At 42.7% G+C, this 279,409-nt stretch overlaps 1 protein-coding gene across 1 annotated transcript; it reads right to left on the bottom strand.

Annotated features, from left to right (window-relative positions):
• Positions 1–40,950: 40,950 nt before the first annotated feature.
• FREM2 (FRAS1 related extracellular matrix 2) lies at positions 40,951–257,311 on the bottom strand. The gene is made up of 24 exons (XM_048848460.2): positions 252,029–257,311; positions 244,287–244,376; positions 152,532–152,678; positions 145,201–145,431; positions 140,735–140,860; positions 136,846–137,097; positions 109,035–109,184; positions 106,941–107,150; positions 106,085–106,282; positions 102,024–102,188; positions 101,744–101,926; positions 90,396–90,526; positions 86,275–86,433; positions 83,112–83,415; positions 80,661–80,792; positions 73,964–74,295; positions 65,563–65,755; positions 60,030–60,134; positions 58,700–58,827; positions 58,474–58,608; positions 52,197–52,323; positions 48,936–49,123; positions 47,837–47,983; positions 40,951–45,696 (listed from the first exon to the last, which is right to left on the bottom strand). The coding sequence occupies exons 1-24, from the start codon at positions 257,178–257,180 to the stop codon at positions 45,184–45,186; spliced, it is 9,498 nt and encodes a 3,165-aa protein (XP_048704417.2). The 5' UTR covers positions 257,181–257,311; the 3' UTR covers positions 40,951–45,183.
• Positions 257,312–279,409: the final 22,098 nt, after the last annotated feature.

Below are 279,409 nucleotides of genomic sequence, written 5' to 3'. Positions count from 1 at the left end.
AAAATCCCCACCTCTGCCTTAAGGGGGAGGGGGAAGGGATCTGAACAGGGCTCTGCCACCTCACTGGGGTGCGTTCTACCCACTGAGCTACAGAACATGCTGATGTAGGGCTCCCTTTGTCTCTCCTGAGGAAGCCGTTCCACTATAAATAAACAAGGAGTCATCAGCCCAGGGGGACTGGATCCTCTGACTCCCACCGCCCAGATGAGTGCCCTGACCCTAGGCTACAGTGTCAGTCTCATGCTTGCTTTCTCCCTTTCTCACCCAAATGACTCTTCAAGCTGTCGCACTGGGGACAACCACCCCCTTCCTTGCAAATAAATAAAATGCCTTAGGCGACTAACTCCAAAGTGGGCTCCTGGCTCTGGATTGCTAGCAGAGATAGGGGTCTCCCTAGGGCCTGGATTTAGACTCCTATCTCCGTGAGAGCATCGGGGTTTAACCCACATCACCAAGCATGCTGGCTTTTGTGAATGGTATTCGAAGGAGCCTCTCTCTCCCCATTCATTGTATAGGGAGCCCAGCTGTGTAATGCACGCTTTGTGAATTCCTGTGACTTTCCAGTAGGGTGACCAGATGTCCCGATTTTACAGGGACAGTCCTGATATTTGGGACTTTTTCTTATATAGGCACTTATTCCCACCCCCTCCCCCCATCCCGATTTTTCACATTTGCTATCTGGTCACCCTACTTTCCAGGCACCTAACAGTTAAGTGTTGTGACACTCAGCATCATCATACCTAGGTACCTTTGTGACGCTAACCCTAAGTCCATTAACTAGAAGGAGTAACACAAGTTTCTGCCTTAGCTCGGCCTCAGAAAGGGACGGAGACACCTGTGGCCATGGCATTGAACCAATCACTGTAATTCCAGGACCCCATCCTACAAAGTGGAGAGCACGTCTCCTGAGAGGCCGAGCACCCCCATCTCCTAATGAGAGCCATGGAAGTTGGGCGCAATCAGTACCATGCAGGGTTGAACACACAGATACCATTTAAATCCATAGAAGTAATTAACACCTAGCTGTTTGTGCTGTTATCAGTTCTTTATTAAAGGCAATACAGAAGCATTAGCTAAAACCACCATCAGGTCTAATCTTAGGAGCCCTTTCCTGGAAAACTGACTCATAAACATGGTTTTATTGACAAAAGAAAAGGGAAAATTGCCCATCTGATTCACTGACAACTAAAAACAAGAAGTGAGCCCATGAGAACTGCCCACATTTTCTAGTGATAAACTGCCCTTTGGCATATAACATTTAAGTCTGATCCTTTAATTATTAACATCATATCAGGCAGTTGTCTAAGAATATGTAGGCTGTATTTATATTCAAAGCGAGACCATGATACTTGCTATCAGAACTACCACTACTGTCCCATGTCCATTTCTGCAAAATTTGTTCTGTTGGGAGGGTCTGAGAATCTCTACCCCCCGCTTCTCCCTTCTAGTGGCCCATTCCAAATTCACCCAGCTCCTCCATCCCACACTACCCATGACATTTGCTCTACAGTGGTCAACAACGTCACACTCTCATTAAACTACAATTCATTAAGCTAAATCATTTAAAATGAAAAGTCTTCTTGCTACACTAACTGATGGTGCCACAAGAGCAGCAGGTCCCTCAGTCCAAGGCAAGCAGGAAAGGACATCTTGCTAAAGTTGGGAGCTGGCACAACCCTCCTACACTTCCATCCATTTAGAGAACTCGGGGCACAGCACGATAGAAGTACAACTTGCAGCTGTGACATACGTCCTACTGGCTTTGCCAGAGGCTCCCTTTGGATTAACTGGAAGAGCTCCTTTTTGAAGGGGAGCTGGGTTGTCCCATTACGAGCCTTCGCTGATGTAGTGCCAGGTGCAAACATTCTGGGACATTTTCAAAAGTAATTACATTGAGTGCCCAAACTTATACACCCTAAGTTTGGGTGCTCAGAAATCTGGTATGGGAATAGATCCTGGGTTTACATGGACAACTCAGCTTATTAGGTATCTATTCATGGCTCTGAAAGGGTTGGGAGAGAAATCCATATTTGTTTAAACAGTCTTTCAGAAGAAAAAAAAATAAGAGTCTTATGCATGTGGAACAGCACCTTAATCCTCACACAACCCCAAATTCAGTGGGTAAGTAACAGAAATCTGGGTCACCTATTTTTAGAAAGCTGAAGAAAACGATTCCATTCCTCGCAATGCAGCTAACTGAGATTAATGAATAAATATAGCAGAAATGTTCCAACTGCTGCCAGACTTTCTAGCAGAATCCAAAAGCACAGGCCAGGAGCCCAAGGCTACCACAACTTTTAATTGTCTCTATACACAAGTAGATGGGGCACTTGCATACAGAACACTGTGAAAACTTTGCTATTTATGACAGGTTTCAGAGGAACAGCAGTGTTAGTCTGTATTCGCAAAAAGAAAAGGAGGACTTGTGGCACCTTAGAGACTAACCAATTTATTTGAGCATGAGCTTTCGTGAGCTACAGCTCACTTCATCAGATGCATACCGTGGAAACTGCAGCAGACATTATATACACACAGAGAATATGAAACAATACCTCCTCCCACCCCACTGTCCTGCTGGTAATAGCTTATCTAAAGTGATCAACAGGTGGGCCATTTCCAGCACAAATCCAGGTTTTCTCACCCTCCACCCCCCCACACAAATTCACTCTCCTGCTGGTGCTAGCCCATCCAAAGTGACAACACTTGTGGCACCTTAGAGACTAACCAATTTATTTGAGCATGAGCTTTCATGAGCTACAGCTCACTTCATCGGATGTATACCGTGGAAACTGCAGCAGACTTTATATACACACAGAGAATATGAAACAATACCTCCTCCCACCCCACTGACTTGTGGCACCTTAGAGACTAACCAATTTATTTGAGCATGAGCTTTCATGAGCTACAGCTCACTTCATCGGATGCATACCGTGGAAACTGCAGCAGACTTTATATACACACAGAGAATATGAAACAATACCTCCTCCCACCCCACTGACTTGTGGCACCTTAGAGACTAACCAATTTATTTGAGCATGAGCTTTCGTGAGCTACAGCTCACTTCATCAGATGTATACCGTGGAAACTGCAGCAGACTTGTCACTTTGGATGGGCTAGCACCAGCAGGAGAGTGAATTTGTGTGGGGGGGTGGAGGGTGAGAAAACCTGGATTTGTGCTGGAAATGGCCCACCTGTTGATCACTTTAGATAAGCTATTACCAGCAGGACAGTGGGGTGGGAGGAGGTATTGTTTCATATTCTCTGTGTGTATATAAAGTCTGCTGCAGTTTCCACGGTATACATCTGATGAAGTGAGCTGTAGCTCACGAAAGCTCATGCTCAAATAAATTGGTTAGTCTCTAAGGTGCCACAAGTACTCCTTTTCTTTTTGCTATTTATGGTTATAGTTATATCATATATAGAAAGCCAGTGCCAGGGTAAACACAGGCCGGCAGTAGGGTAAGGCTCTTCCTTATACCCCCTCCATATAGGAATCTAGGTTCACCCTTCTTCTGTTCTCTCACAGCTGGGTAGACTGTAGACGGTGTAGAAAATAGTGTGAAGAAATGGCATTTGCAGAGAGGCAGCACAGCTGGTGTATATGCTGCTTCTCATCGAGACCAGCTTCTGAACAAAAACGCTGTTGAAATTTCCTTACAAAAACTCTTCATCACTTAGACTGCCAAGCAAACTCAACTTCTCTTCAGCTCCCCATCTCCCCTGTCCCCAAAAACACATGCCTCCCACTTCCCTTCCATGAAGTGAGGCCTCTACCCACCCAGCCATGTTTCCTGCTGTTCACCTCCTTCTGGCTCTTTCCCCAGTCTGAGCTCTGGACAGGGTCTGCCCTCTGCCAACCTGCTGGCTCCTGAGTCAAGGAATTAGCCCACAGTGAGAGCTCAGGGTGGGGGTGTGGAGGAGTGTATCTGTATAGAGAGATAGGCATTATTATGGCACAATATGAAATACCACCAAAATCCATTTTCATTTCATTTTTATAATTTAATTTAAAAAATTTCATTCCTACATTTCAAGACACAATGGAACAGATTTTCCCTTAATTTGTAAAACAATCAAAGAGGTGAGCCAAATGTCCTAAAGTAAAGAGTGAAAACATTAAAGGCCCCGATTCTTCAGTAGGACCATCTAGCATGGACCTCTGTGTGTCCCAGTGATTTTAAAGGGGTTTGTGTTACAAATGGCATTTTAAACCATCTGCGTTCTTCCTTTTTGCACTAGAAAAGTTTTTAATTGAGAAACTAACATACAAAGCACAGAACCTTTCCAAGAATAAATAAATAAAAATTTATGAGATTGGCACAACAGAAATGGACAGATAAGATGTTGTTATGCCATCAAGTGAAGCAGAAGTCCCTATGGAATTTCTGTTGAAAAGGCTAAAGATGGTCACAATGATGGAGCACTGTCCTCCTGTGATGAACTTGCTTTAACTTTCAAGGCCTTTCGTTTTCAGAAACATGCTTCATTTTGGATTTGTAATATATTTACTTACTAATTATCAGTTAGATTGTGTCCCAATCACTAGTCCGGGAAAGGGGGTGGAGGATGGGCTGCATGCAGTTACACTACTGCAGGAAAAGCTGCAGGAAAGAATTGAGGCTAAGAGAGCTGAAATTCCTTCCCCACTTCTCCCTGCTCTGAGGTGTAAAGGAGGTTACTGCAACCCTGTTTAGGGTACAGCTTCTCTCTGCTAGCCAGTGTGTCAGGGAACAGAGCCATAGTTCCATGCACTTGGTTGTGGGGAGGGGTAAAGGCCCCCTACATGCCCTTTAGTAATGGCAAGACTGCTAAAGCTGGATAGTTTGACTTGCTCATGCTTTTCTTCTATAAAATGCTCTTATGAGTTCTTTGTACTGGATTAGTTCTTATTACATACATACAGTGTTATACATACCTGCAGATCAGTTTCTCTAGCAATAAGGTAGCTGCTAAGTACGAGACAGGATGCATTTTGGCAAATCAACTTTCTTAAAAAAAGAAAAAAACAGGGGACAGTACCTGGACTGAGATCTGCAAACCCTTTTTTCTAAGCAGCATATTGGATTGTTCCATTGAATTTATGCCAATGAGGAATCACTTTATACTTGTTGAAACTGGGCATTGCTGGTAGATAACTGCAGAAGAAAAATAATTCTCAACATCAAACGTAAGTTTTAGTTAGACTAAAAGGCTCATGAAATAGGTAATGGGACACAGAGGCAACACTTTTAAACCTGGCTGCTTAAAGTTAGGCTCCTAAATCCACATTTGGGCATTTAAATAGAAGTGGCCTGGCTCACTGATGTCAGTAGGTTTAAGAGCCCAGTTATAGGCACCCAGGTTTGAAAGTTTGGGGCCAGAGCCTTTCACCTGAAAGTCACCAAGTCAAATTCTGTCCACCTCAGTCATGACTGAAAGTTACTAATAGCTCATGGCTGCTTAGGGCCCTACATGATGAGGAAGCATGGACTGGCAAGCTGGGATTTAGTCAACCCAGGTTCAATTCCCTCCTCCACCACAAACTTCCTGTGTGACTTTAGTCTCCCCCTGGCTCAGTTCTCCATCTGTAAAATGAGGTTGCCCTTCCCTGCCTCACAGGTGGAATTGGGAGGGGAAAAATCCATTAAAGATAGTGTTGCGCTCAGGTACTACAGTGATGGATGCCCTATACATAGCTAAGACAGATAGCCCTGGTCACCATTCATTTATCTCCACGTGACAAAGAATATAATTGGGTCTAGTTGGCACCTTTGTGGGCAGTAGAGTTGTCACCTTCTCCAGTTTGCATAAGGGCAGGGCTGAAATTACAGGGACCGTCCAGCGGTGGGGTAAATCAAGACTATTAAGAGTACTGATTTTGACTGGCAGCGCTTTGAAGGGTTTCTGAACCCTGCTCTGTAGATGTAGGGGTCAGGCAGGCATGGGGCCTGAGACGGTCACTGAGTGGTGATAGAAGAAGGTGTTGGCCAGGTGGTCCTGCCAACATCTATGTTTATCTGGAGCTGCAGCAGCCTCTATTGTCCTGTAAGCAAGAGAAGGTCCAGAACTGGGCTCTTCCTACCCCAATTCTGAAATGACAGTGGCACTTCCTCCACAGAAAGAAGTCCCAGGAACAGAGTGCAGGGAGGCTGACATTAAGAGACTAGGCAGGGAAGGGGACAAGATGGAGGATTCTTCATTTAGCAGAGCTCTCAAGCTGATGCCTTCACCAGCACAAATTCCACACATTATTTTACAAAACTGAAGTCGGTGGTTGCACTGACTGAGGTCCTGCACTTTACAACTATTTTTGATTTAAAGGGATAAGGTCAGAGGTGAAAGTAAGCTGGTATGCCCAGGTATGGCGTATCAGCAAGAGCCGGTGCACCGTACTGGGGCAACCCGGCTTCCCCAGGGGCAATTTAAAGGACCTGGGGCTCCCAGCAGTGGCTGAAGCCCCAGGCCCTTTAAATTGCCTCTAGAGCCCTGCTGCTGGAGCCCTGGGGTAGTGGCGGCGGGGCTCCGGCAGCTATTTAAAGGGCCCGGGGCTCACCTGCTTCTGTTAATACCTGTATATTGTTAATATCTCGCATCTTAAATTAAGAGAGGCATGTTGAATCCTTAACAAAGACATCCTTTCTCCAAAATAGAAACTAACTACTGAATTTAAATAGGTTTCAGAGTAGCAGCCGTGTTAGTCTGTATTCGCAAAAAGAAAAGGAGGACTTGTGGCACCTTAGAGACTAACAAATTTATTTGAGCATAAGCTTTCGTGAGCTACAGCTCACTTCATCGGATGTGAGCTGTAACCAACGAAAGCTTATGCTCAAATAAATTTGTTAGTCTCTGAGGTGCCACAAGTCCTCCTCTTCTTTTTGTGAATTTAAATAGGGGTTTATGCACATGCACACCCCAGAAGAGTTTTATTCAATTAGAATAGAAATTCCTTCTCCTCTCAGTTGCTTAACTTTCCACCTCTGGATCTGTTTGATATTATCCTTTCATTAGCTCTCGAGTCACCATAGACTCTCCCAATCTAGATAGCACAGGAATTGCTAACGTAACACACAAAGTTGCTTTGGAAGTCCCCTTTAAAAAAACAAACAAACTGACATTCCATGGAACCTCCACCTGTCGCTGCACATCTCTGTAACAAGGTAGCAGAAGGATTTCAACTAAAATATTTAAACTGTTGTATATCTTCCAAAGTCAATGTTCTTTCATATTTACTGATCTGCTAAGGTTTTGCTGACCATAATATTGACTTGTTTGTTGAGCCAAAGTCCAATACAGCATACAGACACAAAACAGTCTGGGATTCAGATGCAAGTAACAAGTAAATAGTGTACCTCCACTGAATGAGACAGACACCTTTTCTTGAACGTCTGCTATCTCTTCTTCCAATAATTTCATTTTCACTTCATGGTCTCTCATTGTGTTTTGTATGATAGCAATGGCTTTCTGTTCTTCAGCTTGGAGATCTTTCAAAAGCACTTTTTTTCTCGTTCAGCAAGAACTGAATAAGCTCACCAAATTGGGCTTCAATTTCCTCCTTTTGTGATTACCTCAAGCTCTTCATATATTTCTTCTACAGGAAACACCTCATGTGTTTCCCACAGAAGAAACCCCCATTGTTTGAAGGAGACCTGTCTTATGTGCTGCTTAATCCCATCAATTTCAAATTTATTTGCTTTTCAATTGACTGTTCAAAAGAGACAATATGGCTCTGGTCCTTTGGCCTGTTCTGAACACCTTTTCAAAATGAGAGTTAGAGACAGGTGAAATCCCCTCTGCATCGACAGAACAAGAACCCCCAAGCTTAGTAGCCATATATTGTACCTATCTAATAAAGGACACCTAACCCAGAGTTCTAGAAGGTTTCTGATTTGAGGTGTGAGTGAAGAAAAACCTAAAAATTGTAGTAAGTTATTTCCTTTCTGGTGGTCTCAGATGGAGAGCAAGACAATGGCCCACTGGGCAGTATTGGCACAGGATACTGTGAGGTCCAGATGCTGAAGGATGTCAGGCAGAGCTTTTGGACCACAAAAGGAGAGGTCAGGTAGACTCTCTTTCAGGAGATAGATAGTGTAGACTTGGCTTCAGACTATAAACCTATGTCAGTATAACTATATCGCTCAGGAGTGTGAAAAATCCACACCCAAGTGTTGTAGTTAAACTGACCCTAACTCCCTGTGTAGACAGCACTATGTCGACAGGAGAGCTTCTCCCATTAATATAGCTACTGCTTCTTGGGGAGGTGGATTAAGGTGTCTTCAGTTAAGCGCTGCAGCTGCGCTGATGCAGCATTTTAAGTGTAGCAATGCCCTGTGTGTGTAAACTGGAGGTCTTAAATACATATGGTCCTGAAAGGGACACACTGAAGAATTCTTGTCCCAGGTCACTATGAACCAATGACTATCTGAATCTTGTATTGCTTTGTGATAGCTGGAGATGCTGATAGAGATCATACAGATAATGGCATAAATCACTCCTTTCATAAGCCTGCTGACAAATTCAGCACTGAATTTGTCACTGGCTATCATTCTCATATTGAAAAGGTACTGAGGGCAGGCCAAAGGAGTAGTTCTACAAGGTCCATTTGAATAGAGTTCACTGAAAAGGAAAGAAATCTGAAATTGGCTAGATTCGTATGAATGACATGGAGACCAGGGTCTCATTGTGCAAGGCACTGTATATACATACGTAGTAATAGACAGTCCCTACCCCAAAAAGCTTACAGTCTGAACAGATGTGACAGCCAAAGGGTGGGGAGAAAGAAAATATTACTATTCTTATTTTACAGAGAAGAGATTCTCACTGGTTTTCCTCTGGAAGAACTGGCCTTTTTCTCCACATTATTTCTTTTGCACGCTACCCTTCCTAAGCTGAGGAGAATATACATACTTTTAAAAAGGGAAAAGCAAGTCCAACCCATTTACCTGTGAGCTCTGGATTCCTGGCATACCACACAGACAGACACCTGGTCAGTTTCAGAATACAACTTCAGTTCTTCATTATGCTTTCCACACTTTTGATGACCCACATTATTCTGCTGAGGAAGGGAGGCCTTGAACTTTGTGATCTCTTCCCCTAGGTTTGTCACCAAGAAATTCTTAGTGAAACTGGGATCTGGGAAAACATGTCAAAAACAATCAGTGATGTGAGGGTTAAAATGTGGGCATTCATTCTTTCAGGTGTGATATTTACAATACTGTGCACAGTAAGGTTGAGCTTTAATACTTATGTTCATCAGCTCCCTGCAATAAAAACAGAGATTTATTCTGTGATTTTTCAAGATCCTACAAAATGGCAGAGATTAGTGACATTTTAAAAAACCAACATGGATTAGCTCAAGTGGGCAGACTAATGAGCCAGGGACTAAACTGGGATTTTGAAAAGGCCCTTAAGGAGTTGGATGCCAAATTCCCACTGAAGATCAGTAGCAGTTGAGTGCATAATTCTTTTCGGCCCCCTTGAAAGCCCCATCTTAAATTTTTATTCTATGCTGAATCAGAGTGAATGTTCCCACCAAAGCTTGTCCAGAAAAGCAAAAGATTCCTACTGGCTAGAGGAAGATATGTGAGGCAGGGCATCCATGTAGCTACTGATTGGGGGAAGTGCACCATCCTTGGAACCCCACATTCATTTCCACATACCTGGGCTTTTAGTAACTACCTTGGCTAGCTGCTGTCTCATCCATATGCTCCTCCAGCCTTGCTGAGGGTTAGCTTGTGTGCAGGGGAGGAAGGAAAACTTTTCTTCCCCTCCAACCATGTCTAGCTGCTAGGTGGGGCAGTGCCACTCTTATCTTCTGCCCAACTCCCCCCCCCCCCCCCCCCGCAACCCACTATTTTGTTGTCTGCTTCTCTTCTTCTGACTATCTGTGAGTGTGTGAATACACAATGGCAGCTGTTAGGACAATTTGCATGAAGTTAAAACTGAAATGTTCAGCAAAATCCTCCCGTGCCCTCACCCAACAAAGCTCTTACAGAAAGGAGAAAATTGCAGATGCAAACAAGGGATTTTTTGCTAGGGGTTAAACAAGGATTTTTGCTGCATTCTGTACTGTTCAAATTTGTTATAAATAAGCAGTTAGTAGATTATAATCACACAATCATTCATAGTTTGGAATATCTGCACTGATCAATCAGAAGCTGTCCCCATTTTGGTCCCTCTGTCTTCATTTCCAGGGTGGGAAACCAAAAGAGAAAGAGGAAATGGAGAAGGGAGGTAATGGGAGAAGTAAATCATTTTTTTTCTTGTAAATTATAACCTAACTGTTTAGTTGTAACATATTTGAACATGAAGAGTTTGCAACACAGCTGCACCATCTCACCAGGATACAACCACAACCAGCAGGTAACCACTGCAGTAATGTGAAACTGAATTTATCTTGTAGTAATTCAGTTGGATGGTTATTTGCCAGACCTATACTTTCTACAGAAGTCTAGCTGCAGCTGTAAGATTTTAAAGCAGCTATTTGGGTTTGAGAAACACGTTTCCTAGTATTTTTGCGAATAACGACTAACACGGCTGCCACTCTGAAACATTTCCTAGTATCATCAAAGATCATGTTAAGTAGCCAGAGCAGTACCCAGCACAGATTTGGCAATCACAGCACAAACCAATTCACTTCTGCACTGTCAACCCAATCTTGAAAAAAACTGCCTCCAACCAAACAATACAAATCATCCAAAGAGAACTGTGTCTGCTCCCCATTCATCCCAACGGAATAAGAGCACCTGGGGGCAGTTAAGACTCCAGAATGGAATCTTGGCTTACTTGATTTTCCAAGGTCCCATATTCACGACACAATTAGCTATTTGCAGACATGGTTCTGTGCAAACCACATTGATTTATTGACTGTGGGGACACAAACAAACAGGCAAGAACCTTGCAGATACAAAGACCATTTTTCATTTAGTCCTCAGCGTGAAGGGGTGTATAAGACACACATACAGCCCCTGCATGTGTGTAACTTCACCCAGGTAAGTAGTGCCAGTTTCCCAGGTGTTTGTGTTAAAGATCAGACCCCTTTCAGCCACCTCCAGGCTGTAAGAGTAAATTAATGCCACACCCTTAGGTCTTGGGAGCAGGAGGAGAGCTTCAGAGAGATGAGATGCTCGTTATTGGAGGTGGGGAGAAGCTTCTGGTTGGGGGAGTTTGCAGATCCCAAGTGTGGCAATCTGTACCTCAGAGCAGTACCGTGGAATCCCCATATTCACTGATGTCATATCATTATGATATATTTCATACAAAGCAGACCAAGTAAGATATCATATGAGAAGTCATGACCTGCTGAAACCCATTGGTCTGTCAAACTATGCACATCATTAGTGTGTATGAAGTTATGAGATTTTGCTGTATGGTTGTTACTGAAATATGTCGTAAGTCTGAGAGTCTCTAATGCTAGTTTTCCAGTGACAATGACAAATGAGGTGACTAACAGCACCTGGAGGGGGTTGCTGCTTGTCACTCGCAAAGCATTGTGAGAGACAGCCCAGGCTGGAGAGTTAAGGGGGCACAGTGGTACCCTAGGGATCCCATCACACCAACCTTTGGGGGTGTTTGGTTAAAGCCCATTTCAGTCTCTCTCTGCTCTCCCTCAAAGGAAGGCCTAAGTGGGTAGGCTGGGCTCATTGAAGGAGCCCCAGGAGATAATTAAGGAGCAGGTGACCTCGCAGGGCAGGAGCACCCTGCAGACAGAAGGCTCACCTGGTGGCTGGGGGACAGGGAAAGCTGGTCCACTCCTTCCATGTCTCCGCCCGGTATGCAGAGGCGGCAGAAGTTGTGGCCATAGGGCAGGATGACAGGGTCAGCGAAGGACTCCAGACAGACGGGGGCACTGCAGCTCGCTGTGCAGGGATGTGCTGGAAGAGGCAGCGGCCATGGCACAGGGCTCAGGTTCTGCTGCGCTTTTGGAGCTGCTCTCTTCCCCACACGTGTGGGGATGGATGAGGGGCTGGGAAGCCTCAGCTAGGAGAAAAGAGGTGGGGACTCCCAGCCCTGGTCAACCCTCATTAGAGCAGTGCTCTCCCAACCCCGACAACCTAGGACTCTGACCTTGGCATGGGCAGGGTGGGCTCCTGCCATGGGGCTGGGGCCAGGCCATTGTTAGCTCCCTGCAGATCACCTCCCAAGGGTCACTTGTGCAGTGGAGCCGCCTCCATCCCTCCCCCCAGCCCAGGCCATGCTGCTGCCTGGTAGCAAGGGGAGTAGGCTGGAACTATCAAGCCATCAATCGGAGCCTCTAGCTGTCGGGTCAGGCGAGAAAGAACCACGATTGCTTAAGTGGAAGTTACAGTTTCACTGATTGCTTTGTGTTTGCGGTTGAATGGGGCCTGACCAGGCTTTAAATGATCCCCTCTGAGCTTTGGTTGTTACAGCCGTGAAATGAGGGTGAAACCCACCCCTGTAAAACGTGGAGCCTCTGTAAAGGGCTAGGGAGAGAGCTGTACATCCGTTAATGCAGCACTTCATGCTATTGTTACCTTTTAAAGTATCAGCCTTTTGGTGTTTAACTAAACATGTTGCATGTAAAAGAATAATTCAGAAAAAGCCACGCAGAAGAAATATTTTTTGTGGCATCAGCTGGACCATGAACCTTGCTCCACCGTAATCAGAGCTGTGCTGATTTTACCTCAGAGGAGGCGGTGGCCCACAAAAATACAATAAAATCACATTAGAAAAGGGTCAGCCATTTAAACAGCAAGTTAAATAAGCTGCAGTTAGGCCTGGTGTACAATAGCCTTCACTCCCCACCTCCCAAAGCAAGGGTTCTCACAAAGGCATTTTCAGTGGCCTAATAATTTTTCCTAAAATAATTAACTTTATGAAAAACAAATAAATATGCACATATACATGGCCAAATCATTGTAATTTATTTATGTAGGGTTTTTTGTTTTGCAGACTCAATAATAAAAACAAAAGTTCAGTTGTCCCTATTGTTTAGTGGACCTGCACAAAACAGGAACACAGATAAGATGCTTTGTACATTCTTGTCTTTTTTGTTGTTGTTTCTTTTGCTTTTGTGGTTGCTTTTTTAGAGACGTGCTAGTCTACAAAGTCTGCTGCTGTGAAAAGTGATATTTGTATGTTTCTTAATATCACTTTTCACGGCAGACTTATGCAAGCCTGGGGACAAATTAAGCCCTGGATGGGGAGGTGGGTAGGGATGTGGTGGGGGCCGGATGGCGACGGGGGGGATGGATGGAGGATTGGGGGAGGCAGTGAGGGCCGGGGGGCAATGGGGGGAGGTGAATGAGTGGCCAGGGGAGGCTGCCAGCGGAGGCTGGGGCGAAGAGAGGGGTGAGCCCAGAGACAGAGCCCACTGCCATGTGGCCAGGGATCAGGACTAGAGCCCAAAGTTCCACCCACTGCTGCCACATGGCTGAAGTCTAAGGCCTGAGGAGGCAGCAGGGGCCGGGGCAATGCGGTGGTGAGCTTGGGGCCAGGAACTGGGACCGGAGCCCAAAGCCCCATGGCTGGAGCCTGCCCCTCACCACCCCAGGGCTGAAGCCCAAAGCCCGAGCCCACCATCCCCGAGAAAGTGGGAACTTCACCAACTGTCTGCTCCCGCAATGTTTGTGTCGGGGGTGGGGGAGAGGATCGGGGCCCAAGCCCTGCTGGTGGCCCTGGGGAAGGGGCTGCTGCTTTGCCCTCCCCACCCAATCACTGCCCATGAGGCTGTAAGAAAAGCCCCTCGTGGCCACATTTGAGAAACACTGCCCTAAAGTTTCCCACCATTGGTACACCGATACAGCTCCAGTGATGTTAGCAATGGTGGGCAGGGTGCTGGTGTTTGCTTGCCTTTTTACCAGTGTGCTCTCTAGGCTTGCTCTGAGGAGAGACTTAGTCAACCTAGTGGTAAAAACACTGCTGGCTTCGTCTCTACACAAGTGCTGGGTGGTGAGAAAAGAAAGCCGGCTAGGAGGCACGTGTCCCTTCCCCCTGTGTAGCAGTCAACAGTCCCTCTGCACGAACAACATGCAGTTTGGGATATATGGTGAGGAGGGAAGAGAGTCTGGTCAACCAGCAGACGGGTGCTTTCAGCAGCCTGTTCCCATGCAGATTCAACTGTACCAAAAGCCACATTCATTCATGACAAAACAGCAATAATTCCACCTCCACAACCCAACTCAAGACATACGGGGAGCCCATGGTAATTCCTGCCTGTTTGAGAGAGGGTGCCAACTTTGGCCTGACATAGCAACTCTACAACCCCTCCCCCCATGCTGAACCTCTTTTACTTTTCTTCTGTCCTTTGTCTGTCTTTGGTTGTGGGGGGCGAGGGGGAAATGATCCAAATCACTGCAGTTTTGTAAGTGAGAGAAAATATTCTGGCTACAACCTATTTGACAGTATTAATGATAATAAGGTAATGACAGCGGCACAATATGGTTAATATCAACGGCACAACTTAGGAAGGGTGCAAGAGACAAAGCTGATTTGGGAAGTTACATTTTCCCAGTAAAAAGAAAAGGAGGACTTGTGGCACCTTAGAGACTGACCAATTTATTTGAGCATAAGCTTTTGTGAGCTACAGCTCACTTCATCGGCTGCAGTACTATGTCGTTAATAAAACTAGAAGGCGTTCATCACGTGTCATTTAGAAACAGAAGCCTGCAGTCATGGAAAAGAATCCTAGAACACAGCACTAGCCGAAGGCTGCAAAGTAATATCTAAAATAATCCCATAAGCACAATGTGCTAGAATATAAATAAAGAAGAAGAATCTGCGATCCATCTATACATACTGTGTGGATGGCAGTTTTCTGTGCCTTCAGTTATAGTTTTCATGTCTTTAAAAAAAAAGTCAGCAAAAACTAGTAATGTAGAATGTAAATTCCTGGATGCAGGGATCATATCCTGTTTGTCTGTACTGAGGTTGCTACATAAGCGCTAAAGCAGTAGTAGTAAATATGAATGGTTTACAGTCTCCCAGCAACTGTACATGTGTGCAGTAATGGTGCCCTCCAGTGGACAGCTGCGTTAAACACAGTCTGAAGAAATTTAGAGTGGCAGCCGTGTTAGTCTGAGTATTCGCAAAAAGAAAAGAGGACTTGTGGCACCTTAGAGACTAACCAATTTATTAGAGCATAAGCTTCAATGAGCTACAGCTCACTTCATCGGATGCATGCAGTGGACAATGCAGTGAGGAGATTTATATACACAGAGAACATGAAACAATGGGTGTTACCATACACACTGTAACCAGAGTGATCAGATAAGGTGAGCTATTACCAGCAGGGTGCGGAGGGGGGTGGGTGGGTGGGAAGACCTTTTGCAGTGATAATCAAGGTGGGCCATTTCTAGCAGTTGACAAGAACGTCTGAGGAACAGCGGGGGGCTGGGGGGGGAATAAACATGGGGAAATAGTTTTACTTTGTGTAATGACACATCCACTCCCAGTCTCTATTCAAGCCTAAGTTAATTGTATCCAGTTTGCAAATTAATTCCAATTCAACAGTCTCTCGTTGGAGTCTGTTTTTGAAGTTTTTTTGTTGATTGACAGAGACAGAAGAGTACCCAGAAGTCACCTACTACAGGACAGGCCCAACAAAGAAAATAACAGAACACCACTAGCCATCACCTTCAGCCCCCAACTAAAACCTCTCCAGCGCATCATCAAAGATCTACAACCTATCCTGAAGGACGACGCATCACTCTCACAGATCTTGGGAGACAGGCCAGTCCTTGCTTACAGACAGCCCCCCAACCTGAAGCACATACTCACCAGCAACCACACACCACACAACAGAACCACTAACCCAGGAACCTATCCTTGCAACAAAGCCCGTTGCCAACTGTGCCCACATATCTATTCAGGGGACACCAACACAGGGCCTAATCACATCAGCCACACTATCATAGGCTCGTTCACCTGCACATCCACCAATGTGATATATGCCATCATGTGCCAGCAATGCCCCTCTGACATGTACATTGGCCAAACTGGACAGTCTCTACGTAAAAGACTAAATGGACACAAATCAGACGTCAAGAATTATAACATTCAAAAACCAGTCGGAGAACACTTCAGTCTCTCTGGTCACTCGATTAGAGACCTAAAAGTGACAATTCTTCAACAAAAAAACTTCAAAAACAGATTCCAACGAGAGACTGCTGAATTGGAATTAATTTGCAAACTGGATACAATTAACTTAGGCTTGAATAGAGACTGGGAGTGGATGGGTCATTACACAAAATAAAACTATTTCCCCATGTTTATTTCCCTCCCCCCCCACACACCCCACTGTTCCTCAGACATTCTTGTCAACTGCTGGAAATGGCCCACCTTGATTATCACTACAAAAGGTTTTCTCCTCCCCCCCCCACTCTCCTGCTGGTAGTAGCTCATCTTAAGTGATCACTCTCGTTACAGTGTGTACGGTAACACCCATTGTTTCATGTTCTCTGTGTATATAAATCTCCCCACTGTATTTTCCACTGCATGCGTCTGATGAAGTGAGCTGTAGCTCACGAAAGTTTATGCTCAAATAAATTTGTTAGTCTCTAAGGTGCCGCAAGTCCTCCTTTTCTTTTTGAAGAAATTTAGGAGGCCAAATTCTGTTTTCATGTGCACTCGTGGGATTCCCACTGCAGTTAGTGCGAGTCATAGACTTACATCCAAAGGCAGACTTCAGCTTCATATGAAGAGTTATTGCTTTTGGATGCTAGGATGTCTTTCGCTGACTTGGTGATCTGAGCTTAGTTCAGGTTTGGCCTTATCTACATGGGGGAAACTGCCCACATAGCCATTCTGGAATGACGATTCCAGTATAATTTAGCTAGTGTGAAGTAGCTCCCCCTGGAACATTCTATTCCAGACCAAGAGTGACTTTGTTCTATTCTTTGGGACAATACTGCGCAATGTGGAACTGCCCTGCTGTATAGTATATTCTACCCGGCCACGTCAGCCCTATCACGTTAACAACGGGAAACAAATATGACCAAATGTTTTGCGCTGATCATTACAATTTATTGCCAAGCATGTGGTCCACTTCATCCACATCCTTTCTGAAGCAATTACTGCTGTCAGGAACTGCCCCTTTTCTATGGCTTACAGACTTTCTGATTTATTGCAACTCAGTCGTCTCTTCCTCCTCTATATGATTTAAGAATATAACACTCTGGCAGTCATCTGAGAAGCCCCTTGTGGCCAGGGTGCCTCTGCAGAGCCCCACCTCTGTTTTCCCTTTCTTCAGGGCTCCTGACACGCCACACAATCTCTCTTCCAATCACAGCCCTTCTTGGGGTCTGGTTGTTTACTAACACAAAGTTCGAAAAAACAAACACAAAAGAAATCTTCCACCCAGCCTTCAACTGGGCACAGTCCCTCCTCCCAGCGGTGCTGCCCCTTCCTGCTCTCAGAAGAGCTGGAGAAGATGGAAGGCCTAGCCTGACTTCTCCCAAACAAATCTTTAGCTTGGCCTTCTTACCCAACCCCACTTCTGCTCCATGGGGACCATTGCAGCTTCACTCTGTGGCTCCCCTGGCTAGCTCCACTCTGCCCTCACTGCAGCCTCTTCTGAGCCTCTATAGCCCAGCTTCAGCCCTGCCCCCTTAATTGGCTCACCAGGGAGGATCTGCTTTGGCACAGGGGAGCTGTCCCTATTTTAATCACCTCTTGAGGTCACTTCCAGCCCTACGTTTTTATGAGTAAAAATTCCAGAAAAAGGCACTATTCATTTTTGTTAGTGACATCACGGCTTTGTCATCCAGGACGCAGTCCGATCAGGTCTCCTCCACTATTCGGTGATGGATTTTTGTCAGGGGATGGACGTGCTTAATACAAAGGCCGTGCCTGAGAAAGAAACATGGCTTTGGACCTTATTGATTTAATTGATCTGCCCAGTGGGCCAGATTGTGGATCTCAAACCTGTTCATGAAGAGAATCCTTTGTGCGTGGATGTGTTGAGTGGAAGGGACGGATGAGCCAACTCCATACCGTGTCCCCACACATCCTAGATCCCCTCAGGTGGCTCTCTTTGTTTGCTAAGCAAATGTTTATTGATTATAATGTGTAATAATGTAGCTAATGTTAGACCATAAGCTTCTGGGACAGGGATTCCCATTTTGTTCTGTGTTTGTACAGTGCCTAGCACAGTGAGGTGTCTATGACTGAGGCTCCTAGGCCCTATGGTAATACAAATAAATAATTTTTAAGGAAATAGAAGGGGGCATGAGCAATTTAAAAGCACAAGTTACACGTAAAGAAAAAGATCAAGTCCTGGGACTGTAGAGGTGCTTACATCTTACAACACGATTACAGACATGAAAGTTGTGATATTACAACAGAAAAACTTCAAATCCAGACTCCAGCGAGAGACTGTTGAATTGGAATTCATTTGCAAATTGGATACAATTAACTTAGGCTTGAATAAAGACTGGGAGTGGCTAAGTCATTATGCAAGGTAACCTATTTCCCCTTGTTTTTTCCTACCCCCTCCCCCCCAGACGTTCTTGTTAAACCCTGGATTTGTGCTGGAAATATCATACACATTGTAAGGAAAGTGATCACTTTACATAAGCTATTACCAGCAGGAGAGTGGGGTTGGGGGAGAGAAAACCTTTTGTAGTGGTAAACACCCATTTTTTCATGGTTTGTGTGTATAAAAAGATCTTCTGTACTTTCCACAGTATGCATCTGATGAAGTGAGCTGTAACTCACGAAAGCTTATGCTCAAATAAATTGGTTAGTCTCTAAGGTGCCACAAGTACTCCTTTTCTTTTTGCGAATACAGACTAACATGGCTGTTACTCTGAAACCTTACATCTTACCGACACTCTGGGTGTTTACAGCAGTGTGGCCTGAGTGTGGATGTAGGACGTGCATTGCTGGGAGTGCAGCAGCTTCTCTACCATAGTTATAGCAGCAGAAGAGAGATTTCCACATTACAGCTCCCCTGCAAAGGGGAGGCTAAAGTCTGTGGGGGCTAAGAAAGAAAGAACAGACCATGAGCTCAAGTCCTGTAAAGGTATTAAAGGACATAGAATGAACTTGATCTTCCCTCACTTCCAATAATAGTGGTGTGAGGTTGCCCTACTATCTGGTTTTCTTGGTAACCCTTTAGTGTGTGTTGAAGGGGCTGGGATCCCAACAGAGAGTGTGGATATAGAAGAACCTGTGAATCCATGTAAGTTGATCATCAGAGGGTGGGTGGCTGTGAGCTGTGCAACAAGAAGTTATTTTTCAGAGCTTTGATTCGGGTGTAATATTTTTAAAGAACAGTGGGTGGTATTAATCACCTGAAGTGGATGTGTTAAAGGTTTAGCATACACACTGAGCAAAGGCATTAAGACAAGATAAAGGGACCCTGCCAGATTGTAAAACTCATTAAAAAGTGTCCATCGCTCTGCTATTAACAACGCTTTATTAAAACTGAAAGAATTTTAGAAACCTAACTTACGACTCCCCACGTGTGCTGTTTTTTTCAGACAGGGAATAGAGACTAGTCAGTTTCTACTCAATTCCACTTTCAAGGCTGCAAGGTTTGGATTGCAAACTGTAAAAGGGAATGGGTATTTGGTTTAAAACCCCTCCACAAAACCTGTTTCTCACTGGAACTGAAAAAAATGTTATGTGAACAGTTTAACAAGATCTACATTTGAGACCAGTTGGCCCTTACAGTGTTTCTAAGCTATATATGTGAAAGAGACAGCCTGTACTTAAAGGCCACGGAGTCAAAATGGGCCACACACATGGGAAATAAAATTTAGAAGCCAGCCAGGTCAGTGCGGGGTGCACTGTTTTTAGTACTGACTCGGGGCAAATCCTCTAATTGGCTGCTTTCCCAACTTGCTCACCTCCTGGAATAGAGCAGCCAATTGGGCCTGCTGCAAGAAGCAGACAGAAATGTTCCCCTCCTCTTTGGAGGGGACACTATTCTCACAGGAGGTGAGAAGGAAGCGAAAAAGCTCAGCAGTTCAGAGAGACTCTTCTTTCTCCTTCCCAAAACACACAGCCTGGGAAGCTGGCAGGGGAATCCCACTAAAGCCATCCAAGCCTGGGAGAGAGGGATGAAGGACCACAGTAGAAGCAGAGGTGAAGCTAGGGGGCAGGGGGCAGAACTGATGCAGCGAGTGGGAGGAAAGGATTGATTTGGGGTTGGGGGCAGAATTAAATGCTGGGCAGGGGGACAGGCAGAAGTAGGGGTGATGATGGTCCCCCCTTCCTCCCCACACACTTCTTTCAGACCCTTTGCCCCAGAGCCAGCTCAGGGCAAACTGAGAAATGGAGGAAATGAATCCACTTTTGCTAGAAAAGAAAATCAAGAGATTAATTTGGAGACCATGAGTGCCTTCTTTTTTTCCCTTCAGCCCAGGAAAAAGTTCTTTTGCAGGAATCATTTGGTTAACTACCTATCCAATCTCCAGCCATCCTCTGAGCCCTTTTGGTGGTGGTCATGGTGGCGTTTCTTTTCTCTCTTGTTTTTGGAAAGCAAACATTTACCTATTCATGCATATTTCTTTTAAATCAACATTTCCTCAATTGTTTGGGCGATCCTTTCAAGAGAGATGCCCTTCTTACCAGCATTATTGGTCATTCACTAGGAATCCCAAACATGCTCTGTTCACATTCTGAAGGCAAACTTCACAACCGTAAAGGCTAGGAATTTAATTATTTCAAAAGAAAAGCTTAGACTGTGGAGCACAAGGTGGAGTATCTTACTGTCTGGCTGAGCTGCTGTGAGTGGACCCAGGTTGACCCTGGCTCCATCCTCAGGAGCCAAAGCTGTGGGTGGGCCCAGGGGAATTCAAATATATGTTCATGATGGTACTTGTTCAGTGAGTTTGAGCCTCTCCTCCTGCTTTCAGAAATCTTGGAGTCGGTCCTACAGCAGATGTCACTTTTTTGTTTACAAGCCAAATTCACTTGCTTCCCAGGCTCCTGTTTAGGGTTTAACTTCATACTTTAGCTGAATGAGGCTTTATTGAAATGTCTGGGGACTTGAAAAAAGATTGGACTCAGGCAGTCAATCAGCTTTCATAGCACTCAAAAGCAAACACATTGTCTGACGTGGGTTCCAGTTCTAATCTGCTACCTTTGCCCTCACTGCGAGGAATTTCCATGCTGCGGTATTAATTAGCAACACCCAAAAAATCTCGCAGCAACTTCAAAATGCAAGCCAAACTGGCAAAATAGAACTTCACAAAAAAGAGCCTTTTGTCACAGCTGTTATTTTCCAACTGCACTGCTGCCGTCACAAAGGATGGGGATTTCAAAATAGCCAGGGAAACACTGCTATTACTTCCTCTTGAGATAAGGCTGGTGGATTAAGCATTAAAGTGTGGGATTTGGGGGTGCTTTTTTTTCAGAGTATTGTTAATGATTTACAACCTAGCCCTGTGCATGGGGACCAGCCTGGAGAGTTTCAAATTATTTTTATGTTACTTCATCTGATATATGGTAACAGATGATGAGTGCCAAAATCTGGCAGGAGGTGGTGACGACCAGATGCATGGTCAGCCTCTTCCAGGAGGTACTAATGCTGAACTCCCATCCTTAAGAAAGTCCTGGGGCAATTTCAGTGTCTTTTCTACCTCAAGAGCATCTCGGTCAAATCAACCTTAATGATTCCCCAAACTGATTGATGCATTTCTCGTCCTTGACTGTGCAGTAAAGCTGGGCTCTTTCTGGCCGAATGCTGCTTTTCCAGCTACTACCACGCACATGGAGGAAAGCAGTCCCTACCCCCAAAAGGGTTAATATCTAAGACAAGAAACATATGTAGTATTGCCAACCCATACAATCACAAACAATGAGTCTGATTTTGTAAGTTTTTAAGTGAGGTGAAACTTTGGGTACGCGAGACAAATCAGACTCCTGAAAGGGGTACAGTAGTTCGGAAAGGTTGAGAGCCACTGCTGTATGACACTTGCCTGTACCCATTTTGCTTTTCAAATGCAGCAGATCATTTGGTTTGTGTTCTTCTGTATCTAATGTTGTATAACACTGTCAATAGACATTGTCCTGCATATTTCAGATGTCTCGTGGTAACTGTTTTTATATTACTGTCAGTTGTAAAGCAGAATCTATCAATTACTTCGAATGTGCCCAGAGGGGAATATTTTATACAATATCTAATCTTCTTGATACATTGTGTCAGAATATTGTTCACTCATTTAACCTTTTCAGACTATTTTTATTATAGCAACCTTGAGCAAACACTGTCCAAATGGTTGCAATGATTCCATTATCAGCTATAACAATATTTACCTGTGGTCATAAGTTTGTGTAAACAATTAACCAAAAAGAGGGAAAATTAAAAAACAAACACCATTATTAAATTACTCATGTAGAAATGTAATCCTGAATTTCTGGCTCAGCAGTAGCATGGCCAGACAATACAGATGTGTGTGAAAAACTAGTGAGACTGGGGAACTCTGAGTTCAGTCCCCAGTTCTCCCCTACATAGGGTGATCAGATGTCCCAATTTTATAGGGACAGTCCAGGGGTGAAAGTAACTTAAAGGACTTACCGGTATGCAGGGCGGCCGGGGTCTTGGGCAAGGTGGGAATGGGGGTCAACTCTGGTCCTCCAGAATTGGCAGGGCCTTGGGCAGAAGGGGCGGGGCTGGGGCCAGAGTACCAGCAGCCACTTTCTTACCAGTATGCCGTACCAGCCTGTACCGGCTTACTTTCACCTCTGGGACAGTCCTGATGTTCAGGGCTTTGTCTTATATAGGCACCTATTACCCCAGCCCGATTTTTCACACTTGCTAGCTGGTCACCCTACCCACAGACTTCCTGTGCGACCTTGGCAAGTCACTTGACTCAGTTTCCCACTTGCAAGCTGAGGTAATAATATTTTATTTTCTCCCACCCTTTGTCCATTTTTGTCTATTTAGATTGTAAGTCTTTGAGGCATGTGACAGGGTCAGGCCAGATGGCTATAGGAGAGTAATAGAAGGCCGATATATTAGCCCCAGGCTAAGTAGGTCCCTTTTCCCTGGGTAAGGTAACAGGGAAGGTTCCAGAACAATCAGGAACCTTCTGGAGACAATTAAGACCGGCTGATTAGAACACCTGCAGGGTCCCACTGGCAAGACAGTGCAGCTAATCAGCCAAATGCTTATGTGCGTGAAGGTCACAGTGGAGGTCATTGTTTTCTTCCATGCTAATACCCACAGATGTTCCTGTCCCTCCAGTCCCTCCTCAAGATCCACTTCTTCTCTGATGGCAACATCAATGGATGACCCAGGATCGTGTAGGGTAAGAACAACTGGATAGAGATGGTTTTATTTACTTGTTTTTAAAATGTATATAATGTAGGTTAATTAAAAATGTATCCGTTTTTACACACACACTCTCTCTCCTCCACCCTTTGCAGTACTGCCAGTTTTATCATGAGTCTCATAATATTTGATGTTTCTTGAATCCCCAACTCCTGGAGTCTTGGGAATATGTGAGAATCTCAGCTTTATTTTTTTTAATAAAAGAAAGTTTCTTGCCCTCATAGTTGCAAAGAGAAGTTTGAAAATGGGACCTGAGTGTAAACAAAAGATTCAAAAATCAGACCTAAAAATACAAAAGTGTCTCAGCACATTATTACTGAAAATTGCTTACTTTCTACTTTTACCATATAATTATAAAATAAATCAATTGGAATATAAATATTGTACTTACATGTACATCCCTGGCTGGGATTATTTAGTTGGGGTTGGTCCTGCTTTGAACAGGGGGTTGGACTAGATGACCTCCTGAGGTCTCTTCCAACCCTGAGATTCTATGATTTTATGTCAGTGTATAGTCTATAGAGCAGTATAAACAAATCATTGCCTCTATGAAATTTTAGTTTGTACTGACTTCACTAGTGCTGTTTATGTAGCTTGTTGTAAAACTACGCATATATCTAGATGAGTTGATGTACCCCCTGGAAGTCCTCTGTGTATCCCTGGTTGAGAACCACTGTCATAAAAGTAGAACAGGAAGTAAGTTGAGATACTATGTAACTACTGTTTATAAGTAGGTGCCTCATAAAATACAGTGAGCATCTGGGACAGATTATCAGCTAAAAAGACAGGCATTTTAACAGTCATGATAGTTATCTGAGTCAAGTGAGAAGAAAGAAAAGGAGTACTTGTGGCATCTTAGAGACTAACAAATTTATTTGAGCATAAGCCTTCGTGAGCTACAGCTCACTTCATCGGATGCATGCAGTGGAAAATACAGCGGGGAGATTTATATACATAGAGAACATGAAACAATGGGTGTTACCATACACACTGTAACGAGAGTGATCAGGTAAGGTGAGCTATTACCAGCAGGAGAGTGGGGGCCGGGGGGGAGGGAGACCTTTTGTAGTGATAATCAAGTGGCCATTTCTAGCAGTTGACAAGAACGTCTGAGGAACAGCAGGGGAGGGTAGGGGGTGGGGGGAATAAACATGGGGAAATAGTTTTACTTTGTGAAATGACCCATCCACTCCCAGTCTTTATTCAAGCCTAAGAGCACTACAGAAGTTGGTATTTCAAAAGGTGAAAGATCATTCTGATTCTCCCCTGAATATCTGGAGCTCCAGAAGTCTGTTTTCTAGAACAGCTAAGAGTCCCAAGTTTATTTCAGATGTTGTGTGGCACTGTCATTATGTTACATCAATCTGTGAGGACACATCACACCAAGATATAATGTCATTAAATGAAGATGAAAATGTTGTGGCATGTTGCAGCAGCATGCATCACAATTATGTTGTCCCACAGGACAAAGACACATAGCACACAGATGGGTGAAAATACTAGTTTAGATTCGCCCACATTCTGTGGCCCCATTGCACTGCTGTGATGATGCAAAGGGGCAGCGTCTAGCCTAGAGGGCACAGTTCAGCATTCTGTATTTAAAATCTAGGTTTGCTGCCCAAAGAATCTAACCACATCACCATTAGCTGCTGAGAGACTTAATGTTTGTGTTCCTCTGCACCAGCACCTACATGTAGTCAAGATCATTTCAGTGCCAGCAGGAACAAAAAGAATAGGGGAAAAGTCAAATGTAAAAGGATGTTTGATAGCCCAGGACATTTCCCTCTCCCACAACCTTTTATTACAAACAGTGGAGAGTAAAAAATAGTATACTAACCAGCTAAATAAAAGTATTTGGCAGTATCCTTTTATATCTACCTGCACCTTCTTCTCCCTAGGCCCTTCACCGTTAGCCTGACCAGATCAAATACATATAGATCAGTGGTTCCCAAACTTGTTCTGCTGCTTGTGCAGGGAAAGCCCCTGCCGGGCCAGGCCAGTTTGTTTACCTGCTGCGTCCACAGGGTCGGCCGATCGCGGCTCCCACTGGCCGCGGTTCGCTGCTCCAGGCCAATGGGAGCTACTGGAAGCGGTGGCCAGTACATCCCTCAGCCCGCTCTGCTTCCAGCAGCTCCCATTGGCCTGGAGCAGTGAACCGTGGCCACTGGGAGCCGCAATTGGCCGAACCTGTGGACGCGGCAGGTAAACAAACCAGCCCAGCCTGGCAGGGGCTTTCCCTGCACAAGTGGCGGAACAAGTTTGGGAGCCACTGCACAGTGGAAAGTCTGTTGACTGATCACAGCTTGCCAAGCTTTCCTTGACAGATGTGAAGTGGGGATAACTCAGCTGTTAGAGACCAAGGGTGGTGACAGCTGACAAGTTTCCTCCCCTCTCACTCCAGAATATTGTGAAGTTTGGTTTTGGTACTTAATATTGTCATGCCAAGCTGTCAATTTCTTGCTTTTATACATATTGCTGTTAGAAAGAAAATACGACCCCCCCAAAGACAGGTGGAATGGACACCAGAGCTGTGGCACAGATATACGAGAAGGTTACTCAGCTTGTGTAGTAACTGAGGTTCTTTGACATGGTTGTCCCTGTGGGTGCTCCACTTTAGGTGTCTTGGCATCCTGCGCTTCCAGTCAGAGACTTTTGGTAGCAGTGCCCCGATTGGCCACACACGAGCGGCAGCCATCTCGCACTGCTCTGAGCTGTTACCCAGAGTGCACAGCCAACCATCACCCAGTTCCTTCTCTACCCCAGAAGATCGAGCTGAAACTCCGAAGTAGAGGGGAGGAGGATTGGTAGTGGAGCACCCACAAGGACAACCATCTCAAAGAACCTCACTTACTGCACAAGGTGAGTTATCTTCTCTTCTTCTTCGAGGAGTGTCCCTGTGGGTGCTCCACTTTAGGTGACTGAAGAGCAGTGCCCCTCGGTGGAAAGGAGGGGCTTATGTATGGTGGAGAGCACCGACTGATCGTCCAAAGTGAGCGTCTACAGCTGACTGCTGTTCCAGGGCATAATGTTTGGTGAAAGTATGGGGCGATGCCCAGGTAGCTGCTTTACAAATATCCGTGATGGGTTCATCTTTGAGAAAGGCTATGGATGTGGACATAGCTCTAGTGGAGTGTGTGCAAAGTCCAGAAGGAGCTTGCAGACTGTAATTTTGGTAACATAATTGGATACAATTAGAGACCCATTTAGAAAGTCTCCGTTGGGAATGGTTTGGCCTCTTGATCATTCCGTTGTGGATATGAATAGCCTGGATGATTTTCTGAATGTTTTTGTTCTCTCTATATAGAACGCCAGCACTCTGCGGACGTCTAGTGTGTGAAGGGATGTCTCCCTGTTGTCTGTGTGTGGCTTGGGAAAGAATACAGGTAAGTAAATGGGTTCATTGAGATGGAAGAGGGAGGCAACCTTGGGTATGAATTTAGGGTGTTGGTGTAGGATGACTTTGTGCTTGAGGAATGTGGTATAAGGTGGGTGTGCCATTAGGGCACCCAACTCTCCCATCCTTCATGCTGATGTGATAGCTACTAGAAAGGCGACCTTCATGGATAAGTATAGGAATGAGCAGGTCACTCGCGGTTCAAAGGGTTTGCCCATGAGGGCACAGAGAACAAGGCTGAGGTCCCACATAGGGGTTGGGTCCCTTAATGTGGGGTGTTCTCTATACCCTTGAGAAAGCGCTTAGTCAGTGGATGGGTGAAAACAGTGACTCTGTCCACCTTGCCGTGAAAGGTGGTGATGGCTGATAAGTGTACTCTGAGTGAACTAGTCCAGAGGCCTGATTTTTTGAGTGTCAATATGTAATCAAGGATAGTAGGTAACAGGGCTGATTGTGGAGTGATCTGCTTGTCTTGGCACCAGATGGAGAATCTTTTCCACTTGTGTGCATATGTTTTGTGTGTGAAGAGATGTCGGCTATTTAGTAGAATGTCTTGAACTTCCTTGGAACAGCACGTTTCAAGTTCTGTCAGCTATGTATTAATCAGGCCTTGAGACAAAGTGTTGAAATGTTGCGGTGATGGAGGCATCCTGTGTCCAGTGGCAGATCAATGATTTTGCCGCCGCTAGGCCCTGAAATAATTGCCGCACCCCCTCCCCCACAGCTCACCTCTGCTCCACCTCCTTCCCTGAGCGCGCCGCCGGGTCCTGCTTCTCCCTGCCAGTGCTTGTGCACTAAACAGATTCGCAAAGGAGCGGGGAAGAGGGGGGAATGTGACGTGCTCAGGAGAGGAGGCGGGGCCAGGGCCGGGATTTGGGGAAGGGGACCAATAGGGGCAGGGAGGGGGCGGGGAAGGGGTGGAGTTGGGGCAGGGCTGGGGGCAGAGGGCACGAACCGGCGCCGGGGGAAGCAGCCTCTGGTTGCTATTATAAATTTGCCACCCCTGCAATTTTGCCACCCTAGGCCTAGGCTTTGTCGGCCTAGGCGTTAATACGCCGCTGCCTGTGTCAGCAGATGAGGCTGGAGGAGAAGGGTTCATGGTGATCTGAGGCAGACTGCTTCTATGCAGAGCAGGTAAGATTGGGCCCCTCCTTGGTGATTCATAAAAAACATAGTCACCAAGTTGTCCATTAGAATCTGGACAGTTTTGTTGTGGATCAGTGGGAGAAAGAGATGGCGTTTCGAACTCCCCAGAACTCCGGTAGATTTATGTGGAGATTTGACTCCTCTAGGGACCAGCAGCCCTGGATGGTGTTGTAGTACAAGTGTGCCCCCCATCGTACAACAGAGGCGTCTGCGGTGATAGTGACTGATGGGGTTTCCCATTGGAAGGGAATGCTTGAGCAGACATTTGTTTGTTTTGTCCACCATGTGAGCGAGTCTTTCGCTCTGCTGGGCATTGTAAGCCGTCTGTTGATCAATTGTCTATGAAGAATATAGACAGAGCATAGCCAGGTTTGTAGGCATCTCATATGCAGCCTGGCATGTTTCACGACAAAAGTAGTAGCCAACATGTGCCCTAGAAGTTGTAGGCACATTCTGGCAGATGTTTGTGGGCTGTGTCTTACTGTTGTAACCAGGTTTGTTAAGGCAGGAAACCACTGTTGGGGTAAAAGCGGCAAAGAGTCCTGTGGCACCTTATAGACAGACATATTGGAGCATAAGCTTTCGTGGGTGAATACCCACTTCATCAGATGCATCCGACGAAGTGGGTATTCACCCACGAAAGCTTATGCTCCAATACGTCTGTTAGTCTATAAGGTGCCACAGGACTCTTTGCCGCTTTTACAGATCCAGACTAACACAGTACCCTTCTGATCGTTGGGGTAGCTGTGCTGATACTGTGGCAAAATAAAGGTGTGCCCCTATAACGTCCAGTTGTTGGGTTGAGGTCAGGGTGGATTTCTGGAGATTGATTTGTAACCCTAGGTTTGTAAATAGGGTTAGAGTGGTGTCAGTGGTGTGAACCTCCTCCTCGTATGTTGGTGCTTTCAGCAGGCAGTCGTCTAGGTAGGGGAATATGATCACACCCTGCCTGCGAAGATGTGGTGCTGCAACAGCTAGTACTTTGGAAAATACCCTTGGAGCCGTGGAGATGCCGAAGGGAAGTACCTTGTATTGGTAGTGTAGGTTGCCCAGAGAGAATCGTAGGAACCTCCTGTGTGCCGGGTGGGTAGAGATATGAAAGTAAGCATCCTGTAAATCGAGGGCCAAAAGCCAATCTCCTTTCTCCAATGTTGGAATTATGGTTGCTAGGGTTACCATCTTGAAGCACTGGGTTCTCATGAACTTGCTCAGTTTGTGCAAGTCCAGAATGGGCGTCCATCTGCCTGTTTTCTTCGGAGTGAGGAAGTAATTTGAGTAAAACCCCCGCCCCCTGTGCTAAAGCGATACTGGTTCCACAGCACCTAGTTGCAGGAGATGGTTTATTTCCTGCTGTAACAGGTACTCGTGAGATGGGTCCCTGAAGAGGAACAGGGAAGGGGGGTGGGTAGGTGGGATAGAAACAAAGGGGATGGAATAGCCCTTCTGGGTAATTTCCAGAACCCACTTGTCTGAGGTGATGGTTCTTCAGACTGGGTAAAAGGGTGTAAGGCAGTCCACAAATGGGATGGAAATTGGAGGTGACTCTGGAATTGGAGAATGTGGGGTTCTCGTGTCCTTGACCAACACTTAAAAACATTTGCCTAGAAGTGGATGGCTGAGACGTAGACGACTGCTCCTGTATTTGATGGCGTCTCATCTGGCTCTGCTTGCGGCGTTGGTCATAATATCCTTTAGGCAGGGTGTATAATAATTGGTTGGTTATAGAATCTGCCCTGTTTCTTTTTGTTTGTAGGGACATAGATTCCGAGTGTCTTTAATGTCATACAGGAGTCCTTCAGGGCGTGTAAGGAGACATCCATGCTCTCTGCAAACAATTTTAGCCCCTCAAAAGGTAACTACAGTCATCTGAACTTTCCTGGGGAAGCCGGAGAGATGGAGCCATGAAGCTCTCGGCATGACAATGGATGTGGCGATGGAGCGGGCCGCTGTGTCAGCAGAATCCAGAGAAGCCTGCAGGGCCATTCCAGCGATGAGGAAACCTTCAGCTATATTGGCCTTATATTGTTCTTTTTTTGTCAGCTGGAATGTGCTCAATAAAAGATGACATCTGAGAAAAAGTGTTGTGTGTGTAATTGGCCAGTAACACAGAATAGTTTGCTATGTGAAACTGCAGGGTCGCTGATGAATAGGCTTTCCTGCCAAAGAGGTCTAGGTTTCCAGCCTTTATCATAGGGGGTGGTTTTGGTCTGAAGTTGCTTCCCCATTTGATTAACTACTTCTACCACCAATGAGTTTGGGGGAAGATGGGTAAACAAAAACTCAGCTCACTTCACCAGCACATAGTACTTCTTGTCAGATCTCTTTCAAGAAGGTGGAACTGTGGCGGGCATTTGCCATACAGTTTTTGCTGGGTCCATAATGGCAGCATTAATGGGTAGTGCTATCTTGGCTGACGGAGAAGCCTGTAGTATATCTGTCAACTTATGTTGAGCCTCTGGTAGCTCAGCCAGTGAGATGTCTAGTGAATCATCTACTCTTTTAAACAAACCCTGAAAGAATTTGAAGTAATCTCCCGATGTTGGGGGAGGTGGCATTATTGTTTTATCCAGAGACAAAGACAAGATGTGGGTAGGTGGGAGGGTGTCACCCTCTGGTCTGTCGACAGATTCTTCGGCTTCCTCCTCCAGCAGTTCTGGGGAAGCTGGAGCTGATGTCAGAGGTGATTGCTGCGTCCTGGACCTGGGTGGATTGGAGGGCTGGAGGTTCTGGGCTCTGTATAATGCCCAGGTGTCCCAGTATGCCCACTGCGGTGGGAGGGGACACCCATTTTGGGGGTTGCCAACCTACGCCCTGCGGCTGTGAGGGTCCAGGTTTGGGAGAGGAGTGGCGAGGGGTGCCCACTGCTGTCTCCACTTCCTCCTATTCCAGTGGATGTAATGAAAAAGCTTGGCACTGATCTGGCTGGGGTACCATTGGAGCAGAAACACAGAGTTCCCAGAAGTAATGAGGAGGTCTGCCTGGCTGACAAACTTTGGCGGTACTGGGAGGCTCGGTACCAGCGGCAGAGGCAAGCTCAGGCTGGGAACCAGAGGGAGTGTTGTTGGTGCCGTAGACTTGCCATATCGTATTGGTGCAGCAGATGGCGCCATAGCACTGTTCTGTGCCTGAGGTTTGTTCGGTTCCCTGGGTGCCAAGCTAGGAGGCTTAGGCCTGGTCTACACTTGCGGGTGGGGGATCGACCTAAGATACGCAACTTCAGCTACGAGAATAGCGTAGCTGAAGTCGACGTATTTTAGGTCAACTTACCTCATGTCCTCACGGTGCGGGGTTGAGTGCCGCTGCTCCCCTGTCGACTCCGCTTCCACCTCTTGCTGGGGTGGAGTACAGGAGTCGACGGCAGAGCGATCGGGGATTGATTTATCGAGTCTACACTAGACGTGATAAATCGATTCCCAATCGATCAATCACTACCCACCGATCCAGCAGGTAGTATAGACGTACCCTTAATTTTGCTCCTATGAGAGCTAGATCGCACCGGGTCTTTTGCTCCTCAGGACGTCTCAGTACCGGATGGTCCTGGAATCTCGTGGTCCGGCGCTCTCGATGCCATTGGTACTGGGGCAGTTTTTGTGGTCAGAGATCGCTTTTTAGGAGGCGAATCATGGTGCAGCGAAGAGTGAGACCGCTTTTTTGTGGCTTTTTTAGGACCAGGGTCCTTAGCAGTCATTTTTGAAGAGGACCCCATAGGTGAGGCAGCTGCAGGTGAGGACTGGTGAGGAGGTGTCCTGGACTCGAGGTTGGAGGCAGGTCGGAAGGAGCTCTCCATCATTAAGAGTTTTAGTTGGAGGTCACTAGCCTTCCTTGTCTTTGCTGAATTTCTTGCTGGTGGGACACTTTTGGGTAATGTGTGTCTCCCCCCAGGCAATGGACACAATGCGCGTGGCTGTCTGTCGCTGGTATTTAAAGTCTCCAGGTGAGACAGCGCTTGAAACCTGGAGAGCCAGGCATGTCCAAGAGGTGAAGCTGAATAGAGAATGGGAATAATCCCGGTCTAATGTCTCTTCAGCGACTGCCTGCCTGAGGCGGGAATAAAAAGAGGGGGAAAGTTTTTTTTTTAAATGGTAAACAGAACAAAAATGAAAGGAGAAATCAGTAAGGAGGGAATAACTATGAAAGAGGCAGAAATTAGAGAAATATGAGAGCTGTTAAGGGCACTACTGTTGTTCCGACCGAAACCAAAGGTGGTGGAGAATGAACTGGGTGACAGTTGGCTGCATGCATGGGGTAACCGTGTGGAGTGGTGCAAGATGGCTGCCATGCATGTGCGGCCAACCGGGGCACTGCTACCAAAAGTCTCTGACCAAGACACCTAAAGTGGAGCACCCACAGGGACACTTCTCGAAGAAGAAACATTGGGTCTGATTGTCTACACTGATGAAACTCAGTGGAGTTTCCTCTGGTTTACATTGGTGTATGTCAGAGAAGGGGACTGCAAACAGGAATTTGAGAGGGGGAGAAGGAGATCCCCCTGCTGAATGAACAAGGTGCAAGTACTAACTTTGGGATGAGTGAGTTTGTTTGGCTGTTAGTGTTTTTCTTTCAGGTTACTTCAGTTATTTTCAGTTATTTCAGTTGCTGGGTCAGTTGGGATTGTGTGTCTGGGGATTGTTTGAGCCTTTGTTCCCTGGATCATCCTTGGTCATCTTTGTTCAGCCTCACTCAGCCTTGTGATCACCCTCCCCCTGTATGATTAATGAGGGGGTAGGGCTGACCTAGGAGAGAAAGCCTTAAAAGCCAGAGGCTAAGTGACCAAGGGGAGCTAGCAAACAGGGGACCGCAAAGAGGGGAGTTTGGGAGGGAGATGTAGTATAATCGCTATGGTTAGGAAGGGCCGCACCACCAGAGCCAACACCGCTCCTGTCTCCCCACCTGCACCTTTGACTTCCTCAGGAAACTGATGGGAAGGATATCCTGGGAGGCTAATATGAGGGGGAAAGGAGTCCAGGAGAGCTGGCTGTATTTCAAAGAAGCCTTATTGAAGGCACAGGAACGAACCGTCCTGATGTGCAGAAAGAATAGCAAATATGGCAGGCGATCAGCTTAACAGAGAAATCTTCGGTGACCTTAAACACAAAAAGGAAGCTTACAAGAAGTGGAAACTTGGACAGATGACCAAGGAGGAGTATAAAAATATTGCTCGAACATGCAGGGGTGTAATCAGGAAGGCCAAGGCACAATTGGAGTTGCAGCTAGCAAGGAATGTGAAGGGTAACAAGAAGGGTTTCTACAGGTATGTTAGCAACAAGAAGGTCAGGGAAAGCGTGGGGCCCTTATTGAATGGGGGAGGCAACCTAGTGACAGATGATGTAGAAAAAGCTGAAGTACTCATTTCTTTTATTGCCTTGGTCTTCACAGACAAGGTCAGCTCCCAGACTGCTGCACTGGGCAACACAGTATGAGGAGTAGGTGAGCAGCCCTCAGTGGTGAAAGAACAGGTTAAGGACTATTTAGAAAACCGAGGGTGCTGAGGGAGCTGGCTGATGTGATTGCACAGCCATTGGCCATTATTTCTGAAAACTCGTGGTGATTGGGGGAGGTCCCAGATGATTGGAAAAAAGGCAAATACAGTGCCCATCTTTAAAAAAGGGAAGAAGGAGAATCGGGGAACTACAGACCAGTTAGCCCCACCTCAGTCCCTGGAAAAATCATGGAGCAACTGGAGGAGAGGAAGGTGATCAGAAAGAGTCAACATGGATTCACCAAGAGTGACTCTTGACTGACCTGATTGCCTTCTATGATGAGATACCTGGTTCTGTGGATATGGGGAAAGTGGTGGATGTGATATACCTTGACTTTAGCAAAGCTTTTGGTACGGTCTCCCGCAGTATTCTTGCCAGCAAGTTAAAGAAGTATGGATTGGATGAATTGACTACAAGGTTGATAGAAATCTGGATAGATCGTCAGGCTCAGTGTGTAGTGAACAACGGCTTAACGTCTAGTTGGCAGTGGAGTGCCCCAGGGGTTGGTCCTGGGGCTGGTTTTGTTCAACTTCTTCATTGATAATCTGGATGATGGGATGGCTTGCACCCTTAGCAAGTTCATGGATGACACTAAGCTGGGGAGGAGAGGTAGATATGCTGGAGGGTAGGGATAGGGTCCAGAGTAACCTAGACAAATTGGAGGATTGAGCCAAAAGAAATCTGATGATGTTCAACAAGGACAAGTGCAGAGTCGTGCACTTAGGGACGGAAGAATCCCATGCATCGCTACAGGCTGGGGACCGACTGGCTAAGCAGCAGTTCTGCAGAAAAGGACCTGGGGATTACAGTGGATGAGAAGTTGGCTATGAGTCAACAGTGTTGCCAAGAAGGCTAATAGCATATTGGGCTGCATTAGTAGAAGCATTACCAGCAGATTGAGGGAAGTGATTATTCCCCTCTATTTGGCACTGGTGAGACCACATCTGTAGTATTGCATCCAGTTTTGAACTCCCCACTACAGAAAGGATGTGGACATATTGGAGAGAGTCCAGTGAAGGGCAACGAAAGTGACTGGGGGCTGGGGCACATGACTTATGACGAGAGGCTGAGGGAACTGGGCTTATTTATTCTGCAGAAGAGAAGAGTGAGGGAGGATTTGATAGCAGCTTTCAACTACCTGAAGGGGGGTTCCAAAGAGGATGGGGCTCGGCTGTTCTCAGTGGTGGCAAATGACAGAACAAGGAGCAATGGTCTCAAGTTGCAGTGGGGGAAGCTGGATATTAGGAAAAACTTTTTCACTAGAAGGGTGGTGAATTACTGGAATGGGTTACCTAGGGAGGTGGTGGAATCTCCATCCTTAGAGGCTTTTAAGGCCCAGCTTAGCTTGACAGATCCCTGGCTTGGATGATTTAGTTGGGGTTGGCCCTGCTTTGAGCAGGGGGTTGGACTAGAGGACCTCCTGAGGTCTCTTCCAACCCTAATCTTCTATGTATCCAGACAGACAACCTAACCAAGGATTCTTCTACCCAGATCATGGTGTGGACTTGCGGAGACTGTGGTATTTCCCACTCATAGAAGGCGAGTCTGGGGGAACTATCCAGTGTGAAAGGTACCTGCTGGTGGAATCTCTCAGGAAGCAGGTGGGAGAGCTACAGGAGGAGGTGGCTAGGCTGAGGAGCATCCGTGCCCATGAGGAATTCCTTTAGAATATTCATACGGAGACATCCGAGGCTGAAGAAGCTATCCGGCTACAGAGGACTGCTGTCACACCACCGGGGGAGGAGGATATGGCTCTGTCACAGGGAGGACACTGGCTGCTGGTTAATTCTGGCAGCAGGCAGTGCTCACCCCTACTCCCAACCCACCCACCAGAGTGATGGAAAACTGATGTGCTGCCCCAACAACAAGCGATAAGGAATCACCCCCAAAGGTGGAGGAGGAGACGCCACATACCTCCAAGGCTGGGAGGATCGCAGCCACCACTCCCAAGAGGAAATGGAGAGTAGTGGTGGTTGGTGACTCTCTTCTGAGGGGGACAGAGGAACCCATCTGTTGCCCTGACATGGCATCCCAGGAGGTATGCTGCCTGCCACGGGCCCATATCTGAAACATTATGGAGGGATTGTCGAGGATCATCTGGCCCTCTGACTACTATCACATGCCACTCATCCACGTGGGCACTAATGATACTGAGAGGTACGACCCTCAGCAGATCAGAAGTGACTACAGGTGCTCTGGGAGTAAGGGAGAAGGAGTTGGGAGCGCAGGTGGTGTTCTCTTCGATCCTCCCGGTCAAGGATAGCAGCCTAGGCAGAGGCAGGTGCAACCTGAAGGTGAATGCCTGGCTGTAAAGATGGTGTCACCAGGGGGGCGTCAGCTTCCTTGACCATGGGATGCCGTTCCAAGAAGAAGGACTGTTAAGCAGAGATGGGGTCCTCCTATTGAGGAAGGGGAAGAGCATATTTGGATACAGACTGGCTAACCTTGTGAGGAGGGCTTTAAACTAGGTTTGAAGTGGGCACGTGACCAAAGCCCACAGGTAGAACATGGAGACCTGGGAGAAGGGTCAGAATTGGGGGGAGCATGGGCTGTTACAGCAGGGATAAAGGAGAGAGAAGACAGAACGGGGTGGGGGGAAGTGGAGATGTGGAAATCAAATCAGTATCAGATGTCTGTATACTAATGCAAGAAGTATAGGGAATAAGCAGGAAGAACTCAAAATGCTAGTAAATAAACACAACTATGACATAGTTGGCATCACAGACACTTGGTGGTATAATATGCATGACTGGAAAATTTGTATAGAAGGGTACAGCTTGCTCAGGAAGGACAGGCAGGGAAAAAAGGGAGGAGGTGTTGCTTTATATATTAAAATGTGTACACTTGGACTGAGATTGAGATGGAAATAGGAGACAGACTTGTCAAAAGTCTCTGGGTAATGATAAAAGGGGTAAAAAACAAGGGTGATGTCATGGTAGGGGTCTACTACAGACCACCTAACCAGGAAGATAAGGTGGAAGAGGCTTTTTTTAAACTAACAAAATAATCCAAAACATAGGACTTGGTGGTGACTTCAACTACTCAGACATCTTGCGGGAAAATAACACAGCAGGGCACAGATTATCCAACAAGTTCTTGGAATGTATTGGAGACAATTTTTTATTTTAGAAGGTAGAGAAAGCAACTACAGGACAGACTGTTCTAGATTTGATTTTGAAAACTAGGGAGAAACTGGTTGAGACTTTGAAAGTGGAAGGCAGCTTGAGTGAAAGTGATCATGAAATGATAGTTCATGATTCTAAGGAATGGTAGGAGGAAGAACAGCAAAATAAAGACAATGGATTTCAAGAAGGCAGACTTTAGCAAACTCAGGGAGTTGGTAGGTAAGATCCCATGGGAAGAAAGTCCAAAGAGAAAAACAATTGAAGACAGTTTGCAGTTTTTCAAAGAGACATTATTAAGGGCACCAGAGCAAACTACCTCACTGCATAGGAAAGATAGGTAGTATGGCAAGAGACCACCCTGGCTTAATCAGGAGAGCTTCAGAGATCTTAAAAAAAAAAAAAAAGAGTCCTACAAAAAGCGGAAACTAGGTCAAATTACAAAGGCTGAATATAAACAAATAACACAAGTATGTAGGGACAAAATCAGAAAGGCCAAGGCACAAAACGAGATCCAACTAGCTAGAGACAAAGGGTAACATGAAAACATTCTACAAATACAGTAGAAGCAAGAGGAAAATCAAGGACAGAGTAGGCCCATTACTCAAAGGGGGAAAAATAACAGCAGAAAATGTGAAAATGACAGAGGTGCTTAATGACTTCTTTGCTTCAGTTTTCACCAACCAATGTGGTGATTGGACATCTAACCATAGTGAATGTCAGTGAAAATGAGGAAGGACCAGAGACTAAAATAGGAAAAAAACAAGTTAAAAATTACATAGACAAGTTAGATGTTTTCAAATCACCAGGGGGTGATGAAATGCATCCTAGAATACTCAAGGAGCTGACTGAGATGATATCTGCGCCATTAGTGATTATCTTTAAGAAGTCATGGAAGATGGGAGAGATTCCAGAAGACTGGAAAAGGGCAAGTCTAGTGTCAATCTATAAAAAGGTGAATAAGGACAACCTGGGGAATTACAGACCAGTCAGTTTAACTTCTGTACCCGGTAAGATAATGGGGCAAATAATTAAGCAATTTGCAAACATCTAGAAGATAAGATGATAAGTAACAGTCAGCTTGGATTTGTCAAGAATACTTCGTGTCAAACCAACCTGATAGCTTTCTTTGACAGGGTAACAAGCCTTGTGTATAGGAGGGAAATGGTAGACGTGGTATATCTTGACTTTAGTAAGGTTTTTGATACTGTCTCGTATGACCTTCTCATAAACAAACTAGAGAAATGCAACCTAGATGGAGCTACTATAAGGTGGGTGCAAAACTGGTTGGATAACCATTCCCAGAGACTAGTCTTCAGTGGTTCACAGTCATGCTGGAAGGGCATAACGAGTTGGGTCCCACAGGGATCAGTTCAGTTCTATTCAATATCTTCATCAGTGATTTAGATAATAGTATAGAGAGTACATTTATAAAGTTTGTGGACAATACCAAGCTGGGAGGGGTTGCAAGTGCTTTGGAGGATAGGATTAAAATTCAAAATGATCTGGACAAACTGGAGAAATGCTCTGACTAAATAGGATGAAATTCAATAAGGACAAATGCAAAGTACTCTACTTAGGAAGGAACAATCAGTCGCACACATACAAAATGAGAAATCGCTGCCTGGGAAGGAGTACTGCAGAAATGGATCTGGGGTTCGTAATAGATCACAAGCTAAATATGAGTCAACAGTGTAACAATAGTGCAAAAAAAAGCGACCATCATTCTGGGATGTATTAGCAGGAGTGTTGTAAGCAAGACACGAGAAGTAATTCTTCAGCTGTATTCCGCACTGATTAGGCTTCAACTTCAGTATCGTGTCCAGTTCTGGGCGCTACATTTCAGGAAAGATGTGGACAAACTGGAGAAAGTCCAGAGAAGAGCAACAAAAATGATTAAAGGTCTAGAAAACATGACCTATGAGGGAAGATTGAAAAAATTGGGTTTGTTTAGTCTGGAAAAGAGAAGACTGAGAGGGGACATGATAACAATTTTCAAATACATAAAAGGTTCCCTACAAGGAGGAGGGAGAAAAATTGTTCTTCTTAACCTCTGAGGATAGGACAAGAAGCAATGGGCTTAAACTGCAGCAAGGGTGGTTTAGGAAAAACTTCCTGTCAGGGTGGTTAAGTACTCGAATAAATTGCCTAGGGAGGTTGTGAAATCTCCATCATTGGAGATTTTTAAGAGCAGGTTAGACAAACACCTGTCAGGGATGGTCTAGATAATACTTAGTCTTGCCAGGAGTGCAGGGGACTGGATTAGATGACCTCTTGGGGTTCCTTCCAGTCCTATGATTCTATGTATTAAGATCCAGTACCTTTAAAGTGCAAGTGACAATCATCAAACAGCTAGAAAAAAAAACCTGATGCATTCACTCATGTAATGGACCAAAAAGTGTGGTTCAAAAATCTCTTAACTCATCCATTCACTACCAATGTGAATCAAAGAACAGATACTTATCTAGGAGTGGTGATTCAAGATGATTACCTGGATGGATCAACTCTCTGGGTAATTAGCAAGAGATCCAAACCCCAAAGGAAGAGTATCAATTAAAAAGTGATTGCAGACCTGCTTTCCCAGTTTAAGTATCTGATGTAGAGGTTAAATCCAGAGAGTTTTTCTGCCTAAAGGTATAGATAGAAAAGGAAGGTGAGGTAATATCTTTTATCGGGCCAACTTCTGTTGGTAAAAGAGACAAGCTTTTGAGCTCACACAGAGCTCTTCTTGAGGTCTGGGAAAGGTATTCAGAGTGTCACAGCTAAATACAAGATAGAACAGATTGTTTAGCATACAGAGTTAACACGTGTTGCAAAAGACCAAGGTTTAGCGAGCAGCTAACACCTCTGCAGTCATAGAACAAAGAAGGATTAGGGGGTTACACATGTTGTAATAAGCCATAAATCCAGTGTCTTTATTGAGTCCATGATTTTCAGTGTCTAGAAAAGTTATGAATTTAAGCTCCCAGGCTCATCTTTTGAGTATGTTGTGCAGGTTTCCTTGGAGGACAAGGACTGAGACATCAGATATGGAGTGATGGTTTTGTGAAAACTGCCCACTGCTGCCTGTGTCTTCGTAAAATACAGGAATCCCTGATAGCACAAAGCTGGGTAACAAATCAAACCTACGAAGGGCCTGAATCTGGCAATGTTTGTATATTTATCCACAATGTGACCCTTTCCAAACTGAGATTTCTCTTAATCTGCCACGGGAAAAGAGGGGAATTAAACCCAAGCATATTTCAGAGGTCATTGTGTAGGTGGGGTGTCATAAATATAAAGGGAAGGGTAAACCCCTTTAAAATCTCTCCTGGCCAGAGGAAAAACCCTTTCACCTGTAAAGGGTTAAGAAGCCAGGATAACCTCGCTGACACCTGACCAAAATGACCAATGAGGAGACAAGATACTTTCAAAGCTGGAGGGGGGGAGAAACAAAGGCTCTGTCTGTCTGTGTGATGCTTTTGCTGGGAACAGAACAGGAATGGAGTCTTAGAACTTAGTAAGTAATCTAGCTAGATATGCGTTAGATTCTGTTTTGTTTAAATGGCTGAGAAAATAGCTGTGCTGAATGGAATGGATATTCTTGTTTTTGGGTCTTTTTGTAACTTAAGGTTTTGCCTGGAGGGATTCTCTATGTTTTGAATCTGATTACCCTGTAAGGTGATTCTTTTACTTTTTCTTCTATTAAAATTCTTCTTTTAAGAACCTGATTGTTTCTTCATTGTTCTTAAGATCCAAGGGTTTGGGTCTGTGTTCACCTATCCAAATTGGTGAGGATTTTTATCAAGCCTTCCCCAGGAAAGGGGGGTGTACGGTTTGGGGAGGATTTTGGGGGGAAAGACGTTTCCAAGCAGGCTCTTTCCCAGTTATATATCTGTTAGACGCTTGGTGGTGGCAGCAATAAAGTCCAAGGGAAAAAGGAAAATAGTTTGTACCTTGGGGAAGTTTTAACCTAAGCTGGTAAAAATAAGCTTAGGAGGTTTTCATGCAGGTCCCCACATCTGTACCCTAGAGTTCAGAGTGGGGAAGGAACCTTGACATGGGGTATCTCTGTTTTCCATCTCCTCACTCTGAACTGATAACTTCTGCCATCTTGCAGTGCTGTACCTCCTTCAAGGATCACTGCTCTAAAAGTCATATTTTTAGTGGATTGAAGGTTGCTGCACTGACCAACACAAATGATCTGACATTGTGATGTCATTTTTCAGACTACCCCTTTGCGGTCACTATTTTAGTGATTGCGGTAAAAATATATTGGTCCCTAGTGTGTGTGGTACTTCTGTCTATCCCTCTGTCTAGGCACTTCTGATCTTCTGAATCTGTAACAGTAGATATGAAACATCCATTCTTTATTGGCCATTCCACTTGTGGCCCAGGAATGAAACCATAGTTCTTAAATTAAAAAGCAAACAAACCTTGCACTAATCATTTTATATTGGGAAACAATCACAAGAAGAATGAAAAAAAAAAAGAGGTTTATTCCAGACTATGGTAAATTTGTGCTTGACTGTCTGAATTATAAATTACAGTGTTTACCCCAGTAGTGTATTACTGGCCATTCTCAATAATCTGATACATATAAATACTTGATTAATAACCAAAAGGGGAAGTAGCTTTATTTTTTTCCTGATATAAATGCCAAATACAACAGCCATAAACAAACAAGTTGTTTCAAATAAATATGGGTGCAAATCATTTTGACAGTGTAACAAAATCTATATGCATCCAAACAACAAATTACAATACAGTAATTACTATATAAAAGTCCTAACAATGCTGGTTATTGCTGGTAGTATAAGCTCTCCCTGGGAAAGTAGGCTCAGTACAAAAATCTGCAAATAGGTTAAATATATACAGTTAATTCATTGAGTGCATAGATAAATATAAATGTATCTGTGCACAGTAACTGGGATTGAGGCACTTATTCAAATCACTATACACAAAGCCCCTTTTTAAGCAGAAGGGCAAATGTCAATAGGCCTCAAATGATCGTGGTGAAAACTGAGATTCTGAAGCCATAATACAAAGGCATTCTGTTACAGATGTATTTATAACCCGCTGAATTCTAAGAAATCCAATTTGTTAATTATGGCACAAAACTGGCAGACCTTACTGAAACCAATGGGTGTTTTGTAAGAGAGGATTTCAGGATCTCACCTCATGCATCTCATTGATACTTATCTATCTTTTCAGTGTTTCATTTCCCCCCCACCTTTTTTTTATCAGCAGCTTTGATTCTATATTGTTTTATATAGTGGGTTTTTTTTTAAAAAACCCAGAACACTAGCGACTTTAATCCCCAACAAAGCAAAGATTTTAAATAAACTGAATTTGGATAACTGCTCAGTTACCGGTCCAGTACCCTAAGGGTGCTATGCTGCTTTCTATTGTACACTTACACAGTCCTCCGAGTAATTAGTAATTGCGTTGGGCTTGTTTAAAGTAATTACTACACTGCCTAACAGCCTCAGTATTTGGCTTGTAAAATAAATGGGTCCCGGATTGACTTCATAAGAGGAATAACAAGAAGATCTTGTATCAATGTTACCAAATGGCATTCCTATTTGTTAACATTCAAAAGCAGAAACATAGCTCTAGTGATAAATCCCTAATTTCTGTTTTTATTATAACTTTTTTTTAAATTACTTCTCTGCTTGTAGAAAACAGGCCTATTATAAATACTGATGTATGCTATTATTTACATATGTTCCATTTTACTATAGAGTCATGTATTGCTTCTTCTCTGTACATGTAGAACCTAGGGGACAAATTCTGCATTTGGCTGTGCATTACTCCCATTGATCTCAGTGGGCTTGGTATGCAGACACAAAGGCATATTTGGCCCTAGATTGTTGTTGCTACTTATCTACTTCTGAATTTGAGGTAAAAGCAAAAAATATCTGCCAGTTAAATCTTTGATACATCTGGCATGAGTTATAACATGGGTCTCAAAAACACAAACATCATTAGCGACATACAGCACATCAATGGTGAACTTAGTGGGAGAAAGTTATAATACATGGGGTGGCTTCTGTAAATAACTCTTTCAGGCCAAAAATGTTTGGTAACATTTGAAGGCCAGTACGCTTTCTGGCTGATTTAAACAGGAGAAAGGTAGAGTGTGGCTCTCAGGGTAAGTCTACACTGCAAGTAGATGCTCATGGCTGGCCCATGCCAGCTGACTTGGGCTTAAACTGCCTTTTAGCCTGAGTCCTGCGAGCCTGAGAAAGCTGGGCACGGGCCAGCTGCGAGTCTCTAACTGCACTGTAGACATACCCTGAGAGTGCTGAAAATGTTTTTAGATCATACAGCCCATTAGGATAAACCCATAAGGAATCAGTGGGTTAGATTCTGATCTCAGTCACTGGTGCAAATCTAGAGTAACTCCTCTGAAGTCACTGGACTCACATCAGTGTAACTCCAGAGTAAAAGAGACCAGAATGAGTCCCTCCGTGATTCGATAGTAGAGAAAGAGGATGTTCTAGAAATGGCATAAAGAGCCTGATTCTGATCTGACACTGGTTTAACTCCACTGACTGCAATGGAATTACTCCTGCTTTATGAGAGTGTGAGAGAGGGGTCAGACTCGCTCAGAGCAAGGACAACTGCCCAAGACTGTGGAGATGACAGAGCTTCTCAGCAAATTTGCGGATGATACTAAACTGGGAGGAGTGGTAGATACGCTGGAGGGGAGGGATAGGATACAGAAGGACCTAGACAAATTGGAGGATTGGGCCAAAAGAAATCTGATGAGGTTCAATAAGGATAAGTGCAGCGTCCTGCACTTAGGATGGAAGAATTCAATGCACCGCTACAGACTGGGGACCGAATGGCTAGGCAGCAGTTCTGCGGAAAAGGACCTAGGGGTGACAGTGGACGAGAAGCTGGATATGAGTCAGCAGTGTGCCCTTGTTGCCAAGAAGGCCAATGGCATTTTGGGATGTATAAGTAGGGGCATAGCGAGCAGATCGAGGGACGTGATCGTTCCCCTCTATTCAGCATTGGTGAGGCCTCATCTGGAGTACTGTGTCCAGTTTTGGGCCCCACACTACAAGAAGGATGTGGATAAATTGGAGAGAGTCCAGCGAAGGGCAACAAAAATGATTAGGGGTCTAGAACACATGACTTATGAGGAGAGGCTGAGGGAGCTGGGATTGTTTAGCCTGCAGAAGAGAAGAATGAGGGGGGATTTGATAGCTGCTTTCAACTACCTGAAAGGGGGTTCCAAAGAGGATGGCTCTAGACTGTTCTCAATGGTAGCAGATGACAGACCGAGGAGTAATGGTCTCAAGTTGCAGTGGGGGAGGTTTAGATTGGATATTAGGAAAAACTTTTTCACTAAGAGGGTGGTGAAACACTGGAATGCGTTACCTAGGGAGGTGGTAGAATCTCCTTCCTTAGAGGTTTTTAAGGTCAGACTTGACAAAGCCCTGGCTGGGATGATTTAACTGGGAATTGGTCCTGCTTCGAGCAGGGGGTTTGACTAGATGACCTTCAGGGGTCCCTTCCAACCCTGATATTCTATGATTCTATGATTCTGTGGGCCAGCAGCTGCAGAGACACCTTTTGGGTGGATCAGGCCCTAACTGGATAAACACTGTAATGAAGCACCACTGATCCAGTCTTCTGCAGATCATGCTGCTGTCATATTACCTTAACCAAAAAGACAGAGAAAGCCAAAATTATTCTTTCAAAAGTAAAGTTACTCATAAAACAGCATGTTTCTCAAGAGGCACAATGATTATGCATCAACTTAATAAATATGACTTGCTCCCATAAAATGTTTGTATTTTCTTCCCATTGTTGCCACTTGTAATGTGGTAACTGCCTAGTAAGCACTGAATTCTACATCACAATTCATAGCCTCAGTTCGGACAGAACCTTGTCTTCTGCATTTTGAATCTAACACTATCCTTCCTCTAGACTCTGCAATGTTACCAACTCATGCATTTCCCACCATTGGATGTGCACTGACAAATACAATACTGTACAAATACTTTTATAATCCATTATAAGCATAAGAGGACACAACTGTCCAGCGTTTGTAAAAATCAAGCTTCCTTTTGGACATTATCATATTCTTTGGCTTTATATAAACGTAAATAAGGAAAAAAACAGAACAAGAAAAAAAAGTCAGAACAAATAGCTGATTGTGAGTTCCCAGTCTCTGCCAGTGAAGAATGTGTAATGTACCCTGGCATATGTGCCTGCTTATAACTCTGTTGTGACTAATCTAATGGTCTTTGGAAGAAATGTCAGTTAAACGCAAGCGATACAATTCATCAGTGGTGTAACTTAACTGAAGCCGAAGGACTTCTAACTGGGATGAATCAGGCCAGGGGATTTTCACACTCTACAGACTAACAACAACAAGGAAGTTCTTTCTGAGAAACATTCAGAGAGTGTCAGCATTGCACCTCCCAAGTAGACAAGAGTATAGTAATAAGAGACTTCCTTTTGTATTGCCGAGAGGGGCCCACAAGCACCTTTGGATAATTTCTTCTCTTTTTAATTGACAGAAAACACAAAAACAAAACAAAAAATCACTCCCTTGCGATGCAGTTTCTTTCACTGCAGCTTATTGTTAGCGCATGATGTACGGACATCCGGGTTGCCTACTGTGCAAAACAGGAGGTTTGGGTTGGATTCTTCCTTTATGTTTGAGAATGGTAGCAAGAGCTCAAATCAGTATTTTCAAGTACAGTTAGAGCCATATGATCCTTTTCATTTCCAAGCATAATGGTGACCGTCTGCTAACAAGGAGCAGTTCAAGTTTATCTTTAAGGCACTCTGGAGTCAGGTTCAAATCCCATGGTCTTGGAATCAAACCTCAGAGCTGTCAGTAGTGTAATTATGTGGTGGCATCATTGGCTCACTGCTCTCTGAACCCTTTGTGACTTCTTTCTTCTCTGAGCTCTGTTTATGCTTGAAAAACAAAATAATAATTGCAATTAAACCAATGGCAAGTAAAACGGCAGCAGCTCCACCAGTGATCGTGATTATGTTGACCTCTGGGTTTCTGTTATTCAGCTCCCTGGGGAGAATTCCATTGACTGTAACTTCTCTTTGTGGGATCTGTTTCTTGTTGGTGCGGTCCAAAGCTATGTGCTGAATGTTAGTTCCTCTGCTGTTTTCTATGCCAATTTCTTTAGCAAGCTCTGGAGCTTCTTTGACCCCTCTCTTCTGTCGTATCTGCATTGAAGTTCCTGGATTCCCACCACTGACCAAAGAGTGATATTGGTACTCCACACTTCTTTTGCCAATACCTCGATTGGCACTTTCTTTTGATCTCACAGTGTAGATTGTATGTACGTACCACTCTCTACCCAAAGACACCTAGAAAACACAACATTTTGTTCAACATTACCCACCTCGATGATGTGGTTAAACACCAATACAAACTGAGAAGTAAATTGCAAGCTGTTTCATCATCTGATCCTGAAATGCCCGGACTGCACTCCTGAAGCCATGCTCAGAAAGAATATGCCACATGTCAATCTGCCCAGCACCCCAGCAGGAATTGGCAATCATGCCATCCACTACACACAGGGTGTGGAGCCTGAGTCCCTCCATAGCCAGCCTCCATTGCTGCCTGGTGCAGATGGAGGAGCATAGGCCATCTCCTCCCTGGCCTTTATTGGTGGCGTTGTGTCATTGGCCTCACAGAGTCCTTGTGCAAGGACTACAGCTTTGGCTGTACTCCAAAAGAGAAAGAATCATTGCACATTCTGCCCACTATGCATGCCCAACCAGAGGTGAGACACAGTCTGGCCTTGTATTTGCACCAGCTCATCAAAAAGAGGGCATGCAATGAATAGGCCATTTCATGTTCGCAGCATTGTTATAGCCATGTTGGTCCCAGGATATTAGAGAGACAAAGTGGGTGAACTTTTATTGAACCAACTTCTGTTGGTGAAAGAGACAAGTCTTTTCAGACCTGAAGAAGAGCTCGTGTAGTTTGAAAACTCGTCTCTTTCACCAACAGAAGTCGGTCTAATAAAAGACACTACCTCACCCACCTTGTCTCTCTAGGGCATTTCATGGCTAGTCCATATCTAGTTTTAATAAACTATGTTTACCGCCATGTCGGCATTACCTTCCTATAATTTACTTTTATCCCCCCATTGCCTTCTGTATACCTACCTACCATTGTCTCTTGCCACTCTCATTCTGTTGTCAGTCTAAGAGGGCAGAACAAATGACTAGATTACTACTGGAAACAGAACCCTTAAATAGCAAATGGGATTTTATGATCTCTGTGCGCCAAACTGTGAAACCCTTACTTACATGGATGAGCCGTTACTCATTCAAACAATCCCACTGGTTTTAATGGGACTCCACATGCGCTTAAAATGTTCAATAGTCAGAGTAAGGACTCCCTATTGTTTCTTCTACTTGGTTATTTTGACCTTCACATCTGTTTTTGCAAATGTTACAGGGGAAAAGTAAAATTTGTATGGGCTGCATAAATCAAGAGGCTGAGCACGAATGAAAGATATGGCACTGAGGAAGTAGTTGGTCCCTTACCTGCTCACTTCTAGATGTTCTAGACGTTTTGTGCTTTGGACGGTGTAGAACGGTTGTACAGAAAGTGATACTGTTTTGGTAACTTTCGTTAGCTGGACTCTGCTGAAATGTACTTTCAACCTTAACTCAGGAAGCATTTGTTTGATTTTGCCAGGTTTTATTTTTTTTTTTACTGACCATGAAAACATTTATGTTGGGTTGGTGTATAAAGTCCAGAGGAGAAGAGCCCTTCTCTGAAAAGTCTTATGAGGTGCATTTAAGGCCTTAACCAACTCCTGTTGAAGTCAGTGGGAATCTTTCCATTGACTTCAATAGGAGCTGCATCAAGCCCTTAAAGTTTACCGGGATAAGAATTCCCCTGCCCTGTGTGCCCCTTCCAAGTTCCCCCACTTCATCTCTCTCTGAGACGTCAATTCCAAGAGCAGTTAGCACAACTCCATGCCAATCCTAGTTCACTGTTCTCCTTATCATCACTCATCCTGAACTTTTCCTCTCTAGATTTCCCCCACCCCTACCTTTCTACCTCCCAATCCAGGACTGGAGTCAAAAGCAGGTCACTTTATCATCATTTACAAATAATTTTAAACTTTGCCGTGTACGTATGTACAACAGCTTGGTACATTAATGACCTGGGATGTAGCCTCAAGAAACTGGAAAGGGCAAAAAACAAGGGGAAATCCCACAAAAATAAGACAGAGAGCTGCAGGGGATTAGTTCAATCTCCATGAATATTCTGGGTCCTGCTTTCACTTATACTGGTTTACACCTATGCAAATTCACTGACTTCAAATGGAGTGACTCCAGATTCACACCAGTGTTGGTGTCCTTATTCCAGTGTACACATCCTCAAGTTCATTATTCTTATAATCAAGTATTTCCCTATATGATGCCTGACTCTATTTGAGATTCTTAGAACAGTATTCTTGAGGTTGACCCATAGACTGCTCACCTGAAACAGTGGTGTTGAGTCTACTTTAAATCCATCCGAGCCAGGTTGCTTGACTAAAGGAATTGCCTCAGGATCGTCTATGGCTAGTCTTGCATTAAAAAGCACATTTCCAAAGCTTGTGGCTTGTGTCTCTGGCTGAGCTTTGTCCTAAATGGTGAAAGGGAAAAATAATTCTGTTTGTACATTGTACATTCACACATTCACTTCCGCAAAGAAAGAGGTTTTTATATTTACATGTAAATGCAACTTTCCCAGGAACATAATCACCACATACTATTTTACGTTATCTGGTGCATTCCTAAGGGGAAAAAGTGCTCTTCAGCAACATTGTGATTACATCTGACTAGCACTTCTTGTGTGGGTTTTCCTGTTTTGAACCATATAATATATGTAGGCTTGGCAGATTTCCATGCTTTTTAAAATAATTTTGATGGAAAATATAGATGTTTATTTTTAAGCATTTTTTAAATTATTTATTTAAATTTTCACAGGTGTGGGAAATTATGGGGCAGGTCAGACAATATTGGCATCAGACAATCATTTAATGACAGTAGATGTTGAGATTCAAAAAGTTAAAGCTTTAAACCCAAATTGTCAACATCACATGTCAAAATACATTAAGTAAATATCCTTAAATCAAACTCTAATAAGTTCTCAAACAGCATTTTGTTTACTTTGCCCATCTATAAACTTTAATTATTATCAATGGAAGTATGTTTGTGGTTTGTGTGTGTACAGTGAAATCACTGTTCACCAACTTTTACTGATAAAAATCTAATCCTTCCAAGCTTAAACATATGAGACTATACAAGCAACATGTCATACTATTATCTTGACAAGTCACACTGTAAGATATGCCACAAGTGATGAGAGTCCCTGGCAGGACTATCCTGGTTGTAACCAGCCTATGAAGGTCCTGGATAACAATATTATGCCCTAACCAAGCTGCACTAGACTAGAACTGAAGTCAAAAACTTGATGGAAGCTGCTAGGTATGTTCTTAAGAGACCCTTGCCTGCAGCAGGCTCAAAACAACAAATGGTGTTGAAAATCTGGAAAAAAAATTACACATGTTTTTGATTAAACGCAGAACACTTACCACAATCTTAAATCTATATAAGAGGGATGGAGAATCAGCTAGACAGCCATATTCTGCATTTGGTGGACTATACTTGGGTACATATCCATCCGCTCCGGTGCACAGGAAAACCTTCTCAATGCTACAGTAAAAGGAATCACCCAGGTTCTGTACTGGATCCACCATCACACGACCATATATAATATCACCTGAAAACAATCATTGTTTCAAATACAATATATCGTTCTGTAAAGCAAGTATCCAAGAACGTCAGATGAGCTGATGGTGGCCAGACACATGTTCAACAAGCATGCTCCTTTTAACAAATTGGCCTCAATTCTGAGTTGTGCTCCAGTCCCTTTACGCTGCTCTAGCAACATAAATGACCTGGAACCCAGCTGGATTTTTCCACCAGGAATCTTGCTGGCAGTAGGGAATGGGTTGCACTCCATGGCTGGTGTAGTCCTACAATACCTTCCTGCTTAGGGGTTTGCCTGAGGGGCAGGAAGAGGCATGGCTAGAATGCACTGCGCTCCATCTATTCTGGGCCGGCAGAGTAGCCCATAAGTGGCCATTCAAGGCTGCTATAACTTAAAGCAGTCACTAGGGTGGCTCAAAAATTGAGTTGGGTGCTGCTGGACCCATAATTCACAAGGAGTAAAGGTATACAGAGCCACTTTTGTCCTCCCCCCATCCCATCTTGGACTGCAGCCTTTTGTCTTCTAAAAATGTGTTTGGAATAGCAAGATACCTTCTTCTATGTCAGCAGGACCTTGGCCATAGGGCGTAAGAACTTGCTAATACTTAGTCAGATGGGCAGTACTTGGCACAGTGAAAATGACATCTACTCTATGGGAAATCATTCTCTATTTCCAGAGTGGCTTTTTTTCCCCAACTCTGGCCTCTTAACACTTGATTAAATCTGTTCACACCTAACTTTGCCAAAACTGAAGAGAGACATATGGAGTTTTTAAGACTTTCTGCTGCCTGCCAAAATTTAAGGCAGGTTTTGCTTGCTAAACCCATAAAAGACTTGTGGGTTGTCAAAAAATATGCAACAAAAGAGCACGGCCAGTAGCAGACCATGGTAGTCCATGGCCAAGAGTAAAACAAACATCAGAGTGAATAGGACAATGTGAATTTGTCTTGAGAGAGATATATGGCTTGTTATTTATTATGTGTATTACAGAAGCACCTAAAGGTTTTGACAGAGACTTACGTCCCATTATGCCAGGTACTGTACAACCACATAGTAAGAGACAGTCCTTATCCTGAACAGCTTACATTCTAAATAGCCAAGACAGACACAGGCTGGGTGATTTGCCAAGGGTACACAGCAGATCAGTGGCAGAGACATGGATAGACCCCTGGTCTCCAAAGTCCCAGTCCAGAGCTCTATTCGCTGGATCTGGCTTCCCCTCCTTGGGGTGTGAGCTTAGACCTTGAAAGCAGGAATTCCTGGGATCTAATCTCAGTTTTGACTTTGATTTCCATTGAGAGGACAAATCAATTAATCTGCCTTGTTTTCCCCATCTGTACAAAGAGGATCTACGTGCCAGATATTGGCATCCCATGCACTATCTTCAGGGGACCATATTGTATTAACTCTGTGTGTCACTCTGGGCCAGGGATTGTATGTAGTGCCATGGGGAAGGGTTACCTCAGCTCCTCCAGGAATCAGAAACAATGGGTGGTCATTAAGGTGAATCCCTTAGGTTGTAAACACCTCTAGAGAGGTACCACTCCCTGGAGAAGCTTGCATATACTGCTTCAAACTGGGTTTTCCAGAGACCAACAGACATAGAAAGGGCTTCTGGCATAAAAAGGCTGAATTTAGACGGACTTGGGGCTTTCTCTTTCTGATCCAGCAATTGGACAGGACCTTCTGTCCAAGGGGGGGTCTCAACCCATGAGGAAGAGTTAGCCGCCTATGGCTCCACAAGACTGACTGGTGACTCCTGGTATATTTAGTGGGTGTTTAAATATGCTTATGGTTTTTATATGGTTTCTCTGTAATACTTTTGTCTTAAGAATAAACATGTTTGCTTAGACAGAACTGTGTGGTAACCTGTAACTGCTGGCAATACATTGTTTGTAGCCAAACCACAGGAGCTGGCCATTACGCAGACTGGCTTGCTGGGGATATTCCAGTGTAAGGCAGGGAACTGAGCAGCCTTAAAACTTCCCTGTCAGAAGGAAGAAGACAAGGGTTTGTGCCCAGAGATAGGTGATGACTGGAGACAAGATACTTGTCTGGGCACTCCTAGAGCGGACCACAGAGGTGGGAGGGATACAGGGGCAGTTACCCTTAGCTTTTAGGGATGTTGTTAGAGAATCAGCAATGTTTGTAAAGTATTTAGAATATGAAACTGCTATTTTTATTATTGCTGTTCTGAGAAGTGAGCAATGAGCTGAACAGGTCTAACCAGTCGGAGAACACTTCAATCTCTCTGGTCACGCAATCACAGACATGAAGGTCGCTATCTTACAACAAAAAAACTTCAAATCCAGACTCCAGCGAGAAACTGCTGAATTGGAATTCATTTGCAAATTGGATACTATTAATTTAGGCTTAAATAGAGACTGGGAGTGGCTAAGTCATTATGCAAGGTAGCCTGTTTCCTCTTGTTTTTTCCTACCCCCCCCCCAGATGTTCTGGTTTAACTTGGATTTAAACTTGGAGAGTGGTCAGTTTAGATGAGCTATTACCAGCAGGAGAGTGAGTTTGTGTGTGTATGGGGGTGGGGTGGATGTGAGAAAACCTGGATCTATGCAGGAAATAGCCCGACTTGATTATGTAAAGAGTTGTCACTTTGGATGGGCTAGCACCAGCAGGAGAGTGAATTTGTGTGGGGGGGTGGAGGGTGAGAAAACCTGGATTTGTGCTGGAAATGGCCCACCTGTTGATCACTTTAGATAAGCTATTACCAGCAGGACAGTGGGGTGGGAGGAGGTATTGTTTCATATTCTGTGTGTGTATGTAAAGTCTGCTGCAGTTTCCACGGTATACATCTGATGAAGTGAGCTGTAGCTCACGAAAGCTCATGCTCAAATAAATTGGTTAGTCTCTAAGGTGCCACAAGTACTCCTTTTCTTTTTGCGAATACAGACTAACACGGCTGTTCCTCGGAGACCAGAATATGATCAATTCCAATTTAGGCTTGGCAAAAGCAGAAAGACCACGTAGTGGCAGTTTTGTTCTGATTGAAAGAAAATGCTGATAGAGCGGAACATAGTAAAGGGATGTCACATAAATTAGCCATCATCTATGTACCATTTTACCTTCTGTGAAAGCAACATCACTCTCCTGCCCAAATCCCATCGAGCCATCAGATAACCAGAGAGTCTTCTTCGAGAGGAGGAACATCTGGGTATTCAGGCTGAACTCAGCAGCCACTGGGTCGCTGACCTAAAATACAGCATAAAGCTCTTCAACATGCGGTCATTAATCTGGTCTGTGTATTCACCTATATGAATATATTTACCATGAAAAGTCAGTTATTTACACTATTCATTTCTTAATTAATATTAAAATTAGTGTCTACTATGTTTGCCTTTATATACTTGATACAAATCAATTTTAATTATGCATATTACAGTAATACCCAGGGTCAGTTCAATCAGTATTGTGTACTCTACAAACACAAAACTGAAGACATTCCCAGAGCTTACAATCTAAATATGGTCAAGACGTGACAGGTGGCATAGAATACAATGGAAGGGGGTGGCAGAAGACCAGAGCAACAGTAATAGGAGAACAAGGACACCTACAGTTTGGAGGTTGCACAGGTTTCGTTTTTAAAAAGATAAATAAACAAGAGCTATTAAAGTCACTAACAAAAGAGAGAATTCTATTTTTTTTCCAAAAGGTAAATGAACAACCTTCTCACTTGCTCTTGTGTGAGGCTGATGGGGTGAGTCGTAAAAATACCATTAGAAACTATCACTAGAACTTATGCAGCTGACCTACTCATTCCTCTTGAAATCACTTTTCCACAGAACAGACTCCAAAATATCAAAGCAGCAGGGTTTGGCAACTGAAAATGTACAACTGAGGCTCTTCTTATAGACCAACTGCTACTCTCCATGGAGATGAAACCTAACAACACTGTTTATAGAAGAAGTTCCTATCCGATTTGTTTGGAATTTTTCAGTTTTAATGCATGGATTCAGGCTACAGGATCTAAAGTCCTAGAGGTTCAAAATTCAAATGCCTCATTCACACAGCTGGGTTCCAGCTTGTTTTCACAAGCATGTGAAAGAAAATCAAAAGTGGCTGAATCAAACTTTTCTTTTAGAGAGAGTAAATGTCTAATGAATAAGAAACTGGAAGTGTATTTTCAGCTAGTAGCACTGGAATTTAGCCAGGCAATTTATAGTAGCGTTCAAGGGAACTGTATAACTGAATCTTATATAAGATATAGTTATGCAGTTCCCATTAACACTATATATAGCTGTGTATAGCTGTGAATATACCCCTGACACTTCCTCTTTTAAGTCTATCCATTTTTTTGCAATTTCACATGAATATCTCACTGTCACACACTGATAACATTACATCCATTACAATCTACATACCACACAGACTATGCTGACAGCTTGTGCCACACGCTCTCAAAGAAACTGCGGAATCACCTGATCAACATCCTCTACAACAAACAGAGAAAGATTAAGAATGAGCTCTCAAAACTGGATACTCTCATAAAAAACCAACCTTCCACACAAACTTCCTCGTGGCTGGCTTTTACTAAAACTAGACAAGCCATTTACAACGCACACTTTGCTTCTCTACAAAAGAAAAAGGACACTAAACTTTCTAAACTACTACATGCTACAAGGGGCCACAGCAATGGTTCCCTCAACCCACCTAGCAATATTGTTAACCTATCCAACTATACTCTCAGCCCAGCAGAAGCAGCTGTTCTATCTCGGGGCCTCTCCTTCTGCCCCTCCACCCCCACGAACATGATACAGTTCTGTGGTGACCTAGAATCCTATTTTCGACGTCTCCGACTCAAGGAATATTTCCAAAATACCTCTGAACAACATACTAATCCACAGAGGTCTCCCTACCAACACTACAGAAAGAGGGATTCTAGATGGACTCCTCCTGAAGGTCGAAACAGCAGACTGGACTTCTACATAGAGTGCTTCCGCCGACGTGCACGGGCTGAAATTGTGGAAAAGCAGCATCACTTGCCCCATAACCTCAGCCATGCGGAACGCAATGCCATCCACAGCCTCAGAAACAACTCTGACATCATAATCAAAAAGGCTGACAAAGGAGGTGCTGTCGTCATCATGAATAGGTCGGAATATGAACAAGAGGCTGCTCGGCAGCTCTCCAACACGAGTTTCTACAAGCCATTACCCTATGATCCCACTGAGAGTTACCAAAAGCAACTACAGCATTTGCTCAAGAAACTTCCTGAAAAAGCACAAGATCAAATCTGCACAGACACACCCCTGGAACCCCGACCTGGGATATTCTATCTACTACCCAAGATCCATAAACCTGGAAATCCTGGGCGCCCCATCATCTCAGGCATTGGCACCCTGACAGCAGGATTGTCTGGCTATGTAGACTCCCTCCTCAGGCCCTACGCTACCAGCACTCCCAGTTACCTTCGAGACACCACTGACTTCCTGAGGAAACTTCAATCCATCGGTGATTTTCCTGATAACACCATCCTGGCTACTATGGATGTAGAAGCCCTCTACACCAACATTCCACACAAAGATGGACTACAAGCCGTCAAGAACACTATCCCCGATAATGTCACGGCTAACTTGGTGGCTGAACTTTGTGACTTTGTCCTTACCCATAACCATTTCACATTTGGGGACAATGTATACCTTCAGATCAGCGGCACTGCTATGGGTACCCGCATGGCCCCACAGTATGCCAACATTTTTATGGCTGATTTAGAACAACGCTTCCTCAGCTCTCGTCCCCTAAAGCCCCTACTCTACTTGCGCTATATTGATGACATCTTCATCATCTGGACCCATGGAAAAGAAGCCCTTGAGGAATTCCACCATGATTTCAACAATTTCCATCCCACCACCAACCTCAGCCTGGTCCAGTCCACACAAGAGATCCACTTCCTGGACACTACAGTGCTAATAAACAATGGTCACATAAACACCACCCTATACCGGAAACCTACTGACCGCTATTCCTACCTGCATGCCTCCAGCTTTCACCCTGACCACACCACACGATCCATCGTCTACAGCCAAGCTCTGCGATACAACCGCATTTGCTCCAACCCCTCAGACAGAGACAAACACCTACAAGATCTCTGACAAGCTTTCTTACAACTACAATACCCACCTGCAGAAGTAAAGAAACAGATTGATAGAGCCAGAAGAGTTCCCAGAAGTTACCTACTACAGGACAGGCCTAACAAAGAAAATAACAGAACGCCACTAGCGGTCACTTTCAGCCCCCAACTAAAACCCCTCCAACGCATTATTAAGGATCTACAACCTATCCTAAAGGATGACCCAACACTCTCACAAGTCTTGGGAGACAGGCCAGTCCTTGCCTACAGACAGCCCCGCAACCTGAAGCAAATACTCACCAACAACCACATACCACACAACAGAACCACTAACCCAGGAACTTATCCTTGCAACAAAGCCCGTTGCCAATTGTGCCCACATATCTATTCAGGGGACACCATTACAGGGCCTAATAACATCAGCCACACTATCAGAGGCTCGTTCACCTGCACATCCACCAATGTGATATATGCCATATCATGTGCCAGCAATGCCCCTCTGCCATGTACATTGGTCAAACTGGACAGTCTCTACGTAAAAGAATAAATGGACACAAATCAGATGTCAAGAATTATAACATTCATAAACCAGTCGGAGAACACTTCAATCTCTCTGGTCACGCAATCACAGACATGAAGGTCGCTATCTTACAACAAAAAAACTTCAAATCCAGACTCCAGCGAGAAACTGCTGAATTGGAATTCATTTGCAAATTGGATACTATTAATTTAGGCTTAAATAGAGACTGGGAGTGGCTAAGTCATTATGCAAGGTAGCCTGTTTCCTCTTGTTTTTTCCTACCCCCCCCCCCCCAGATGTTCTGGTTTAACTTGGATTTAAACTTGGAGAGTGGTCAGTTTGGATGAGCTATTACCAGCAGGAGAGTGAGTTTGTGTGTGTATGGGGGTGGGGGGGATGTGAGAAAACCTGGATTTGTGCAGGAAATAGCCCGACTTGATTATGTAAATAGTTGTCACTTTGGATGGGCTAGCACCAGCAGGAGAGTGAATTTGTGTGGCGGGGTGGAGGGTGAGAAAACCTGGATTTGTGCTGGAAATGGCCCACCTGATGATCACTTTAGATAAGCTATTACCAGCAGGACAGTGGGGTGGGAGGAGGTATTGTTTCATATTCTCTGTGTATATATAAAGTCTGCTGCAGTTTCCACGGTATGCATCCGATGAAGTGAGCTGTAGCTCACGAAAGCTCATGCTCAAATAACTTGGTTAGTCTCTAAGGTGCCACAAGTACTCCTTTTCTTTTTACTGATTAACTCGTGGCTGTTACAGCCGTACTTTAAGCACACAATTATTTTCATGACGGAAACACGTTTTTAATCTTTGACATTCACACCAATATTTAACTATCATCACTGCAGATGGCCTGATTTGTGTATGGATGAAGAACATTGTGGGAATTCACTAAAGGGCACATCAGTGGGTCCAGAGGACCTCCTGTAGGAAAGCCACTGTGATCTCTGCTGCACAAAGAAGGGGAAGGATTTGGGGAGGTTGTGAATGGGTTGTACACCCCAGTGCAGCATGGATCCCAATTCCTCTCTGAAGGAAGTGTGCAGAAGACATTTAAAGGTGAGAGAGGGAAGAGTAGGGAACGGAAAAAAAGGAAGAAATCTCCTGCCTTGTGCAAACAATCCTTTCCCTACTTGGGTAGTAGGGTGCTGTTTACAAGGGTACTAGGATTCTTTCTTCCTGGTCCCCAAGATACTGAGGCTGGGCTTTGGGTAGCAGAGTTGCCACTAGCCATGAAGTTACACTGTGTCTTGTAGAAATACCATGAGGACAGTGCTTTCCCAGGGAGAGAAAAAAAGAAGGACACAAAAAGCTTCAAGAAGGAAATGTAAAAACAAAGTATTAGAATGGGAGACACCCAGAATATAAGCATCCTTCCTACTTGATACTTGCTTTTAAAAAGAGCCCCTCATTCATTCATGGTGCAAAAAATTCCTAAGAGGGACAACATAAAAATATGCATCATATTATTCTATTTTAAAAAACTGAAAAAACAAACAGGCAAGGTTGTATAGTCCAGTAGATAGGGCACTAGACAGGGAGTCAGGAGAGACAAGTTCTATTACCATTTTCACCTCTGATTCACTTGGACCTTCAGACAAGTGACTTAGGGCTTGCCTACATGGTGCCACAGACTGGTCTACATGTGTGAACTGTAAAGCACTCTCATATGTTATGCTCTAACTGCCCCATAGAGACCCTGCTGGTGCAAACTCAAAAGTAGAGTCCTATTTCAAACAGGACTTCGTTAACACACGCTAGATAGAGGGTCTACATGGGGCAGTTAGAGCACGATATGTGAGAGCGCTCTACAGTTTACACTCCCGTAGACCAGACTGTGTTGCCATGTAGACAAACCCTAAAGCCCACACTGTGATACCTGTACTCATTGACTTAAGTGGGACTATTCTTGGAACAAGGTGTTATTACAATCTGGCCCTTCACCGTCACCTTTTGTTTCTTCATCTGTAAAATGGGGATAATAATGCTCACCCACCTTTGCAGAGCCACTTAAAAATTTTAGGTATCAGTGCTAAATATTATCTGTCTATGTATCTGTGTTCCTATACTGGTGCCTATCATGACGATGATACAGTTTTGGGATCTCAGTCCAGTCTCCAGTGGATAGTTATACACCACAAAAGCCACGACCAAAACTGGCAACAACTAACACTCTATTAGCTGTCACAGCAGAGTGGCCAAAGATCACCTGAGTCTTGAGGCTAAGGGCTGGTCTTCACTACCGGGGAGATTGACGCTGCTGCAATCGATGAGCAGGTGTCAATTTATCGGGTCTAATGAAGACCCACTAAATCGATGGCAGAGCGCTCTCTGGTTGACTCCGGTACTCCAGCTCTCTGAGAAGAGTAAGGGAAGTCGATGGAGAGTGTCTCCAGTTGACACAGTGCAGTGAAGACACTGGGATATGTTGACCTAAGCTACGTTGACTCCAGCTACGTTATTCATGTAGCTGGAGTAGCATAACTTAGGTTGGCTTACCCCGGTAGTGAAGACAAGCCCTGTGACACTCTCACTCCTTCAGTAGTCCCTCCAGGTCAAGGCTGAGTCACCCTGGTGGGGGTAGCGCAAGTAATTTGCACTGTCATTGCCCATTCTGTACCTGTTCTGTGGCGAAGGAAAGGACTCCAGCCTCCAGGACTGTCAATCCAGCATCCTTCATGACTACCAAAGACATTTTTAGAACTGAAATAAAAACCATGCAAAAAAATTCTTGATGGTACCTGTTGGAATCGGATATCGAGGTCAAATGTGATTGGCTCTCTAGGACTACAGATCACTGGTACACTGTACTCCTGGTGAGGCACCGTGGTACAAGCTATCAGCTTCACGGTGTATGTCCCAGAATAGTCTCGGACCTGGTAAAAGCAAAGGAGAGACATGGCACTTGACTAACATATTTCAGAACCGGGACAGAGCAAACCAAGGAAGGGAAAGCTGTGGTTTTACCGCAAAATCTGAAACAAAGCTCCATTGCTGTATTGGTTGGTTGTATGTTGGTTCACTCCGCACAAGGCTGAGGCTAAATGTCAGGCCTGGGTGATCAGCTGACATAACCATGGAGCTCAGAGTGGAGGCTAGAAAGATGTCAACAGACAAGCTTGTCAGTTTAAATGTCTAGCTGCAGATTCTCAGAACCTGAAAAGCATTCCCAGCGATTCAGAAGCCACAATATGATGGCTGATGCCAATACATTTACAGTGCATTGGTTTTATTAACTGAAATTAACAAAACCAATTATAGTCAACACAGCTGAGCCTGGTGGACTCTTGTTCAAACATCTGTTAAACAATCTCTTATGGGGCTATGCAACCAAAGCTGTATAAAGATTAAATTTAACAGAAAGGCAAACCGGGGAGAGTGGAATGGTAAAGATCTATAATCCCTCCTATTTTTAACCTGGGATGCCAACCCAGGGAACGTAAAACAATTTCTAGTGCATTGTAACTTTTTCAGCTCTGCCTTGCAGGTAAAATGCAAAACGTATTTTAAAAGTAAAGAAAGAGTGGAATTGCTATGAAGGAGCTGTTTTGGTTGACGAAACTTGGTTAAACTAAAATAATATGATTAATGATGCTTTTTTTCTTCAACGCACTATTGTAAATGATCTTGTTTGGAGAGTTTAATTTATGCAGATATTCCTGTTCACCTCCAGCATTCATGTCCAGAAGTACACTTAGGCCCCAGCCCTACAATCTATCTGGGCAGCTGGAACCACACTCCTGCATTTGGTCTAACTGAAGTGAATGGGGCACAAGGATCAACCTGCATGGATCAGATTGCAGGATCAAGGCCTTGGATATCATTACATGCCAGTGAGCATTTTATTAACAGCAAGATATGGTTCACACACTCTTTTCTACTCTTGGAAAGGTAGATATGATGGTCAGATCCTCATCTGGTATAAGTCAACATAGCTGTGCTCAAATAAATGGAGCTACTCCAGTTTACACCAGCCATGGATGTGGCATGATGTATTTGAAATTCGTTACACATTATGAATTTATGAGCGTAAAGCAATGGTCTTCAACCTGTGGTCCATGGACCCCTAGGGGTCCACAGTCAATGCCTAAGTTTTCCAAAGGGGTCAGCACCTCCATTCAAAATTTTTTAGGCGTCTGCAAATGAAAAAAAGGTTGAAAACCACTGCCATAGAATAAAGCCCCTGCTGCTGAGCACAGCACATTAAGAAGATCCAGATTTTAGTAGTAGGAATAAGATAATAAACAGTATAAAACTCACAACTATGAGATATTATCAGATCTCAGAATTGACTTACCAGGATGAGACATCACAAATAAACCATGAAATCGGGCTTCAGTCTTGAAGTTGACAACCAAACGCCCTTCTTCACTGATGCGCATACTGGTTGGGTAGAGAGAACCTGCCAGCAGATGCCAAGTAGCATTGATTATTCAGGATGCAAATGGATCATAAATGAGTCATGGTCTGATGAAACACTGGCACCCTTTTATTTCACATTGCCAAGTCAGTCAACAATTTGGCAGGGAGTCTGCTGACATCCTCTGGATTTACCCATGGTGACTGTCAAGTAAGAATTTATGTGAAGGGCCCATACTTCGTGTGGTACTACAGTCTTCCAAAGTATAAAACATGCCTCCCTGGAACAGCAAGGATTTTGGCTTGGTACCCACAGTCAAACATTCATCTAGACAGAGGGAAGACCATAGCACCAGTTCACTCTTTCTGGTGCAGGAAGGTGCAAAATGCACCTCTTTACACTTATGCAGACCACTGAGTTCAAGCAGGGATTTAGTCAACTGACCTCCCTTTGGGGTTTCCACTGAGGGAAGGTAACTTTAATCTGTGCCAGCTCTTCAAGAGGATTCCTACCAGTAGAAGCTGCTGAGGGGATTGTGACAGAATATACCCCTGTGTTCACACCCTACATCCTATTGTAATAATGTTTGTACAAGGTATGCCTTGTGAGGTATCATTTAAAAACTCTTAACTTGCTGATCTATAAAATCATGAAAAAATGCACCTAGTAACTTTATATGCAAAGCTATGAACATAAGCTAAAATCATGACTGAAATATGTTTCCCAGATAAGTCTGGGTAGTCACCTACCCTCAGAGACAAAGGGCAAGCTGATGCCTCAATCAGATGTCAACAAGACTGATGGAACATTACCAGCTAAGTTGCCATTCTTTGGCAAGGAAGGGGGCAGGGACAAATATCTACATCTTAGCAAAGAAACAGCATGGACGCATTTTTCAAGAGGGTGACTGAAATTATAAAAGGAGGGACAACCACCCCAGGGCACCTCCTCTCTCCCCATCTGTCTCTGGCATTGCACCTAAGACGACAAAGGGCATGGCTACACTTGCAGATGTAGAGCGCTTTGAGTTAAACCCGCCTTCGGAGAGCGCAGAAGGGAAAGTGCTGCAGTCTGTCCACACTGACAGCTGCAAACGCACTGGCGTGGCCACATTTGTAGCATATGCAGCAGCATTGGGAGCGGTGCATTATGGGCAGCTATCCCACAGACCACCTCTTCCCATTCTGGCGCTGTGGCTTGTGGGAAGGGGTGGGAGGTGCAGGGCATTCTGGGTCCTGTCCCAACGTCTCATGATGCATCGGTTCGCATCCCAGCAATCCCTCTGCTTCCGTCCACATTTGGTGCCATCTTTCAACGTTTTTTGTACTGCACGCGCTTTCTTCCCTTTCAGTCTGCGGGAATGGAGCCTGAACCTCTGAGGCGTATGCTGACGAGTCTCGACAGCACGTCACGTTTGGCAGTCGAGTTATTCCTTGTGATCCAAAGTGACAGTGAGGGCTCCGACAATGATATCGACTCGAATAATGCATATGACACGAGTTTGCTTGTGGCATTTACAGACAAGCTCACCACCATGGAACACTGCTTTTGGGCTCGGGAAACAAGCACTGAGTGGTGGGATCACATCATCATGCAAATCTGGGATGACGAGCAGTGGCTGCAGAACTTTCGGATGAGAAAAGCCACTTTCATGGGACTGTGTGAGGAGCTCGCCCCCACCCCGCGGCGCAAGGACAGGAGATTGAGAACTGCCCTGATGGTGGAGAAGCAGGTGGCTATTGAAATCTGGAAGCTGGCAACTCCAGACAACTATCTATCAGTCGCTAACCAGTTTGGAGTGGGGAAGTTGACCGTTGGAATTGTGTTGATGCAAGTTTGCAGGGCCATTAATCACATCCTGCTCAGAAGAACCGTGACTCTGGGTAACGTGCACGAAATTGTGGATGGCTTTGCATAAATGGGTTTCCCTAACTGCGGAGGGGCGATAGATGGCGCACATATTCCAATTCTGGCACCAGCCTACCTAGCCTCTGAGTATGTTAATCAGAAGGGGTATTTCTCTATGGTTCTCCAGGCACTTGTGGATCACCATGGGCATTTCATTGACATTAACGCAGGCTGGCCTGGAAAGGGGCATGACACATGCATCTTTCAGAACAGTGGCCTGTTCAGGAAGCTGCAAGCCGGGACTTTTTTCCAAGACCAGAAGAGCACTGTAGGGGAAGTCGAAATGCCCTTTGTGATCCTTAGAGTCTCCGCTTACCCTTTAATGCCTGTCTCATGAAACCCAACACAGGGAGCCTCAACAGCAGCAAGGAGTGGTTCAACAACAGGCTGAGCCAGTGCAGCATGACTGTGGAGTGTGCTTTTGGCTGTTTAAAGGGCCGCTGGTGCTCTCTGTATGGGAAGCTGGACCTGGCGGATGACAGCATCCGCGTGGTTATATCCGTGTGCTGTACCCTCCATAACATTTGTGAAGGGAAGGTTGAACGATTCACTCAGGCATGGAACTCGGAGGTTCAACACCTGGAGGCTGAATTTGAACAGCCAGAGAGCAGGGATATTAGAGGGGCCCAGAGTGGGGCTGCAAGGATTAGGGATGCCTTGAGGGAGCAATTTGAGGCTGAAAGCCACCAGTAATGTCTGGTGTCCTGCATAGGAGTGAAGTGCAGTGGTTCCAATGTTAGTAGGAATCTGTGTTTGCTACACTGACTTGCAGTGCCTGTTTCTTTCCTGGGCTAAGGTATCTTTTACTTTATGCAATAATAAAGAATGTTTTCAAAGCCAAAAAATCCACTTATTGAGAAGAAAATGCATTTATTGAAAAGAAACACAACTGCTTGGGAAACAGAAAGGGCAAGGGGGTTGGGTGGGGAATGGTACAATCACAGATTTGTGTATGTCCTGTTATCATACTCAGCATTCCTGTCTGAAGTGCTGTGCAATGAGTGCTGCACTTCAGGATGGTTATGCTGCATGGTGATGGGGGTTGAGTGCAGTGGGTAAGGGTCATAGTTTTCAGGGCTGGGTGGTGAAGCTACAGGTGTTGGAGGCAGCTGGAGGTGGTAAGAATCTGGATGTTGGGGAAAGTGGGTTGGAGGTGACATGGGGGCACAAGGGAAAGAGTTTTGGGACAAGGGCTGAAGTACTGCTCCGCCTGCCTGGCTTCGAGTGCCTGGATAGAGTCCGCTTGTCACTCCATTATGCTTATCAGCCGATCCATGCTTTGTTGCCAGAGCTCCGCGATTTTGTGCCGGTGCTCCTCATTCTGCTGGCAGATCCTCCTTTTACTGTCCTGCCACTCCTGCACTTTTTGATTTTCATTACTTGAATGCTGCATTACTTCATGCAACATGTCTTCCTTGCTTCTACGAGAGCCAACAGTGGCAGGGGGCCCCTATACTGAACACTGTCCCCACATTTTCCACAGGAGTTCGTCCTGGAAGATATCTCGCTGCTGAGGGTGACCTGGGAAGCAAGGGAGGGTCTTCTACTACAATGCGGCTTCCGCCCTGGCCCATATGCAGCTTGCCTGTGTGCAGCAATGGTCCCCCCACCCCTCACGGCGCAATGGCACGGACAAGTTAGCCTTATTGGGACAAGGACCACAGTGGCTCTCCTAAGAAACCTACGCAAGCGCATTGCCCAAGTTCTGGAGGAGACCTTTGAAGAGATCACTGAGGCCGATTACCGTGATGTGAGAGAGCACATCAACGCCCTATTCCGCATCTAGGCATGCATGCAGCCCTAACCAGCCTTGTCCCAAGAGCCCGCACCGAATAACTTCCTTCCCAAAATAAAAGCTGCTTACTGGGAACCTCCTCTGGTGTTTGTCCTTCCCCAAGCATCGGCTGCCGTGACTGGCTACCTTCCTCCTGGCTTGAGAACAGCTCCTGGCTGCATGCATCTAGGGATTCCGGGGTGTCTTCCTCCGCCTCAGCACCCTCGCTCCCGCTTTGTTCCTCCTGCGTTGTTGAACTGGGCTCTGAAGTGTTCATGGTGGTATTTGGAGTGAAGGTGATGTTACCCCCAAGTATCGCTTCCAGCTCTTTGCAGAAAAGGCAGGTAGCAGGGGCAGCACCGGAGCAGCTGTTTGCCTCGCGGGCTTTGTGGTAGACATTCTGCAGCTCCCTCACTTTAACCCTGCACTGCAGTGCGTCCACGGTCATGGCCCCTTTCCATCATGTCCCTTGATATCTGCCCCCAGGTATTGTAATTCCTACGGCTGGAGTGCAGCTGGGACTGGACAGCTTCCTCCCACTAAACACTGATGAGGTCCAGCACCTTGCCATTGTTCCATACTGGGGATCACCTGGCGCGGGGAGGCATGGTCATCTGCAAAGATTCGCTGAGAGCACTCCATGCCTGGCTGAGCAAACAGGAAGGGGGTTTTCAAAATTCCCAGAGAATTTAAAGGGCGGGTCTGATGGTTGGTCACCTTAAGGCAGAGCAGTAAAGTTCAAAGTGATGACCAGAGTGGCTAGAACAGGCATTGTAAGACACTTTTGGAGGCCCATCAGAGCGCACTAACAGACCAGGGTGTCCACACTGGCGTCGTGGTGCTCCTGCGGGGGGGGCACAAAACGTTATTTCACTCGCTGAGGTGGAGTACCAGGAGCAGACCAGCCGCGGAGCCAGAGCGCTCTACGTGCCCTGCCAGTGTGGACGGGTAGTGAGCTAGTGCACCTGCGGCTCCTTTAATGCACTGTAACTTGCAAGTGTAGCCAAGCCCAAAGGGAAACAGCTGTTGGCCTCTGGAATTTTAAGCTCTGCAACCTGAGCCCCAAGAACCTGAGTCAGCTGACCCAGGCTCTGAGACTCAGTGCCACGGGTTTTTTATCACAGTGTAGACAGACCCTCTGAGAACCTTTCTCAGACCTGAAGAAGTGCTCTGTGAAAACTTGAAAGTGTTTGTCTTTTAACAAAAGAAGTTGGTCCAATAAAAAATATTACCTTACCCACCTTGTCTCTCCATTATACTGTAACATATCTACCATCATGGTACATAGCGAGTTTATTTTATATGACTTACGCTTCCTTTGAGAGATTAATGCATGTGTCTTCGCTGAGGTTAAAACTGCTTCCAACTGTGCAATATTTCATAGCCAGAAGAATAATGAATTCATGTTACTTAAAAGTTTTATAATCCACGACAGCTTATGTGACAATGGAATAGAAAAACACAACAAATCCTAAATTTCAGTCAACATGTAAGAAAGAGGGAATTTTATGATTTTTCATAGGTGGTTGATAAATGTCTTGATATTTTTCATTCAATGCAGTAACACATCTGAAGTCAAGTTTACAGAATTTCAAAATCAGAGAGTCTCTCTAGAATATTGAACAAAATGGCTGACCAATGGCAGTTTATTTGCAATTAATTATTTCACATATATACTACAAAGCAATATTTTTATATTACAGTTGCTTCAAAAATTATTCTTCTGCATGCAACCTAAAGCTTCAGCAACAGAGCAAGAGTAAAAATCAACAACGTCTGAAAACATACCTTGGAGCTCTGCTTCAGGTGGGCTGCCAATTCCATCCTTCCACAAGATGGCAGTGTCATACACAAAAGTCAGCCGAAGTTCAGACTGTAGGTCAAAATGCTGCCAGCCACCTATACCCACAGGTGAATGGAAAACATAGGAGACATACAAGGGGACTCGCAAGGTCACATAGGACTGCACTAGGTTGAGGACCTATAAAGACCAAAATCAGTTAGTTAGGTACGTGGTAATGAAATATAGTCCAGTACAAACAACATTAATGCATAAGCAAAAAATGCAGAAGAAATAGATTACGGTCAACATTTTGAATGAGATGAGTACTCTCTCTTCCGAATTATACATGATGAATAAAGCACTGAATTTCAATGGCTTGCACATGGACACAAATCCTCTTAAGTGCCCTGCTTGTATTTGAAACAGGATATGAATTCTGACAATAAGGAACTAATTTTTGACCCGTCATTCTTGTTCAATCTTTGTAAATAGCCAATTAACAATGGCTAGATAGAGAACCAGTTGGGGATAGCTGATTAACAAAACAAATCTTCGTTTGTACATTTTATCCTTCTCCCTCAACCTTCACCTAGTGCTCATCTTCTGAGATGTCAAATCCCGCAATAACCTCTGCATGGGAGGACCCTGCATTTGCGTGGAGCTCGTTGCAAGATTGAAACCTCAGATTACATTCTCTTAATGGCTGGAACTGTGGCTTCTTCTATGGGTAGATAGTGGGTGTCATACTGCGTGCATTCCATAAATAAATACTAATAGTGCATTGAAATATCAAGTTAGAATACTTTCAACTGAAAAGAATTAGAAAGTTAAATCTGATTTTAAAAAAGAGTAATTTTGGTTTATATCATATAAATACTAATACTCTATCTAAATATTTTCAACCAGAAAAGGTATGTTTAATGAAGTAAAGAAGAACAAGGTTAGAACATCAAGATCTATTATATACAATAGGATTATCTGACTTCTATGCCCTTTTTATTTTCTGAACAGATTTTTTTATATCTATTTCATTTAATATTCATTTTTTGTGAAATAATACTGCAGTTACAGCCCTATTATTACAGATAGGGCCATCGAGAGCCTGTAACTGAGGAACTTTTACAACACCATGGGTTGCATTGGAGGGGAAAGGGTAAGAGGATAATGGAGAAGACGGAAAGATTTCAGTTTCAGTGGGAGGGGGCACTTAACTGCCATTTGTGGCTTTGAATATCTCCCCCAGATTAATACCTTACAGGGTTTTAAAAGCGTTTTGCAAAACCTCTAGTGCGGTTTTAAAATTTTACAAGTTGTGTGAAATCCAAACCCTTTGTGATTCAGATCCATTTATTGGGTCTCTCTTACTCCTGGTTTATGTTTTCCTGTCCCTGACAAAAAGCATAGTAATTCATGAAACCACAAGTATAGCAATATTACTTTTTTGCAGCACTTCACATTCTGAAGTAAATAAGTACTTGGTTACTGAAAATGTTGGCAGTTGTTAATGTGCTTCTACATGCAAAATCATTTAGCCTGTGCAATGTGCTGTCAAAAAAACCTCCTTCCTTTCATTTCATCTGCTTGTGGAGTCATCTTCTAACACACATTAACATTTAAACTCTATATCATCTGAAAATTTATGAAAAGGAGAGTCTTTTCTTACTTTCTCCTGTTTTAAAAGATATTCTAGGTCCTTTCAAACATTTGTATTTAAAATCAGAGATAGAGTCAGCAAAAGATCACTTGGCTCATCCAGCTGCATGATTTATGAAAGCTCAATTAATACTTAGCCAGTTTCTGTAATCTGGTCTGTAGAAAAACTTGTCTCGCAGTTCAAGGTATAATTGGAAAATATTTTATAAGGTGTCTGTTATTACTAGTACTTACCAATTGATCTTGAAATGTGTATTTATGATTCCTAAAGTGCTATGTAATAAAGTGGCCTCACAGCTAATATTAGGTGCTACTGTTATGGTCAGTTAAGATTAATGCTCCTTTGTTGGTTTTAATTAATATGGCCAGGAACTTTTTTTTCTGGATCAGGGCAATAGCTTTCCTGTCTAGGTGTACTAAATGCCAAGAAGTTCTTAGACAAAAAACGTTGCTCCTTCAGTCAACTATGTATCACACGAATAGGGCCAAGTTCACCCTGAGGGAACTCCACTCACTTCAATGGAATGACTTCGGGCACAGATTTGGCATGTTGTTCCAAAGCAATACAACAGGATATTAACTTATGTTAAGACAAATGCAGGCTGTGATGCAGCTCCCGACGAGATCTGATTTGCCTCTGATTCAGGGGCAATCTTGCACTCCTGGCACATAGTCAAGATTCAAACCCATTTGCTTCCATAACTAAACACATCTCTACCAGCTCAAAAGACCTTTTCTTGATCTTTACATAGGAATATTTGTTTTCCATCTGCATGTTCGTATAGCAAAAAACCAACCAACCAACCAACCAAAGGTCTTAAATTCAGTTTGTGTGTGATGAGGGGAGTGGGGAAAACAACACTAGCTAAAAGAGCTAACATGGTAAAAGGTTTGACATATATTCAATCATCTGTTGTAAAGAAAACAAGCATAGTGCAATGTTTTGCTTTTCTGTTACACCTTTACCGGAGCTGTATGCACCAGACATTGTCAGATATTTACGCATAGTTTACATGAACTAATTAACGTAATCTGTAAGCAACAATTTAGACTTGCATTTCCCCCCTCCATTCTATAGGGCACATGTCTCTCTATTGGGTCCCCGCTGAGTGAAAGTCTACCGAAAGACGGTTCCAGTGTCAGAAAGCACTGACAACCCTCGCTCTCTAGGAGGGCCTGAAGCCTGCTGGTGCAGCACAGAAAGAATAAAAGACCTGGCTGGGATCAGTGCATTAGGAGATGGGCTAATTCCTGTATGGAACTTAAAAGCTACCCTCCCCTGAGAGAACCCATAAAGGAAAGCAGGGGGTATTGTTAGGGTTGCCAATCTTCTAATCACATAAAACTGAACACCCTTGCTCCACCCCCTTCCCTGAGACTCCAATCCTTCTCTGAGGCCCTGCGCCCTGCACACTCCATCCCCCCTCCCTATGTTGCTCACTCTCTACCACCCTCACTTACTTTCACTGGGCTGGGGCAGGGGGTTGGGTGTGGGAGTGGCTGAGGACTCTGGCTGGGGGGTCTCGTGATGAGCAGTTTGGGGTGCAGGAGAGGGCTTGGGGCCAAGGGGTTCAGAGTGTGGGAGGGGCCTCTGGGCTGGGGCAGGAGGTTGGGGTACAGAAGGACGGGGTGAGGGCTCTGGGGTGGGGCCAGAGATGAGGGGTTTGGGGTGCAGGAAAGGGCTCCGGGCTTGAGGGGCCGAGGGGTTTGGAGTGCGGGATGGAGTACGGGGTGCGAGCTCCAACCGGGTGGTGCTGACCTGAGGTGGCTCCCGGAAGCGGCCGGCATGTCCGGCTCCTAGGCGGAGGGGCTAGGGGGCTCTGTGCACTGCCTGTGCCTGCAGGCACTGCCCCCGCAGCTCCCATTGGCAGTGGTCCCGGTGCTTGGGGGGGGGCAGTGCGTGGAGCCTCCCTGGTCCCGTTTGTGCCTAGGAGCTGGACATGCCGGCTGCCAGGGAGACTGCCTTAGTCCCGCTGCGCTGCTGACTGGACTTTCAGCGGCCTGGTCAGCAGTGCTGACTGGAGCCGCTAGGGTCCCTTTTTGACTGAGCATTCCGGTCAGAAACCGGATGCCTGGCAACCCTAGGTAATATTGCTGGGCATGTGTCAGAGAGAAAGAGAAGGAGAAAATATGCCTCTGCCAGAATAGCTGCCCTCTCGTGGGTTCAGCGATAGGGCTGACAATTGTACTCCTGATGGCCACCAAGATTAATCGAGTCCATTATCTATACTCCGATTCTACCACAAATGTTATTAAATAAGTTGCATCACTACACTATTTCTTAATAAACAAGCAGAACCCTGCCAGTGAAAATAATCATTTTAGCCCAGTAGACAGAAAAATAAAATAAAAAACGTGTAGTTCATCTCTTCGATCAAACGAAATAAAACTAAAATAAAATGGGCAAGCTTATTAAAAAGCTGCTGTGGAGACTGGAGAAGGTATTTTTTCCCTGCATTCCAAGTTGAGTTACCAGTGAACAGAACCAAAATGCTTCTGGTTCCAGTCTGGATAGAAAAAAACAAAGAAATCAACTAACCATTTCCATATAGTTTGAGAAACCCTATTTTTCCAGTCCTACTTGGGATATGCCATTCAACTGAATATGGAAAACATTCCTTCCATTGTCATAGCTCCATTTTTTAGCACTGCCCACAGAGACTAATCAAAGTAAGCAGCTGTTCCTATTTTAACTTGATGTTATGAAAGCAGGAGGCTAACTGAGAGCTATAAAAGTAGAGTATCAGTTTAAGTGCTATGGAGATACAGAACAGGTGCATTACATATCTATGTATTCCATACTCAGTTGAACTCAGCAGTCACATTATCAGAGTTTTAGTCATTAGCAATACAATAATTAAAATAATATCTAGAATAATTTCTCAGAACGTTGTACGACTTTTAACCTTATGAAGCTGAAGTGGATATTCATAGTTCACTGTCACACTCAGAGCCAAAAGAGAGGGGGGCTGTGGGATCTAGGAAATTGTGTCTAATGCCCTGTAACCACGTCATGCCTGGAGAACATGAGAAGATAGAACAGAGAAGCTGCTCCAAGCGGTACAAGAAATGCACTCTACCAATACCTGATAAAGCTGCAGATCAATAAATCACTCTAACAGCTGTTTATAGAAGTCATTCCTGTGAGCGAAGCAAATCTTTCATGCCTGTCAGCTCTGTGGGGAGTAGACTTACAAGCATCTCTTTTGCAATCGGAAATGTCAGAATGAGCCTGACGTCTGTTTCTGAACATTGATGGTTCCCATGCCAGGATTACAAGAGGTAAAAAACAACCCCTGCCCCCACACACCATTTCTACAGGGTCTCTTTCCATTGGAGAACACTTTATTAGATACTCCAAATATGTTTCAGTGCCAAATCTGTCACAGCACAGATGAAATAGAAACGCACATCAGAAAGGACATTCTCTGTTTCAGGTCCATTTTAGGCACATTTTGCTCATAATTTCACTATTGCAACGCCACTGATTTTAACAAAACAGCCCTAGTGTTTGTGAGGGCAGAACCTGGCCCAGGAAAATGATCTGTTCAGTGGTTCTCAAAGCCGGTTGGCTGCTTGTTCAGGGAAAGCCCGTGGCGGGCCGCGATGGTTTGTTTATCTGAAGCATCCACAGGTTCGGCTGATTGCGGCTTTCACTGGCCGCGGTTTACCACTCCAGGCCAATGGGGGCTGTGGGAAGGGCCAGCATATTCTTTGGCCCGTGCTGCTTCCCACAGCCCCCATTGGCCTGGAGCGGCGAACCACGGCCACTGGGAGCCGTGATTGGCCGAACCTGCGGACACGGCAGGTAAATAAACCGGCCCGGCCCACTAGGGGCTTTCCCTGAACAAGCGGCGGACTGGCTTTGAGAACCACTGCGTTACATGATCCTTGGGATACTATCAGGGACAGCATGAGAGAGTGTGTCCTCATCACTAGGTGTTTATAGCATGAAAAATAGTTAGAGGCAAGCAGTATTCCTTGAATCCTTTGTAATATATTTCTCAGTGACGCAGGATTTTCATGCTAACTATAATTTTGTCCTCCAAGTTGTCCTGAACCTATTTTTCATTGCATTTGTAGGATATATCTCTTCAATTTATCCATGCAGGCTTAACAATGTTATCAACCCCTTATTTACACAATATCAGTTTGTTAAAGTGAAGAGTCAGCCCCAGGAAGGCAGATGGCCAGGTGAGTTAAAGGTAAAATGCAAAGCAGGTTTGTTTAAAAGAATTTGAATGGGGAGGAGAATGGAACGCAGCCTTGACATGTCAGGCCTCTTGAAATGTTTAACTTTTTACTTTGTTGCACAGCTGGTGCCCATACATCCACAAAGTATTCACTTTATAAAATAGTTTTTCTTTTCATCCCTTACTGAATTCACTTATTTACAAAAACAGCTGGGGAGGTGGTGGAAGACTTCTGTTATGGGACCTGACATGTTTAAGGAAAAATCACAAGTTGATTATGCTAGCTGAGCTTGAAAAACTGCCATGAAAATATATATTTCTTTTTATTTGCAATTTATACTGTCCAGCGAATTCATCAGGAAAACTAACTCACAGCTCTGAGGTCCCATTTTGCTGAAGCTAGATCTAGTGAAGATGGAAAAACACCGGTTCTTTAGAGTAAAAATTCGTGAACTTCCGTATACAACTCACGGTAATAAAGTGATAGCTTTTAAATGAATTTTTACATGGACCATCTAAACATCTCAGCCTACACCATCTGCACTAGAAATATGAGCTGAACAGACTGGAAGGGAAATCTTTTTCAAACCCTGGCTAGAAGCAGCCTCTCTGTTGCAGAGTGAAATACAACTGCTCGGCTGTATTCCATTACAGTAGCTTCAAGCTACCAATCTGTACATTCAACATTTTAATGTACTTTCTTCATCTTGTTGTTTCTGGCAGAGACTTACTTTACTTGATATTGTTAATAAAATTTGTTTGAATGATAATTTTCTTGAGCCACCATGTCAAGCCTGGTAATGGACTGAAACAAGAGAAAGTAACTTCCACAAATAAGCACATGACCAGAACCACAAATTGTCTGGCTCTAGAATGTAATTACAACAGGAGGAAATAAGATCAAATGATACTCTATCAAATAAATCCAGGCTGACTTTTTCCCCCTATATAAATTAAATATGAAAAGGGACACCAACTTTTCTTAGCCCCCCCATTTTTAAACTTCCTTTCAAAAATAATACTTTGTACTTCTATAGCACCTTTCATCTGAGGATCGCAAAGCTCTTCAGAGTCATTAATTCATTAAGCTTCACAACATCGCTGTGCAGTATTTAAGGAACGTATAGGGGTCATAACCCAGCCTATATCTATGGCTTGGATCTTTCAAGTATGTCAGATCTATTGTTTTAAGAGCTTTATATACTGTAAGTGTATATACTTTATATATCTTGAATTTCAGACTTTGGCTTACTGGATTGTGGAGTGTTGGCACAATGAAAACTGTTGCTAACTATAAGGGCTGACCTCAGCTTTAGCCAGAACACAGTTCTAATTTAGACTAACTGGTGTAGTGCCAGGAGATCAGAGTGCACATTTTCAGATGTAGGTTCCTAAAGTTAGGTAGCTATTTAAGTGTCATTTAGACACTTAAATAAAAGTGGTTTGATTTACAAGAAGGGATGAGCACATGCAATTCCCACAACCATTAGTTGTGGACTTGTGGGTGCTCAGCCCCTCTGAAAATCTCTATGAAGTACTCTGTGTCTCTCTGCTTCAAGAATGCCTGGCAAGAAACTTCCTAGCCCCTCTTCCCTGTCATCATGGTACAGATTGAAGGAGGCTGTGCTTGTATCCTCACACAGGGTTTGCTCCCTCGCAGACAGAGACCCCAAAAGAAATGCTCTGTGTAGGCAGTAGCCACCCATCTGCACAGTGTCTGTGGCTGCTGCACCTCCTGCCCCAGACTGCTTGGAGTGTTGCAATGAAACCAAACAAGTCACCGGTCCACTGACATCATTTCCCCCAGCATGCACCCAGTCTTCTCCCAGTCCCTGCCATGGGTGGAGCTACCACAAAGCAAAGTCCCATGGCATGAAGAGAGTTGCAGACCCCTTCCAGGAAGTCTATCCACTACACCCTCCTCAGCACTACTTTTTCGGCCACATGGGCCAGGTGGGGTGAAGAACCAAGACTTGGCCTTAAAGACACAAACACAAAGAAATCTTCACACTGACTGGCAATTCACCTGCCAACCTGCTCACCTTGCACAAAGAGAAAACATGACCCATCAGGAGCAGTGGGTAATATAATACACCTCTACCCCAATATAACGCTGTCCTCGGGAGCCAAAAAATCTTACCGTGTTATAGGTAAAACCACGTTATATCAAACTTGCTTTGATCCACCGGAGCATGCAGCTCCGCCCCCCTGGAGCGCTGCTTTACTGCGTTATATCTGAATTCGTGTTATACCGGGTTGCATTATATCGGGGTAGAGGTGTACTGCTAAAAGCCAACGGGAGTTCTGCCATTAGCTTCAGTGGGGCCAGGATTTCACACATTATGTTTGCTGGTATTTAGTGGCTATTGATAGTGTTATGAAATAATCAGGTTCAGTACAGGTCTATGGATGGTTAATGAAAGAAAAGGCTTTCATTCTTAACTAAATGCAATTCTTAAGCCATTTAGTCTTAGAGCACATGTAAATCACAGGGAAAATTACTGAACTGGATTCGTTTATTTTGAGACCACTATACAGATAAGAAGTTAACATTTGGTACCTGTCCATCTGTCCCAATGGTGCCTCCACAATCAGTGAGGAGCTCAGACATGTCATAATAGCTGACAAACTCCCATAAACAGGCCTCCAGGTTCAGATTTCGGTAGAAGCGTAAAGTACCGGTGCCCCTGATTGACGCACTGTGTTGGTAGGGAATGGTCTCTCCAATCACATCTGGATTTTTGGTAGCATCAGTCAAGAAGCCATGGTGAGTCTTCACTTCTGTGTAATCCAACAGGTTGGAGCATTTATGATTTCCCACCCTAGTTCCATCATGGCTGAGGGTTAGCTCGAAGTTGGACAGCTCCCTCGTGGAGATAACAGGTAACATGCCTAGAAAACATACGGGTAACTGGTGGCACCGTAACTACATTTTAACATTCAGTTCTGCCAAAATTTGCCAGTCACCAAACACATTATATTAGGTATATTAGACTGTGCTTTGAACATACAGGAGAACCTCACTAATCAATGCACTTTAAAATGTAAACAAAAATGATGTCCGTGCATCTGCGTAGCAGAATGTTGGAAAATAATGACATCTTTGTAATATGAGACGTTGGGTAAAATCAGGTGCCGAAGTCACTTTTTAGAATGGGAGTTTGGGTCCTAAAACAGCTAGGTGCTTTTCAAATTTTATGGGAGGTCTCATTATAAGATGTTGTTCCGGATAAATTATGTTATAATGCATTCATTGCACATTATTAAGATTCATCATAAAATAATGAAAACTGAGCTACAGCTGTTAAGATAAAAGCATAAAGTGCATTTTGTGATACCGTTTTCTTGCTTTTTAAATTGTCTGTTTACTTTTTGGCTAATTAACTGATTTCCTAATCATCCCAGAAAATCAGTTTCTACTGTATCCCTCACCATTCATTAAAATGCTTTAAAAACAGTCATTAAAGTCTCCTAAAACCTCTCTGAAATTGGTAAACATGATTATACCCAGCTTGCAAATGGATAAACTGAGATCTAATTAGGGTAAGTAACTTGTCCAAAGTTGACAGCAAGACTGGGAAAAGAATTCTAGCTGTCTGCTCTAAACACTTTACACTCAAGCTAAATTTAAAAACTAGTTCACCAGTGGCTATTGCCAGAATGTTTAGATGCCCATTCTACTAGAGTGACACTTCCATGTAACATAAACAACTTCTCAGCTCGTATCAACCTCTGTTTTCTGAAAGGCATTCAATAAGCAGTGCATAGGCATCCAGGAGATTTCATTTCCCCCAACACCTGCATAACACTTAATATTTGACAGGATAAATTCATCCCTAGTGTAACTTAATCAGCTTCAAAGGAGTTATATTAAGCATAGATTAGGCCCAATTTGTGTAAACTGCAAATAATTTAGAAGCATTTAATTTTCACATCGAAGAACTTGAGGAAAAGAGAACATCTTGTCAGAAACTGTGACGGAGGTGGTCAGGCCTAGTGGTTGGAGCCACGGCAGTCGGGTTTAGTGCTCAGAGCTAGGTGGGTCACAGCTGGAATCAGCAGTCCACCAGGGGTTGGAGTGAGAGCAAAGTTGCAGCAGGTGTAGGAAAAGGGCTTGAGCAGGTTAAGGCTTGCGGAGTCTACTTCAGCGATGACTCATCACCTTACATTACCCTCCCACCCCCGCTCTGGGTGCTTAGACTCTGCTTGTCGGGGTGTGATTGATGGAATTCACAAAGGAGGTCAGGTGCATGTATGTTAATGGCTGGTTCCCATGAACGGTTCACTGGGCCACACCCTTCCAAATCTATGAGATACATCAGTCATCCTCAGAGGAGCTTGGAGTCCAGGATCTGCCTCACCACATGTTCTTCCTGCCCCTGAACCATGATGGGGAGTGGAGGTGGTTGTGTGCATCCAGGAAAGGAGTTGTCCACATATGTCTTTAACAAGGAAGCATGGAATACTGGATGTATCTTCATGTACACAGCAGCTGGAGCCTGAAGGGCATGGGGTTAATTTGTTGAATCATCTAGAATGGACCTAGGTAATGGTAGTCTAGTTTCCTTGAGGGTCGGGAGGTGCCCAAGTGTTGAGTTGAGAGACATCCTCTGTCTCTGACTGACATGGGAGGATGGTCCTGTCGATGAAGGTCCTCCTTGGCTGAGTTTAAGTATGATTTTAATTCCTCCTTAATGTGGTGGAGGTGTTGAACCAAATCAAAAGCCTTGGAGACATGGAAGGCCCGCAGTACAGACTGATGAAATTGGGGGTGGAAGCCATTGGTGGCACAGAAGGGTCTTTGGAAGGTTTATCTGTGACTGGAGTTACTGTAAGCAAATTCGGCAAAAGGCAAGAACTGGAATCAGTCATCTTGCTGGTAGTTGATGAAGCAACAAAATTATTGTTCTAGAATTTGGTTTACCTTCTCTGTTTGTCCATGCATCTGGGGGTGGTAGGCTGAGGAAATGTGTAGGGTGACTTCCAGGAGTTGGAACAATTCTCTCCAAAAGTGGGAGAAAAATTGTGGCCTATGACCAGGAATAATGTCTGTTGGTGACCCATGGAGCTTGAAGAGGTAGTCAAAAATTAAGTGAGCTGTCATTTCTGCAGTGGGGAACTTTTGACAAGGCACAAAGTGCACCATTTCATAGAATCATAGAATCATAGAATATCAGGGTTGGAAGGGACATCAGGAGGTCATCTAGTCCAACCCCCTACTCAAAAGCAGGAACCATCCCCAATTAAATCATCCCAGCCAGGGCTTTGTCAAGCCTGACCTTAAAAACTTCTAAGGAAGGAGATTCCACCACCTCCCTAGGCAACGCATTCCAGTGTTTCACCACCCTCCTAGTGAAAAAGTTTTTCCTAATATCCAACCTAAACCTCCCCCACTGCAACTTGAGACCATTTGGGTAAGAAGGTCGACAATCACCAGTATAGCTATGCAGCCCTGAGAAGTGGGGACATCAGTGATGATGTCCATTGAGATAAGATGCTCATGGTTGGGTGGGGTTGGAAGCAGGATCAGGGCACCTAGCGGTTTGGTATTGGGGGGGAGGGTCTTCGTCCAGCTTCACAACTCACTGGAAGCACGACTTGACGGAGGAGAATAGTTTGGGCTACCACTGTTCAGCTTTGCTGTCTACCCATATGTGAAGTGGCCTGCCAGAGTGGAATCATGGTATAGCTGGAGCACTGGGAGACAAGGTGGTCCTTCAGGGACATAAATGTGATCCTTGTACCAGAGTATCTTGTTTGTAACAGAGAAGTTTGGGTCAGAATTGGCTGACATCCATGTCACCACAAGCACATCACTGGGCATAAGGATTTTACAAGGGTCAAAAGATTGATGTTGGCCAGTATGTTTACAAAATAGCAAGGCTTCAATAAAGGGGAGATTTGTGAGGGTTATCACCCTTATCTAGGTACTCCCCCTGATGGGATAATGCATTGGCTCTCTTATTTCAGGTTCCGGTCTAGCAGACCAGGGTGAAGTTGAATCTAAAAAAGAAGAGGAATCTAATGTATCTGATGCTGGTTCAGGGCTGTGGCAGTTCAGAGATTTCCAGATTTTTACGATTTGTGAAAACCTGGACTGGAAAGCCTGCACCTTCTATGGTGGTGACACTCCTGAAATGCAACCTTGATGACCAGTATTTCCTTATCATAGATTTCTTAATTTTGTTCCTTGAGTATCAATTTCATAGAAGAGAAGGCACAAGGGTGGAGGTCATTTGGGGGCCCATGTTGCTGAGATCTCATTTCCCTGATCTTGTAATTGGAGGCATCTGTTTTGATGAAAAAAGGTTTAGATGGGAACACCATTTGAGAGAATCCATGGATGAATCATCTATAGAAAGTGGTGAACCTTAGGAAGTACTGGATTTGATGGATGATTTTGGGTGTTGCCCAGGTCAAAACTGCAGATATTTTTTTGGGATCCATACTTATTCTGTTGGGAGAGATTGTATAACCCAATAAATCTACTGAGGTGTGATCAAATTTACATTTGTCAGGCTTCCCATACAGACTTGGTTTGAAGATGTTCAAGTACTAACCAGACACACTGGTCATGCAAGGTTTGGTTCTCTGAAAAAATAGGAACATCATCTAGGTAGAGAATGATAAACTGGTCTAGAATATTCCAGAAGATATCATTAACCAAGTGCTGGAATGTGGCAGTAGCATTACAGAGACCAAAAGGCATGACAAGTTACTCAAAATGTCCATGCTGAGTACGAAAAGCTGTTTTCCATTCATTGCCCTCTTAGATGCGGACCAGGTTATAGGTGCAGTGCAGGTCAAGTTTAGTAAAAATTTTAGCTGAGCTGACCCTATCCACTGATCAATGGCAAAGGATATTTTATTTTTGATGGTGATACTGTTCAGTGCTTGATAGTCTATGCAGAGGTACAGGGTGCCTTCCTTTTTTTTGACAAACAAGACTGCAGCTCCGACAGGAGATGTAAAGGGACTGATAAAATTTTTGATAGATTTTCACCGAAGTACTACCATTGGGCCCTGAGTTCATAGGGTAAATTCACCCAAAGGGGATTTTGGCCCCCCGGATAGCGATCTAAGGGGCAGTAGCAGGGCCTATGTGGGTGCAGAGCTGCAGTATTTCTTTTTTTGAATACATCCTCAAAGTCCATGTATTTTGTGGGAATGGGTAAGTTATCCTTACTTGGAGCCTGCTGTGTGCAAAAAATGGAGGCTTTCCCCAGATTATGTCTAATGTCATTGAAACTAAGTTGGACTAGGCACTGATGCTGACAATAATCAGACTCAAACTGAACGTTGTGTGCTCTCCAGGAAATGCCTAGACTGTGAAGGGAGAGTCAGGGGATACCAGGCATGATTGGGAAGTGGACTGAGTCAATCAGGTTAAACTGCATGGTTTCCTGCTGGTTTGAATTACAGTTCAGAGGGGTTCAGTCTGACAGACCACTGGGCCCAAGGAGAGCAAGCTGCCATCAATTGCCTCCACCAAGTTGGGGGCGAGTTTCTTTTGAACTGGTAAGTGATTTGTTTTAGCTACCCAGTATCCATGAAATTGCCAGAGCCTCTGGAGTGCATCAGCGTAAGCTGAATGCAGCTCGCTTCAGGTGTATAGAGGGCCCAAAGTCAGAGTGTCACCTGAAGGCGGGATTGGCCATTGTCCACGATGGTTAGGATACATATAGGTAGCAGAGGGGGTCTGGCCAGGGTACCCGATCCTGTTGTTTCATCTGACTGTCTCTTCTAATGTGGCTGAATTTGCTCATTTTCTCAGACTAGCCAGACAGAACAGGACTTGAGGGGACACATGGTGGCAAAGTGGCCTCGTTCCTCACGGTACAGGCAGAGGCCATTCAGACAACGATATTCCTTATTTTGATCTGAAAGGCACCTTCATGTCATGTCTACCTGCATGGGTTTGGGTCTGATGACTGCCTGGGGGTGTGTGGCACAGGAATAGGTCTGGGCTAGGCAGTGGCCAAGCATGTACCTTTCTTCTTTTCTGGCATTACTTGAACAGTTGGTTGTCAATTTGGATACACAACTCAGTGTTGGAAAGCAATGCCAAGTGGGGATCTACCTGGGCCAGTTCATCTTTAATCTCATCATTCAGGCCTAGACAGAAAAGGTAAATCTGCACTGCTTTGTTCCAGGCCAGTTACCAGGGTGGTGTAGGCTGCAACAGAACGGGGATCTTGTTTGAGTGACAGCAGGGCAACTTCAGTGTAGTGGGTACGATCAAACATAAGTGAAAAGACACAAATGAATTAATCAAAGTCCTGCTCCAGGAGTGGCGATGCCTAATCCAGTGCTTCCTGTCAATAAGCTGCTGATGACATCTATCATGGTTTGTTTTTTCATGTACATTGCTAGGTGTAACAACAATGATGGCAACCCCCCCCCCAAACTTTTGATGGCTCCCATCAAATCTCTCTGGAAGCACGATCTTTGGACCTAGATCTTGGGCTGTCATGGCTGATGGTGTTAGGGGGGCCTGGGACTGCTGGGACATGCAAGCGCAGGAAGGCATTTTCCAATTGTAGCTGGGCCACTTAGTTCTCGAGATCTCGAACTAGTTCTGTCATTTCAGTGGCAGAGGAGCCTAGAGATTTCATTTCGATTGTAGAGAGCACCTGCCAGCATAGAAGATCCATCTTGTTCATTGAGCCCAAGAGAGGTCAGTCTGCTCTGTCAGAAACCACGATGAGCATGGTCGAGCCTAGTGGTCCGAGCTGTGGTAGTTAAGCCCACTGGTCAGAGACACAGAGTCAAGACCCAGAATAAGGAGTCCAGTGTGGGGTTGGAATAAGGCCGAAGTGAGAGCAAGGCTGGAGCAGCACTAGGAACAGGGCTAGAGCAAGAGCAAGCTAAGGTTTGTGGAGTCTGTTGCCATCATCAGGCAGGGAAAGGTTCCAAGTCCTGGAGTGCCATTGAGCAGAATGAGCTGCTGTTCCTCCTGTAAGGCTTATATACCTGCCCTTACAGGTTTCTGGATTGTGGATTGCCTAGAGCCTAGTACAGGAGTGACTCTTCAGTCCATGTAGTTTAATCAGGCTGTAATTCAGGGATGACTCATCTCCTTACACATATATCACTGTGACATACTGTACTATCGCAGGTTCAAATTACACATTCATGGCATTTCTCCACTGTTACAAACACTACGAGATTACACTGTGCTTTTGGCTACTAAGACACTTGCTAAAATAAAATGAAGATGATGTGCACTCTGACCTATAGATGAAATTTTTACATACCATCAATATGAGGCATTGTGATGGTCAGTTTGATGAGATTAGCATAGTCTGGATCTTCCGGTCCAGTGTAGCGCAGCTTGGCAGAGAATGGCTCTGCCCCAACCACACCTGGCACCCGGGGCTGGCAAAGACCTAATGGAAAAGGGAAAAGCAACTTCACTTTGTGTCCAGAAGAAACAACATTTTATTCTGCTTTGCACTAATCTTAAGTTTCTTTTTCACTGTACATACTTTAAAAACTAGACAATTTTTTTGGAATGAAAAGCAGACTGTTAGGAGAATCCAGCATTAACCATAACTTTGAACAGGAATTGTTACCACAGAGGATTTAAGTGGAAATCAGAACTATTTGCCCAAAGTGGATCAAATTTTCAAAACTAGGTGCCTAAATTGAGCATACACATACTCTAAGCATATATCTGTATGCATAACAGGCTTGCAAAGCAAGACACTGTATATGAAAACACACAGGTACCTATTGCACAGAAATGACTGTCTGTTTGCACATGGGACTGTGCTAAATGTGGGGCTATTTGAGTGCTCATTTTTTGAAAGTGTGGTCCATGCATGCATTGGCAGGTTAAAAAAGAAAGTTCAAAATCCTCTTCAGAATGTAGTTTGGTCGCATGGTTAATTTCACTTATTTTGAAACAAGATTTTACTTTTATTTTTAAATGTTTTCCTCATGTTGTACCTGGATTACATCTCTAGAGCAGAGCAAATTGGAAAACAATAGAGGTAAGTTGTTTAGACTCAAATGATTTCTGCAACCATAATGTTGAGGAGGACTTAAGTTTAAACAAGCTTACTTAAGATTATATTTATGCATATTGAACTGTTTGTAAATTAAGAAAACTATAACTCAAATGTCTACTTGTAAACCTGCAGTTAGTTTTCCTCATCATTCCATCCATGAAGGATTTACATTTGATAATTCAAAATATTGACTTAAGGGATGTCTACACTGCACATTAAACCCATCCAGTCTCTGACTCAGGTTTCAGTGCAGGTCCCCCTTCCTTCCATATACCAATAAGTCTGACTCGGGTCAGCAAGCACGCAAGATCCAGGTCCTAGGACCTTGCTAGAGGGGGTGGGTCAGAGCCCAAGTCCACCTGTGACTTGGGTCCAGGCCCTGTCATTTTGCAGTGTGGATGCAGCTCAAGCTGCAGACTTGAGTCAGAAGATTGGTGTAGTACAGTATGGATGCATGACCCCAACTGTGAGACCTGGGTCCAGCAATTGTAAGCCCAGGTTTACAGCGCAGTGTGGACACTCAAACACGGACTTGGAAACACCAAGTCCGCAAGCCAGGGTACCACAGACCCAGGCTTAGTTTGCAGACATACCCTAAGGGTTCAGGGCCATCAGTTGTGAAAAGTTCACCCTGAGAGACGTTTCCAGCAATCAAGGGGTCTATCCATAAATTACATAACACAGTAGAGGACAGGTGGGTACTTAATTCTGTGTTTGTTTCAGTGTTACAAAGTGTTAGAAGAGGGTTGATGGGTCTTGAAAAATCACCAAAAAATGCATTACATAATTTATGGCCAGCCCCCATGTGTCTACATTCAAAACTCAGCCCCAGAACCTGGAATTGGCCAGCACAGCCCCCAGAAAAGTAGGCAGAGCCAGTTGGGGAGTGAGTGTCGCAAGACACTCAGGCAGAATCCCTTCTGGGATGCAGGGTCTTTGCTAGCACAGGGAGGGTGAACTGAGGTCACAAAGCAAAATAAAAAGTGACTAAGTAGAAATTCTATTGATTCAAGCCTCCAGATCCCTTACTCAGTAAAAACTAGAATAGTTTGCTGTGAATAGTTAGCTGGAAAGAACAAACCACTTGGAATTAAAAATGACAAATTCAGGCACAGAATGAACAATATATTCTCTATTATAAATGGCATATTACACAAAATAAAAAAAAATTACTGTAGCAGCAAAGAGAGCAGGAGTGACACAAAGAACTGTCATAATCTCAAATAGGATTTATACAGTGCAACGCTTTGGAATTCTGTTTTGATTGTTTAACAACTATCACATTAAACATAAAAAAAACCCTTTGATTTCTGGTATGACCCTATATTTTTATTTGACTTTTAAAATAGGAAAGCCTGATTTGTCATGTGGAAGATTATTTAAAGGTGTTCAGCAAAGGCAGAAATGTGTTTGTGCTTTTTATAACTCCTTTATGATGTGCAGAGAAGGCCTAAAAGTTTTTTCCGCCTCCCTCCCCATTTCCCCCTGCAGCCTTTCCAATAAAAAGTTTATTTCTTGCTTGTTTTTTACATTAGAAGTTCAGGTTTTATTGATTTTTGAAGGCTCCATGAATGACTAGAGAACAGGCAAGATTATGACATTAAAGATGTCAAGTAAGTGAAAGCTGATTAAGTAAGAGAGAAAGTCATTTTTTGTGTGGTATGCAAGTTTTGCTATAGTTAATGGATACATTACCCTCATCTGTGCTTATTGTTACAATGGGACTCATGAGCTCTAGGCCTTCATTCCCATCTGAATTTACAGCACGAGCTGCACACTGAACCCGAGAACCAGCTTGAAAGTAGATGGAGTCCAGTGTGATCATCTTGGAGGAAGTGAAGAATGTATCAAAGTCAACCTCTCTCATTGGACTGGTCACACCGTCAGGGCCAGTAGGGGCACTAACCAGCCATCGGTATCGAGTCAGCGTGTTATTGATATTCTCGCTGGCACATATTGAACCTGTCTTGTCATAGTCTGTATACTTAGGATTGCAAGCCTGTGGAAAGAATCAGACAAGTTATAATGATCTTATTTATTTCACGATAAAGAAAGCAATTCCAGTAGTGAGAAAATGATCGGGAAATTCAGATAAGGTTTAGCTTTAGCCACTGTTACTCCGGGGGAATTCTGTGCCACTGTGCACGCACAGAATTCATGTCCCCCATAGATTTCTTTGCTTCCCCGCAGAAAAATGACTTTCTGACTGGGGAGCAAAGGAAAGCCACAACAAGGGTCATGTGACTCTCCCCAGCAATATGTTTTGGGTAGCTGGCAGAGAGGTAAATCACTGTGGGGCGGGGGCAGGACCGGGGAAGACACTTCTGGTGGCTCCTCCCCTGTGCTGGGCTCAGCTGCTAGTCTTGGCTGGGCTCGGGAGGACGGGACTTCCTCTTCTTCTGCACAGCATCCGGTGCTGGGTCAGATCCACCCCCAGATTTCTCCCCAGACTGCAGAAAGCTCTGCAAACTCTCCCCCTACTTCCTGCACCCATTGCTCCTCAGCTGCAGGGGAAGGGATCCCTGTACAGGGAGCTTCTCCCCCATCCGCCCAACCCCCATGCATCCAGACCCCCTCATACCCAGACCCTCTTGTCAAGCCTCACCCCGCCCTGTCCCAAGAACCCCCCCGATGAGCCCCATTCCCCCTGCACCTGGACCACACCAACAAGCCACCCGCACCCAGATCCCCACCTCACCGAGCCTCATCCAGCTGCACCTGGATCCATACCCCACTGAGCCGCACTCCTGAGCATTTGGAATTCCCTGAAGAGTCCCATTATCATTGCACCCAGAACCCCTCAACAAGCCCCTGTGCATCCAGATCCCCTCCACACCCAGATCCCCCACTGAGCCACCCACACCCAGATTGCCCCACACAGAACCCTCTCAACCCACACCTGGATCCCCCCACACTAAGCCCCTCCACACTTGGATACTGCCAGTCTGAGCCTGCCTGCCCACCCCAGTGCACCTAGTATGGAGGGGCAGGGACCTGGGGTGTTTCTGGGGCAGGCCAGGTCCTTGAGCTTGTCAGGGTTGGGAGCAGCCTCACCGCTGAGTCCATGTACCGGGAGAGAGGAGGAGCTGCACAATTATCTCCCACTTTTGCGCAGCCGCTGGCCTGTGCTCCCCAATGCCATGCTGGAGCCTCCACATTTATGTGACAAATACAATTTGCAGATTTTTGCAGAATTTTAAAATATTGTGCGCAGAATTTTTAATTTTTTGGCACAGAATGCCCTCAGGAGTACACTGTGGAACAAAAGCACCAAAAAAACCTTATACCGAAAGTGCAAGTTATGGATGGAGAGCTAACCTGTGGCTTTAATCACTCAACAGTCAGGAAACACAACAAAGAAGAATTTTAGTGCAGGGCAAATTTGAAAAAAATATATTTTAAGAATACCCTTTTAGCAACTTATTCTGTTATATCCTTATAAAGTTATAATTGTGCTTATAGGATTCCAGTTTTGATCTGAAATACTGCATATAGGTCAAATTCAGACCTGGGTTATGCAGTCAGTGCATTCAGTAGAGTTGCACCCCATATGCTAAGTCTGATTTGGCCCTTTGATCCAAGTCTCCCAATGTTCAAATGGCATTGTGCACAGATGTGTAACAAAGTTACATAAAAGCTTTTACTGTGATTTAGGAAAACCTTGTCTCGTGCAATCCATAACCTGTGAAGGTGCACATTGAAAAACTCTAAAGGAGATGGATAGAATCCCGACGCAATGTATATAATTTTTTATCTCCACATTCAGTTTACAAAAATTCAGGCTCAGTGCACCAAGGATTACAGAGGACCCTGACCTAATTCACTGCACAGACTGGACAGTGCAATAAATTGACTTTAATGGTGTAGGATCAGAGACTGAATGAGACAAGGGCCATGAGGAAAAAATAGTGTGTAGTCACATAATTAAAGACACAGGACAAGGCCCTTGAGTCTGGCCAAGCTATGGTTGGCACAGGAAACAGGGGTAGGTGGGTGAAGGCTTTCTGTCCCTGTTCTTCCCCCTAAAAGTTGATTTGACCTCCACCCAAGTTAGAGCAGCTTCTATCCTACAGCTTATACTTGCTTGTAATTCACAACAGCAGGGATTGCCGAAGTGTAGTACTTTCTCTGTCCACATTCCTTCCTGTCCCCCTAACACTCCCTCTATTGGAGAGGTGTCTGAGGGATGATGTAGATTTGGCTACACTGGCTCTATGACATGTTCTATTAAAGGGGAATCCCCAGCTGCCCTGTTAAGGCAGATTTTGTGGTAGAAAAGGGCTGGATCATGGGCTGAGAATCCAGCCTTGAATTTTAATGTATGCACACAAGACTCAAGTTTGTATGTGAAACATTAATTTTGGCAATTTGCTGACTTTTGAGTGCTTCCCTTTGGAAGTATAACTTTTTTTAAAATTTATCTTTTTGCTATAAGTATGGTAGTAAACTCTTGCTTGTATACAGCTAATGGTGGACGAAACTCTTTTAAAGTCAGATCCAAAAGAGTATTTAAATGTAATTTCTATTTTTAATATCTAAATTCCTGTATTTCACATTTGTTTTCTTTTTCAAAGATGATACATTTTCATATTATTTACCCAAGCATCTTGTATAAAGAAAATATAGTATCACACACAGTATTGGCAGTGAACAACTTTTCATGATGCAACATACATACCTTAATAAAAATGATTTCTGGAGACATTTCTTATCTATCATTAGTGGCAAAAGTATTTGAAAAAGGTGTTCTATTTTATAATAGCCCTTCACCACTTCCCTCAGGCAGTATACATTGCCATTGTTTCTTTCAAATCACACACCTACTAGCTTTGTTCCCACTTCTCATCTTGATACTCACCGTGATACAGACAACAGGGTAGCCAGCAACTGGACCAGGTCTGTCTTTTGCTCTAGAAGTATCATCATATACCAAAAGAGAAGCAACCTGAGGGACTGAAGGAAAGGTGACATCCGCCATGCTGTTCATTTCTTCAATGTACACAATGGCCTTGGCTGTCTGGCAATTAATATACAGAAACACAATTTTTTAGTGCAAATGTACAAAACCAAGACAACTCAATCTGAAGGCTGATCAGGAAATATTTCCTAGCAGCAGCAGCAGCATTTGTTAGCCTGCAGAATAGTATCCCAAGAGAAATGACAGAAGCACCATGGAAGCACTGGAAAATATAGCACACGATGAGAAACAGAATGGCAACAAAATATTTCAGAGTAGCAGCTGTGTTACTCTGTATTCGCAAAAAGAAAAGGAGGACTTGTGGCACCTTAGAGACTAACAAATTTATTTGAGCATAAGCTTTCGTGAGCTACAGCTCACTTCATTGGATGCATTCAGTGCAAAATACAGTGGGGAGATTTATATACATAGAGAACATGAAACAATGGGTGTTACCATACACACCGTAACGAGAGTGATCACTTAAGGTGAGCTATTACCAGCAGGAGAGCCGATGTGGGGGGGGGGGGGGGAACCTTTTGTAGTGATAATCAAGGTGGGCCATTTCCAGCAGTTGACAAGAACGTCTGAGGAACAGTGGGGGGGGGGGGGGGGGAGAAATAAACATGGGGAAATAGTTTTACTTTGTGTAATGACCCATCCACTCCCAGTCTCTATTCAAGCCTAAGTTAATTGTATTTGAAGTAATTTGCAAACTGGATACAGTTAACTTAGGCTTGAATAGAGACTGGGAGTGGATGGGTCATTACACAAAGTAAAGCTATTTCCCCATGTTTATTCCTCTTCCCCCTCCCCCCCACTGTTCCTCAGACGTTCTTGTCAACTGCTGGAAATGGCCCACCTTGATTATCACTACAAAAGGTTCCACCTTAAGTGATCACTCTCGTTACGGTGTGTATGGTAACACCCATTGTTTCATGTTCTCTATGTATATAAATCTCCCCACTGTATTTTGCACTGAATGCATCCAATGAAGTGAGCTGTAGCTCACGAAAGCTTATGCTCAAATAAATTTGTTAGTCTCTAAGGTGCCACAAGTCCTCCTTTTCTTTTAACAAAATATTTGTGTTTCTCAGAAGGATGAAGGCACGAGGCCTTCCATTTCCTGCCTCATTGTGTCCTTGAGCCACACAGCCATTATGGCATAACTTATCTTTATTGAATGCTGCAGCTTCACATGTCTGGTGGATCTGTGGTGTCTGTGGCTATATATCTTTTCTGCCTGATGATAGGGAGCCAGGCGACAGGTCTTATTTACAATTTATGCAGTGTGACACAGAGGCCCATTAGGGATTCTCTAATCTGTGTCAGAAGCTCTTGTCAGGCCAGACGTACTTCATAACCTAACACACTGTCGTCATGATATATATCCATATAGTGGGATGTAACATATCATTTCAAAACTAATAACTGACTTATTAATATTCCTGTGCTGTGTACATGCAGGGTGTGTACTAAGGAATAGGGATGAATGCTAGAATTATGTTCTTAAAATGTGTTTGGCAAGCAACACACAAGCATAGTCTGCCCTAGACAAAGGAATGTGGATTTGCTGGTCATCAGGCAAAGACAACGAAGGCACATTTACATAAATGGTAAACAATGCCATCAATGTAGCAAGTGGAGGAGCTAGCCTCTGGCAAAGAGCTGAACCTCAAATGATAAGTAATTGAATCAGCTGATTGTTTACAATATTACTGTATTATAAAAGTGTATCAAGCAAGGTCTTTTATGAACGTTAACACCACATTGGTGATTAATATAACCTGAAATGTATGTATTAACACTATATGAGGAATTATGAATACTCACTGATATTACGCTTAAAGTCTATGACCTAACAAAGGGAGAAACAGCTTTTCTCCCAGACAGAAGGGAAGGCAGCTATCTACTTCTACAGAAGGGAAGGCAGCTATCCAGTGAAATTAAGCAAGAAGTGACCAAAAATAATGGAAGCCCACATTTATGGGAGGTCCACAAAAAGTGAAGAATGGTTCACGATTGTCATCCTGTTGCCGGCACCCAGTGCCCAGAGGCAAAACAACAGCAGGGGTTTGTTGCCCGGTGTGCGTCACCCAATCAACACAATGGGGTGGAGAAGCAGAAAAGTTTATTTGGAATTCCAAAGAAAGGCACAGGGAGAGAAATCTCAAATCCTGCACACCAGAGCAGGTCATTACACACACTTTTATATTCCTTAATGCTACCGCACTACATATCAGCCAATCAAAGCTTTGCACAAATACTCTGCCTTCCTTATATGGGTTACAACAAAGTTTATTTCCTGCAACCTCTAACAAGCATTCCTAGCAATTTAAACAACCAGCACATCCTGTCTGGCCTTGTAGCTGTCTCTCCTGTTACCTTTAACTTGGCGTCAGCAAACCTTACACTATGAGGCATTATCTACAACTGCAACATTGTTTTAAGAGCAAAAGAGCTTACTCAAACCAGCCAGGCCTGAGTTCTATTAAGGGGGGTTGACAAGAAGCCCTTAGGCCTTCAGCAGGGAGATTTCCTCGACCCTTATGGCCTTCCATCCCCTCAACTTAACTAGTGGCCATGCCCTGGGGTCTCCAACAATCCTGAGTCTGGGGACAAAACAGTGAGTTTGGGAAGATCCAAGGCGACAGAATAAGCTATCTTGGCATCAGTCACTGGATGGACACAAGGGGCCAGAGCTCTTGTAAGATGAGAAAGATGGGTCTTTACAACCTAGGGGGTTGAAGTCTTTGGGAACTGAATATAGGTGAGAAACCTACTTCAGCAAAAAAATATTTTGCCTGGGAAGAAAAAGGAAGCAAGCTGTCTTGACTTTGTGGAAGATGACCAAGGGGGTGGTCAGTCATCTTGCTGGAGGGAGTTGTGGTAAGAATCGTAACAAAACTAGTTTTGGTTCAAGGTAGGTCTTGGTCATTAGAAAGCATTTTTTCACTTTTATTTGTTTGTAATTATTTCCATCTTTATCCCTTATACCTGAACTCACTTAAAATCTCTCTCTTTTTGATTAAATAAACTTGTTTTACTTTCATTCAAAATCAGTGCTGTGTTTGACTTGAAGGGATTATTAACTCCAGTTAAAGCAACAAGCTGTTGTGCTTTGTCTCTTTAAAGGAGCAACAGACCTTATTACTCCTCTGAACATTCCACGAGAGGGCTGGACATTTCAGGGCAGACAGTTTTGGGAAAATTCAGGGCTGGGAGTTTGTTGGGGTCACTTGGCTAGTAACAATCAAGACTCATAGAGACCAGAGTGTGACTTTATTGTAACAAACATGCTGTTGGCATCTGAGTTGCTGAAACAGGGTGGTTCTACACACAGATACTAAGTGCATGCTTGTACACTGACTGAGAGCATCGAGACAGGGAGCTATAGCAGCACAGCATTTTAAGGCAATCAGGGCTACAGGACAGGCAGTGACACAACCTCTCACTGGTCTGGGTTGAATCCCACAATGTGACAACTGATTAAGAGTCTAAATAGTATTACGGATGTTGCACTTCTAAGTCATGGAGAATATGGAGAATCAAAGAAGGAAAGTATTAGTGTTAAATGCAGACAGAATGTATTAATAGATAAGACTGCTACTATTGGAGTTCAAGCAACAAGTGTAGCAATAACAGAACTATTATAGCAGAAGTTACATTTAATACATGTGTAGGCAGTCTGCTGTTATTACAGGACCCATGGTACTTCCACAGCTTCCAGCACAGGTGTCAGAAAGATCCTGTCAGTCAGTGTTTCCAAGGTGATGATAGTTACTGAGAACTATCCTGATAAAGAGAATTAATTTGCAAGGAGATATTATAGATATTTATTTCATATATGTTCCTAAGAACATATATGTTCTCTGTGGCCCTTTGGGCTCTTCAGCCATGGAGGTGAATTATTTTGGATGGAAATTATAGGCTCTTCATTATAACCCAGCTGAAGAACAAGGCTACTAGGATAATAGCTATAAGAGGTCTGCCAGATTGTGCTGTTGAATACTTTGTGTTACCTGTATCTCTGCCACCATGTTCTCATCAGGCTTCAGGTGAACAGTGAAGGCCTCTCTCATCTCTCTAACACCGTCAAAAAGAACCTCAATCTCCACAATGTGCTGTGTTTCACCCTCCTTAAATTCAATTTCTAAAAAACACAATAAGACATTTTAAAAATAAATCTGCTGTTCACAATAGTTAGGCTGCTGATCTATTCTATTCTGGCATGACAGAGAGAGCTACAAAAGTTAACACTTGTCTTGCAAATTACATATGTGCATGTGACTTGAATAAACTAGTTTACATTATCCAAACACAATCAATACATAATTAATTAATTAATTAAATGTGTACTAACTGGGCCATCTCATTTCCTGTGAAAGGGCCAAGAAAATACTGAGCTTGTGGAGTTTCCCTGGGATAATCCAGTCAGGGATGCAAGGTTTGCCCCTCCCACTTAATGGGCTGGACTCTTTAAATCCACAGATGTTGTGAAATCCATGGGGAAATCCTCTGGACCATAGAAAACTTGCAAAGGGCTGGGGATTTTGGGCAGAGGTCCAGTGTTCTGTCCCTGTGTCTTCTGTGGAGCATGTTTCCCTCAGAAGTCAGACCACACTCTGTTGGCTTACAGCACAGAGGCGGAAGCAAGCGCAGGGTAAGGCTTATAGAGTCAGTGTCAGCTGACACTACAAGTTCCTATGGATCTGAGGAGGGATGAGTGAAACTCTTAAGTGAAGGAAACACATCCCACTCAGCAACTGGAATGGGACATTTCTTATTTGATGGTTTTCTTTATGTTAACAGCTTCTTTCCTCATTCATCACTGGGTAATGGTTAACTGCTTCCCACCTGTGGAAATCTGAGGAGGTCCAGTGTTCTTGCTGGAGGCTCCAGGACCAAATCCTGCCCTTCCTCTTAGGCCACCAGAAGAGTTCTTCCAAAGTGACAGAACTATTCCAACACCTGCTTATTAGCATCCGGTCATTTCCCAGACTACCAAGATGGGTGGAATGAGGAGAGAAACTGCTAGCAGAAAGGAAATTTTCAGCTAAGAAATTTCTCATTGTGCTGCACAGCTTCTTTCCTCACTCTTTTCATGGGAAGTGGCAAGCAGTGAATCACGGAAAGAAAGAAGCAAAGGATAAATAGAGTTTTTAAATTGTTATTAGAGTAGGATAATAGGTGCAAATAGAAGTCTCACCTCATAATATAGAGTAAGAATTTGTATATTAAAGAATTATTTGGAACCAACCCAGCAACATGTTCCTGCCAATAGACATCTCTGCAGAGGAATGGAAACCTACTTTGTAAATCTTCCTCAGATGAGGCTCATATCCTTTCCTGCATGATGATCCTAGGGAGCTTGCAGAGGAAGCCTTGACTCCATCTCAACAAATAAATTCTCAGTTGCTTAACATGGCAACTGGTGCAGTATTTTAACATCTTGCCTGCAGCAACGCTGAGAACCTAAGGCCTTGGTATTTTGGATAGAACGAGATGAACAGGGTACAAGTGATGGCATGTGTACTCCCTATGCTTGAAATATCCCTTTACAAATCCATTTATGCCACCACCTTCCACAGGAGTACTAAGGGCTGAAACAAAATGATGGGAGAACTAATTTCCAGGAATTGTGGAAAGAAGAACTTACTTAAAACAGAAAGGTTTCTGGAGCTATAAGAATAAGTTATTCCTCATTGCAACAGCTACTCCGGGGGGAATTCTGCACCACTGCATGTTCCCTCACAGATTTCTTTGCTTCCCTGCAGAAAGTGACGGGGCAGCAAAGGGAAGCTACATGAGGTTGGGGTGGGAGCCTGGAGATGTGCATGGATGTAGTTTGGGGGGACACTGCCCCCCAACAGAAGTGAGGCATGGCAGGGGCACACACGCAGAGCTGCCCGACTGAAAGAGGGTGCCACTTGGCTCCGCTGACTTTGCAGCTGGACGCCGCCTCCTGGATTCCAGTGCCTGTCGTGCTCCCCTTCTATGTGAAGGGAGCCATCCTGTTTTCTGTACAACAGTGAGTCCCCGTGGTGGGGCAGGGCAATGGGGATAGGATGGGGCTGAGAAAAAAGAGGCAGTGGTGAAGGAAGGGGATGGGATTGGGGAGGGGATGGGCAGGGGACAGTGGGGAAGAGGGATGGGATGGGGAAGAAAAGAGGAAAGAGGATTTGAAGGGGGAGGTGAACAGGAGCCCAGCATGCGACATCCCCTTGGCAGCAGCAGCAGCTAGGGCTCCCCCATTAAATAGGCCCATAGACCCCCCCATCCTTCGGAGCCCAACTTTCCTGCACCTATACCATCCCATGAGCCCTCCGGATACCCACCCCATTGAGCGCAAACCAGCTGCAACTGGCCCCTACCTCCCCTGTACCTGAATCCCACTACTGAGCCACCCACACCTCGATGCCCCTGCTGAGCCTCAACCACCTTCACCTGGACCCCTCTGCAGAGTCCCATTGTCCTGCACCCAGAACCCCACCATGAGCCTCTGTGCATCCACATCCCCCACTGAGCTGCCTGCACAAGACTGACCCACACAGAACCTCTAGCCCCACACATGGATCCCCCCCACACTAAGCCCCTCTACACTTGGATCCAGCTGGGCTGAGTCTGCCTGCCCACACCTGGTGTGCCTAGCACAGAGAGGCAGGGCCCCAGTGTGTTTCTGGGGCAGATCTTGCCCTTGCACTGAGTCAGGGTTTGGTGCAGCCTCGCTGCCATGTCTCTGTTCTGTAGGGATGGGGGGCTACACGATGATCTCCCACCTCCATGCAGCTAGTGGCCTGTGCGCCCCACTGCTATGCTGGAGCCTCCACATTTATTTATTGACAAATAAAATTTTCAGAATTTTGCAGAATTTTTAAACAGTGCACAAAATTTTTAGTTTTTTGGAGCAGAATTTTTAGTATTTTTGGCACAGAATTCCCTCAAGAGTAAACAGCAGTGTGGTTCTTGTATGGATAGAGGAACTAATTCCAAACCCGGTCTTTTTGAGGCAGTGGTAACTAGAAAGGCCAGCCACAGGTTTAATCTGTCACTCTAATTAATCTTGACACCTGATGATCATCAGATGAGGAGAGAGAGAGATCTCTGCCTAAAGACTACCACTAGGGCTGTTACGCACTTTTCTGTGGTGTTTGGTTATAGGATTCCAATCAGCCATCCTAGAGTAGAAACTCTAGAGTAGCTAAGATCACCAGAACTGTGGTGGTTGCTATTATTTATATTCTTTATATTATTTATTGGGAGGCCAAGGCCCCATTGCGTAGGGCACTGTACAAACAAGAGGCAGTTTGTTTGTACAAAGTGTTTGCTGTTTCCCCTTGCACCAGAAATATAAATTTGACCAGATCAGTAACTGAAATTTCTGGGTTGAGTTCTGCCTGCATATCAAAGAAGTACTGATGAGGCCAACTGAAAAACTCTGTTAAACCACACTTCTCTTCCATTAACCGGCTGTTAATGTAGGTCATCAGGTCTGTATGAAGGAGTCCCTGCTTTAAGTGGTCTGGTGTTCTCTGCAGGTGCAATGGAGGTTCGTTGGTTGTCTATTAAGTCTGAAGTGCCTTCTGGGCCACTGGAGGAGTAGGAGAAGGATTTCAGCTCTCTCTTCCCCTTCCCAGGACATTATTTCCACTGCTGAGGAGAAGCTGTGACCTCTGTTTATTCCCTAGTTTTGGAAGGATATAGACACTCCTGCTTCAGCAATAAGCCAGCCTCTGATGGGAGGTAGGAGGAGACTTCTCCTGTGAGCACCATGACTGCTCTCTACATGGTTTCTTCTACCTTCTTCTGAAGTAACTTGTACTGGTACTGTCATAAACATGACAATGGACTCGATGGACCCACTGGTCCGAACCCATGTGGCCATGTCTCTGTTTTTGTTCAGATATGCACAGTTAGATCTGTAGAAGTGAATAGTACAAGTTGCTGCCTTACAAAGGGGGCACTTGATTTTGCTTTTTTCAGTCCCAAACTCTCTGAAGTTTGCAAGACTTTCCCCTGAGACGGTTGTGAGGGGGGTTCCCCTCTCTGTGGGAATCCTCACACTCCTGGTTGAGCTTCTCATGGTGGAATCATGGCTTCTGGCAGGGGTTGAGGCCTCACATGCCTGCCTGACTCAAAGCCGACCCCCTGGTAGTGAGAAGGCCAATAGCTTGTGGTAGCCAGGCATAGATCACTCTCTCCAGCCTGTGCCCTGGCAATGTGAGGGTTGATGGCTTGTGGCATCAGGGCATAGCTCGCTCTCTCAAGCCCATATCACATCATAGTAAGGTTTGACGGCTTGGGGAGGCAGCAGGGCACAGTTTGTTCTCTGAAGCTCCCAGAAAGCTGCCTCTTGGACTTGGCTCAATGCTTGCAGGGCTTCTCTGCTTCTGCAGTGGGAAGCAGACACAGCCCACTTGAGAAGTGCTGTACTGGAGAAGACAGAAGAGTAAAACCTCAGTAGTCCATTGATTCCTCACCTCAGGAGAGGGGAAGAGGTGCTTGAAGCTTAAATGAAGTCAGTACTGCATGAAAACAAATAAGAATTAAAGTTATAAAACAAATGGTCTGAAGAAACTGAACTGACATCTTGTTCCACTCCTGGAGGCAGAAAAATTCAGTGGACTGAGCTAAAAGACAAAGCCTAGTCTCAGAGCCCCCAACAACAACACTGGATTGCCGCTGAATTCCACAGGTGGGAGGCATTATCCACTAGTGATGAGCGAGGAAAGGAGCTGTGCCACCACAAAAATGACTATGGAATGGTTTTCCAGAAGCAACTGGAATGCCCACAGCCCTCTGCACCTTCACAATGAAATTTAACAACCGCTTGAAACTTGCCATCATGAGCCTAATTCATTCCTAGTGTAAACCCACTGATTTCCCTATAACAGAGTTACATCAGGGATTAATTTGTTTCATTATGGCTATGGCACCATCAGAATGGCTATATGATCCCCAAGCAGAGTTTTGTCTGAGGTGAAAAATGGCTGCAGGAAACCATCCTAGGCCTTCAAAGCAGAATGCTAAAGAAAATTAATCTGTTTATCTGTATGAACATTAATAAACAAAGTTGATTAAAAAATTGAAGTATTTTGACGTTAAGAGTAAACACAAAGGATTCATATTTCCCTTTTATTAGCCTGGAGATTTATTTCAGGTAAGTTTCCAGGATGTCTGCGGCCCTCTGGGCGCTATAGCCCTGGAAGTGAACAGAAATCCTGAGGAGGTGCACATTCTCTGAGGATGCCACCCAGGGCTTGTCTGGCTGCCACACCTGTTGCTTCCCTTTGTACAGAGACTATGCCCTGGTCTACACTAGGACTTTAGGTCGAATTTAGCAGCGTTAAATCGAAGTAAACCTGCACCCGTCCACACGATGAAGCCCTTTATTTCGACTTAAAGGGCTCTTAAAATCGATTTCCTTATTCCACCCCTGACAAGTGGATTAGCGCTTAAATCGGCCTTGCTGGGTCGAATTTGGGGTACTGTGGACACAATTCGACAGTATTGGCCTCCGGGGGCTATCCCAGAGTGCTCCATTGTGACTGCTCTGGACAGCACTCTCAACTCAGATGCACTGGCCAGGTAGACAGGAAAAGAACTGCGAGCTTTTGAATCTCATTTCCTGTTTGGCCAGCGTGGCAAGCTGCAGGTGACCATGCAGAGCTCATCAGCAGAGGTGACCATGATGGAGTCCCAGAATCGCAAAAGAGCTCCAGCAAGGACTGAACGGGAGGTACGGGATCTGATCACTGTATGGGGAGAGGAAACTGTGCTATCAGAACTCCGTTCCAGTTTTCGAAATGCCAAAACCTTTATCAAAATCTCCCAGGACATGAAGGACAGAGGCCATAACAGGGACCTGAAGCAGTGCCGCGTGAAACTTAAGGAGCTGAGGCAAGCCTACCAGAAAACCAGAGAGGCGAATAGCCACTCCGGGTCAGAGCCCCAAACATGCGGCTTCTATGATGAGCTGCATGCCATTTTAGGGGGTTCAGCCACCACTACCCCAGCCGTGTTGTTTGACTCCTTCAATGGAGATGGAGGCAACGCGGAAGCAGGTTTTGGGGACGAAGAAGATGATGATGAGGTTGTAGATAGCTCACAGCAAGCAAGCGGAGAAACCGCTTTTCCTGACAGCCAGGAACTGTTTCTCACCCTGGACCTGGAGCCAGTACCCCCGAACCCACCCAAGGCTGCCTCCTGGACCCGGCAGGCGGAGAAGGGACCTCCGGTGAGTGTACCTTTTAAAATACTATACATGGTTTAAAAGCAAGCATATGAAAGGATTACTTTGCCCTGGCACTCGCGGCTCTCCTGGATGTACTCCCAAAGCCTTTGCAAAAGGTTTCTGGGGAGGGCAGCCTTATTGCGTCCTTCATGGTAGGACGCTTTACCACTCCACGCCAGTAACACGTACTCGGGAATCATTGTACGACAAAGCATTGCAGTGTATGTTTGCTGGCGTTCAAACAACATCCGTTCTTTATCTTTCTGTGTTATCCTCAGGAGAGTGAGATATCATTCATTGTCACCTGGTTGAAATAGGGTGCTTTTCTTCAGGGGACACTCACAGGAGCCCGTTCCTGCTGGGCTGTTTGCCTGTGGCTGAACAGAAATGTTCCCTGCTGTTAGCCACGGGGAGGGGGATGGGTTGAAGGGGTAGCCATGTGGTGGGGGGAGGCAAAATGCGACCTTGTAATGAAAGCACATGTGCTATGTATGTAATGTTAACAGCAAGGTTTACCCTAAAAGAGTGTAGCCACTGTTTTATAAAATGTGTCTTTTTAAATACCGCTGTCCCTTTTTTTTTCTCCACCAGCTGCATGTGTTTCAATGATTACAGGATCTTCTCCTTCCCAGAGGCTAGTGAAGATTAGAAAGAAAAAAAAACGCACTCGTGATGAAATGTTCTCTGAGCTCATGCTGTCCTCCCACACTGACAGAGCACAGACGAATGCATGGAGGCAAATAATGTTAAGAGTGCAGGAAAGCACAAAATGACCGGGAGGAGAGATGGCGGGCTGAAGAGAGTAAGTGGCGGGCTGAAGAGAGTAAGTGGTGGGCTGAAGAGAGGGCTGAAGCTCAAATGTGGCGGCAGCGTGATGAGAGGAGGCAGGATTCAATGCTGAGGCTGCTGGAGGATCAAACCAGTATGCTCCAGTGTATGGCTGAGCTGCAGCAAAGGCAGCTGGAGCACAGACTGCCACTACAGCCCCTGTGTAACCAACTGCCCTCCTCCCCAAGTTCCATAGCCTCCACACCCAGATGCCCAAGAACGCGGTGGGGGGGCCACCGGCCAACCAGCCACTCCGCCACAGAGGATTGCCCAAAAAAAAGAAGGCTGGCATTCAAAAAATTTTAAAGTTGTAAACTTTTAAAGTGCTGTGTGGCATTTTCCTTCCCTCCTCCACCACCCCTCCTGGGCTACCTTGGTAGTCATCCCCCTATTTGTTTGATGAATGAATAAAGAATGCATGAATGTGAAGCAACAATGACTTTATTGCCTCTGCAAGCAATGATCGAAGGGAGAGGGGAGGGTGGTTAGCTTACAGGGAAGTAGAGTGAACCAAGGGGCGGGGGGTTTCATCAAGGAGAAACAAAGAGAACTTTCACACCATAGCCTGGCCAGTCATGAAACTGGTTTACAAAGCTTCTCTGATGCGTACCGCGCCCTCCTGTACTCTTCTAACCGCCCTGGTGTCTGGCTGCGCGTAACCAGCAGCCAGGCGATTTGCCTCAACCTCCCACCCCACCATAAATGTCTCCCCCTTACTCTCAGAGATATTGTGGAGCACACAACAAGCAGTAATAACAGTGGGAATATTGATTTCACTGAGGTCTAAGCGAGTCAGTAAACTGCGCCAGCGTGCCTTTAAACGTCCAAATGCACATTCTACCACCATTCTGCACTTGCTCAGCCTGTAGTTGAACAGCTCCTGACTACTGTCCAGGCTGCTTGTGAACGGCTTCATGAGCTATGGCATTAAGGGGTCGGCTGGGTCCCCAAGGATACATATAGGCATTTCAACGTCCCCAACAGTTATTTTCTGGTCTGGGAATAAAGTCCCTTCCTGCAGCTTTTGAAACAGACCAGAGTTCCTGAAGATGCGAGCGTCATATACCTTTCCCGGCCATCCCACGTTGATATTGGTGAAACGTCCCTTGTGATCCACCAGAGCTTGCAGCACTATTGAAAAGTACCCCTTCCGGTTTATGTACTCGCCGGCTTGGTGCTCCGGTGCCAAGATAGGGATATGGGTTCCGTCTATGGCCCCACCACAGTTAGGGAATCCCATTGCAGCAAAGCCATCCACTATGACCTGCACATTTCCCAGGGTCACTACCCTTGATATCAGCAGATCTTTGATTGCGTGGGCTACTTGCATCACAGCAGCCCCCACAGTAGATTTGCCCACTCCAAATTGATTCCCAACTGACCGGTAGCTGTCTGGCGTTGCAAGCTTCCACAGGGCTATCGCCACTCGCTTCTCAACTGTGAGGGTTGCTCTCATCTTGGTATTCATGCGCTTCAGGGCAGGGGAAAGCAAGTCACAAAGTTCCATGAAAGTGCCCTTACGCATGCGAAAGTTTCGCAGCCACTGGGAATCGTCCCAGACCTGCAACACTATGCGGTCCCACCAGTCTGTGCTTGTCTCCTGAGCCCAGAATTGGCATTCCACAGCATGAACCTGCCCCATTAGCACCATGATGCATGCATTGGCAGGGCCCATGCTTTCAGAGAAATCTGTGTCCATGTCCTGATCACTCGCGTGACCGCGCTGACGTCGCCTCCTCGCCCGGTATCGCTCTGCCAGGTTCTGGCGCTGCATATACTGCTGGATAACGTGTGTGGTGTTTAATGTGCTCCTAATTGCCAAAGTGAGCTGAGCGGCCTCCATGCTTGCCTTGGTATGGCGTTCGCACAGAAAAAAGGCGCAGAATGATTGTCTGCCGTTGCTCTGACGGAGGGAGGGGCAACTGACGACACGGCTTACAGGGTTGGCTTCAGGGAGCTAAAATCAACAAAGGGGGTGGCTTTACATCAAGGAGTATTTCAGGCAGGACTTCACGGAGGGTTCCAATAAGAAATGGTGCACCTAAGTTATTGTTCTTATTGGAACAAGGAGGTTAGTCTGGCCTCTGATTGATACATGGCTAGATTTACCTCGCTGCACCTTCTCTGTGAGTGACTACAGTGTGACCTAGAGGAATGAGTCCCCTAGACAGGGGAGGGGGGGAAGCAAATGAGTACAAAACAAATCTGGTCTATTTCTTGTTTTGATCCACTCCATCTATCTTTTACATCTTTGGCTGGCAGCAGATGGTTCAGAAGGACTGCATGCCATCCACATCTCATGGCTGCTCAGCAGAAGATGGTACAATACGACTGCTAGCCATCCTCATCTCTTGCCTGCCCGGCAGAAGATGGTACAGTACGACTGCTAGCAATCCGTATCGCCTGCCTGCTCACCATAAGACGGTTCAATAGGACTGACTGCAAGACTAAAGAGAATGACCTGGTCAAGTCACTCCAAATTTAGTCCCTGCGCCCATGTCTGCCCAGGTGCTCCTGGCCGACGTGGCCAGGAGCACCTCTGACATGACGAGGATGGCTACCAGTCGTACTGCACCATCTGCTGCCAGAAGGCAATGGGTTGCTGCTACTGTGTAGCAATGCCGTACCGCGTCTGCCAGCACCCAGCAGACATACGGTGATGGTTACCTGAGCGGGCTCCATGCTTGCCGTGGTATGACGTCTGCACAGGTAACTCAGGAAAAAAGACGCGAAACGATTGTCTGCCCTTGCTTTCACGGAGGGAGGGAGGGAACGGGGGCCTGACGATATGTACCACCCGCGACAATGTTTTAGCCCCATCAGGCATTGCGATCTCAACCCAGAATTCCAATGGGCAGCGGAGACTGCGGGAACTGTGGGATAGCTACCCTCAGTGCAACGCTCCGGAAGTCGACTCTAGCCTCGGTACTGTGGAAGCACTCCACCGAGTTAATGCACTTAATGAACTTAGAACATTTTCTGTGGGGACACACACACACTCGAATATATAAAACCGATTTCTAAAAAACCGACTTCTATAAATTTGACCTAATTCCATAGTGTAGACATACCCTATGACTCTGCCCCCTAAATGGAGCATGGGGGAATCACTTTATGGAGGGACTGCCTAATAATTGTCTCAGTGAGGTGTCCAAATACTTCCCCGGCTGACTGATGTCCAGAGAGTCTCTCCAGGCCACACAGGCTGTAGAATACTGTTCTCATTTTACAGCTCTGAAATGGAGCTGTCAGCCAGAGAGCAGAGAATGGGAACAAGATCATGTATATCAGAAGGGAGGGTATTGCTAAGAGTATCCCAGAAACATGCTCATTTCCCAGAAGATTGCTGGCCTATACTCCATCCCCAGCCCTTCTGTCTACTAGAGGTTCATGGAAGTTACTATAACCCTAACACTGCACTAATCTCACCATGACCTATAAGGATGTAGAAGAGAACCAGGTTTAGGGCTGTTTGGGATTGTTCTCTGCTCCCCACTTCTTTCCAAGCATGGAGTGAGTTGCCTCCACCATCCTTTACACATCAGATCTGACAGTCTTCAGGGTGAGTCAGCTAAGTGAACAGCCAGGTTATGTGACCCTCTGAATCTTAGTTGACACTTATGGCCACATAAACTGGATTAGATAGGCTACAGATAGATTATGTGCTTCCCAGCTGCTGTCTGTTTCTAGTAATTTTCTTCTTTACTCCAGTGCATATTTCCAGTTATTTCCCAAGGCATTGGTATTGTATACAAATTATCCATATCCTGATTTCAGGTCCTTTTACCTCATTTTGCCCTTTGTCTTTCCTATTGAAATATGCAAATCACATCTATGAGATGCAGCATTAGGTTACTAACTCAGTGTATTTTCTAGTTTATTTATCAGTTATTGCTTCTGGGTTCACTTTGTCGGTATAATTCTCATACAAAATTCCAATATAAAAGTTTTGCTTCCTTTGAGTTTTTATTCTGTGAGTAGGTCATAGGGGAAAGCATTTCGCATTGCTGAATACTTACTTCAGAATCAGTAATGCTTTCTTTTAAAAACATTCATATGCTGGATTACTCTCCGAATTACTGAGAATACACTGCAACTCCAAATTGTTGGAAGATAAAGAATATGAAATTCCATTCCTGTGCCTTATTAATCCAAAAGGCAAAAAGCACTAATGAAGGCAGCTAAAAAGTATTAAAAGCTTAAAAGTTCACAATGCCTTTTCCCCCTTTAAATACTGTACAATTGTGGCTGAAATAATCAATAGGATGTGATATTGATCTGACTGACAGACGGAGAGTCTTTTCATACCTTCTGACATGGGGTGGTAGTCTTCTCCAGAGGTGGCAGAGCCATCCTTTGTGTGAACCCTCACAATGGAAACCTTTGACGTGTCTCCCAGACGAAGCACTGGAATTTTTACAACCACCAGCTGTCCTGTATCTTTTGGTTCACTGACACTAAATTTGGTCTCACCAAACTTAATAATGGCCTCTGTAATAACAGAAAAAAGTGTTTAATAGTGTTCACAAAAGAGCTTTTCAATACCAAAGTCAAAATGATATTTGTAGGGTCAAAAATAACTCCTCACTGTCTGCATGATCTCTGATCCTTATCAGGGTTTCATTTTGTTCGCCAATAGAAGCACCATAGGAGGAATCACTTCTTGGAGTGCCAAGAACCAGACGAAGCTCCTCCTCTTCTTCATGGAGAGAGTCGTCCACAAGTATGAGGGTGCAAGGTTTCTCAGTCTCACCTGGAATCATCATGCAGAAAGTAACATCATGCAGAACTTAAAATTGTTTCTAGATGTATTACAGGCATTTCTCTCAAGCTTTAGGACCCACAAGTCAATTCTATCGGTCACAGCACCTATACTGGCCCTATCTAAGTAAATAACGAATGAAAGTAATAGCAATAGCAGCAGCAAAAACATTTTTATTTACTATAATAGTAAGACTGGGTATTTACATAGTTGTACAGCTAATACCTCACAATGCCTGTGAGACGTAGAAGAGTATTATCCTCATTTTCAGAGGTGGAAAATGAGGAACAGGAAGGTTCAAGACCAAATTTTAAAGAACAGTCTCTAATTTTGGGTACTTTAATTTACGGCAGCCCAATTGATTTTCCTATCACTCTCAGTTCCCACTGATGCCCATGGGAGAAGTGGATTCTTATCACCTTGGAAGATCGGTAGCAACATGTCTCTAGTTGAACAATCAGAAAACAATGTGCGTAAAATTAGTCTATTCAAGCCCATTTAGAGCAGTGGCTCTCAACCTTTCCAGACTACTGTACCCCTTTCAGGAGTCTGATAGTTTGATAGTAACCCAAGTTTTCCACCTCACTTAAACCTACTTGCTTACAAAAACAGACATAAAAATACAAAAGTGTAACAGCACACTATTACTGAAAAATTGCGTACTTTCTCACTTTTACCATATAATTATAAAATAAATCAATTAGAATATAAATATTGTACTTACATTTCAGTGTATAGTATATGGATCAGTATAAACAAGTCATTGTCTGTATGAAATTTTAGTTTGTACTGACTTCACTGGTACTTTTTCTGTAGACTGTTGTAAAACTAGGTATCCCTGCCCATCTTGGCTAATAGCCATTGATGGACCTATCCTCCATGAATTTATCTAGTTCTTTTTTGAACCCTGTTATAGTCTTGGACTTCACAACATCCTCTGGGAAGGAGTTCCACAGGCTGACTGTGTGTCCCTAGCCTCTGTTTGCCAGAAGCTGGGAATGAGCGACAGAGAATGGACCACTTAATGATTACCTGTTCTGTTCATTCCCTCTGGGGCACCTGGCATTGGCCACTGTTGGAAGACAGGATACTGGGCTAGATAGACCTTTGGTCTGACCCAGTATGGCCGTTCTTATGTTATCTTCCTTTAGTTGTCTCTTTTCCAAGCTGAAAAGTCCCAGTCTTATTAACCTCTCCTCATATGGAAGCTGTTTCATACCCCTAATCATTTTTGTTGACTTTTTCAGAACCTTTTGCAATTACAATATATCTTTTCTGAGATGGGACAATCACATCTGCACTCAATATTCAAGATGTGGGCGTACCGTGGATTTATACAGAGGCAATATGATATTTTCTGTTTTACAAGCTATTCTTTCTTAATGATTCCTAACATTTTGTTAGCTTTTTTGACTGCTGCTGCACAATGAGTGGATGTCTTCAGAGAACTATCCACAATGATTCCAATATCTCTTTCTTGAGTCGTAACAGCTAATTTAGACCCCATCATTTTATATGTATAGTTGGGATTATGTTTTCCAATGTGCATTACTTTGCATTTATCAATATTGAATTTCATCTGCCATTTTGTTGCCCAGTCACCCAGTTTTGTGAGATCCCTTCGTAACTCATCACAGTCTGCTTTGGACTTAACTATCTTGAGGAGTTTCGTATCATCTGCAAATTTTGCCACCTCATTGTTTACCCCTTTTTCCAGATCATTTATGAATATGTTGAATAGGACTGGTCCCAGTACAGACCCTTGGAGGACATCACTATTTACCTCTTTCCATTCTGAAAACTGACCATTTATTCCTACCCTTTGTTTCCTACCTTTTAACAAAAAGAAAAGGAGTACTTGTGGCACTTTAGAGACTAACCAATTTATTTGAGCATAAGCTTTTGTGAGCTACAGCTCACTTCATTGGATGCATACTGTGGAAAATACAGAAGATATTTGTTTTTATACACACAAATCATGAAAAAATGGGTGCTTATCACTACAAAAGGTTTTCTATTCCCCCACCCCACTCTCCTGCTGGTAATAGCTTATGTAAAGTGATCACTCTCCTTATAATGTGTATGATAATCAAGGTGGGCCATTTCCAGCACAAATCCAGGTTTTCTCCCCCCCACACACATCCCCCCCACCCCCCCCCCCAAACAAACCCACTCTCCTGTTGGTAATAGCTTATGTAAAGTGATCACTCTCCTTACAATGTGTATGATAATCAAGGTGAGCCATTTCCAGCACAAATCTAGGGTTTAACAAGAATGTCTGAGGAAGGGGGAGGGGGGTTAGGAAAACAAGGGGAAATAGGTTACCTTGCATAATGACTTAGCCACTCCCAGTCTCTATTCAAGCCTAAGTTAATTGTATCCAATTTACAAATGAATTCCAATTCAGCAGTCTCTCGCTGGAGTCTGGATTTGAAGTTTTTCTGTTGTAATATCGCAACTTTCATGTCTGTAATCACATGACCAGAGAGATTGAAGTGTTCTCCGACTGGTTTATGAATGTTATAGTTCTTGACATCTGATTTGTGTCCATTTATTCTTTTACGTAGAGACTGCCGAGTTTGACCTATGTACATGGCAGAGGGGCATTGCTGGCACATGATGGCATATATCACAAATTGTATGATAATCAAGGTGGGCCATTTGTGCTGGAAATGGCCCACCTTGATTATCATACACATTGTAAGGAGAGTGATCACTTTAGATAAGCTATTACCAACAGGAGAGTGGGTTTGTTTGTGGGGGGTGGGATGTGTGTGGGGTGGAGAAAACCTGGATTTGTGCTGGAAATGGCCCACCTTGATTATCATACACATTGTAAGGAGAGTGATCACTTTACATAAGCTATTACCAGCAGGAGAGTGGGGTGGGGGGAGAGAAAACCTTTTGTAGTGATAAAGACCCATTTTTTTCATGATTTGTGTGTATAAAAACAAACATCTTCTGTCTTTTCCACAGTATGCATCCGATGAAGTGAGCCATAGCTCACAAAAGCTTATGCTCAAATAAATTGGTTAGTCTCTAAGGTGCCACAAGTACTCCTTTTCTTTTTGCGAATACAGACTAACACGGCTGTTACTCTGAAACCTATCTTTTAACAGTTACTCATCCATTAGAGGACCTTCCCTCTTATTCCATAAGAGGGAAGGTCCTCTGCATCATAAGATTTACATATAGTGGAAAAAACTTGTTCAGGGCTTGGAAAAAAAACAGAAGTTAAAAATGTCGAGCATATAAAAATGAGGACACAAGAAACTGTTCTCCAGTCAAGCAAAAGGAGGTTTGGATTGATAACCACCAAGAGGGACTCAAGCAATTTTTCCCTCAAAGGAGAAGTAATACCCAATTTTCTCATGTTCCTTCTTTGGGTTCAATATTTTGAGTCACCCAGGCAGACTGAGAAAGAAGAAATAAGCAGGAAGGAGGAGAAACATCAGACAGCAATAATTAATTTAGCTGTGTCCCTATGCAATGTTAAAGGGTGTTTACCCATTCCAGCGACAGATAGCTGGATTTGCTGATGGTCTGCCTAATGGGGCCAGAACTTCTGGGGGTTTCCTCTGTGATATCACCTGCTATCCAGATCTGCCTGCAGCAAAGCAATGGGATCCATCTGTAAGGATGAGTGGTTGCGTCTTAGCAAAAAGATATCCCTTGTGTCTCTATAGATGATCCCCCTCGAGTTCAGGATTAAGGCAGGATGGTGTGAGGAATATTGTCTCTGCTCACGCTCTACCTATTCTGTAGAGAGAGAGCTTTGTTCCCCCAAGCAGTCTCTATGTCCCTTGCTATGAGAAAAAAACTCACATGATTTAAAGCAAAACCAACTCTGACAGAATAAAGGATTCTAACAAAGAACTGTAGCTTACCAGGAAGGAAAGTGATGATGGAATCGTCAGTGTTAGGACGTTCTTCAAAGTCCATCATTACCTGGGCTGAACCCTGCCGACTATAGCAGCGCACTGTAGATGTGTAGCGGATATCCCCGCTCCTATATATCATGGCAGAAATCTCTTCATCATTTTCGTTGACAATGTACATAGGTTCTTTAAACTGCATCTTAGGCACTAGACAGACACATACAAAGGAAGGAATAAAATATCCAGAATGATCAATTCCTATAGCCACTGCTTTTAAGATAATGGTGTTATGTGCCATGTTATATATGCTTATGATATGGCAGACTCCTCACCAGGTAGCAACTGATTTATTTAGCACATTTCCCACAATTCAAAGAGTGAAATCTTGGCCCGACTGATGTCAATGGAAAAATGTCCACTGACTTCAGTGGGTCCAAGATTTCACCACAATTGCTTTACAAAACTACAAGCTATGGCCCTGATTTTGATCTCACACTGGTATAAATCAGGAATATTACAACTTATGTCTATAAAATTACAACTAGCAAATGTAAAACTAATATAAATGTATTTATCTTCAGGCCTTATCTACATTTTCTACATTCCCCATGGTTTTAGGAAAATAAGTGAGAAATTATAGCCAGCCGAAAGTGTATGTAGACCGGTAAGTGCCCAGAAATTTTATAATGACCACAAGTGGTCAGGAGCCCGATTTTACACCTCATCCAAAAGATCACAACTTCAGCAATATAGTGTTTCCAAACACCATGCCTGGACATTAGTTCCATATGGACTCAGAAGGAAGAATATAATCTATTGCATTGCAAGCATCATTTTTCTTCCTGTGAAAATAATTAATACTTACAATCAGAGACTGAGTCATTGATGAAGATGGTAGCTTTGCTTGGTTCTCCAAGGATAGCATTCATGGGCATTCGCAGCACAAGCTCAAACCTCTCAATTCCTTCTAATACTGGCTGTCCAAGGTCATCCAGAATGATCACACGGAAAGTCTGCATGTTGACTCCAGGGGCAAAATCCAAATTACGACTGATGCCTACGTAGTCTACCCCAGCTACACAAAGAAACAACTGAAGACATTGATGGAACTGTTTTTCACAGCATTTAGTTAAAGAAAATAAGGGATCTAAAGTCAGGAAGTTGATGATAGTAACTCATAAAAATGTAATTATCTCTTTCTTTTATTGTCAATAAGTACTTTTTACTTTATCATTTAAAACTCTCTAGAACTTTTGCAGCCATGCAAAGCAAAAAGCTTCTTACCTAGAGCAGGCCTGATTCTAATCTCACTTACCATGTTGAAAATCAGGAATAACACCATTTAAGTGAATGGAGCTATATTGATGTAAAACTTTTGTAAGTGAGACGCAAACCAAACCAACCAAACCGTTCTGGGAGAAACTATTTAACAGTTTATCCAGTGAGGGAAGACCAAAAACACAGTCTGGCTGTAAACTCCTATAATGCTGTTATGCTTTTCTGGAACAAAAAGGCATTCAATATTTAGGGTGAGGTAAACCCAACAGATCATATAAAATAATAGTTAAGAAATGAAGTAAATGGACATTCTTTCTAGACATCTTAATAATCTCATTTTCCAAGAGAAAGCACAAAAATGTGGAAAGGCATACTAATAATAAACCCAGACTTTAAGTCTTTCTGTCATGGGCATCATAACAAGAAGGCTTATGACAACTAAGAGTATTTTAAAATTATATCAGTAACTAAACACTAATGTCTGTTCATGCTCAATGTAACCATCTAGGAAAAATATCTGGACTCTTCATGACTTCTCCACATCAAAAGAACACTTTAGCATAAAATGCCATGTTTTAGAAACAGACTAAGTACAGTATGTCTCCAGCTCCAGATACCAATTTAGAACTTGATCCTTTCAGCATGTGGATGAAGGCTCTGAGGGTATGTCTGCATGTGGAGCCGGGGGTATGACTCCCAGCTCACATAGACCTACTCACATGAACTCTCCTGGAGCTGGCACACTAAAACCTTTGGTGAGCTGGGGTAGCATGGGCAGTGGGTGAGCGGCGGCATGGGCTAGTTGTGCTGAGTACCTACCTACCTACCTAACTGGCCCCCTGGGTATGTACTTGGGGCAACTAGCCTGTGGTGCCACTCACAGCTGCCTGTACTGCCACACCTGCACTATCATTTTTAGTCTGCTAACTCTCCTCGTATTAGCACATGAGTGTGTGTCTGTGTGAGCCGGGAGTCATTCCCCTAGCTCCAAGGGTAGACACAGACTAAGTATAATAAGCTGAGGACAGAAAGAACTGTAGGCTGGCAGGCTGGCAAGAATTCTGTGCCTAGCATGTATTGGGAGGCAATGAGCAACTGAATGTGAGAGATAATAGTTTGTGGGAACCACTGGAAGGCTGAAGCTCATAATTTGCCCTTGCTTCCATTTCCGTCTAAGGGCGGCTCTTAAACACATTTGAATAAGCCCTTACTTCATGTTAGCAGTAGGAATAACTGTGATATCTAAAAATGGGCTGCGTGCATCTCAAATGGATTATGGGAAGTGCTGAGCATCTTCAATGTTTAATTAAATTCATGGTAGCTGAGGGCAGCCAGCACCTTCTAGGATAAAGCCCATGGTTTCCATTTGTCAGTTTTCATTTCAACACCTGTCCATGCCCCTTCTCTGCTCCTTATCATGCTCACTTTTCCCCTTACTAGCATGCAGTTCAGTGTGGGCACAGAGGTCTCCTCATACTTCTGAACATCACACACTATGGAGAAGCCTCTGTTCGAAGGTTCAGAGCAAACACCAAGTGTGGCATGCCTAGCCTTGTGGCTCTCTGAGCCACTTCTGGGCCTAAACCAGAAGTCTTCAGGATTGAATCCACACTGGATGTACCAGTGCTCCATGTTAAGACATATTAAGGAAAAATGACACAAGAGCGAAATGATCACTCACCCTCTGCAGTTATTGGTTCAGTTTTGCGAGACCTCACTGTAACAGTAGCAGCTTTGGACAAATCAGTTCCAGTTCTCCAGACATGCACCTCAACAAAGCCAGCACTCTCATCAACATAGTATTCAACATCTCCAAAGTAGAAGGCTGGTTCTGGTAAAAAGGTTAAAGTAATTTAAAATTATTAAAGTTTGCTTCTTACCAGAGAACCTACTTTTAAGCATATATAAAAAAATTAAAAATAAATAAAAGAGGAAGGATGGTCCAGTGGTTAAGGTCAGGGACTCGGCAGTCTAGGGTTCAATTCCCTGTTCCACCTCTGTGATCTTGAGACGTCTCTCTGTCCCTCAGTTCTCCATCTGTAAAATGGGGATGGCAACATTTCTCTACTTCAAAGGGGGACTGTGAGGATGAATACATTAATGATTATAAGGCGCTCAGACAAATGTGAATGTAAGTATGGTAGGCAGACAGAAACAAAAGAAGGAAAACAACATAACGTAGAAAAATATACCAGATGGACTGTCCTCATAAAGCCTGCAAAACACAAACCACAGTTGACCTACCTAGACACTTCTTCAAATTTCTTATAAAACTCCACCTCTTCCACCAAGTCTAAATCTACTGGTCAGATCTAGGTGCAACTCTTTCTTTTTAATTGATCTGCATCTGTTCATGCCTTTGATAAGGTCTTCCTCCTAAGTGATTTTGTTCTTTGTTTTCAGTTAGGATATTTTATTTACATGCTGTGTTCTTTATGGTGCACATATTTATGGTCCTATAGAAGTAAATAAAATATTAACATAGACTCCACTAGTTGTCATTCATTGTAGACACTTTCATTAGTGTTGGAGAGACCTAATGCTCTTACAGATTCTCCCCTCCACTATATTTAGTCTTGGAAGGATTACATTTTTATTGGTAAATGTTGGTAAACATCCATTTCACCGCACACACACAAACTGATGAAAACATACTTCCATCAATAATTAAAATTTACAGATAGGCAAAGTAAGAAAAATGTTGCTTGAGAACTTATTAGATTTTGAATTAAGGATTTTGACTTTATATATTCTGACATGTGATGTTGACAACTTGTATGTTAAAGATTACAAAAGCTTTATTTTTCTGAATAGCAACATCTACCATCATTAAATAATTGCTGTCTGATCCCACCAGTAATTTCTTGCCACTGTGAAAGTTTAAATAGATAAAAATGAAAAAAAAAAACATGTAAAATAAACATTGCTATTATCTGTCAAAATTATAAAAAAGTAAATATTAAACTCTGCCAGTCCTGACTATAATCTACACAGAGAAAAATACATTAAAAATCAGCCAATAAATATGAAAATCATAGCCTATTTATCACTACTTTGACCTTTCATGACCTATCATTGCCAGTCATTTTGCTTCTGCATATCTCCTCAATTCTTTTCTAATACATTTACTTTAATGTGCTACCAACACAAACTGGATTTCACATGTTCTGGGGATGCATTCCACTTTGCACACTAAATACTAAAAACCTGCAAAATTTAAAATGGACATCGTGGGGGCTTAAAGAAAAAAGACTAGATATAGTGAGTCTTCTCTTAAGCTATCTCAAAATGGGGGGGAGGGGGAGAGGGCGCAATGCACCCAGAGTGCCCACAATCTGGAACGTACATTTGTTCCAATGGTAAAACATTCAGACATGCTTATCTGACTGTAAATCAGTGTCTTTTTTTATTTAAAAGCTCCAAGGTAATCAAATAAAAATCTATGCCAATGCAACCTTGTGGCTAAAATTTTTACAAGTGCACAAGTCAATAAATTAAATGTTATCATACCTCTATCCATCTTACATGTAGGGCAGTAAAGTCAAAACAACATAGAATAACACAGAATTCTATGACAGGGTTATGGTTGGTGTGGGAATCAGAACATTTCTCACTTTGTTGTGTGTGAAACGTCAACCATAACTCTGCCCTTGATATCAATCATAAGGGCTTACTACATTTTTCTATTTTGTTCTTAAATAAAATACTACATAATCCAACTTGATTTTTAAGAACCACAGTGGGTATGTCTATACGGAAAAAAAAAACCCCACCAAAACCAACAACCACCCACTTGCAGCAAGTCTCAGAGTTGGGGTCAACTGACTGCACGTTGCTGGGCTCAAGCTGAGGGGCTAAAAATAGCTGTGTAGATGTTCCCACCTAGGCTCTGAAACCTGGTGAGAGAGGTGGATCTCAGAGCCCTGTCTCCAGCCCAAGCAGGAACATCTGCATGGCTATTTTTAGCATTGCAGCACAAGCCCTAAAAGCCTGTGGCAATTGACCTGGGCTCCGAGAGTCGCTTCTGCAGCGTTTTTTTTTGTTTTTTTTTTTGCTGTCCAGACACACCATGTGTGGCCGGACCTAAGCTCCCTCTAAGCTGCATGGGCGCGCAGCTACCTACTAAGCACAGCACAGGTGCTCAGGGCTGCGGCAGGGAGAGATGCCTCTCCCCTAGCCCCGGACCTGCCATGGACAGGGGACAGGCGCCCTTCCCCCAGCACCGAACCTGATGCTGCCAGGGGACAGGCACCCCTCCCCCAGCCCTGAACCTGCCGCGGGTGGGGGACAGCTGCCTCTCCCTTGGCCCTGACCCAGCCCAGCCCCAAACCTGCCGCTGCTGGGGGACAGGTGCCCCTCCCCTGGCTCTGACCGAGCCTGGCCATGAACCTGTTGTGGGTGAGGGACAGGCGCCTCTCCCGCAGCCCCAACCCAGCCCAGCATCTGCTGCGGCCAGTGGACAGCCACCCCTCCCCCCAGTCCAGGTGCTGCTGCAGGGAGAGAGGGGGGAAGGGAGTCCTCTCTCCCCACCATAGCCCCAGGGAGCCCCGCTGCACCCCAAACCCCTCATCCCCATCCTTGGCCCCACCCCAGAACCCGCACCCCCAGACAGAGACCTCACCTCCCCACCCCATCCCTCTGCCCCAGCCCAGAGCCCAAACCCAAAGCCGGAGCCCTCACATCCCTATATCCCAACCCTCTGCCCCAGTCCTGAGCCAGTTCCCACACTCCAAATCCCTTGGCCCCACCCCTCCCACATGAATTTTTTTATGTGCACCAATATGGAGATGATGTGTCACACATCACCTCCTATTGGTGCACATAACAACATTAATTCGGCACATGGGTGGGAAAAATTAGAGGTACCACTGGACATGATCTATTCTCTGATTTAGGTCTTGACTCAAGGACGTAAGTGCTTATCTTTAAGCATATGAACAGGAGCAGCAAACGGGGAAGTTTTGAGTTCTCCAAGTGAAGGAGAAGCGACTACATGACCCTGGGAGTGAGTTTGCTGTCTATTTGTTGTGTGCTTGCTGCTTTCCTGAAGTTTATAGTGTGGTATGGTTGGGGGTGTATGTGCTGGGCCTAGCGGCCAGGCAGGCAAGGCTGAGCGCTTCCTAAGAAGGATATAGCCCGCCAACCTTTGATCTTAGTTCAGCTTTTCAGGGAGAACAGGGATTTAAAAAGTCAGTTCATAAGCAACCAGAAGAGCTTGCGAACAGGAGCAGCAAGCAGGGGAGTTTTGCAAGGAAGTTTAGAGAGGGAACGTGAAAGCCAGATACAGCTAACATTCTCTAAGCTCAGACCAATAAACAGCCCATCCCCCAAAAACAAACAAACAAAAAGCTGCAAGAATAAAAATAATGCCAGCAGAAATCCAGTGCAGAGTGGGGGGCAATCCAGTTAATTGCACTGAATGCAGCATTTACGATTACCTGCCTTGTGGGCAGGTGGCGTACGTGGGCATTCAGTGTAAGCAACTCATGGTACAGTCTCTTGAGACCAGAGTGGCTGAACTACAGGAGCTAGGGGAGACAGAGAGATGCACGACTTTCCAGGACACAGTAGAGCAGTCCCACCCGCACTCTTGACAGCCTCTGTGCTGTTGAGGAGGATGAAAACTTGGGAAAGGAGAACAAGAAAAGGGAGTGGAGGGAAATGGTCCCAGAGTTGGGAACATCCTTCCAGATGATGTCACGGTGTCCTCTCGCATTAAGGATACCTCTCTGAGGGAGAGGACCCCAGTTATTAGGAAGAGTCCAGTAACAGTAATGGGGGATATGATTATTAGAAATATAGATAGTTGGTTTCAGAGTAGCAGCCGTGTTAGTCTGTATCCGCAAAAAGAAAAGGAGGACTTGTGGCACCTTAGAGACTAACCAATATATTTGAGCATACGCTTCCGTGAGCTACAGCTCACTTCATCGGATGCATCCAGTGAAGTGAGCTGAGGCTCACGAAAGCTTATGCTCAAATAAATTTGTTAGTCTCTAAAGTGCCACAAGTCCTCCTTTTCTTTTTATAGATAGTTGGGTTTGTGATGACCAGGAGAACTGCACAGTGACTTGTCTGCTGGGTGTGAGAGTTGTGGATCTCTCGAGACATCTAGCCAGATTTATGTTCAGCGCTGGGGAAGAGCCCATGGTGATGGTACATGTAGGTACCAATAACATGGGGAAAGGTAGGAGAGAAGTCCTGGAAGGCAAATTTAGTCTGTTAGGTAAGAGATTGAAGTCCAGGACCTCCATGGTAGCTTTTCTCTGAAATGCTTCCAGTTTCACAATGGGTCTCAATGTGTGGATAAGATGATGGTGTAGGGAGGAGGGTTTTAGTTTATTAGGAACTGAGCACTCCATCTAAACCATCTAAACCAAAAGGGAACCAAATTGCTGGCATGTAAAATTAAAGAAGGTCATAGAGGAGTTTTTCAATTAAGGGCTGGGGAAAGACGAGAGATGCGGAGGAGCATATAGTTTGGACAGAGACATTGCTTAGGGAGGATATCCTAGTGAACAGGAGAGGATAGAAGTTGATAAAATACAGATAGGAGCTGAAAAGAAACAGTCAAATGGAAAAAAGAGTCCCATTCAATTACATTACTTGAAGGCAGACAACTAAATATTGACAAATTTGATAAGTGCTTGAAATTTATAAATGCTAGAAATTGAAATACTAAGATGGGTGACTTTGAGTGCCTGGTATTAAATGAGGATATTGATAGAATAGGCATCACAGAAACTTGGTGGAATGATGATAATCAATGGGACACGGTAATACCAGGGTACAAAATATACAGGAATGACAGAGGAGGTTGTGCCGGTTGGGAAGTGGCACTATATGTAAAAGAAAGCATAGAGTCAAATAGAGTAAAAATCTTAAATGGATCAAACTATACCACAAAATCTGTACAGATAGAAATTCCATGCTTGAATAATAAGAGTATAGCAGTAGGAATATACTACCGACCACCTGACCAGGATGGTGACAGTGATAGTAAAATACTCAGAAAAATCTATAAAAATAGAAAATTCAATAATAATAGGGGATTTCAACTGTCCCCATATTGACTGGATACATGTCACCTCAGAATGGGATGCAGAGATAAAATTTCTAGGCACCACTCATGACTGCTTCTTGGAGCAGCTATTCTGAGGTGAGACTAGCAGAACGGCTTGGTAATAATGACCATAATGTAATTAAATTTAACATCCTTGTGTGTGTGAGAATACCAAAGAAGCCCGCCATAGTAGCATTTAACTTCAAAAAGGGCACCAATACAAAAATGAGGAAGCTAGTTAAATAGAAATTAAAAGGAACAGTCACAAAAGTGAAATGCCTGCAAGCTGCATTAACACTTTTTTTAAAACACCAAAATAGAGCCTCAAATTAAATGTATACCTCAAACAAAAAATATAGTAAGAGGATCAAAAAATGCTACCATGGCTAAAGAGCAGAGTAAAACAGGCAATTAGAAGCAAAAAGGTATCCTTTAAAAAGTTGGAAGTCAAATCCTAAAGAGGAAAATAGAAAGGAGCATAAATATTGGTAAGTCAAGTGTAAAAGTATGATCAGGCAGGCCAAATAAGAAATTGAAGAGCAAGTAGCAAAAGACACAAAAACTAATGTTGAAATTTTTTTTAAGTACACCACAAGGGCAAGACGGCAGAGTGGGGTGAGGGAAATGGGAAAAGAGAGGTGGGGTGGAGAGAAGAGACAGTGGGGAAGGAAGGGGGTGGGATAGAATTTTTTGGTGCACAATTCCCTCAGCAGTAAACTCCCTACACACCTTCTTGATTTGGGTCTGTCCAAACCCAGTGTAGGAGGACAGTACCTGCCTTGAAAAGTTTAGCATCTAATTTAAAACCAGATGCAGTATTGTGCATAAAAAAGAGCAGGAAGGAGCACAAGGGATACAGAAAGTACACATGTATGATTAGAAATTATTGAAACCTACATTTTGCTATCCTGCATACAATTCCCTACCCTGAGGATAACAAGCAACAAAAGAATGAAACCTCACTGAACCATCAGTAGGAGAGCAGCTCTCTTCTTTCAGCAAGCATAATAAAGCATTTTTTAAAACCTATATGAGGGGTTCCTGGTATAGTTTATGTTAATGTAAAATTACATTGTGTGTATTTGTTTACATACTTTGGGCCAACAGGAGATAAATCTGCACATCACACATCTCACTCCCTTCCTGCACTTTCAACCCTAGGTACCAGTGTGTATGAGAGTGTGTGTGTGTATAGAGGAATGGGTTATCTTATTAACCTTATTCATAGCTGGACCTTGGGCACTAGCCAATACATTCCTTGCATTTCTTACTTCAGTGCAAGCAGACAAAGGTGAAGATAGAAAATGAGACCTTAAATAGGGTTTCAATGCAGAATTCTGCTATCCAGACCAGATCGGAACATGATGCAGCTTTGTGAACTGCTTTGTGAACGGTTGTCCCACTGAGTATGGGGACAAAACCCTCAATCTGATTTCCCACAGTTAACATTTAGACTGAAATCAGTCTTATTTCCCATTCCGAACTATTTGAGTACTGTCCTTATTTTAACATTTTAAACCCCTCAGATTACAAGAAAGAACTGCAAAAAACAGAGGCGAGGGTAAGTTATCACATTTAACAGTGATATATTTATCTGCATATAGTGCCACAAAGAAAAAATGCTTTGCACCTAAATACACTGTATTGCTAAGGGCTGGGAGCCCTACAGCTATCTCTAAGGGGAGAATCTAGTGTCCAGAGACAGCACTGTCAGTGATTTTGTGACCTTGGGCAAATCACTTTATCTCTGTGCATCGGTTTCAGGATAATACTCCTTACCTTCCACAGCAGTTAGAATATATAAAGTGTCATACAAATACTTTTTAGTGTATTATTAACATTAGAGGCTTTCATAGTAAAACCCTCACTACATTAATTTTTCATGATTTGCCTAGTGGAATTATTTCAGAATAGCAAGGCTTCAGTATACTAAATCTGCTGCAAAATATCACAGCAGTATATGACCACTATGATTTAGCGAACATCTAAAGAAGAACAAATGGCTCCACGTTCTAAATACGGTGCTGTGCTATCCCACACAGGACATTTCAGATCAAACCCTGAATTTAGTTTTCAACTCCCTGAGAGCAAAGAATAGCACAAAGCCAGTGCATATGGATAAATCCATTGTGTCATTAAGGAATTCTCAGTGCATGATTAGAAGTCACATTAATTTATGCCCTCCCAGCTGGAGGAGAATTGTGGCAACATGTGATGTGTGTACAGGGAGGGCTGAGGTTACATGAAGGAGGGAAAAACTAAGCCTCTAATGGCAGGCAGGTGAAGGCCAGATCCATTAAATTTCATGACCTAATCAAGTTTTCCTCAGCTAATATATATGTTGGAAAAATCTGTGACTGCTCCTACAGTGTGTTATGTATACTAGAGCACAAGAACATGACTGACTGTCAGTATGAAAGAATCATTGAGAGAGAGAGTGCGTAAGCAAGCATGAGAATGACTCTGTTGCCTGGGGGTTAAAGCTACAGCAGTGGTTGGGATGTGTGAGACACAGGATCCAGTTCACCTGCTCCAATGATTTTTTTAAAATTATCTATGCACAGTGGAACAGGTTCAACAGGAGAGACTGAGGGAGCCCCACATCATAATATCCCACAGCCCAGTGGCTAAGGAGTTCACCTGAGAGGTGTTGTTCCCTGTTCAAATCCCTTCTCCCCCTTAGAAGGAAGCTGAACTTGAAGCAGAAGTCGCCCACATCCCAGATGAGTATCCTAACCCCTGGGCTATAAATTGTAAAAGCTTGCCTGCAGGGGCCTGATCCAGCAGGCACATTCTGAGTATGCTTTTACCAGATTGGGCCCTGCAGGCGAGTTAGGTGGAATTCTCCCAGTTAGTGAATCACCTTGGGCTCAGGCTCCACTGCCAGGTGTGGGGCTGCAGTGTGCATAGACAGAAACACAGATGTTGAGCGAACTTCTACTGCAAAAACATAGGTGCTGATCCCATTTAGGTGCCCACCGGGTGCCGTGGCTGCTGAGCAGGGGCCTGATTCTGGGATTTAGGTGCCTTTTGTGAATCTAGCCCTTAGTGTCTTTTACAAAAACAGCAGAGGACACTGTGCCACTAACCCTAATGAAATGATCACCATTAGGAACTGTTCAAAACGATAGTAAACACAGAGAGCCACTTTCATCTGTGGTGTGACTCGACTTCCTAACGAGGAGACATACCTAGGATAAACCAAAATTTTCTGATTAACCAAGGGGCTCCCCCCCGCCACAATTTTCAGATTCAGTTCAGGTTAAACCGTCCCCCACAGATTTTTCAGAACTGCCAGCGAACCAAAAAATCATTTATTTGCCCAGCTCTAGTTAGTAGAGTCAGCGCTCGGGCATTTCTAGCAACACATCCTCAAGCTCTGATTAGAGGAACGTTTCAGGACAAGATGCTGGAAATACTAGCTTTGTCAAGCTGGATGCCTGCCCAGTTAAAGCTACAGCACTGCTGAAAAACAGGCACTAAATTTGCTACTGCAGCGACAGGCTCACAGAGAACCACATTACTGCAGTAAGTTAGCTAGCCTCATATTCAGGAATGACTGTCACATATTTTGAGACACGTATCTGCAATAGCAGACACATTCTTCATGGTTACTCATCCTAGGAACCAAATCTTTACTACTGTTTTGTAGTTAATTTCCTGTAAGTCCTTTTAGGAGCTCCCCGGGGAAGCAGCAAAGCCAAGATACAAACAGGGAGGCATTGTGTTTCACACATCATGGTTGGAAAACATGCTGCCCCATGATTGGGGGCTCACTTATGGCAGATCTTTAATCTAGTAATCAGTCTGAATAGAGAGCATTGCAAATTTAATGACTTCTCTTTCAGAAATAAGAGAAAGCCTTTCATGTAGCGAACACAGATTGAAGACTGCAGATTTCGCTGGCATACAGTTAGAGTAATTAGAGGAGAGAGGATCGGAACTTAATTCCCAATGACCTCTGATAAGGAAATTAAATTTATGTTTTGTCCTTGCATCCAGCAGAATGGAAAGTATATATTAATTAGAACATCAACCAGCACTCAAGCAGGAAAATTAGACAAACTTTTGAAGCTGTCAAAAGCACATCCACACTTGATCATACTCGTAAAGGCAACAGGTATAAAAAGATATCAATGCAAATATCCATTTTAATGGACCTTTCTGCCTCTAAAACAACATTAACAGCTACCGTAGAGAGATGAAGTATGACCAACCACAATGGGCAATGAAAAGAAACACGCTACTTTTGCAAGATATGTGCAGTACTTTGCCCGATTCTTGGCTTGCAATGCATGATGATGCACAAGCCAGAAAAAAGACAGCTTTACTCTTGGATCCCAGGGCAAGATTGCACAGCCAGCAATAAACTGAGCAGACTTCTTATAGAAATAACTGAGACACAAACATGGAATTGCATTCAGGGTTTTTTGCAGTAACTTCTCAGTCTAACTACACTGAAATGAGGAGGGGTTTAGTTTTATTATTATTTATTTGTATTGAGGTACTAGCTCGGAGGCCCAGTGATGGACCAGGACCCAACTGTGCTAGGCCCTGTACAAACACAGGACCAAAAGATGGTCCCTGCCCCAAAGAGCTTACAATCTAAGTCAACTGTTCTGATGTCAGGGTAGCCTGCATGCCAGATCCCATATACACTTACAGAGTATGCTCAGGAGATTTCAAATATTAGTAAAAAGAACTACATTGACTCCCTGCCCCCCCGTTCAAATGATGCATACTTCCTGAGTAAACTTTCCCTCAAGGTCTCTGAGGTGGGGATGTGAGGTTTGCCAACTCACTTTCTGAGAATCCATTGTTCTGGACTGTTTTGTAAAATACTATTTTCACTGACCTACATGATTTATAGAGGGGAAGAATAACAAAGGGGAAAATTTTCTGGTAGCTCTAATATGCGAGTACAAACACGAGGTAGCCGCATAAGCAGTAGATGGAGTAACTATTTACATCTGGACAACGTGTGCTGTGGATTATTGACTAGACCTTTTAAATTGATATTCATGTTGTTTCTGACTACAGGCTTGAGGCCCTCTTGTTTCTTTGCAGGCTAAACAGGGTGGAATTAGCAGGTGGAAATTGTTTACTAAGATTTTATGATACTTGTGTGGAAATGTGAATTTATTAGACTAATGTTAATAAGGATAAACATCTATATAATTTAAATAATTATAGTTTCTCAGTTCATGTATGTTAATAAGGACAAAAATAAAAAGTTTAAAAAGAAATCTATGTTCACTAAAGAAAGTTTACAGTAGCAAGAAGTACTTTTACATTTGAAAGTAGGTAGCACCATTACACAGCTATTTGCACTTACTTGAAATTACACAAGTGACTGAGCTTACAGTTAGTACACTGAATTTAATTTGCCAAGTCATTTTTTTGTTATTGAGTGGTATAGAAGCAGGGGTCAAGATTACATGCAGAGCACAATTCTGGACTGGATACCCCTTGTGAAAATGCCAATGGTTTTTCATTTGATGTGGTCAAAACTGATTACTTTCCAACTGCATATGCTGCAATCTTAACAGTTTAGTCATCTCAGCATTGTTGTCATAACTTTCACAATAAAAAAATTAATTAATCTTGCAATCAAAATTACTAGCTGCAGTTAAAATTCCACATATAGTATCTCAAGCAAATAATATCAGCATTTACATTTGTCTCCCGTAGCTCACATCTCTCCTCTACCTTACAGTGCTTTTTTTTAAAAAAAATAAAGATTATTCAGTATCGTACGTAAAAGTGCAAACTTAATCTTAAAGGCTGCATTAATTTATAGATTTCAATTCTATCTTTTAAGAAATATACACAGAATTTTGTGAACTACAAAGGTAGTTGTATACATTAATTGGGCTGATTTGCTGGGAATAGGACCTAATGAATGCTATAAATAAACATGTTTCAGAATGGTCGTTGCGTTAGTCTGAATCAGTAAAAACAATGAGGAGTCTTGTGGCACCTTACAGACTAACAAATTTATTTGGGCATAAGCTTTCGTGGGCTAAAACCCACTTCAAAACATGTCATATAAAATCTAGTTTTAAGTGATTTATGATGTATACTACTACATACATGAAGATCTTTGTTTTACTACCTTATCCTTTACATTAAAGTGTATGCATTCTTGGTCTTCCTAATTGCTCGTGCTGCTCTGAACCCAATAAAAGCAAAGCACGCATTTTGAGTGCTACACAAATTATTTGCACCCAACATATCAACAATAAAGAAAGCTACACAGGCAACATGTCAATTCAGAGTGTTCTAACATTCATGTCAAATATGACATGCATCCAGTCTCTGCATAGCTGGGAAATTAGAGTGCTGAGGTTGGTGCAGAGGTGCTGCAAGATCAGACAGTAAGCTTTGCTTTATTAAAAGTGCAACAGACTTGGTTAGACAAATCCTGGTGGACCAACCCTGATGGCAATAGAGCAGGGGTAGGCAACCTATGGCATGCATGCCAAAGGCAGCACGTGACCTGATTTTCAGTGGCACTCACACTGCCCGGGTCCTGGCCACCGATCTGGGGGGCTCTGCATTTTAATTTAATTTCAAATGAAGCTTCTTAAACATTTAAAAAACCTTATTTACTTTACATACAATAGTTTAGTTATATATTATAGACTTATAGAAAGACACCTTCTAAAAACGTTAAAATGTATTATAGGCACGCAAAACCTTAAATTAGAGTGAATAAATGAAGACTCGGCACACCACTTCTGAAAGGTTGACGACCCCTGCAACAGAGTTTCCTTAATCCTGCAAGAGGGTGCTCCGCACCAGTCTTACCCATCTTCAGAATAGAATTTACCCCCCGGTAGTCCAGAAAGGCTGTGACACCATTAGTTTTGACTGCTGAAGTTCATTTTGCCCACGGCAATTGTTTATAGTTCTATATGGATTTTAGAGGCTTCTTTCTGTTTATAAGTGGATTAACATTTAACCATTCACTTATCTGAAGAGTTATTTCCTTTAACATTTAAATAAAAAATATTAGGCAGCACTCCATGAATAAACACACACGTGGGATTTGGGGACACACCTGCACAGGATGGGATTGCCTCCAGCCACCATCTGACACTGTGCATTACTTTCCTTTGAGCTGCACCTCCTAAAGTATATTAAATGAGTTCAGAATCTTTTTATCATTTTTAAAAGAATGAACAGGAAGCAAAAACTGATGCCTTTAACAGAAACAGCACAGAAATTAGCAACTACAGCAAAATCCTCAAGAAGCTGCTGAAAAAGTGAGACAAATACATGGGGCAGATTTATTAGTAGTACAAAAGCATACTAGGAGCCTCACAGAACACATAGTCAAGCAGGCCCCTACCTCAAGTAGCTCACAAACTAGGATTTAGACAAGAAATAAGTGGGATTGAGTACAAACAAGAGTGGGTAGGGTAGATTTGGACAGAGTTTTATAAATAAGACCAAGCAGAGACTCAGTAGGTGTACATTTTAAAAAGCTTTTCTATTTTTAGGTTAGTTTTAGTTTCATATAGTAATTAGTTCACTTTTTGTGTGCTTTGCAGCAGAGGTTAGCCATTAGCAGGGATTCGAAGGAGGCAAGTGCATTTGCAAAGGCAAAGAGGTTCAGTGAAAATGGCCTGGAAAATTTGAATGTTGTTCTTCCTAAATGGGGTTAGTAACAACAATGAACAAAAGCAAAAATAAACAAACAAAGCAACAAACACAATAAACAAATCAGGACTATGTATTCTGAATGCTTCTGCTTTGTCATCTATATCTTGTAACATCCACCTGACTCACTATGGTGTCTATCTGACTCGATCTCTAGGATTTCACTATCAAAGTCACTCTGGTGAACAAGGGTTTCCTCACCTGGTGATATGGTACTACCAGGGACCTTTTTCTCTGGAACGGGAAAGTACTTCTTTCCCCTTACGTTTTCAAACTTCTTTACTGGCAGGCCTCAGAAGGAAAACAAGGGAAGCAAACACATTTTCACTGACACACCATTACTTATAAACAAGTGCTTGTATAAAGGTTTTTAAGTAAATGCACCAGCTTGTGTTTGTTGTTCTTTGGAATATGCAAAGTGAGAGCAGGGTAGAGAAGAATTCCTAGAGCCCTGATGGATAAGACTGATTTCTCTCAGTAAATTCTGACTGACTCTGCATAAAAGCAAATACTTGCAGAAAATGTGAGAAGTGTTTTTGTAATAAAAGCCGTTTGAATTCAACTGTAACTAGAGCAAAACTGAGTATTTGCTGCTATAAAACCTAAAACAGGATTATTCATCTTCTGAGCCTACTCTCTACATGAATATTATTAGCTTGGAACAATCAGAAGAATCTTATCATGGTCACCTTATTTATTTCACATTTAATTTTTAAAAATATAATTATCTCTTAAACATAGTAGAAACTGCTAAGTTTCTTCAAAGAACAATTTATGAGGCAGGAAAACTTTTTTTTTTTTTTTTGATGAATGACTTCGAGAACAGGAAGTTGACAGTGAATAATGATGGAGAAATATAAACATTATGTCTTCCAGGTGACTTTTGCTACTGACACTAGCTGAGTAAAATGCATCGCCCCATCACAGTATTTATCATATATCTTGAACCAACTCATGATTTTGTTCAATATTTTGTTAAAAAATAGTGAAGTCTGTTCTTTCTCCTGTATGGAGACAAGTGCTTTTCTAGACTGAAGGCATCTTCACCGAACTGTAATGGAGCCCAACAAGCATGTTGTCACACTTCTCTCTCCAATTTCTGCCTGTTCAGTGTTCAGCTAACAGCGCTCGCTACTATGCACGGTCCTACCATAGCATACTATGTTTGTTTAACTCGCATGACACACTGTTTTAGAGATTCCCTGAGATAGGATCAGATTATGGCTGGCCCACCCCACGTGTGTGTGTTCGCTGTGGGAGGCAAGGAGGGAAGAAGGGAATCCAAGAAACCTTCTGCTTTCCTGCACCTCCTTATAGGAGCCAGTCAGCCATTCCAGCAGTTACTGCTTGCACTTAGCAAAGGAATCAGGGCGAGGGCAGGACAATGGTCTCACGTCCTCCCCACCCTTTCCATACCACACAGTGGAGCTGAGCTGGCATGATGGGGAACACACTTTGTACCACTTTAAACACTCTTTCATCTGTTCCCCCCAAGCATTTTGGCATCATAGGCTGTGGCTTAACAGCTACCCTAATGCACAAAATGAGATGGTAATTAGATCTTTAGAGGAAGAATGCGTAGTCCAAGAGACTAGGTCTTATTAGAGCTCCAATTAAGCAAAACACACAGTTTTGTTTTAAAAGACACATGCTGTTTTGCACAGTACCCCTACAATCTTATTGGAAGGATTAACCAGCAGTAGGAAAAGTTCAAAAATATATGAAAAAGCAAGATGTGACACAGTGACACGCTCTCTGGTGATGAAATAGGGAGCGTCACATCTTCTGCACTGGAGAACCTGTTATTAATATTTAAAACTCATCACGGACAAAATCACAGAAAAAACTTGCTGATTCTTTGGGTGATAAGTTGAGAAAAATAACAAAGCGTGTCAAGCAACAGACAGCAAATATCCAGAGCAATATTAATAGCATTCAATCAGCTGAAGCCCATATTTCAGATATCAATAATCAATAAAATGGCAGAGTATCAACATAAGGAGTTGCAAGACACACAAGATGATTTGGAGAATTATAGAGAAAATTGTAGGCATCCAGATGCCCTGCATAACTATTTATTAACTGGACCCCAGAGATTTTGAAGATGACCTCAAAAAGGAACAAGTTGAAATATCAACAGGGCCGACCGTATATTTAGGACTGCACCTAAAGACAGAGGATTCTCAGCATGGCATGCACCTCAGTGAGCTCTCTGATATCACAGTGATCCATCAGTCCTGCAAATAACATCGCATAGCAGAACTAGCAATCAGTTTTAACTCTGCCAAATTTAGTTAGAGGCGCCGATTCTGTATAGGTCAGCATCTCCTGTGATATGCTTGTTGGTGAGTATTTCTGTATTTGCTGTTAGGGTAACAAAAGTAATGTGGAGTATCCAGAAGCATCTATTCAAAATCTATCTCTGGAAGGGACCAATTTTAAAAAGTTTTTGCTATATATAAAATCACGGACAAGAAAAAGAAAATCTATCTACATATGAAACCACTGACAGTAACAGGTGCTGTAAGAAAAGCAAATTCCAACTAGGCCCAGTTGTCTCTATGATACCCTCCAGTGTGAGATATGATGTTAATTTATTGCTGCAACACAGCCAAGAGTGACTTCCTAATTTATCAACTCTTCTATTATAAATGGAGCATTCTGTTTCACTCATGGTGAAGATGGCTAATGCTTCTAATAATAAAGTATTAGTGAAGAACCCTGGGGTAAGGAATGTGTGATAAATTGGCAGCCTTCCATTTTTTGCCTTGATCAGTTTTCAGTTTGGCCATCTGCTAAAGACTGGAGAAAGGGTAGGGACTACATAGATATTTTGCATACAAAAGGGACACAAGAAATGTGTAGGACAGTGTTTGTCCAGAAGATAAGAACGACCATACTGGGTCAGACCAAAGGTCCAGTAGCCAATGCCAGGTGCCCCAGAGGGAAAGAACAGAACAGGTAATCAAGTGATCCATCCCGTTGCCCATTCCCAGTTCCTGGCAAACAGAGGCTAGGGACACCATCCCTGCCGATCCTGGGTAATAGCCATTGATGGACCTATCCTCTATGAATTTGTCTAGATCTTTTTTTGAACCCTGTTATAGTCTTGGCCTTCACAACATCCTCTAGCAAGGAGTTCCACAGGTTGACTGTGCGTTGTGTGAAAAAATACTTCCTTTTGTTTGTTTTAAACCTGCTGCCTATTCATTTCATTTGGTGGCCCCTAGTTCTTGTGTTACGAGGAGTAAATAACACTTCCTTATTTACTTTCTCTACACCAGTCATAATTTTATAGACCTCCATCATAGCCCCCCTTAGTCTTCCCTTTTCCAAGCTGAAAAGTCCCACTCGTATTAATCTCTCCTAGTGGGTAAGGGCTGACTCCACTGCTGTTCTCCACAGACACAATTAATGCTTCTTTATGGGTGAGAGTTATTCTCAAAAAAGCTACTGAAAGGCCAATGCTCAAAACAAAATAAGTTGTTCATCTTGTTAACTATCAACCAGTATCTCCCCCTTCCTTTTTAGTGGAAAGTCACTGAGAAAGAGGCACTTGGGGCAGCTCAGACAGCTTCTCGAGTCCACAGATTACCATGACTCAAGCCAATCAGGGCATAGGACTGGGTTTGGTACAGAAAATGCACTGGCTGATCTCCTCTTAGCCAAGCATGAAGATACATTGACAGCACAAATTCTTTTAACTGCCAGCAGCCTTTGATATCATTGACTGTAAGATTTCATTGAGCTGTTGTCAAACCCTAGGGAGGATGGAGTCATTCCAATGGCTTTCACAAGCACTAGAATAACTGAAACTAACAAACAAAAGTAAAATGGTTAAGAATGGCTCTGATTAGGAGCCAAATTCTGATTGCCTTACCCCCTGTGTAGCTCCACACCAGTCAATGGAATTAGATGGGAGTCAATGTAGAATGTAGAAAGTAGCTTTTGGTCTGTATTTTTATAGCATCTAAACAGAAGAACTGTATCTGACAGAATGACCTGGACATCTAAAGAATTTTCAGTGGAAAAGGGGGTTGGGACTTATTTTTAAAGTTCATTATGTGTTTGGAAAGAGCCAACAATATTGAAAAGGGAGACTTTAAATAGGAAATATAGGTGTATTTTCTTCTGCTTATGATGCTAGGAGTATGGAGTGAGTAGTTCAGCCCAGAAAATATGGGGCTGATTCTGTGACTGCCTGACTGCACATGCCAGGTGTATTTGCATAGGCATAACAATAACTGAATGCACAAATTAATAGTGCAATTACTTGGGCATTTTTGCATTCACATAGTATAGACACATAGGGCCTGATTTTCTCTCTCAGCCAATGAATTATCCAAATCAGGTACTAAAATAAGAGGGCCAACCCTTAGTCAGTGTGAATTGGCATAACTCCACTGAAATCAATGGGGCTAGGCCAATGTGCATCAACTGATGATCCGGTCCAGAATATTGTACTGAAATTTAGTTAATGGGTTTTATTTAAGAAGGGCAAGTGCAAAGTAGGGCACTTATGAAGAAAAACTCAAATGCACTGCTACAAAGTGAGGAATAACTGGCTAGGCAGTAGTACTGCAGAAAGGGATCTGGGGGTTATAGTTGTTCACAAATTTAATACGAGTCAGCAATGTGATGCTGTTGCAAAAAAAAAAAAAAAAAAGCAAATATCATTCTGGAGAATATTAACAGATGTGTTGTATTTGAGAGTACTGTGTCCAGTTTTGGGCACCACACTTTAAGAAATATCTGGACAAATTGTAAAGAGTCCAGAGAAAAGCAACAAAGATGATAAGTTTAGAAAATCTAACCTATGAGAAAAGGTAAAAAAAAAGCATGTTCAGTCTTGAGAAAATAAGACTGAGGGGGGAATCTAATAACAGTCTTCAACTATATTAAGGGCTGTTACAAAGAGGATGGGGATCAATTATTCTTCATGTCCACTTAGGGTGACCAGATTTAACAGGGAAAAGATCGGGACACATGGGGAAAGTGGTCCCGATTTTATAGGGAAGTCTGGTCACCCTATGTCCACTCAAGGTAGGACAAAGAGTTATCGGCTTAATCTGTATGCTTCCTCTAGGGATATTTACAGTTTAACTGCTTGCAGAGTGAGTGCCAGCTAGTGGTTCCGGTAGAATACTAGAAGACCCAGGAAAGTTGGGTTCTGTTCCTAACCCTGCCACTGGCTTGCTGTGTTACTGTGACCAACTCACTGAATCTCTCCATCTCTCAGTTTACCTATCTGTAAAATGGGGCAGAACTGCTCTCCCCTACAAGGGATGGTGTGAAGGCTAATGTGGTCATTTTCTTTGACAAGCTAAATAAACTGAAAACCATGCTGTGATATAAGCCTCTGGCCTTCCCCTCCCCAGTAATGGTGCTGAAATGTTTAACAGGGGTTCCACAGGAGGAGTCTGAATGGCTGCTTGCCAGCCTTATGTAAGTGAAGTGGAACAAATCTGTTGAACGCCCTTCCTGCTGTGAACAGTATGTTTTTTTCAGCAATTCTAATAAGGCAAGAAGAGTGTTTGTATGTCCTGCAGAGAGGCAGTGTGCTCTCTTGGCAGCACTAAGTACTTGGGAAGAAAAAAAGAACACCTGGGGAGATGATAACCTCCCCAACAACTTAAACCGAAGAAAGCCTCTCACAAACATTCTCCTTTTTGCTGTGCTCTACCATTTTATTCATCACTGCTGTTCACTTTCAGATTCTAAACATGATGACCACCCAAGAGTTTGATATTGGCACAAAATCCATTTTTACAACAACATAACACTATTTAGTTCAATCCCCAGGTGCTGCAACTGTTGGTTTTAAACTGAGTGCATTGGCATCCAGAGAGAAATATAGTAAAATCAGATCATTGCATTAAGTGATCATTAGTGCGCCTCTGAACCCAGTCTTCATGCCTGGCCTTTCTTCCCTGATGTTCTTGCAAACAACGTCTCCATATCTGTTTGTGTGGGCATTGCTCCTCTATATCATATTTGTCTGACTCAGACTTAAAGCTCACTGAGGCAATGACCTTGGGCCAAATTCTCCTCTCCTTTTCACCTGAGCAATCTGAGGTGTTCAGCTGGGTGTAGAAGTGTGGCAACAGAACTTAGCCTGAGCTTCTCTTTAATTGTACATGAGCTGTGCATTCTCACAGTGCTCTGAACAGAAGTATACAGAAGTAAGAATCTATTTTAAAAGGACAGCATGCAGTCTAAAATATGCTTTTTTGTTGTAAACTACCATTCTCTTTAAACACTGTGAGCCAATCCTGCCCTTATATGAGCATACACAACCTTCACTGACTTCAATGGCAGATACATCTGCATTTCCTAGGGTAGAATTTAACCATGGTAAAAATTATACTTGACTGTAAAGTGGTTCATGAAAAAGTGTGGCTAAATTATACCCCTGGATCTCCCTGCAGAGGATTCCATGAGAATAAGTGAGGGCAGTATCTGGCCCGTGGTTTTTAATACAGGGCGTTTGGGAGCAAGATTATACATTATTCATTACCAGTGGCACTGGATTGTAAATTCTGATACAATCTCTTTATGCTGTTCTATTTACCTAACTGATTTACTTGCTTATATGCAGATGAAAAGCAACTGGGTAGACGGTTAAGACAATAAGTCTACATATCACTGGGTTAGTGATTATTCAGTGCAAATTGTTCCAATATGGTTATTTTATGGGAAAATTTAACATCTGCTGTATTTAATGCAGAAACTGTTTGTTTGGACTTTTTAGTGGCCACTTACTTTTTTTATTCAGAGAAATGTTGAATCAGTTTGTTTATTAGATGACTAAACATTTCATACAAGTACAATTTCTGTGTCTAAAGAATATTGCTAAGCCTGATTATTCAGTTGGCTGAGTGAAGATGGTGAAATGATCTTTTAGTGAACAAAAATAATATTTCACGAGTGAAAATGAATGTATTAAATGCAAGCTCATGTTAAACAAAATATTTATTGTTAGCAATGGTGAATACAATTTTTCAATTTTTGTTTATTCTGGGGTCGGTTTATTAATTTATAATATCTTATATTTTTATGGTACCAATGGATCCTAACACATTTACACCTCACGGCCCAGAGGAGCCCCAGGCCAGCTGCAAGAGTGCCTCACTTCCCTAGATCCCACGCCACCCGGGGGGGAAAAGAGTCTCACTCTTGTCCCGAAGAAGCTTTTGATATGCCCCATGCAGGTTCTGGGGTGGCTGAGGAGGTGGTATTTGCTACTCAGCTTCCTAGGTTCATCAGTAATCTCTCTGGAGTCCAGGGAGATTATTGATGAACCTGGGAAACTGAGAAGCAAATACTGCCTCATCATCTGCCCTGGAACCCGCATGGGGCATAATAAAGCAAAACTTCCCCCACCAAACCCCGCAACTGGGGTTCTGGCACCCACGGCAGCACCGGGGAGGCTGAGCCTTCCCTGGCCTATTATACCCATCACCCATGTCTGGCTCCCTGCCAGGGCCTCAGGGCTGGGGGAGCTCTCATTCTCTGCTACAGCCCTGAGGCCCTAGTGGGAGGGGGGTGCAGAGCTTCTCCAGTCTTGGGGCTGCAGTGGGGAGGTAGAATGGGGTGGGAAGTGGGTGGAACAGGGGTGGGACAGCAAGGGGAAGGGGAAGAACGGTGTGGGGGCATGGTTGGGGCCACAGATGGAAGATGTGCGGCCTACCACTTGCTCTGGCAGAGGGCCCCATGAAAACTTAATCCGCCTCTTGGTTTATTACAACCATCTCTAACCCACTTAGCTGCTCTTTTTGTCTTTGACTGTAGAGGTGTTAACAGACCACTTCACCTAATTAATCTCTTAAAATATATGTTAACTACTTAGGCTAAACAATCTGTTCCGTCTTGTATTTAATTATGATACACAGAGTACATTTCCAGACCCAAAGCAGAGCTCTGTATAGCTCAAAAGCCTGTCTCTCTGACCAGAAGAAGTTGGTTCTTGCTTCTTTTAGTTGGAAAATTTTAAGCCACTTTGTAACATACATAGTTGCCAACCTTCACGCAGTAAATAAGCACCCCGACTTTCAAAATAAGCCACAAATCAAGCTAATCCCATTTTAAAATAAGGCCAAAACAAGCCAATCCCTAAAAATCCCAATGCTCTATGTGACTAGATCCCCCTGGTGTGCAGCCTGGGTCTGTGGTGGGCCCGCTGTGCACCCCTGACTCTCTCTCCCCTTGTCTCTCCTTACTTGGAGCCGATCAAAAAAAAAAAGAAGCAACAAGCTACAAGCCAAACAAGCAATAAGTTACAAACCAAAACCGAGCCAACAAGCCAATTAAGCCAAAAACAAGCCCAATTTCTGTGTTTTTTTCGTGGGTTTGGCATGTCTGGTAACATACTATGTAATCACCGCACACACCACTGTTGTTGTTTCTGGGATCTCCCTTTCTGAAAGCAATCATCCCATTTCCTGCAAAAATGTTCTACATTCGGCTTATATTATTCCTAAATAGATATCCAGTAAATATTCCTCCTTACCTTGGCTAAGGTTTTCACAACTCTAAACTATCCAGTAACTTTAAAGTAATGGCACAGACTCCATTTTCTTTAATTTACCTGATACAGCCTGTTGACCTTTGTGTCCGTCACTGGTTATTTTCTGCCTCCCTCATTTCCTAAATGATATTGTTTATTAAAATTCTAACTATCCTACAGAGATGAAAGACTTCACAGTAGTATTCTGAGATGACAATATATTTCCAGATGGTTGAGACTGCCAATTTGAGGCTTGATCCAAAGCCCAAAGAATTCCACTGACTTTAGTTGGCTTTGGATCTGGCTCAACATTTCTGGTTTCAGACTGCTTTAATATTAAGGTTTTCCATCAATTTTAACTGCTTTGTTGTCTGTCTTAATAATACCACCTCCACTTTTCTCACAAGCGGACCAGGATCAGTGGACATCAGAGTGGGCATTGTGCCTTCTTTAACGTACCCGTTCCCCTGTGCAATCAATCCCTATCAGAAACAAGAGAATTTAAGTACAGAACTCAGTGGGAAGATCCCCTACTCAGCACCAGAGGCTGACAAGATTATTCTCAGTACTAACCACAGTACTATCAAAAGTCACCCCAGAATGCTGCAGAGAGCTGCTCGTATTCATGGTATTTGTGCTCCCCCTTACAAGCACTAACCAGGCAATGTTTAAAATGCACCTAAATTCTATCTTACTGTACACCCTTCAGACATTCTAAAACCTGAATTTATTTTCAAAGCATTGCCACCTTTGTTACTTAAAAGTTGCATTCAGAGTTAGATCTTAGTACCCTTTAAACAGACTGGCTATTAAAAGCGCTGCAACTGTACAAATGCAGCCCAAGGACATGATTTTTCCATTCAGATGTCAGAATATCCTGAAATTTTAGACAGAGCTTTTGATTCTTTCAGACTTTAAATACCTTAAGCCTTGGGGTAAGTCCCTTACAGGATCATAAATAATAAAATGTTTTCTTTCTGCAGTTGATTACCAGCTATCTACTTCTGTATTAAAGAAACATCTTTCAGATATTTAGTTCAATGTTTAAAATTTCAGAAATATGATCATGGAGAGTGTGTGTATATCTATATCCATATCTATATATAGATAAATTCACTGAAAATTATTCTGTTGTTTTTAGTGGTAGGGAGGAGAGAGGGGGGTTCTGCCAAAGGTAGAAAGGCTTGGTTCCCTTTACTCCCAGAAGAGTTTCACATAGTCAAGTGTTTATAACTTTGGAATTGCAAGCTGAAATGACCATATGTAAATACTCTTTCTGTAGGTTTCTTCACCTACTGTACTTCCTTCTGCATGTTATGTTTTGTAACCTTAATCTCTGATGCAAACAGATCCATGTTATTATTTAACATTTCAATTGTGGTAGCATATGTAACATTGAAACAAACAATTCCAAATGCTATTTACATCATAGAATCATAGAATATCAGGGTTGGAAGGGACCTCAGGAGGTCATCTAGTCCAACCCCCTGATGAGGACCTGGTCTGGTGTTCCTTTGGTTGATTTTTTTTGCCCCTTTTCTATCCTCAAGTTTGTGCTGTATTAGGGAAACTCAGTTTCAAAGTAAAAATATCCCCACAGCACTGTAGATTTTAAAACCATATTTCCTCAGCCTGTAATACACCAGTACTTGTCTCATTTAGAATTACTTCTTTACAAATTTTTGTTCCGACCACACAGTTTAACTGCACATAAGCCACATTTAAATACTGTATTCCCTGAGGGGTTTATTACACTTAGTCTTTCTTGGGTTCACCATAAAGCTTGAGGTGAGTCTTTTCAATTATTCTTGGTTTATCAATTGTCATTATTATATTCAAACTCAACTATTTTAGTTTAAATCCCATGGGTTTATACCAGAAAGAAAAGAAACTGATCAAAGGTTTTGAAGATGAATGTTTCCTAATTAACTTGCACTGAATGCCAGTGGATATAGGCAAAAAGTTTCTAGTGCTGACTTGACTTCCTTATGAAAGACCTGATGTAGAATTATTAAACTTTGACCTTTCCTGTTTGTGGTTTATGACCTCCAGACACTGATGCATGATGTTAATCCAGTCACAGTGTTTTGGGAAATCAGCACAAAATGACAGGCTGTTACATTTGGCCAAAGAATCTCTGTTACCTAAGTGTAAATCCCATTAACAAACAAACAAGAATAATAATATAGCTCCATATCCCCTACAGATGTGCAGTAATGGGACTCAGGATTTAGTATGATAATGTTTCTGCACTTGATAGGTTACTATAAATGTGTCACAACCTTAACTCTTCCATTGGAGAGATGTTTTAGATACAAGTATATTTATAATATTACAAAGCCAATGAAAATGCTATTTCTTTCATGTGGCAAATTTTTAACAAATCAAAGGACTGAACACAATTACCAGGAATTTTGTGCAGCATACACAATAATAAAGAATGAATGCTTCTTAAATTCTACTGATCATTTTATGCTACTTTCCAAAATATTGACTTCTCAGGTGACCTACAAAATATTAAATAAGGACACTATCAAGTTAGACAAAACCAAAAAGCATTATACTTCTGAATTGATCCCTCTAGTATACTTCTTTATAGTGCATTCAGATTTTTTCAAACTCTAAACAGAAGAGTGACGTGCTAAATGAATTGTCAGCAGCTTTTTAAAAGCACTTGAATTTCTTCTGGGAGAAGTTTCACTGACACAGAAAGCACTGCACAGCTACCTCTGTGTGGGATGGCCTACAAAATATTTCAGATATACCAGATGCAACATATTAGGCTGTGACAGATAAATTGGGATGTGTCTAGGAACACTTGTACCTAAAAAGAAAATTTACCTTTTAACAGCCAAAACAGCTACTGTTTTTCTTTTTCCAGCCAATACAGAATGTTCCATTACTTCACATTAGAAATATAACACCCACACCCTTTCAACCCTTTTGCATGTGAATAAGTGTACTCAGTGAGACTACTTGTGGGTAAAGCTACTCATGTGTGCAAGTGTTGGCAGGATTGAGGCAATAGCGTTCATTAATGCAGTGAACACTACAGTTAAAGCTGAGATGGTACAGGAAGCAAACTGCTTTTGCTGTAACGTTTCCTACTACTGACATTAGCGTAAAGATTTTTCTTTTTAATTCCATCTTTGGTGCATGGCCATTATGTAAGGTAACTTGATCTTAGTTTTTCTGGGCTATGTTACTATTGATCAGTTTACCGCCTTAGCTACCTACTCAAAGACATCCTGATGGTAATAACAGATACCATATGGGTACTGTGTTAAAGTGTGTGCATAAGCTGCAACTGCACCTAACAAAATGAGTGACTATTATTCTAAACATTTTCACTCAGTGGGATAAATGCTAAACACAGTTCTCAGAAGCACTGGTGGAGATTTCACTGAAGTCCGTGCGTTGAACCTCCAGGTGAGTTTGCATGTCCAGTAACTTCTGCGGGGGATACCTGTGGCTTTCTTTTCAAATTTTAAGACGTCTGCACATCTTATAGCCCATGTACGCAGCTGGTTTGTGTTCAGTCTTTAATAAGCCTGCAAACTACAGGTCCTAACATTATTCTGTCAGAAATGGCTGAGAAGTTTATGAACTCAGTAAAATTCCCCCCAAAACATCAAATATCTCAAAAATTAACTAATTAAACTTACAAATATGCTCCAATATACCAGTGTTTGCTGAGGGCAGTGAAGTAAGCTAATTATGAACATTCTATGTCAGCCTGTGTTTGAAATATGACATGACTAATAAACTCTGAGAAACTTTGCAAGAAGCACAATTCCTGGATATTTCAAACTGCCATAGCTCATGAATGTTGCAGTTGATTACCTCAAACCTTCCATACAGAAAACAAAATCACCTCTGTCACGTCACAGGGTCACATGTTACAAATTCCAGGCAGACTGGGTACTTATAGTGTAATTAGGAGGGATATCAATTTTCAGCTTTTTAACAGGTAACTAGTTATATTCTTAAGTACTGAAAAACTACTGTGCCCATAATATTCTGAAATCAGCTTTACACAGGGCATGCACTGTACTGTGTGGTAAGGATACATTTTTTCATATCGGCCTCTATGAGACATAAGAACATAAGAACTGACATATTGCATCAGACCAAAGAAGTATCCTGTCTTCTGACAGTGGCCAAAGCCAGGTGCTTCAGAGGAAATGAACAGAACAGATAATCAAGTGATACATCCCCTGTTGTCCAGTCCCAGCATCTGGCAATCAGAGCCTAGAGACACCCAGAACATAGGGTTGCATCCCTGCCCATCCTGGCTAATAGCCGTTTAAGGACCTATCCTCTATTAATTTATCTAATTCTTTTTGAACCATTATAGTCTCAGCCTTCACAACATCCTCTGGCAAAGAGTTCCACAGGCTGACTGTGCATTGTGTGAAGAAATACTTCCTTTTGTTTGATTTAAACCTGCTGCCTATTAATTTCATTTGGTGAACTCCTAGTTCTTGTGTTATGAGAAGGAGTAAATAACATTCCCTTATTTACTTTCTTCACACTAGTCATGATTTTATAGACCTCAATTATATCCCCCCTTAGTCATCTCTTTTCCAAACTGAAAAGTCCCTGTCTTAATAATCTCTCCTCATACAGCAGCCGTTCCATACCCCTAATCATTTTTGTTATCCTTTTCTGAACCTTTTCTAATTCCAATATATCCTTTTTGAGATGGGGCGACCACATCTTCATGCAGTATTCAAGATGTGAACATACCATGGATTTAGATAGATATGATATTTTCTGTCTTATTATCTATCCCTTTCTTAATGATTCCCAACATTCTGTTAGCTTTTTTTTTTTAACTGCCGCTGCACACTGAGTGGATGTTTTCAGAGAACTATCCACAATGACTCCCAGTTTTGCGAGAGCCCTTTGTACTTCTGTAGTCTGCTTGGCACTTACCTATCTTGAGTAGTTTTGTATCTTCTGAGAATTTTGCCACCTCACTGTTTACCCTTTTTCAGATCATTTATGAATATATTGAATAGTACTGTTCCCAGTACAGACCCCTGGGGGACACCACTATTTACTTCTCTCCAATCTGAAAACTGACCATGTATTCCTACCCTTTGTTTCTGATCTTTTAACCAGTTACTAGTCCATGAGAGGACCTTCCCTCTTATCCCATGACTGCTTACTTTGTTTAAGAGCCTTTGGTGAGGGACCTTGTCAAAGGCTTTCTGAAAATCTAAGTACACTATATCCACTGGATCTCCCTTGTCCACATGCTTGTTAACTCCCTCAAAGAATTCTAGTAGACACAATGATCTAACTGCAGGCCAGATCACAGCCTGACAGGAAAAAGCATTCTACTGGAAATTAGAGAACCCCACAATATTCCTTTCACAGAATTTCCAGGAGAACAATCCTCCTGAGTGAGAAAAAGGCTTTCGACCCACGCAAGCCCCTAAAACTCACTGAGCTCAGGGCAGAGTCCGTTAAAGGACTGGGACTGTTACCTGTAATATGCTACCTGGGACTCCTTTCTACTGCTACGGAGATTGCACAAAAGATGCTGCTGCCTCAGGCAGCATTAGCTTTAGTGTGCATTCTCTAGGAGAGAATACAATATTTTTCCCCACCCCCTCCCCAGCCCTACACCTCTCCTGCCACAGATCTCTAGCCCATCAACAAAGTTCTGCTCCTTTCAAAGCAATACATCAGAGCCATGGGTCACTCCGGCCAGAAACAAAGCATCTAATTGTGTTGGTCTCCTGATACAAAATATGAACATTATTCTGACATCAGATTTGTCAACGGATTGTATTCATATTTTGTAACAAGAACTAGACTCTTCTGGATTATCAGGAGGCAGCAGCCTTTGCTTAACTAAAAAGAGTAAGGAACGTGGATAACAAACATCATCGATTTCATCATCGATTTCCATTCGGTGTGACCTCCCAGATCACACCCTCCAGAAATCGTGAAATCTGTCAGAGTGGAAAGGTGAGCTTCCAATACTCAGCTAATTTTACAATGATTGCATGTTCTTGAAGTTTAAAATAGCAATACTGACTTTTAATTAGGGGGATAGTGATTTTAAAAAAAATCACTATCCCCCTAATTATGCTTTCAAAACTTCTGAAGGCCATGATCATGCATTTGTATCAAGTGAGGGAGAGAGGAAATCCAGTAAACCCAGATCTTACATCATGATTGAAGGGCCATATTATATGCCATTTCTGTCCCTCACTGGTAATACCATCTTGATAAATTAAGTCTTACCATCGTCTTTGTCAGGCACAATAGTAACCTGAGTCCCTGGGAATTCCGAACCAATTCTTCCACCCATCGGCATGCTCAGCAGAACATCAAATGTCTCAGCTTCTTCATACAGGGAATCATCTATGATGACAATACGGCACATTTTCTCTCGTTCATCTTTGTCAAAGCGGAGAATGCTGTTATGGTCCTCGGGCCTGGATATGTAATCTGAGTAGGACAGCACAGACATTGGGACAGTACCAGTTGCTGTTCCTGTGAGACAGAAGTAAATAAGCACCTGTAATATTTTAAAGAATCCCTTACTAAGGTTGAATTTTATTCTCTTTAGCTTTCCATTTTTATTCCTATTTATTTTTAGACTGATAAGATGCATCCATTGCAAAGTATGTACAAGTATCCATTAAATGCATGTACAAAGAAACACTGGAGTTGCCATATTGGATCAGGCCAATGGTAGATCTAGTATTCTTTCTCCAAGAGATGCCAGTATCAGCTGAGTCTGAGAAAGGTGTTAAGAAACAGTGAAATAGGCAGTTAGGAGATCGCCTGTCCCACGGAAAGTTTCCTTCTAATTTTCCCAATAGTCAAAGGCAGAGCGAAGCCGTGAAGCATGAGGGTTGCTATCTCTTACAGAATTTGTTTGTTTTTTAGTATTTACCATAATACTACATTGGTATTATTATGATGTACAAAATAAACAATTCTTAATAGCAGAACAAGTTGACTAATGACAAATCAGTGAGCTCAAATGAGATTTTTTTGAACTGGACTATGTTCTGTGTGAGAAGATGGTCTTAAAACTGTCCTAATGGCAACTAATGCAAACTCTATTTGTTTTAATGAGCACAAGGAACAATAGTTTTCATTTCTCTGTTTTTTTCTGTTTGCTGGCAAGACTGAAGAAGCCCATGATACAGAACTGATAAAATATAACAATTTCTCTCATCTGAAAAATGTTATAAAGTCACTGCTGAGATAGCCCTGCATTAATCCTCTCCAGTTATCCTTTTAGAACCAAATTCCGGCACTCTTTGTTTTCATTCCCAAACAAGTGTGCACTAACTATATCTCTTTGGAATTTCCAGATAGGAAACTGCTGTAATATCCACATACCAATGTTGTGAAAAAGATTAAAATTCAACTCAACATTTGGCCACCTAACTTTGCATGGAATAACCAGTACAACTGCTGAGAAACTATTCCACAAATGTATTTACAAAATATTACACATTTCTGCCAATAAATAAGGCGTTACACAAAAGAGAGAGGTTTTAATCAGCGCAATTTAACATGTCACTTTAACATGTCAATCACTGGGAGTTGTGCACAGTTCAAGGGCACAACATAGCCCAGAAACTTTTGGTTAAGAAGAAAATGTTTTTCAAGGTGTTACGGCTTTTCGCAAATATTCTGTTTTAAAAGTCAGCAGATTGTATTGTACTTGAAAGAGGTGAACTTGGTAAATGTACATATATTTAACAATAATAAGGGGAAAAGGCATACTTAGGTAACCAGCACTGTTGCAGTGTGTGTCCTGCTTTCAGGATTTCATTACAAGCTGCAGATACACTTAACTTAATTCTCCCAGCTTGACAACTATGCATCCAAGGTCATCTACAAAAAGCATTAATCTTTCCTACTACCCAGATTTCTTTTGATAAGTGAGTATCTCAAAACACCACTCCATTTCTGTGCCTTTAATTTGGTGATCTCCAACCTTTCAGCTATGCTGAGCCATATGTAATTATTCTTGGGTTTGCAAGAGCCAGGCAGTTGAGTGAGTGAGAAAAGTTTTAAGCTTATGCGCTATAATTGTACTGAAAAAGCATTTTATAATGTGCTCAGCTACAGGCTTTAACATCAAATACCTCAACATAGTGTAAAGAAACTACATCATGAGGTGAAAAATGCGGTCGAAAAGCTAACCACTCAGGTTTTACAAGCAAAAAATTAACCAAGTAGCTTTCATCAAAGGTCTCACCAGTTTCAGAATTAGAGCTGATTGAAAGCTGGAACTTCTGTCCCTTGGGAAATTCTTCCAATGTTTATTTTTATTCCAATTCAGGACAAAATGTTGAAATTTTGAAAGTTTTCATAAAATTAAAAGTTTTAAAAAATGGATTCAGAAATGCTGAACCATTTTGTTTTGACAATTTTGAACAAAACAAAACATTTTGACATTCCTAAACCAAGATGTTTCATTACAGCTCAGTTCAGCATTGACTTGTATTAAGATGAGCTGCCTGGTGCCTCATTCTCCTGTTCCTCCCTATGGGATGAGCTCCCTGGTTGAAATACATCTCTCACGATGCACCACGGTGGTTCAGTTAGAGGAGAGACCACGGTACATCACAGAGGAGAAATGTAGTCTGGCCAAGGAGCCCAGCCCTGAGGGCAGAACAGATGCATAAATCATCCGAACAACATATCCCACAATGCACTGCAGCAGCTCACCTTTTCAAACAGAGCCACAATGAAACATTTTGATTCAGTTCCACTAACCTAAGTATTTCGATTCAGGGCAATCTAACCTAAAATGAAATATTTCATTTTAATTTTCCCAACAGAAAACTGAAAACTTTTGGTGCAGAAACCACATTTTCTGTTGAAAATCATTTTGATGGAAAAACATGGGACAGTTCTAGTCAGGGAAAAAATAAAAAAATAAAATAAAAAGAGACGCCTATATACAAAGGCCCTAAATTACACATCCTATTTCGTGCTCATTATTTTGCAGATGCAAACAACTCTGGGCTCTACATTGGACCTGCAATTATTTGCTGCTGTAATATAGATAATTTAACTGTCTACTGACCTGAGTTTCAAACATTATGTTATTTAGGTATCATAGAATCATAGAATATCAGGGTTGGAAGGGACCTCAGGAGGTCATCTAGTCCAACCCCCTGCTTAAAGCAGGACCAACCCCCAATTTTTACCCCAGATCCCTAAATGGCCCTCTCAAGGATTGAACTCACAACCCTGGGTTTAGCAGGCCAATGCTCAAACCACTGAGTATCAAAGTGAACATATGATCCCTGAAAATAATTTGCAGATACCAAATAGGAGACTACTGTTTACAAATCTAGTTTAGAAGGGAAGAAGAACAGCTAGCCAAAATAAGCGCACAAAAGGCTTAACAGAGGGGTGGTTAGCAGAAACAAGAATAATAATAAGTACTATTTTTATTTCTAAAGAGGTTTCCATCCAATTGTTTCTTTACAAACATCAATAAAGAAACCTTCCTGGAGCTCAGCTTTGTAGCACAGCCTCTCCAGACCTCAGGCCTCTTTGAGGCAGAACCATAGTGGTTCTGCTGCTTTATTGGCATTCTGTGGTGTTTCTATAAATACTAGAATTTCTCACTAAAAAGAAGAGGAAACCTGTAATACTCAAGAAAAAAAGCCAAAATATATTTCTCTCTGTCATAAAAACTATGCACTTAGCTATGCTAAGCACAGCTGTATCTTGAAAGCTCTATCAGCTCAAACAACATTTTTTAAAAGCTTGTCACTGTTTAATGAAGTCAAATGGAAAGACTACGTCTACTATCATACTACCTGTAGAGAATCTTTCATCTGGAGGATCTCAAAAAACATAACTGACATTACTTCCAGACATTAGGTACTGTACACAAGACCCTGTGAAATAGGCAAGGAATATCGATCAATGAACTGCAACTATTTCTATAATGGAACACAGCATCTATTTAACAACACACAGAACAGTTTAAGAAATAAAGTGAAGAGGAATAGCACTACCAATTGACATAGAAACTATACAAGCAGAAAATAATTACCAGTGCTGGGAATTATTTGTATATTCTGCGACAGAAATAATAATTATTTTAGCCTTGGTTATTATTTTCACTTAATCTAGATTCTGTTACCTTGCTGTGTATAGCAGATCACCATCAATTCCTGGCTGACATCTCCACTTCTTCTGACAGGAATGAACAGTTCCCCAATGTCTTCTTCAATTGTGTATGTGGATTGAGGAATAAAAACGGTTGATTCTGCAGAAATCACACATATTTATTTGTGTTATTTTATATACTCAAAGAGTCACAGGAGAAATAGCCAGAAGTTCCCCCCTCCCATAAATTCAATGTAACAAAATACTCATTTCTCAATGGTATAGTGAAATGTTATGTGAAATTTTGCAGCCAAAAAGAAAGCCAGAACCAAGGCCAGATGCTCTAAGGAAAGGGTTCTCAAACTTCATTGCACCGTGACCCCCTTCTGACAACAAAAATTACTATACGACCCCAGGAGGGGGACCGAAGTCTGAGCTCATCTGAGCCCCGCCACCCTGGGTAGGGGTGAGGGAGGAGAGGGGCAAAGTCCAAACCCAAAAGCCTCAGCTTCAGTCCTGGGTCGTGGAGCTCAGGCTTTGGCTTCAGCCTCTGGCCCCAGCAATTCTAATGCCAGCCCTGGCGACCCCATTAGAACAGGGCTGCAACCCACTTTGGGGTCCCGCCCCACGGTTTGAGAACCACTGTTAAGCACTTACTGATTAGTAGTTCCACTTCCTGGGATTTAATCACTGTAATGGGACAAATCACATGATTTACCATTACACCTGTCAGTAAGGGTTTGAAGGACTGGTCCTCCAATGGGCATCCAGAATTCTATCCAAGTTCTTTTAGTATTTCTAGACTATTATTATTACTAGTTGTTAGCCAGGAAAGGTTCACCACTGAGGATCACACAATCATTTCAGTATCCTCCTCTCTGACAGAAGTTTGTTAAGACCATTCTTGCTCATTTTGCACACACAAAACATGTGTTGGAGTCCTTTGGCAACTGGGGTGCTTAAGATGCAGGACTGGGTCCTTTGTGACTTTCACTTTGACTCTACACTATACGAAGTAGTATTCTCCTTAGTACAGGGATCATCTTTTTGTTCTCTGTACAGTGGTTAGCATGTGGTGCTATAATATAAAGATGATAATAATTTGATTTTATAAGAAGTTATAAATATACCAGCCGACGAGTGATCCCTAATTTTGTTCTTTGTTTGATTTTTCTGAAACAGTGTAACCAAAACATAGACTTCAAAAGAAAACTGGCCATTAGTGTGAACTCACAGAAAAGCCTGTAAAACATTTAGGATTTGGGCATGTCCATTATCTCTTTAGGCTTACATATATAAAAAAATAAGACGTCTCTTTCATGTTCTCTGGAATTCCTTTTTCTTATCTAAATAAGTGCTGCAGGCATATTTTTTTCTTGTAACCAGTTTTGCTCTTTTGGCTGGGAACGTATCTTCTGTTAATTAAAGCTAGCTATTTCCTTTTGGGTGCCAGAAGGGAAGATGGAAAAAATTCACCACTAGGTTTGAAAGTTATTTTAGCATTCTCTACTTCTGCAGAATTCTTAAAAACATCAAGCGTAAGAATGTCAGGTCCTATTTTTCAGACAAAGCAAATAAAATACTGCACAATCTGAAAATAAAAACTTCTAGTTATTCTATATTCCTATAAAGGCCATTGGCTTTTATGGTGCCTTTGGATTTCAGATTCTATTTTCTTATGTCCATCAGAAACTTAAGAGAAATAGATAGTTGTGGATACAGAGTATCCATCCACCCATACAATTTAAACAAAGATTATCTGTAATTTACCAAGGTTACTTTAACATAGAGGGTAAAACAAACAAACAAACCAACCAACCAACCTCCATATTTTAAAATCCAACTGCTGTAATGATTCTGTATAACTTAGATGACTATTCAAAGCCAATTATTTGGTTATTTCAGAATTTTTTGTAAGCAATTTCCTGAAAGTGTAATGTGATTTATTTGAAAGGATGTTCCACTACGCATTTTCTGCAATTGGAAAATGCTGCTGGCATGAGAGAAGGTTAAAAGACTGCTATGAAAATGCTGTAATTCTGGTTTGATAAGATCTGTTAACTTTCATTATTTCAGAAAGACAAAAAAGACCATGGAAAAATATCAACCTTTTAGTTTTAAAGTAATACCAGCTTAATCTTTAAAGAATTTATTTCTCTTTTTCTGTGGAAATAAATTAATGCAGAAAAATTCTATCCTATGGAAAAAATGTTAAAGATGCAATACGTTTTGTGCATCCTGTCTTTGCATGACTATGTAACTATACTGTTTAAAATCGCACACAACAAATTAACAAATCTTACATGTGGAGGTCGCAAAAATCTTTGGGAAAATGGCCTATGTGTTTCCGTGTTATGATAGCTGCCTAAGGCTCATGGCTGACTGAGTTTATATTCTCTAGAATTAGCATATGAAAATTCTTCTTTATTCAAAACCTTCCTGTTGTAACACAACAGTACTTCGCACTTATTAAGGCCTGGCTCATCTTTCAGCAGGGTCTCATTATTTAGTGCCTAATTCTGAACCACTTCAGTAAATGGGAGTTTTAACACTGACTCCTGTCATCACCTGTACACACAATCCACCAACATTTTGAAAGATGAATTGAGAGACCAACCCTTTCCCCCCGCACCCTCCAGTTGCCAAACCAGTCCCAGGTTCCCCCTCTTACCATATGAAATCTTGAGGGCTGGCACTGATTAAGGACCACACACAACCCTGCTAGAGCGCCCATTGGTGATTATAGGAACTGCATGCTTAGTCATTTCCATGTCCTCAACATACTGTATTTAATTTTGAACTTGATCTACAAACAGTGCTGCCCTCTGTAACTAAATAGGAATGCAAGATAACCCCCAGGTTTGATATATTCTAAATCTGAAACTAGCAAATGAAAAAGATTTGCTGGACACATTTTTTCTTGCCCAGCCACCTTCAAGCGTTAATTTGAAAAGAACCATAGAAAACAGGCTGTTCCAGCCTTTGCTTCTCTCAAGATTCCTTACTGACATCTTTCTGTGACCATGACCACTTGTTTCAAGTGTCTGGATGCAGTTCAAAAGCAAAACCTCCAAATGTTAGTAGGGCTGCTACTCCAGCACATGCTTTTGTTATCGCTTCTCTCCTCACCTACATTCAACTATCGTTTTATCTATTGTTGACACCTCAGCTGTCAAATGTATCCCTGAAAATAAACCAGTTGTACATTCACCCCTAATGCTATTTCTCTCCCATAAATCCCTGCTCGGGCAGCAGCAACCTGTGCAGAACTTCTGAAGTTGGGAGGGAAGAGGAAATGGAGCAGATCTTTATATTATTTGGGAGGCTCAAGTGTCACTGAAGGGGCTTGACCATCCCTTACTCCATGTGTGATTGGGTGGGGAGGAGGAACAGGGAAAATAGTATGTTTTGCTGAGGAGCATCAGCCAGGAAGGCTTATCTTGGTCCATGCACCCCAGTCAATCTCCCCTACTGTAATTCAGCTCTAGAGAGGTATTTCTCACTCCCATAGGAACACCAGCCCTGAAGTCAGAAGGCAAATGTTGTTTCAGAGAAACAGGGTTGCAGGCACATCATGTTGAAGCCTCTGTGCTGAAGGAACAGCTTGGGCTAGAATTTGGCTCAATAATGCCTAATTGCTTATTATGATGAAGAAGAAGCTACAGTAGCACCCAAAGAGCTTACCATGTAAACTGAAACCAGATATACCTAATATAGCACTTTACATATTTAAAGGGATTTGCGAACATTAACTAAACTCTGAGCAACTTGCGTTAGCTGGAAATATTATTAGAGGAAATAGGAGATGTCTTCTGAGCTAATCAGCATGATTTGGTAGAGTCACGCATTCAGCTAATGAAATCGTGAGTGATTTACTTAATTCTGGGGTAATGAAAGTGGTTTCTGAATTTAGAACTATTTTGGAGGCCACTGTTGGTGTGTAAATTATTTCACTGTTTAGTATAAGGTAAATATACATGAGATAAAATCAACATCATCAGGTTACACTTTTTAAGTATATTGAACAACAAAGCAGAGTTTTTTCTCTACTTCTCTAAGCTGATTTCCTTTGTGCACTCCACTAATTCTACCTTTGAAGAAGGTTTAAGGTTTTTTTGCCTGACCTTACAAGGCAGGCAGATGCCTACTAGCACATGAGCACTACTGAGAGCATGGATTTTGATTGGAAAGGGTACCCTAAAAGGTTTAGGAAGACTATGAGCCTCAAAAGCAGCTCTATTAAGTCCACAATAAAACAATGCAGAACTAATAAACGAGGGTAAAGACATGAAAAAATATATTACACACAAAAACACACCACATTCATTAGGTTCTCAGGAACTACAAAGCTGAATGTGACCTCTGACAAAACATCAAGATGATACCTAAATCTGTCCTCAAAAATATAATATTGAAGGAATCACTTTACCAGTCCTTTCTTACAGTTTTCTCTGCAGCTGCGTCTACAGATTCAGAATAACATTTTTGAAATGTCTTTACCATCTCCTGGGTCAATAATTTCCACTGTAGCCACTTCGGGAAACTCTAGGACAGCCATGACAGGCTCAGAAAGCACAATTTGGAAGGTCTCAGACTGCTCATGTTCACCATCACTCAAAATCCGCACTCTCCAGGTAGCTAAGGTTTGGCCAGGATTGAATTGCACCTGCTTCTGGGCTTTTCCTTTGAAGTCTTTATCCCTCTCAGCAGTTCCATCTTTAGTGCTAATACCTGTTGAGAAAAACAGAAAATAGGACCATTAACAACAGATCAATTCTATTTTTCTGTCATTCACAGATTCATAGATTTCCAGGTGAGTAGGAACCATTGTTATGATCTAGTGACCTAACCTCCATATGACACAGGCCATAGAACTTCCCTGAATTAACTCCTGTTTGAACTATAATAATTACTGATTTCCCATTACCAAATAATAGTTTAGAAAATATACACTTTTCCCAACAGAGGGTATCTGCAGGGTTTAGGCTGTTGGGTAAATCTTCAGAAATACATAGGAGCCACCCAACGTAACCCTGTTACTCTGTTTCAGAATTTGAGTTGGAACATCCAGCACAGGTAAACACAGATTAACCAAGGTTGGCTACTGTCACCCAAATCAAAACCAACTGCTGGTAAATTCAATACTTTCCAGGCTAAATGTCAGCTTTACTACCCCAGGACATTTCAGTTACATAGTTGTTTAAAATAACTTTTTGTTTTTGTTCTTTAATTCTCTGCTACTCAAAAATGCCTGAACACTTTTTGCTGAAACTTTCAAAAAACCATTTACCACTTTCAGGCAGAGACCAAGCCTGGAAAATTTTAGCTTGAAAGATGGAAGTTTGGGGAAGTTATGAACAACTAAACACAGGAAATGACAATGAATGGTTATGAAATCTGAAATATAGTGACATTCTCACTACAATAACTATATTTGTTGTGACATCAGATTGTTTCAGCCTTTATATAATGGCCACCACTAATCTCAAACTTTTCATGGATAACTCAGGTCAAAATCGGGTAGCAAAGCCGAGGGATGAAATTCAGCACTGTGCCCCTTAGAGAAAAAACACAGAACTTGCAGCCCAGGAAACTGTGGGTCTGAGGTATCTTTAAGTCATCTTTGTGCCCTCCTGAGATTGGGCTACCTCAATGTAAATTAGACAGCCTGTCACAGTTGTCTCCATCACATATTTCTGCCCTCATCTCCACCACAGGAATGCCCCCCACAACAGGGTTTCTGAGGAGGTCCTCAAAATACAACTTGTGGCTGTCTTTCCCACTTCTGGCATGGGGGGATTCCCCCTGCCAGATCCAGGGCTTTTGAAGACCCTTTTGCCACTCCAAGCCATTTACCCTGTATACAGAGACAGGAAAGGGGGATAAGAACCTCCCCTAACAACTTTTGCACTCTTATCCTGGAATTACACTCAGCAGGATTAGGTTAGTCAGATTCAAGTTAACCACCGGTCAGTCTTGGAATCACTTCCTTGTTAGAATCAGAGTCCAAAGGATTTAGAAACTAAACTGAATTCACTTTACAGAGGCAGAAAATTTTGTACATACTGTTATTGAAAAGGTCAGACGACAAATTTGTATGGTTACTTCCTTGAATAAAATCAGTATCTGTTAGCCAATATCAATAACAATTTAAACCAATCAAGAAAATTCCTTAACTTGTGCTTTATTATTACACATAGGTGCTGGAACTATGGGTTCTGGCTTGCAGTGGTTTCCATCAGATACAAGGTTTACAGTTTGGTTCAATGGCTCTCAGCACCCCCACTATACAAATTGTTCCAGCACTCCTGTTACTATATATTATTTTGCGATGTAGCATTTGCTCTTTGAAAGAAAAAAGAAGTACGTAGCCAAGTTAATTGTCATAAACAGAGTTACTTAGATCCTGCTTCAGCTAAGAACTTAAACATGTGCCTCATTTTAAGCAGTGCCTATTGACTTCAGTGGGACTACTCGTGCTTGAAGCGTATCTTGCTGAATCAGGGACTTAAACTGTTTTTCCTCTTCTTCCAATCAGTTTAAGTCCTGCCTGTGCTTTGACCTGAACCTGTGCAAGATTAATATTTCAGCGTCCAAATGTATCAATACTGCCAGTGCAGAGGGAATTGGAATTTAAAAAAAAGCAGATCCAGAAGCCAGAGATATGTGTGAGGTTGTAGAATGTGATAGCACTTTTCCCCCCCTTCTCACTCCTCATCCACTGTGAGCAGTTTTCAACACCTCTTGGATCAACCACGAATCACTGGCAACACTGACGGAAGAAAATGAGCCTACTTGCTGCAATTCCTAATGCATATGCTGGTCATTGCTGGATCACATCAGTTCACAGCAGCATGGCTGGTAAAGGATAATATGTTAATGTTTGTCTTAACAGTTTGCTGCCCACTGTGTTCTACAAAACAAATGCACAGGAGACAAACTTTATGACTATACTCTCAAAACAATTCCTAAACTTATAGGCAAAGAGTTAGTGCTGTCTTTGGATTTAACTGGGGCTAGAATCCAAATTCTTTGTTGTCTTTATTTATAAAACACGGATCTTCATGAATGTAAGCTCCTCAACAGATGCTCTTCTTCGGTATCCCACTAAACATAAATGGATTCAACAAAAAAAAGACAGGTTTCTGTCTTTAGGGAAAACTCTGCATCTCTTTATTGTTCACAGACTCAGTATGTGTGAATTCTTCATGTTTAATGACAAGATCAAATACTGCTCACTCTGCTCCGGGGACTAGTCCTTATCAATTCAATTATTCACATTTTAATTGATCTATGTGCTACAGATAGACACAACTATTATATACAATTAATCACACACCAGTGTGTGTGGTTTGTATACAGTTATTGTGTCTGTCTGCAGCACGTAGATCAGTGGTCCCACAAATGTAAGGCATGCCCCCCAAAGGGGGCTGGGGGAACATTCAGGGGGGCCCACAGTGAGGCCCACGCCAGCCTATATGGGGGTGGTAGGGAGCACCACGCAGCCCCACTCCGCCCTCAGCCCTGCTCCAGCTCCAACTGTAGCTCCACTTGCCCCCTTCTCCACTCCCAGCCCAGCTTTGCCTCATTCCCTCTCTGCCCCAAGCCCAGCTCTGCCTCCAGCCACAGCTCCTCCCCCATACCCAGTTCTGCCCCCAGCTCTGCTGCTAAGCCAACTGTGCAGCAGTGGGGTGGGGGCTGGACAGATTCCACTATTGGTAAGGGGCGGCATGACAGGAAAAGTTTGGGCACCACTGATGTAGATTAATTCCTAATACATATGCCTGGGGAGCCAGGAATGGAATCCTACTCTTTCGGCTCAAAAATACAGAACTAAAGAAAAGGAAATTAGAACTATGGTAGACCCTCCTTAGTTACAAGTAGTAATAAGTCCCTCAGCCTCCCCAGTCACTCAGCTCCCAGAGAACAACATTGCACATATGCGTGTGGGCATGCACATATACACACACACACAGCCAGTGGCGTCCAGGTGAGTAACGCGAGCAGGATTCGCCGCACTGCTGGCACTGGCAGCATCATCTCAAGATACTTCTCCTTTTGGATTATACCATCCGACCACCCAACCCTATCCCTCATTTTGTAAAAATAAAAATGTAGCATTGAGGGAAGAATTTTTTCCCCCAACAGCTCTTGTTTTTAAACTAGTCCTCAATCTTTTCTCAATGTTGGACTGGCCACGTTTGAGGTGGCAATTCGTTGTTTAAGCTGTTTCATTGTCCTCTCTTATATAGGATTCTGGAGACCATTTAGATTTATCAAGGAGCAAGTTTCCAGAATATAAGCAAAACTCAAACAACAGTTCCATACTGGATTCCACAGTAAGATCAATCTTGTAGACAGTAATTGAATTTTTCCATAAGTATTATACAACATTGGGGAGGATATGAACTTTCTGTTATGTATGAATCCCAAACTCTACTTTCTGCTCAGATCAGTTAATGTTAGAGTCAGAGTTCATGTGGGTAACTTATTTTACATTTTGTGGGTGAATGTAGCTTCCATTGAAGAAAAGAAGTGACTTGGAACAGTCACAGTGTAGTAGGCTGGAAAGTCTGTTGAGCAGAAGCTTCAGTCATGCTAAAATCATGCAACACTGTGGTGGTTTCGTGGTGTGAATAAATGAGGGACTATGATTAAAACCATTTTCCCCCCCTTCCCACTTGTGGTCCCAGTGGGTATGTCTACATGAGGAGAAAAGACCCGAGACACAGCGGTGGCTGGCCTGGGTCAGCTGACTCGGGCTTCTGGGGCTTGGGGCTAAAAATTGGTGTGTAGATGTTCAGGGCTCAGGCTGGAGTCAGAGCTCTGGGACCCTCCACCACAGCCCAAGCCCAAACAGGTACACAGCAATTTTTCAGCTCTGGAGTCTTAGTCAGCAGACGCGGGCCAGCTGCAGTTTTTTTATCCTTGTGTAGACATACCAAGAGAGGTTTTAACCTAGGAATCCGCTGCAACACTTCCTTTATAGATGATCTATTCTATAAACCAAGGATGTCCTTTCATTTCCATCTAAATGGAACAATTTGATTAATAAGACAAGTTTGAATTCTGACCTGATTTACCTCACTCATAATATCTCTGAAGTCAATGGAGTTAGTCTGGATTTACAGTAGTGTAGATGGCAGGAGAACATAATCCACAAATCAGCAAATCAACAATCTTAATACAGAAATATTCTCCTCTCAAACTCATATGGCATATCAATTCCTTATGAGCATAAACTCCCATTGACATCCTGGGGAATTCCACATGCATAGAAAGTACAGAGTAGTAGGACTGAGATCAAATATGTGGACTGGAAAGGAAATTTCTTCCCATGTTGCACAATTACAACTGAGCTTTGTATTAATTATTCTTGCATAAACTTTACTCTAAGTTAAGTATAAGAGCATAAAGTTTTTGCTCGTTTTAATTTGAGTAAAAAGAGAATAAAAATGGAAAGCAATGGACAATCTGTGGATTTTCTTGACATGCTGCAGTACCCAATACATCTTAGAAAATATAGATTCTGCTAAACTCTCAATCCTACTGCAGTTCGTTATCATGACTGATGAGGATGAGCAGGCTACAAATGGAATGCTTTTATTTCCCAGTTGTTGAATAACATTTCATGGTTAATCACTCACAGGTGTAGCACACTAGAAATGAGCTGAAGTACAGCTGTTGTGGGATGGAACTCCTATGTATGGAAATAATTGTTTATAAAAAAGGTATTGTTAATCATTATCCTCGAAGGCATTTGGCAAATTCTGCAAATTGTAACTATTACAAAAGGTAGTTTCAAGTTGTGAGGTGTTTGAAAAGTTTCAGTAATTAAGTTTATTAATTAAACTTACCTGTTTAGCTGTGGTTAATCAAATAAGGCTACTCAATAACAAATGAATTCATGCAAAACACAACTGCAGATGCAAATAATTGTAAGGATGGTTAAAAAGCTTTCTGATCCCAGTTTGACAATTCCTTTCCACTAGTAAACTGTCTTAGACTATGAAGTGTATGTGCATATGCATGTGTGAGACAGAGGGTAACATTTACAAAAGCACTGAAGAGCCAGATTTGTAGCAGTATTTAGGCACTTAATGATGCTGACTGGTGTCTAGTGGGATTTTCAAAAGCATGTTAGGTGCATAACTCCCCTTAGGCACTTTTGAAAATCTCACTAGGCGCCTATATGCATCTTTGAAAATCTGGCCCTTGGTCACTTAGGTGCTTTTGAATATACTGTCCAGTCAATAACAAATGCTAAAATTCTGTAGCCTTAAATCAAATCAAATAAAAAAAAGTTCCCATTGACTTCAATAAATGCTCTACCTGACAAAGAAGTGCTGACTTTGTCTCAAAGAGTATTGATAAAAATTCAATGCTGGAAAATCTGACCGACCAACCAACAAGCTTCTGAAATATATTTTATATTCCAGTTCATAAACTAAAATCTATGTAATTAAAATGTTTTTATTGTATTTCAGTTAATATTCCCTAGCAAATTCTTTTTGTCCATTTTGAACTTTTCTGTCTCAGGAAACTTGAGAGCATTTACAAACTAGAACCTTTTCAGGTTCTCCTTTAGTTTTAAGACCTTGCTTAAAAGATGACTGTTGATAACTGTTCATAAGCAACATAACTGGGGACTAAAACTAATAAAATCAGAGGGCAACTTTTTTTTTTAAATAAACTTTTCACTTTCCACATGACAATACAAGCCCTCTCCCTAACCATCAGGCCAACTGCCCCATCCGAAAAAGAAAGTGTTTCACAGCCTGGAACTGCTGATGTTAACTGTTGCTGTTTTATATTTAGCATTAATAATCAAAGTCAGCTAGAGAAACTTCCCCTCAAATCTTAGCATTTGACACTCTCAGTCTTGTAATGACAAAGTTCAAGGAAAATTATGGGTAGATACAACACACAATTTATCCTCTCTGATGCCATACTGTGGCCAATTCTTTGGAAATATGTATCAAATGGAATTGCAAAATGGCAAATTTGTTCTTTTCATTCATCTGGTGCACTGAGTGACAGACCCTGTTCATACTAACTTGAGCCAAATGTTCCAAGTAAGTTCCATAAAAATTCATCCCAGAGTCAGAAATCACAGCTCCTTTCAGTGGGCTAATGGATATTTGGTCGGAGTCTATAAATGAGGTATTTTCTACAAGTGTGTTGTGCACAACACAGATAAACATGCATAAAATGCACAAATTTATAAAACCACCATTTTTACTGCACATTCTTTAGTTTAAGCATTTTTAGTTTTCAGTGTATAATGGATCAAATTTAGTATTTTTTTAATTAAAAGGCTACTTCATATGAAAAAGGAGTTTGGGGAACTAATTAGGATCAAGGGGGCCCTTTCAGAGCCCCAATTTCAACCCTGTTAACCTAATTTATTTGTAAAGATATATGGCCTTATTTTGCTCCCATTCACGCCAGGAGAATTTCTACATTTGAATTCAAAGAGAAGGATTGGGTCCCTTGCAGCTATAACCAACGATGAGTTGCTGCAGAAATCAGAAAATGTATAGATGAAAGATCCAATGTGGTTACTGTTGAAAAGGAAATTCCTACTAAAGATTGTTTTTTGACTCGAAAAGGACATAAAACTATCAGTAACTGATGTATAATTTGATTTTGTGCCTTAGTTTAAATGAAACATACAATTGTTTGAACAAAAGAACCTTGTTCTAATAAATATTCCTTCTAGTGTACCTAGTTGGATGAGTACCAAACAGTACGAAGGTAACATATTGTGACACGTTTTGCTAATCTTGCTGGTCTATGGCTCAGAAGTAATTTATAGGATTGGAACTTACTAATAAAAGAGGTTTCTCCCAGGTAACCTCTCCGCTTAAGAACAACATCTAGATATTTAGAGTCTTCATTTACCAAATAATATTCCTTCTCTAAAGAGATCCAGGCCCAGTTCAAACGAAAATGCTGGCTCTTCAGCTTATTGCCTCCTGTAAAACAAAATGGAAAACAAATGCTTATTTACCTTGCCTTTATTTTCTCTGTGATGCAAATTAATGTATCCTATCTAAGCCATATGTTTCAGCTGTAAATTCAAATTCCTAATATCGTGGAGGTTTAACAGTAAGAAAAAACTAATAATGAAGTAGTCCATGACACAGTTCGTAAACACAGAAACAAATTCTATGCTGGATGCATATAAACAGGTCACATTATAACTAGGATGTTGATCAATTAATCGATTTTGAGTTTTCATCAAAATAATGCTTGGAGTTCCCTGTATTTAAAACAAATAAATGAATGACCCAAAACTTCCCAAGTCTGAGTTTGTATTTTCAAAATACACATTACACAGGATATCATGTGGAACTTCCGAGATATGATCAGAATGCCTCAAGCAAAGGAAGAACATAAGAACATAAGAATGGCCATACTGGGTCAGACCAAAGGTCCATCCAGCCCAGTATCCTGTCTACCAACAGCGGCCAATGCCAGGTGCCCCAGAGGGAGTGAACCTAACAGGTAATGATCAGTGATCTCTCTCCTGCCATCCATCTCCACCCTCTGACAAACAGACGATAGGGACACCATTCCTTACCCATCTTGGCTAATAGCCATTAATGGACTTAACCTCCATGAATTTGTCCCGTTCTCTTTTAAACCCTGTTATAGCCCTAGCCTTCACAACCTCCTCAGGCAAGGAGTTCCACAGGTTGACTGTGCGCTGAGTGAAGAAGAACTTCCTTTTATTTGTTTTAAACCTGCTGTCCATTCATTTCATTTGGTGGCCCCTAGTTCTTATATTATGGGAATAAGTAAATAACTTTTCCTTATTCACTTTCTCCACACACTCATGATTTTATATACCTCTATCATATCCCCCCTTAGTCTCTTCTTTTCCAAGCTGAAAAGTCCTAGCCTCTTTAATCTCTCCTCATATGGGACCGTTCCAACCCCTAATCATTTTAGTTGCCCTTTTCTGAACCTTTTCTAATGCCAATATATCTTTTTTGAGATGAGGGTACCACATCTGTATGCAGTATTCAAGATGTGGGTGTACCATGGATTTATATAAGGGTAATAAGATATTCTCTGTCTTATTCTCTATCCCTTTTTTAATGATTCCTAACATCCCATTTGCCTTTTTGACTGTCACTGCACACTGCGTGGATGTCTTCAGAGAACTATCCACGATGACTCCAAGATCTTTTTCCCGATTAGTTGAGGCTAAATTAGCCCCCATCATATTGTATGCATAGTTGGGGTTATTTTTTCCAGTGTGCATTACTTTACATTTATCCACATTAAATTTCATTTGCCATTTTGTTGCCCAATCACTTAGTTTTGTGAGATCTTTTTGAAGTTCTTCACAGTCTGCTTTGGTCTTAACTATCTTGAGCAGTTTAGTATCATCTACAAACTTTGCCACCTCACTGTTTACCCCGTCTCAAGATCATTTAGAATAAGTTGAAAAGGATTGGTCCTAGGACTGGTTCTTGGGAAACACCACTAGTTACCCCTCTCCATTCTGAAAATTTATCATTTATTCCTACCCTTTGTTCCCTGTCTTTTAAGCAGTTCTCAATCCATGAAAGGATCTTCCCTCTTATTCCATGACAACTTAATTTACGTAAGAGCCTTTGGTGAGGGACCTTATCAAAGGCTTTCTGGAAATCGAAGGACCCTATGTCCACTGGATCCCCCTTGTCCACATGTTTGTTGACCCCCTCAAAGAGCTCTAATAGATTAGTAAGACACGATCTCCCTTTACAGAAACCATTTTGACTTTTGCGTAACAATTTATGTTCTTCTATGTGTCTGACAATTTTATTCTTTACTATTGTCTCAACTAATTTGCCCGGTACTGACATTAGACTTACCGGTCTGTAATTGCCAGGATCACCTCTAGAGCCCTTCTTAAATACTGGCGTTACATTAGCTATCTTCCAGTCACTGGGTACAGTAGCTGATTTAAAGGACAGGTTACAAACCATAGTTAATAGTTCCGCAATTTCATATTTGAGTTCTTTCAGAACTCTTGGATGAATGCCATCTGATCCCGGTGACATGTTACTGTTAAGTTTCTCAATTAATTCCAAAACCTCCTCTAGTGACACTTCAATCTGAGACAATTCCTCAGATTTGTCACCGACAAAAGACGGTTCAGGTTTGGGAATCTCCCTAACATCTTCAGCCGTGAAGACTGAAGCAAACAGTTCATTTAGTTTCTCTGAAATGACTTTATCATCTTTAAGTGCTCCTTTTGTATCTTGATCGTCCAGGGGCCCCACTGGTTGTTTAGCAGGCTTTCTGCTTCTGATGTACTTAAAAAACATTTTGTTATTATCTTTTGAGTTTTTGGCTAGCTGTTCTTCAAACTCCTTTTTGGCTTTTCTTATTACATTTTTACATTTAATTTGGCAGTGTTTATGCTCCTTTCTATTTACCTCACTAGGATTCAACTTCCACTTTTTAAAAGCTGCCTTTTTATCTCTCACTGTTATTATCTTAAGAAATCGGCACGTATTATCTTAAGAAATCAGGGATGAGATCTGCAATCATTCAAACTGCTACAGCAAAATTAAATACAATTTCTGACACATCACTCCACAATTGCAAAGAGACTAACTCCTGTTACTTGGGAAATTACTCTTTACCCATACAGCCTGCTTTGAAAGATCACTGTTTTGTTCACTGATCCCAGTGTTTTTCTGGATCAGAGATTATAAGTCAGGTATGTATTACATAACATATTTATGACACAGCTTTCACATCTTATTAGCAAATGGGTTTGAGAAAGATTATGTCTTCCTGATAGGTGGGATACTCTTCAAAAGCATATGAAATTATAACTGTAGACTTAATCATAAAAGCATGATTTATCTATGTAATTTAAGGTGATTTAGAGCACTGCAGGTGGTTATTATCACTCCCATGAATCACTTCGGGAAAACACATGCATGTATACTAGATTCAGCAATGATTATTTTCTTCTAAGGCTTTCAATTTATATATTCTATTGATTAAGCCCCCAAACTGAATCACCCCGCTGGCAGGGATTTTTTGAAATTGAAATTACTACACATATAGATCAAGTGATGTCCCTAACAGTGTCTGTGACATGGCACAAGAAGCAACCCTATGGCACAACTGAGTACCATATCCATGGAAGCAAACTGAAATCCTGAGTGGGGAAGTTCCCTAGTAAAGCAGCAGCCCAGCAGCTTCCCAGGAATGGTCTGGGACTCTGCAAAGCCTGACTGCCTTGCCTTCAGACACTGCAAGTGAAGTCCAGCATGGCAGTGCCAGCCCAGTGGGAAGACTGAATGGTCAACATGCACTGAGATTGCAGGTATATGTGTTGATGGCATGGCCATCAAGTTGAAGAATATACCCACACACTCATCAATGGAAAGAGCCTCCACAACATCCTTCCTTCCATTCCTGTGTGGATAATGCTTATATTATTCACTGTGAGTGCCCTACTTTTGTGACCAGATGAGTACAAAAAAGAAGAACAGGATCCACAGTTGGAAAGGAGAACTCATTCACATGCCTTCTTTCCCATTCAAGTCCAAGCATCTGTATAACACAAGCCTGCAAACTAAGTATGGACCTGCCCCATTCCTAGCATCAATCACACTCAAATATATCTACTTTACACGGCCTTATGGAGTTTACACAATTGGAAGAACATAGCACTTAGATATGGTGAAGACAGGCACTATAAAAAAAGACAAACCAGACAGACAGAGCTTAATTTACTCTAAAATAAATGTTTCAGAAGAAAAGTCTGTAAACAGATGGCACTTTAAAGGCCTACATAAGAACACAATGTTTTTGTCAGATGGAAAGATAAGAGTTGCACAGAGGTAACATATGCATCACTGGCAGAGAGCTACGTGCTGGTTGTACATACTTATTTATTTGTATTATTATTATAATTATACATATTTTAACAAGCCAAAACAAAACAAAACAAAAAAAACCCACCATCCAAACAGATTAAAATGATAATAAAATATAGCACAGTTTTATTTTCTCATGTACAGTTTACCTCCATCTGCTACACATTATCCTTGGTGAAAGGGCAACATAATGTCGGATTGCAAATATAGGTATTCTGACTGTCACAGACAAAAGTTCAGAACCCATCAATATTGAGTGAGTCAACATGGTGGAGTCTGTTTGCCATTACTCTGCTGGGGCCCTTCATTTCCAGAGGAAGATTAAAGCAGTGATCAGCATGGTCGTGGGAAAAATATATATTTAGCACCAGGAACAAAGATGTCCTCTTATCAACAGACTGCTAGGCCTATTTGCTCCTGTGAGAGTATGCAGTCTGGCTCCCCTCCCACAAGGTGCAGCTGAAGGGCAAGGTTTGCAGGGATAACTGCTGGCTGAACTGTGCAGAGAATTGACTCGAGAACTATTGTCATTTAAGATTTTTATATAAAACTTGTAAACAAAATATCTTTTATTGGACTGCAGAGAAATATTTTCAAGTGTTTTAGTCCACTCAAATTTTAACTACAGTAGGAAGGGACAAATGGAAGGTTTTTTTATAATGTGTTCCACTCCATTCCCTTGAACAAGCAGACAGCCTTTTAAGTTACTTCCAGTCTGCTTCCAAAATAAGCCTCCATACGTACTTCTTTATGGAGCTATCAGAAAAAATGGGAAAGCTATATAAATCAAAGCAAAATAGTTATCAAAGTATCACGCTGCAGTCACTGACCTAACCTGTTATTGTTCCTTTGAACTCTACCAACTGTTGTGGAGAGAGGTGAGTCTTACAAATGGATGTACCAGTAATTGCTGTACAGCAGTGGTCTCCAACCTTTTTATACACAAGATCACTTTTTTGAATTTAAGTGCAACCAAGGATCCCTTCCCCAATGCCCCATCCATTCCCCGAAGCCCCACCCTGCTCACTCCATTCCCCCCTCCCTCCATCGCTCGCTCTCTCCCACCCTCACTCACTTTCACCAGGCTGGGGCAGGGGTTCGGGAGAGGGTGTGGGCTTGGGCTGGGCCGGAGGGATTTGGAGTGTGGGAGGGAGCTCTGGGCTGAGCCTTGGGCAGGGAGTTGGGGTGCAGGAGGTGGGTGAGAGGTGCAAGCTCTGGGAGGGAGTTTGCGTACAGGAGGGGGCTCCAGGCTAGGGCAGAGTGTTGGGGTACAGGAGAGGTAGGGGGTGTTGGCTCCAGGAGGGGGCTCAGGGCTGGGGCAGGAGTTTGGGGTACAGTAGAGGGATTGGGGTGCTGGCTCTGGGGGGAGCTCAGGGCTGAGACAGGAGGTTGGGGTGCAGCAGGGGGTTTGGGGTGCAGGAGGGGGTATGGGGTGCTGGCTCCAGGCGGGGGCTCAGGGCTGGGGTGCGTTCCTGGCCATTGGGAGCTGCGAGGGTGGTGCTTGCAGGCAGGAGCAGTGCACAGAGACCCCTGCCCTCCCGCACCCCCCGGGGTCATGGGGGCGTGCTGGCCACTTCCAAGGGTGGCATGGGGCTGGGGCAGGCAGGGAGCCTGCCTTAGTCCTGCTGCGCTGCCGGACTTTTAGCAACCAGAGATCGCAATCGACTGGCAGAGACTCCAGGATCAACCAGTCGATCACGGTATATGGTTTGGTGACCACTGCTGTACAGTGTTTATACATTAAGCACAACGGTTAAAACACTAAATACAGCTATCTACTGAATGTTAATTAAGCCTGTATTTACTTTAGCTAAAACTTGGTTCTATTAGCACAATGAAATTCAGTGTCAATTTCATAATTAGAAGGAACGGAAGTAGAGAGAGCAGTAGAGTAAGGACAATGGACTTAAAAAAAGCAGACTTTACAAAATGCAGAGAACTGTTAGTTTTTATTCCCATGGGCCTACATAAGGGAAAAAGGAGTTCAGGACAGCTGGCAGTTTTTCAAGGAGACAATATGAAAGGCACAACTGCAAACTATCCAGATATAAAGGAAAGATGGGAAGAATAGTAAAAGGCCAATCATGCAGGGGTGCTGGAACAATTTTTATAGTGAGGTGCTGATCATGGATTGAAAACCATGTATTTGGTGTTTGTTATTACTACTTCAAGCCAGGGGTGCAGGAGCACCCCCAGTTCCAACACCACTGCAATCAGGAGCTCTGTAATTACATGAAAATCAAAAAGGAATCTTACAAAATAAAGGAAACATGGACAAATTGCTAAGTGGAGTACAAAAGCATAGCTCAAGCATGTAGGTACAAAATCAGAAAGACTTAGGCACAAAACGAGTTACACATAGCAAGGTACATAAAAGGCAATAAAAAGAGGTTCTTTAAATACGTGAGAAGCAAGAGAATGACAAAGGAAAGCATAAGTCCTCTACTCAGTGTGGAAGGAGAGCTAATAACGGATGACATCAAGAAGGCTGAGGTGTTGAATATCTATTTTTTCTTCAGATTTCACTTTAAAAGGTTCATGGTGACCAGAGATTCAACACAATTAAGATTAACAAAAAGGGGGAAGGAACACAAGCAAAAATAGGGAAAGAGTAGGTTAAAGAATCTTTAGGTAAGTTAGATGTATTCAAGTCATCAGGGCTTGACAAAATTCACCCTGGGGTACTTAAGGAACTAGCTGAAGCAATCTTGAAACCGTTAGCAATTATCGTTGAGAATTCCTGGAGAATGGTGAGGTCTCAGAGGACTGTAAAATAGCAAACATAGTACCTATCTTTAACAAACGGAATAAAGAGGACCCGGCGATATGGATCAGTCAGCCTAACTTTGATCTTGGGAAAGATACTAGAACAAATTATTAAACAATTAATTTTAACCACCTTGCGAATAGCCAGAATGAACTTTCTTGAACAAATCATGCCAAACCAACCTAATTTCCTTCTCTGACAGGGTTACTGGCCTAGTGGATAGCGAGGAAGCAGAAGATATGATATATCTTGATTTCAATAAGGCTTTTGATACAGTCCCACATGACATTCTCTCTCATAAGCAAACTATGGAAATACACTGGACACAAACGCTAGTGGAAAGACTATACTCAAAGAGTAATTATCAATGGTTCACAGTCAAACTGGGAGGGTGTATCTTGTCAGGTCTTGCTGGGGTCAGTCCTGGGTCCCGTATTATTCAATATTTTCATTAATGACTTAGATAATGGAGTAGAGAGTATGCTTATACAATTTGCAGATGACACCAACCTAGGAGGGGTTGCAAACACTTTGGAGGACAAGATTAGAATTTAAAACGACCTTGATGAATTGGTCTGAATTCATCAAGAGGAAACTCAATAAAAACAAATGCAAAGTACTTCACTTAGGAAGGAAAGAATCAAATGCACAACTACAAAATGGGGAATAAATGTCAGTGGTATTACTGCTGACTGAGATTTGGGGGTTACAGTGGATCACAAATTGAATGAGAGACAACGTGTTGCATTTGCAAAAACGGCTAATATCATTCTGGGTGTATTAACAGAAGTGTCATATGTAAGACATGGGATGTAATTAGGACTGATGAAGACTCAGCTGGAGTACTGTGTCCAGTTCTGGCTGCCACACTTTAGGAAAGATGTGCACAATTTGGAGACAGTCCAGAGGAGAGCAACAAAAATGATAAAAGGTTAAGAAAATCTGGCCTATGAGGAAAGGTAAAAAACTGGGCATGTTTATTCTTGAGAAGACAAGGCTGGGGGAAATTTATTAACAGTCATCAAATATGTTAAGGGCTCTTATAAGGAGGACGATTATGAATTTTTTTTCCATGCCCACAGAAGGTAGGAAAAAAAGTAAGGGGTTTAATCTGCAGCAAGAGAGATTTAAGTTAGATATTAGGAAAAGCTTTCCAACTACAGGGTAGTTAAGCTCTTGAGCAGGTTACCAAGGCAAGTTGTGGAATCCCCATCATTGGAAGTTTTTAAGAACAAGTTGGACAAACACTTATCAGGGAGGATCTACGTTTACTTGGTTCTGCCTCAGTGCAGAGAGCTGGACTAGATGACTTCTAAAAGGCCTTTCCAGAAGTACATTTCTATGATAATGTCCCTTATTAGCTTTTTAAGGCAAAACTGCATGGGGATATTTTTTAATACTGTGTTGTAGACACAGACTTTTACACAATGTTTTAAACAGCTTATTAATGGTTTTGTAATGGGTCTCAAATGTCTTGGTCACTGTTTTAAATAGTTAAACCCTCTTTCTGGTCTACTTTATACTGGCACACATTTTGTACATGAAAAAACTATTACTTAACAGAAAGAAACAAACTGGTGTTAAGGAAAAACATTCACATGGAGAAACCTAATTGACGTGTTACCAAACTAATTTATTTTTGTTGTCTGTGCTAAGGAGGTTGGTAAAATTTAGTCTGTTGGAAACATAAGGTTGGATTAAATATACGATTAAAAAGTTCAGAGAGAAGACTAATGTGAAACATTTTATATTGCCTAATTTCCACTCCTTTTTTTAGATTACGCTCCACATTTTAAACTACTTTATTGTAGGAAAACAAACTTTTGGGTAAGATTTTCAACAGATCCTTTATTTATGTAAGCCTATTGTTACTATTATAATATACAAAGTTGTTAACTCTATTCAAATGATCAGCATTGTACTATAATAATTGACAGATTATAAATTTAGGTGAAGAAATTGTATATTTTTTAAGTATTTTGTGCAGAAATTATTAAATGACATATACAAATAATTTAAAGAGAGTCAAATGTTATTCTGAGAACAAGAGACATTTATTTTCATTTCAAATCCCTTTCAGAATAGGATGCAACTACGCATGCTCCATTCTAGCATACTGAAATATTACATCCATAAACAAAACTATATTAAAAGAATATTAAGGTTTTAAAGTCAAGCACTCAAACATGAAAAAATGACAGAATTAAGGTGGCCTGTGCCACCCTCATTTGGCCTCCTGCTTAATTCACTACCTGTGCTGCCTATAGTAATAAAATAAATACCTGCAAATAAATTAAGGGAGTTTGTATCGCTCATGAACCCTTCCCTTGGGTTTAAGCCAAACTGCTGTGCAAATAATTAAGGTACTATAAATCAATGACAGTTTTGCTTTCATTCCTCTCCCAGATAAGTGCTTGTAATACAAATATATCAGAGATTTAGCGAGGGGAGCCATTACCACAGTGATTTTAAGACGAAACAAAAGGGCTGAGTGCCAAGTTACAATGATGTAGTCCAAGGAAACTCCATTGACATCAATGAAATTTGCCCTTGATGGTGTAACTATGATTATGCTTAAAACCCAATGCATTTAAATACTCATGATGCTAAATTAGTCAGTAACTTTTCTTTATTTCTAGCAGGGCCGCTTCCAGAAAAGTCAAGTCATGTAGCATCTCCTGTTGCAATTACTGAATACAAAAAGTTATGTTAAAAGAAAATTAAAAGGGTGAAACTAATCATTACACTATGTTACAGGGAAAACGGTTCAAAAATTAACACTCCCATTTAAGCAGATGCTTGAAAGTCTGAACATCTTACACCTTTCTGGTTCCTCTAATTTACCAGCGTACGTACCTAGGTTGGCCACATGCATTTAAAGGAAATAAAAACTCCATGAAAAATAAAGGATAAAACCCTTGGGTCAGATTCTTAGCATTCACTCCCGTGGTGGAAAGCTGCCCTAACATAGAGGGATTACTGCTGGGTGACATAAAGCTGGCATAGCAAGATCTATACCATCTGCTCTTAACCTCTCCAGCACTGTGAGGTTAAGATGCATCTGGAGCTCAGATGCACTTGAGGAGTTAGCCCTTTGTTTAAGGAACCTCATTTCTACATTACTGTATATTTTATATTTATTAGCATTTATGACATTCTGAATTTTTAATCACAGTTGAAAGATGATGGATTTTTCTGGAAGGAGTTCTATTATTAATATTTTATACCCAGATTAACACCCAGGTTTCTTTCTTTTCCTACCACGGCCTCATTCTTATGCTCCTTTTCCAAGAACAGAGGCATGCTTTGATATGGTTTTCTTCACAACTGCAGCCTGAAAATATTGAACACTAAGGATCGGTTTCTGTTCTCAGTGTATGCCACTGTAAATGTATAGAACTCAACTGGAGTTTGATGGTGTAACTGAGATCAAAATCTAGCTCTATGAACTCCAAGATTACTCATTACTTCCTCCCTGCTATGGCTAGTAGTGGTCCCCTCCTTCTCACCTCCAGTGCTGGGTGGTAAGGAATACTGAGAGTGAACCTTAGCTCTTCTGCATGGCTGGAATATTCAGCCAATTAGAATCATAGAGTCAGAAGGGTTCGCAAGGGTCATCTAGCCTTATCCCCTGCCAAGATGTTAACATTAGTTCTACTTGCCGAGATTTCAGTTCCAGCATTTATAACTGATATTAATATGGCACATACAGAATGCTTGGTGCGTGTGTATCATTTTCCTCTATCAGAGTAACAGCCATGTTAGTCTGTATTCGCAAAAAGAAAAGGAGTACTTGTGGCACCTTAGAGACTAACCAATTTATTTGAGCATGAGCTTTTGTGAGCTACAGCTCACTTCATCGGATGCATACTGTGGAAACTGCAGCAGACTTTATATACACACAGAGATCATGAAACAATACCTCCTCCCACCCCACTGTCCTGCTGGTAATAGCTTATCTAAAGTGATCATCAAGTTGGGCCATTTCCTGCACAAATCCAGGTTTTCTCACCCTCCACCCCCCCACACAAACTCACTCTCCTGCTGGTAATAGCCCATCCAAAGTAACCACTCTCCCTACAATGTGCATGATAATCAAGGTGGGCCATTTCCAGCACAAATCCAGGCTCTCTCACCCCCCCCTTTTTTCCCCCCCCCGGGGACACACACACACACACACAAACTCACTCTCCTGCTGGCAATAGCTCATCCAAACTGACCACTCTCCAAGTTTAAATCCAAGTTTAACCAGAACGTCTGGGGGGGAGGGGGTAGGAAAAAACAAGGGGAAATAGGCTACCTTGCATAATGACTTAGCCACTCCCAGTCTCTATTTAAGCCTAAATTAATAGTACCAATTTGCAAACGATTTCCAATTCAGCAGTTTCTCGCTGGAGTCTGGGGTCAAACTGGACAGTCTCTACGTAAAAGAATAAATGGACACAAATCAGATGTCAAGAATTATAACATTCATAAACCAGTCGGAGAACACTTCAATCTCTCTGGTTACGCAATCACAGACATGAAGGTCGCTATCTTAAAACAAAAAAACTTCAAATCCAGACTCCAGCGAGAAACTGCTGAATTGGAATTCATTTGCAAATTGGATACTATTAATTTAGGCTTAAATAGAGACTGGGAGTGGCTAAGTCATTATGCAAGGTAGCCTATTTCCCCTTGTTTTTTCCTACCCCCCCCCCCAGACGTTCTGGTTAAACTTGGATTTAAACTTGGAGAGTGGTCAGTTTGGATGAGCTATTGCCAGCAGGAGAGTGAGTTTGTGTGTGTGTGTGTGTGTGTCCCCGGGGGGGAAAAAAGGGGGGGGGGTGAGAAAGCCTGGATTTGTGCTGGAAATGGCCCACCTTGATTATCATGCACATTGTAGGGAGAGTGGTCACTTTGGATGAGCTATTACCAGCAGGATAGTGAGTTTGTGTGTGTGGTGTTTGGAGGGGGGTAAGGGGGTGAGAGAACCTGGATTTGTGCTGGAAATGGCCCACCTTGATTATCATGCACATTGTGAAGAGAGTTGTCACTTTGGATGGGCTATTACCAGCAGGAGAGTGAGTTTGTGTGTGGGGGGGTGGAGGGTGAGAAAACCTGGATTTGTGCTGGAAATGGCCCAACTTGATGATCACTTTAGATAAGCTATTACCAGCAGGACAGTGGGGTGGGAGGAGGTATTGTTTCATGATCTCTGTGTGTGTATAATGTCTGCAGTTTCCACGGTATGCATCCGATGAAGTGAGCTGTAGCTCACGAAAGCTCATGCTCAAATAAATTGGTTAGTCTCTAAGGTGCCACAAGTACTCCTTTTCATTTTCCTCTATATAACAGGATATGGCAATAAAGCCTCAGGTGGGATCCAAACACCACCCAAACAAGTACGCTTCTGTTAACTGAATGACAGCTCTCCATTTGCAAAGTAGGGAAAGATAAAGAAAACCATGAATGTTGTGTTATAGTCCATTGGTAATGATGCATACTACAGGACACTGAATCACAATCAGAAGTGGGTGCTAAAAAGAAGTATGGTTTAGAATACAGTTGACATCAGAACAGGGCTCAGAAGCACTAAAAAGACATCCTGTGTTTGTCACCTGAACTCCCACCAACTCCTTGGTTTTTGGATTTCACCCATAGTTGCATGCTGTAGCCACTGACAGTACATCGTCATGGGAAAGAACACAACTGTCAACACCTCCTCAGCCGAGACCATGAGTGAAGGGTTAGTTCCAGAATCCCTTACCCTTCAGCACCTCTCCTTGGAGGTGGAGGTGTTGTCATTTCTTTGGGGCCATCTGAGTGAAGTTACCTTATAAGAGTAGTTTTCTCAACAACAAGATTTATTAAAAATAGAGAGAAAATAGTAATAGAGCAACACAAACAGTTTGCATAACATGTCTACATTTACAATTTTCATAAATTAAACTAGACAGGCATTCTTGACATCCTTGTCCTCACTGCACGCTAACCCTAGTGTAAACAATCGCAGGGCAGTCAACCTGTGGTAGCCTATCCTGCAAGAGTGCATACACAGGGTGCTGTCACTCCCTGCATCCACAGTCACACTGTATCTGGCCATGACAAGCAATACAGCTATCTTGGAACATATCCCAATGTTCATAGCACCACAACTCACTGTGTCACTTTATGGTCGCATTCACAAGCTGTTGTGGGGCTACTTGTCTGCTCATTCTAGGGACTGTGGGAGGCAGTTTCATGCAGAGAACAGGTCAGTACATTCCTTGGTTTAGGCATTTAGGAAATATCAATCCAAAGAGAAACTGAAATTAACCGAACTTAACATAACATAAAATAAAATAGACCAAAATTAGTCAAAAGAAAAAGAAAACAATTAACGATTATTCTCTTAATGATCTGCCTGATAAGAAGAGCGTGGAGAGAAAAAAAGTTCTTTTAAAGCCTAGTACTTTTCTATCTTTACCTCACTTTAAATACTTGAATGAGTCAGCCTTTAGAATATGCAGTAATGTTGTAGCCATGTTGCTCCCAGGGTATTAAAGAGAAAAGATGGGGAAGGTAATATCTTTGAACAGACAATTTTTTGTTGTTGAGAGAGACAAGCTTTTGAGCTAATCTGAAGGTTTGAAGAAGAGCTCTGTGTAAACTCAAAAGCTTGTTTCTCTCGCCAACAGAAGTTGACCCAATAAAAGATATTACCTCACCCACTTTGAGCTTTTAGAATAGCCTAACAAGATATTAATGGCTCTCACTAAAAATTCAACTGTAGGTACTAAAGCAGTGTCTGAGAGTTATCAAAAATTTAGGTTAGAAATACAGGTTTGGAATGGAGTGTTTGAAATCTGGTAAGAGGTTCACTAGTGGGCACTGTTCTGCTTTATCAAAGACCTATGATGGCTGAAGCTGGAGAAACTGTATGTAGGTACACTGCTAACTGCAAGTAGGATGCTGAGCAAAGGCAGATTGAAAGTCCACTTCTAATCAGGGGTCAGAGCACAGATAGACAGCAAGATAGTACAAAGGAATAGGTGCCAAGGGGCTGAATGAAGAGAAGGGATTGGAGGACCATCACATCTCGATTGCTGTGACTGCCCCATGTCTGCATGTTTTCACTGCAGTTATCTTGGGGAAGCAACATACAACAACAGATACTTGGGGTCTGCTTTATAGCTCAAGGAGCAGTGGCTACCATGTGGTGTGGCACTAATAAAGGTGTGTGAATGTGTGAAAGTGAAGTATGGTGAGGGGAAAACCCACAGTTGAGTCCAAGTCAAATCTGTCATGAGGACAAAACCTTGTAGACACAGAAAAGAGAAAAGCAAAGCTTGTAACTCTAGAGATCAGTTCCCTCTGACCATTCTCTGATCTGCACAGACATAGCCGCCCTCTTTGTTTCTGTTGAAGCCTTCCCCCCGCAACCCCCCCCCATCCCTCACCAGAGTTGTTTATCAAATCCCAGGTATTAGATTTCATTATCATATCAGGATGAGGTTACACAACCATTTCCACAACAGAGTTTTTGATCAAGAGTAACAACAAAGAAATACAGAAATCTTTGTCCCCCATAAAAGGACTACTGTCCCCAAATTACCCGTGATAGGTTCTCTCAACTTCCTGTCTCCAAGTCCAGCATTTTACAGACCATTTTGATTTCTACTTCCTTAGCCAAGCCTCACTAGTCAAGCTAATTGACTTTTGATTTGTATACGCATTGTTCTTGGCTGATCATCGAGGCAGCATTTAAAAATAGCTTGCCTCTTTAAATTCCTCATCATAGAATCATAGAATATCAGGGTTGGAAGGGACCCCAGAAGGTCATCTAGTCCAACCCCCTGCTCAAAGCAGGACCAATTCCCAGTTAAATCATCCCAGCCAGGGCTTTGTCAAGCCTGACCTTAAAAACCTCTAAGGTTTCCTCTTATCAATTTTCTATTGTCATGAAATACAAATTATTGGCAGATCCCCACGTCCTGTGTTCCAGTGTGTCTCTCCCACCTGATTTACATGCTAACAGCCCCAGTCCTGCATGTAACACCATGAAGGTGGACCTTTAGATCTTCATGGAGCCCCACGGAGATCAACTGAAGTGGCATCTCAGGGGTTTACCTGTGGGGAGGCACCTGCAGGGTTGTAGCCCGATTCTCTTTTATGCTAGTTCTCTTTCCCCACGTTCAGAGTATATAAAATCCCAGACAATTCTGACCAATGCCCACTGCAATCAGAGAAATACATATAGTAGATTTTGTATGTTTAGTTTGGGAACTATATTTCCGTCAACTCTAACTGATTTTCCATAGTACTATAACCTTGTATGTTATAGATGTTGTGCACACTAGTACAAATGAAAGAAAACATAGATCTACACAGTGAACATTTCTTCAATCATATATAGAATTTTCCAGAAGAAATGTTTAGAGAATAAGTAACAAATGCTCATTTTTCACAGTATTAGCGCTCTACACCATCCACAGTTTATCTGCTGTGCAACATAATTAGAACTCCCATATGCTACAAAATTGCCTTTCTTTGATCTAGAAATCCTAACAGCAGCAGTAACATACACAGGCAAACCCAGTAAATTATATGCTCCACTGAATGGGGTTTTGAGATTGATTTTAACCATCTCTACAGTGTAAATGAGTCAAATAGTGTCATCTGAAACAAATTAAAATGTTTCATCTTTACAACTCCCTCTCAAATGCTGTCATGACACCCTATCTCTAAATTAACCCTCTGAGGTTTCCACCGAATTCTCCCCTTCTGAACTCTGTCTGCTTCATATAGGTCACTGCAACTCAATATATTTTCAGAGTAACAAAGAATCACAACCTCTAATTAATCCCTATCTCAAAACAATAGATTTTCAGATTCTTAGGAGACAACACACACTTCCTATCATCACAACCTTACTTTGTGCCTGACTGAATGCAATTGCTGGGTATCCACTGAGCTGCAGACAGTGCTGGACATTAGGGCTGTTGATTAATTGCAGTTAACTCACATGAGTAACTCAAAAAATTAATCGCAATTAAAAAATTATCGTGACTAATAGCAGTTTTAATTGCACTTTTAAACAACAGAATACCAATTGAAATTTATTAAATATTTTTGGATGTTTTTCTACATTTTTAATACATTGACTTCAATTATAACACAGAATACAAAGTGTACAGTGCTCACTTTATATTATTATTTTTATTACAAAAATTTGCACTGTAAAAATGATAAGCAAAAGAAATAGTATTTTTTCCATTCACCTCCTACAAGTACTATCATGCAACCTCTTTATTGTGAAAGCGCAACTTACAAATGTAATGGGGGGGTTTTGTTACATAACTGTACTCAAAAACAAAACAGTGTAAAACTTTAGAGCCTACAAGTCCACTCAGTCCTATTTCTTGTTCAGGCAATCGCTAAGACAAACAAGTTTGTTTACATTTGCGGGAGATAATGTTGCCTGCTTCTAATTTACAAGGTCACCTGAAAGTGAGAACAGGCATTCGCATGGCACTTTTGAAGCCAGCATGGCAAGGTATTTATGTGCCAGATATGCTAAACATTTGTATGCCCCTTCCTGCTTTGGCCACCATTCCAGAGGTTGTGATGCTTCCACGCTGATGACGCTTATTAAAAAAATAATGAGTTACTTACATTAAATTAAGTTTTATGTCTCGACTCCTTCTTTTTAGCTTTCGGCTCTGTGGCACGGGTGGTGCCGGAGGTGCCAGGAAAGTCATATGTACTGACTCTTGGCGCCATCAGCACTGGGGGGTAAAGACCGCGCAGGGGACCGGTTCTTTTTCTGTGGTTCCCGCTGCGGAGAGGTGGAGGCTCTCTTCCTCTTTTCTGAGGAGGACGGAGTCATGCTCCTTGACGGTTCAGATCGTGCTGGTGAGCACTTTCTGGAGGACCTGTGGTCGTCCTTGTCTGATCCTGGGAGAAGTACTTTTCTTCATTAGGATCATCTTCACGTGGCGGTCCCAGTCTCGGCAGGTTCATGCCTTCAAGTTGCAGCAATGAACACTTAGAAGGAACGTGCTTCTCTCTGAGGCACCTCACACATTGCCGCATCTCTTAAAGCCAGGGGAACCTGGCATAGTCGTTAATGTACGTGCCCTGAGGGGGGACTACAAACTAAGGAGAACTAACAAATCTAAGTATCGAAGAATAATTTTTTTAAATGAACTAACTATGAAACTACAATAAAAGAAAACTTATTTAAGTACTAATTTCTATTTTTTTAAACTCTAGAGAGAAAGGGCTGTCGCACTGAGGAGAGCTCAGTCTTCAGCCGAGGATGGTTGAGAAGGAACTGAGGGGAGGCGCGCACATGCGCTCAACGGGACAGACAGGTGCTGTGAGACAGCTGGAGCACACGCACAGCCCGGCTGAGCACTGCTACAGAAAAGCCTCCAATCAATGGCGCTGGAACGCACCATCACCTTAAGTGGAGCACCCACAGGTACAGCACTTGAAGAAGAATACAGCTATATAAATTGATGGTACACCCACACCTTGAATACCGTGTGCAGTGCTGGTTACCCCATTTTAAAAAAAGATGCATTAAAATTGGAAAATGTGCAGAGAAGGGCAACATAAATGATTAGGGGCATGTCACAGCTTCTATATAAAAAGGGATTAAAAGGACTGGGGCTGTTCTGTTTAGAAAAGAGACGACCAATAGGGGATACAATAGAGGTCTATAAAATCATGAATGGTAAATAGGGACGTGTTATATACCCCTTCACATAACACAAGAACCAAAGGTCACCTGATTAAATTAATGGGCTGCAAGTTTAAAACAAACAAAAGGAAATACTTCTTTACATAATGCAGTCAACCTGTGGAACTCATTACCAGGGGATGTTCTGAAGGTCAAAAATATAACTGGGTTCAAAAAAGAATTAAATAAGTTCAAGGAGGATGGGTCCATTAATGGCTATTAGCCAAGATGGTCAGGGGTGTAACCCTATGCTCCGGGGATCCCTAAACCTCCAAATTCCAGAAGCTGGGACTGGACGACAGGGGTGGATCACTTGGAATTGCCCCATTCTGTTCATTCCCTCTGAAGCATCTGGCACCAGCCACTGTCAGAGACAGGATACTGGGCTAGATGGACAATTGGTCTGACCCAATATGGCTGTTTTTATGTACTCGTGTTTGTGTACATGCTTAAGTACCTTGCTGAATGGCCTTTAATGGGAGCGAAGAAAGTTCAGCTACCCCTGCTAGTCCTTTGCAAGATGGAATCCAGTAGTGGTTGATAAACTATGTTCAGAAATGAAGGAGACAATAATTATATGCAATTGAAACATTTATCCGCTAAACTCCAAATATATTGCACACTGTTTCCATGCATGTTTTACTGGAAGATGCACAAAGAGAACATAATACCACTGAATTCAATAAATCTAAACCAAACGAACACTGTACAGAAAAGGATAGCTAAAGCAGGCACACCAAATGACTGCTCACACTTTTTTGTCTGTAATTTAAAATTAAAGGATTATCTACCAGTGAAGATTTTTCCTTAAAAGAACAAAGTACGAGAAATTAGGGTTAAGATACAGTTATATCAAGGCCACTTCAAACAGACTTCAGTACTGTAACCTTTAGCTATTTCACAGAAGCAGCAGTTGGGTAAATAAAAGAATCAATATATTGGTTAGTCTACTTTTGTGGCCAAAGAGGACACAGATTGTTAAACTACTTACAAATTTAAAAGCATACACAATGCAATCAGAGATGCCACAGTGCTGAGAATAGCATATAAATTCCTAATCCAAAAATCCATTGACGTTAATGGAAAAATTGCCATTGATTGTAATGGGCTTTTGATCAGGCCCTAACTGCCTGCATGGATTAGATTACATAGAAAGATTAGATAGAAGTGCATTTAGTGCTTTCATAAAAGTACATAGGTACCACTATAACTTGCATACCTATCTACTAGCATACATTTAACTGCAGGTAGTTGAATTTCAATGGTAATTGAAAGAACTCAGCACCAGACAGTATCAGGTCCTCAGCATCTTATTTGACTAGTTAACAGCAATCTATTCACATTTACAAATTAAATTTGCATGATTGCACCTATAGTGAATCCTTTCAGGAAATACTTTCTCACTGGGTGTGCCTGAAATCTCCCATGAAGTCAAAAGGAACGGAGGGTTCTCAGCATCTCAAAGGAGCCACTCAAAACATTGTAGGATCAGACCCTAACCTTCTAACAACATGTAAAGAATAAACAGACATATAAAAATGAACAAAAGAAAAAGCAATATGGGAAATTAGAGTAGCAGGATGCACTGGTACCAGTATTTGCAACTGCGTATATTTCTAAGCTAACTTTTCCAATATTTAAATATCACTTCATGTAATTATTACACTGATTTTACATTTTTAGAAGAAGAAATAGGTTTTTTATTAAGCATTTTTTCTGTTCCTGAACAGCTTACTATTTTGTATAATAGCAAACTAACCTAAGGTTGGCAAAATAATTTAAACTCTATTGAGAGTAGTCAAAAAGGAAAAGAAAACTGTACCATTTAAACCATCACATATGCTTTTAAATAATACTCATTTAACCTAGAGCAGAATGTTTTTCCCCCCAAAGGGATCTACACCCTGTGCCTCCCTCTGAAGAAGAAGAAGAAAAAAAAGCACCTGGTTTAGTATGGTTTCATGCATGCACAGCCTGCAGCTATAAGCAAAGTTATGAGATATCTGGCAATGCATTCTTAAAATAAACTTAATTGCCTTGAGGTCTCTGTTCAAACTGTAAGCCTAATTCCTTTTGTGGCGCCAGACAACTTCCCCAAAACAGCAGACTCTGCCTGGAAATGAAAGCAAGGTTTATTTTACTCAGTCACAGAATAACGGGTTTAGCACTGCTTGTTTTGTTAATACCCCGGTGTGAAATTTTCTTCTGATTGATATTTGCAAAACAGTGCCACCCACATTATCACATGCAGATTAACAGGTAAACAGTTACTGTAATTAAAAAGCCTGATTAGGGAAGGTGTTGCAATTGAGACTTCTTTTAGCATGGCACAGGATGTGGCCTGTAACTTGCAGGAACTGATTCCAAATTAACTACTCCGTGCCTTATTTTAAAAAGTATATTGTGTTCTCACAAATAGAATAAATAACAGAAAAATATTTAAGCATCAAAATGGTCATATTCTATATATTGTATTATTGTAAAAGGCAATTAAAAATATCATTTCCCTTTCTTTAAATAACATTTCCATTTTATGGTGCCAAGTATCAGGAGGTAGCCGTGTTAATCTGTATCTACAAAAACAAGGAGTCTGGTGGCACCTTAAAGACTAACAGATTTATTTGGGCATAAGCTTTTGTGGGCTCGAACCCTCCATGCATCCGATGAAGTGGGTTCTAGCCCACAAAAGCTTATGCCCAAATAAATCTGTTAGTCTTTAAGGTGCCACCAGACTCCTTGTTATTTCCATTTTATCAATCTAGCCAGGATCCTGCATGTGCTTAACTTTAAGCATGTGAGCCATCTCATGATTTTAATTACACTACTTACATGCTTAAAGTTAAGCACATGCATAAATACTCTGTTGAATCAGGGGCCTTAATTTCTAGTTATTATTTTGTAATAGTGATTTCTAAAGTAATTAATCTGTAAACTTCTTGAACAGTTGAACTTTTAAATCTTGACTGCTGAAAGCTACATCTTTGAAGAGCATTTCTATCATTATCAGATGACAATGCAGATTTTGAAACTTTGGGTTCAGAGTTTTAAAAGGAACACATGCAAATAAGGATTAAAGTTATTACAATATTATTTTGCAAAACACACTATAAATTGGATGAGAGTATTATTTAATTCTTGCTGTACTAAGTTAACTCTTGTTAAGCTATACTTTTCCTCCCCATGTCAAAGCAATTGAACTGGTCTTTTATTAGGAGCACATCTTTAAAAGGATTTGAATTTTGGTTCCCTCGCTGTTCTGGCAACACAAGAAATAAAATGTCAGACTGAGTGGGGGAGAACAAATGCCATGCACTTTCATTTAACATTTACTTTTAATTTATTTCAGATTAATTGTGCTGGGTAATCTTTAGTACTTAACTTTTAATATTATTTGATCAGACACACGCCTTTGTGGCTGCTTTGATCCTTTTAAAGCTATGCCAGCCCTAAAACTGTAGCTCTTGCAGGTGATTTAACTCTACCAAGAAAAGACGAAATAAAAAAGATCCTTTGTTTAGATAGTTCGATACTGAAAACGAAGACAATAAAAGGGTTCATTTGTAATGCATTATAACCGTGTATCACTTTGTTCTATCTAGAGAGATTAGCTCAAGAAAACTACATAAACGGCCACTAACAAAGGAAATATTGCTTACCCAAACTACCTTAACATATCAAAATTGTAAGGATTTTTACTGATATTATGGGGGTATCCCCAAAAGATCTATATATTCTCAACGCTGCAACATCAGTATATATGAAGGTAAGATGGATATTTGGTAAAATAACCCAAATCACCTATCTCAGAATTTTGTAAATATTGTAAATACCTAAATTTGCTGCCATCAAAATGTGGAAATTATATGCAGCAATGTGGAAATGTGGAAATTATATGCAGCAGAGAAACTGCTTTCTACTCAAATGCAGAAGCAAAGATTCAATGCCAGTTCTCCAACACTGCAGCACAATGTCAACAGTCTGCTCCAGGAACAAATGAAAGGGGCAGGTGAAAAGAAGGGGTTATAAGGGGTGTTATGAGAGTTCAGTGTTCAGGATACTTTCTTTCTTAAGTTTTGGGGGGAGAGGGAGGAGTTTAAAAGCACTTTTAACATTTCTTAGCACAAACATGTAAAATTTGTAAAGGACGTTCATCATTCCAGCTTAAAAGTGAGCTGAAAAGCTTTCTACCTGCCAAGACCTGAGCTCAGAGTTCTGTGTTTCTTCTACAACAGTTGATAACATCATTAGCACATAAAATGAAGCAGGTGCTGCTGCATTCCCTGCATTCCTGGTCCACAGCTTGAGGTGCTTGTGACATCCTAGGTGTTGGAGGGAAAACACCTTTGAACTCAAACCTCAGCAAAATAAGAAATGCAGCTAAAGTTCTACTACGTTGTTTTAAAATGTATTGAACTGTAACTCTGAAGCTGACACATACTTTCTGGTTTTAGTTTAGGATATTTAATCTTCTACTTTTAATATCATTTCATGTCAATTTAAAACTTTTATATGCCTCATCAACTCTATAATCCCTTTGCTATCAATTATTTATTAATTATTATTACTTGCATTGCATTGTCCATAGCGACCCAGCCATTGTTCAGGACCCCACTCTGGCACAGAACAAAAAATGGCCTCTGAGAAGCTTGCAATCTAAACAAACAGCAAGAGACAACAGGGGCATGCAAGAAACCAATGGGAGGGGTGGGGAGCACAAAGAAACAAGACAAAACTGGTCATCATGCTAAGCAGCGGTCAAAGCAGACCAGCCGCCCAGTCGCACTGAATGGACATTCTGGTTAAACAGGACTGAACAGGTTTGACTGTGCTCAGATATTTCCCCCACCCCATCCTCTCTTTGTTAGTATTACCCAGATTAAACCAATTTTCAGGTTGAAAACTAAAATCTTTAAGACCTCTTATACCACAGAGTTTTGAGCAGAAGTTTGAAATCAGGGGTGGGAGGATTTTGATTAAAAATAGACAGCACAGTGCACCTTATATAACCTACTGCCCTGGTTTCTGTATATAGATTAGACCAGAGGCCTCCAAACTGTGGAATGTGCCCCCCCCCGGGGGGGCAAGGAGGAATGTTCAGGGGGGCATGGTGGGTCCCAGGCCAGTCCCCATGTGGGGCAGGGAGCAAGCACCACCCAGCCCCTCTCCACTTCCAGCTCTGCTCTGGCCCCACCTCCAGCTGCGGCCCCGACTCTCAGCCCTGTGCGTCACCTCCCAACTGGGATGGCAACTTCGTAATATTTAAAAAACAGACACTCCACTAGGAGTGCTGGAACCGCACCGTCCCCGCCCCTTCTGCCTGAGGACCCGCCCCTGCCCCATCCTTTCCCCCCAGGGCTCACTCCACCCCGCCTTTTCCCACAAGGCCCTGCTCCAGCCCTGCCCCTTTCGCTGCTCTTTCCCGCTCCCCTCCTCACTCGCCGCTCTTCCTCTCTCTCCCTCAACTCTGCTCGGGTCGAGAGGGACTCGCCTGTGGAGCCACAGCTGGGAGCTGCAGCCGCCTGATGCAGGTAGGGGCTGGCACCGGTGATGACTTCATGTCTCACTGCCTCTCCCACCTATACTAACCAGAATTTTGGTGTCCAGTCAGTATATCTGACAGGACACAATCAGGTCCCCTTTTCGACCAAACTTTCTGGTAAAAAACCATGCACCTGGCCACCCTAGCCCCCAACTATGGCCTGACCGCGGCTCCATACCTGGTCCCGGTCCCAGTCTTGGCCCCTGGGCATGGCTCCGTTCCTGGCCCAGCTCCCTCCGGACCCCAGACCAGTGCAACCCTGAAAAGTCTGGGGACCACTGGGTTAGACCATTACAGACTTTTGCTGGTTTAGTGATTTAACAGTATTTTCTCCGTAGGAGACCCACTTTCAGCTTCCAGACTGTCCCTCCCTCTTCCAAGTTGGAGGAAGCTTAGACTCTGAAAACACATGGGGCCCCGAACTGTATTTCTTGAAAATGCTTGACACGTGGTTTAAAACCAACCACATTAAGCTGGAACAGGTGTAACACACAGCTTGGGATGGACCAGACACCTATTATCCAGAGGCCAGATATGTAAGATGGAATCAGGGACAGCACACAAATGAAAGCCCATGGCTCCTTGCAAAGAAGATACTGGAATGGTTATCAAGGTGCTGCTTGGGGGTTCTTTGTCTCATATTTGGCTTGAAAGTAGAATTCTGATAAAACACGGATCCCTGTATCTTCTGATTGCAACAATGGGCACAGGAGCACACTCTCTCCTCTTCGCTTTGTTTGGCCACCACGAGGGACACAGCAACACTCTCTCCCCTGCGTTCACTCTGCCTGCTTGCTACCATGAGAGTGCAACTGTCCTCATTATGTTTTCTCCACTGCTGGATGGTAGAGAGGTGAGGTCTGGGTTGGGGGTGAGGAGGAGACAACTAAGGAGTTTCCCCTTCCTTGAGATGCCGGAAAACTCTGTTTAACTTCAGGAACCACATGTCAGGACCCAGTGTACCCAGGGTCTTCCACAGCATGCCAAACCACTCAAAGATCCACATAAGAGTGCGCAAGAAACGTGAATCCGCAAATCTTTTGGGTAGGGAATGGGAGCTGCAAACCTGTAAAGTGTGTAACAACTTCAGGCCATGTTTTGAAATTGTCTTCAACTTAACCTCTAAATTTAAACAAGCAAAATTTTGGCACATGCTAAAATTCAGAATTGCACCACCAAGTGCTGTTTGTGCTAACAATTCCTGTAAACACCTACTTACTGGATAAGGACACAAAAATGCTATTTGTGAAAAACTGTTCAAGTTTTTGTGGCATATCAAAATATAAGCAAGGAATTTTGAGTCCATAAATTTAAAAACATTTATCAATTTTTAAAATGCAGGGGGAATAAAAATGTGGTCCTCTTTCTGACTGCTGGATGACTAGCAACTCAATCAAGATAGAAACAGGCCAACATTGCTCAGTATGTGCAAAACAACCTACTTCAAATAAGTGGACACATATTAAAACAAGTTTTGGTAATGGTTTGCTGATTTGCTTAAAGAGATAAATATGACAGGTTAGGAGATAAATAATAAGGCCCAAATCCTGCTAATACTTGCACACGTAACTTTAGTCACACAAGTTTACAGACACTTGCTTGATCAGATTCTCAAGTTGCTAATTATTAAGAGCTTGTCTACACTAGAAATGTACCACTTTATCTATATCAATATGTAGCACACACACATGCAAATACACACACGCGCATATATACACACACACATTGTGGAGGCAATTATTCCAGTATAAAAGTGCTTCCAACTCAGGAAGAGAAATAAACCATACCAGTGTAAGGTACCTTTATACCCACATATCTGCATCCACACTAAGACTTGTCTCAGTATAACTTTTCTAGTAGATCAGGCCTACATTGACAAGAACTTAGACTTATGTCAATGAACTTACAAATACTTCCTATTCTTTATTTACCCTGATTTTAGATTTTATGGGATTCACATTTTGACCTTGAAAAATTCCTTGTTTAAAAAAAAGTTTCTAATAGATTCTGATCTCCTCTTATTATGCTCATCTACCCTGGAGCTTACAGTAGTTTCCGTACCTGGCCTAAGTGTGAATAATATCTCTATTCTTTGTCACTTAACATACACAATGTATGGTTCATTGGAAAGGTTATGAGCCCAAAGCATTTTACCACAATCCATATATGGTCATGGAAAAACACTTACTTTCCCCTTTATTTGGTTAATGTGCAACTCTCAATGCGAGTTCTACAAAAGTCCTTATGGTAAAGGGCATGGGAACCATGGAGAATTTCTACATGGCAAGGGAGGGGTAAAATGAAACTTGAAAGGACAGTCTCAAGAACTAGTGTTCAGTGCAGACACATTTGCTGTAATCTAACTTTCAGCGTGTGCTGATATGAAAGAGGCCCCTGTTTGTAGTCTCAGCAGCCTTTTATCAATGGACATTACAATTTACAACTGTGAACCTGCCTCCAGTTCCCACCTTGAGATATGTGACATATGAAGAAAGAGCTTTATTTCTGGCTGGTATGAAAGAACATGAGGTGGGTATTTTCTATCCCAGGGATTCTCAACATTTCTCATAGTGTGAACCACATGTTAATTGAGAGACTGACTTGCAGGCCACCTCCTCACCATTCATGGTAACATATCATCGCTGTGGCATGTACAGCAATTGCTTACATGGAAAAGTGATATTTCATTTACTTTAAGCTTCTTTTAATACAATTTAACAGTTGGAGAGGAGAAAAGCCAGTAATATGTGACCAGCCAGCAACCCAAAAGGATACCAGAAAGCATCATTGCAGATCACAGTAATCTATGAACCACAGTCGGACAACTGGTGTTCTACCAGATTTCTTTATTTAAATGTATAACAGAACAGACAACCGCATCCCAGAAGGGGATGTGGGGTTCAGAGTTCATTTAAAGTATTATGAATCCTTCTCTCAGGGGCATTTCAGAACAGTTCTCTCCAATTCAGAGTAAGCTTTCTAACTGCTGGAGAATGAGAATTTGTGACGTTATCTGATTAAAATATGACTATATAGATGATTGTTGCTACTACTGTTATATATTTGCAACAAATCTTGTACAAAATGTGGCATGTAAGGTGTCTATGAAAAGGTTATGATTTGCTGAATATAATTATGCTATTTGTATGCACATATTGTTTTTGTATTTGAAGTTATGAGTATTGGCTCTATATCTGTATTTCGAATGTTTGCTCCTGGGGTAACGCTCAGTGGTGAGCTGGAGCCGGTTCGCACTGGTTCGTGCAAACTGGTTGTTAAATTTTGAAGCCGGTTTAAAACCGGTTGTTAAAGGGGTGGGAAAACTCCGGCCTGCAGGCAACATGCGGCCCGCGGGACCATCCTGTCCGTCCCACCTGAGCTCTCAGCTGGGGAGGCTCCCCTGAGAATTTTTACTCACCCGGCGGCACTTCGGTGCTAGGTCCTTCACTCGCTCCGGGCCTTCGGCGGCACTTCGGTGGTGGGTCCTTCAGTGCCACCGAAGACCCAGGTCCAGAGCCAGAGCTGAACTAGACACAGGAACTGAGGCAGGGTGGGCAAAAATGGCTTTACACCATCTTTTCACCCCCTAGATTCTGAAGGTCTGGACAGCTGCTCTAAAACTCTGCTACACAAAAGACCTCCCTGGACCTTTGCAAGGGGCCAGAAGAGCTAGAGCACTGTGCCCTCCAGTCACGCCACCAGCATGCCCCATACGGGGACCTGGAAGGGCAGGTGATTGGGGGGAGAGCAGTGTAGGACATTTCTCACAACCCTGCACCACTGAGGGAATCCTCTTATACCGGGGGACCCTGCCATCTATGCAGCTACTTATGCCAGGATCCAGAATCAGGGGCAGTAGGATTAAAGGAGTGCCATTAATAATACAAACTTTAGTCAAATCAACCATTTTTTCATGGGTTCTAAAGCTGGAAAGTACCTAAGGGGACATATTTCCCAAGCAAATATGCAGTAATCAAAGTGCCAAGAAAATAGAGAGGCTGACAAAGTTTTAGCAAAAAGTTTCCCAAGTAAATGTACCTGTTTGTTCTGTCAGGGCTAAACTGATCAGCAAATACGGGTTCCACCTCTGATGTGGCTCACCAAAGTGGTAAAACTGTTTTGTTAAGCAGAAATATCAGCTTCCCACCCACCCTAAAAATTAAAGATTATGCTGCAAGGAGCTCCAAAAGATTGCTAAGGCAAATCAACTATTCTGTACAAAAGTTACGTCATCTTCCAATTTTAATTCTGATCTCACTCACAGTAGCTTTTCACATCTTTCAAACATCAGTGCCCTTCAAACTGAATCCTAATCTCACTGTGCTCCATTTCTTCAAGCTGCTTTAGATTTAGTAAAACATAATTCATTTGGTCTGATTTAAAACCAACCCTGATAACAGCTTTAAATAACCTGCCAAAAGATCCTTTTTCAAGGCTGTTACAATAAATCACAGTGATATATGAGGGAAGATACACAGGAGAAAGAAGGGCGTCTGGAAGAAGAGACTCATCTTTAGTGCTAAGTAAATGAGAACTGCCATAATCACTATCCTGAGACTGGTATCATATGAAGAGAGGAAGATGACCCACATGCTTTTAACAGGTCTAAATAATTGTTCAGACCTAGTCAAGTCTCATGACAGAATGTATTCCTTTGGTTAGTATCTGTAGAGAGCTCATCAATTATAAAATGGAGTAAGGACCGGTCTTTTAGACAATGCAGTTCTTATTGCTAGCTGTAAATTCCACTGAAGTCAATGATATGCTATGCAGCCTAATCTTTGACGTTTTAGAGGAGCTGACATTTTCTGCCCATGCTATGGCTGAGACAGAAGCGGCACCACACTAGATGAAACAAGTCAATGCGCCTTTACCAGGAAGTAAGCACTGTGCCTGGCAATAAGTGTTTGCAGGACTGGGCCCTAAAATACTGTGGGAAGAAACTGTATTAATTAATTATAATAATGCAAAAGTCAGAACTTGCTAACCATATTCCCATTCATCATATTAATATGCCTAGGTAATTACACATATACATCATTAAACAACTGCAGCAGGCTGGAAAACAGACACTAATTTACTTGTTTGTAGCCATGTTATGTCACCAACTTATGTAATTAAACAAAGCATTGATCACTTTACCATAAATGCCCCTAGAAAATTATGTAAAGAAATGAGAGAGAATCATAATACCAAAGAAGATTGAAAGAACACTGTATTTTGATAGAATCAAATCCTGCAATCTCCAGGTCCCGTCCACCCTACAAACACAGGATGATGAAAGTTTTAAAGCCACTATTATGTCCCACATTTATTGTAACAGGGAATGACACTAACTCTTTCCAGCCTGTAACCGGGCCCTGTGAAACAGCAGCATTTGTAGTGCAGACCTAAGGTCGGTCAGTCCTTACTCAGGAGTTCACAGGAGTTGTGACTGAATAAGGATATAAAAATCAGATTGATGTCCACTGAGAAATATAAATGCAATGCAGTTCCATTATCATCTTAACAACCCAAATCAGAAAACTGCATTATTGCTTAGCGCTGGGAGCTCCAGTCCACTACCACAAAATGGATATGGTCCAATGGAGCCCAAATTCTTTGACTGTCAGGACAAGCTGAATTAATTTCTACTTAATTTCCCAGGCTTTCCTGGAGGCTGTTGATTAAAAGGGAGCATATTTCAGCTGTGTTGTGCCCTGAGCTCTGTACCATTAATACACTGACCCTATTCAATCAGAACGTATTTTTGTAAACGGTTTGCAAATGCACCTAGTTTTAGATAGGTGTATTTTTAGAAATCAAAATAAATTAAATTATTATAAGAAGCCACAATCCAACTTGCAAAACTGGCATACGAATTTTAAAATAAAACTGATGGCTGTTTATTTTATGTCAAGCTTTAATTTATAGCTAAGAATCAGACAGTAACAATTGAAATGGACAACAATGTGTATAATATACAAATGACTCAGTTCTGCACTTTCAAATGTTTGTGACAGTTTTGTTTTAAATCCATTCCCCTCTCATGCAACTCTTTTACTCCTCAATGAGTCCTAATTATGCATGCAATTTGAAGTTTCTAGGTTCAGTTGTTTATGAGATATCCTATGAAAAACAACCCACTGTGGTCAAACTTGTTACAATGGGAAAGATGTTTTGTTTACCTGATGTGATACTAAGCACCCCTGTATTCAACCCTTGCACACTACTGTAGTAATGTTTGTATAAAAGATGTCTTGTGAAGTGTCATTTGAAAACTAATAACTCACTGATCATTAGTTTTCTTACATGATGTACGTATGCAATGGGTATTAAGAGTTATGCATATTTGCTGGAATTATAACTAAAGTGTGCGTACACCAGATATGTGAGGGAGAGCTGTTAAACAGGTGTATCCTCAACAAAGGAATGTATGTTTACTTCAATTTACATATAAGCAGTAAAAAGTCCCATCACGCTAACAAGGGGTGGAGGCAAACCTCACACTAGAAGACAGCATGGCGTCTACACCAAGCAGGAGAGAGAAGGCTGGTCTGGGTTTTACTTTTCAGAAGCACCCATTTCCAAGGTTGACTGGTCTGTGAAGACAGGCATGCTGAACCTCCAGGGATAAGCAACCTAAACAACTGATTGTACACATTGATGTATTAGAAAAGTGTATAGAGTGAGGTCTTTTCTGAAAGCCAATGACATACCAGTGATTAATATAATTGTGAAATGTATGTATTAACACTATATAAGGAATCATTGATATAAGAACAGCCATTCTGGGTCAGACCAAATATCCTGCCCAATACCCTGTCTTCTGACAGTGGCCAGTGCCAGGTGCCCCAGGGGGGATGAACGGAACAGGTAATCATCAAGTGATCCAGCCCCTGTCACCCATTCCCAGCTTCTGGCAAAAGGCTGTACAGTCTGCCCAGACAGGAGGGAATGTCATAGCTATTTGCCTGTCTCCTATGTATATAAAAGCATGGTAGAATTGAAACAGTGGAAGCCACATTTACACAGAAATCATACAAGGGGATGGGAAGCCCACAGGAAGGGAATGACAGGATGAGGTCATCCTGCCTTTTGAAACAAAGTCACTGTACTTTGGGAAATATAAGCAAGGGCAGAAGCCATCTTTGGCATCCATCATTAGACAGACACAAGACGTCAGAGCTCTTGCAAGCTGCTTAGACAAAGATCTTTCATTTAAGAAGACCAGGGAAGCCAGGACCTTGTACTTTTATGGAAGGTCCTGACAGAGGGAAAGTCAGCCATGACTGGGGAGAAGAATGATTGGTGAGAGAAACCATCTTGAACAAAGCCTGAATCTTGCTAGATTAAATTTTAAACTTTTTGAAGGTATTTTGTTTTGTTTTACTTGTAACTCTTATCTTCATTCCTTGTCCTTGAACTCACTTAATCCTATATATATTTTGTTAATACATTTATTTAATTTTTACCATAAACCAACTCAAATACATACTTCCTTTAAACACAACATTATCTCCCAGCTAAGTTAATAAGCTGTGATGTGTTTTGTGTCTTTAAAGGAACCAACAAACCATATTATTTCTCTGAACTATCCAGGAGATGATTGGACATTGCAGAGCACACAGTTTTGGGTAAATTTGGGACTGAGAGTGTGTTAGGATCACCCTGCAATTAGTAACCAAGGCTGGAGAAAGGCAGTGGGGCGGTAGACAGGCTGCTGGGATCAGACCTATTCAATCAGAGCTGTCTAGCACAGTGGTTCTCAACCAGAGGTACGTGTACCCCTTAGGATACACAGAGGTCTTCCAGGGGATACATCAACTCACCTAGATATTTGCCTACTTTTACAAAAAGCTACATAAAAAGCACTGGCAAAGTCAGTACAATCAAAAACGTCATACAATGACGTGTTTATACTGCTCCGTATACTATACATTGAATGTAAGTACAATCTTTACATCCCAATTGATTTATTTTATAATTATATGGTAAAAACTAGAAAGTAAGCAATTTTTCAGTAACAGTGTGCTGTGACACTTTTGTATTGTTATGTCTGATTTTGTAAGCAAGTAGTTTTTAAGTGAGATGAAACTTAGGGGTACTCAAGTAAAATCAGACTCCTGAAAGGGATACAGTAGTCTGGAAAGGCTGAGAGCCACTGGTCTAGCACACAGACACTGCATGCTGGTAGGCTGGTTAGGAGCAGCCCAGGTTGGGAGCTACAGCAGCAGAGCATTGTGAGGCACCCAAATTTACAGGGCAAGTGACGGCACAAGCCCTCACTGGTCTGGCCTGCACCCCAGAATTTGATACCCTTTCATAAGTCTCAACACCAAGGAGATATGAGATTTTGCTCAAACTTTCAAAAACACAGATCTTGAGGCAGATTTGCTAGTGAGGATCCCCACTGCAAAATTGGTCCCCAAAGACAACTGTTTAGGAAAGTCATGAACGTGTAAAAACAGGGGTTAAGAATGGAAACTATTTTGAATCCTTTACTGCTGAGAAATCTTGAATGGTGGGGTGAACAAGAGAAAGGAGTGCTGACCCCTTAATGACTGCAAATTTAAATGTCATGTTAAACAAAAAATTTACACTACTCAGAGCCTTGTCAAAGGCATACTCAACAAGGTAATCCCTATATAAATTTGACAATCATATACCCAATATTTATATCCTTTGACTTTTGCCAGAATATTTTTAACAGGATACAGAAATGTTTAAATGTTTACGCTTCTAGTCAAACTAATTTCTGCTATCCCTCTCCATATTTAGGCTTACATTCTACTCTATTTCAAACACCAATGGTGAGCTAAAGTTCAGTTTTCACTTGAGTTTATCTTATTCAGCTCTGAATTTACTGTAGTAAAAATATCTTCAGCACACAATCCACTATGATTAATAATGTTAACACCAATTCCACTGATGCAGAATAAAAACTAAACAGATCCTAAATCTGGCCTCTGTAGAACAGAAGTACTATCAACACAAAGGAACTGCAGAATATAAATTTTTGATATGTACAAATTGTTGAACATGACAAAAACATACTGAATCTATCACATGCATTTAAAAATTTGCAAACAACTTGTGGAAAACTGCTAGAAAGTTTTTTTGTTTTTTTTTCCAAACAGAAACAGCTATGTATTACATATTTTTAACGAAACAACTGATATTTACCATGACAATCTTAAGTCAATGCTTATTTCAGCACTGTCAAGACTGTAAGGAAAAACGTATGATACGCATTTTTTATACTAAGATTCTACAGTGTGCACAGTATGCACAAACTGCAGGTGCTCATATACTATGGCAATGGGCACAGTATGGCAATTTGGACTTAATAAAATAGTACTGCACGTTAAATCCATTCCACACCAGGGAATGTGGGATCTTCACTGATGTAAATAGTCACAGCTCAACTGAAGACAATGGAGCTATGACCATTTACATCAGTTGAGAGCTCTGGCCTTCTAGTCTCTGTGATATGGAAAGTTCACGGTACATCTGCAAGGGAGGCAAAGATGGAGGAGCTGTGCACGGAAGCCCCTACATTACCTGTTTGCCAGGGACCGTGCTCCATACCAGTACCTAGGGATTGGAACTGAGCAGGTTCACAGTGACTTTGTAAACTGGTGCTTTTTTTCCCCTCTTTTCTTTCTTTCTTTTTTTTTTTAACTTCAGTGTTGTGCTCCAGAATCTAAGTTTTCTTTTTAAACAAAAGTAAGTCTGTATCCACAGTGTAAAAATTTACTAAGTAGACTTAATCCTTGGGCTAATACCAGGCTGAAATACACCAAGTCACACATGCACCATCCCCTGTGTCTCCTGCTGGCAGAGAAACCCACACTGACAGGGTCTGAGATCCTGGTCTCTGGCTTGCTGAACCTTCAGCTCCTAACTACTGCTGGCTCCCACGGCACACACAAACAAAACAATTAACATAACTTCCCATCACACACACACACACACACACAAGATCAACAAATTAAAGCTTCCACCTCTGCCAATAAATCCATTAATTCTGGGCCACCTTCCACCCTACTCTCTACTGAAACAATTTACTCTGCCCCGCTCCCAACAGATTAATACTAGGCATCTCTCCAAATAGCTTAGTCTATATGTTGGTTCCCAGACATAGAATTGTCTTCTGGGAGGCAGAGGCAGTGCCGGGTTTGCAATGGCTCCACTGCCTCTATGGAGCTGGGCCCATGCTCCGCTTGCACTGCACCCCAAGACCCTGCTGACTCCCCCCACCCACCACTTGCTCCTCTCGGCCTGCCCGCTTTCTGGCCGAGGGCTCCTCTCAGCCCCCTGGCCGGACCCCAGTGCACCTCCGGCTCTGGGCAGTCTCTGCTTTCCACCACCTGTGGGGCCCCACCTGTCTCCCTGGAGCTGAGCTGCCTGGGACTGGTGCAGAAGCCTGGCCAGTCTCAGCCAGGTGTGTGGCGGGGGAGACAGTATGGGGGGCTTGGCTGGGCCCCTCCAGGCAAGTGCGTCTTGAGGGAGCCCGACCAGGCAGGCCCTAGCCTGGCTGATCGCACCACTTCCGAGGAGCCAGAGCGATTCCTGGCCCTGGGAGCAGCCCTGGCTGCGCTGCCAGCTCAGCCTGGCAGACACAGACACCTCCCAGCAGGGCTGGTGAGTGTGGCCGGGAGGCAGGGCTTGGGGACTGGGTCTGTGGGGAGTATGGGGGCAGCGGTGTTGGGCTGTGAAGAGGTGGGGAGGATCTGTGTGTGTTGGGGCACTAGGGAGTAGGGGTTCTGTGGGGGGGTGCTGGGCAGTTGTGGAGGGGCTGTGGGCAGGGGTAGTGTTGCGCAGGGCGCTGTGCATTAGTGGGTGGGTCTGCGGGGGCGCTAGGCATAGTGGGTCCAGGGGGTCTCTGGCCACAGGGAGTCGGGGTGCATTGGGTGGGGGGGGCTGTGTGGTGTGGCATAGGCCTGCCCCCGAGGGGAAGGGGCAGGCTGGCAGCACAGGCCATTGTGCGTCTGGCAACTGCCGGTTTGTAAATAGTGCCCTCGCACTGGGCTGGGCAGAGCAGGGCTGCCCCTGCCATGCCATGCTCCGTGGCCTCTGGTTGGCTCCTCGCTCTGGGGACTGACCTCCCCACGCCATGTTCCATTGCCTCCATGGGGGCCCACAAATATGTTTGGTGCCGGGCCCACATACCACGGGGAACTCCCTGCCAACACCACTCCATCAAGCAGAGAATTCTTTGGGGGGGAATCTCCCGGCATGAAAGCAGAGGGTTTTGTGTATGGGACCCCACTACTACCAACCCAACAGAGACGGTGATGGGGACACACCCTCTCCAGAGATAACAAGGCCCACAGACATATGCAGAGGCCTTTCCCAGGATGGTTGTGGCAGCCTTCCGGGGGGGGCACACTACTCCTAACAACTGAACTTCTTTGGCCACTCTAGCAGTGCCAGCAGCAGTCAGGCTTCCTCTCCTGCCACTAGCATAGGAGTAATCTCTCTGCAGACCTAGGAAGACATGACTGCATCAGTTTATGCTCAGTTCATGTTTGGTAGGTTTGCTTTGCAACTATAAGGTCTGGAAACTTTAAAAAAATTGTAAAAAACTAAAGCTTATTTTGCAGAAGGTGGTTGCATTCACACAGGAAAGATTTCTATTTGCAAGTCTCTTATGGTTGTGAGCAAGGATGTAAGCCAATGCACTGATTTCTGCCTGTGTCTGCAGACAGCCTGAAACAATAGCTCTGAAGTATGACATGCCCCATTTTTCTCAGAACGTTAATTAGGAAACCTAACAATAACAAGTGCAATGTAAGCATTGTTATACATTTTACTGCACAGCAAAACACCAAATTAAAGACAATGATCACCTGATGTCACAGCAGGCAGAACATGCAAGAAAAGAGAGGGACAATCACATTATAAAGATCTGTACAACAATCTGCTCTGAGTCGCAGCTCATTTTGGCCTCAAGCAAAAGTGGTCTCATTTGTGTGTGGGACTTGGGATAGTATTATCACTTCCTGCCTCCAACCATCTGCACTGAAGCCAGTGCCTAAGATTCATTCATATGGTATAACTATATTGCAATCAGAAACCCACACTGGCCTGTGCCAGCTAACTCGTGCTCACGGAGCTCTGACTATGGCTCTGTTTCACTGCAGTGTAGATGCTCCAGCTCGGGCTGCAGCCCGACCCCTGAGACCCTCCTAACTTGCAGGGTCCTAGAGCCCAGTTTCCAGCTGGCAGGGGCCATCTGTGAGTGTCTAACGGCAGTGTAGACATGCCCACGGAGGGGAGTATGGGTCAGGCAAGGTAAACAGCTATTGGATCTGAGCTTACATGGATCTTACATGGGGCATGAAGAAACAGCAGCTTTATTTCAGCAGAGACTGTGCTGCAAGCCCAGGACTTGCCCTAGGGCTGGGTTGGATTTCATTTCCCACTCCTTGTGCAGGATAGCCCATAAAACCTGATCATTCTAGCTTTAAGCAGGATTTGAAAACTGCACACCATAGCCTCATTTTTCTGTGAAACTGGGTCAGCGACCTCAAATGCTGTGAAACTGTACTGATTTGTGATATGTGGGTGGGCAGAGTGTTATAGAATCCTAATATGTATGGAATACCAACATCTCATTCATACACAGGCCAAAGTATTTATACAGTCAAATGGAACTATCACAGAATAAAATGCTGACAATGCTACCATTTGGGAGTCTCACGTTATCACCTAATAGTGATATTTTAAGTCTATGAGACCTCTGTTTAACGTACAATAACCTGCTCACTATTCTGTTAACTCGTCCTTCCACCATTCCTTCGTCTCATCCACCTATTCTATATTGTGAGCTCCTTTTGGAAGTAACAGTCTTTTTACTGCATGTCTGCAGAGTGCCTAGCTGACCCTGGGACTATGGGCTTTGATTGGAGCCCATAAGTGCTGCTGAAATACAAATTTATATAATAAAAAATTAATAATAATGGCAGATATTAAAAGCTCAGAAATCAATAATTTCAGTATTCTACATAACATTAGAATAATTTGAGAGAAATCAATGCAATTTAACAGCCCCAACTAAAGTTGAGTGTGCCTCCTTGAGTATCTTGAAAACAAGTTTCCGTTCAGCAAAATATTAGCATTCATAATAAAATGTAAGTATCCAGGTGCAATTGATTATTGTCGTTTGAGGTTTTCAGGTCATGGACGCTGAGGTAAAGGGCACCACATGGAAAAGTGGGTCTATGTCTTGGCAATATGTAATTACTTAGCAAATGAACTCTATCACTACCATCATAGGGCAAAATTTATATTTTAATTCTAAGTAATATTTGTCTAATTATTTTGTTTAATTTTGAATTTGTACGTTTAAGAAAAAAAAAACCTACAAAACACCACTAATTTACTCTGATACTCCGTGTTGGTACCACTTAGTATGAAAGAATGAAAAGCGGCCATCATTTTTAAAAGTGTGCTTTGCATGTTAAATTAATTTAGAAACAACTTCATCCCCCCGATCTCATACTGCAGTGTGTAACTAAGGAGCACGCTCCACTACCAACACACATCACATCACTGGTAACAATATGAAAATGATTCTTGCCAGAAGCTAGGAGTTGTTGTGGACCTAAAGATAGGTAGTTGATAAGTCACAAAGGTCCCAACCGTACTATGCTTCCCAGGAAAAAAAAAAACCCTGCAGATTCAGGGAGGATTAGGTTGGATATTAGGAAAAACTTTTTCACTAGGAGAGTGGTGAAACACTGGAATGAGTTACCTAGGGAGGTGGTGGAATCTCCTTCCTTAGAAGTTTTTAAGGTCGGGCTTGACAAAGCCCTTGCTGGGATGTTTTAGTTGGGGATTGGTCCTGCTTTGAGCAGGGGGTTGGACTAGATGACCTCCTGAGGTCCCTTCCAACCCTGATATTCTATGATTCTCTATCTTTCTATTCAGATCCATTTCCATTTGTTCCATGGGGAAGGATGTGCTGTGACTGAAGGTCAGGGCTTTCTGTAATGTTGCAACATGCTCCACTTGCTCATGTGTGAGGTGACAGCTGCTTATAAATTACTCCAGCCCACCAACCTTACTGAAAATAACAACAGGAATGTGGCGTCACAAGGAAAGAAAACTTTAAAAGTACTTTTTTTGAAAAATCTTATTTTACAAACACACACGTTCATCTAAACTTACCCTCTCATAACAAACAGAGTGAGCAGAAATGGCTTGCTGTAGCCAAGTTTTAATGTGGTCTCCAGAAGACCTCAAGTGAAGTCTCTCTTTGATTTAACATTGTGTCACTTATGAAAGCTGACCAAAAGGGGACCATTAGGGAATTCAAAATATATTTTGATTTTACAGGCCATGCTAGTTTATGGAACAAATCAGAAGGAATTAATGTTCTGGTATTTCCATAATTGGCCAAATTTACAAGAGTTCTCAGTATCTTGGGCTCCCACTGAGAATAGAGATGCTGGATGCTGAGCTCTTTTGGAAATCTGGCTCAATATCTTAAGCTCCTCCTTTCTCTGATTTTTCAAGTGAGTGTTTCTAATATATAGTTTAATCCTGCAAATACTTATGCACATGAGTTACTTCACTCAGGTAAGTAGTCTCATGAACGTCAATGATAGTACTAACCTGTAGAAAATTATCCATACAGGAAAGCATTCAAAAAGACTGAGCCTACACCAATTACTTGCTGGAATACCTTTCTGTTGTTTGCCTACATGTTTGAGAATAAACACATGCATATGACAGACACTGAAGGGAATGTGGTTGTCTTCCAGGTAACAATGAATCCAAACAGCATATTCTTTGGTTTTCTTTGTTCCTTTTGTGCTCGTTAATGTAAATATATCACACATAGGAACCAAACTTTAAATTAACCTCTGGCACCAATTAAAGTATCTCAGCAATTCATGTTTGTCCAAGTTCATTTAAATACTGTGGTGTTTTAATAGCACATGACAGCGCATGCAGAAGAAATCAGGTATTGGACATCAAATTAAATCTAAAATACTCAACACTCCCCTACCCTCTGAAAATCAGCTTTAAACAGGGAATTATCTATCATCAGTCCCTGACTATAGCACTTCCAGTAGACCCTAAAGGTCAACAGACCCAGGCTCTGTCAGAGCAATGAAGAAAGTGAATTTCAGGGGCCCTCTATTGAAAACACTCTGCCCCTAGTCCTAGATGCTCTAACCAAGGAATTATAATCAAGAGCATATCAACTGATTTCAGCTAGTGCAAAGGCTCATGAGGAAAGGACTGGATTCTCAGCCAGACAGGACTCAAACCACGAACAGCTTTAAAGCTCAGTATCAACAACTCTTGAATTTTACTCCAAAGTTAAAGAAGAACTAGTGAAGTCCTTGTAGCATGGTGTTACATGTTTCCAGAGCTAACACCACTAAGCAATCTGGCCACAGAACCAGGTGTATTCTCCAAGTGGTTTATGGTAATGGCATGTACAAATTAGAGCAGGGGTTGGCAACCTTTGAGAAGTGGTGTGCCAAGTCTTCATTTATTTACTATAATTTAAGATTTTGCGTGCCGGGGCTGGTGGCTGGAACCCCAAACTGGCAACGGGCTGAGCAGGGCCGGCGGCCAAGACCCTGGCTGGCATAGGACAGCAGCTGGAACCCCAGACCGGCAGCGGGGGCGGCAGATGGAACCCCAGACTGGCAGCGGACTGAGCTTCTCAGCCCGCTGCCGGACTGGGGTTCCATCCGCCAGCCCCTGCCAGCCGGGGTCCTGGTCACCAGCTGATTCAGCCCGCGGTTCCGTCCATCCAGGCTGGCAGCAGGCTGAGCGGGGTTGGCAGCCAGGACCACAGGCCGACAGCGGGCTGAGCCGCTCAGCCCGCTGCCGTTCTGGGGTTCCATCCGCTGGCCCCTGCCAGGCGGGGTCCCGGCTGCTGGCCAGAGATTCCGTCCATCCAGGCTGGCAGCAGGCTGAGTGGGGCCGGCTGCTGGGACCCCGGCTGGCAGCAGAGTGCCACTAAAAATCAGCTTGCATGCCACCTTTGGCATGCATGCCGCAGGTTGCCGACCCCTGGATTAGAGATTACCAAATTGGAGTTCACCAGGGCTTCCCCACAACATCGAGACTCTCAGTATAGGGAAGCGGTTAAAATTCAGCAACCAACAATGTGGCTTTTGTAATAGGTGCTGCAACTTGGGGTGCTGCAGCACCCCCCGCCTTGAAGTGGTTTCCATTATAAACAGGGTTTACAGTTTGGTTCAATGGCTCTCAGCACCCCCACTAAACAAATTGTTCCAGTACCCCTGGCTTTTGTCCCACTATACACAGATCTAGTGCCACAAGAGCATCCAATCCAGTCCTAATCTGATCAATCATCTCTGCATGTAAAATAGAAACCAGTGAGAAATGCAGAGATCTAAAATATAATCTATTAAATATTACTAAAATAAAAACAATTAATTCTGTAATATTTTAACCATTACATATTAATGTAATACATATTTTACCTTATTATAAAAATAACAGAACTCAGATGATCTATTTTAAAGAAATCAAATATTTGGCACAAATCTGGAATTCTTTAAGCATGGAAGTCCTTTAAGCATACTTGACCATGGCACTCACAATGGTATAGAGGTATAATGACAAGCTGGAAACTCCAAACTGTTTCCAAATGCAAGGGTATGAAGGCTGCTGAAAAATGCAAAATTATGCCTTTATTAAATGGCTGTCTGGAAATCTTTCTGTGGTATCTGTTTTTAAACACTCATTTATCATTTCACAATAGACTAGGGATAACTGGGAACTGCAACACTTAAAGGTCTTGAGAAGTTTTAATGCAATTAAGATAATCATGGCTCTAGACACCAATAACTTTAACAGGAACAGATGACATGGAGGCAAATATGGAAAAGAATGGTATTATAAAAAATAAGTCAGTTAATCCATTGAGTTCTTAATCCACAATGAAATTTACTGATCTGAACTGTACCAATCATTGCCAGGGTGTTTTACTGAAGAATGTCCTGCATCTAGGCATGTCGTTCTTATTTGTCTAAAATCTACTGATTAATATAGAACGTATAATCCTTTAAGCAGCGATCATATTCAGCTTTGTGTTCTGTGCAGTACAGTGCGTGCTGTTGATACTCAATAATAATAAAATAAATAATAATTATTGGATAACATGAGCTGTACAGTGAGACTTTTGCTGTCCTGTGTACTCTGACATTGTTACACTCATATTAGGAGGACAACATTGTCAAGAAGTGGAACAAAGTAATCCTTATTAAAAAGTGATCCAGTGCTACAGTCAGGTATTTTCATGTGTCCTTAGTGTACCTGTCACTAGTTATCGTAATTAATTACTTTAGCAACATTAGGTCTGTTTAGAATTACCTAAATTTTCATATCCTTAGTTATTATAATAAAACAAACCTGTAGAGTACATCGGCAACTACTTCAGTCTAAGTCACATTTTACCATGGAAACTATTAAAGATCAGGAAACAGAATATAAAAATAGTTTATAGAAAAGCAAGGTGACCCAGTGGTGTTACTGCACTAGACAGCATTTATCTACATTGTATTGCCAACACAAAATCTGAAGAAATTTGACTGATTCGTCCTGAAGTTCAGGAGTGGGCATCATGGCTGATTCAGGTCAGGATTGAAGAGTATAGTCAAGATAGTATATGAAAACTGGCTCATCTACTGCCTCTACTATAGGCAGATGAAGACAGTGTTACCAGTCTAACTTCCACTCTCAGACTTTATAAAGAAGGCAAAACAAATTTTAAGGTACAATATTTTATGAGTTACTATTTTGCTTGGGGTTCTTTTTATTACTATTTACATAGCACATGAGAGTACTTTACTTCTCTTATTACAGGATTTTAACATCCAGTGACAAAAATGGCAAAGCTTTCCTTTTCTATTCAATAAATGGTCACCCATCTCATTCTGACAGAGAAGTACAGTTTTATGAACTCATCCACACACAATCACCATGGATTTTGATGAAAGCAAAGCGACTGCACTATTTGCTCCGTTTTCATCATTTTGCAGTAAAAATCTTAAATTTGCCCTCTGACCCTAAACTACATTAATCTTAAGGAGTACTTGACGAGCCAATGTCAAGGAGGACCAGCTAATATATTTTCTGTCAGACCAGTATATTCTTTGACCATGGGGTGACAGGGCTGGAGGGTTTAGGTGAAGTTCAGGATTCTTATCATGCAGAATAAACTTGATGGTACAGGTAGATACATGGACATCCAGAACCCTTACGCTTTCTGAGCATAGGGACAAGGAAGCGTTAACGCTACCAGGAACTGCAAAGGGGATGGGATCATCACACTAGCAGCTGACACAGAGAGAGCACATGTCCTACTTCCCATCAGAAAGCCTAGTGCTTTCTCTGTGCTCCTCCAGTGACATTCAGGATCTTAGAAAGGCACACTGGAAACCAAAGGCAAAAAGTTTTAAAACTTTAATCACCTAAGTTATGTACCTAAATAAAGTGGCCTGATTTTCAAAGGTACCGAGTACTCACTGCTCCTTAATGGCACAATATAACCCTAATGCATCTAGTCTTACTGAACTGTAAGGTAGAGAAGCATCATCACCTCCACTTTAATGCTAAATATATATCTATGAGTATTTAATGTTGATGCTGGTAAAACACTCAAATGTCATGATGCTGAGAGCAGTAAAAGCACCTAGTGAGAGAGATTAGATGTGGCTGGAGGAAGACTGAGATGCAACTTGCCCAACATCACAAAAGATTTCTATGGAAGAGCCAAGAGCAGAACCCAGGGCTCTTGATCTCCAGCCTTATTTTTTAGCCACAAGACCATCACAGGAGAAAAAAATCACGTGATGTTTGCACCACAAGCAAATGTAGAATTGCTGCTTTTGCGGGGAGAGAGGGGAAGAGGAGAGAGGATAGAGTTCACTAAATTTAAATAAACTAATAAATAAACCCCAATGCAGCCAATTTATTTAGTGTGTGCATAGTCGTCGAGCCAAGCAATGGCATCTTCAGTGGTGTGATGCAGTTCTTCCAGGCCACCGCTGACCCTAGTCAGCAGGCATTCATCAACGACGTGCAGCAGCATCTGTGTCGTGCCGCAGCTGCACCAAGGGCTGTCACGAAGGCCCCAGCGATACCGGTTGGCGGCACAGAGACCGTGCCCGGTCTGGAACCTGTTCAACAGGGACCACTGACGTCGGGGCTGGTCAAAACTAGGCGGGCAAATTGAGGGGTCGGCCAGGAGGGACTGGTTGGGGATTATAACAAATATCCATTCCTCTCGCCAGAGTGTTTCTGCCGTGCAGAAGCAGGCTGCAGCCAAGAAAGCACACACTATGATTTAGGACTGGCTGTTAAAAGCAGTTACACTGCTTTCTTACAGGTTAGATACAAGGCCAAGGAATTTTTGCTCTTTTCACTAAAAAAGTGCATTGCTGAAGGTTTCCTATTTGTTCTTCTTATGGTAAAGGCTAATTCTCTCCCAAAGGTATAGTCAATTATGGCAATATTTCAAATATGCAAAACCCCAAATTTTCCCAACATCTTCTTTTTTCTTTATGAGTCCAGTATGCATTAAAAGTGGCTCATATTTTTTAAATAGCACACTTCCTAGTGAACAGGACTTTCTTTTTTTCCCCATTTGAATTAGGGCTGGTCTACACCCAGTGTTTATATCAATTTAACTGTATCAAGGTTTTTTCTGTTTGACAAACAGATATAGTTAAATCAGTACAAAAAATGTATGTAGACAAGCCCTTAAAAACATATCAGTTTCAAGAAATGACCCAGTCTGATCAAGTGTGAGTTCACTTCCTTTTCAAGCAAGTGCAGTTATAAGTATAAACTTTGCCCAACAGCTAGCTTTTTGACCTTTAGATTTGTACTAAGAATAAATGCTCCTGGGAACACAGATTGCAGGTTATTCTTATAGTAGCTGCACAGAATTCCGAAGCATACATAGTAACACTTCAAAAAATAAGAGGTGGAATTATTGGCTGGGATGGGGTGATGCAAAGCAATAGAAACAGCAGCTGTAGAATAGAACAGATTTCACACAACTCTGAGATACTGTAAGAATCAAGAACATTGCAGTTTAAACATTCTTGGCTGCATTTTTGTACGTCTGCCTTTGAGATCACAACTGATGTTGCCTTCAAAAACAGCCATGCACACACTTTGTATGCAAACCAGGCAGATGGAAAGACTGAATGATGTTTGTTCGAACATGCTAAATTGTGTGTATACCACTTTTTCAGCCCAAAACAGTGACAGGACTGAAAATGTGGCCCTTTGTGTAGATACAGCAGTAAACATTACAGTTCATTTTCTGACTCTGAAACTATCGGTCTACCTTTCTAAAGAGATTTTACATTGGTGGCCTACCATTAAAGTTAAGGTGGGATACGCATCTAAAATATAACATCTCCTTATACTTTCCTTATTTGCTTTTGGCATTATAACCCACATTCAGCACTTCTTTGTGTTTCTTATTGGAAATCTTAGCAGTAAAGTTTTTAATTTGAATACATTTAGTCCCTTTTAAAAATTGTGTTTTGGACAGGCCACTCTGTGGAAGACCAATCTAACAATCAAGTTCAATGCTTTTCTGTAAGCAGCATCTCTCCAAGGGCTAAATGTAAACACCCTGCTTGTGATGGTAAGCAGTTACTCACACACACACAGAGTCAGACTAACTTCACAGGAACTACTCGCATGAGTAGCTCCTCACCAGTGTTAATGAGAGACTCACAATCTGGCCCCATATCTTTCAGGTTTATTAGAGATGGACAAACCAAAAAACAATAAAATATACGAAAGTGAGAAAATAAAGTTGGATAGTAAGCAAAATAAGCCCTAAATGATGCTATTAATCACTGAAGCACTATGGGTGATAAGATCCCTCTCAAATCCTAAGGGCAAGTCTACACTACAAAACTAAGTTGACCTAAGTTATGTTGACTTACAGCCACCACAGTAATTAAGCTGCTTTGGCATGTCCATGCTATGCTCCTTGTGTTGGCAGTGCATGTCCGCACCAGGAGCGCTTGCACCGACCCACTGTCAGTGTGGGGCATTGTGGGACGGCTTCTGAAAGGCAGCAACAGTTGATGTAAGCAATGCAGTGTCTACACTGACACTGCCTTGACCTAACTACATCGACCTAAGCACTACACTTCTTGCGGAGGTGGAGTTATTAAGTCAGTGTAGTGAGTGAGTTACGTCGGTGGGCCACAAGTACTCCTGTTCATTTTAGTGTAGATGCTTACAGAGTTAGATCTATGTAAGCCGCCTCATTTAACCCACTCAATATCCAATTCCAGGTCAGCTTACACAAAATCAATTTTTGTTGGAAGGGTACAGAAAGGAGACAAATATAAAATGCATATTGGTCAAAACAGTTAGACAGTTAGTAAGTTGTAAGATAAAGTGTTCCTAAAACTGGTTCCAAATGTTAGGTACAGGATAATGTTAAATGGAACTGAAAACCTAATTGAAATCCTTTTTGGTGACACAGAGCTCAATCTAGGTGCCTTTTTCTTTACTCTGAGTCCGAAGGCTTAACTCACAATCTCTGACTGCACCCCATCCCCTTCCTGGCTGGTGAGAGTCATGAACAGCTGGTCCCGCTCTGGACCAAAATAGCCAATACTTCATTCAAACTTGCAACACTAAGGAAACCAACCCTGGATACATCTGTTCTTGTCAGCTACTGCCCAAACCTTCTTATCTGAGTAAGCTCACAGAGAAACTAACCGAAAGCCAAATACAAGCTTATCTAATCAAAGCTAATATCCTAGACCCAGCACAATCTGGATTCAGGCCAAGACATACAACGAAAACCACTTTAGTTTTAATAATGGATGATTTCCTGCTGTCGATGGATGGTAGACAGACATCCATTCTCATCCTCCTGGACTTCCCTGAAGCATTCCACACAGTCAACCTCAAGATACTGCTGCCTCACCTGAGAGAGGTGGCAGGAGACCAGGAGAAACTGAAAGAGTAGTGAGAGGAAACTGTGCCTCTGCCACTAGCCCCTTCACATGTAGCATCACACAAGGATCAGCTTTATCTTTGATCCTATTCAACATCTACATGCAGCTACTACGTGATGGGTCAGACAATGTGGATGCATTTTGCCAGCCCTGTGCAGCTGGCACATAATTTTACCTATCCTTCACCCCAACGACCCCACCCCTAACATCAAGATGGCCCACTGCTTGAACAAGATCAGCTCCTGGATGAAGAACAGCTGATTGAAACTGAATCCAAGCAAGAAAGAGGTGATGCTAGTGGATAGAGGAAAGCACGTGATGAGTTTTCAGTCACCGAGCAGTCTCCTTTGGTTGAAGGTACACACCCACAATTGGACGGTTCAGTCTGTAGTTTAGGATTCCTGGATACATCACTAACACCCATTTCTCACACATAGCAGCATCCATAAGAGATGCTTTCTACCATCTCTGGGTGGCTAGGAGACTCCATCCCATCCCTCCGGATGATGACCTGGATTTAAGTTTTATATTCCTTTGTCACCTCCGGTCTGGACTATAGCAATGGAATATATCCGTTCATAAAGCCACCAGTGCTTAGGAAACTTCAACTAGTACAGGACACTATAGCGCATCTACTCAGCAACACAGGCTACCACGAGCCCCTCAGACCTGTCCTCCACCTTCTCCACTGGCTTTCTATACAACACTGAGTCAAGCTGAACATCTCATCAAGGTGTTCCATGAGCTGGGCACAGCATACCTAAAAGACTACCTAAAGCTCCAACTCCAGTCATCAGGTACAACGGAGATTTCTACCACAAGTAGGGTGACCAGATGTCCCGATTTTATAGGGACAGTCCCGATTTTGGGATCTTTTTCTTATATAGGCTCCTATTACTCCACACCCCATCCCGATTTTTCACATTTACTGTCTGGTCACCCTAACCACAAGGGTAATGCATGTCTCTGCAGGAGACAAAGCTTTCTCAGGTACTGGTCTGAGACAGTGGAAAGAACTCCCACAGGAACTAAGGCCTATCTCAAAACTTCACCACTTTCTGCCCCAAGTGCAAGGCACATTTCTTTGGCCTGTCTTCTTTAACACACAGAGCAGTAGGTACATGAAAAAACAAAACTTACCAAACCAAAAAACTACACTGCACACACAATTTTCCCTGTGGGGAGAGAATGAGAGAAAGAACAAGCCTGTTGTGACAGATGTTAATCACACTGTTTCATGCACTACTAGTAGGTACTCAAATACCTACTAGTGATAAGTGGGGTATCACCTGTACAGAACACAACAGCCTGAAAGTCTCAAGTTCCAGCATGTTTCAAAGAAGTGTTTCCCTGTTCCAGGGCGGCTGTGGTTTTATCAGGAACACATTTTCTTTGTCTTCTCCAAAAGCCCACACCTTAGTAAATCAGCTTGACAGGTAAGACCCCTTCCTAAAATTAGCAGCATTATGAACAACGTTGTAAACATAGGTTTCAGAGTAGCAGCCGTGTTAGCCTGTATTCACAAAAAGAAAAGGAGTACTTGTGGCACCTAAGAGACTAACAAACTTATTTGAGCATAAGCTTTCGTGAGCTACAGCTCACTTCGTCAGATGCATGCAGTGGAAAATACAGTGGGGAGATTTATATACATAGAGAACATGAAACAATGGGTGTTACCATACACATGTAACGAGAGTGATCAATTAAAGTGAGCTATTACCAGCAGGAGAGCGGGGGGTGGGGGGGAATACCATTTGTAGTGATAATCAAGGTGGGCCATTTCCAGCAGTTGACAAGAACGTCTGAGGAACAGTGGGGGGTGGGGAGGGGGAGAAATAGTTTTACTTTGTGTAATGACCCATCCACTCCCAGTCTCTATTCAAGCCTAAGTTAATTGTATCAAGATTGCAATTTAATTCCAATTCAGCAGTCTCTCATTGGAGTCTGTTTTTGAAGTTTTTTTGTTGAAGAATTGCAACTTTTAGGTCTGTAATCGAGTGACGAAAGAGATTGAAGTGTTCTCCAACTGGTTTTTGAATGTTATAATTCTTGACGTCTGATTTGTGTCCATTTAGTCTTTTACATAGAGACTGTCCAGTTTGACCAATGTACATGTCAGAGGGGCATTGCTGGCACATGATGGCATACATCACATTGGTAGATGTGCAGGTGAACAAGCCTCTGGTAGTGTGGCTGATGTGATTAGGCCCTAGGATGGTGTCCCATGAATAGATACGTGGACACAGTTGGCAACAGGCTTTGTTGCAAGGATAGGTTCCTGGGTTAATGATTCTGTTGTGTGGTGTGTGGTTGCTGGTGAGTATTTGCTTCAGGTTGGGGGACTGTCTGTAAGCAAGGACTGGCCTGTCTCCCAAGATCTGTGAGAGTGATGGGTCGTCCTTCAGGATAGGTTGTAGATCCTGGATGATGCGTTGGAGAGGTTTTAGCTGGGGGCTGAAGGTGATGGCTAGTGGCGTTCTGTTATTTTCTTTGTTGGGCATGTCCTGTAGTAGGTGACTTCTGGATACTCTTCTGGCTCTGTCAATCTGTTTCTTCACTTCAGCAGGTTGATACTGTAGTTGTAAGAATGCTTGACAGAGATCTTGTAGGTGTTTGTCTCTGTCTGAGGGGTTGGAGCAAATGCGGTTGAATCATAGAGCTTGGCTGTAGACAATGGATCACGTGGTGTGGTCTGGATGAAAGCTGGAGGCATGTTAGTAGGAATAGCAGTCAGTAGGTTTCCGGTATAGGATGGTGTTTATGTGACCATCGCTTATTAGCACCGTAGTGTCCAGGAAGTGTGTATCTCTTGTGTGGACTGGTCCAGGCTGAGGTTGATGGTGGGATGGAAATTGTTGAAATCATGGTGAAATTCCTCAAGGGCTTCTTTTCCATGGGTCTAGATGATGAAGATGTCATCAATGTAGCGCAAATAGAGTAGGGGCATTAGGGGACGAGAGCGGAGGAAGCATTGTTCTAAGTCAGCCATAAAAATGTTGGCATACTGTTCTAAGTCAGCCATAAAATGTTGGCATACCATGCGGGTACCCATAGCAGTGCCGCTGATTTGAAGGTATACATTGTCCCTAAACGTGAACTGGTTATGGGTGACAACAAAGTCACAAAGTTCAGCCACCAGGTTGGCCGTGACATTATCGGGGATACTGTTCCTGATGGCTTGTAGTCCATCTTTGTGTGGAATGTTGGTGTAGAGGGGGCTTCTACATCCATAGTAGCCAGGATGGTGTTTTCAAGAAGATCACCGATGGATTGTAGTTTCCTCCGGCAGTCAGTGGTGTCTCGAAGATAGCTGGGAGTGCTGGTAGCGTAGGGCCTGAGGAGGGAGTCTACATAGCCAGACAATTCTGCTGTCAGGGTGCCAATGCCTGAGATGATGGGGCATCCAGGATTCCCAGGTTTATGGATCTTGGGTAGCAGATAGAATACCCCAGGTCGCGGTTCCAAGGGTGTGTCTGTGCGGATTTGTTCTTGTGCTTTTTCAGGGAGTTTCTTAAGCAAACGGTGTAATTTCTTTTTGTAACCCTCAGTGGGATCAAAGGGTAATGGCTTGTAGAAAGTGGTGTTGGAGAGCTGCCGAGCAGCCTCCAGTTCATATTCCGACCTAATCATGATAACTACAGCACCTCCTTTGTCAGCCTTTTTGATTATGATGTCAGAATTGTTTCTGGGGCTGTGGATGGCATTGTGTTCTGCACGGCTGAGGTTATGGGGCAAATGATGCTGCTTTTCCACAATTTCAGCCTGTGCACGTCAGCAGAAGCACTCTGTGTAGAAGTCCCGTCTGTTGTTTCGACCTTCAGGAGGAGTCCATGCAGAATCCTTCTTTTTGTAGGAAGGATACAGATACAGACAGACATCATCTTCCTTTCCAAATGCAAACAGATGGACATCATACCAAAAGGACTGAAGGTAAAAAATCTATTACAATCTACATACCACACAGACTATGCTGACTGCTTGTGCCACACACTCTCAAAGAAACTGCGGAACCACCTGATCAACATCATCTACAGCAAACAGGGAAAGATGAAGAATGAGCTCTCAAAAATGGATACTCTCATAAAAAACCAACCGCCATACACACTTCCTCGTGGCTGAACTTTACAAAAACTAGACAAACCATTTACAACACACACTTTGCTTCTCTACAAAAGAAAAATGACACTAAACTATCTAAACTACTACATGCCACAAGGGGCCACAACAGTGGTTCCCTTAACCCACCCAGCAATACTGTTAATCTATCCAACTACACTCTTAGCCCAGCAGAAGAATCTGTCCTATCTCGGGGCCTCTCCTTCTGCCACTCCACGCCCATGAACATGATATAGTTCTGTGGTAACCTAGAATCCTATTTTAGACATCTCCGACTCAAGGAATAATTCCAACACACCTCTGAACAACATACTAACCCACAGAGACCTTCCTACCAAGACTACAAAAAGAGGGATTCCACTAACCCAGGAACCTATCCTTGCAACAAAGTAACTGTGTCCACATATCTATTCAGGGGACACCATCATAGGGCCTAATCACATCAGCCACACTATCAGAGACTCGTTCACCTGCACATCTACCAATGTGATATATGCCATCATGTGCCAGCAATGCCTCTCTGACATGTACACTGGTCAAACTGGACAGTCTCTACATAAAAGACTAAATGGACACAAATCAGACGTCAAGAATTATAACATTCAAAAACCAGTTGGAGAACACTTCAATCTCTTTCGTCACTCGATTACAGACCTAAAAGTTGCAATTCTTCAACAAAAAAACTTCAAAAACAGACTCCAATGAGAGACTGCTGAATTGGAATTAATTTGCAACTGGATACAATTAACTTAGGCTTTAATAGAGATTGGGAGTGGATGGGTCATTACACAAAGTAAAACTATTTCCTCCCACCCCCCACTGTTCCTCAGACGTTCTTGTCAACTGCTGGAAATGGCCCACCTTGATTATCACTACAAATGGTATTTCCCCCCCCCCCCCCGGCTCTCCTGCTGGTAATAGCTCACCTTAAGTGATCACTCTCGTTGCAGTGTGTATGGTAACACCCACTGTTTCATGTTCTCTATGTATATAAATCTCCCCACTGTATTTTCCACTGAATGCATCTGATGAAGTGAGCTCACGAAAGCTTATGCTCAAATAAAATTGTTAGTCTCTAAGGTGCCACAAGTCCTCCTTTTCTGTTGTAAACATAGTGTTCAGCTCTCAATAAGCCAGCCCCCAAAGCAGGGAGTAATACTGATAGAGTGTATTACTGATAAACCTATTCTTAAATATGAAGTGCAACAGCATCATATTAGCAGATGAGCTTTCTGTTAGTCACCTTTGGTTTTCAAGCAATGCTGCCTGGTAATGAATATATTTCTGTAGGTTTCTTACTTTCTTCCATTATTTTCTCAGAGCCAACTAAATACCAGATTGCACATCTGTTTTTATGTAAACCAAAGTAATGCCCTTGTTGGGATTTAAAATTCTTACAATCTGCAAATCCTTGTTTAAGGCACCAAATTCTATATAGTTCCTAGAAATACAACATTATTACATTAATCCTAGCTCGGAAAACCGATACTAAGATAGTTTCCTGTCTCCGTTCCAACTGGCATTGTGCTGACAGTTGTACGTTTTATCACAAACAGATCTGTGTATTTCTTACTTGACTGCAGACATACAATAAGGGGAAAGGAAGAGACCAGTTGACAGAATTTGATTGATGGGTGAAACTAAATACAATGTGCAAATACTATTTGTCTTGCAAAATGGTCATGAAACAGTTTTAGACACTAAGCAAACGGACAGTAAAACTTTATGCTGTACATTTTATTGTGCCACATATGTTTTCATTTAACAAAGTATTTGTCATGATTGACCTTGTAATCTTGCCACATTTCTCAAAGTGACAGTTTTGATAGTTACGAGCTGCACTTTAAAGAGGCTTCTTGAGGAGATTTATATATGTAGGGCCAAATTCTGAAGTCCTTACTGTATTTTTACTCAGTCACTGAAGTCAATGAGAAGTTTCCCTAAGTAAGGGCTAAGTAAAACCTCAGTACGGGACCAAAACAACAGGGAAGGTAGTAGTTTCTTTCCATGAGAAAGAAACACCCTTAGCTAACTGCAGGAATGCAGTGTCTGTGGCTTTAAAAGGCAAATCAGTTTGGGAGATATAATACCACAAAGCCCATTTTAAGAGGGTCATTTCAAATACACAATCACCACACTCTTATTTGCATGTGTGATCCTGTGAGGTACTGTAGTTCTTCTTTTTTTGTCACTATTACTTTACCTGTCTTTCCCTGGCCCAGCGGTCACCCTGAAACCAGGGGCGCTGGAAAGGGGGGGCCAACAGGCCATGGCCCTCCCACTTTTTACCGGACTTTTTACCAGGTGAATGATGCAGAGAGAGGGTGGAGAGGAATGAGTGGGGGGCGTGGCCTCAGGGGAAGAGGTGGTGTGGGGACAGAGGCTTGGTGCAAGGGCAGGGGCTCAGAGGAAGGGGCAGTGCAAGGGCGAGGGCTCAGACGACAGGTGGGGGCGGTGCCACAATTTGGGAGCCTGCGGCTCTCCCCACTTTTAGGGTGCATCCGCCACTCCTGCCTGAAGTCCTCATCCTTCCGTAGAATCAGATTGTATCAGGCTGCTCAAGCAACGAACAAGAAGCAGACCTGCTGGGCCAATCACAGTCTTTGCAGTGACTGTTCCCTCATGGTAAGAGACCACAAAGAAGGTGGGGAGGGAAGGTGTATGCTCCCAGCCCCATCTCCACATTGGTTAGCAGAAATGGTCAGAAGTGTATGTGTAATCCACACACCTTCTGGGTGTGGTGTTCTGTCCCATCTAGTGGCACCGAGCCCACTTAAGAGTTAAGTGAGTCTGCTCTACTGCCATAGCTAAGAGTCAGCTGGCTTTTAGCTAATGCGGTAGAGGCTCATGCACTAAGACCCAGAAGCTCCAGGTTCAATCCCGACGACTGGGGTCTGTTGGTGTTACATACGCATATCAGGGAGCGGTGGGAAGGGTTATGTTTCCTAAGCTGGAGTTCCTCTTGGGCATTGCTGCTCTGCACTGCCTCCAACAAGGGCAAGTACCAGTAAACAAGGGCCTGTGTTCTCCAAGGGAAGACGGACCTACGTTCTGCAACAAGGCCCCCAGATTTCTACAGCTCAGATACAGTAGACTGGAAATTCTATAGCATGCTCATTTACATTTTAAAAAATGGAGGGTTGTATTTAATTAAATATGAAAATGAGTAATACAGTCAGTACAGTAGTCCCCATAGTATATATTTTGATGCTAAATTCAATTAATTTACATTGTCTCCACATTTTCAGTTTTCAATGTGCTGCAGCTAAAAGGTGTTGTACTGATAACGTATAACTGCATTGGAGAAGTTGGCAGAGAGAGAGAGAGAGAGACAAAGCTAGGGGCTAGGGCAACAGTAATCAGGGTTTTTGGTATCCAGGATGTCTTGGAAGGAAACAATGTGGGATTAGCACATGAGCTGACTATTTCTGCTAAAACCATCAGCAGTGAAATGGTTAAAGGTGATATCTACCTTGTTATTTTTAGGTTTTACTGTTAAACTATTGGTGATTCACACTTCTCAAATAATTGCTTTAGGCTGCCTGCAGACCCAGGAAGAAAAAATACTGCATTAGCAACACTGGGTTCACATTTTTAAGTTTTTCTTCACAGTCATAAGGACTAAAATCAGCTTTTAAAAAATGAAAATGCAGGGTGGAATTTTAAAAAATGCTCAGCAGAGGCTTAAGTTCACTTCCACTAAAATCAATGGTAAAATTCCCATTGATTTCAGTGAGGGCAGAGGCAGATCAATGCTGAGTGCCCTTAAAAATACCACATTCTGGAGCACAATACATGCGCTGTACTCTACAGCAACAGCTTTATGAAACATCTGGAGCCTTGCCTGGAAGACCCAAGCGAGCCCTTAACTAACTCAGGGTCACCACCATTTTCCATTTCCTGAAGGCATCATTGATATCTCCTGTATTGAAATCAATCTTGATTTCACCCTGATATAACCTTGTGTTTTTAAAGCAACAGATCCCCTGATAATCAGTTCTTTGTTGTACAGGTGCAACCCTGAGTTGTGGCTCTTTTGCAAAAATAAAATACAAACTCAGTCACATGGCTAGCCAAGATGTGATGCCAGCCAGAAAAAAAAAGCTTAAGCTAAAATGTGGTCTCTCCCAGTCATGAGCTGGCAAGGGTTCCAAGGATCATGAAAGAGTATTACTCAGCTCCTGACAGAGGAGGATCAGTCTTGTGATGACACCTACTGGCTAACCAGAAAGGCATTAACTGAGTCCTTAATGGAACTCATTTGAGTATTTTCTATTTACAAATGTGGACAAAAAGAAAAGGAGTACTTGTGGCACCTTAGAAACTAACCAATTTATTTGAGCATAAGCTTTTGTGAGCTACAGCTCACTTCATCGGATGCATTCAGTGGAAAATACAGCGAGGAGATTTATATACACACAGAACATGAAAAAATGGGTGTGAGGGAATAAACAAGGGGAAATAGTTTTACTTTGTGTAACGACTCACCACTCCCAGTCTCTATTCAAGCCTAAGTTAATTGTATCCAATTTGCAAATTAATTCCAATTCAACAGTCTCTTGAATAGAGACTGGGAGTGGTTGAGTCATTACACAAAATAAAACTATTTCGCCTCGTTTATTCCACACACACCCCCCCACTGTTCCTCAGAAGTTCTTGTTAACTGCTGGAAATGGCCCACCTTGATTATCACTACAAAGGGTTTTCTCCCGCCCCCCCCTCCTGCTGGTAATAGCTCATCTTAAGTGATCACTCTCCTTACAGTCTTCTGTACAGTCTTTCTGTCTTCTGCAGTTTCCACAGTATGCATCCGATGAAGTGAGCTGTAGCTCACGAAAGCTCATGCTCAAATAAATTGGTTAGTCTCTAAGGTGCCACAAGTACTCCTTTTCTTTTTGCGAATACAGACTAACACGGCTGTTACTCTGAAACCTCTCCTTACAGTGTGCATGATAAACACCCATTGTTTCATGTTCTGTGTGTATATAAATCTCCTCGCTGTATTTTCCACTGCATGCATCCAATGAAGTGAGCTGTAGCTCACGAAAGCTTATGCTCAAATAAATTGGATAGTCGCTAAGGTGCCAAAAGTCCTCCTTTTCTTTTTGTGGATACAGACTAACATGGCTGCTACTCTGAAATGTGGACAGTAAAGCTGTCATGACGCATACTAACTTGGAGACTAGCGGCTGTAATATTTAGGGAAAGTAAGGCCTTCTGACAACTCAAATTTGACATAGCACCCTTTCTTTTCCCCTCTACTGCCAATGCTCATTCTAATTGTACCAGTTTCCTCTCATAATCTAAAAAGTTAGCAAAATAGAAACAGGAAGTATCTAGGGTAAGTTTGGAATGATTCAGTATTGACAATTGAGATTTCCCTATTCCAAGTGTTATTGTAAATGTCACTAGTGCTTCTGAATGGGAAATCAGAGGCAAGATGTGTGTTTTCCCTGTCCAATGACTAGGGGTTCTTTTTTTTTTCTTTTCTTTTCAGTATTAGCATCAATGACAGAATCTATACCTTGCAAATAATCAGTAAGTGTATTAGTACACACATGCACAACAAAGAAAAAGCATAACCCCCAATTCATCCCAAAACAGAAGGAAAGGGGTGGCGAGAAAAGCCATCTTCAGAGCTCCACTTTAAAAAAAAAAAAAAGTTGCACATATAAATTATCCTACCTAGCTAGATTCAGTCACGTCCCTGCTGTTGCAGTTAGTCAAGTAAATAATGTGACATCTTATTTTCCACCCACTTTCATTTCCACTTAAAACTATTAAACTGTTTGTTTTAAAATATGTATTGGTCCAAAAAACAAAACCACAAAAATGTAAGAGATTTCATGATATATTGGGTGTTCACTGTGATCTGAAAAAGCAATGTGAATCTGTGTCCTCTGTAATGAGAGGAAGGATGGTCTCATGAGTAAAGCACAAGCTAGGAAACCTGCATTCTATTCCCAACTCTGCCTTGGGTAGGCCACTTAGGCCCGCCCCAGCTCTGCTCTGCTCACCTCACCTGCCCCCCAACCCGCCCCAGCTCAGCTCACTTCCGCCTCTGCCTCCTCCTCCACTGAGTATGCCGCCCCTTCTGCTTCTCCCTCCCACAGCTGTTTCGCGTGCAAGTGCTGGGAGGGAGGAGGAATGCAGTGCGCTGGGGGAAGAGGCGGGGCCAGGGCAGGGATTTGCGGAGGAGTCACAGAATCATAGAATATCATGGTTGGAAGGGACCTCAGGAGGTCATCTAGTCCAACCCCCTGCTCAAAGCAGGACCAATCCCCAATTTTTGCCCCAGATCCCTAAATGGCCCCCTCAAGGATTGAACTCACAACCCTGGGTTTAGCAGGCCCATGCTCAAACCACTGAGCTATCCCTCCCCCAATAGGGTCCAATAGGGGTGCGGGGGGGGGGGGGTAGGGGCACGCGAGCACCCACTGGCACCAAGGAAAGTTGGCACCTGTGCATACAGGACTTGCTTTTTTGAAGTGTTGAGTTCCTATAACTGCAAAATAAGTCAATGGGAGCTGAGGGTTCTCAGCACCTGTGAAAAATTATTATGCTCTACATGTCTCAAGTTGACAAAATTGAAGCACCCCTAATTAGTGGATGCTTTCATACTTTCAGAATACATTGACCTCTCTATTTTCTGTGCCTCAGACCAATGTAAGGGCTTGTCTACACTTACCGGAGGATCGATGCTGCGGCGATCGATGCATCGGTGGTTGATTTAGCAGGTCTAGTAAAGACCCATTTGATGGGTGGTTGATTTAGCAGGTCTAGTAAATCGACCATAGATCGCTCTCCCGTCGACTCCTGTACTCCACTGGATCGAGAGGAGTAAGGGGAGTCTTTGGGAGAGCATCTCTCATCAGGAGAGCATAGTGTGGACCCCACGGTAAGTAGCTCTAAGCTACGTTGACTTGAGTTACACTATTCACGTAACTCAAATTGCGTAGCTTAGATCAACTTTTCCCTGTAGTGTAGATAAGGCCTAAAATGGGGACAATACATCTTTCCCCTGCCCCCCACCGCCCTCTAGGCACTTCTTCACTAATCTCTGGTGTTAATCATCAACATAGGGACAGTAAAGATATTTTTTTTTAAGATTTTTCATCTTGAGTGTCTTTAAATGTAGTTATGTTTTATATTTGATTAGCACCATGCACTCCTTATGCCCTCACTGCAGAATTAACTTGAATTGTCTACACATAGGTTTTGTCTACACTTGAAAGGCTACAGTGGCACCGCTGAGCCGCTGTAGCGCTTCAGTATAGACACTACCTACACTGATGACAGGGATTCTCTCATCGGCATAGGTAACTCACCTCCCCAAGAAGTGGCCTAGCTAGAAGAATTCTTCCACTGATCTAGCACTGTCTAAATGGGGACTTAGTTGATGAATTAGGCTAACTCAAGCTGCAGTCTACACCCTTGGAGGGGCCAGACAACTCAAGTTAAAAGCACAAACACAAGTTAAGGGTTTGTGTGTGTGGATGGGCCTCAAGTTACTGGCAACACTCGAGTTATAAAATATACGTTAACTGTACAGTAAAGACAAGCCCTACGCTTTTTTTAATTGGATAGCAGGATTTTTCCTTAGCCCCCTTATTAGCATAAGGCACATGTAGATGTTTAAATTAAGATTGAGATATTATCCCGCAAAAGAAAATTCTGTCACATTGTCATGTCTTCGCATTCCATAAAGAATGTGTATGTGACAATATGAGAACTAAAGTTAAAGAATCAGTCCACCAATCAGTGTTTCTGCTTCTATCCACTGACCATTTCGATTAAATGTAGGACACGTTCCTGGATGAGATAAAATTTATTTGAAACTTTAAGTCACATGAGTGGGACAACTGCCAGAAGCAAACTACTACTCTGGGAGCACCCTTCACTGATCACTCTCTGTGTTCATTTAGTTTTATGCTTCTTTTTTTCCCCTTGGGCAGAATCACTTGTTAGTCATATCTAAAACGTACATAGTCACATAGTTCTCTGATGTCAGGAAATAACTTCTTAATGCATCCTGCCTTTCAGCTTTGCTAATGAATGGGTAACTCCTGGGTTAAAAATTATCTTTCAAGGTTTATCTTTCAATGTTTGTTTATGCCAGTAACAGAAAGTAAGAGTAAAATTAAAGAAAGGTGCCACTTTTGTGCAACAGTTTATTGCACATTAAAGCTGTTCCAAACACTGTGGATGTGTCAAGTGGTTTCAAACATCAACTATTTGCCAGTATGCTAAAAAATATTTTTGGGAAGTTACCTTGCTTGCATTTCCCACACACACAAAACATGAAGTTATTTAACAGCAGCCATTTAAATTTACTTAGCTCCTGAAAAACTAAGATTTACCCCCCAAAGAGTCATTTTTGTAAATTCCGTTGTGATGTCTTACATTCAGCACCCTATAAAGATTTCCCTCTGAATTCCTGACCAGAACCTATGAAGAAAGTAATGTCACTAAATATTCCATACCAGGTTTTACACACAGCCCAGTGCTGAGAGAGTTAAGAGTACATTTTTAGAAGTGGACATAAACAAATATACTGAAAAAAAGAAAAAAAATTCCTGAGAGAAACAACAATATTGTATTATTAATGTACCAGATATAGTGCAGAAACAACCCACTGTATTATACTGTAACCCCACTCACTGCAGGGTGCCATGGTGACTGCACCAGGCCTGTATACAGTGGGTGTACCATGAGCTCAGTGGCAAGCACTATGAGCGCTCTAAACACTAGACTCGAGCTCTCAGTGGGCTCCCAAAACAGATTCCAAAGAGGGAAGAGGTATCCTTTTCCTTCCTTTACTACACAGGTATGAGGAGTCCACTTCCATTTCTGCCAGAAATAAATGGTTCCAGTAAATGAACCAAATGACAACTCCTGACTCAGACCCCTAAGGGCAGGCCTGTACGGGTTATGAAGGTGAGTCTTTTCCAGCTCAGGGCAGAATGCTCCATTGGGGATTCAATCGGGCAGATTCTCAGGCCAGAGTTTCGTTCTTTTTGTCCGTCTTTTTCAGACGCATCTGCACAGCTCTCCTGGATATCACCTTGATCAGTAGAAATAGCAACCTAACATTTAAGTATGTTCCTTGTATAGAAGTCACCTTTTATTAACCATTAAGGTATCCCTTTACTACATCATTTGAAAAAACTGGAAGAGTCCCATTTATTCTTTCGTATGGAATGCAAAGTCCCATGTTGTATTTTGTAGTACTACAGTAAAACTGTGTTATCTGGCCCCGTACCAACTAGAAAGCTCTATAAACCAGCATTTCTAATCTTCATAGAAAGTCCAGTTTATAGTCCGGTTGGCGCGGGGCCAGCAGGCTCCCTACGTGGCTCCACGTGGCTATTCGGAAGTGGCAACATGTCCCTGCTGCTCCTAGGCGGAGGTGCAGCAGGCGGCTCTGCTTGCTGCTTCTGCCTGCAGGCACCACCCCTGCAGATCCCACTGGCCATGGTTCCTGGCCAATGGGAGCTGCGGAGCCAGTCCTCGGGGCAGAGTGGGGGCAGCGCACAGAGCCCCTGCTGCACCTCCGCCTAGGAGCAGCAGGGACAGGTTGCTGCTAGCGGGTAGCCACCCGAGGTGAGCACCCTCCAGATCCTGCAGCCTGCACCCCTTCCCGCACCCCAACCCCGCACCCCCTCCCGCATCCAAACTCCCTCCCAGAGCCTGCGCCCTGCATCCCCACCCACGCCCCAACCCTCAGTCCCGCACCCCCTCCCACACCCAAACTCCCTCCCTCTTAGTTAACTGACATTTTTCACTTACTGGCACCCCCCATTCCCACAACATGCTGAATAAAAAAAGCTTTTACTGTACTTGGATCACAGGTTAAAAACATTTCAACACCAAGTGCAAATAGAAACAGGAAGTTAGCCAAACCCCTGAGGTCAAATAGAATTATCTACATCTGTCATCTAAAATGTTTTTCTGCAGACACATCCAGAGGCTAAGTTTTATTCATTACACAACTGGGAGACAGTAAAATGTCAGGGCAATTTGGAATCAATACAGACATAGCATGTCTGGATAAAAGTGTGGTAACTTCTTGGTACATTACAGCAACATCTTTGCACTTTTCCTTCATAGTTACAGAGATGGGATGGTAGAGTTTTGTCTTTAATTTCAATTGGAGTCTCATTAACCCCCTCACTTGTGTAAAATGTAAACATTTAGGGTTTCTGTATCTACAGTCTATCTTCTTTGCGAACTTCTTTCTATGCTTTAAAGAGAAATACATAGCTTGATCAACATCAGTAGTTGAGCCTTAATTTGTTTAATTATGCAGCATAAACTGTAAACTCTTTGGGGCAGAACCATCTTTTTTATTGTGTTTGTACAGCACCACGCACAATGGGACCCTGGTCAGTGACTGGGGCTACTTGGCACTACCGCAATACCAAGAACGTAATGTTTTCCAAAGAATTTACTCAACGTAAAACATGCAAGTATTATGGAATTTCTCAATATTCTCTTCTCCAGGGATTAACCAGATACTTCTCAATTTTTCCACTCGAAAGACTAGTACAAATTACAAAAATCAAGTATCTTTTGAAAATGTGCTTTTCAAGTTTAAAAAAGAAAATTGTAATATGCCAGAGACACCTTTATCCAGGCCTTAGGTCCAAGCCTATACTACAAAGTTAGGTTGATAAGTCACCTTGCATCTACCTATTTCTGCATTTGTCTATACTCAAATTTGTCTCCGGCCAGTGTAAGCACCCCATTATGGCAACACAGTGAAATGCCCTCCCCGAACGTTGGGGAGCGGTGGTTGTCTTCCTGAGATCGATGCAGCGTGAGTGTAGACACTAAGTGACCTGTACTGATCCTAACAGTCCTCCAGCAGATGTCCCACAATGCCCCATTCCCTGTGACAGTAATGGCTCTGATCACAGTTGAAAACTCCACTGCCCAGAGGTTATGGAGACTGGAAGCCACCTCACCAACCACCTTAGAAAAACCCACATATACCTGAATTGCCTCTTCCTGATTGCCCAGCTTGGTGAACACCCCCAGAAGCTCTCTCTTGTTGTGTGCAGCTGCACAACTGACCCTGCTGGCTCCATGCTCTAGATGTGCTCCTGCCTGGAGTAGACAGGAGGTATTGGACCTCCTGGGCCTCTGTGGAGAAGAGGCTGTGCAAGCACAGCTATGGGCCAGCCACAGCATCAATGGAAAGCCTGCATGGTATGCAAGCAAAGGGGTATGGCAGCGATTAGCAGCAGTGCAATGTGAAAACAAAGAAACTGAGGCAGGAATACCACAATGCCAGGAAGGCCAACAACCAACCTGGTGCTGAGCCACAGACCTGCCACTTTTACAATGAGCTGAATGCCATACGTGGCGTAGACCCCTCACCAGCACCCTGCAGACCACCGTGGATACAGCTCAGAGATGCCTGAGACTCCTGCTGTGAACAGCGAGAAGAGGAAAAAGAGGAGGAGGAGGAGGAGGTAGAGGGAAGAGATATGGCAGGGAGTTCCAGCTATGCCACGAGCCAGGACCCATTCAAAACTCCACCACAACATAACCAAACCCACCAGCCAAGCATGGACAAGGCCAAAGAATCAGAATAAATCTCAGGTAAGCATGTACATGCATTTTCCCTTACAATGTTTAACGTTAAAGATGGCATCCGCCATCAAGTTAACAAGACACAGGTATCAACTTTTCATTGTTTTTTTCATATAAGAGGTAGTGGTACCACAAAGCTGGTTTAGGCAGGAGGTGAATTGGTGGGGAGAAAAGCCATGCAAAGCAGTTTGTTTACACACACAGGGATGTGCCTTGTATCCTCCTGAGAGATCTCGACTAAAATCTTTCATGGAGATACTCTGCAGTCCTCTCCTGAAGGTTTCTAAGGATGGGTGCCTTATTTTTCCTCCACAGCAGGACACTCCCATGCCACTCCACGATGAGTGTGGCTGGACCACTACAGGAAACAGGCTAGCAGCCTATGGGCCCAAGTAGCTTCAGGTTGCCAGTAGTCGCTGTGTTCTCTGTACCTTTGTTACCCGCAGGAGTGAGATATCAGCTAAACTCACAACTGCCTGTGGAAACTAGTGCCAACAATTCAATGCCACTGCCCTGTACTTCCACCCAGAGAATACAGACCAAAATTTGATTGTTTTATGCAACTGAAAATCTTAATTCCCTCCTCCTTCCCCTCCCACACCCACTCCCAGTGGGCCTCACTCACCATAGTGGGGGCTGGAAAGCAGTGTTCCAAAGCTTAAGTATAAATAAGCATGTCTTATTCAAAGTTCTTATGGGAATAAGGGAAGCAAATTTTGAAACGTATCTTTCCCTTTCCATTGTGACCGTAAATCCAATGCTACATCTGTGTGTTTTTATCAGCAACTACTGCCATTGCAGCCATGAGGGGTGCCCCCTGCACACCCACAGAACAATTGACGCTAATGTGGCGGAGAAAGAAGAGGGCTGGAGAGGAGAAATCAGGGAGATCCTGCGAGCCAATCTTCATCGGAACGTGAGCAAAGGGGATGGAGGGCCGACATGGCAGATGGCATGGAGAAAGACAGGTCAGACAGGAGAAAGGCTCAGGAATCCCAGCAGGAAAAGGAGAGAAAGATGCACCAGGACACAATGGGTCTTCTCAGGCAGCAAACTCAAATGTTGCAGACGTTGACTGACCTACGGGTCCAACAGTCCAGAACTTCCCACCCGTAGCAGTCCTCTGAGAGCTCCATGGTGGCAGCTCCCTACACCACATCCTTACCCCTACCACTTCATGCCAGGGGACAGCAAGGAAAACCACAGCTTCACATACATTCACCTGTGAGAACCATGGGTGGTGTATGTCTAGCCAAAACAGACTACATTTGTGCACTGAAATGGACAAAAATGTTCGCTGCCTTTCCAATTTTAAAGTGTCATTAATTTACGTTAACAATTAGTATTGAATTGCCTTCTTTGCACATTGTTTTTCTGCACCATTTTTGCTACTCAATAAATTTTTTTTTAAATAAAATCATCTTTATCAGTTCACAATGCTTTTTGAGGAATGCACAGCAGCACTCAAACCACCCAGTACTCGTAGGTGCACTGCACCGCAGAACTCATAGGTTCAAGAAAATACCTTGTCTAACATTTATAAATGTGCAGCAATCACCGCATAATTCACAGCCTCAGTTAAACAGTATATTTATAAATGTAGAGTGAGCATCGCATAACTCATTGCTTCACTAAAACAAAGTCTAATATTTATAAATGTATAGCAAGCACTACACAATTCCTAACAGCAGTCAAAGCTTCAGGGCCAGAGAACAGTCCAGCACAGAAAATTAACATGGCTGAGCTCTGAATTCTCTTTCAAAGCCTCCCTCAACCATATAGTCCCATGCTGGACTGTTGTAATGGACTTTGTGTCTGGCTGTTCAAAGTCAGCAGACAGCCACTCCATTTCTGGCCCCCATCCTCGTGGCAGCTTTGCTCCTTTTGCCTCACAGATATTATGCAGGACAAACAGGCAACTCTAACCATTGGGACATTTTTCTCATTAAGATATCAATCTTGTGAATAAATACTGTCAGCATTCCTTCAATCTACCAAAAGCTCATTCAGCAGTCATTCTGCACCTGCTAAGCTGGTAGCTGAATCTTTACTTGGTGCTGTTGAGGTGGCCAGCATACGGTTTTGTGAGCCAGGGGAGCAAGGGCTAGGCTGGGTTCCCCAGAATCACTATTGGCATTTCCATATTGCCAATGGTATCCACCAGTCAGGAAAGAACGTCCCTGCTTTCTGAACAGTTCTGTGTCCTTAAAGATACAAGCAACACGCACCTTCCCTGACCAGGCCACAGTGAGATCAGTTAAACATTCTTGGTGATACACCATAGAAAAGAAAGTCCTTTCTATTGATGTACTCTATGGTAAGGTGGGCTGCTGCTAAAATAGGGGTGTGCTGTCCATCCTCCAACCTCACTGCTGCAAATCCATCCACCATCTCCTACACATTGTCGAGAGTCACAGTCCTGAACAGCAGAAGAATATTAAGGGTCCCCAGTGTGTATTTTCCAACTCCAAAATGATATCCGATTGGTGCTGCAAGCTTTCAGAATTGCCACTCACTTCTCTGTCAATGCAGCTCTCATTCTTATGTCCCTGAGCTGGAGGGCTGGGGCAAGTTCAGCGCACAGATCCAGGAATGTGACCTTTTGCATTCGAAAGTTCTGCAACAACCGCTCATCATCCCAAACCTACATTATAATGAGATCACATCAATCATTGCTCATTTCTCAGGCCCAAGAGCGGCACTCTGCCATCTGCAACTGCTCCATGAATGCCACCAACAATCTTGAATTGCTTTTCATTATATTCCTTAGCAATCTGTCCTTGAAAGAATTGTCATGACCCCTGTTGTTGTGTTACTTCCTGCAAATCTGCAAATACTGGAGGATCATGCATCCTGTATTTGCAATGTTCATTAGAAGAGTGCAGAGCTCTGAGAACTCCATATATTTGTCCGAGGTGGCAGTCACTGAAATGTACTGCACAGGTTTGTGGGATTTTAAAAAATAAGGTGCAAAAATTATGGAATATGGATGGCATAATGCAATGGAGAAACTTGCATGCTGGGAACTTGACCCTTAGCTCCCGGAGATTCCTGGGCAACTCATTTCTATCTCACAACACATTGCAAAAATTTCCCAAAAGGCACTGGGATGGCAGCTCATAGCACACTGGGATACCTACCCATGGTGCATTGCACTTTTCATCGAGATAAGCGCTCCTGATGAATATGCACAGGACTGACACAAGCAGTCAAGCATGCACGTGCACAAGCAATATACTAACTTCAGCATCTGTACCAAAGTTTGTAGCGTAGACATGACCTTATGCAAACAAACTCCCACTGAGGTATTTGTCCAAGAAAAGGCCTCAGGATTTGGCTTAGGGTGACCAGATGTCCTGATTTTATAGGGACAGTCCCGATATTTGGGCCTTTTCTTATATAGGCACCTATTACCCCCCCACCCCCGTCCAGATTTTTCACACTTGCTATCTGGCCACCCTAATTTGGGCCCTAATTCACTATCCATTCTGATATCCCAAAAGGGATGCTGCCCCCATTCTCTGCTGTTAGCATGGATGCCATACTCTGATTTGGTCATTCAGGTGTTAGGATTCAATTTGGTATACCACTCTCAAGTCATGCCCCACCTTTTCTTTTTAATACACAAGTTTTAAAGCAGTACAGTGTTAGAACATACAAAAACAAAGCATGAAAACATCATACAAAATCTCCAAACTAGGGGAAAAATACTTATTATCACTTTGTAACAAATCCACTTAATGTCCACCATAAAGTAAACTTGGAAAAGGAATCTCTCTTTATCAAGGAAAAGGAAGATGAAAATTCTCCAAAGCAGTCAGTTTTTAAATGTATTAAAATAACTAATTCCACAATCTTATAATTCCAAACACTTGAACATGCATCACTCTGCATGGTTAGACAAATATATAGTGAGAAATCAAAGTTACAAAACAAATTAAGTTAATGGATGTAATGCAGATAAGCCCATCCAAAGCAACATAATGCTATTATTCTGAGAAATAAAATACTCAATAAGGTGAGAGCATGACCCATCATTTCAATAATCAAAATGTGTATACCTTCAAGATGCAAACATCCCTTTTGCCACATTCTTAAGATGTTTAATCCACTAATCTATAGCCTATATTTTTGCAGGGTACTAAGGAAAATCAGAATGGATCTTCTCACAGTATGACTGAAAGAATCTTTATGCAAACTGGGAGATACTAAACTAATCTGAACTAGAAACCATGACATTATTGTAACATGTAATTTCTACTTTTTCTATCATAAATATTAATTATTATTATAAAATATTATAAATATATTATAAATATTTTGCATAAGTCTTAAACACCTGCATCACTTCTCCACTTGCCTCTCTGTAATTTTTTTTAAAAAGCAGGATAATGTTTGGAAATGCTCAGGCCCCCCAGCTTGACAAAATTATAAAAATATATTTTAGAGCATTTACAGCACTATGTGAAACAAAAAGCCTTCCAGATGTTACCATGGAATATTGCTTTCATGTGGGAAATGGATTGCTAACATTTTAATATATGTCTATTCTACTTTACTTATAAAGCTACCATATTAAAGCCAATGGTATATACTGTTCAATGAAATCACCAACAAATCAGATACAACAAAATCTGGAGATCTGTTAAATTTTGTAGCTATGGCTAATTAAACTTCTGATTCATTCATACAGCTTAAAAAAATCGAGGAATACGTTGTGATTCAATTCCACAAACCTGCAAAAACTGCATAAAATAATCTTCTCATAGTTCATTTCAGGAATGAATCATATTTTAAGCCTTTGTTTCATATACATAGTTTTTAAATTGAAGAATTATTTTGATGGTCCCTAATTTCAAAATTAATAAATTAAACAGATTAGCACTTTTCGAGTTTGTCTACCATCTCCATGAGTCTCATAATTCTACCAGCTGCTCCACATAGGAATATGGAGCAATAAATAGCATTAAATGTGTATCCTCAAACCCACTACACATCAGATACAAAGAGGAAGAAAAAAGATAGCCTCCAGCTGTTTCACCAAGAACCAGGTACTAAATGCTAATAAATCCTGAGAACTCCTGCAGCAGCCTTTAGTGTGAATCTTCCCCCCCCTCCCCCGATAAGGTCTATTCACTACATAAAACTAGTGGTTATTGGGTGACTGCTCTGGTTTATTTTGAGTATGGAAGCCAGCTGGTAGTCTAAACTCAGATGGATATGATTCAAAGTAGCCTGGGAATGCCTCTTGCTTCATAGCAGGTGAAAACGTGTGAACTGTTTATATACTTAATGCTTTAAGATTTTCGTTCCTGTGAGGCTGAACAGAATGTCATTATCACTGTAAAATGAAAGTACTGATACATCTGGACTGATACATCATCGCATGTTCCCCACTGTTAGGAATTCATAGGTTTAAAGAAGATATTTTTGTACATTAAAGACTATTTTCTTATCGAAATATATATATGTTCATGTCCAATCCATATAAAGTTAAATATTGACCACTTACTATTCAACAACATGAAGTTTTTCTGTCCTGATATAATGACTGGCATAATCCAAGAAGTGAAAAAAGTATAAATATTTTCAAGGGTTTATGTGTAAATGTCATTGTCAGTATTATAGTAACATCAAAGTCACAACAAAAACTGGGGTCCCATTGTGCTAAGGTGTTTACACCTGCATAGGAGGAGACAATCCCTTTCCCAAGGACATTACATTTGAATAGGCAAACAAATGGTGGGAGAAAGGATTACCCCCATTTTACAGATGTGGAATTAAGGCACTGAGATAAGTGACCTGCCCAATACAAATACCATCTCGATCTTACACAGTGGTTTTCACATAGATCTCAAAGTCCTTTACAGGGCAGTTAGCACTGTCCCCATTTTACAGATGCCCAAGTCACACAGGGAATCTGTGGCACATCCAGGGATGGCATCCAGATCTCGCAAGTCCCAGTTCAGTAACTTCACCACAAGATCACCTTTCTTCCACTTAGAAAGACGGAAAAAATCAGGAAAGTAGATTTTCCCAGTCATAATGGTTTGTTTTATCTAAGAACTGGGAACATTCAGTTTCACTAACATTGTTTCTGCTTCCTTAATTTCACTGCCACTAACTGGATTTTGTGCATCAACCACATGTACATATATACATACAGACATGTTATTAGGGACATTGCCTATATTCATACAACACAGAAAAAAAGCACCTAAATGTTTATAAAGAAGCACAAAGTCATTTGGCTTACAATTCTGTAAACTTCAGTGCTCGACTCCCTGTCTTCTCTAATCACTTGGCATTTTAAAGGATTAAATGTATCAGATAAAATTCCCTTGCATCTTTTAGCATTTTCTTTTATCTGCATCATAACTTTCTTAGTATTTTGCTCCACTGACAATTATCTCTGTATTCTTTTTCAAACTTTTAGATGAAAGGAATGAAATGTACTTGAAAGTGCTTTATCATATTTACAGTCAAGGCAAAGAAAACACAATTTCATTTCCATGAAGTCCACCAGCTCATTAAATTAAGTCTGCTTTAACCATATACTATGTATGTCGGAGCTGTTTTCTTTTTCAAGAAATAAGTTGTAACAGTGATAGCCCCTCGTTCACAAAGTGGGAAAAACACAGAACTTTAACCTTAGCTTTAAGAACATTACACTCATTGACTACACAGAGCTTCAGTGAAGTTTTCTTGATTTCTATTGATATAAACTGAAACCAGACAGCACAGTCTGGCCTTTCCTAATTAAGACTTTATAAATGCCCAATCACTATGGTAGATGGTATTCTGGACAACACATTAGACTAATTTTCTGGCCTTCAGTCTTGGTGCCCTGAACCAAATGGAGGGTACATTTGATTCATTCTGCAACTCAGAATGTAACAACAATAAAAATGCAATGAAAGTCTTTAAATAGGTTGAATGAGTTTTTCAAGATGGAGAAGAAACATGGCAGTCCATCAAAAACACTGGTCTCTGGGTAACAGGATTCTAACCAGTCTAATGTCATAGTTAATTGTTTATGCCTGATTAGTCCCATTTCAACTGATTATTAAACTAAGTATTGATAATGTTCAGTTAGTTTAGTATACTGTATTCCTCTATTTGGATGGGAGTCCCAACTATTGGACCCAGCTCTTATTTACAACAGTACTATTCCATTAACTTCAGCGGAGGGTGAAAGAAACCCCATGGTGGACAAATACGGAATTACAATCTACTGGGGAAATTTCTTCCTAACCTCTATCAATTAGTGGTTGCATGGAGGCTTGAAAGTTACACCCTTTAAAAAAAAATTAAAGAAAAAGAAAAAAAAAAGACTTACTCTAGCTCATGTAATTTTGGACATTCCCATGTCCCATATCAATGTTAATCCTTTGTTAACTCTAAGTTCCACAGGTTTATTATGTGATGTGTAAAATAGTATTTTTTTCTACATTTTTGATTTGATTGCCTTTCAATTTCAATGGCTGCCCCCGTATTCTTGCATTATTAGAAATGGTACATAGGAGCACACAATTTTTCTCCTCTACACTCTTCACTGTTTTGCATATCTGTCATGTCCTCTCCTGTTTGTCTCCTCCATAAATTAAACAGTCTTATTTTTTCCATCTTTCTTCATAGAAAAAAACTTTCTTTCCATATTTCTAATTATTCTGTCACACATCTTTGGACCCCTGCTTTCGCTTCTATATCTCAAAAAGAGAGTGACCACCAGTGAACATAATATTCCAAGTGAGAGCATGCTATCAGTTTAAATATTTTCAGAATTATTTTCAGACCCATTCCTTATGTACCCTAATATTTTATTTTTTTTAATCATGGCTGCACACTGAATAGATGTTTTAAACAAACTGTCCACAATGATGCCCAGCTTTTTTTTTTTCTTCAGTGTTTAAGGTTAGAACTCAGCAACGTGTATTAGTTCAAATCCTTTCTAATGTTTATTACCTGGATTTTATCAACAGTGAATTAATCTGCTATTGTTTTGTCCATTCATCTACCTTTGAGTCCTCTGAAGTTCCTGATGTTTGTCACTGGTCTTGACCACACTAAATGTTTCCAGTTCCAATTTTCCAGATCATTACGGAATATATTAAAGATGACCATTCCTCACAAACATTAACCCTTTGCCAAGATGAAAAGTGACCATTTATTCCTATTCTTTCTTTAGTCCCTCTTAATCAGTTTGTAATGCATGACAGAATTTTACCCCTCGCCCTATGATTATTTAGTTTCCTTATAGCCACTTGAGAAAGACTTTTTCAAAAGACTTTTAGAAGTCTAAAGCAAGTATGTCAAACAGTTCTTTGTACACTAGATTCTACTAAAGGCTAAAAGAATTCTAGTAGATTAGCGAGGCTTTGCTGGCATGTTTATTTCTTATCATATGCATGTAGGTGTTTTAACATTCTAATTTAAATTATAGTTTCAACCTGGTACCTGGTACTACAGTAACCTTATTGGCCTATACAGCCCAGAAACACCAGTAGTGCCTTCCGCTCCCTCCTCCCAAAACAGATACAATATTTACCACCCTCCAGTCCTTTGTTATGTAGCTGATTTTAATGAGGGCATAGCTTTGTTAGATGCTCAGACACTTGATTTTAAGTTCCTCTTGGACATATATCATCCAGTCCTGGATGCTTTTCACATTATCAGTTTGTTCAAATTGTTCCAGGACTTCCTCTTTGGATATATCAATCTTTGACAGTACCACATATTTATTACCTAAAATAAGTAGATTAATTATGAGTCACTTAAACTATATTTCCTTTAATGTGTTTTAAATTTGTTGTATTTTAGATCCTCTTTAAACTTTCAGTTAAATGCTAATATAGGCTAAGAAACTGTCAAGACTAACATGCAGATTTTCAAAAAGCTTAAGTACATAATTGTGCATACATAATGTACACCTAACTTGTGTCTGCAACTAGCATGACTGCACTTTGAGCTGGGTAAATGCCTGTTCAAATGAGCAGGCTAACCCTAAAGTGCATAAATGGTTTCAAGACAGAGCCTGTATAATGTATCATATCTCTGTTATTGAAAGAACCTTAGGATGAGAAAAGGATAGGGACATTAATTCATTTCTTTCATAAAGGGGAAAAAAAGTCCTTTGGGACTAGAGTTCTAAATCAGTAGTTTCAAGACAAGGTTACATATACTATGAACTGAACGAGGAGATGCTCAGACCCATCGCAGAAATTACTGTTATGCTGGGATAAACGGTGCAAAATAGAATTAGACAAAGTCATTTATATATAGCCCCAGACTACAGAATTACACTTCCCAAGGTCACTGGTGCACTGGCAGATCCTAAAACCACATTGGACAAGGTCATTAATGCACTGCCATTGTCTGTAGACAAGAGAAGTAGATAAGACCACAAACACTGTATGCTAGCTAGGTTACTAACAAAAATGATAAAGCCAAATGATTGATACTAATCTGAACAGGTACTGTATAACAAAATGTATGAATTTCCCTTTGTGAAAATATTTGGTGCAGAAAACTACTAAAGGGATATTTATCAAGCATACTGAAAACTTCCATTGATTTGAACGGGTACTTCAAATATTTAAATTTAGAAGACTGACACCATATATACTGACAGGTTTCAGAGTAACAGCCATGTTAGTCTGTATTTGCAAAAAGAAAAGGAGTACTTGTGGCACCTTAGAGACTAACCAATTTATTTGAGCATAAGCTTTCGTGTAGCTCACGAAAGCTTATACTCAAATAAATTGGTTAGTCTCTAAGGTGCCACAAATACTCCTTTTCTTTTTACCAAATATACTGATTAATTGGACAAAAATGGTAATAAAAAGCAGTTTGTCCTGCTATGGTATTTGTGGTCTGAAATGAAATTTTAGAAAGGTTCATGAACTATTATTTGTACTAACCAACTCTCGCTAATAAAATTGATATTACCATGCTGTTAGTCTGAATTGCAAAAATCAAAACTTCAAAGACATTAAAGCAAAACAACCATTTTTGTTACACCTTAATTAAAGAGAGGGCAGAACTCACACAAAGTTATTGCAGTGGCTTTCACTTTGTTTACCAATTCCAATTTTAAAACGTTCTTATATGAAAATAAACTGCAAGCCCTGCTAGTTTAGCAAAATCGTATTAACAGAGCACGGTCATTTAACACACAGCCCTGAGCTGCACTGCCTAAAGTGGATTCACAGAGGGATAGTGCTTTAAGGGAGGGTAAGAGGACAGGCGTTTTTCACTCTGACAGGGAATCTCAGTCCTTGGGCTAGTAAATTGTGGAGTAAATATCTCAAGTCCTTTTAGTGGAACTTGCCGTTAAACAACATTTCTTGTTGAAGAAAAGGTTGCTAAAATGAAGGCACAAGTTTACTGATAGATACTGCTTTGCACTGAAACGCACCCCAAATATTTAACTCTACTCTTAACCTCCAAGCCCTCATTTATCAGCTTCTTGATGATCTCTTATCAATTTTAGAGTGGAGAGGTGGGCTGGGCCTGAGAGCTTATGATATTAAGAACAGTGAAAGCTAGAAGTTGTTCCCAAAGTGTTACTTAAATGTCTAATGACAGCAGCACCACCCACCCAGCCCTTCCCCATGTTTTCCAAGAAATTTGTACTGAAACTTTGACCCTTCAGTGTAAAAGATAAATATACTTCATACACTTAAAAACACACTACTGCCTAAAACAGAATGTTATGTCTCCTACCCATCTAGGTGGCTGACTGGATGAACAATATCTATAAACAAAGTTAGAGGAAAGAATTGTTTATGCAAAGCTGAGCAGTGAAAGAAATACTTGCCTTTCTTCAGGTAGAATGCTAGTTCAGGCATGACAAGAATTCAAAGTTCAAGACACCATTGTGAGCCACATTATCTACTAAATCAACCTCAGCTGAATACAAACAAGAGCAGGAGTAGAGCAGAAAAGAAAGATGACCTGTTTGAAAATATACAAGCCACACAAAGTCAAGGGCCCTGGTAGCTCAGGGGATTATTAGTGGGCTACAAAGCCTTTTGCCTTTAGGTCACAGGTTCAAATCCAGATCAATTAAACAATAAACTAGAATTAAACTTATTGCCCTCATCCAACTGGTGGGCCACATGACATAAGTTGGTGGTCTTGGTGTCTGGTCATAGTAGGAAACTGTCTATAACATTGCATTTGGTGTTAAGTGACACCATGGCTAGCAGTAAATGAGGATAAATTTTTTACAGCCTTGTCATTTGAAGTGTTCTGTCCAGAAGAATGGTTTGAAGCATATTGGTGGGACAGTGTACAGAAGCTGCCACATTGGCTACTAGGTACACAACAGGGGAGTCACTTGTGTAGCAGAAATAGAAAAGGTTTAAAGACATGGAACTAAATCCTGCTCTCCTTTCTACCAGTGTAAATCTGGATGACTTCCCTTTATTCTAGATTTACCCTGCTGTGACCGAGCAGAGCAGAATTTGGCCCATGAAAGTCTTAAGAACACTGCACCTGTATTTCAAAATATAAAATTATTTAGAAAAGAAAGGTATACGGGTTAGGTCTGTTACACATCAGAGATAAAATGTGATTTCTATGCAATAAATTTGGCATCATTTAGACAACTTTCATATTTATTTGTTAATTATGTTTGCCTTTGAAATTTAGCAGGAAAAGGTAGATTTTATTTTCTTAAAATATTGCACACTTTTATAAATAAATAATTCAACGGAAAAAAGTTAAGAATGTTCCACCTCGTGATCTTGTAGGGGAAAAAACAGTACTGTATCATATTTTAGAAATAACATTCAGTCATTTAGTTAGAGACTGTATCAGAAGTCATAAAGAGCCAGAGTTAACATTGCATATACAGTGCCCACCACAATGTGGTCCTGGTCTATGACAAGGGTCCCTACGTGTTATCACAATACGTAACAACAACAACATTCAACCTTAACACTGGTATTTCCTGACTTTTGAATTCTTAGCCACATGATCCTAAGATTCTCATTATACAGCAGAACTCAGAGTTACAAACTCCTGGGAAATAACTCTGAAATGTCTGTAACTCTGAACAAAACATTATGGTTGTCCTTTCAAAAGTTTACAACTGCACACTGACTTAATACCACTTTGAAACTTTACTATGCAGAAGAAAAATGCTGCTTCCCCCCCCCCCCTTTTTTTTCCATAGTCTACATTTAACACAGTACTGTATTTGCCTTTTTTTTTTTTTTTTGGTCATCTCTAAAGCCGCCTGATTGTGTATTTCCAGTTCCACATGAGGCATGTGGTTGATTGGTCAGTTCGTAACTCTGGCATTCGTAACTCTGAGGTTCTCCGGTACTTTTGTGAAAGAATTTTCTGGGTTTATTAAAAGAAAAAAAAACGTCGTAGAATCAGCACTATTTTTTCAGACTGTACAAGAGTGCTTTGGCTTGCACTAGTTGTGTACTTTGGACCCCATCCTTCCTCACTGAAACCACTGAGAATTTTGCCACTGACTTTAACTGAAAGTAGGATCAGGCCTAACAGGCAAAGGTTTCTACAGAACCTTGCCTCACTGATGAAAAGATTAGTAGATTTTACAACCAGAAGGGGCCTTTAGATCATTTAGTCTGACTTTCATCCTCACTGCTAACACGTGCCACATTATTTCTCATTTGAATTTGTCTGGTTTTAACTGCCAGCTTTAGTTTTTTGTTATGCTTTTCCCCATTAGATTAAAGAGCCCTAACACATTTAGTATTTTCTCCTGTGAAGATACTAATACACTGTAATCAAGTCACCTCACAATCTTCTTAAGCTGAACAAACGGAGCTCCTCAGATCGCTCACATTCGGAGATTTTCTCCAGCCCTCAAATCATTTGTGGTTCTTCTCTGCACTCTAATTTTTCAACCTCCTTTTAAAACATGAACTGGATGCAGACCATTTTAGTATCAGTCTCCCCCTCCCAATGCCACATACAGAGCTGCTCCTACTCACTACTCCGCTGTTTATATATGCAAGGATCATATTGGACCATTATCTCAGCATTGCACTGGGAGCTCATGTTCCATTGCTTGTCCACTATGACCCCTAAATCCTTTGCAGAGTCACTTCTTTCCAGGCTACAGCCAGCGTGAGCTGGAGCCGGTTCTCTAGAACCGACTGTTAAATTTAGAAGCCCTTTTAGAACCGGTTGTTCCGCAAGGGACAACTGGTTCTAAAAAGGCTTCTAAATTTAACCGGCCAAAAGTGGCACCTTAGGTGCCGACTCTATGGGTGCTCCAGCCCTGGAGCACCGAAGGGGAAAATTTGGTGGCTGCAGAGCACCCACCGGCAGCTCCCAACCCCACCTCCGGCCCCAGCTCACCTCCGCTCCGCCTCCTCCCCTGAATGCGCCGCCCCGCTCTGATTCTCCGCGCCCCCCCCCCCCCCCGGCTTCCCGCGAATCAGCTGGGGAGGGCTGAGAAGCAGGCGGCGGCTTCACACTCAGGCCCAGGGAGGCGGAGGGCGCGAGGAGGGCCACCCGCACTGTAGCAGGTAATCTGGGGGGCGCGCAGGGAACCAATCCTTGCCCCAGCTCATCTCCGCCACCCTCGGCCTGAGTGGGAAGCCACCGCCTACTTCTCAGCCCTCCCAGGCTTCCCACCGTACAGCTGATTCGCGGGAAGCCGGGGGTGCAGGGGCGGAGAAGCAGAGCGGAGGTGAGGTGAGCTGGGGCTGGTCGCAGGGTGGGGAGCTGCCAGTGGGTGCTCTGCACCCACCAAATTTTCCCCGTGGGCGCTCCAGCCCCAGAGCACCCACAGAGTCGGTGCCTAAGGAGCCACTTTTGATGTGATCAGTGAGGGAAGCGGCCGTTCCCCCTGCTCCCCCGCTAGCTACGTTCCCCCGCCCCTAGGGGCCAGAGGGACCTGCCGGATGCTTTCTGGGAGCTGCCCCAGGTAAGCACCACCGGAACTCCCCACTTCGCCCCCTGGCAGGTTCCTCTGGCTCTTAGGGGTGGGGTGGGCACCCACTACAGTGGCCCACGAGACCCTCCTGTCCGGTTCTGGGGGCAGTCAGGAGACAGGGGAAGGGGGTGGATGAGGCAGGTGTCCAGGGGGGGTGGAGGGGACATCAAGGAACGCAGGGGGTTGGATGGGGTAGGAGTCCCGGGGAGCCCCCCCATTCTGTAGATATGACCTGCTTTCTTTCTTCCTAGCTATTCAATATTACATTTGGCTGTATTAAAATGCATTTTGTTTGAATGGACCAGCTTACCAAGCAATCCTATAGAATCTATAGAATATAGACCTATAGAATCATAGAATATCAGGGTTGGAAGGGACCTTAGTAGTCCAACCCCCTCCTCAAAGCAGGACCAATCCCCAACTAAATCATCCCAGCCAGGGCTTTGTCAAGCCTGACCTTAAAGATATCTATAGATATCACTCTGTATGATTACCCTGTCACCATTACCTACCATTCTACCAATGTGACATCTGCAAATTTTATCAGCAGTCACCATTCGTTGATGAAAATATTGAATATTGTCAGGCCTAGAACCTATCCCTGAGGAACTTCACTTGGAATAACTCCACATTCAGTGATGATTCCCTTCATTGACGTTATTTGAAATCTGTCATTTAGGCATTCTTAATCCATTTAACATGTGCTCGTTGTATAGTACTAGTATTTTTTTACTCAGAATATCATGCAGTTCTACGTCAAACACTTTACAAAAGTCCAAATATACTACATCTACACAGTAAATTACTACCTTTTCCAACCAATGAATCAATGAACCAATGAAATCAGGTTTGTTTGACAAGACCTATTTTCCATAAAACCAAACTTACTCTGGACATACATCAAACAAAAAACAAAACTAAGTAGAGGTAATACCATGGAAAAGAGTGCTTAAAAGTCTCCCTTAAGTCAAAATGAACATGCCTATGTTAGTGTACCTAAAGTGCGTTAAAAGAATGTTATTTAGGTTGCAAAATCAAGCATTCAAAAGTTATGAAATGCCAGATTTATTGTTGCCCATTCAATTTTATTGTGCCCCCTTGTGGCTCTATCCTGTGCATTGAACGAAGCCAATATCCTATAGAAAAACCAGCATGTAACTAAGCTCGGCAGAATTCAATTTTTTTTAAAATAATTTTGACAGATATTATCAAGGTTTATTTGTTAGCATTTTTTTTTATTTTTATTAATTTAAATTTTCAGTTGCAGGAATTTATGGAGGAGTCAGACAATAATTGTTTAATGAGAGTAGACGTGATTCAAAAATTTTAAGCTTTATAACCTTTAAAACATAAATGGTCAACATCACATGTCAAGATATAGTCAATATCCTTAAATCAAACTGTAATAAGTTCTCAAGCAGCATTTTTCTTATGTAGCCTATCTGCATATTTTGATTATTTATCTATCGGGGGAGGGATAGCTCAGTGGTTTGAGCATTAGCCTGCTAAACCCAGGGTTGTGAGTTCAATCCTTGAGGAGGGGGCCTTTTGGGATCTGGGGCAAAAAAAATTGGGGCTTGGCCTTGCTTTGAGCAGGGGGTTGGACTAGATGACCTCCTGAGGTCCCTTCCAGCCCTATGATTCTATAGAAATATTTTTTTCAACCGTTTGTATGTCATGATGAAATTGATGTTTACTGATATTTACCAATAAAAATCTAATCCTTCCAAGCCTACATGTAATCATGTAAGTAAAATACTGTATATACACAAAGGGGCTGAATGAAGGTACATAAATGTTTGCACAATCAAGTCCTTATAGATCGATCCAGTCCTGCCTCAATGAGCTTACACATAAATAGGATTGCCAAATAAAATAAATCAAAATTCCAATAAAAACACTGTAAATATTCCCAGGCAGTGATATAAACCAACACAAGACAACATTTTGGTAGTGCATACACACCAGAAAGTAGTAAAGACTATGAACAAAGTGAAGCTGACCATTCTTGTTTAACTGAAACGTGAGAGAAATGCAACATGTAGACAGTATAAATGGTGAAAAATTAGATCTTTAAAATGATTTCATTTTGAAAAAACTCTCGTGCAACTGAAGCAAGAAAAGGAATATTTTATAGAACATATTGGGCCACATATTTTTAGGCAGAGTTCCTATCAGGAGCGCCTCCTGCTTAAAAATTGATGGTATGATATGGCCCAGTGTTTTTACCTTGCTAACAGCCCTTTAAACAATAGTAGAAGCAACTTGCAAACTAATGATGTAAAACTGCATTCACTCATTATTGAATTCACTTTGCAGTTACTAGAGCTTTACCATAAACAATTTAACTAACCTGACTTGTAAATCTAAGTTATAAATTCCTTTGGGGCCCTCTTCTGCTCTTTTAATATGTAAGCACTCTGAAAGTAGCAAAGAGCCATTCCACAGAAACTTAATTCTCTTGGCTGCCTGAAAAGTGGGATTAGTAAAATGCATTTAGCAGCTGATGTGTGGGCTGTTCCAGAGGACTTAGTGTGGGGGCTCAATAAGGAGCAAAACCAGACCCCCTAAAATATCTTTCTTCCCCCTCCCCCTCAACCATTCCAAATGTGTGGCAAATATTTGCAGATCATTAATGCATCTTGGAAAAATATGATTTACTGTGACCCACCCTAACCTATGGGTTTAGCAATAAACTTGGAATGTGATGGAAATGTATTTTACTGGGCTATTTGTCCAAAATGCATAGATACTGCATATCTATAATCCTCCCATTTGGTTCAATTTATTAAAATAAAAATTGGAATAAATCATTTTGCCTTTTAATTTATTAATGAAAAGCACTAAGAATTCTGATGAGTGGCAATCATTATGAAGACATGAGAAAGAAACTGTCACAAAGGATAAGGATACAAGCATACAAAATGTGAGCTGCTGCTATGTGTACTCAATGGCAACACGTGCACATATGATGTATAATATGTTCAAGAGGGAGAAAGTGCAATAAAGTTGAGGCTAAATAAAAAAAAAATTAACTGGACATTTTGATTACCAAATGGCTATGCTTTCTTCCAACATTGCTCTCCTTTCTGGTGGTTATAAAAGGTGGAATTATGGGACAGTTTATTGTTGAAATAAATTAAAATCACATTTTGCTGGATAACAATGAATGAGAGGGCCTTATTAAAATTACTTGAAAAAAAGAAATGTATCTTAACCATAGTAGTTTGTTACTTCTCACTCTTTAATAAAAGTATTACACTTTAAAGACAATGGGGCAGATCATCAGTGGTGTAAATTTTCATAGTGCCACTGAGGACAATGGACTTATGACAGTTTAAACCAGCTAAGCATCTGCTGCAATAAATTTAAAGATGTATATAGTAATTTTAGTCTTCAAAGAGTTACAGGCAAGACCACCTATGTGAGACACTAGATAAATTTAATTTTGCAAAGGGAGAAACTGAACCACAGAAAGGTCAAGTGACTTGCCCAATGATGTTCTGCAAGTGATTGGCAGAACTGGGACTAGAACGCAATACAATTGCTTCCATATCTTCCTTCATATAGCCTTCTATGAATGGTAAAAACTCTCAGAGCTTATCTGCAAGTCCCCTGCCCTGTCCACGTTTAAGTCCATTTTAAAGATTCCAGCTGTGCTGGAGTGCCATGCTGTGGACAATCTAGCTGATCTGCATATATATAAAAAAAAACACCCTAGTTGTTGTTCTCCTTCCCCTATCTATTTGTTCTAATGCTATGAGCAATTTAGAGCAAGGATTGTCTCTTCATGAATTTCTAAATGAGCCTAGCTTATCACAGGTGCAACCAGAAACTAGTAACAGTCCCTCCTTTCCAATCCCTTGCTTGCTTGCTTGCAGAACCATACTGCCAGTTCTTATCTGGAAACTGGACTGAAGTCCACTATTGTTTTCCCTTTGGCCTTAATTGGAGAGTGAAGAAGACCAGAAATCTGCCAACAGCCCCAATTTGACCAAAACCATCCTCAATTTTAGAAGTTTGTACGGGCTCAAACCCCAAATCTCAGACAACAGTGAAAAGTTGCTGGCATTTTTTAAAATATTTCCCTCTCACCTGCTGCTGGAGGGTGTGGTCAGTGTTACAGCTGTTGGGGCAAGTAGCTAACAGATTATTTTTCTCCTTCCCCAGCCCACTCAATGCTCTTGATGCTGGTGGTTCCTTCTCCATACTGTATGTCTAACTACAAAGCAGGAAGAGGAACTGAGGCAGTGAATTTAGTGAGGGGGGAAAGCAATCAACTAGTCCAGCAGTTAGATGCAGCAGTGCTTAGTCCCAGCCTTTGGGAGAGTGAACCATAGAGGAAAAATATATGCCTCTTGAAGGTGCTACATGGGGAAACAGCCAAACATTCCTGTAGACACTGGAGGCGAGGAGCTAGAGTTTTAGAAGGCAATAGTTATGAAGGATTGAACGCTTATGAGACTAAAAGATGGCTTGATATTTCAGTAAAAATTTTGATACATGTCCAAATTTTTACAACTGTACATAGTGTATTTTACTGAAGTCCATTTCTCTAATAGAATCTGATCTTGATCCCGCTGAAGTCCTGGCAAACTTCCCATTGACTTCAATGGTCCTTAACTTCTAGGCAAAAAGGGTGAATTCGCAAAGGTATTTAGATGCCTACCTGTCACTGATTTCAGGAGGAGTTAGGTGCCTAAATACCTTTGTGAATCCCACCCAAAGGGCCTCATCCAAAGCATACTAAACTCCTTGGAAAAGCTCCTATTGACTTCACTGGAACAGGCCCTAAATTTTCACCAAAGGCATCCTTACTGCTTTAATCAATGTGCCCCACCCTAACTACAAAGCTTTACCCAGGCAGCAAGGTGTGTGATAACAGCATTCCTTCAATACCAAAGAAAATGTTTGTGAAACAGTAAAGTGACAGAAGCAGTGTGCTAATACTTAAGTTACAAGTAACTGGAATTTGAATCCTGGCAAACATACAGGGAAATGTTCTATCAAGTCTAAAGAATTAATGTTTTACTAATGATTCTACCGTAAAACAAGCTGAAAGCCTGCTTCTGAAAGAAGAAAATAGAAAAATCTCTCTTTTCACAGAGATTTCTAAGGGCCTTGTTCTTAACAAAATTCCTTCTATTGCTAAAACCAAAAACTAATTAGCTGTTGAGCATTCTGTAAAAGAAAGATTAACTGAAGAGACTCCCATGTAGGCTATTAAACCACAATATACCAGTTTAAGAAATTCCCATCTGGGCCAAATCCAAACAAAAAACTATTTCATTTACTCTAATGATGATTTTTCACTTTGCTTTTATTATTCCCAACTTCACTCCTCTCACCTTCCTCTTTTTAAATTCTTAGTTACCGTCTATAAAGAATCAGGGGGTAGCTGTGTTAGTCTGTACCTACAAAAACAACAAGGAGTCCGGTGGCACCTTAAAGACTAACAGATTTATTTGAGCATAAGCTTTCGTGGGTAAAAACCCCACTTCTGTCAGATGCATCTGAAGAAGTGGGGTTTTTATCTGTGAAGAATATGTCCTCTTACTACTGTGAGAACTTGAATTGCATCCAAATATAGTGTGTGTGTATTAAATAAAACCAATCTCTTCCTTTCTCCAGCAGTACATGAAAGTGTTGATTGGGCCAGAATGCTCAGCATCTTTCAGAATCCAGCAAAGGCACTTAAGCATGTGCTGAACTTCAAGCACACGAATGAGTAATAAGACAGCTTAAGGGCTCTGATTCAGGACAGCATCTCCACTCAGGAGAACACACCCTTACTTGTCCTCCCAAACCAGGTCAAGTTTTGCTGGATCACACCAGAGGGGTCAGCTCCCAAAAGATTAAAGATATAGATTAATAAAACAAGAACACTGCCTTTCATCCATAGATCACTGGTTAAAATTTAGCCCAGGTGAACAAAAGTTTGCTAATGTCATTCCTTTTCCCAATAAACAAGTTTCCACATCCCAAATAGCATCACAATTTGCCCCCATGTTAGCAGTCTCAATGGAGAGGCCAAGTAATGAAGAGAGAGAGAAACAAAAACATTAATGGATGTCTCCATACAAACTTAAAACATTCAGTTTAAAAGCAATCCTGATGATACATCATATGTATGTTGTGGGGGATACGGGAACTCTTTGCCTGTTTGATTTTCGAAAGTAACACTCACATGAAAGCTTTGGGTGAAGAATCTCTGCCCCACTCAAGTGACATAGAGAAAGCAAAGTCTGGCCTTAAGCACTTAGCTGTGGATACACTTGGCATGGGGAAGTCTCCAGCAGATGTAAACCTGAGAAGCTGGCTTCTATGCTTTCTTCAACGCAATGGGGGAGACTCAGGGCAATGGAGGGGCATGTGTAGGGTGTGGCAGGATGTGCAGGTGGAGTGGCTAGAATGCAAAGCTCCCCAGAAACTGTTAGTTGGCATACAGCTGCCTGAGGAACATGGCCAGCTAGCTCAGTTCAGAGCAATTCCCTGGGTACTCTGACCTGCACCTGGGGCCAGAGTCAAAAAAGAATCTGGGAGCTATAACCAGCTCCCTGACAGACTTCCTGATATGATAAGGGAAGCTTAAAGACAGCAGGGAAAAATCCACGGGTGCAGGGCTCAGGGTAATGAAAAGGATTTTTTAAATGTATGTTAGGTACTAAAGAGATTCTGACAATGGTATAGGCCCAACACTAGATAAAGATGGTAATGTTGTTAATATTAATACAGAAAAGACAGATGGGCTCAGTAAATATTTCTGTGCTGTATTTGGAAAGAAGCAATATGATGTGCTTGTAGCAGGTAATGGGGATGAAGTACTTTCCAGGCCATTAGTAACCATGGAGGATGATAAACAACATCTGCTGGGGTAAGTGTTTTTAAATCAGCAGTCCCAAATAACTTGTACCCAAGATTCCTTAAAGAGCTGGCTGAGGGAATCCCTGGCCTGCAGATGTTCATTTTAATAAATCCTGGAGTACCAGGGCAATGCCAGAACACTAGAAGAGTTCTAAAGTTGTGCCAATATTCAAAAAGGGCAAGTGGAATGATCTGGGTAACAATAGGCTGGTTAGTCTGATATCAATTCTGGGCAAAACAACAGAAAAGCTGATATGGGAGTCAATTAATAAAGAAAGAATAAAAGGACAGGAATATAATTAATACCAGTCACCACGGTTTTATGGAAAACAGATCTTATCAGACAAACCTGCTTTCATTCTTTGATGAGATTAGAAGTTTGGTTATACTAAAGGTCTCTTTAATCTATCAGAGAAAGGCATAATAAGAATTAATAGCTGGAAGCTGAAGGCAGTCCATTGTTTTGGAAATAAGGCACTGATTATCAACAGTGAGGGTAATTAACAACTGGAACAAACTACCAAGGGTAGTAGAGAGTCTCCATCTGTTAATGGTTTCAAATCAAAACTGGATGCCTTTCTGGAAGATATGATTTACACAAACACAAGCTTTTTGGTTCAGTGAAGGGGTTTCTGGGTGAAGTTTAATGTACAAGAGATCAGACTAGATGATCCTATGGTTCCTTCTAACCTTAAACTCTGTGAATCTATGGGGCGCCAAGTGGAAGATGGACACAGCACAGAATCTACGCAAAATCTGAAGCAGGCTCTGCTCTTCCTATTCTAAGTTTCAGCTCTTTATATATTGATATTCTAAAACTTTTATTTCTTTCAAATTTCTATACCTGTAAGTTTAGCCTCAATCAGGAGCACTAAGGGAACTTTCAATAATAAATCTCTCATTAAATGACAGACAGCCACACAAAAAATATCTTTGGAGGGGACACCTTTCTATTATGAAGTCTCCCCAGTTCCACATGACTGCCATCTTTGTGTCTTAACTTCCCACAGAGGCAGGGATACAGCAGGTTCAGGCAGCCAACTGGGCACACATATCCAGGACCACAGTAGTGACAGGTCTTGTGCCTTTATGAGTAGATGTCTTTTTTTTTCTACAGAAGCCCTGTATTTTAAGCCCTATATGCAACAACTGCTGACTTTTAGCATGGACATCATCACTCCTCCTTCACATCACATCATGAGTGTTTGCCATCTGAAACCCTAGGAGCAAGACCACCTACAGAATCTGGTTCTTTTTCCTCAGACTGATAGCAGATGTCTTTCCAAACAGCAGCACTAATCCATCCTCTCACTAAAAGGCTGGAACCTTCAGCTACATCATATTCAAAACTCCTGCCACAATGCCTTCCACAGAGCTGAGTTGGGAAGCCGACCAGGGAGGAGTCAATTCATGGAGTCAGTAAGTCATATGATGTAATACAAATAAGAATTTGAATAAAGATATTAAAGAGGCAATAAAACTCATCATATGGTCTTTGCTAATATGTTGTTAAACTGCCACAAAGAGGTATTATTATGATGGCAAAAGATAAACGTTTCATTTAAGAAGCATGAGCTGTAATTGTTTAATGCCAACAGATACTTATTTAAATTATGATATCTCATGTTTTAATGTTCTCCAGTAGATCAAGAATCCCTAGGTTTGTTTGTCAGAAAATAATTGTAACATAGCTCTGAAGTTAACTTGTATAAAATCAGATGGCATATATACAACTTTTCAGAAAGGCCTGATGCACCCAATATAAGACTAAATAACTTTCTGGGTTAACACCTTCTGTAGATGCAGAATTTGGCAAAATATTATGGGCGGAATTCAGGGATCTATGTTATTAACTGATTAATAAAGCTATAAATAAGAATAATAGTCATAGCTCCATTCTGTACCCTTCAGTGTAGTATACTGTGTAACCAAATTGCCTGAGCTACTATTCACTGAACAAAGAAAGGATGGAGCTTGTCTACTTCAGCCAACATCCCTTCTCTCATCTCATGTTTCTCTAGCACCTATTAGGCTGCCACAGTCAAAAATGTTTGTATCCAAGCCCTGGTATTATTGCACAGCCTTATTATAACTCCTTTTAGGCATTAGTGTTTTTCTGTAAGTTCTCATGTCACCAGCAATCCACTTTATCCCCTAGTTTTTTCACTTTAAGACTTGTATTTGGACCTCACTTTACTGACTATTGCTTTTATTATTTTTGCTGTTGGCCACGCCTTTTTATGCATAATAACAAACAAGTCAGTAACTTCGTTTTTTTATATTAGGTACCTAAGGAACGTGCGCTCAGGGCAGCCCGCTTCCGTGGGGTCGCCTCATCACTTGGCCTTTCCTGCGCCCACACCCTATTTGGCTCTGCTGTTCCAATTGCCCCCTCCCCCCCCCCCGCCCACCACTTTATTTATTTTTTTGCCCCGCTGTTTGTTATTGTCCTTGGGCTTCTTTGTTTTTTTTTAACTCAGCTACTCAGAGAACAGCGAACACACTTTTTTCATACTGGCAGCAAAACACCTACGGCCAGCCCTGTTAAGTAGTTCATGTTTGCACAGAACTTGAGTGAACAGAGCATTATCTGAGCCAAATCTTGCTTACTTCACTCGCCAAAGCACTCCCAATGAAATCAGTGGGCCTACTCAGGTGAGCAAGGCAAGCAAAATGTGGCTCTAAAAGAGCTAAACATCCAATCCACCTCCTACTGAAGTCAAGGGGAGTCTTTCCACTGACTTTAACAGGAGCTGGATTGAGCCCTCTATATTTCCCACTGTAATCACCTGCTGACAAAGGGCATGGACCTCTCTTATTCTTTATGTTTTTCTACACAGCTCTTCGTTTAGCTTTCACTGTTTAGCCACATAAAGCAATAACATAAAACCGCCCAATGATTCAGTTACAGAAAAGATTTTTTAATACTGTAATGTCAAACTACTATTTAAATCTTCTGGTAAAGCTTACAGTGAGAAGTGTGGCATGTGGAAAATTGTCTGGACACCAAACAGCTGCAATAAGGCTGGCAATAGATCAGAATCCTATTCAGTAGTCAGCAAGGGAACATCTACCCTGCAATAAAAGGCCCACAGCAGAGCCGCAGCTGACCTGGTCAACTGACTTGGGTCAATTGGGTGAGGGCTGTGGGGCTAAAAATTGCAGTGTAGACATTTGGGGCTCAGCTCAAATGCCTACACTGTATTTTTTAGCCCCGCAGCCCACGCCTCGTGAGCCCGAGTCAACTGTCCTGGGCTCTGAGACTCAGTGCCACGGGTGTTTTATTCCAGTCTAGACACAGCCCAAGTGACTAAAGGTACCACCTGCATAACACAGGATGCCCCAGTTTTTAGTGCCAAAGATAAATGTAACTGAACTTTCCTTCCATGACTGACATGCCCAAATCCCACAAGAGAGTTCACGCAAGGGTACTCCAAATAATTCTTAATGTTATTTTAGTATATTGATTCTTTAAGAACTGCCAGATATTTTGATATAAGTTCAAAACTTTTGTTCCTAAATTATTATACCACATACTGGAAGCCATGTCAGTGTTGTGGCTTCAAAGATTTAGCACTGACACCTGTTTTAACACTACACTTACACCCAGGAACATCACACTGCTCACTCTCTGTCTCAAATGAACAAACTGAAAATGGGGGAGGGATTGAAATTCCAAAAATGCTTTATGCAATGTTTATATAAATAAGGAATATGACACAGACAAAAAAGTGATACTTTATAAGGTTAATAATGGAAGATTGCTTTAAGCAGTAGACCAGGGTTTCTTTTATTAACATCATCATTTCTTGTATAAACATATATGGAAACGGTCAATGAAGTTTACCCAGAAATTAGTTTTAAATGCTTAATTTACAGACTTATCTTTGAAAGGTTCCTTGATTCTGTGAGGATTTAACCAAGTGGTAAATCAGGAAAGTGTGCCGCAGTGTTAAGGTATTTGTGTGCTGCAGTGTTAACGGATCTGAAATGAAGTGTTCAAGTGATATTTATCTAGTGATGTAAATCGCCATTTTCAGCAAGCCTGGGCTTTCCAAGGCTTAGGCTTAAAGACAGAAAAATTGCTCAAAAGAGCTCTAATCACAGATTCTTGTTTCCCTCCTTCACTGGGGATCCTCAGCATTCCTGGTACAACCATTATGAATCTTTGCTTCCTCATTCAAAATCATTCCACCCTTAAGGCACCATATCACAGCCACTATACAGCTGGTCAGGAAGGATGGGACTCCTTAAGAAGCAGTTCTGACAGACTCCAAACTGCAGTCTGGGGGTGAGGGTTACTGTTGAGGCTAGGGCTATGCAGGAAACAGTTTACCGATTCCATGAGAATCTGAGATTTTGAAAAGCATTCCCATTTCAAATCAGGACAAGTCAATCCTGAAAACGTTTGAGATCCGAAACCCCCTCCCCCAAAAAATGTTGATTGGGTCAATCAAAATGTTTTGTTTTGATAATTTTGAAGCATTCAATTTCAACTTCATTTTTTTTATGTTTATTATAAATTAGCTTACATTTGAAATTTAAAAAAAAGTGGAACTTTCCTGACATTGCTGAAACACACTGGTTTGGCATTTTCAAACCTTTTTTTTCCCCCAGTTTTATTTTTGAAAAACAGGAAATTTCTCAGAACCAGCCCCTTTCCCACAAAAAGTTTCAGCTTTGTCAAGTCAGCATTTTCTGATAAGAAACATTTCATCGAAAAATTCCCGACCAGGTCTAGTTGAGACATACCACCTGAATCCCTCCAAACAGGGCTTCAGTTCTGTTCTTAAGTGCTCTGAGCACTAGATGACTTGCAGAAGAAGAAGAGGAGGAAACAAACCAAAACCCACTGCCATTAAAAGGGCCAGAAAAGAGATGAAAGACTCAGCAACAAGGTCCCCAAATGTAACATGTACTAAGGGCCAGATTCACAGCAGGTGTAAGTGTGAGTCAAGGCACTCCCATTGAGGTGAATGGTGTTACGTTAATTTATACCAGGTTAAGATCTGGCCTGAAATGTTCCAAAGGTATTGGTCATATCAAAATAGAAAGGATAATTTTATGTGCAAAAAAATGAATCTACGCACTCCCTGATGGCGGTGATAAAAAAGAAGGTTTTGAGTTTTCTACTACCAGCACTGTATGAGGGAATGAGTACAGTAACTCCTCACTTAACATCCTGCTGCTTAACATTGTTTCGAAGTTATATCGCTGCTCCATTAGGGAACATGCTCATTTAAAGTTGTGCAATGCTCCCTTATAACGTCGTTTGGCTGCCTGCTCTGTCCACTGTTGGTAAGGTTCTGTGGAAGAGCAGCGACTTTACAAGGGAGCATTGCACAAATTCCTCTTCTCCGCCTACTTCTCCTCCCTCCCAGCGCTTCCCCCGCAGCCAAACAGCTGTTTGGCGGTGCTTAGGACTTTCTGGGAGGGAGGGGGAGGAGCGGGGATGCGGTGTGCTCCAGAGAGGAGGTGTAGTGGGGGTGGGAAGAGGTGGGCCTGGAGTGGAGCAGGGACAGGAAGAGGCAGGCCCGGATCATCCCCCTGGCAAAGTCAGGGCCTGTTCTTCTGGGGGGAAACTGCCACTGCTGCTGCACAAGGTGCTTCCTAGCGTCCTTGCCTGCAGTGGGCTGTACCTGTGTGGGATAAGCCAGGGGCACCTCCCAACCACAGTACAGTACTGTACAGTATATAATGCCTTTTGTCTGCCCCCAAAAAATTTCCTTGGAACCTAACCGCCCCCCCCTTGCATTTACATTAAATCTTACAGGAAAATTGGATTTGTTTAACATCGTCTCACTTAAAGTTTCATTTTTCAGGAACATAACTACAACATTAAGTGAGGAGTTACTGTACAGGATTGGGATCAAACAATGCCTGTACTCCAGTATTAGCTCTAGCATTCTTGGCTGTTTGACTCTGGGCATAAGACAACTTTTCTATTAATGTTTTTCCCCCACCTGTTAAATGATTTTTCCTCATTTTACAGAGGTATTTGAGGATTAATTAGTTAATGTCTGTGCAATACTTTGACATTATGGTTCCAGATTCTGGGGTATGTTCTGTCTATTTTGCTCTGCACTAGCAGCAGAATCTGCACATAAAGTCAATGTAACCCATCTGAACTAGTCTGATGTTTCTTGAGACACGCACCAAACTCCAAGAGGAAAATGACAATTTTTTATAGATTGAACAAGACAGACATTTAGCTCCACATTCTCATTAAGAGAACACAAAGTAAATCTGAAGCACACTGGGCATAAAATGAAGGTAGAATACAGTCCTTAGCTGTCAGCCATGTATTTACTTCAGTCATTTCTCATCTAAGAAGCAAGAATGCTCCACATAGTGAATATGGGGATATGGTGTGGAATTTTCTGCGCGAGGAACAGTGTCTCAATGAACTGAAACAAATTTGTGCATTAACTTTCATTCCAAATGGATTAGTGCCATTTTGCACAGTTGAAATGCTAACTCTACACATATACAGAAGGCACCATGTATCAAGTTGATTTGACTTCTTTAACACTGTAAAGCTGCCTTACTTATTAAAGCCTATCATAAATCTATTACACTATGTATAAATTACACAAAGAGTCTGTCTTTCACCAATTAAAGGCTCAGACATTTTTAGTTAAGGTTGAATCTCCCTCATCAACCCAATAAACATACTTATGTACTACAGGAGTCTCTGAAGAGTTTGTGACTGTACATCCCATAAACATGTACTCCCAACAACATGGGTAAAGTCCAGGAGTTCAGCCATCACCCTGGATTTCCATTTCTTCCTACCACTGCCACTTCTGCCTCCTGTGTTCTTTCCTGCTTTCTGGCAATATTGTTTCCTTTGTTGTTAATATTAACATGGCAAGGGATTCCAGGCAGTTAAGCTTCAAAATGCACAACACTTAAATGTTTGCTCATATGAAGAGGATGATATTTCCAACATTTTTTTTCCTTTTTCCACCTATCACTACGGTGTGCATGATTAAAAGGAAAAAGGGTAAGTGTGGCTCTTATGCCACCCATACATAATCAAAGACCAGTTTCAGCACCAGGCTCAGCAAGCATGACCCCTAGCACCGATGTGGACTCATATTAATGTCAACGGGACTTCACACAGGCATAGGGGTATGTACCAGCAGATCCCAATACAGGACAGAAAAGTAAATCGGACGACAAACAGTTACCACCATTAAAACCTCAATACAGTTACCACATAGTAATATCTGAGATAGTATAGTTATTTCCTGTTCTGAGAATAGTGAAATTTGCAAGAGACCATCCTTATAAAACAATCTGCTGTCTTAAGAGACTGCCCCAAAGAATTCCCAAACACAGTAAGCAAAACTCCACTCCACCTTTAGTAGAATATCACTTTTGAAAGTGTTTGGTTCAATACAGCTTTGACTTTCCTAAAATAATATTTCTGGAGTAATTTGAACAAACATTCACTCCTTGATCAAAGTAATATTCTGACTGATTTCACTGTTTGCACTGTGATGCAACTCAACCAGAGTTATGGGTTCCCATAGGAAGAATGAATTACTTATTTTACATCTTTAGGTAATGCACAGTAAACATCACAACCTTGTTTACTACTGCAAGATTTCAAAAAGCAATGCTAATTCAGGAGACAAATCAAGACAGGAGAAAACTGAAGCATGTCATATATAATTCTATTGTGGGTTTGGGTATTCTGTACTGAAACTTTCACTCCTTAATGTTGTGTTTATTCTTACAGAAGTAGCTGGCTTTGCACCAAGAACATAGAAACAAATGTGTCTGCACCACTGACATTCTGCCAAAATTCTACATGACCCGCGCAAGAGAGGCTTTGATGTTTTTTTTGAGGAAGAGTGAAATTTAGAAAGGCAAGTTTCTGCTTTTTTCTCACGTGAAATTATAGATCTTGAAGAGTCTGCTAGTATAATTTAGTTATTATTCCAAACAAAGAAAACTATTAGTTTCTCAGTCCCAAATTTCATCCCTTCCAAGAACTTTAGCCAACTATTTCTCATAAAATATGTTTAAATACAATTCAACTCAATGTCTTCCACGGTTTAAATAAAGACTTCGACATTAATGTTAGTGTTATCTTACCACCTAGGTAAGGCATGTGCAACATGATAATGTATCTGGTAGAGCCCTGTTGAAAATACCCAAAGGGTTAGAAAATCAACAATCAGCTTTGAAGTAGAATGATTCCTTGTATTATTATGAAAAAAAATCCCATACTATTACAGGTTACAATTGGACACAATAAATACTGTTGTCCCTCTGCCAAGCGGCAGCAGATGTCCAGGACTTTGCAAGCTGGCTTCCCAGTAAAAGAGAGATTAGTGACACAGAGTCTGGCTGTACGCTATGTGTACCTTGTTTTAGCTACACCTGTACACCCACAGTAGTGGCCAAACACTACAGAGGCAGATCTTGCCACCAGGAAGCTCTGCCCATCACCAGTGCCCATGTCCTAGGGAGCAAGTGTGTCTCAAGAACTGACTCTAATCACAGACCAAGGCAGAGAACAAACTCTCCAGCTGCTCACATAGCTCCCTCTACACAGAGCCTTGCGTAACAAAACTAATACCACCAGACTGCTAGTCTTCCTAACACTGGAGCTCACACGTTAAGAAAAAGAACTTGGGAGACTCCGTGTAACAACAACATTTGGTGACTCTTGCCATAACAATACTATGGTATTGCATGCAAAATATGCCACACAGTGTTTCATAAACATATCTGTACTTAACCTTTCATTCCCCGGATCTAGGTACTGGTTTAATTAAAATATTTTGGGAAAATAAGCCTGATGCCATAAATAATTAGTTCATCTTTGGGTCAACGGGCCAGTACAGATTAGCAGTCACATTTTGAAAAGTGGCCTCTAATTCCAAGAGCCTGATTTGTGCCTCAGGAGACATCATCTCTTAGACAGATCCCCGACATACAGGAGAGGGTACACTCTGTGCCATCCAGAAGGATGGCATAGAGCGCCCCAACCCCAGTGCATTGCCCCACTCCACAGGCCAGTGAGGGCTATTGCCAACCTCCTTTGGGGTAATTTGCTAACTACGGAGAGGGTGAGCTGAGCAGTTTCTGCTCACAGCGACTGCTATTGCAATTGGTTGTTAGATGGACAGTGCTTCTTGTGTGTGTGTGTGGATGGAACACAAGGGCTGATCACAATCTGGCTCAAAATAGCTTTGTTCTTGAAAAAAGATTTTAGTGTTAAATTAAACTAGTTAAAACTCACTGTTGTTACAGATAAAGCAATTTAATTTATTGAAAAATATACTAAAGCATCCTAACTTAATCACCTACCATGCCATAGGGACATCTACACCTAGAAAGATCTCTGGTCATTTCTTAAAATGTAACTCACTGATAAAATGTTAGCTATGTTCACACATATTGTTTCCAAAATCTTGTATCAATATTTGTTATGTACTGTAAAGCCGTTTTCGCTGAAGAGCAACTGTTGGATATATTTTAAATAGAAACATTTTCCACCTCCAAATTCTCAGTTATTGAAATTCGTTTGTTACTGATCACCCTGAGTAAGGCCCTGCATGTGACCAAACCCCAATGGATTTGAGGGGAAGGATACACAGAACGGGGACTCCACACGACCTGTGTGCTGAGAAGATTGGATCCATGATGGCTCCTAAGATTCTTAGCATATGCACAACATGCTTCAGATGGCACGGTACCAAGATTCATCACCAAATTTGGTCCGCTGGTTGAATCATTAGCTTCCCTGGCTTGGGCCGGGTACTAATGGAGAGTGCAAAGAGAGATATTGGGCCCCGTGATCAGGAACCCCAGCATGGGACTTCTGAAGGGCAGCAGTCACTACTGCAGCTCATAAACTGGTGCAGTAATTACAGAGAGATTATGCTGCAACTATGTGTCTGGGTTGGGGATACGCAGGAAAACCACATAAAGCCCCATAACTTGAGCTTTATGTGGGATTTGAGGATTTCACCCTTTTACCATAGTAGTCTAAGTATTTTCACATTGAATACAGTTACCACTCCTTTGTAGCCACAATAATAATAGTCCACAATACTGAAAAGCACAAAAGCTAGTGAAGTAACAGCTTACACAAGCTTCCTGTAATTAACCTAAACATCTGCACAAGGTAGTTCAACCCACAGAAAGCTGTTCTAGAAGTTGAGTACTTACCACCATCTTCAACGGTAAAATGGAAAAGGTCATTAGTGGCGTTATCACCTTCTCTTAAAACATAGCATATCTTCATGTCATCGATATCAGCTGGAAAATGTCAAGACAAACACATTTTAACTTAAATGTAAACCGAAACAGTTTGAATAGGAACACTTAGTTACCATTAATTTGTTCATCAGAGGTCTGATTTCACTGTTAGGTTAGGTCTAACCTGCAATGTTAGCACATTGTTAGCAGAACTTGAGTTGGAGACACTGAGTTTGTTAACCTAGGACTTGAGTGTCCACCCTGGCTAGGAATTGTTGAACCTTGGGTCCCAACCTGAGACTCCAGAGTCTACAACGTATTATCTAGACCCGAGTCCAACCACCCACATCCCAGATTTCCTAGTGCCTTCCCAAAATGTGGCTAATTCTTGCCCTTTACTTGTGGGGCTGTGTGGGAAAACTTGACTGTCCACCAAACTTGACTGTCCAGAGGACAAAGAAAATTGGCCCAGGGGATAGTGGGATACTTTCGGCAAACTCCCAGAGCACAAGTCCAGTGGGGCTGTGTCTACACTGCAAAGCAATATGGCTTGAACAATAGATCCTGGCTTGACTCAGGCTTGGACCCTTCATCCCCGTGGGGTCCTGGGACCCTGGGTTAGCATGATTTATGTGTACATGAAGGGGGGTTAGGTTTGAGTCTGAGTTCAAACAGAAGCCTCGGCTTACACTGCAGTGTAGACATACCCTTAAGAGTCAGAGGATTTCAGTATTAATGGATTGCATGTTTTAAAAAGCAAAGCTAACTGTTTTTTTCCTATTTATATATATTTGATAAACAGAACCCAGAGGAAATGTGCATACATGTGTGTTATGAGTGCTGGTGAGACAGTACGGTCAATGGTGAGGGTTTTACGTGGCGGGGGGGTAGGGGTGTTGTTTTGTTTTTGTGTAGCACTTTGCTCAGCTGAAATCATCACTACTTCTGCTACTGTTACTGATGCTGACTAGTACCTCACTCTGCAAGTAGTCTAGAATATGGTTCTACTCAACACAGATGAAGGCTGCAGAACTGGTCCTGAGTGCCTTGCCACTCATTCTGAAACATATGCTAACGTACAGAATTAGTGTCCACTACAGTTACATGTCGTGTGTCAAGCATGATCATTCAGACCACTGTATAACATTGGTTTTCTGGATCAACAAGCTGTCCAGTAACAATATGGACAATAAAAAAGGAGAAAAGGGATCAGTCTTTCTGATTGTACAACTAGGGAAAATCTTGACACTCAAAGGAAACCTATTGCCATTGCTTACCAACACTAATGAATGCTGTTGCAAGGAGGTGCACTGTATAGACTAAAAGGGAATGAAGGAGCCAAGATAGATTATTGTGACCTAAAAGTGCACAACATAGGAATGCCAATAATAACAAGGTTACTGATCCTAGAACCCACATTACTTGCCTACCTCTTTCAAATCCATCCTCTGAATTTACTCTTAGAACAAGCTTTTATTAAATTATAAAACTTAAAAATAAAACAATTATTTTATGCCATATTTTAATTGCATTATTTCATGTCTTTCCTTATTTGTGGTAAAACTTGTTTTTTTCATTTTAATTATTGCACTGAATTCGAACATGCCTGTATGCAATGTGTTTGATGTCAAACCGGACCCATGCAGCCAAATTCTGTCCTTACTTATATACCAAACTGAAGTGAAACCAACTAAGTTCTTTGAATCCCAGTACAGTGCCCTTGTAACTAGACCATCCTTCCTACAGACCATCTACTCTGCACAATATGGCTTACAATCTTTATAACTGAGCCATCATAAACAGGAGGTACTCAAACACTAGTGATGCACTGAAAAACCTAGACAAATTCAGTTAAGAGAGCATTCAACTTATTTAGTTTAATAGATGTTGGAGCATCAATTGCCACAAAATAAATAGAGAAAAAAGGCAAAACAGTTATTTGTTAATATGGGTTTTCTAGTTTCTTTATGGGGTGACATTTTTTTAGTAAATACAAACTTGTCCTTGTCACTTAATTTGAAAGAGAAATCCTTTGTTTGTTTGTCTAAAGACAAAACTTTAGAAAGTAATAGTATATAAGAGGAACTCAAGTATCATACAGATTCTCCCCACAAGTCAGGACGCGTATTGGTTGGTAAAAACATGTCAAAAGCATTTTTGTTATAGGTTGTGTGCCCCTCTGCATAATAGTTCAAAAACCAGACATGTATCTTTTATGTTAAATAATTATCTTTAGTACATATCTTTTTACTTTCTTTTATCGTAGAATCATAGAATATCAGAGTTGGAAGGGACCTCAAGAGGTCCCTTCCAACAAAGAACTCCTAGAGTAATAAAGAGGTTGCAAGTGAATATCCTCATGTCAATGTGGCAAAAAATTAAAACTCTGATCCTGCAAACAAACACTTACACAAGTGCTTAACTTTACACACACAAGTAGTGCTATTAAAGTCAATGGAACTAACATGCATAAAGCCAAGCACCCACATAAAGGCTTGCAGGATCAGCTCCTAAAACGATAACATCCACCAAAAAATATAATTAGATAAAGCATCCTACATGGATGTCTTTCTTTCTGTTTGTTAAATACATATTAGAATTATTTGAGTGAACTTACATTATCCTTCCATAGTTCATTTGGTTACATTAGCACTTCATTAGTTGCAAGCAGCGATGCATTCCTTTGTGACTACAAATTCAGCTAAACTCTTGCTGAACAGTTTCTGGAATTGTGGCCTGATCTGCAATCCTATAGCTTTCTCTTTGGCAAGGGCAAATCTGTTAGCCATACAAGATTAGAAATTTGATTTTCCAGTTAAAATTAAGCCAAACTCATTTGATTGTCATGAGTTTTTTTCCCCCAATAATGTACTTTTTTTTTTTTTTTTTTTTTTTAAAGAGAGAGAGATAATGCTTTCAAAAGTACTTGCCTCAACAAGGAAAGGTGTGGAGCAATACCACCCCAGAGGGGGTTCAGGGAGGAATTTTGATGAAAAATTCTGATTGCAGCCCATTCACTAAATCCCATTCACAGTACCAGATCTGTTGGCAGGTGTATTAGAGTTAAAGATCAGGCAACGGATCAGCCCTCGTCACTGGCCCCTTTGGGATATTATGTGCCCCAGAGGATTGTGCCCTATTTTTGTACACAGTTGTCAGATGGGCTTCTTTTGCTTTCACTCCCTGGCACGCCCATAGAGCTACAGGTCATGCTCTTGCCTCTAATAATCAAAGCTAACCAAACTGGATTGAGTAGGCCCTAAAATAACACTTAGCACTTATATAGCACTATGCATGTTCAGAACACTAAAAAACAGTAGCTTATTAAAAGCAACATACATTTTATTTTCCTTAATGGAAAAGACTTGGCAGTTTGTTAATAGAGTTCCCCTGTTCATAGTCAATTATCTAATCTTAATGACTATCTTCTATGAACAAATTCCAGCCCTAACTTGCAGAGATGAGTGCTGTGCGATTATGCATAAGCAATTTTCTTAGTAAATATTTTTGTCCTCAGTGGAACTGAGAGAGAGTTTGAAATTACTGGCTGGGGGAGAGATTTTTGTTTTCATACATTCTCCACCTTTAAAATCCTTGCAAGCCTAAGGCAAGCTATGTAAAAGTAAATGGAGAAAATAAATAAATAAATACATACATAAATCAAGCAACAGAAAGTAATGCTTTGAAGTTGAATCAGCTTGAGTAATAGAAAATAGTTTTATTATACATTTTCATATGTTGCACACTAGTTGGGCTTGTTTTGGGAACATTTGATCCTTCTATCTTGCTATCCTTTTTTCTTCTTCTTTATACTACATTAATATATTTAAGCGTATGGAGGAAGCGAGAGCAAAAAGCAATCCTGTATGCTTGCAAAATCTTGGAACTTATTAACCTGGGGCTCAACTTTGCTAACTTGTAATTTACCCATGTGACTAATTATTTGTATTATTTTAGTGCATAGGGGCCCCAGATATGGACCAGGACCCCACTGTACCCCAATGAAGTCCACTGACTACTCACGTGAGCAAGATGCTACCTAATGTAAATCTAAGAAAAATATCTAACATCCTTTAGTAACCCAAACCAACCCATATTCTGTACCTGAGCAAAGGAAGACATAGCGCAGGGAGAAAACCTGAACCGGATTATCAACTATCAGTGCAAACTCCTATAGTGCGTGATGTGTCCAATTACTACTCTGGAGTTTTCAATTGGAGTTTGTGGTTTATCTGAAATATTTGAGTGATTTTCTTTCCAGCATTTGGCAAAATATTAGCAGCTACGGAAAAAGTAGCCTTCCCAAATAGTACACAAAAAGTTATTGTGTGACTAATATTTTTCCCCACTGGGGCAGTTGCTGCTAAAGCACAGTGGATCTGAAATCAGAGGAGTTCTCTCTTTCTATCAGATCAGTCTGTTCATTAATATAGTTATGGAGGCACCATCTTAAGAATGGGAAAACAATGTGGGCAGAAGTGTCTTCCCCCATGCTTGGTTCACCATCCTATAGCTAAAGCTCTAAGGCTAGGACTCATGGCAATAAAATGGCCTGGGGGGGGGGGGGGAGGTAAGGAAGGGGGGTTAGGACCAGAGCCTTCAAACTGCTGCATACCTCCTGCAAGAGGCTGAGCTTTATCAGCAACCAGTGACATTCATGAACGCTGAGGGCTTTCAGCTCCTCACAGGAGGTTCTCTGTATGTTGCAAGATGGGACCCTTAAAAACGGAAAAGATAAAAAAAGAAATAGATGGCAGCAGGAGACTCATGGAGTCAGTAACAGGAAACTCTCATTGTCAAAACTGACCCTTGACAGTCTAAAAAAGGGGGAGGGGAGAACTGTACTCAGTGGGCCCCAAAGATGGGAGAGGTCCAACAGGAAGAAAGAAAAGCTGTTGCCTTGCATGTTGTGTAATCATTTATACCAGTGCCGCATGAGAGTGAACAGGGTGCAGACGGCTACCCATTCTGGATCTGGTAATGTTTTACACACTTCATGCCAGTGTCATGACTACACAAGGTGCAGGGCATCAGCGAATTGGGCCCAGAATTCTGTCCAGGCCCCCACTCTACAAGACTGAGTAAGCTTCTCTCACTACCTGCTGAAACTTAAACTTTCTAAGTCTAGCCAAGAAGCTGAAGCTCCTCAGCACTGATAACCCTCTCCACACCCCCAGTAGGAGAAATGGTGAAGAGGGCATCTGGGGCAAAAGGGAGCATCAATGATCTTTCATCCACATCTTCCACCTCCAGGTTTGCCTTACTAATACTCCTGCAGCTTCCTAGAAGTGGGGCCTTTTTCCCTTTCCCTCTTCCCAGCAGGGCTGATGTCATCCTTCTTCACTTGAGAGGCTACACTTGCCCTTGACTAAGGCCTTCCAATTTTGCAAGACTGCTGTCCCTAACCAGGAGTTCCTCCCATGCCTTTCACAATGCCTAGAGTTTCCTCCAATGCCCTGCTGTGGGACTGCTCCTTTCCTTCCCAAAACTGCTACTTTCCCCAACCCATACCTCTTGCTCTCATGTTTTTCTTCTTCACCTGAAGGCACCTGCCAGGTTTGCCTCCCTCCTCTTGGAAGCACATGCTTCTCCGTCCTATGACTGTTCTACATGCCTACATGACCAAGTCTGTGAGAGGCTTTTTTTATTTCCCCCCCTACCACCGGTGGTAGACTACTGCAGACAAGGTGCTGGAGGCCACTGGCATTTTAATAAATACGCTGTATAAACCTGCTCTGAACAGGGACACACACACAGTGCACTTAAAAACACTGGTGCCCGATTGAAGCCTTAACTACATTAGCACTAGCACCATCAGCACTGCTGTTGGAGACAGCAGCTGGTACCAACAGTGGAACGTTTTTGGCAGAAAAGCCCAGGTGCAGACACACCGTAGCATGGGTGTGTTGTGGGGAAGCGTGGAGGGTAGTAACTCCTGCACTCCCCAATAGCTGCAAATGTCTGGATTAGGTAATCAACCATTTATACGGCACCAGGGTTATACACCCTGATGCGTACAGCATGCAGAATTTCACTGCTTAGCCTCTTACACATCCTATCTCTTCCTCCAGCATGCTCCATTCTTCTGCTATGCAGGATGTAGCAGCCAGAGGGCTGCATATCTGTCAAACAAGGTGGGTGGGCCGACCAAGTGGCAGGCAGTAACAAGCTGTCAGTATTCTCACAAATGAGCCTCCTTGCTTTCTGGAATGCTGTGCTGTGGTTTGCTCCTAGGAATACACATGACCCAGTCTATCTCAAATGTAAGACAAGGCCCTTAAAAAGGAATATTTCCACTCAGAGGAGTGCATATTCCCTACTCCTCTGTACTTCTCCCTGATACTCACCACTTCAAAAAGTCCTAACAAAACATCACTGGGAACGTTTCTTTATACATCAGCTGTGTTGGTTCCCACAGTTTAGGCAGCTTGAATTTCCTGCCATATTGCAATGATTTGGGGCTTCTTTTAAAAAAAAAAATAAATAAAAATAAAAAAAAAAGTTTGCCCATCACTGCAACTCTTGGGATACCTTTGGCATTCAGTCAAAATATGTAAGGTTTGTGGGGTCTGTTTGCTGGATCTGCAACTCAAGCAAACAAACTCACTACACCTAAGGCTCTACGAAGCACCATTTCACTTTTACTCAGCCAGCTATTAATTAACAACATAATATTGAAAGCTCCCCAGTGGAAAGATAATACACCCTTTTTGACTGAAGGTGGTTATTCCACAGCCTTGTTTTAAGGCTTTATTTCAGTGCATGGAAACCACATATGTTCTATCCTAACTATGCCACCTAGTACAGTTTACAAAACTAAGCAGCATTGACATAATTTAAAATATTTACATTACCTCTTATTTTACCACAGAGACTTGGTGATTTAAAGTTTGTGCAATTAGGGCAATAAGGTAGTAGTGAGATATTTGCTCCCTGGGCCTAGAGATAATTTTAAACTATGTAAAGTGCACCCAGGCAGTACATGACCAGTGCCTTAAATAGACTAGGATAGTTACTAATGGAGCAGCCAACTATTATTTTCTAAGGAAAACTTGGGGGGAGGGAGGGAAAAGAGTTATGAGTTTCTAATGTTTTATGGACCAATCCTGTAACCTGTACTCATGTTGAGTAGCTAGACTAAGACCTTGAGTAACTAATACTCAACATGAATACAGGATGCAGAATTATTTAAATTGTAAAATCTTCAGGACAAGCACAGTCTTATTCCGTTTTTGTCTGCAGCGTTACTGTAGCCAGGCTGGCCCCACAGTATTATTGAGACAAGGTAGAGGAGGCAGTATCTTTTACTGAGCCAAGGTCTGTTAGTGAAAGAGACAAGCTTTCCAGCTACACTGAGCTCTTCAGCCATGTAGTTTGAAAGCCTGTCTCTTTCACTAACAGAAGTTGGGCCAACAAGAGAGATTACCTCACCTACCTTGCCTCTCTAATATTGGGGGATATTACCTCACCCACCCAGTCTCTCTCATTCGCTTTGTATAGTACCGAGCACAACTGGTAGCTGTTCTCTGTGGGAACCTGGACACTACCACAAATATACATTAAAAAAAAAAAAAAAGAAAGAAAAAAGAATCAGGCCCTTAACGCTGTGAACAGGCTCTTTCTGGGATCAACTATTTCAGAATTAAGTATGCTTCATTCCCTGCATGCATGTTTCCAGTGCTCTAAAGACAGAGTACCAGACACGGAAATACCTTGTGTGAACTGAGTGATACTATGGTTGCCTTTTCCCAGATGGATCAGGAAGCCATGGCGAGGAGCCTCTGTGATCCTGATCTTGAGGGTAACGTGCAAGCTGTCCCTGTCTTCCACTTTGAACACTTTGTTGGTAATCATAAAACCCAAGTGGCCAGTAGTCAAAACACGGAGAGAAGGGGCACCCTTATTTACTACAATTTGGGGTACACTATTGTCCACGGCCATTATCCGAATGTTCATTGTTTGGGGTTTCCTTGTTTCAAACACTGTGTCAGGGAAGACATAGAAATCAGTATGGGTCCCATCTGTAACAGTGAAAGAGAAGCTGTCTTCAGCTGACTCTGTGCCATCATGTTTGTAGCTTATAAGATTTTCATTCAGATCTTGTTTGGTAAAGGATGTAACCGGCTTGGTGTTATTGAACATGAGCTGACCGTGAACCGGCACTTGGGTGATAATAAATTTAAGCAACATATCAGGGGTGTCTCTGTCTTCCACCGTCAGTTCAAAGGGGGTTATCAGTTTATTTTCACTTTCGCTCACCACCAGGGTATGGATTGTGACCACTGGCTTTTTATTATCCACATCACTAATGGAAATTCGGAAAGTGCGAAATACTGGGTTATAACCATCAGTCACTTCAAACTCAAAGCTGTCCATTTTCACCTCATCTTCTGAGGTGTGAATATAGTAGATTTTATTGCCTGCTAACTGGAGCTGAGTGAAGGTGGTGATGGGCATCCCAGACTGATCCGTGCATTCGAGATGGCCACGAACAGGTGCCCGGGTAATACTGAAAACCAAGTTCTCATCTGGGCTATTCAAGTCACTGGTGCTCAGTAAATCAGTGGTAAGTGTAACTTTCCCCCCTTCCTTCAAGGACACCCCTTTGCTGATCACGTCTGGGAAGACAATATCAATGCTACCTATGGTCACATAAAAATATCTGTCAATGAGAGGATTTATCCCATCTGTAACATCAAATTTGATAAGATCCCGAATACCTTCATGGCCAAAATGCATGTACTGAATTAAATTTCTGTCCACTTCATCTTGGGTAAAGTTCATTCCAAGAGTGATATTCTCAACCCCACCTGAAAGTTTTATTCTTTGTAAGAGCCCTTGTCCTGGCCCATACCTTAGAACGTAAGTCAAGGTTTTATCTTCAGAATCTAGATCAGTAGCCTTCAGTATTCTGTTGTGAATGATTTTAGTCTCCCCTATTTCAATTTCCAGCCCATCATTGATGGTCATTCTGGGTGTCTCATCATCCACAGGAATAACCATGATGAGCACAGTTTTCTCTACAGCATGTTTACCATCTGTGAGTTTCACCTCAAAGCTGTCTTCCTTTGTTTCAGAGTCATCATGTTCATAGATAATGCTGGAGCTCTCAGTTATCTGATCCAGGGTGAAGCTCTCCACTAAGACAGTCCCATTGATCAGCTGGTTCACAATGTGGCCATGCTTGGGAAACTTAGTGATAGTGAAGGTCAGTTCATCAGCAGGGATGTCCCCATCTGCTGCATTGAGGATGGGAGTATCAATAACCAGGCTCATGCCTTCCATCACTACAAACTCTCGCATAAAGATTTCAGGCTCTTCGTCATTGGTTGGAATAATGACAATGGGGAAGAAGTGCCTTTCGGAAAAGTTAATGCCATCAGAGCAGCGGAAAGTGAACCTGTCTTCAACAGGCTCCACACCCTTATGGATGCTTTGAACGTAAAAAATGTGCCCTTGCCTGAGGTCTTTCAAAGTAAAGGCACTTATAGCTGTACCTGCTCTGGACTTTTCAGATCCTAGGGCTGGAGAGATGTTCTCTACATAACCAGAGGTGGGCTGAGCAACTATGGTGCACAGAATATCATCACTGGGTGTATCCACATCTTCAGCCCTTAAGTGGGCATGTGTAATGACCCTTTTGTCACCCTCCACTACCATTAAGTGTTCCCCCACAAAAACCTCAGGGGCTTGACTGTCAACAGGAAGGATGGTCACCAGCACTGAAACTCCCTGAACAACATTGCTCCCAATGCTCCACTCTTCAGACAGGTCAGAAAGAGTGAGGTTAAAAGTATCTTCTTTGGGCAGCAGCCCTATTTCACCACCTGTGTGAGCATATACCACAGCCCCATCCAGCACGTCTCTCTGGGAAAACCTTTCTGCAGGCACACCCTGGACCAGGATGTCCCCATGTTGGGGAGGGTCCTCCACAATGAAAGTCAGCATCAGATCATCCGTATCCTCATCCGTGCCCTGGATGACATTAGCGGTGATCTCAGCCGCACCATTCTCCAGCACGTCCAAGTAGGAGCCAAGTGTCCCTGGGGGCAGCCGTAAGGTGGGCACCTCATCATCCACAGGGTGCACGGTCACCTTCAGTGTGATGGGCACCACATGGACCCCATCAGTCACATCCAGACTACAGGCATCATTGTGAGACTCAGCACCACTGTGCACATAGACCAACCTGCCATGTTTAATATCCTCTAAACCAAAGGCTGCTCCCATGGCCAGGCTGTGCCCAGAGAGCTGCAATTGTCCATGCTGGGGAGCCTGGGTCAGGGTGAACTCGAGGTGAGTGGGCTCAGTGTCAGTGTCACTAGCATCCAGCTCAGCCAGGCCCAGCACATGCCTTCCCCCCTCATACACAGTAAAGCCGCTGTTGGTTATCTCAGGGGGCTGGTTGTCTATGGGCTGCAGGTAGATGGTGAAGGTGCCTAGGGCAGCATTACCAGCTGCATCCTCCACCCGGTACTGGAACTGAGCCAGGCGGGGAGCCACCCCCAGCTCCTGCTGTGGGGGCCGGTAGGAGATCTTGTGGTGGTTGATCTGGGCCTGGGTGAAATGCATCACCTCCACTGAGTGGTCATCAGTCAGCACCAGTGATCCCAGGCGGGTGCCCTTGGCCCCCCCGGGGTGGTTGGAGTCTGTGTCAGTGGGGGGCTGGGTGACGGTGTAGTGGATCTCCCGGTCCCCAGAGTCCTGATCTGTATAGCGCAGGTGCTTCCTCCGCAGTGGGGTTACCTGCTGCTCAGCCACCACCAGACGCAGGCTGCTGCCACCATGAAGCACTGGGGCCAGGCGGTCCACTGGGTGCACCCGGATCACAAAGCTCTGGGGCCCAGAGCGGTTGGGTGGGTCGTTGTCATCCTGGACCCTAAAGACAAACTGGTCCAGCACCACCCTGGGGCCGGGGTGCCCGAGGTGCTGGTAGAAGAGCCGCCCTTCCACAATGTCCTGCTGCAGCCACTCACTCACCAGCCTCTCGTACACTGGGGGATCCCCAGGCAAGCCCAGCACCCTCCTCCAGGGGGAGCCCCCATTCTCACCCTCCCAGCCCGGGGGTGGCTGGGCCTGACGGAGCAGCAGCTGCCCTGCGCCGGGCCCGGACTCCAGCACAAAGCGCAGTGTAGCGTCGTCTGAGTCGATGTCGGTGGCGCTGAGGGCACGGGCGGGGATGGGGGCCATGTCGCCCTCAGCCAAGGACAGCCCCGTGTTAGCGTTGAGCAGGGGCGGCTGGTCATCGGTGGGCACCAGGGTGATGGGGAAGAGGAACTCGACACGGTGCCGGGCGCCGCCGTCCTCCAGCCGCAGCACCAGGTTGTCGCTGAGCGGGGACTCGCTGCCATCGTGCTGGTAGATGATGCGGCCAGCCATCAGCTCGGCCACCGTGAAGTGCTTGCGGGCCTGGGACTCCCCCAGCAGGGCCAGGGGCTCCTCCAGCAGGGCCAGGTGCCCGTGCCGCAGCCCCGCCAGCACACTGACCCGCACCTGCTCCAGGTCGTCCTCATCGCTGATGAGCAGGCTGGGGCTGGGGCCCGGGCCGGAGAGCGGCCGCGACTGCCCCTCGTAGAGCACCAGGCCTGTGTTGCGGGTCACCACGGGCGCCAGCGTGTTCATGGGCTTCACCACGATCATGAAGGCGAAGGGCTCGGAGGCAGCGCCCTCGGGGTCCAGCACCTCCAGCTCCAGCTCGAAGAGCCGCTCCCGGGCCGAGTCCTCCGCCGGCGGCTGGTAGGCGACCCGCAGCTCCCGCACGTCCCGCTGGCTGAAGGAGGCGATGGGCAGGCTGCGGTCGTCGGTGCTGACCACGTGGCCCTGGCCCGGCCCGAAGGGGGAGGTGATGTTGAAGAGCAGCAGGTCCGGGGCCGACTCGGCGTCCTCGGCCGCCAGCATGTCCGGGGTGAGGGCGGTGAGCACGAACTGGTCCACCTCCATCATCAGCATGGCCACGAAGCTGGGCCGGGGCGGCGTGTTCTCGGCGCCCGCCCGGATCCGCACCAGCACCTGGAAATGCTCCCGCTTCAGCAGCGCGCCGGCGCCCGCCGCCTCCCGCAGCTCCACCACCAGGGGCAGCGAGTCTCGGTTCGGGGAGCGGCCGGCCGCCGCGTGCCGGTAGCGCAGCCCCAGCCGCAGGAACTCCTCGCACTCCCACCAGAGCGAGGGCGACGGGGCGCCGGCCGCCGAGGCATGCCACGGGGCAGCCGGCAGGCTGAGGAGCTCCCCGTAGCGGGGCAGCCCGCCCAGCCCCGGCAGGGCGCCCACCCTGCAGCGCTGGCTGCCCGGCTGGAAGGCGAACTCCAGGCTGCGGCCGTCCAGCGCGTTGCTGGTGCCCAGCAGGCTCTCCACGGTGAGCGGCAGGTTGCGGGTGACGATCTCCAGCTGGGCGAAGAGCACCTCCACCTCCAGCGCCAGGGGCAGCACCACGGCGCGGCTGGGCGAGTCGTAGCGCAGCTGCAGGCGGACCCGGTCCCGGGACGGGCTGCGGGAGCCCAGGTGCCAGTACGTCACCTCCCCGGGGCCGAAGTCGCAAGGGAAGCGCGGCGGGGTCAGGCGGCCCGGGCGCAGCCACAGGGGGTCGTCGTCCAAGACGCGCAGGTGGCAGCGGTCCCCCGGCTGCACCTGCAGCACCAGGTCGCTCAGCGGGTCCAGCCAGACGGAGCGGCCGAAGGGGACGCGCAGCCCGCGGTTGGCCACCACGATGGAGGCGTCTTCCGGGGGTCCCAGCGCCGAGGGGTAGGAGAACGCGGGGCTGCCCGGCGGGGGCGGCTGCTGCGCCGGGACCCCGCCGCCCCTGCCCGCCACTAGCAGCAGCAGCAGCAGCGCGGGCAGCAGAGTCCGCGCGGCGGGGCTGCCCTGCATGGTCCCTGCCTGCCGAGCACAAGCCAAGCGAGTCCCGTCTCAGCCCGCGCGGCGCAGCCAAGCCCCCTTGCCCTGCCTGCAGCCCCCGGGCCCGAGCTGCCGCTCCGCAGCCCGGCGAGCAGGCTGCGTTATAAACTCGCCCCCTAGCCCGCTGCGAAACCCCTCCCTGCTCCCCCCCTTCTCGCCCCACGCTGTCCAATAAGCACTCACGGGAGTGCTGTCGGCGGCAGGGATTGGTCAGCAAGAGTTGCCAATCGTCCAAGTGGCGAGAGGCCCGAACCCCCTCCCCCTCTCCTTGCAACAGGTTGTTTGGAGGGGCGCCGCGGGAAAAGCAGCGGAGTTCCGTCCCCCCCTCCCGACTTGGAGGGTTGGCAACAAACGAGAGCTGGGAAGGCTGCTTTCCCCGTGCCATTGGCAGCAGGGGAAACAGAGTCCTGCAAGCGCAGGGAGGGTGTGAAATCTCTGGGAAAGCCCAGCAGCCAGATCCTAGGGTGCTAACACACGCTGCCCCCCCACCATCCCTCTCTGCAAAGGGAAAGTCTCGCCCCGTCCGAGCACTCTCCAGCAAGGAGAGGACTCTCCCTTCTACCTAAATTCTCCAGCACCGCCAGGGGAGAGGGGTGTGTGGTAACACCCATTGTTTCATGTTCTCTATGTATATAAATCTCCCCACTGTATTTTCCACTGAATGCATCCGATGAAGTGAGCTGTAGCTCACGAAAGCTTATGCTCAAATAAATTGGTTAGTATCTAAGGTGCAACAAGTCCTCCTTTTCTTACTGCCTTCAAATTCATCCTTAACAAGGCGTCATTCCCCACTTCCAATGAATGAAACTACTCCAGCCTACTGCAGCTTCTACAAAATACCGCCTAGAGCAGAGGAAACAATCCTAGGAATTGCTCAGGGGAACTATGAGTTAATAAATCCAAGAATTGGTGGGGGGCACTTTCTTTTCTTTTCAGAGCTAAAAGAGGGAGAGGAGTTGTCTATAATTGGCAAGGAAGAGAAATTAATGGAGAGAGAGGGAGGGAGGGAGGACGGTGAAGCTGGAAACCCGGAGGAGGCTAAGGGAAAAAGTGCCCCAAGGCGCTGAGAAAGCAGGCACAGCGCAGAGCTGTCATTTGAGAGATATATGACTCTGTTTTTGTTGCAATAATTAGAGTGCAAACTGTGTTAGAAATCTGCTTGTCAGCATCACATTTCTTTGCACCAGAAAGAAAACTGATAAATATCTGTAGGTCAAAACACCTTAAGTTATATCCAGTTTCACTCTTTAGAGGTGAGTGGTTTGAGCAGTGGAAGAATAAAAGTTTAAAGCTCTTTCTGCCCCTTGTGTTTGTATGTTTGGGTTTAAAAACTAAATAGAAACTACAAGGAGTAGAAACGTGCAAAGGTATTAGTTTCCCTTTGGATTTTTAATAAGGGCACATGGCCTTTCAGTTATCAAGTTTGTCATCTCAACTTCTCTCTCTCATGAAAATGGAAATGCATTCTGTAAAAATAGCCCTGGAACAGAGTTATAGGCAATTCAAAACAAAAAGGATGCGGGGAAATAAGTCTTAGAAAACAGATTTTATTTGAAATCAGTTAATGTCTATGCTAAGGGAACCATAATAAAGTGACCTATTGTTTTCTAGATGGAGCATTGAATGTGGAAGACAAGGTGGCAACAGCCCTGGAATACGTAATGAAAGCAACTTATTTGTATCAGTGATGTGGACGTAGCTGGAATTATTTTAGCAATTTGGTATGATGGATATCACGGAGGTGACACCTTTACAGTCCTAGATGGGTCACTCTGTGACCAGCAAATCCATATTTATTTTAGTATAATATGAATACAACTATTATTAAAAGCATTTTTGTGACCGTTATAATTACTATATTTCAAGCCTGCAACATTTTCTTATAGGGATGGAAACACCTAGGGGCTATTATAAGAACCTAATTAGAAAGAGACAGACAACTAATAAGGTTCTATTTTGTTAATTGCAACATTATACAAATCAGTGTACACTACATTTACATTTTCTTTTAAATTTCTGCTCCCTTGTCTTTAATGAAAGATGAAGAAGTGGCACAAATGTCTCCCACATTCAAGAATATCCCTCACATTAAGAAATCTAGCATTAGAGATGACCCTTTATAAAAGGGATGGAGTGAGGGAGATTACCAGCGTACCAGGTGATGGAAGAACCCCATATTTCAAGCTCTGGAGTAAAATTGTCTGGGTTTTATTTTTAAACAGAAATTTTGGGGTTGGGGAATGGTAGAATCCAATGTAAAGGAACATCCTCCTTCACCAACATATGTTAATTTGTTAAAGGGGTCTTGTCCTTTTAAATTTGACCCCATGTAAGTTTTGTTAAAAAGAAGCTTTCACCCATTGTTGGTCCAATATGAATGCTCTCATTAATTTCAGTAGAAACTGTTAAAAAAAAATTCTCCAACCAATGTTTGCAACTCATATAGTCCAAATTTCTTTAAAAGGACATTAAAGCCAGAATGTGAAAATAGATTAGAAACCAATCACAAACAAAGCAAAACTGACTAGGATTTTCACTGTTCATCTTATTAAAAAAAAAGATAAATCAAACAATATAACTAATAAAAAGTGCAGTCATTTCAGAAGTCAACTTTTGATAATCAAAATCTTACACAGGTAAGGAAATTTTTAACCTGACAGGTTTCAGAGTAGCAGCCGTGTTAGTCTGTATCCGCAAAAAGAAAGGGAGGACTTGTGGCACCTTAGAGACTAACCGGGGGGGGGGGGGGGCGGACAGCACTGGGAGTGCGTGCGGGGAGCGTCATCGGCCAAGGAGAGGGGAAAACGACAGGCAGAGGCGGCGAACGGAGGAGATGGGGGGGGGGTTCGAAACCTGGGCGCCCTCATGAACCCTCTTTTCTTCCACAGTCACACGCGCGTGCCGCCCGCTCCTTCTCTCCCTGACTTTCTGTCACCCTCCATACGCTTTCTCCTGATGAGTCTCGCCCTCCCACCCCGACCGCGCCCCGGTCCCTGGCACCGTCGTAACCCGGGAAAGGGGAGGGGACCAGGACCTTGTGGGCAGCCGTGTCGCCACAGACAGCCACGTGGGGCAGGCCCCTCTCCCCTCGGGACCCGGGAGCCAGCACCCACAGCTTCCCCAACCCCAACGCAACATCCCCCGAAAACTCCACCCCGTCCTGCCGCACGAGCGGGGCATGAGGGGGCGCAACGGGAGAGTGGATGGGGCGACAGGGAGTGTCGCTTAAATCTCTTTCAAGATGTATCCGTTTGTTTTAAACAGAGTTTAATGTTTGCTGTGATGTTTCACTAAATCAGACTACACACCCTTGAGAGGCCATCCCATCTTCTCACTAGTTCATTTGTATTTTTACCTCATTTTTAAGCATTCTAACACTGCTTATTGATCTCTGGTTTGTTAAGAGCTGTAACCCCTTTGGCTGCAGGACAAGAGTGAGAAATCCATTTTAAGGAGTTGGATTTTAAAATATCTATATTCAAAATACAGACAATTTCAATGTGCAGTTTATTAACTGGATGGATTTCCTATATTTTTCAATAAAATTAAGACTAAATTGTGATAAAATATGTAACGGAGTGGATTTGGGATGTGATCTTTCTACTACCAAACTCATGAAATTTTGCCACTGATTTCAATGACTGCAGGATTAGGCCTGTGATGTTTATCATTATCAAATGGTAAATCTACATGTGCACAAATCACAGCAGTCCTCTAATTTTAGTGTTTATTGTCCTGTCAAGCAAGTCAGCAAGCTCTTAGCTCACAACCCAGCCTATAAGTGAAAGATAAAAAGAATCTTCTTTTAATGGATAGAGTAAATAAAAAGGTGGTGGGGGGAGAAAGGGGAAGATTTAAAAGGATTTTACTCTGCTTGCTATCTGCTGGAGTTTGCTGCGTCCAATTTAGATTTTAAGAAGTTACAGTTTTGTGATACAGAGGTCTGATCTGCTCTATAAATACTTCATACAAAGTCCTAGTTATCAAAGTCTGCCCTCTGTTGTTATATAATAGTATTACATGTTAACTCTTGCAGGGCATGATTACTGTTATTACAATACTCCTGACAGGATTTCAGACTTACAGAATTAATTTCAGTAATTAAAATTTAATTAAAATTAAATATAAAAAATAAGTGACTAAAACTGTACCATTCAATTTAAATGAGACCAGTTACTTCCAAATAATGTTTGTATGCCTCTAGACCAGGGACGGGCAAACTTTTTGGTCTTAGGGCCACATCGGGTTTCCAAAATTGTATGGAGGGCCAGTTAGGGGAGGCTGTGCCTCCCCAAACAGTCAGGTGTGGCCCAGCTGCTGCCCCCATCCAACCCCCCCTGCTTCTTGCCCCCTGATGGCCCCTGCGGGACTCCTGCCCCATCCAACCCCCCCCATTCCCTGTCCCCTGCTGCCCCCCGGGACCCCTGCTCCATCCACCCCTCTCTGTTTCCTGACCGCCCCTGGACCTCCCGCCCCGACTGCCGCTGCCATCCCATCCAACCCCTCCTCTCATTCCTGACTGCCCCCCGGAACCCCTGCCCCATCCAACCACCCTTTCTCCCTGACCGCTCCTGGAACCCGTGCCCCTGACTGCCCCCCACCGACCCATCCAGCCCCCCCTCCTTCCTGACTGCCCCCATTCAACCCCCCTGTTTCCTGCCCTCTGACCCCTATCCACCCCCTCTGCCCCCTGTCCATCGCTCTGAACTCCCCTGGCCTCTATCCACACACACACACCCGCTCCCTGCCCCCTTACCACACTGCCTGGAGCACCGGTGGCTGGCAGCACTACAGCCTCACCGCCCAGAGCATTGTGCTGGCGGTGCAGTGAGATAAGGCTGCAGGGGAGAGGGAACAGCGGAGGAAGGGCCGGGGGCCAGGAGCTCAGGGGCCGGGCAGGAGGGTCCCATGGGCTGGATGTGGCCCGCGGGCCATAGTTTGCCCACCTCTGCTCTAGACATGATAGCACCAATAACAGGCATGCATTTCTTCCTAACCTACAAATAAATAAAAACTGTTTACACTACTTCACCAGTATGTGTTGAATGCCTTGCTAAGAGGAGCAATTCAAAAACAAACTTAATTGGTTAGTGGGGGCATTCAGACACACATGGACTCAGATTCAATGAGCCTAAGGACCTTTTTCTGTTAGATTGAGGAGCCCATTATTACGTATTTGTTCCTAATGTAGGTACCTATAGACTGTAATCAAGTCATCCCTTAACCTTCTCTTTGTTAAGCTAAATAGATGGAGCTTCTTCAGCCTATCACCATAAGACATGTTGTCTAACCCTTTCATCATTCTTGTGGTTCTTTTTTGAACCCTCTCCAATTTGTCGACATCCTTCTTGAATTGTGGGCACCAGAACTGGGCACAGTATTCCAGCAGCCGTATCACCAGTGCCAAATGTATAGGTAAAGTAACCTCTGTACTCCTAGTTGAGATTCCATTGTTTATGCATCCCAGGATCACATTAGCCCTTTTGGCTATGCTGTTCTACTGGGAGCTCATGTTCAGCTGATTATCCATCAATCAATAGTTACTATTGCAGCAAAGGTGCCAGTTCTGTAATCTACTGTACCAGTAGACCCTTCTTCCTGTGAGGAGCTTCACCTGAGTGCAGGCAGGCTCCCTTGACTCCACTGAGGCTACCTACACTGAGCAACATGCAGTATCAAGGCCTAAATGATTGTCGTCATATGTCGGCTATCCCCTGATACAAGGATGTCATCTGCCGGGGATAAGTCACTGATGACACTTAAGATGGCTGAGAAGTCCAATTCATGTTCTACAGGTATTTCCACATATGTGACAGATGGTTGCTTGGAGAGAGCACAACTGCTGGGCAGGATGCTGTACATTCTCCTTCCTCCTCTACTGTTTCTTAGCCTCTTGAGCAAGGTGATTCTCTTCAAAATCAGTCTGAGGCTTGATGTATGATGTGACACCCTTACAGTCTATTGCCAGCCAGCTCTTCCCAAATTCGTGGGGGGCAATGCCTTCCTTCTTAAGATATATGTTCAGGGTGTCCTTGTAGCATTTCCTCTGTCCACTGTCAGTCCTCCTACTATGGCTAAGTTGAGAAAAGAGGACTTTCTTCAGAATTCTAGTATCAGCCACCTGCACACAATGAACAGCCCAGCGAAGTTGATGTTTGATAATCTTTGCCTCGCCACTGGTGATGTTAGAGGCAGAGAGAACATTGGCGCTGGTATGATGGTCTTTCCATCTGATATGGAGAATCTTCCGGAAGCAGCACTGTTGGTACCACCCATGTTTTGCACTAATAAAGAAGAGTGGGGATGACTACTGCATTGTAGACAAAGATTGTTTCCATTGCAGATCTGTCAATAAAGACACGATGGAACAACTTTCTGAAGTATGCACTGGCACAACGGATCATATGTTCGATCTCCACATCAAGATTGGTAGCCACCTCTCCCAGACAGCCAAAGTAAGGGAAATGCTCAATGTTTTCCAAGGGTTCACCACCGATGACAATTTGTGGGAGAACAGGGGCAACTTGCGCTGGGGCAGGCTGGTGGAGCACCTTAGTCTTCCCAATGTTGAGGGAAAGTGTCCGGCTATGATAGGTACCTGACAAGAGAACTAGTGTGGATTGCAGGTCAGCCTCAGTGTGCACAAGGATAGCACAAAGAAAAGGAGGACTTGTGGCACCTTAGAGACTAACCAATTTATTTGAGCATAAGCTTTCGTGAGCTACAGCTCACTTCATCGGATGCATTCAGTGGAAAATACAGTGGGGAGATTTATATACGCAGAGAACATGAAACAATGGGTGTTACCATACACACTGTAACCAGAGTGATCAGGTAAGGTGAGCTATTACCAGCAGGAGAGCGGGGGTGGGGGGAATACCTTTTGTAGTGATAATCAAGGTGGGCCATTTCCAGCAGTTGACAAGAACGTCTGAGGAACAGTGTGGGTGTGGGGGAATAAACATGGGGAAATAGTTTTACTTTGTGTAATGACCCATCCACTCCTAGTCTTTATTCAAGCCTAAGTTAGTTGTATCCAGTTTGCAAATTAATTCCAATTCAGCAGTCTCTCGTTGGAATCTGTTTTTGAAGTTTTTTTGTTGAAGAATTGCCACTTTTAGGTCTGTAATTGAGTGACCAAAGAGATTGAAGTGTTCTCCGACTGGTTTTTGAATGTTATAATTCTTGACGTCTGATTTGTGTCCATTTATTCTTTTACGTAGAGACTGTCCAGTTTGGCCAATGTACATGGAAGAGGAGCATTGCTGGCACATGATGGCATATATCACATTGGTAGATGTGCAGGTGAACGAGCCTATGATAGTGTGGCTGATGTGATTAGGCCCTATGATGATGTCCCCTGAATAGATATGTGGACACAGTTGGCAATGGGCTTTGTTCCAAGGATAGGTTCCTGGGTTAGTGGTTCTGTTGTGTGGTTGCTGGTGAGTATTTGCTTCAGGTTGGGGGGTTGTAAGCAAGGACTGGCCTGTCTCCCAAGATCTGTGAGAGTGATGGGTTGTCCTTCAGGATCGTTGTAGATCCTGGATGATGCATTGGAGAGGTTTTAGTTGGGGGCTGAAGGTGATCGCTAGTGGCGTTCTGTTATTTTCTTTGTTGGGTCTGTCCTGTAGTAGGTAACTTCTGGGTACTCTTCTGGCTCTGTCAATCTGTTTCTTCACTTCATCAGATGGGTATTGTAGTTGTAAGAATGCTTGATAGAGATCTTGTAAGTGTTTGTCTCTGTCTGAGGGGTTGGAGCAAATGCAGTTGTATCGTAGAGCTTGGCTGTAGACAATGGATCGTGTAGTATGGTCTGGATGAAAGCTGAAGGCATGTAGGTAGGAATAGTGGTCAGTAGGTTTCCGGTATACGGTGGTGTTTACGTGACCATCGCTTATTAGCAACGTAGTGTCCAGGAAGTGGATCTCTTGTGTGGACTGGTCCAGGCTGAGGTTGATGGTGGGATGGAAATTGTTGAAATCATGGTGGCATTCCTCAAGGGCTTCTTTTCCATGGGTCCAGATGATGAAGATGTCATCAGTGTAGTGCAAATAGAGTAGGGGCATTAGGGGATGAGAGCTGAGGAACTGTTGTTCTAAGTCAGCCATAAAAATGTTGGCATACTGTGGGGTCATGCGGGTACCCATAGCAGTGCCGCTGATTTGAAGGTATACATTGTCCCCAAATGTGAAATAGTTGTGGGTGAGGACAAAGTCACAAAGTTCAGCCATCAGGTTTGCTGTGACATTATCTGGGATACTGTTCCTGATGGCTTATAGTCCATCTTTGTGTGGAATGTTGTTGTAGAGGGCTTCTACATCCATAGTGGCTAGGATGGTGTTTTCAGGAAGATCACTGATGGATTGTAGCTTCCTCCGCAAGTCAGTGGTGTCTCGAAGATAGCTGGGAGTGTTGGTAGCGTAGGGCCTGAGGAGGGAGTCTACATAGCCAGACAATCCTGCTGTCAGGGTGCCAATTCCTGAGATGATGGGGCATCCAGGATTTCCAGGTCTATGGATCTTGGGTAGCAGGTAGAATACCCAGGTTGGGGTTCCAGGGGTGTCTGTATGGATTTGATCTTGTGCTTTTTCAGGGAGTTTCTTGAGCAAATGGTGTGGTTTCTTTTGGTAACCCTCAGTGGGATCAGAGAGTAATGGCTTGTAGAAAGTCGTGTTGGAGAGCTGCGTAGCAGCCTCTTGTTCATATTCCGACCTATTCATGATGACGACAGCACCTCCTTTGTCAGCCTTTTTGATTATGATGTCAGAGTTGTTTCGGAGGCTGTGGATGGCATTGTGTTGTCAGTTGTCAGTATACTGAAGGTCGGTAATAACAGTCACGGTGACTTTAGTTTTAGAATGAAGACGTTGCAGATTGCTGTACTCAGTCCCAATTCCAGAAGAAAGGTGGTCATGAATAAGAATCAAGATTATGGCAAGATAGATCGAAATGATTGAATCTTGTCTGGTTATGAGAGCTTGGTAACATACAAAAGCCAGTAGCAGAACACTTCAATCTCCCTGGACATTAAATAACAGATTTAAAAGTAGCCATCCTTCAACAAAAAATCTTCAAAAACAGACTTCAAAGAGAAACTGCAGAGCTACAATTCATTTGTAAACTTAACACCATTAATTTGGGTTTGAATAGGGACTGGGAGTGGCTGGCTCACTACAGAAGCAATTTCCCTTTTCTTGGTATTGCCACCTCCTCCTCAATTATTGAGAGTGGACCACATCCACCCTGACTGAATTGGCCCTGTCAGCCCTGGTTCTCCGCTTGTGAGGTAACTACTTTCTCTTCATGTGTCAGTATAATAATGCCTGCATCTGTAATTTTCACTCCATGCATCTGAAGAAGTGGTTTTTTTACCCACAAAAGCTTATGCCCAAATAAATCTGTTAGTCTTTAAAATGCCACTGGACTCCTCGTTGTTTTTGTCTGGTTAGGCATACAGGTAGTTTAGGTCATCTGTAGTTTGACATGTGAACTGGTTAAACTTCTATAGTAGGCATATAATAAATTAATCTGAACTCTTCATCCTGAAAACAAGTTTAAAATGTACTTACCATTTAGTAAGGAAATTTTTAAATTTTATTTTACTGTATATAGAAACAAAATGTTAGGGGAGGTTCACAAAGACTGAAGAGAAATCACATCTACTACTCACTTGACAAGGGCAATCAAAATTTGGCCTTTTCACAAAGTGGGAATTTTCTGAAATATTTTTATGAATGATTTGCTTGGTAGTGACATACTTGACCAGGGATTGCTACCCAGTGGGTGCAAAAGGTTTAAAAAGTTGCTCTAAGGGCAGAACTGGAGACATGAGGTGTGTCATGAAACCGTGTGGGGTGGTATGAACGGTGTTTGTGTCATGTTATTGTCTGAGGCAGTTGTTAAAGGACTGGCTGAAACCCAGCTATATCAATGGAGGATCCATAAAGACAATAGAAACTCTAAAGACTGAACAATTTACACCTATCCATAAGAAATCTGGCAGGCAGAACATGTGAACTCAGCATGGGTCTGCAGGAACAGGACAATGGACTGAGAGGTGACAGGAGGCTAGCCTTTTGAGACACATGGCAGCTCTCCTAGGACTGAGGGACAAAGATAGGGAAAGAAAACCAATATGGTTCCTTCAGCAGCATGGTTCAAGGGAGCCCTGGCTTGGCCAGTATGGAGAACACTTTAACCCTTGCTTCTCTATGCTAACCTAACAATCATCTACAAACCATTAGTTGTAACTAGGATGACCAGATAGCAAGTGTGAAAAATCAGGACGAGGGTCGGAGGTGATAGTCCCAAATATCGGGACTGTCCCTATAAAAATTGGGACATCTAGTCATCCTAGTTATAGCACACTGGTAGATACTTAGACAGGGTGGCAAACTTTTGACACAAACAACTAAATGTTACAGGCTTATTAATTTACACAAAGTGCTAATTTCTTCACAGAATGGCAGGTTTCAGAGTAACAGCCGTGTTAGTCTGTATTTGCAAAAAGAAAAGGAGTACTTGTGGCACCTTAGAGACTAACCAATTTATTTGAGCATAAGCTTTCGTGAGCTACAGCTCACTTCATCGGATGCATCCAGTGAAGTGAACTGTAGCTCACGAAAGCTTATGGTCAAATAAATTGGTTAGTCTCTAAGGTGCCACAAGTACTCCTTTTCTTTCTTCACAAAACAAATTCTAGGCCGCATCTATTTGGGGAATCTGATCTAATCTATATCACTGTCATCTACTGAAATGTAATTGAAATTCCAGCTCATTTAAGTACTTATATGTTTGCCTAATGAAATAAGTAGTGTAGCATTCCTGACACCACATTTTCTGAAATAGAAAATAACACACTGAAGCCATTCAGTGGCTAAGAGAGCATACCACATGGAGTACTTTAACTCTCCTACCTGCACTACAGAAGCTTTATTGTCTTGTTCAGATATATACGATGCCTGGCCTGCCCCTAACCACCAATGGGGAACGTGATAGGAGGGCTTTGCCAGTAACAGGGGGCACTTCCTAACCATTCCAGACCTGGCACCAGGGCCAAGAGCAGACCTTCAAATTTTTCCTTTTTTGTGTGCTTGTAGTGTGTTAGTGGTCGTCCCTCCCCTTCTGGCTCAGTGGGAAGCCACTCTGCCTCACTATGTCACTGGGGCACTGCCCATTTGCGGGGGTTAACGATTCAAGTGGTAGGGTCAAGGACCCTCTGGCAGGATAGAGCAAAGCAAACAAATAGTCTCGGGGCTCCAGCCCTCAGGCAGGACGGAGGAACTAAATAGTCTTGGGACTAAGATCCTCAGGCAGGGCAGAACAATGAGTCTTAGAGAGCTCAGAATGTCAGGTAGGAAGGAACACCAAACAGTCTAGGGGCTCAGGCCTCAACCAGGACAGAGCACCAAACAGTCTTAGGGGGCTCAGGCCCTCAGGCAGGGTGGAGTACCGAACAGTCCGTCATCACAGCTCTGGCAGATGGCAGACAAATGCAGGTCCCTTGATCTAAGGTGGAGAGGCTGCCACCAGCTGGGTACAGCAGGACCGGGGTCCACTTTACTGCACCAGGTCCCAGCCCAGGGCCCTAACAGTAGCGGAGTGTTCCGCCACTGGGTCAGCAGGGATCCACCCAAAACACGCTGACCAGTGTTCAGGCAGCAACACAACTGGACTATAGTCAGCTGTCCCTGGGCTACTTCCTGTTCTTCCACCATTATGTACCTGCAGCTTGGGTCGTCCCTGCCTCTTTGGGGTATGTGGCAAGCAGAAGTCCTGGCAGTTCTTCGCCTGGGTCAGTCTCCTGGCAGGGTGTGGCACAGCCTGGGTTCCACTCTGGGGATCTGCAGTGGCCTGGAGATGTCTGCTCCCTTACCTGTCTCAGACTCAACTGAATTAGAGGCTCTGCCTTTTATACTTCCTGTCCCACCCCTTAGCTTCCGACGGGAGGGGCGAGCCCAACCTGGCTCTGCCCACCGGGGAATCACAGAGTGGCTTCTCCCTCTCTGGCTCAATGGGAGGCCACCTCGCCTCACTACAGTGCTCTTGTCCACCTGCTACTCACCTACCCTCCTCTTCTGCATCAGAAGTCTGCAGTCCTTCTCTGTCCTCCTTTCCCCTCTCATCCCCCAAATGGCTACATCTCCCCTTCCTGGTTATCTTCACCCCTCTACAGTTCCCTCCAGCTCCTTTTCCCCTTTCCGCCATAATCTTCCCCTCTTCCCACAAATCTCGATCCCACATCCACATCTTCCTCCTCACCTCTGGTGACATTTACCCCAATCCCACCAACTCCCACCTCAATCCCACCCATCCCTGCCACCATCTCTGCCCCTCTCATACTGCCATTCCTAACCTCATGCCCATCCTCCTCCATTGCCCTCTCGCATCCCATCTTGTGCTGTCTCAAACACCTATTCCATATCTACAAAAGATCAGTCATCCAGGACTACTTCATATTGTGCTCCCTCCAGCACCTGGCTCTCTCAGAGACCTGGATTCCTCTGTCTGACATTGCCTCTGCAGATGCCCTCTGTTACAGAGGCATCTCCTTCTCTCACACCTCCTCCCTGGATCAGACCATCCTGGGGGAGCTGGGTTTCTTCTGTCCCATTCCTGCTGCTTCCTCCCTGCATTTCCCTTCCCTCTTTTCAAACTGCACTGATTCTGACTCTTCTCTCCCATCCCCCTCATGTTACTGTCATCTACCATCCATGCAACTCTTTCCCATCAGCCTCCCTCTCTGATTTTGACTTCTGGCTATCTCTCTTCACAATCTCCCACTCATCCTTGGTGCTTTCAGCTTCCATGTTGATGACCCACCTGACCCTTTAGCTGAACATTTCCTTATGTCTTCATTTGACTTGCAGCCCTGGTTCATCTCTTCTACTCACCAAATGACCCATTCACTTGACCCGGTCTTCATCAAGCACTGCTCTGCAACCCGCCCCCAAGTTCCCCCTCTCTTTCCATCACCTGGTCTCTTTCAGCGTCACCCATCAGCATCCCTCCTGCCCCTATCAGTGACTTCTAGTATATCAGCACTGATGACATCTCATCTGCTTTCAGCCCTCTCCTCCCTTTCTTCCATTGATATGGTTGTCCAGTCTCTCCACTCTCTTCCACCCTTAACTCTTTTGCCCCTCTCTCCCATTGCAAAGTCTGTCCTGCCAACCCCCAGCCCTGGCTCACACCAAACACCTGCTTCCTCCATGTTTCTGGCAGAAATTCCATGACCAGGCTGTCTTCTTCCATTACAACTTCATTGTCTCTTCCTTCAGTTTTGCCATCTGCCTTGCTAAATAACCACTTCTCCAACTTAACTGAATCCCATGCTTGCAATCCCAGCTACTTTTTCCTACTCCTTTTGACTCATTCCTTAAACCCTCTTCTCCTCCTGCCTTCACTTCTCTCTCTCTCCACAGGATCTTGCAGATGTCTTCCAAATTGACAGAATATGATATGACTTTGAGCTTTCTCCTATGCTGCCCCACATGCTTGGGAAGCACTCCCTATAAATATCACAGAAATACCTCTATCCTCCTTCAAACCCCTCCTCAAAACACTTTTGCTGTGATGGGTACAAAACATGACAGCAGTTAGGCTGCTGGTGTACTGAGATCACTGCCTACCATGATGACCAATATGGTCTCATTGTTTCCCTGTATGTCTGCATCCATCTGTTGTCTCCTCTTATGTTTGGATTATAAGCTCTTTGGGTGCAGGTACTATCTTTTTACTGCACTTAGCAGAGTGGAGTCCTGGTGCATTGGTGGGGCTTCTGTATGCTATAGTAATGCAAATTATAAGATTTAGCTTAAAACATCTAGTTAAAATAAATGTATGAATCTATTACACTATTTGACGCTTTTAAAAAGTAAAATGTATATTGTTGCCTATTTTACAGATGCTGCCATAACTTACTATCTATTTCCATTTTATTATGAATAAAACTTTTTAAAATATCTGTTTTAATATATACACCCACATTACAAAAAAAAGTTACAAGATAGTTAATAGTGAAAGGATATTAACAATTATGACAAGTAAAACCCAGCTAAAACTTCTTAAACCTCCCGATCATACACTTATAAACCTGCCCCCCCCGAACTTTAGACAGTCCAGAAATTAGCATTTAGGCGTCAGCCTCACAGCTTTCAAACACCCATTCTACATTAGCTACCAAATTACACCGCACATTCAGCCCCATTTGTCTTGGATTATAGGGATTTTTTTGTGTTAGGGTTTTTTTAAATGGTTATATATGTATATTGATATCAGTAATAATTGTTTTCAATACTTTGAGTGGATGAAATTGATACTCAGGGAGGATTTTTTTAGTATTATGTGTGTCTGTTTCACTGTTTAGTATCACAAAAGTTTGTACAACATGCATTTTATAGGTGTAGCTTAGGGTACAAAGTTATGCCTGAATGAATGTGTGATTTGTTTATGAGAGTGATACAGTTGGTTAGATGATACAGGGACTTTTCCTGTTTGTTGCAGTGAATTGAGTGCTACAGTTAATGTCAGAATTGTTTATGCAACCGTGACTTGTAATTTCCGTAGTATTGAATGTGTGTGGCTTTTCCAGATGCGTATTATGGGAATGCCTTCTTTGAATTGCACTTGGCAACCTTACCTGGAAATTAATGAAGTTCTGTGTGGGGACAGATGAGGGGGATTATGCAGCCTGTATGCACAGTGGCAAGCTATTACGAGTAATGCCACCAACTTCCATAGGATTACTTTGTTGAATAAGAGTTAACCAATGTGAGTAAAGATTGCACAGTTGGGCACTTAACTAAAACTCTCATGGCACAGATGGAGTTGAGGATGAAATAAATGTTGCTTTCATTCAGTAGCCTGTTTTTGTAGAATGAATTTTACCTGTGTGATCAGTTGCATACGGAAAGTAGGGGAACAGGGAAGTCAGGTAGATAGTTTAGGACTCAGGAGAAAAGCACAGTAAAATACTGAAATTGAGCTCTTTCAAGCAGTAAGATCCCCAGCTCTTCAAATTTAGTTTATCCTGGTTTTTTGTAGAAAAACAAAACAAAAAACAAATTGAAATGCATTTCACTGTTATTGGAAGGGTTATCTCAGGATGAGGGAAGACTGTCAATCTGGTGACAACTAGAACTGAATCGAAATAGAAACTTGAGAAAGGAGTTGAGGTGACAGTTACCATTCCTTGTTCTGCAGTGAGGAACCACAGATGAGGAAGAGGAAAGGGATTGGGGGTGTTCTGTCTGGTAGTGCTGTGGCAGGACAGATAGGTACGGAGAGAGACGCAACTCAATATGTGAGGCAACTACGATGGGTAGCACTGGTCTAGAGCAGACACTGATTTTAGGGGGAACTGTGATTATACAACTCTCACTATGTCTCTGAAATTGTGGCAACCAGCCTCTGGCAGCAAAAGGTGGATTCAACATAGGGGTAAAGTTTTTTACTGAAGTGGTTTCTCAATTTCCTGAATAGAAGCCCAGAGCACTATTGCCACACAGTGCAGTTAACCATTGCTGAATGAAATACAAAAAATAGTGTCCTGCTGTAGGGAAGGGGGTGGGGAATGCAAAGCACTGCATGATTGCATAGGTGATGTGGAGCAAGCTGAAGTTATTTCTATAACCAACATCAAAAGGATCTGTTGTTTTAGGAGATGTTAAGCACATCCTAGATCAGGCCCATGGAGCTTAAGTTCTCCATTATCAAGGAAGTTGAAAAGAGCCTCTGGCACGCTAAATGCAGGTCAAATAGACATTTGAACACGACTGACAAACAAATCAAGAAAAGAAAAAAAACCCTTGTATGTAACATTGAAGATGATACTTTTCGGCAGTAATGTTTGCTTCATCTTCTATGGCTGTGTTATACGGGCAGTCAGACAAGATGATCCCAGTAGACCCTTCCGACCTTGGAATCTCTAAGTTCTGTTGTCCCTCCCGCCTAATGAACTCAGTTCCAGTTCTTATTTGTTCTGCATTTGCTGTGCTAGTGTTCTTTCTGCTCACTTACTGCTGTAAGATTTCATACTGATTGTACTAGCATTTCTGAGCACTTAGCAGGAAGACTGGTTACTCATTTGTTAAGCACTCTTAAATCTATCAACAAACAGTCCTCGTTCCTGGATATTTTGGTGGGCTTCAGTTTACTGGTGTTTGGATTGCTTATCTTCGCTACTTCCAACTTTTCTGTTCTGGTTATAACTAACTAAAATTATGGCTGCAAGGACCTCTTTAAATGTTGTCTTGTGCAGAATTCAAAGGTCTCTTATGTCAACTCAGCGTGCCAAATTCTGCTCTTGGATGAACATATGCAGTTCCCATTGCAGTTAATGGGAACCAGGCACGCGCGTCAAAAGGTAAAAAAGTTTATCCTTAGCACAAGGGAACATCACCATGTGTTCTGCTGTCTTGTTAAACAATCATGGTAGTAAGTAGTAATATTTTTGTGGCTGCCTCTCAGATTAAATTTGAGCCCAATAAATTGAGCACATGATCTGTCCAGCTGTAGCAGAGGGATGTCTCTTACTCTCTTTATTGAAATACACACTCATCTTAAGCCAATCAACGAACAAAGTTTTGCAGTCTTTACTCAGGTAGGATTCCTAGTGATGTATTGCTAGGTAACAGGCATACACCTAGGGCCAGCTTCTGATCTCATAACTGTGTAACCAAGATCAGGCATATTGGGTTTTGGACGCCATGTAGTGGTATTTCAATTACACTGCTTCTTAGTACAAGAAATCCCTCTTGCTCAACATCACCCAGAATAAATGACAGGAAGTTGGGCATGTCTACCTGGTACTATTCAAACACAGATTCTGGAGATTGCTATCAGAACACCTCTCTCTTCTTTTAAACCTCCTAAAATCTAACATGTGAACTGACTACTATTACTACTCCTGCTTCATTACCACTGTGATAACACCTAGAAGTCCCAGTCAGGAATCAGGGCCCCGTTGTTCACTTTGCTTGTATGTCATGCCCCTTTCTCCTCCCCAGATTCAGAGATTCCAAGGCCAGAAGGGACAACTGTGATCATCTAGTCTGACCTCCTGTATAACACAAACCATCAAACTTCCTCAAAATAATTCCTACAGCATATCTGTTAGAAAAACATCCCGTCTTGATTTTAAAATGGTCAGTGATGTACCACAACCCTTGGAATATTCAATGGTTAATTAATATCACTGTTAAAAATATAAATCTTATTTCCACTCTGAATTTGGCTAGCTTCAGCTTCCAGATATAAAATCAATTTATACCTTCCTCTGCTAGATCGAAGAGCCCATTATTAAATATTTGTTCCCCTGTACAGCCTGTAATCAAGTCACTCTCTAACCTTCTCTTTGTTAAGCTAAATAGATTGAAATCTTTGAGTCTATCACTCTAAGGTACATTTTCAAATCCTTTCATCATTCTTGTGGTTCTCCTCTGAACCCTCTCCAATTTATTAACATCCTTCTTGAATTGTGGACACCAGAACTGGACACAGTATTCCAACAACAGCTTCACTAGTGCCAAATACAGAGGTAAAATAACCTCTACTTCTACTCAAGATTCCCCTATTTATGCATCCCAGGATGGCATTAACCCTTTTGGTCACAGTGTTGCACTGGGAGCTCATGTTCAGCTGATTATCCACCATGTCCCCACAATTCTTCTTCAGAGTCACTGCTTCCCAGGATAGAATCCCCCATCCTGCAAGTATGGCCTATGTTCTTTGGTCCCAGGGGTATACATTTAGCAGTATTAAAATGCAGTGTGTTTGCGCTCAGTTCAAACCAGATTGCTTCGTGTTAGTGACCTGTCTTCATTATTTATTTACCATTCCCCTAACTTTTGTGTCACCTGCAAAGTTTATCAGTGATGATTTTAGGGTTTCTTCCAGGTCATTAATAAAAATATTAAATAGCATAGGACCAAGAACCAATTCCTGCAGGCCTCACTGAAATATACCCAGTTGATGATGATTCCCTGTTTACAATTACATTTTGAGACCTATCCTTTAGCCAACTTTTAATATATTTAATGTATGCGATGCTAATTTTTTTAATCAAAATGTTGTGCGTTACCAAGTATAAGCACCAGGAGATATCAAGTTGGTTTGACAGGTTCTATTTTATTAAACCCACATTGATAGTCATTTTCTATATTACCCTCCTTTAATTCTTTATTATCATCCAGTTTACACTTTTTAAATATTTTAAATATACCTTTCTTCCAGAGCTTCCCCAGTGTTCCAAGACATACTGAAAAAAAACAACATTACTGTCCAGTGAGTTCCTCTGCCAGTTCTTTTAAAACTCTTGGATGCAAGTTATGTGGACCCACTATGTCCATATAGTCTATTTGCCTCTTTATCAGAGAATGGCATAACAAGAACTAATGACTGGAGGCTGAAGCCAGACAATTCATATTGGAAATAAGGCACAATTTTTTAACAATGTGGGTAATTAACTATTGGAACAAATTACCAAGGAGAAGCGGTGGATTTTTCACCTCTTGATATTTTCAGATAAAGACTGGATGCCTTTCTGGGAGAGATGCTTTAGTCAAACCCCATTTATAGGCTCAATATAGGGAAAACTGGGTGAAAATCAATGTCCAGGGATATACAGGAGATCAGACTAGATCATCTAATGGTCCTTTCCAGCCTTAAACTCTGAATTTAGACTGTGAGCGCTTTGGAGCAGTGACTGTTTACTAATCTGTACAATGCTTTGTGACCAGCTCAGAATGCGGCCCTTGTGATGCCATAAAAAGCCATGATTAAATAACATGTGCAAGGCAGTAAAAAAAGTAAAAAAAGCAGGACAGTGGGGTGGGAGGAGGTATTGTTTCATATTCTCTGTGTGTATATAAAGTCTGCTGCAGTTTCCACGGTATGCATCTGATGAAGTGAGCTGTAGCTCACAAAAGCTCATGCTCAAATAAATTGGTTAGTCTCTAAGGTGCCACAAGTACTCCTTTTCTTTTAGTGAGTTATTTGTGAGTAGTAAAATAAGCAGCCATCACATCACACCAGCTGTCTAGCCTTTGAAATGACACTAAAAAGCCTTTACATTTCAGAAGGTCTTCAGCATGGCACTTTGGTCTGATCTCACTTAAAATATACAGTATAACATGAATATATTTCACATTATTGCCAACACCAAATGTTTAAAGTCATGAGTCAGCCTCCCAAAAAGTTACGAGTTTTTAGAAAATACATTATTTGCTTTATAGATTTTGAACTTTAGTGTGCACTTGGCTGCAGAAAAATAGCCCGAAAACAGAAACCATGAATGTTAACAGTGTAGTTTAGTATTTACATAGTGCTTTTCATCAGTAGATCTCAAAACACTTTATAAAGGAGGGTGGAATCAGTATCCCCATTTCACAGATAGGGAAACCGAGGCACAAGGAGACGTGACTTGTACAAATGCACCCAGCCCACCTGTGGCAGAGACACTAATAGAACCCTGGTCTCATTAATCCTAGTTCAGTGCTCTATCCACTATGCAACACTGCCTCAGACTCTTTTTTTAAACAAAAGCTGAGATTCTCGCCTACACACTCGTTTCCAGGAGTTGGGGCTCTAAGTAAAATGCCGAGAATCATAAGAGTTGGCAACACTGATTTTGTGCGCAACCCTTGAGCAGCTTTTGATGGATTGGTAGCTAATAAATTAAATGATTGGCTTGGGTATTTTTCTTGATGGCAATACAATCGTTTTACCACTGACAAAAAAAAAACCCATTTAATTTAACAACATTTAGAGTTATTGGAATTTGTTTTTATTTCTAGACACTAAATAATAGTATTTGTTACTAAATAATAGAGCTCCCCTTTCCTCAAACAAAATATATTTTTACACACACACACGCACGCACACATGCACACACACAGAGTAAATATTTTACATTTTGTATATGGATTTGTTCCATTACAAAGACAGTTAAAATAGAACAGGAGTTTTAGTCAAAAACTGCCAGATATCCTAATGCTGAATCCTTTTAATGATGCAGGGCATTTTGGTATGTGTCATAAAATGTAGCAAATTCTTTTGAAAGACGATCCTGCTGTCTCTGGGCTGACCTCGTACAACTATTAAAAGATGTATCAAAGGCTGCTTGAAATTGTTATTCAAGCACATATAGTGCTTTTAATTGTAATTCTCTCTCCCCGGACTTCACATGAGAAATGTTACCGAACCTTTGGAGCCACAGTTGTCATGACAAAACCACCACACAGTCTGTTTCATCATATTATAGTTTAAACAATGTAGCTGCCAAATACACACGTTTTCTTATCTCCTGTGAACTACTAGCCTTTATGCTGGCAATGTTGAACAGTCTGGGTGCTAGGAGGTGAATGAGGAAGCTGCAGTTTGAAGGCATTGAAAGGACCAGAGGAGCAATGCATAGCTTTTCATACTAAACTAGTGATGCCAGTCACTTAACCCATTTCTTTTCTCAGTAGAGAATTTCCTAAAATAAATCAATATTTGCTTTATTCTTATCAAACCCATACTGGTTTGAACACAGTTATCCACTGAAGCCTGATCCTGGAGTCTCTACTTAGGCAAAACTCCCACTGATTTCAGGAAGCTTTGTTAGAGTAAGAACTGCAGGATTTCCAAAACCAAAGCGGACAAAACCATACTATAAATGGAGGGGCTATAAAAGGAACACTGAATGTGAAACTTGTGGATCAAATTAAGCTTTAGTGCTATCCCATTGATGTAAATGGTATTGCACCAGGGACAAATTTGGCCCTCTATGTTTAAACAAAATAATCCTAACCTGCATTCGTATTAACACCTTGGAGGGAGACTGTCAAAGGCACAAATGGCTGTTAAGCACCAAACTCCCATTGGTTGTCAATGGTTGTGAGGTGCTACGCTGGAAGCCCTTCTTCTCTCTTCTTTCCCTCAGACAACAGTAGCACCTGTTTGGAGGAACAGTTATTGCATCCCCAGGAGTACTAGTCACCCTGCACACTTAAGGAATGGTGCAGCATGTACATTCTCCCTGCACATCAAGGATCTATGCCTCAGAGGCACAATTCCTCCCGCAGGTGACGCAGTTCCACCCCACCCCCAGCACTCCCTGGCTAAGATGTACATTACATAATTTGGCCCATTTTTTAAATCTACATTTTGGAGCACACCAAGCTGACTGTGTCTCAATAAGCATCAGCTTTTCCAATGTGCTCAGGAACCTTAATTGAGGCCGAATTTTCCAGAGACCTCATCATGTTAAGTGCTGGGCTTTTCTTAAGGTCTGTCTCCATGCATTGTGCCATTTCACATGTGCTCATATTTCTCAGGGAGGGCCAACTCTCTAAAGCATCCTCAGAATTTGTCTGAAGTGGGCTAGTTTTAGCAGTTGAACGTGGAACAGAATACAATGCATAAACTTCATTGTTTTCAAGGTTAGTCATGTAACGGCTGTGATTTGTAAGTGCCTGGTTTACAAGTAATTCAAAATCTTAACTATCAGTTTCAAATTACTACCTATGGTTGTGATGTCTCTGTCTTATACCTAGCACTTACCTGACATAGAAAGCCAAATTCATCCTTGGTAAAAAAAAACCCTCTGAAATCCATGGTGCCATATCAGAATAAATTTGGCCCCGATGTGCAATAAAGGGATAGAGCAAACAATATTTCATGTAGAGTGACTGTTTCCTGACCACTTAAAGACAAAGTAAACCACAAGTATGCCTACCCTCCCCAGTCTTAAAATCAGTACACTATAAAACTTTTAAAAAAATGCTATTTGCCGTTAACAGATCAATTAGCAAACATACACTTAACAAATAATGCAGGATGGGGGTCAAAGATCACCACTACATGACCTACCATAAAGTTTAGTGTTACTATAACACAGAAACCTCCAGTTGAGCTGGTATATCAAGATCTCTACAATGACCACTGAAATTTTGCCAACTGCCTTAGAGAGCTAAATGAGTATTATAATTAGATAACCTTAGCATTTGCAGTATTCATGTATCTGACAGTATGGTGCTGAAAAATAAAATTGACAGCTTTTTAAAGGGTCACCACTGTAAGGTGACAGTTGTCTCAGTATTAATTCCTTTGGATTTGTCAACATTAAGCTTTATCTGCCATCATGTTGCCCATTCACCTAGTTTAAGTCCCTCTGAATCTCCTACACTTTGTCTATCCTGCCTATTTATCTCTGG

The sequence above is a fragment of the Caretta caretta genome, chromosome 1 (assembly GCF_965140235.1).
Source record: "Caretta caretta isolate rCarCar2 chromosome 1, rCarCar1.hap1, whole genome shotgun sequence".
Classification (NCBI taxonomy): Eukaryota; Metazoa; Chordata; order Testudines; family Cheloniidae; genus Caretta; species Caretta caretta.
Note: the sequence above shows the minus strand (reverse complement) of the source record. Positions and strands in the feature narration are given on the sequence as shown.

What these genes read in the sequence shown, in the direction of transcription:
- FREM2 (XM_048848460.2), bottom strand. Translation starts at nt 257,180, where the DNA reads ATGCAGGGCAGCCCCGCCGCGCGGACTCTGCTGCCCGCGCTGCTGCTG. An exon ending in TTTTACCGTTGAAGATGGTG is followed by an intron (nt 152,679 to 244,286) that starts GTAAGTACTCAA and finishes TTTGTTTTACAG; the next exon opens with GAGGCAATAAGCTGAAGAGC. An exon ending in TGTGCCTGACAAAGACGATG is followed by an intron (nt 109,185 to 136,845) that starts GTAAGACTTAAT and finishes CCTTTTTACCAG; the next exon opens with AACCAGCCTTCTACTTTGGA.